We start from the raw sequence: 288,358 nt of genomic DNA on the forward strand, positions 1-288,358 counted from the left end.
GAGGGGAGAAGAAGAGACATAAATAGAGGGAGGATGCGGGAGGAGACAACAGGAGGGACGAAAGGAAGTGAAACAATGTGGTTCAACAATATAAAAGAAAAAGATCAACAATTACACATTACATCAAACAATCAGTAATACATTAGGAGAGGAGAGAAAGGAAAGAGAAAAGAAGTGGGGGGTAGGGGAGGTGAGAAAGTGAGGATAAGGGAAGAGACAATCGTAGAGACGAAAGGAAGTCTGTCTAAAGACCGACTGGGTAGGTGACGACCAAGGAGGGAATCCACGGCCCATCTCCCCTATAGCTAAACCAGGTAGCTCCATTGGGCATCAGACAAAATAGTTCTGTCTCAAGTGTCGAGGGAAGAGGTTCACAGAAAAACAGGGTGGGGACAAAGGGCAGGGGCAGGTGAGGGCAGAGCACAGAAGCTGGAAAAAGTAGGAGCGGAGAGGGGAGAGGGCTGGGGGAAGGGAGAGGGGAAAGATAAGGTCAGGAGAGACGCGGCAGCGTTTGCCCGAAGTCCGGCTGGGTAGGTGATAGTCAAAGGAAGGAGTCCAAAGTCAATCTTAGGGTGAGGGCAGAATGAGGTCCGAACGGAGGCCAATGATTTATGACCGGGGGAGGAAAGAGTATCGTGGAAGGTCTCACTGAGGTGGCCAATTTGAAATCCGGCAGGGGGGACAAGTCCTTGATTTAGAAGTTCAGTCTGCCCCCAAGATTGTCTATAGCCCAGATGAAAGTGGGAGGGCGGCCATCATGAGGTCAGGTCTAAATGTTGGGGCAGAGATTATGGAGCCAGGTCGACGTTCTTAGGATGAGTGAAGATGAGTAAAGCCCCATATAGGAAGAATACTCCGACTTCCACACCGTGTTGCAATTGATGGGGTGTCCGTGGTCTGGGGGGAGGCCCGCTTCATATGGATGGACCGGGTCACTCGCGTAACTTCGGGTGGTCATAAGTTACCGGGTGGCGGCCATCACTGGGTCTGGCTCATCAAGCAGTAGAGTGGTGACCTTTCCTGGGTGCTTACTGATTGGCTGTGAGATGTTGGTGAGTTGAAGACATTGAGAGTAAGGAGCAATCCGCATCTGGTTAAGAGAGGTTTCACGTGAGAAAGAATCACGGGGGTGGAGGGGCCGAGTAGGCCATCTTAGGGTCAGGCAGTCTCAACTTGCAAGACGGTGTTCCTCGTAGGTCCAATTGCCAGTCTCGTCAATCAAAGGACTCCTACGGTATGGGCAAAGTTGGAGGAAGTCGGGATTTGCTCTGCTGGGTGTTCTGATGGTTGGCGGGGCGAATAAGGAACTGTGGGGATAGTTGCGAGTGGAGCAGGAGCGGCCAATTTAGGGTCAGTCAGTCGTCACTCTATTGGGACGGCAGTGTAGGCAGAACCGGCGGAGAAATGCACTCCGAACCAGGCTCTCAGCAGCCCTTGCCCAGGTGTAGCCCATCGTCTGCCTCGCAACTCACCGCGGGTCCAGATAAGGGCTGTCAAGGGGTCATTTGGCGGGCACCATCACGAAAACCACCGCAGACAGGAGCGAGAGCCATCCTGGATGTATCGGGCACTGAACTCATTCTGAATACCGGCACGCCGTCACCCCGGTTCTTCTCCTGATCGGTCCCTGTGAGTCCTGATTCTTTTTTTTGAGTGGATGAAGGGGGTCGGGGGGATTTTCAGGTTGTTCGTGATCCCCAGCCGGGAGCTCGAATTCGGAGCTCCTACCCAGCGGCCGCGGCCCCACCCAACACCGTACTTGAACTTTGCCCAACACCATACTGTGAAGGAGCCAGCAAGGAGCTCCAGGCCGTTAATATACAGCTCCTGTTCCAGAGGTGACTAGACACCTCCTGTAGAAAACTCTCTACACCAGGTGCCCCATCCTGACCTGCTGTTGTCTGATAAAATAACGATATCCGGGGAGGACCCAGGCCTTCATGTGAGCAAGCCACCAGTAACCTCCTCCCTTGCTTCTTGCGAGAGGGCTATCTGTTGCAAGTATGTGAGGCCCTTGCGCAGATGAGCAGCTTTTAAGTGTTGAAGGGCGCAGTATTGAAGCGGGGCATGGAAAATCGCCTGGATGGAAGAGGCGAGGTGGCTCACCAGGTAGGGGAGTTGTCGCAGGGAAACATGAGTCCTTGCCTGGGATTTGCGCAGCTCGTGCCGTACTTTGTAGACCTTGCGCCGGGGAGACTCAGGGTGGCTCTGCTCGAGTCTATTACAAAACCCAGGAAGGTGACTGACTGCAAAGGTACCAACAGAGATTTCTTGTTGATTACAAGCCCCAGATCCTGCAGCAAATTGACCACTAATTGCAACTGAAGAGACAAGTGGCATGGGCACTGAGTCATCAGAAGGATGTCGTCCAAACAGATGATAAGGCGGATCTTGAGCACAAAGTTACTCCACAGGCGGTTTCAGGACCTTCGTGAAGCACCATGTGGCTGAAGACAGTCCAAAGGGCAAGGTGGCATACTTTTATATCTGGCCCTGCCAGCGAAACTGAAGAAATCTGCAGTGCAGAGGAAAGTTTAGGATGTCTAGATAAGCATCCTTTAAGTCCAGTCGAACCATTCAATCAAACGGCCAATGGAGGTCGCAGAGGAGTTGGATGCCCTCCATCTTGATGTGGTGGTATATGAGCCACTCGTTGAACTCGCAGCGGTTTATCACAGGGCAATGGCTGTCGTCAGATGTGCCCACCAAGAAGATATTGCTGACCAATCCCTATGGATGGGGCACAGAGGGACAAATTGCTTCCTTCTCCAGAAATTAGGAAATCTCTGCGTCTATAAAGGCTGGCTTCTGAGCCGAGAATTGATTGGGTCTTGGAGTGACGCCCTGAGTAGGGGAACCATTAAACTCTATTCGAAATCCTTGGATTGTCCTTAGGACCGAGGCATCAGAGGTAATAGAATGCTAAACTTGAACAAAACCCGCCAGTCGATCCCTGACTTTTAATAATGAAGAAGGGATTGCACTCACCAGAACTAGGGGTAGAGTAGCCTCCTCTGCCTTTGCCTCTAAAGCGCTGGCCACAGGTAGGGTAGAAGGTGGCATTGTCGTGTAGTTCCTATAAATCTATATAGGATCTGCACGTTTAGACAACATAAACTGTGGGATTTATTTTCAAGGCTGATTCCAGACACCCCCACCAGAAATGTTACTCAATGCCCCTACAGTTTCATCTATCGTTGCCTCAACAACTCGAACAAGATGCCTTATGTTTCTGCTATTGGCCATAGGACCCCAGAATGGGAGGAACCCTTTGAAAAAGTTGTCTACCTCTTGTCCTGCTGTTTCTTCTTGATCAATGATGCCTCTCCTGTACCTATTTCTGTGATGTCCTGAAGGGGCGGTATATGTCGGAGGGAGGAGAAAAGCCACGTAACATGTCCCTGAAAAATTGGCTGGTAACCATGTATAGGCCCTATCATGGCAAACGAAATACGTTCCCTGAGATGCCTCTAACGGTGGAGAAATCTGGGATGCATAAGTATATGTGCTCGCACAAGAGCTCGTTCCCAACTGGGCCTTAACATTCTGACCATTTCCTCGGGGACATAGGTGGCCTTGGTGGGGTACAGTCCATATGGGTGGGGATCTCTTTCGTCTGGCTCTATCTGTAAGGCCAGTAACATAATGGGTCACGTTCCAGCCAATGTATGCCCGTCGTTCGTCGGCGGGGAACTCATTGATTTTACTATAATGCCTAGACATAGCTATCATTCCCTTCGCCAGAGGGTCATGACTAACATCAACCCCACCTCCATATGGACCAACAGGATGCCGGGGTTGGTTCTCGTAAGCATTAGAGAACATAGATGTATAAGCCCAAGCAGACCCCTTTTAGGGAAAAAGGTAAGACTAGATATGGCATCCCTTTATCCGTAGTATGGGGCAAGAGCCCACAAACCCAACAATCAGTGGTATTGACCACCAATTGATGCTGATGCAGCAATTGAATGAATGAGTTATTGAAATACTCCATTCTCCTACTTTGCTCATGTTCTGGTAACGTATATAACTGGTGCGGGGAAGCAGTGGTGCGAAAAGGCATGGGTAAATGCTGGGAGGTAGGTGTAGGTGTCTGCTGCACAGTATGAATAATCCAACCCACACAAGCCAATATAATACATAAAAAGATCAAAATACACAATGTTATACCACATCTATTATATAATAGTTTGCCACATTTCTTCTTCATTTTATTATTTTTATCATTTTCCTTTAGCATAGCAGAATCCATCCTCTAAATGTTGCTCGTGGCAGTCTTCCTTCTTCACTTAGCTGTGATTATCAGCCGTCCTATGACACTGCAAGTCCCGCAGGCCTATTGCCACGACTCGGGTCACAAACTAAGGCTCTTACCATGACCCTGCAACCTAATTGGATGGTTAGTGTCACTGAAAAGCGCAACCAAAAGAAAAACTTCTCAATTGTCTCTAGCCACTCTAGGCCTCAAGTTGTATCTAGTTTTATTTGGCACAGTCTGATCCCGAAAAAGTGTCTCTGGATTGGTCGTGTTCAATCTGAGATGTGATGGTACAGCTTCCTGCAGAACATCATCATCCTCTTTCTCAGATTGAGTCCAATTTAGGTGTGCATCACTGAAAGGTACAAATCGGGGGACCCTTTCACCTTCAAAATCGCCAATACCTACACGGGCCCACTGGTCGTAAGGCAAGGGTAAGGGTACCTTATTACAATGCACACCGTGGATCCAATTTTTCTTGCCGACCACCTTCACAGCCCTGCGTGTTGTCAACAATACTTGACGGGGCTTTCTCCAGCGAGGCTCCAAGTTCTTCGTTCTCTGGAAATTCTTCACGCACACACAATCGCCGGGGTGTATGATATGACCAGGATCAGTAGAAGCCTGAGGTCAGGCGTCTTGTACCTGTTGGTGAAGAACACGCAATTTAGTGGTGAGGTCATGTAAATAATCAATCAACAATGGATGCTCTATCTCGGAATACTTCTTTGGCCTTGGGACTTCCCAGACATTTGCTGGGCGTCCAAACACAACCTCGTAGGGACTGAGTCCCATACGGGAATGGACAGTTGTTCGAGTAGACAAAAGGGCCAAGGGTAAAGCATCGGGCCAGGCAAGACCCGTGCTGTCATGTATCTCCGCGAGCTTGAGCTTAAGAGTACCAGTATAGCATTCCACCAAACCTGCTGACTGAGGGTGGTTTGCCGCATGAAATTTCTGTCTGATACAAAGACCTGCACACACTTTCTGCATTATCTGACCCACAAATTCACTTCCGTTATCACTCCAGAGAATTTGAGGCAAGCCAAACCTCGGGAAAAACTCCTTCAGAAGTATTTTAGCCGTAGATAGAGCAGTATTGTCCTTTAGGGGGTAGGCCTCAATCCATCTAGAAAAGGCACACACCACCACAAGGACATACTTTAGATTGTTACATCGCTCCATGTGAATGTAATCAATTTGCAACACCTCAAAATGGTACGTTGGAGGAGCAAAATGGCCTGCTTAGGTTGGTGTTCCCTTCCCTGGATTGTGCATCAGGAAAACAATACAATGCTTAACCACATTATCTGCGCATTTAGGGATTCCCGCATTCTGCCATACAGGGGCCAGAAGTTTACATATCCCTTTAGCGCTAATGTGGGCTGGACCATGCGCCATGGTAACTACTGGAAGCACATAGGAGTCTGGTAACAGCCAGCACTGATGTTCCGACAATTCTGTCCAACACCCTGTCGCGTCCAACATTCCTGTACTCTCTCTCCACTTACTCAGTTCTTTCTCTGTAGCCTCTACCTGGATCATTTTTACACATTATACTGTGTCCTCACACATCCCTCTTTGTCTGGCCCATCTAACAGGACCCGCAACATACATGCAGCTCGTAACGTCTCTGGCTGTCTCTTTCGCTGTCTGATCTGCAAAAGCATTTCCTCGGCCCACATCATCAGTGATTCTCTTATGCGCACTACACTTGACACTTGCTATCTGAGTGGGCAAGGTAAGTGATTCGAGAAGGTCATTTACCAACTGGCCATGCTGTATCTTAGTGCCGTAGGAGGTGAGAAACCCTTTTTCCCTCCACAAGTGGCCAAAACTGTGGGCCACTCAAAACGCATACTGGCTATCAGTGTACACATTCACTCCTTTCCCTTCAGCTAACACACAAGCTCTAGTCAGAGCTATCAATTTGGCTGCCTGGGCTGAATTGTGCCTAATGCGTGCTGTTTCCACAATTGTGTACAAAGTAGTAACTGCATAGGCCGAGGTCATCTCACTATTGGGGAGCTTAAAACAGGAACCATCCACCCATAAGATTCCATCCGGGTTCAAGAGTGGAGTATCTTTTAGATCGACTCTACCTTTTGTCTCCTCCTCTGTGCGGAGGAAACAATCATGCTGCTCCTGAGTACCTGTTTCTATTGGAATCGGTAACAGTGTGGCTGGGTTTAGGGTACTGCACCGTTTGATATGTACATGGCTGGCCAAGAGCGTCAGCTCGTACCCTGACAAGCGGGCGCTCGTAAGGTGCTGAGTCTTTGTTCTATTTAGAAGGGTATCTACTGCATGTGGCACCATGACAATAAGAGTATTATCCAATACCAATCCAGCGGATTGGCGAATGGAAACTGCTGCTGCTACTGTGGCTTTCAGACAGCTGGGTAACGCATTGGCCACTGAGTCTAGTGTGGCCGAAAAATAGGCACATGGGCGCTGCTTGTCCCCAAATTGTTGTGTTAAAACTGATAATGCGCAACCTTCTCTCTCGTGGACGTAGAGGAGCAGAACACAAGGAAGTACGCAACTCAGTGAAACTTTTCTGACATTCCGCAGTCCAAGGGAGAGGTTGGGGTGTATCTTTGAGAGTGAGTGCCAACAGAGGTTTCGCTAGCAGAGAAAAATTTGGAATCCACTGTCTACAATAAGAGGTAATGCCCAAAAAGGCACGCACCTCCCTTTGTGTATATGGTATAGACATTTGAGCAATTGCTTGAATACGTTCTGGGGTCAATCGCCGTCCCTCCTTCGACAAGAGATGACCTAAATAGGTAACCTCTTGGGGACAATATTGCAATTTAGAGGGTGAAACCATGTGATGAAGGTCAGACAAGTGATGTAACAGTGAAACAGTAGCCTGTTTACAAATGTCTTCAGAATCAGCAGCAACCAACAGGTCATCTATGTATTGAATGAGGGTGGCACCTGGGGGCAAGGAGAGAGTATCGAGCTGCGTTTTCAAGGCTTGACTGTAAATTGATGGACTCTCGCAATAGCCTTGAGGAGCACGCTTGAACCGGAAGCTTCGACCTCCTAAAGAGAAGCCGAAAATATCCCTACTTTCCTCAGCAATGGGAATGCTGAAGAAAGCGTTTTTAAGGTCAATAACAGAAAACCAAGCAGCCGAAGCAGGTATCATCGTCAATAAGGCAGTGATATCTGGGACAGCAGGGAATTGGGGTACAACAATCTTGTTGACTTCCCGGAGGTCAATCACAAAGCGATAAACGGGTGGCTGGGAAGGGTCAGTACGTTTAAGAACAGGTAAAACAGGACTATTGCATACGTTTCCCCTTGTCTCTTCAACCACGCCTTTCTGAACCAAATCATGAATAATAGCCAAGAGAGCTCTTTCACCATCACTGGAAATCTTGTACTGTGGAATGTGGGGTAACTTAACATTGGATTTGAGGGTGACGATGTAGGGCGGGATCTGCAGGAGACCACCATCATTGGGGCCTGTAGCCCAGAGGGTGGCAGGAAGGGAGCGCAATTCAGGTGGGAGTTGGTCTTTAGACAAATATGCCTGGGAAATCAATTTTTTACCTAAAGTGAGGTGTACACCAGAAGGGGAACAATGCAGCGTTGCGTACAGTCGTTTTAATAAATCCAATCCTAACAGATTTTCACCACAACCAGTTGTTAAAATAACTGGAGCCTTCAAATCATAAGGACCTATTGAGATGGGCAGAGGGCAAGAAACTGGGTTATGAACTGGGGCGCCAGAAAATCCTACGGAAATATTTGTTAAGCCAGACAAAGGTGCCCCAGGGAGTTTAGAGTGGATGATAGACCTCTTCGTTGCACCAGTGTCCAATAGAAATGGCTCTGAAACACCTAGTGCAACTACTTCAACATAAGGCCCGTTCTGGTCCACTGGAACTGATATGACTCCCTCACTTTGTCTATGGCTGTCCTAACTAGTATGAAAATCTTGACTCTCATCCTCGGTATAATAATCATCATTGTAATAATGGGCAGACTGGGCATTTTGCTGATCGAAATAGTTCGTGGAGGTTTGAGGGGGAAAAGAACGCTGGTCATGAGATGATTTACCTCGCCCCCTACCCCTGGGAGTTGACTGGTAGCCACCTCGGCCTCGCAACCCAGGCATATCACCAGCACGCTGCAGCAAAATCGGGCAATTATTCTTGAAGTGACCTTCCTCCTTACAATAAGCGCATTGATGTGGACCCAGTGGAGGCCGTGGAACAAAGGGCTCAGGTTTCTGCAACAACTTCTGGAATTGGGGTAGCGGCTGGAACTGGCGCTGAGCAGGGCGAGGGGGATAAGCCTGTTGCAAAAGAACTTTCATTTTTAAGTCCTTAGTTTTTTTATCAAGTTTGTCCTTTTCCTCTTTATCCCTATTCTCATAATACTGAGCAGTAGCCAATATCTGGGCAGAAGAAGAAACGGCCCACATACTTTCGGAATCCTTCAATTTATTGCAAAGTTCAGGGAGCAAATTAAACACAGATTTATCTACAAATAATCGTTGCCCTCCTTCCGTGCTCATATCTTGACCACTGTGGTCAAGAAACGTCTCCTCAAATCGAGTAAAAAAGTCGGAGACACTTTCATCTTTCTTTTGCTTACAAGCAGTTAACTGTCAGAGGAGGCATCATAGTTTTCATTAAGGCAATGATCCTAATGGGAAGATCTGCAATTAAAGCATCGGGTTTAGCACCACCCACTTGGAGTCCATCTGCGGCAAGTATAGCAGCCCAATCACCTCCCAATTCTTGGGCATGGTCCTCTTTCCGAATCTTAGCCCACAATGGTTGTGGGACCACATTTCCCATTAGCATGTCTATATCGGCCAAATTCATAATGCATGCATCAACAGTCTGAGACAACTCTTTGTAATAACCAGCAGGATTGTTACGGGAGTCTGGTAAGGATTGTTTCAGTGCCAGAACCTCAGATCTCTTCCAAGGAACATGTACCCATACACGTTGAAAGTGAGCGGGTATAGGGGGATTAGCGCCCTGGGCTGTAACCGCATCTCTCCACACTGGGGGAACTTCTCTCATAGGATAGTGTTTTAGTTTCCTTCGAACAGAAGAATCGTGTTCAGGCAGAGACCGACAAGTGAACATTGCTCTGAAGGTGACAAGCGTCCTTACAGCATCCTCAACCTCAGTGCCCACAATTGTCCCTTTGCCAAATTCAACCTGAACGTCTAGCAGACCCTGAGGGGCTGGTCCTAATCCTGTATCCTCCCACTCTTGAATAAGAATGACACACATGGCATTAAAAACATGTCTTTGCGTTGGCGGATCCCACTGCTGAAAACTGTCCATGATGTCTTGTACACCATACTGGGAGCCATTCGTAGTCCACTTGCGGGCAAGGAGGTCTAGCTTGTCTTGTTCTACGGGACCTGGAAGCTGACTACGGGTCTGCCTACGAGGAAGAACAGGAGTCATGTTGAACGACCCAAAGAAAGGGGACAAAAAACCAGAGACAGTATCAACCATCCGCTTACGAACTGAGGGGGAATCTGCATAAGGACAGGGGACAGAGTATTAGGCGGGGCAGAAGAGGGGGTAACGGGTATAAAGGGAGTCTGAGGCAAAAGAGGTGGCGGGATTGGCATTACCAAAAGGGGCTGTGGCGGAGGTGCAGGGACCGGTTGGGGGACAACAGTTGGCTGAGCGGGTAGCTGAGCAGGTGGCAATAGTAGAGGTGAATTGGCACCCGGTGCATAGGGCGGGGGTAATCTCAAAAGGCAGGAAATCTAAGGATCCTTTTCGGGGTCATCATCCTTGTCTGCAGGTGAAGTTGGCAGCGCCGGATAACACTTATCCACCGCCATACGATGTTGTCTATCCAAAACCTCACGCGCATGATCGGCCTCAGTGTCTTTGAACTGCTGGGTAGCCTGTATAATAGACATTCCCATTTCCTTCATATCTATTTTAGCTTTTTTAATTTCTTTCTGTTTGGCTTCCTTGCGCCAAAGGTGAAAAGAGTCAAACATAGCCAGCCGGGCTTTTCTCTTAAACAATATAGTTTCCAAATTATCTAATATATCAGGCTCGAAACTACCATTCTGTGGCCATTTCAAAACACCATCTTTTCTCGTGTAGCGGACCCACGCCTCATTAAAGGTGATGGGGCCGACACCATGTTTAGAATAGAGTTCATAGGTGGGAGTTCCAACCGGAGGAACTGGACAAGAGTTCTCCAGTCGGGAATCCCTATCACAACAAAAACAACACCATCTTTTGAACTTACTGAAACCAGGCATCGTTATTTCACTGGCCTCCTTACAAACATCAAGGGGTTAATCAATCAACACAGCACAAAATGTACTTACCCCTCGGCTTCGGCTTTTGCAAAAGCCGAATCAAAGAAAAATCAAAAACAACCAAAACAGTGGGAGCTACCCACTTTTACTTAACCAAATGTTCTCTCACGCCAACAGAGGTCCGTCTAACGTCTCGCAATGCCAGTCATTACCAAAGGGGGGGCCAAGGCAGGGTGGCAGTCAGGGCAGCAGTCATTAGCAGCCATTGGAAGGGAGAAGCCGCGCTGCAAAGACCTTCGGTCCACTTTCGACATGCAGGGGTCGATCGCGTGGTGCGCTTCCTCCGGAATTTCCTCGCGGGGCTCCTCACGACCCTCGTGCTTGACCACGACCTCTGAAGCCACCCCACATTGGGCACCAGTTGAAGAACCAGGCCTTTAAGAGCCTGGCGGCGCAGGACACGCCTGAGATCTCCGAGTTCACCTGCCTCGTTGTACAGAGACACGGAACACTCTGTTAGTGTAGGAAACTGAATTTATTAGCTGCAGCTATGCACAGTTATCCTAGAAGTACATCAATGGTAGGTTCTCAGGAGCCTGCCACTTCATTCCGTGTCTCACAGACTTTTATAACCACATACACCCACATAAGAACACTCCCAATGCGCAAAATATAAGCCAATAGAAAAACATTCTTTTGGTCAAAACAAGGCACCACGTAATCAAATCGTCCTTCCCTTGGGTCATGTTCTTGCCCAACCCCACAAGTCAATCAATAACAGCACCCTGAGTCAATCAATAATGGCAGGACGTGTTTGTGTACTACAAAGGACAACTTGCCACATAGGACGAGGCGGGGAAAGAACAATAAAGGCCAACAGATAGTTGAGATAAGGATTAGTCAGTCGGGGAAAGAATACTGAAGGCCAACCGATAGTTGAAACAAGGATTAGTTAGTCGGACTGGTTCCTGAAATCGACTTCACCACAAGGATAAGGGGGGGGGGGTATTTGACACATAGCAGGCAGTATAAAGGGCAAGAGTGTTCGGTTCGCCAGGCTGCCTGAGTGAGGGCAACACAAAATGGCGACGAAATACAAAATGGAGTCGCAACTGAATTTCCTTATTCTGTTGGCTTGGTATGAGAAAGCCCATCTAATCCTGTGGAACTTGTGTCACTGACACCAGACTGCAGCCATGTGTATGAAGGGACCAAAGCGAACACATGAGCAACAGGGCAAGGATGCAGACACACTGCTGGCAACTCGGGTAAGGACTCCAAAAAAGAGAGAGTTTTCCCTATTAAACCCAGAAAGGACCGGGTAAGGATCCTCATTGCATTTTGGTGGCTGCAGTTCATGATAAACTCAGTAACTCAAAAGTAAGGCGGTGTTGTGAACACTTAATGACACCCAGCTCCAGAATTAATCATGAACTGCACCTGGCAGATTGGAACGTTTGCTGAGTCAGGAGCAGAGTGCTTCCCCTCCTCACACACACACCTTCGTATACCTGCCTAACTCCATCCCAGGACTACTGCATCATATGACGACGAATAAACGTAAAAACATGAAACGGGGGAGTTTGCAGCATCCATATTCATCCAGAGGGCTCTTGCGCTATTGACAAACAACTGATGTTTTTTGTTACCCAACTCAACAATACTGATCAACCTTGGAAGGAAGAAACGTCACGTGAATCTGTTGCAATTTCAACCCATGACCATGGGGTCAACACGGCTCCGCACACATTTCATATTAGGGCACATTAAGTTTTGCCAGTCATGGGGAGATTACGTGACAGTACACAGTACACTGCACTGCTAGAGCAACCTGCCACAAACACATAAAAATTCCAGCCCCAACCACGATTGGCTCAGGGGTACGGCAGCAGGTCAAAAAATACCCTTATTAGAAGGAATCTCCAGCAAATCACAAGCCCTGCAGCCAGCGGCGCAACTAGAGCCAAATTTAGTGGAGGGCTAGGAAAACATTTCGGGGGGAGGAGAGCCGACTCTCCCAGCAATAGTTAGATTGGAGATACAGAGGCTCTAGAAGTGGTGACAAAACAACAAAGCCTCAATAACAAGTTAGAGGTCTTTTAAAGACCTGTGAAGTACTCGGGTACGGCTGTGCCCGGGAAGCTGACTCAGCCCAGGCAACCACACACGAGGGGGGCCTGTCTGCAGTTGAGGGACGTGGCAAGTCACCTCGCTGGAGCACGGCAGCACGCACAATTTACTAGTATTTAACCGCATCTACATATAAATACAGACAAAGGAAAAATAGTTTTCAGTCTGTATTTATGTGTAAATATCCGTTTAAACAGAAAACCGGGAGCCTTAATTATAAGCACCAACAGAGTAAATGGATAGTAGATTTCTACCATAGTGCTAAAACAATGAGTATTTGCAAGCATATAAATACATGACAGTAATAATGCGTACTCCTCGGCCATCCGGATCCGTCTGGATATGTCGAAATGGGGTATACAAGTGGGAGACACGTGTAATATTGTCTCCTTGTATGCAAACGATGCCTTGTTTTATTTGAGGGTCCAGAGAGAGCGCTTCCCATGTTACTCACTCAGCTGGACAGATTTGGAGACGCGTCAGGATTGCGGCTCAATAGACGTAAGTCTTTGATTTATCCGTTGTCAGGATTCGACTCGGTACCTGAGGACGATTTTCCAGAGCTCGGGCTCCGGTGGGAGACGGATTCCTTTCGGTACTTGGGGATTCAGGTGGCATCTAAGGAGGCGAGATCCCTGGCCTGTAATATTGATAAGGTGATTCAATCCCTGCAGAGATCCGTGTCCTTTTGGAACACCCTCCCGCTGTCTCTGATGGGCCGACTTGCTGTCGCGAAGATGGTGATGTTGCCCAGGACGCTGTATGTCCTACAAAATACGTTGTGTCCCCTCCCCCCTAGGGTCTTTCGCACACTGAACGCACTCCTTACATCACTGTTTTTGGCGAACCGACGTAGTCGGGTTGCCCTTCACATAATGGTGAGAACCTTCGAGGAGGGTGGCCTAGAGGCCCCATGCTTTGACCTGTACTATTATGCTGCGCAGTTGATGCCGGCCGCTAGATGGTTTGCAGACACGGATGTTTGGGAGACACAATTGCTGGCCGGTAAGGTGACGGTACAGGAGCTCCAAGTGGCACTGATGCGGGGAAGGGGGGCAAGCAAGACTCTGCCCTACATCGTGAGACATACAGCAAACGTTTGGCGAGCGAGCTCCGGGCGGCGCCCTTTCACAGGGACCTGTCGCTCTGGATCCTGGCACCCATGGTATCGTTGGAGGAGCAGATGTCCTTCCGGGCCTGGCGGGAGGGAGGCTGTGAGACCTTGGCAGATCTGTACCCAACTGAAACCTTCTTGACATATGAACAGGCGGAGGAGGCTTTCGCCCTGGGTAGAGGACAGTTCCTGCATTACCAGGGACTACGGGATGTAGTGAGGTCGCTATGGGTATAGTACTTAGAGATCCCCCCAATGACCTACACCCTGGACGTAATACTGTCATGTGGTAGAGGCCGTCGACTTGTCTCCCTGCTATATGCGGCCATGCGTAGGGACTCTACCCCGCCGGTCCCTCCGGTGTGGGCGGCTTGGGAGGAGGATTTGGGTGCCTCAGTGGAGCAAGAGCAACAGAAGCGTATTGGTGCCCTTACGAAGAAGGTCTCTTGTAATGCGCGCTTTAAGTTAATACATTTCAATTTCCTGCACCGCACCTATCTCACCTCGATCTTGCTACAGCGTTACTCCCGGGCAGGAAGGATGATTGTCCCAGATGTGGCGTAGGGGGAGCGGGGTTCCTACACTTGGCCTGGGGATGTCCAATGGTCCAGAGCTTTTGGGGGATGGTGCTGGAATATATTATTGCCGCAACGGGGATGCGCATTACGCTAACACCTTTGCACTGCTTGCTTGCGTTGGTACCTAGGCCAAAGAAACGGAAATTGTCTTATAAATTGATGCAATTGATGCTAGTGCTGGACAGGCGCAGAGTGGCTATCACTTGGATGGGTCAGAGGGCTCCGGAGATTTCTAAGCCACATTTCTAAGTGGCTGAGTCCCTAGCAGAAGAGACACATATGCAGCAGAGCTGTGGAAGGGACGAGAAGCTACAGGAGGACCTGCTGGCTTGGCGTGTACTGTGTTCCACGATAGGGGTCCTAGACCAAGCCTCCCATAGTGAGTCAGAGGGGACGAGTGGAGAATTATTCTCTCCAATGGGTTCAGACACTGAGGAAGATAATGGGGATGCCCCCGGAGTCATGGTAGAGGTGCAGTGCGATGTAGGGACTGGCCCAGCGCTCACAGAATGCTAACTGGTATCTGAAACTTTGAAGTGTGTCATGAGTAACTATGTATCTCAATGTGACCTCTGGTCAACCAGCCGTGCCTTAATGAGTCTGTCAATGTGCATATATGATGTTTTGATGCTGATGGGGGGGATCTTGTTGTTTGTTTATTGTCTTAAAGAAATGACAAAAATAAAGTTTATAAAAAAAAAAATAATGCGTACTCCTACGATGCAACCCTAACCAGATGTCCCGAAGTGTATCAAGCATGCATGTAGTTATAGAGCCAAGAATCCCCCTAGGATGAAGCCAACCCCATTACCTGGTGTGAGAGAAGGAAGGACCCGGTCTTGGTCTCGAGATGGACACCCCGCAAGGGCTGTCAGACCACTGCGTACTGGAGTGTCTGTGTGCAGGAACCTCAGCGTCTTGTGTCAGTGTGTCAGCATGGAAGTCTTTCTCCTCTGCCTGCCGCAGCAAAGATATGGTGTAGATATACCCGAAAGGTACCCTTAGGGGTTCTACCTTTCTGGGTCATGTCAGCCGAAGATGACGGAAGGGATGTCCCTTATACATAGTTATTATACACAAGATGGTACTCCTGAATGATTCATTTATGCAGCACCTTAACTAGGTAAAAGGTCAGTACCAAAAGCCGTATGTAGTACAATGGCCGGGAAATTGTAGGGGAAAGGTTGGGCGACTACCTCGGCCTATATTGGGGTACACTACAAAACATAACGCTCACTCCTCATCCGAACAGACGATATACTAAAAGCGAATGTTCTGCTAATTTATGGTAAAACATTGTTAAAAATGTTCAGAATAAAAATGTCTAATAAGCATATTTAAAGTGCCTAAAAACTCTATAGATCCATTATATATGTTAAAAGTCCAATAAGACCTTTCAAATACGTTCATATATATGGTTGGAGCAACTGAGAGCGTTTAAAAGCTATGGTGCTCAGTAATACCTGAGAAGGGTGGCCAACAGCATGGCCGGCTAGGACGTGCTACTGCGGAGCTCCTGAGAGGCTGCCTCGTGATCCGACGAAAACACTCAACCTGTACCCCCAAAAACGACTGAACTGAGGCTGAAGGGGTCCTGCTCTGGATAGAGGCGAGAAAACGGAGATCTTCGGCGTCTCGGACGGGGAAAACGCTCCGGGGCACCCTGCTCGTGCACCCGACTGCACCAAGATGGCGGCTGTCGGCGCCCGAGAGCCCCGAGCGCTGTGAGATACTGAGAGAGGCGAGGAAGATGGGCGAGATTCGGCTGGAAAACTCGCACGTCATGATATTCCCGGACTACAGCCAGGAGGTGCAAAAGCAGAGACGATCCTTTGACTCGGTGAAGGCTAAACTTAGAGACTTAAAATTTCGTACATGCTACTGTTCCCGGCGAAACTTAAGGTGATCTTCAATGGGCAGACACTCTTTTTCTCACACCCAGAAGATGCCTGGCAATGGCTGGAAGAGCGCCCGATCCTCAATAGCAGAGGGACCGCAATACGTGCTGCGCTGGACAGGTCACTGCTGAATGCGACTCATTGGGAACTTCCGAAGCCTCAGAGACTGAAATCCAGGCGATCTAAGAGGCAAACCCCAGCAACGCCATATAGAGGCCGTGATACCGGGAAGGCAAGACAAGGGCGTTCCGCCTCTCCAAGAGGTGCAGCCGCACCGGAGTCGAGATTTGCAGTGCTGCGCACCACGGCAAGATCGGAAGGAGATGAGGAAGAGACACTCGATAGCCACACATCAGGTGGAGAAGGAGAAGAGGAAGAGGGACAATCGGATCATCCGTTGGTAAGAGAGATCCGGGGGCTGGAACAGGACCTGTCAGGACAGCACAGTGCGCCCGAGTCCGAGACTCAAGACTCCAAATCCTAGCGGAGAAAGACCTAGATCGTGCAACGCACTATGCTCACAGAAACATGGAGAGGCAGATGAAGAATCAATGACGTGGTGGACTTGCAGGACTGGAATGGCGGCCCGCTACAGGGAAGCATGCAAGTTGACACACCCCCTTTATTGTGTTTTGTTTGACATGTTCATAGGGTTGTTTGGTGGTTACTAGGGAGGGTTTGGTGGGTGGGCGACAGGCCTACTCCTTCGGAAAGGTATGTCCCGTTCAAGGACACAACTGGAAGGGGAGGGAGGTGGGGTGGGGGAGGGGGATTTTCACGCTTGTTGGGGCAGGGGAATGGGAGGGAATTGGTGGGGGACGCTGAAGACTCAGGTAAAGGATCAATTAAGCAAGCGGTGCTTTCGCATCTCCTCCAACTGCAAGGGTTGGGTCAACATTAGTTACAGCACTCTCCAATGGCAGGTACCGTAGACACATCGCAATGGGCAGGTAGGAGGTTGAATTTCCTGACGTGGAATGTTAACGGGCTAGGATCAAAGATAAAGAGAGGTCTAGTGCACGCGTACATTAAAAAGATCGACCCTGACATTATTTTCCTGCAGGAAACCCACCTTAGGGGTACTCAGTGTGCCTTCATAGCTAGAGGCAGATATAGGGTATTGGTCCATGCGGGTTACACATCTGACTCCAGGGGAGTGGCAGTCATAGTTAGAAAATCCCAACCCTTCTCGGTCACACGTACATGGATTGACCCACAGGGCACATATGCCGGAGTGCAGGGCTACTGGAACAGACGCACATATACCCTGATCTCTGTCTACGCACCACCCAAACTACAGTCGCGCACACATACCTCGATTGCGAACATACTTTTAGACACAGCAGACACAATACAGGTGATAGGGGGAGACTTTAATGATGTGATGAATGTCAACCTGGATAGGTCAGGCAGTACAGTTGGGGACGAACACAGGACTGCATTATTTGAACAGATGTCCACGTTGGGACTGACGGACGTATGGCGGTGGCTCCACCCGACACAGCGCGCCTACTCCTATTACTCCGGGGCACATAAGACGTTCTCGCGCCTTGACTATGTTTTCATGTTTAGGCAGTATCTGAGCGCAGGGGACGGCGCAGACTACAGGGCCAGAGGCATATCTGACCACTCACCGCTGTGTGTGAGAGTGGGACGTGACAGAGTCAGGGACACGGGATCCTGGCGTCTCGCAGCATGGGATCTTCAAAATGCAAAAATACTGAGAGATGTGAGGGCAGACATAAAAGTATATTTTGCAGACAATGAAGGTTCGGTGGACTCGAAAATCACTTTATGGGAGGCCCTGAAACCGGTCCTACGCGATAGGATTAGACTCAGACTAGGTGAGGACAGGCGGAGGCTTCAGGCAGAGGTAGCAGCCCTGGAACAGGCTATTCTCAAATGGGAGGGCAAATACTTAACTCATAAGTCCGAAGACACTCTACGGCGGTTACTCGACGTCCAGGGGCAATATCGGGAGCTGGTAACCAACGAATCCAGGACCCAAGCACTAGCCACCCTACACAGATTATATGACGTGGCAGACAAGTCAGGGAAATTCTTCAAAATGCAAAAATACTGAGAGATGTGGCGAGGAGTTGGCCTAACGGCTAGGGCGCTCAACCTCGGACCTGGAGGAACTGGGTTCGAGTCTCGGTAACGACGCCAAAAACTCCTGTGATTCTGGGCAAATCACTTAATCTCCCCGCGCCTAAAATGAAAGTAACTGGAAAAATATGTAAAGCGCTCTGATACCTGATTCGGTTCGGGTCTAGTTCGCGCTATATAAAACTCTGCAAAAAAAAAAAAAAATTATTGGCATGGCTCAGCAAAAAGGAGAGAGCTGAGAGATGGATAGATAGCATTGACATGGCAGGAGGCACTACGGTCAGCACCGACGAGGAGATAGCGGAGGCCTTCGCTACCCACTATGAAACCTTTTACGCAACTCGAGACCTGGCGACGCACGAGGAGGCCCTTCAATACCTAGAAGGGACCACCTTGCCGGTCCTACCCCCGGAAGACATGGGGGCACTGGAAGCGGACATAACAACTGACGATATCGCGAGTGCTATAGCCAGGCTTCGACCAGGTAAAACCCCAGGCCCAAATGGCTTCCCTGCAGAACTCTTTAAACGCACGGCGGACTTACTGACCCGTCATCTTAGGGGTCTCCTCACCGATGACTTTGAGATGGGAGAACTCCCGCCGGATCTCACTATGGCCACGATAATACCAATATACAAGGAGGGCAAGCCTCAGAGTGACTGTGCCTCCTACCGGCCGATATCTTTACTCAACACGGAAGTGAAAGTGCTGGCGACCATCTTGGCTGCCCGCTTGAGGGCGGTCGTCGCGGGCCTGGTACATATGGACCAGTCGGGCTTTCTACCTGATAGGGCAACGAAGCTAAATCTCAGGAGAAGCCACAACTGGTTCCAAGAGGTGAAGGAGAGAGAAGTCCCACACTGGTTCCTCTCCCTGGACGCCGAAAAGGCGTTCGATGCGGTTCATTGGCCCTTTTTGTTTGCAGTGCTGCAGAAGTTTGGATTCGGACCAAAGTTCACAGCATGGATCCGACTTCTCTACACTGGCCCGAGGGCCAAGGTGAGGGTCAACGGGATACTTTCACGCGAGTTCCAAGTCCAAAGAGGTACTAGACAGGGCTGCCCCCTGTCCCCACTTCTCTTTACGCTCGTCATTGAGGTGCTAGCGGCCAGAATCCGGCATAATTCAAACATTCACGGCTTTACCGCTGGTGAGACAGCACTGCACCCTGAAAAGATCTCGCTCTACGCGGACGACGTCCTGCTCTACATTACGGAGCCTGAGACAACCGTGCCGGAGCTCTTCCGAGAACTGGAGCGCTATGGGGGGATGGCGGGTCACAATATAAATTGGCACAAATCAGTACTCTATGATCCGAGGGGACGCAATCAGTGGGGGAGACTACCAGGGGAACTGATGACAACAGCTGAAGGATTCCGATACCTCGGGGTTTATATTACGACGAATGCTACTCTTTCGTTCCAAAGAAATCTGGAGCGAATCATCACGAACGCAGTGGCGGATATGGACCGCTGGAGACAGCTCCCTTTAACTCTTCTGGGTAGGGCGGCCATGTACAAAATGGTTATTCTACCGAAATTCCTATACGCCCTACAAAATGAATACTATCCACTACCGGCGGCGGTCTTCACCAGGATTCACGCAGATTTAAGATCTTTCCTTTGGCTGGGCAAACAGGCGAGGGTGGCCCTGACCACACTACAGCGGCACCAATATAGTGGGGGAATCTCACTCCCCAATTTGGAGGCCTACTACTGGGCGGAACACCTGACTCCAATTAATGATTGGCTACATGCGTCGGCGGAACATCCGACATATGCACTAGAAAGAGCCAAGCTGGCGCCCAAAAACATACTGAGATATCTTTACGGGAATGTTCGGGGGCCCACCTTCTCCCTGCCACATCCATAACGATAAGGGCGTGGACGAAAGCTACACGCCGCATGGGCTGGGAAAAGAAACCCACGCGGCAGACACCGCTGTGGCATTGCCACTGGCTGCACGAGCTGCATAAACTACGCGGATTCCGGAGGTGGGATGACATTGGCATTTCCACCATAGGAGATGTAATAGCCAGGGGGGAGTTGAAGTCGTTCCGAGTTCTTCAAGCGGAGTATGGGCTACACAGTACGCAACATTTCAAATATGTCCAGCTGCACCATGCCTGGAAGGCCCAAAATATCACGCTTACTGATATTCCTGATTACGCACCACTAGAGGGGAGGCTTCTCCAAGAACACATGGTAGGGAAGGCGGTGTCCCTCACTTACAAAACACTGACGAATCATATGCTGGGTGACTTAACAAAACTTAGACACACGTGGGAGGCAGAGGTGGGGGAGATGGAGGACCTGGACTGGGAGATAGTCCTGATGCATCCGCGGGAAGTGGCTATCAAGTCTAGGCTACGACTGATTCAATTTAACTTTCTTCATAGAACATACTTCGACAGGGTACGTCTATGCAAAATGGGGAAAATAGAGGCGCCAGGATGCCTTAGATGCCTACAGGGTGAGGGAGATTTCTTTCATAAGGTATGGGCATGTGCTGTAACACAGAGGTACTGGGCACAGATCTTCCGGGAACTGGAGGAGATCCTCGAGGCTCACATCCCCATTGACCCCAAGTTAGCCCTGCTTGGAATGACGACCGAAGTAGACCTCCCCCGCCCACTACTCACGTTCTTGGTCCTAGCATTGGTTGTCGCCAAAAGAGATATCGCAAAACATTGGGGAGCGCCTGCACCCCCAGCCTTAGAGGAGTGGAGAAGAGGCTTAGACCTATATATGGCAGCGGAAAGGGTCACATATAAGGCCAGGGGCTGTCCCAAAAAAGTTCGGAAAGTTTGGTCTAAATGGAGACACTACTATGGATTGGATGGGGGGCTGTAGCGGGGGAGGGGTGGAAGAGGGGATGCGACACAGTTCTTAGACAGCGGGGGTATAGGTTGGACTACGTAGTCATACAGTTGACCGTATGAGGCATAGTGGACCACCTGGTGAGGCAGGCCTTGAACGAATGAGTGACCTTGATTGATAGTGGGGGGGGAAAGGGAGGGGTGAGGACGCAAACCTGATGCTTTTCCTCTCGTCTACCTATATATGGACGAATCCTAACTTGAGTTTGTTACCTTCAGTCACCAAGGGGAGAGGGAGGGGGAGGGGGGAGGTATGTTAAAATTAATTAAAAATGCAGAAACTTGGATGGCCTATGACTGATTCCAGCTGGTAATTATGGGTGAAAATACTACATCGAACATGCTCGCCGCCCAACCTCCGGGGTGTGGGCTAAATGGCCGTGTATCTTCCAGGCGAAATGTAACAACAGCTGAAGTATACTGGGGTTCCCCGGCAGACTGTATAATGGCTCCTTGTGTACCTGCAATAAAAAATTTAATAAAAAAAAAGTAATAGCTGAGAAGGAAAAGAAATGTGTTTAAAATTCCAATTTCAGTTGTTTTGGAAAAAAGGCAGAATTCTTCCCAGCATATGGAGAGTTTATATATCCTGTGTGGGAGATGCACCATTACTGCTGCTTGCCTTCGCAGACGACGGTCTCTGTAACACATCACCGATCAGGTCAATTGAGCAAAGGTGATCTTCTTCAGTTCCCACAGCCGATGCTGAGGAACCGTTGGAAACATTCAAAGCCTGTGTGCCTGTAGTAGAGCAGGTATCCAATCCAACAGAAACTGAAGCATCCCATGGTGGCTTTAAGAATGCCGACATCAACATGGAAATACACTGGGGACACTGGAAAATGTTGGCCATTAATGGGTCCAGTAATACATCCACGTCCGGTGGCGCAACCATTGGAAGTGTTAGACAGAGGTCAAACATGCATTCATGTCTGCAGAACAAGCAGCAGAGGACAGGCAAAACACAGTCAATCCATACTGGTCGGAATGATAGGAACCAAGACTCGCTTAGGTCCCGAAGTCGAGGTGCGCCCAGATGGAGTACCATGCTATCATGGTAACTTCGCTCCAAGAGCGTTTTTCCCAACTCCTTGGTGACTGGGACGTCCATTGCGTGGCAAAAAAAATAAAATCAGTATTCCCACTATCAGTAGTAGGATTAGCAGAAGTCCTCCAAAAATGCTTTGAAAAACAGAGTGTATGAAAGCTGGAATCACTCCAAAGACTGTCTGAAAGGTGCTTAACAGTCCAGAGTCCAGAACCTATGGTCTTAAATAGGTGTACTATACCATTCGTATCAGATATGTTAAATATACTGTAGTGTGGCCTAAGGCCTGCTTTGCATGCATATTATGTTACCATGGCTTATTAGAAGTTTAAACGCCATTTTACCTTTTGCCGCTTTTGCACACGACACTGCGTATAGCTGTTTTTGTAAGTTAGGCTTCGTGAATGTCTGCACATGAGAAATGACTTGTTTTCAACATCCCTAGACTTACATTGTGCCCCTAGTCTGCACAGTGAGTGCTGAAGCCGTCAAGGTTATCATAACATGGTAGCTGTTGTACGACATGATCGGCTAACATTTTTAGACCCAACAATTGGCAGCTGTGAGCTAACTGAGATTCTGGCGCCCTTATTATTGCACAGTTGGCATGATTTCACACACTTGGAAGATTTTCCGTTTCTAGGGATGCAGAGAGCTTTTGCTGATCCTGATGTGATACACAAGCCTAAGAGACCTTCTATAGCTTATAAACATAGCTCCTAGATAGGGAGGGTGTTATACCTAGGCACTAAACAACCTGTTTTCACCATCATTGTAATATGATTTCTCCCTTTGTGATTTATGGAATTGTAACAATGCTAACCATATTATTTGTAATCATATGACTGCTTATGTTGGCAAAGATACTGCACCTGAGAGCACGTTGATAAATAAATATTTTAACCTCACCTGTGTCTCTTATTTACTCCTGTTGTGGACTGATATGAGAGTATAACAAAAGTCGCATGTTCTAGGTTGTCCAATCATTGGTTACTTTGCTATAAAACGAAGAGCTAATGTAACACTGATGCTAGCTAGTTGGCGTTTGCTAGGTACTGAGGTGAGTTTCTGGTACACCACAATTCACTGATGTCCTGGGTCTCTGTGCACAGTTCTGTGTAGGAGCAGGATCCTTGCAACATGGCGCCCAATGTAGTGGTCTTATTGTGAGACTCTCGAGTAGTGCTTCTATCAGTCCATGACCCCCTCACTATTGTTTACGGTTGACAGTAGTGACGGATAAATCTACCTATAGTTACATAGGTCTTTTCAAGCTTGATATTTCAAAACAGTTTCTATTGAATTACTACCCAGTTGTGCTTTTTGCTGTTGCATTGTACTTATCTTTCACTGAGTCTCTATGGCTGCTGTTGATATCCCAGTGCACAGTCACATTGTCCTTATGATTGAAGGTGACATAGAACGTACGATAAAAGGTTTTTTTGGGGAAAATCTAACAACTACCTATGATATTTTGTTGGCGGAGTTCGACTGACCCCCACCCTTTGTCTTAGGTGCTCTGCAAGGGGACGAGGTAATCCTCCCTAGTTTCCGCACACAGTGCCGAAAGAGCAGGTGCTGCATTTTGCAGAAGATAGGGCTAAGGCGCTTGCTCCGGCTTTGTACCGTACTCACTGTAGATGGGACACATTTTCCCCTCGACATGAGATTCCTTTGCGGTCAATTCCACAGCCTCAACCCCAATACCCTATGCGGCGAGAAGGGTAAGCTTCCGTTGCGGAAATCCTTGAACAATTGGAATATCAAGGTGTAATTGAAATGTCTGTGTCTCCGAAGAATAACCCTCTTTTTACTGTGGCCAAGCCGGATGGCTCGTACCGTTTGGTTTTGGATTACCGTCATTTAAACTCCCATTGTCGTACGTGTGTGGTACAGAATACTCACAGTTCAGTTCTTGTGGATAGAAAGTCCAATTGGTTGCACACTGCTTGTCCTACCAGCGTGTTGCCCCAAAGCATTGTGGTCCATGAAGTAAGCATCAGCGGGTGCGCCTCTGCCGGGGTCTTGAGCAAAAATCACTGTCGCGTTGGCCACCCCTACATATATGCCTATTCCCTGCTGACGAGAGGTAACAACCTCGAAACACGTGTCCAGGGATGGCCAACGCGACAGTGATTTTTTGCTCAAGACCCTGGCAGAGGCGCACCTGCGGATGCTTAGTTCATGGACCACAATGCTTTGGGGCAACACGCTGATAGGACAAGCAGTGTGCGAACAATTGGACTTTCTTTTGTATTCAAGCTCCCTTGAGCTTGTGGGGCTGACGAGCCCGGGTTACGCACCTGCGTGCCATGAGTGGTAGCGGACCTGAGGATATTTTTTGGCAGCCTACGCAGCACCCCTACATATATGCCTATTCCCTGATGACGAGAGGTAACAACCTCGAAACACGTGTCCAGGGATGGCCAATGCGACAGTGATTTTTTGCTCAAGACCCTGGCAGAGGCGCACCCGCTGATGCTTACTTCATGGACCACAATGCTTTGGGGCAACACGCTGATAGGACAAGCAGTGTGCGACCAATTGGACTTTCTTTTGTATTCAAGCTCCCTTGAGCTGGTGGGGCTGACGAGCCCGGGTTACGCACCTGCGTGCCATGAGTGGTACCGGACCTGAGGATATTTTTTGGCAGCCTACGCAGCACCCCTACATATATGCCTATTCCCTGCTGACGAGAGGTAACAACCTCGAAACACGTGTCCAGGGATGGCCAATGCGACAGTGATCTTTTGCTTAAGACCCTGGCAGAGGCGCACCCGCTGATGCTTACTGCATGGACCACAATGCTTTGGGGCAACACGCTGATAGGACAAGCAGTGTGCGACCAATTGGACTTTCAGTTCTTGTGGATAGTCTGGTGCGTAAAAGGTTCAAAACCACACTTGACATATTCAATGGTTTTTTTGCCCACAATCTATCCCCTCTTAGTAGTCAATGGGCAGCTTTTACCAGTGGTGGCAAACAGGCCAATTTCGCCGTTTGGCTATGGGCTATAAGAACAGTCCAGGCGTCTTTGCCGCCCGCATAGTCTCGCTCTTGGAGGGGCTCGACGCAGATGCATGTTCGTATGTGGATGACATCTATCTCACAGACGACAAATTATGGCCACATCTGTGCCGTGTTGACCGCATAATTTGCCGTTTTGCGGATTTTGGTCTCACTTCTAATGAGGGTGACACATCGCTTACAAGTCACACTTGTAGCCTTTGGCTGAGTTGTGGTTTTCCACTGTGGAAAAAGTTTTGACAGCAGTGCAAATGGCGATTCTTAAGGAACGTGCACTGTCACAGGGAAAGCGCATTTTGGTATTTACTCCGTATCCTGCCTTGGAGGCAGTGACGAAAGCCAGTGTACCAAATTCCAAAGCTTTGTACCCACGGTGGATACAATAGGCCACGTCCTTGACGTCCCCGGATGTCACGTTCATTTTTGATTCCTCTCTGCAGACTCAGGAGTTCTTGCAGTACGAATTCGTTCATCCTGCTCCTCTGACACAGCGCCCACTTGAGGATTTCCGTTGTATCATTTACACTGACGGGAGCACACAAGCGGCTATGGGTTCAAAGCACGAATATTCTTCGGCCTGCGCAATAGTGGTTGGTACTATGGTGGATGGTGAATTCAAGTCCGATGCCGTGCATACACAGACATTAGGGGACTGTACCGCCCAGTTGGCAGAGCTTCGTGCTCTGATGCTTGCATTGGAGTACGCAGATCCCAGTGTGACTACACTTAGCGTAAGTGAATCTTACTACTGTGTTCAATTATACAATGACAATCTACCCTTTTGAACTCAAAATGATTATCGTGACTCCAAGGGTCACACAATAAAACATAAAATGATCTGGGTTCGAGTGGCTGAGCTTAAAGAACAGCTGCCACTGTCTTTGTAATTTATACTCTGGGTCACCAGCGTGTTGGAGTTCACGCTGTTGGCAATTGTCTTGCGGATGAAGCCGCTAAGACGGCAGTTGCAACATATGCAGTAGCAGCAGTTACACGTTCCAAAAGTAAGATTGATGATGACATCTTGGCAGCTATTGTCGCAACAGAGAAGGGAGGTAATTACCCTAGAGGTTTCCCTTCTAGATACTCTTATCATTTAAGTCCTGATAAAGTACCTTATGTGAGAATTAACGACGTTGGTGACAGGTTGATACCCAACGAGGACCGCAGGCAGACTTTGATTACAGCAGCCCACGCTGGGATGGCCTCATCGCATGCCGGCGTGTCAGCTACTGTATCTCTTCTCCAACAACGATATTGGTGGCGGTGTTTTACAAACAGACGTGTGATTATGTCCTTCAATGTGGCATTTGTCAGCAGATTAAACCTTCTACTGTTGCACGCCCAGCCCAAACTCAGTTGTACATATCTAATAAACCGCTTGCGTGTGTTTATTTAGATCACTGCGGTCCTTTCTCATCTGATACTGCGTATAAGTACATCTTAGTTGCAGTTGATTCGTGCACATGCTTTGTGGGAGTGTGGCCGCAACGCAGTGCTGATTCCAGAACTGTCGTAAGGGATTTGCGTGTCTTTGTGGGAATTTTTGCGTTTGATACCTTCCATTCGGACCAGGATCCAGCGGCTTGAGGGCAATAGTGTTGTGGAGCGAATGAACCGTGACTTAAAGCAATCCTTGACAGCTAAGGTATGGGCCGAGACTGGCTAAACCACCTCAATAGCGTACAGCATGCACTAAATAATCTCTCTAGAAGGACTCTGGGTGGGCATACCCCATACAAAATGCTCTTTGGCATCAAAATGTTTGTTCCGGACCTTGAGGTTCTAGACTTGGCGGCGGCTGCCGCATCCTTTGATGTAGATGAACATTCTAATGTTTTACAGGACCTACAAAATACCAGAGACAGTCTTGCAAAGGAACATTTGCCCTCCACATCTGATGCTGCGTTGCAGATTCCGGTATTCGGCTGGCTACCCCGAGTTGGAGAACTGGTCCGAGAGAAGATCGAGAACAAGAAGGAATTTGGTCCTTCCTATCGAGCTCCAGTTCCCATGCTTGGCGTGCAGGGTACAAGAACATTAATTTTACCTCCTCTTCCTGGGCGAAAGGGGAACAGGTACATCTCCATTGACAATGTCAAACTACACAGGGTGGCCGATACATCTTAGTATGACACCTGCGGTCTTGTGTCCAGCAATGGTGCAACACTCTGTTTTATCCCCGGATCCTGCCATCGGTCCTGATGTTGCCATTGAGAATTCCTTTAATGACCAGTTGGCTGTTGGGGGCTATGAGCTATGGAAAGATACCATAGATCTTAAATCTGTTTGGGGTTCTAAAAGTTGGCAAGTGCAAGGCACCAAGGCGTTGCATCATGCATGCCTCATCCCGAACCATATGTTGTTTTTGAATGCTTCCATTTCACAAACCACCTGCTTTGGATTGGCTACTTCTAAAAAACTTAAATGCTCATTCATTTCCTGACTTGGGTGAATATCCCCATTGGAATAATTACACCAGTACTTCCCTTACTGATTTACAAGCCCTGTTTAGAAATTCCTCTTTTCATGTTTCCAGCATTAATCCCGAAAGCTGGTTGCTGTGGCAAAAAAGTGCAGATTCCTGCCAGAACCGTTTTCTGAGTTGGACCCCTGGCTATACAGAGGTTAGAGTAGATCCCCGATTTCAGAGTCAACATTCGGTCACCACCTATTCTGTCGGCAAGTTGTGTCAGAGTTGGCTCAAACACTCTACCTTAGCGTCAGTTAAATCACATTTGTCTAAACTGACTGACGCCATGGATTTGAATGATTTTGTGAAAGGTCCTGCAGGAGGCAGATCGAAAAGATGGATATATGCTGCTTACAATGAGGTTTGGAAACTGTCCCAGATTGAAGCTGCTTCTAGGCTAAGAGTTATTGATCAGGCCAATTTAGAAAAAGTGCTTGCCGTTGTAGATAATAGCATTAACACCCTTTCTTCCCGTACTTACACGTTAGATAATATTGTTTCATCTGTTGTTGATATTGTACAAGAAGATGTTGCAGGTCTGTACCATGGACAAAATCAATTGCGTTCTATTATGCAGGTTGCATAAACTCTTCAAACGTTAAAAGCTGGGAAGGTGCCTTGGGATTACATGAACACGACTTCGCTATTTCTGCCTTTTAATTTGACTGTTAACCCCTTCCATGCTGCTGTCGGCCATTGGCCAACGGCAGCACTACCTGCCCAGTGCTGCCGTCGGCCAATGGCCGATGCGGCCCCGCCCGTTATGCGGAAGTGCCGCACTTCCGCAAAATCAAGGGTGCATGAAACGGGTTAAACAACAATTTATGTCAATGAAAGATGCCACGTTTTCTCTGTTGCATATTGAAAAATTGAAGCTGTTACCATTTTCAGTGGCTGAGTCGAATTCGGCAGTTTGGCTTATCCATGGGTTAATAACTCTACCTTTATCTCTGTTTAAATTTGAATCATGCATGAAACACTTTGCCGTAGACAGATTTGAAACTTTAGGTAGCGCTAATCTTCATGAAGTCTGGAATCTCCCGTTTACATATAGGTGCTTGAGGGAAGGTAAAGAAGTTTATTTAATAGGTGAAGATTGCACATCCACACCAGAACACTCATTAGTCTGTAGAAATCTGCAAATGCACGGTTTGTGTAATGTTACAGCACCTAATCTTGCGTGTGTTTTGAAGGGCACCCCCGCCCCAGCTATTACACCCACTTTCACGTTGTTAGCAAATGGTAGTTATTTGTTATTAAATAATGAAGATTGCTGTGGAATGCTTGCGGAATTCCATACATCGTTACTGTTTCCCAACATGTAGTTTGCTGTAGAAATGTCCGGTTTCCTCCTCCACACGGGAGGCTCGATGTTTCCATCTGGCCTTCTATTCCGACCATGAAAGCAGAGTTCAACAAGACGAGTCAAATAAGAGCTCTTTTATCCCAGAAGAAAGTCACCCTTACATCTGCGCGTGTAACATTCGTCCTTCACGTTGCAAACACCCGTACTGTGGTACATGCCTTATTAAATACAGATCTGCCCCTGCAGTTCGGTCCTTTAATTCACACAATTTTTAATGCCTAGTCGACCAGGGGCCAAGCATACTTTTTTAAAGTGGTAAGTCCTGGCCTTGTGATCTCATTCTAAGCTATATTTGGTGTGATACCAGCATTTTTCCATTTGATTTTTTCGAGTGTCTTTGGTGGTTTCCCGTTAATTCTCGCTTTGGGAGCGGGCGTACTGCTGTTAATTTACTTACTCCAAAATGGAAGCACATTCTGTGCCCCACGACGATCTGCCCCCGGTGCTCCAGCTTCGTAACCGGATGCTTGAATACTATGGATCGCTACCTCTGGCGACTCTGAGTGTGGCGTATGGTTTATCTTTCCGGTTCTCTTACTTTACTTGCGTGCAGCCTGTTTTCCATTGCCTGGATTGTGGATTTGAATGGGCCCTGGATTTGTGTCTCTGCAACATGGTGTCTCCTGACCCAGATTTTAATCTACTGATGAGTCCCTTAGCTGCTCATGAAATAGATTGTTCTGGTTTCGGGATTATGGCCTGTGCAGCGGCTCATGGGGTCCTGGGCAATTGTAACATATGGACTGCGGCCCATGACTTTCTAGCGCGCAGTTATCTAGAAGAAAGCCCGAGTTGTCCTCTGATGGTGCTAGAGGCTCCGGCTATTGAAGGACATGTATGTTCGTTTCCATTGCTGAATTGGATGGCTGAAATGTTCACGGATGATAACAACGACTTCCTGTTGGAGGAGGTTGCGACATACAGTGCCTCTACGCTGTTGGATTGAAGTGAGATTTTTTTCTGCTTATTAACACGTACTGAACTCGTGCAATTTCTGCATTTCTACTTTTTTTTTTAGGTCTTGTTCACACCATGGCCACTCATAAATGTTTTTACTAAATTGTTTACTTTTTAATTCGGATTTTTACATCCAATTATCACGTTTGGCAAAATTTCTGAACTTGGTTCTGTCTCATTCGAACTTGAACTCTGCGTTCTATGAATCTTGCCCCCTTTATTGTGCGTTCCCAGATCAAGGGAAGGTGTAGTGTGGCTTAAGGCCTGCTTTGCATGCATATTATGTTAGCATGGCTTATTAGAAGTATGAACGCCATTTTACCTTTTGCCTCTTTTGCACACAACACTGCATATAGCTGATTTTATATGTTAGGCTTTGTGAATGCCTGCACATGAGAAATGGCTTGTTTTCGATATCCCTAGACTTACATCGTGCCCCTAGTCTGCAGAGTGAGTGTTGAAGCCATCAAAGTTATCATAACATGGTAGCTGTTGTTCGACATGATCGGCTAACGTTTTAGACACAATTGGCAGCTGTGAGCCAACTGAGATTCTGGTGCCCTTATTATTGCACAGTTGCCATGATTTCACACACTCAGAAGATTTTCTGTTTTACAAAGATGCAGAGAGCTTTTGCTGATCCTGATGTGATTTACTCTTGCTGAGCTGAGAGGTAATGGGGACCCCCACACAAGCCTAGGAGACCTTCTATAGCTTATAAACATAGTTCCTAGATAGGGAGGGTATTATAACTAGGCACTATATGACCTGTTTTCACCATCATTGTAATATGATTTCTCCCTTTGTGTTTTATGGAATTGTAACAATGCTGACCATATTATTTTTAATCATATGTCTGCTTATATTGGCAAAGATACTGCACCTGAGAGCACGTCGTTAAAATAAATATTTTAACCTTACCCATGTCTCTTATTTACTCCTGTTGTGGACTGGTATGAGAGTATAACAAAAGAGTGTTCTCACTTCCCACCATTCCTGAGTTGGTCCTAAGTCGCATATTCTAGGTTGTCTAATCATTGGTTACTTTGCTATAGGACGAAGAGCTAATGTGACACTGATGCTAGCTGGTTGGGATTTTCTAGGTACTGAGGTGAGTTTCTGGTACACCACAATTCACTGATGTCCTGGGTCTCTGTGCACAGTTCTGTGTAGGAGCAGGATCCTAGCAACAATACGCTGTACCATTTCTCCGAAATGGAAAGGGCAGTTAGTTCGTACCAGTGCCTGTATCTCAGCTGAGGACCTTGCAACCTGAAGGTCAAAAGTCTCTCAGGCGGAGGTTAAGGGCATATCTTTCTGTAAATTCGGCTCAGAGTATCAAACCTTATAAAGGAAACGTTCAACAAAGGCCTGTGTGGGTCGGTGGAAACAATACTTGCACACAAGTAACCCTGGAACTTACGGCGACTAGATATGCGATGCCTGGAAGCATCACGCAACAACCTTGATCATTCAGCATTGAGTAACTCCCCTTTGAGAGCAGCCTGAACACTGAATTAATCACAGCAGCCGGTGACCCTTTCAAATGACAGGGTAAGTTTGCAACCGAACCGTTAAAGGCCCCGTGAAGCATAATATCCTGCCAAATGAGAGACCGATGAGAAACACTTTAGTGTCCCCGTTCCTGCATCTAAATCTATACAGTAATTCCCAAGATTCATGGATGAATTCCCTACTCCTTGCTTCATACCTGCCTACCTGGTAGTGTTCTAGGCAATATTGAAACTGGAAAGTTGTTACTAGCAATGTTATATGGCCAAGAATTAATCATTCTGTGGACGGTGACTATGCCATGGTGAAAGGTAATTGGTCTAATTTTTCAATGCGCAGCACTATATAATTCGCATCCCCTTGTGTTGTTGTCTGTTTTTCACTCAAATTATATGCAGAGAACAGAGACGTAGTGTTGGTATATCGCCAGGGCACATAACCAGAGCGCAATGATTGTAGTGTCCAGCTTAATGACACAATAGAACGTAACTGTGATTGTCCGTGTTGTAAGATGGACAGATCCTGTTCCATTATATCTATAGCAGAAGATACAATGTTTCCTAGTGAATAAATCCTGGATGCGAATGTCGTCATGCCATTGTCAACCACACCCAAAGCCTTTTCTAAATTAATTCTGGCAATTTCATGTAATCTCTCCGCAGCTTCCTGTTGAGAGATTTTCCAAATGTCATTATAAACAGCGTATGAGAAGCGTTTCTGACGTGACTTTTGGTGACCCCGCAAAAAAAAACTAAGATCCATGTCATCTGAGAGTAAGGACAAGTGTTGTATCACCTGTGACAGTGTTGGGGTTTTTAGCCTATCGAGGCACAAATTCCCAACACTGTATGATGTCACCACCCCCAGATGTTCTCATTGTACATAGCGTACGTCTGGCTTATGGATACTAAACCCTTTGGTGGTACCTCTGAATTTTGACTGACACCTATTTGTGTTGATATGCCAAACCATCAATCCCTTCCAATTGGGGTCTGTTGAATTGTATGAAACGCCATGCATGATGTCATCTAGTGTACCCCCACCATTTTCTGTATAGTTATGCCATCCCTCCAAGAATGAAAATGAGGGAATATGAGGTGTGTTCACAGTGTCATTCAGGAAAATAATCTGTTGTGGTATGATGCATGCTCGAAATAGTGCCTCAGTTCCCTGACCCTGCCATTCCTTAGTACCCCAGACTGATTTTATGTCTATTGTGTCTTTCCAGAAGTCGAAACCCTGTTCAGACAGCTGGGCAATAAAGGATGCAGAGTATATCTGTTTTGTGTTATTAAGCATACTTTTCATTGCAGATGTAGGTGCAAGCTTATAATAATATGAGAGTGGATTTGATGTCTTAAACCCAGAAAAATAAGCAAACTTTTTTGCAAACGTTTGTGAACTACCTTTAGGTGGGGTAGGGCAATGTTCCCACTAGTATGTGAAAACATTACGTGGTGTACTTGTTTCATGCAGAAAGTGATGACCATAATGTTGGTAACAGTACATGGCATCAAAATTAGATGAATCATCAAACCTTTCATTTTATGTAAATGCTGAAGACAGTTCTAAATCAGGCAACATACTATTAACAGTTTCAAAATCTCGAACGTCAGAATATGTACTCGAGGTGATTATATCATTTAAAGAAATTTTGAATACATGTGGTATTTTTAAAAGGTTAATGGGACCAAATGCATCATATGAAACTCTGTCCCAAACTATTCCGTCAGGAACTGGACCTGCTGTAATGTTCACATAGGACAGATCTCTCTGTTCACGATGAGATGACGTATGAGGTTTCAGTACCAAGTTCATATCTGTTACTATAGAGCGTTCTAGGAGATCGTGTCCATTCACGATCAAGGAAAAGACAGTCACTAAACCTATCCAGAAGAATAGGAACAGTATTCCAGTGATTACCCAGAGCTGTAGCCATGGTGAGACAAGGTATGTCTTTTTAAAAAAAAAGAAAAATCATGAAGTTGTTTTGTTGTGGGAAACTGGAGATGACAGTGACTCAGGTTCACTTAGACCCAGAGAAAACATAGCGAAATCGATGAAGTTCGATCTATCTTTGGTAGCTCAGCAGGTTTTGTTGAATTGGCTGATGTCTCCTGTACAGGCATATTGATGTAGATGTTGGCGGTAGGCTGAATTGATATCTGCGTTTTATGTGTGTTCTGATGTTCAATTTCAATAGGGACGAGTTCCATTTCATTGTTGGTGACACCACTACTACGTATACAAGACTCTTCAAATGTTATCAGTCTTTCTGTCTGAACTGCCTGTATGGTAGCAACAGAACGTCGGCTACCCAGGAGCCCACGCGTCCTGCTATTCAGTATCGGCCACATAGTGTGGCTTGATTAGATCAATGGAGACTGATCTCTTTTCCTTTTTGCCGGCAAGAGGCGGAAGAAGTACTGTTCTTGTTCCTTCGGCAGCCAGTACAGGTACAGGCATTCTGTACGATGGCCCAAATTCTTTCTTATCCACTATCTTTCTCGGACCAGATTCCCGACTTTTGGCATCCAGGCAGGTCTTGCATTACTGTTTTCACTTCCCCAGTGGTGATGCGTTTTACTTGGATGTTGCTCTGCAGTGCCTGGAATTAATTGAGTTCCTGTAAAACAGCCACATTTTTATTGATGTAAAATGGTTTTTCATCCACCACAGTGCTGCCACAATCGAGGTCAGGTACCCACATTCTTGTCCCAAATAGGACTTTGTAAGGGGTGATACCTCCTAGAGAACTTCTTGGCATGTTATTGTGCCCTCTGGACTCCATATAAGTGATTGACCCAACTACCACCCAAGCCTAATACTCTTGCTGTTAAAGATTGCATTAAGTCCCAGTTATTCCTCTCTACTACCAAATGTCCCTCTGGATGGTACAGAGATGAGTACCACAATGCAACAACCAAACTTCCCATGGCTTCCTTGTAAGCCCTAGAAGCCTAGAGCTAAATGTGGAGCCACGGTCAGAATGTAATGTGCCAACTGCGTATGTCCCTATGAAGATTTGCAAATCTTTTATAAAAGATCGAGCGTCAGCCAAGTGCTGAGGCCAAACCCACAGGAATCTAGAGCATGAATCCACTGCCGCCAAGATGTACTTGCAAACCCCATCAGATTGTAAGGGGCCGCAGTGGTCCATATAGACACAAGCAAGAGGTCTGTCTGATATTAGTAATGGTGCTTGTGCCAGACGTGCTATGGGGAACCCTTCATCTGCTGACAGATGTTGCACTTTAGGACAAATTCTTTTTTCTATTTTGTTAAACCTGGCCACCAATAGGGTTGTTTCAGTTGAGAAACTGTTGCAGTAATCCATGTGTGTGCAGAACCCAGACCCTTGTGTGCAGCTAGAATTAAACCTAATCTGCAATCCATGTTTGGTATTACTCTATCCTCGCACTCCTGGAATTTGAGCATAGGGAATACTTTTTGCATCTAATTTGTCAGAGCACTTGAGTGGAAAGCATTTTTGGAACGGCTGAGCTGCTTTTACGTGAAGCAATGACAGCTATTTTTATGTCTCTATCTATTAGATAGGGAGGGTATTATAACTAGGCACTATATGACCTGTTTTCACCATCATTGTAATATGATTTCTCCCTTTGTGTTTTATGGAATTGTAACAATGCTGACCATATTATTTTTAATCATATGTCTGCTTATATTGGCAAAGATACTGCACCTGAGAGCACGTCGTTAAAATAAATATTTTAACCTTACCCATGTCTCTTATTTACTCCTGTTGTGGACTGGTATGAGAGTATAACAAAAGAGTGTTCTCACTTCCCACCATTCCTGAGTTGGTCCTAAGTCGCATATTCTAGGTTGTCTAATCATTGGTTACTTTGCTATAGGACGAAGAGCTAATGTGACACTGATGCTAGCTGGTTGGGATTTTCTAGGTACTGAGGTGAGTTTCTGGTACACCACAATTCACTGATGTCCTGGGTCTCTGTGCACAGTTCTGTGTAGGAGCAGGATCCTAGCAACAATACGCTGTACCATTTCTCCGAAATGGAAAGGGCAGTTAGTTCGTACCAGTGCCTGTATCTCAGCGGAGGACCTTGCAACCTGAAGGTCAAAAGTCTCTCAGGCGGAGGTTAAGGGCATATCTTTCTGTAAATTCGGCTCAGAGTATCAAACCTTATAAAGGAAACGTTCAACAAAGGCCTGTGTGGGTCGGTGGAAACAATACTTGCACACAAGTAACCCTGGAACTTACGGCGACTAGATATGCGATGCCTGGAAGCATCACGCAACAACCTTGATCATTCAGCATTGAGTAACTCCCCTTTGAGAGCAGCCTGAACACTGAATTAATCACAGCAGCCGGTGACCCTTTCAAATGACAGGGTAAGTTTGCAACCGAACCGTTAAAGGCCCCGTGAAGCATAATATCCTGCCAAATGAGAGACCGATGAGAAACACTTTAGTGTCCCCGTTCCTGCATCTAAATCTATACAGTAATTCCCAAGATTCATGGATGAATTCCCTACTCCTTGCTTCATACCTGCCTACCTGGTAGTGTTCTAGGCAATATTGAAACTGGAAAGTTGTTACTAGCAATGTTATATGGCCAAGAATTAATCATTCTGTGGACGGTGACTATGCCATGGTGAAAGGTAATTGGTCTAATTTTTCAATGCGCAGCACTATATAATTCGCATCCCCTTGTGTTGTTGTCTGTTTTTCACTCAAATTATATGCAGAGAACAGAGACGTAGTGTTGGTATATCGCCAGGGCACATAACCAGAGCGCAATGATTGTAGTGTCCAGCTTAATGACACAATAGAACGTAACTGTGATTGTCCGTGTTGTAAGATGGACAGATCCTGTTCCATTATATCTATAGCAGAAGATACAATGTTTCCTAGTGAATAAATCCTGGATGCGAATGTCGTCATGCCATTGTCAACCACACCCAAAGCCTTTTCTAAATTAATTCTGGCAATTTCATGTAATCTCTCCGCAGCTTCCTGTTGAGAGATTTTCCAAATGTCATTATAAACAGCGTATGAGAAGCGTTTCTGACGTGACTTTTGGTGACCCAGCAAAAAAAAACTAAGATCCATGTCATCTGAGAGTAAGGACAAGTGTTGTATCACCTGTGACAGTGTTGGGGTTTTTAGCCTATCGAGGCACAAATTCCCAACACTGTATGATGTCACCACCCCCAGATGTTCTCATTGTACATAGCGTACGTCTGGCTTATGGATACTAAACCCTTTGGTGGTACCTCTGAATCTTGACTGACACCTATTTGTGTTGATATGCCAAACCATCAATCCCTTCCAATTGGGGTCTGTTGAATTGTATGAAACGCCATGCATGATGTCATCTAGTGTACCCCCACCATTTTCTGTATAGTTATGCCATCCCTCCAAGAATGAAAATGAGGGAATATGAGGTGTGTTCACAGTGTCATTCAGGAAAATAATCTGTTGTGGTATGATGCATGCTCGAAATAGTGCCTCAGTTCCCTGACCCTGCCATTCCTTAGTACCCCAGACTGATTTTATGTCTATTGTGTCTTTCCAGAAGTCGAAACCCTGTTCAGACAGCTGGGCAATAAAGGATGCAGAGTATATCTGTTTTGTGTTATTAAGCATACTTTTCATTGCAGATGTAGGTGCAAGCTTATAATAATATGAGAGTGGATTTGATGTCTTAAACCCAGAAAAATAAGCAAACTTTTTTGCAAACGTTTGTGAACTACCTTTAGGTGGGGTAGGGCAATGTTCCCACTAGTATGTGAAAACATTACGTGGTGTACTTGTTTCATGCAGAAAGTGATGACCATAATGTTGGTAACAGTACATGGCATCAAAATTAGATGAATCATCAAACCTTTCATTTTTTGTAAATGCTGAAGACAGTTCTAAATCAGGCAACATACTATTAACAGTTTCAAAATCTCGAACGTCAGAATATGTACTCGAGGTGATTATATCATTTAAAGAAATTTTGAATACATGTGGTATTTTTAAAAGGTTAATGGGACCAAATGCATCATATGAAACTCTGTCCCAAACTATTCCGTCAGGAACTGGACCTGCTGTAATGTTCACATAGGACAGATCTCTCTGTTCACGATGAGATGACGTATGAGGTTTCAGTACCAAGTTCATATCTGTTACTATAGAGCGTTCTAGGAGATCGTGTCCATTCACGATCAAGGAAAAGACAGTCACTAAACCTATCCAGAAGAATAGGAACAGTATTCCAGTGATTACCCAGAGCTGTAGCCATGGTGAGACAAGGTATGTCTTTTTAAAAAAAAAGAAAAATCATGAAGTTGTTTTGTTGTGGGAAACTGGAGATGACAGTGACTCAGGTTCACTTAGACCCAGAGAAAACATAGCGAAATCGATGAAGTTCGATCTATCTTTGGTAGCTCAGCAGGTTTTGTTGAATTGGCTGATGTCTCCTGTACAGGCATATTGATGTAGATGTTGGCGGTAGGCTGAATTGATATCTGCGTTTTATGTGTGTTCTGATGTTCAATTTCAATAGGGACGAGTTCCATTTCATTGTTGGTGACACCACTACTACGTATACAAGACTCTTCAAATGTTATCAGTCTTTCTGTCTGAACTGCCTGTATGGTAGCAACAGAACGTCGGCTACCCAGGAGCCCACGCGTCCTGCTATTCAGTATCGGCCACATAGTGTGGCTTGATTAGATCAATGGAGACTGATCTCTTTTCCTTTTTGCCGGCAAGAGGCGGAAGAAGTACTGTTCTTGTTCCTTCGGCAGCCAGTACAGGTACAGGCATTCTGTACGATGGCCCAAATTCTTTCTTATCCACTATCTTTCTCGGACCAGATTCCCGACTTTTGGCATCCAGGCAGGTCTTGCATTACTGTTTTCACTTCCCCAGTGGTGATGCATTTTACTTGGATGTTGCTCTGCAGTGCCTGGAATTAATTGAGTTCCTGTAAAACAGCCACATTTTTATTGATGTAAAATGGTTTTTCATCCACCACAGTGCTGCCACAATCGAGGTCAGGTACCCACATTCTTGTCCCAAATAGGACTTTGTAAGGGGTGTTACCTCCTAGAGAACTTCTTGGCATGTTATTGTGCCCTCTGGACTCCATATAAGTGATTGACCCAACTACCACCCAAGCCTAATACTCTTGCTGTTAAAGATTGCATTAAGTCCCAGTTATTCCTCTCTACTACCAAATGTCCCTCTGGATGGTACAGAGATGAGTACCACAATGCAACAACCAAACTTCCCATGGCTTCCTTGTAAGCCCTAGAAGCCTAGAGCTAAATGTGGAGCCACGGTCAGAATGTAATGTGCCAACTGAGTATGTCCCTATGAAGATTTGCAAATCTTTTATAAAAGATCGAGCGTCAGCCAAGTGCTGAGGCCAAACCCACAGGAATCTAGAGCATGAATCCACTGCCGCCAAGATGTACTTGCAAACCCCATCAGATTGTAAGGGGCCGCAGTGGTCCATATAGACACAAGCAAGAGGTCTGTCTGATATTAGTAATGGTGCTTGTGCCAGACGTGCTATGGGGAACCCTTCATCTGCTGACAGATGTTGCACTTTAGGACAAATTCTTTTTTCTATTTTGTTAAACCTGGCCACCAATAGGGTTGTTTCAGTTGAGAAACTGTTGCAGTAATCCATGTGTGTGCAGAACCCAGACCCTTGTGTGCAGCTAGAATTAAACCTAATCTGCAATCCATGTTTGGTATTACTCTATCCTCGCACTCCTGGAATTTGAGCATAGGGAATACTTTTTGCATCTAATTTGTCAGAGCACTTGAGTGGAAAGCATTTTTGGAACGGCTGAGCTGCTTTTACGTGAAGCAATGACAGCTATTTTTATGTCTCTATCTATTCGCGTGCTAGAACGAGTGATTGCAGCTACGGCAGCAGTTCATACTGTCGCCTTGGCGGCTTCATCAGCCAATGAATTCCCTTCAACGTGAACGCCATCACGTTGATGACTCAGTGTGTGTATCATGTGAGTTCTTGGCAAGTCCTTTTTCAGCTCAGCCACTTGCTCACAATTTGTGCTTTATTGTGCACAATTTTGAGTCTTTAAACCCATTCAGACCCCAGTAGCGAAAATATTGATTGTAAGACTGAACACAATAAAATAAATCACACACTATGAGTGTAGGGAATTCCCAATCTGTTTGTATTAGTGCCAGAAATAGGACTTTTAATTCTGCCAGCTGTGCCTGGCAGTGTCCCAGCGACTGCGTCTTCGTATTGCTAGGACGAAACTTGCCTTCCTGCATACATACTTTTACATTCGCACAAGCTGCATTGTATTGCGGTTTACTTCCTATGGCAGGTTGAGCAGAACCGTAAGTGTAAATACTGGGCCAGATTCACAAAGGTAGACTTTGACGAAAGTCTAACTTTGTGACTTTTGGTATTCACAAAGGGCACTTACGAGTAGTAAATTCCCTTTGTGAATACCGACAGTTGTAAAGTTAGACTTTTGTTTAACTTCACTTTGTGACGGGGGGCCAATGTATTCATACTGATCTAGAGGCATTATTTAATTCGGGAGAGGATATTCTTGTTCATATTGCAGAAATGCTTGTGTTTTTAGTATAGAATCTAATTTGTAGTCTACATCTGTTGCTGTGAGGGAATTAGCTCATTGTATACATTGTTGATGTAACGCTTTTGCGTTTGGAATGCTAGCTTTTATAACGAACCCTAAGGCTGGTACTGGAGTCACAACGATTATTTGTTTCCTCTGTGCCAGTGCTATTTCTCTCACTACAGCAGTCTGTACTGCTGACAGACTTTTTTCTGTGGAAGCAAAGCGCATTTCAGCTTTTGTGTACAAGTGTGATTTGTATGCTATGGGTACCGTTTCGCCTTCATTGAAGGTTAGGTAAGTGAAGGTTGACCAACGATTACACGGATCACCAGATTTGTAGTATTTACACGTGTGTAGATGTTTGGAAGCTATCATGTCAGTTTGCAAAGAACAAAGGATATATGTGTGTTCATGTGTCCAATGTCTAATGGAAAAATCAGGTTTTATTAAATTGTAGAAAGGTTTTACTTTTTTTGTGTAACCTAAAATGTATGTCCTGTCAACATTTAGGAATCCCAATATGGATTGTAAATTTTTCAGAGTTCTTGGAGGTTGGAGCAGTGCACACTTTTCTAAAAAGTTAGTTGCTAGGCTTTTTCCTTCCCTTCATAACTTGTATCCCAAAAATAGGATATTGAGGTGGGCTATTTTCGATTTTTTAAAGTTTAATTTGTAGCCCTCAGAGGCGAATCCCAAAATTATGTTGTTCATCCTGTTCAATATCATCATCCGTCAGATAAATATCATCTACATAGGATGATGCCTCCTCATTAAAATTTTGAAGTAACTCTGTTACCCTAGCTGAGAACAACCTTCGGCTATTCCTATACCCTTGGGGCAGTTAACAGAATTGATGCTCAGAGCGCTCTCAGGTGCTATATTTTGGCAGAAAAATCTATTTCAGATATCTAGTGTTGTTTTGTATTTTTTCCGCACACTGTTATCCATTAATGTGGCACTGTGGGCATTCTGTAGTGCAAATGTCTTTGTGCATGTGTTCAGATGTCTGTAGTCTACAACTAGACGGTATGAATGGTCAGGTTTCATTACGGGAAACAAAGGATTATTCATTGAAGAGGTGCAATTCTCTATTATACCTTGGTATTCGAGTTGATCGACGATCTCCCTGACTTGTTTTTTTCGCTTCTTATTTTATTGGGTATACTATTTCTGTGGAGTTGGAGTCGTTTTTACTGGAATTACATGTGTGGTGACTCAGTATCTCACCCTGCATAGTTTCGAAATAATGCTTGAGCAAGTGCTACCATCTACTCTTGCTCGTATTAATGTTTTAGTGATACTGGAACGAGGCCGGAGGCTGGTAAAATTATTGTTTCTCCATTTGGGCACACCATAACAACCTCAGGCAGCCAAAAGTATGTCATAGCCATAAGTCAGGTTCTCCCAAAGGAGACCTTTAATTTTTCTGGGTTTGTCCCCCTTCATTTGGAGTGTTATTTCATATAACGGGTATGGGACCCTTAACCTAGCATCAGGTGTCTCCACCGTGATATGTTCATTCAACACCGCTGTCACCAGAAATTCCATCAGGTTCTGGCGAGCTTTTGTTACTTCTGCTGCGCTGTCTAGCATCGTCAGAGCCATTCACCGTTCAGAAGTTGAGTCCTCAGTATCCTTGGCATTTCTTACTTTAGGGCCTGCTCCCTTCTTTTTAAATTCTGGTTTTGATTTAGGTTTCTCTTCTTTTTTGATATTATAGTCCGAAGTACGTTGCGTATCTCTGGACTTTGTTAGTTCTTCTTGTCTGTGTTCTGACAGTCTTTCCCTCTCGGAGTGTTTTGATGAACCCTGAAAGGAACAAGAGGAACGCGCATCAGTATCCTGATACCTGTCAGTTTTTTTTTATGTTATCACGATTCCTAAGGTTGTACCTCCTTTCGGAGGGCTCCTGTTCAGGAGACCCACCCCATTCATTGTGATTTATTCTATTCTTTTGTTTTTTACCGTCCCATGTCTTCTTGGAAGAATCAGGTGCTTGCTTGGTGTTATTCTTTTCAGGACCACCCATGAGTTGAGGTTTTGTTGCTCTAGCTCCCAAATTATCTCTACCTAATTCAGCATATGTATCTTCGATAAATTTTAGGTAATTCGCACTCCTGTTGTATAGGAGTGAAATCCCTCAAGCGTTGGCATATCGCCACTACCTCCCCATTTATGTTAACCAACATAATAGTTAATACCTGGGCCAAATTTCCTAACAATTTCATCCCTAAGTTCTGAGCAGGTTCTGCTCCATACTCATTCTGTATCTGTCTCAATACATCTGGTATTTCTGCTATTGAAGGGATACCATGAGTTCTGGTATAGATGGCAGCGAAAACTGTACCCTAAGAGGTACAATCCTCTTTCTAGGTAGCTATACCCATTGGCAAGCAGTTTGATAGCATTCTGTTTTTCTTTTGAGGGCTTATGTGTGGAAACACTGCCTCTAATGATGTGATTTTCAGAGCTATCCAGAATGGCATTTGCTTGTGTTTAGCGTGCATTTTACCCATAACTGCGTTTAAGGTTTGTGTATTTATTTTAGTTGCAGATGCCTGAATGTATCCTGCTGGTGTAGCCAGCTGAAGTGTGAGTGTTCTCATAACAAACGGTGCCAGATTTCTGTAAAGTTGTATTATTTCTTTGTGTAGTGGACATAAATCTGCTACCGGCATTGTGTCAATGTTTGGATGCGGTGTGTAAGCCACTAAGACTGGCCAAGTGGTTCTATCTCTTCTGAGCTGACATAGTCTCACTTTATCTGTTGTATGTGGGAAGGCACCTTTAAATCAGTTTATGTGCTCCTGGCAGGTGAGCGGAACTTCAATGTCCTCATAGGGACAATATTCTTCTGCCATTACATCTTCAGTGTAAGAAGGACATTTATTTATGCGTGCCTCAACTGGTGGGAATTCGAACCATGAATAGAATACCTCTGTCCTGTATGACTTGTGAGCCTCAATCACAAAGGTAACAGTCCCACCTCTTGCTGTGACTCTAAAATCTGCTAATTTTAAAGTAAGGCCAGTTCTGACATTTTCTGAAATGTTTATAGCATCTTCCTGTTCTCCTCCCCCTACTGCATTTGCACGTAGTGCTGCAGTGTTTTCTTCTTCAGTCATTGTTGAAAAAGTTTCAAGGAAACTGAGATAAGATTTAAGCACAATAGGGAACTATTTATCCTTCAAGAGTAAATAAACCTACAGCCAATACATAGGATATGCCTACTCAGCTGTGGCAGATTTTCCCTTCACACTCCAGACGTCTCTGGGTAGGTGTGAGTAGGGGTCTCTGAGAAAAGCACGACTGAACTCCTAAGATTTGCCCGTTAAATAAGAACCAAACCAACCCTTGCGGCGCCATGTCGTGTAGTTCCTATAAATCTATAAAGGATCTGCACGTTTAGACGACATAAACTGTGTGATTGGTGTCCAGACTGATTCCAGACACCCCCATCGTACATGTTCGCCTGTATACCAGCTAACTCACAGTGCCTCTGTACATTCCTCTTACAAAGGAGAGAATAGTTCGTAGAAACTATCGTACATGACAATCCTGTCCCATCAGGGATCATGAAAACAGTACAGTACTTTTCGCTCAAAGAATAACCCGTGGGGATGTTTTTCAATAAGAATTTATTGAGCCAGCGTCATTCTGGGTTAGCATTGCTTTGTGACTGGGCACCAAATTTGTAGACAGCTCAAATACCCTAAATATAATACATATGTATTTTTAAAAAATGCATGAATAATAACTTAACCAAGGATGCACTTGAGTTTGGCAAACCAGGACCAGGAAACAACAAAAAAACAAATGATGTTCTACAAATGCAAATTTTAGGACCTCCGATGAATGTTCTACGGCCGAAAGGTGAGCGTAACTTCCTGCCCCAGGTGTGGCGTGGAGAGCACGTTACTCTCACACTCCTGATAGTACCTGACTAAGGTGGGCTATATGAACGGGCCGCCGCAGAGGGCCCTGAATATGTTCGCTGAACGAGCACAGAATGAAAAGTCGCGCGCTGCAGAAAGACGCTTTCGGTTAGAAGCGTTCACAGGAAGCGACGCGTCTATGACGTAATGCACAGCTCGGGTGGCTCTCGGCGGAAGTCTTTCAACCAACGCCGTTGCAGATCACAAGGGCCTTCTAGCTGCATCAGACCTTGACGGTACCCGAGAGAGGCGGGCGGAGTCACCCGGGTAACGAGCCAGGGATCCTTGGATGGATGGACGGCGAGACGTGCAGCAGGTAAACTGTGTTTCCGAGGTGCGTTCCTCTCTCGTGGCCAGATTGCACTGCAGCAGTGACTTCGAGCCGCCCCCGCCCTCGCAACCATCAACCAAGCCTGGCACAGACAGAGCTTGAGTGAGCCGAGCAGCTGCGCCGGTAGAAGCGGGAGTGCGCGGCGGCCAGTCTCTGCCGTCCGTAACCGAAGCCTTCGTTTGGGTTTCCCTGGCGGTCGCTGATGTGTTCATGGCTGCAGCGAGGGAGGCGCCGGGGTCCCGCATGCACTCCCCGCTACGGGAACCGACCCATCCCACTTCCCAGTACAGAAACGAGGGACGCTAGTTGGTCGCAACGCCGAATCCGGTTGCCCACATCACATTTCCGATCGATTGTCGGTGTTTTAGGCGTCCATTGGGACTTCCAACAAGCACTTCGTTGCAAGACAAAGCGGTGAGTGGCGGAAGGGGCACCGCAGCCACTCTCCGGTTGCATCACTCACCGCCACCCTGCAATGCCCTTTGTCAAGAACCGTCGGCCGAGGTGCACTTTGGCATCCTGCGACGCACCCGGAGGCCGTGGCGCGGTGCACACTAGTTGGTTTGAAAGCATCCTAGCCTTACCGGTGCTGGATAAACCCAAAGGTTTAATGATAAAAATGGCTACACGATTCCAGAAGAACAAAGGGTGCATTAATATGGTGTTTCCTGGCTTCACAGGGAAGCAGGACTATGCCTATTCGATGCACGTTAAATGAAATGTAACCGCAGTATGCAGATGTTTATGTATAATTACCGATACGGTAATTTGGCGTGCACTAATAGGTTTTAAAAAGTACCAAACCGAATGATAATACATTTTCATCCCCTCGTCACAATGAAATCTAGAATCATCAGCCCTGGAATGATCCAAAGGATCCAAATGTTTGCAGCGGACATTTTACCATACCAGGATTGGAACTTATGACTTGCAGGCAGCATCAGGGCCTTCGAAAAAGTACTGAAGCTCACTGCACTGTATTTCTAGGATTCAAAAGTGCTCAGCGTGTTACACCAATACCTTTCAGCAGGCACATTAACAGTGTAAGGTTTTATGGCGTCTCAAAAGTGTCATCAGCATAATTACACTCAATATCTTCAGAAAGTAAATTATCTGGGGTACCGTGCGAGTGTTACAGCCAAGGTTGCTGGGTTTGCAGATGGCTTTGCCCACTACGTCTGCAGATACCGAGATTCACTCGTCCATGAACACCATTCATGGTAGCCCAGATCTGCATGAACAGACCTATAGACTAGTCTAGTATGTACACCAATAACCTGATGGACATCTTTTAAACCTACATCAAAATACCATCCCAGTATAAATCAACATCTGGGACCATAAGAACAACTCTATTTTATTTATTTATTTATAAAGTTTTATATAGCGCAAACTTGACCCAAAGAGGGTATCGGAGCGCTTTACATTTAGGATCGTTGCGTTACAAGTTACATCAGATACAAGGGCCTTTGGTGTCTGTACGTAAATCGAGTGTATATACAAATACACAAAGTTTTAAATCACCAGGGCACCCATGCCAGTATTTACTGTAGCGCCCATGGACAGACCAGATGTATACATCAACATTAAAGGAACTCACCCCATTATACAGTTCGCTATATGCTGCAGAATATCGGCATAAAACTAAACATTTCAAACTTAACTTGTCTAACACAAAATTGAGAACATGTAGCTCCACATTTAAGTGCCCATAGACGTGGCCAATATTTATAAAACATTTGGTGGCGCAAACCAAATGTATATGCCTATATACAGTCACTCAGCTCAATATATGGAGCAGCGTCTAGTGTGTAGGCTACTGTATAAAGCAACACCCACCAAACACAGCATGCAAAATGTATACATAACAACCTTACAATAAAACCAGCCAATCATGTTTATATTACTTACTGGTAATCACATTACTCCTACTCTCGCTTATCTTCATTACACAATGAGGCCCCCCGTGCCTCATAGACACACCCCCTACCAATATAAAAAGGCACTGTCCCCTCCACAATACATGTACGTACCAAGCCACCGTAGACACAGTTGGCTGGACCACCGGGAGGGAGGGCGGGCCGTAATCGAGATAAGCGAGAGTAGGAGATAAGCGAGAGTAGGACTAATGTGATTATTCTAACTAATGTAAACGTTACCTCCACGTCCCTCTTGCTTATCTCCATTACGCAATGAGGCATACCAAGCCAAGGAACAAGCATTTTCAATGCAATAGGTCTCGCATTAGTAAAAGTGTGAGCTATTCGATAATAATGCAAAGCCAATAACTGAAACATTTAGTAATGCGAGACCTATTGCATTGCAAATGCTTGTTCTTCTTTTCTCTTTCTTGGTTGCTCCTATGTAATCTACTCACGGGTTAAGATTTGGAAAGAGAACAGAAGGGTTGGGTTTAGTAAGCTTTTTGACTGTATTACTCTAATTACACAGGCTCTTTGCCATTCTGTACCCTCCTGCCGATGCCTCAGCCACCTACCTGAAAACACACCTCATTTGAATTTTACTATACCTGTTTCTATTATCAATATTAACAGTAACAATGACAACACCCACTAGTATAAGTAGATGATGCTGATAGATCACCACCATCATCATCAGAAAATGCTAAATTTCCCCCAAAGTTGCTTGGTGCGAGGAGAATCGTACACAAACGGACACCACCTGTGCTTGTTGCAGTTCAGCGCGTGTGTGATGCTGCTTACATGATACTTAATTAGTAATGATCATAAAACATGATTCTGTAACAGTTTCATTCAGGTTGCTTGGCAACTTGTCGCTTGGTAACGCGGGGAAAAGTTACCTTTTCAGTTCCTTTCTCGAAACAAGAATGTTCTGAGCGGTGCACAGAAGAAGTGCTGATTGGTGTCCGGGGGCCCCCCATTCTGTTATAAAACTTAAATGACTGGGCGCGCGTGCACACGGCGTGTGTGTGGCACGCACCTTGACACCGGCGTATGTGTGGCACGCGCCGTGACACTGGCATGCTGAACATAGACTTTCATCATTACGCCGCATGCAACCCCCACCAGGGTTTACTCTATCTTATAGTAAGATCTTAAAAGGCAAATTATCTGTGACACATGAATGTTCAATAAAAATGGTTTACATACGATATGCAATACACAAATTATTACATTATACAATAACCGTGTTAGTACCTGGCACGGAGACGAGATAAAAAAGATAAGAGAACAGACATCAGAGGCGGCAACGTGAGCACATTAACACACAGCAACCAAAATGTTTGTAAAGTTTCCGTTTTCGATATTTGACACAATAGCAGTTTTCACTGAGTCATGTAGGAAACACAACATAAATGTCACACCTTCAAAAATCTCGAAGGAGAACTCCAGCTAGAATGCTTGTATTTTGCTACTACAATGTAATGCCTGTCCACTTCATTACATATCACTTTAAGGACTTTTTTGGTAAATATTGGCATTATGTAATTCTGTGGCATCTGCATTTTCCACACATGCCACATAATCCACTATCTGCTGAACAATGTGCAACATTTTTTTTCTAGTTTAGGCAGATCAGAAGTTACTGAAAACACTAAGAAGACTTCTGACCTGAGACGGCTAAGGTACCAGGTTACGTGTTTTGACTCGCAAGTTAGAATGCTGTAATTCAAGACAGACGTTGACTACACTTTGGGGGTGGGAGGGCAATTACTTATTTTTTTTAACTAAAGCACTACCATGAACGCCTTCAAGACCACCAGGCAAGAACTGCGGTCCTCAGTAAAAATATAAAATACACAGCAGATCGTGCCAGACAACCAAAACGCTAAAAACAAAAACGCACATACAGTAGGAACTCCGGTGCCAGTTCAATGAGTCACTATCATTATTTCTTATACTGAGGTATTAAATAGTTATGAGCTACGCTCTGCAGCACTACCTTTAGACGCCAAGAACACAGCGGGTACAATAGCCCTGATTCTAGCATTCACATGCTTCCGTGGCCGTGGAATGCCTGGGTGCTTGAAGGGGAGGGAGGAAATTGAAAGTGCGTGATAGGCGCGCTGTGCCGCCGGTTTCTCTGCTGAAGGGAGACGGGAGTTGGGGTGCGCGGACAGGAGATGTGCACGCGTACGGAGTGCACACCTCCTGTCCGCTCTGCAGCACTACCTTTAGACGCCAAGAACACAGTGGGTACAATAGCCCTGATTCTAGCATTCACATGCTGCCGTGGCATGTCCGGGTGCTTGAAGGGGAGGGAGGGAAATTGAAAGTGCGTGATAGGCGCGCTGTGCCGCCGGTTTCTCTGCTGACGGGAGTTGGGGTGCGCGGACAGGAGATGTGCGCGCGTACGGAATGCACACCTCCTGTCTCCGCGTGCCGCCTCCTGTCTCCACGTGCCGCCTCCTGTCTCCACGTGCCGCCTCCTGTCCCCACGTGCCGCCTCCTGTCCCCCTTCGCTAAGGAAAGCGACGACTATAGAGTCTCGCTAGCGAAGCAGCTGCGCTGCATTCGCACGCGAGACCTAAAAACCAGGCCAACTGTCCAAACATCAGCCCAGAGCATCACAACCATACACCCAAAGGAAGGGCGAATAAAGTGGAAAGACAGGCCAGTCCCAACACAGCAGACTGAAAGAAGAACGCGGAAGTTGGACCACACCAACCTCACATCAGGAAGCCACACGCCGCCCAGTGCGGCAAAAGCAACATAACCAAGCAAACAAAGAAACTCACGCTGGAGTGAGCACACCGCACCCACCCTACCATGTCTACAGACACAAAAGAACGGGTATTGTGGAGGGCGCGGTACCTTTTATATATTGGTAGAGGGGTGTGTGTCTACGAGGCACAGGGGCCTCATTGCATAATGGAGATAAGTGAGAGGGACGTGGAGGTAATGAGTAGACACAGTGTTTTTCCATGTCATAGTAAATCCAGTATAATTTTCAGGCTGTTTCTTGGTGAACATAGAAATCTCATATAGCTCAGGTCAGAGGGCTCCAAGTAGTGTGTGTGGTTTCATAGCATTGCTTTTCAATTTCCTTTCTTTACACTCTGAATATTTTACTTTTCACAGGGAAAGGCTTTGCTGGTCTTGGCAGCAGCTATGCAGCATAATTTTTGCCATGCCCTACAACGGCTTCTTCTCCACTAGTGTTTGCAAATGAAAATGGAAGAAATGTCTCTCTCTGGCCTAGACAACAGCAAATTGGAAGTAAGTGAAGGGAAATGTTTTGAGTTCTTGGAGTTGCAATAGAAGTGCATTTGTGCTGCCTATTCTCGTGGGATACTCTCCTCTGCATTTTTTTTTACCCCAAGTCGCAAACTTCTTTAGTGAGCAGGACAACGAAATTCGCCCACAGTGGTAAGATTATTAGTAAATCCTTGGATAGAAAAAATTGTCTTAGGCCCAGATTCCAAGGTTGTCATTGTTTTTCGATCCTTGTGCATACCGAATTCCTAGTTGGGTGGTATTTAAAGTAGATGTTCATTACTGAGTTTGCTTTATACATCACCCTATATTAAATTACGACAGGGAAGACCTGCTTGAATTTAATGGAAAAACAAAACTGTACTTACTGTATGATACCAAAATCTATTGGTTATTCTATTACCTGGAAAAGGTGCTGTTCATTGCAACGGATATATTCCGGCCTACCCTCTTACCCCCTTTCCCCAGGTATTGGGTGCGATAAATAGCACAATCATTCCAAAAAACGGACTCTGGCCTCTCTACTCTTCCCAGAACTTCTCATGTTCAGTTTGTACTTTGAGTAGTCAAGGGATTGAGTGATAGCATTAGCACCTGCTGATTTGTGATGTTGTGCTCTGATACTTTGAATTCTATATCCTGCACTAGTTTTCTCACTTAATAAGGCAGACCTCGATAAAGAAACGATTTGTTTAGTTATTTTATTCTCCACCATCTCTGCCCTACTGATACTCCTCTTTATATAGACTGCTCTTCATGTGAGATTTGCCTAACTGTTATCTTGGGGGGGGAAAAAAGCATCAGAAGATATATGGTGCGTGTGAAGGAGACTAAAAATGTGCTCATAGTTGCACTGTTTCTGACCCTTTTCGGTTCTTGCCTAGATTGCCAATAGCCCTGTATGTAGATATTGTAATACATCTTTTATTTTATTTGACAGGCTATTGCTCATGAGATTTACACAGAGCTGATTGAGGACTCTTGCCTGGGACTCTGTTTCGAGGCTCATCGGGCGGCAAAGTGTGGCTATTTTTTTCTAGATGACACCGATCCAGGTAGCATGAAGGATTTTGGTGAGTGGCATTCTGCTGCTTTTTCATGGTTTATTGATATGTTTTGATTTTTCATGTGCATTGAGGAGATTACTAAAGTGCCAAAATGTGATCACCATCAGTAAGCCAAGATGCAATTTTTGTGTCCTTTGCCCGGGAATAGCAAAGTAGATATTGGAGTGTGTGTCCTCTGTGCGATGTGGGAAAAGCTGTAATGTGGTGAGTTAAACTTGTATATTTTGTTGTTCCCATGATTAACTTCTCAGCCATTTTGTTCCTTTATTAGCACATACATATATATTTTTTTATGCAGTGGTCTACCGTGTCAAAGGCAGCTGACAGATCTAGCAGTATCAAAGCTGCCGATCCTCCTTTAACTGCCAATCTGATTTCCTAGCGGTAAGCAAGGCCATTTCAGTACTATTTTGGCTTCTAAAACCATACTGGGTAGGATCTAGGACCTGATTTTTTTTCTTCTTCAATAAAGACACCTAGTTCCTGATACATATGTCTTTCAAGAATCTTAGCCTGTTAAGGTAGGCGGGAGAAGGGACAATAGTTTCCTACATCAGTTTTTTTCTAAATTGGGCTTTTGTAATAAAGGTAAGATAAATGTCTTTTTCCACAGCAAGGGGAAAGTCGTAGTTTCAATGGCGGTATATGAGAGGGAAGGCGAGTGTCTCAACTAACATATGGCAAATTCTCGGAGGACAAGGGTCCCACGGAGATCCTGACGTAGTTGCTACTATAATCTTTGTGGTTTGTTCATGAGACATTCGTGTAAAATTAAAAAAAACAAGGTGGAGTGCATTCTTGGCCCAAAAATGGACAAGCCTAAACGTGAATTTTTGGTATCAATTAGTGGAGCCTGAACAATTAGTGTGTTGACCAAATGAGCCGTGAAATTGTTGTAAATAGCAGAGACTTTATCACAGAAATATGAAGCCAGATTGTCACAGAACGCTTGTTCTGTTGTGCTTTGACTAGTCTCCTGCAGATGGCTAAGTTTCAGAACGGTCGCAAACCGCTCCTTAGAGTTGTTTTGTGCCCCTTTTATTCTTTCTGAATAATATCTGATTTTAGTGTTTTTAATCAGTTCTTTATAGTGCGTCAATCTTGACTTGTATATTTCTTTTACCGTGGGGTCATAATGTTTGCGCCAGCATCTTTCTTGACTAAGGCAGAGTCTTCTTAATGATCTTAGTTCTTCAGAGAACCAAGGTTCAGTAGGTGCAGTCCTCTAGATTTTCCCGCTCTCTGGGAGATGGTAATATGAGCTGCTGCTGAAGTCCAATTATGGAATTGTACGGAGGCTACTTCTGAATCTGTAGAAAGGCAGGGTTTGCTTTGATTCAATTGATCATTAAAAGCGTTTTTATCAAACCGTTGCAACAAGTAGCTTTTAAAGCTACTGTGCTTAGAGCCTGTTAAAGGCAGTAAATCAAGGGTTAGCATTACTGCTGAGTGGGCTGACCACGGTAGTTGCAAGTTACTATTGAATTTAAGCAGAGGACAATCTGAAACAAGCATTGGCATAGCCAATAGGTCTCGCCTTTGGGACCTTATAAGTATTTAATTTAGCGGCACAATATCCTTGGTGCAACATCAACTGTTGCATGTCTAAACACTTATAACGTCCCAAAGGTGAAACCTATTCGCTATGCCAATGCTTGTTTCCCATACAGTTATGTCTTCGTCATTTATCCTTGTTTTTCAAGAATAGTCCAACGCCTAGACTAATGCCATTGTCTCCTGAACGTCTGAAGGTCAAGAACTGACCTCTAAATTTAGGCACTCTTGCAGCATCAACCGATATGGAGAAAAACAAACCGTGTCCTGTTTGCAGCTGCTGATGTAGAGGGAAAGGCTTTGTGGCACAAGAAGCAATATTTCGCCTTTGTAGCCTAGGGCTGCCTCCTGTTTCAGACAAGCCCGCTCACTTCCCCCAGCTGCATCAGGGTTCTGCATTTTTTTACACCTTCCCTTGCTGTTTATAGCACGATGGCGACTACTTTTGAAATTTCATTGCCTGAAACAGCGAACGCACAATAGGTCACCTGTTATCGTTAGATTCTCTGCGAGCAGAGCAACAAATCACTATGTCTGACCGAAATAGAAGCCCTGTCCCCAACGAGCAAGCCACACAACGCCATCAATGTTTCGATTGCTTTTCTGCCGTCTATTTTTGTCGGTCTCTAGGTAGATGTACATTTAAAAAAACACAGCAGATGTATTAGCGCACCCTTAGATGGCCGGGGCACACACCAGCAGAAACAACTTTTTAGTCTTTACTAATCTGTCCAAGGTTTGCGGGATGAAACCGCTGTAAGGCCAATGACAGGTCACCTTTTGGAGGAAAAGAAAATCGAAAAATCTTCCTTCTACGGAATTCCAAGGTTTGCGGGATGAAACCGCTGTACGGCCAATGACAGGTCACCTTTTGGAGGAAAAGAAAATCGAAAAATCTTCCTTCTACGGAATTCCTTATCAGCTTTGTAAGCAGCAATCTTTTTTTACGAGCACAGGCAGACACATGAGATAAATTAACATTCGGTCAGAGAACAGAAAATACATTTTATTTTTAGCCTACACAGATTTTGGTGTTCTCTATGGTTGCTCACTACTAAGTGTACATTCTCAAGCGATCCCACAGGCTCCATTGTAGGAAAGTATGCGCTCCCAGGCCTTTCCCAGCTCAAGCCCCACACAGCCTCGTTGGCGTTTCATTTCAAACAACAATGAGCCCAGTCGAAGGGATGCAGGGAGGTTGTGTAGATGCATGGATCTATACAGTGTCTGCTGTTACTAAGCAAGTACCGTGTTGTCTTACTTATTATTTGATATTCATAGTCGCAGGTACTGGAGTTAAATACCAAAGAATGCCCGAGAGAGGGAGGGGAGGATGTCTAGGTAAACTGTTCACTTATTATTCATGCAAACTTCGCAGGAGCATCCTCACCCGAACTACTGATGACATGAACGCATCCACACAAGCAGCACTGCAGGCCACCAGACTGATAGCGCTCATCGAGACCAATGTTCAAAACCACCTTGCTGTCAGCAGCTGCAGCAGGGGCTTTGATTCCACCATGATGCCAGGCAATTGGAGGATACTGCGCTGAACAAACCACAAGAAATGTAGTAACGCGGTCAGGCAAAGCAACCTGGCCAATGTGGGTATTAGCTGTTCAATAGAAGTCAAGGCAAAACACTTTCCACAAAGTATAAGAGGAGACCAGGTGGTGTCTGCGCAAACGTTGCTAAACGGAACAAGCCATCAACCATCCAGTTATACCATTGATCGGCAGGCCAGAGTCTGGGTCATCAGCGCCGTTTGTTATGGCTATCCTTTCTTCTAATTTAGCTTTAATTCACATTAAATGTAAAGGTTTCCTGGCATCAAGCTTCTCTCTGCATGCCTGGGAAGAAGAGATAAAATCACCCTTAATGGAAGGCACACAATGATCCACTATAAGGCGCCTGATGTGCACAGGCCTCTTGCAGTCGCAAACTCTACGATTTCCAAACCACAGGCTTTGCAAAACGGCTTTTTTATAATGCACAAAAGCCCTTGTATGGGGCGGAAAGGGAATAACACAAGCATTAGCCGCGCGGCAGTGAAAGTGATACAGCCGCGAAAGTGATCACGATCAAACGTGGCGAGAAGCGATCTGTGGTGGGGAGTGGGAGAAGCGGGAGTTGTGTGACGGAGGAAAGACAGATGGCGGCTGCGCTCGTGCACTCTCGCGTGCATGCAAGCTTGAGGCCACCAAAAGCCTGTGGTGGCACTTTAAAAAACTGTTTACATAAAGTCTTGCAGCGCATGCGCTGGCTCAGCGAGACCTAAAAAGGGCATCCAAGAGATGGCCCGCAGTGTGAGTAGATCTTATTACCATCTGATCTAGACCTGCACCTGTCACTAAGTCCATCAAGACCTGTAAATCTTTGTCAGATGTAATGTCTAAATGAAAGTTGAAATGTCCTAGAATGGTGAAGTTTTGAGAATTTACTCTGTTTTCCAAGAGTTCGCCTATGGTTTGTAAAAAATTATTTCAGGAACCTGGCGGCCTCTACTCTAGCAGCCCTTTGAACGAGAAGACATGACTGCCTGCTATCTTGAAAGAGAGCACCATGGCATGCGTATCTGTAAATTAACGATAAGCCATCAAATTACTGGGCAAAACAACTCAACACCCCACTAAGTGAACAAGACCTGGTTCTTCTCTAGGCCTCCCCCTCACATAACAAAATCTCCCCAGTACAATCCCAAACAAATTCTGGCTACTCCACAAGACCTACTGGATCCTGGCTCAGCTACCAGCGCTAGGCCTCAGGGAAAACTACCTTTGCTGGGACTGTGGCAACGAAAAGGGGGACCTAGCACACCTCATCTTGTACTGCCCCAAAATTAAAACGTTTTGGAAAAATATCTTCGTGTTCATAAAAAAGGCGCTGGTGTGCACACTAAAACTAGAGTTCTCTACCCTTACCACCGCATTTATGACCACAGGACTAGCTTCACAGCATGACCGGGATCTGCTGGACCTCCTACTGACCTCTGCAGTGAAAATGGTCCTGTCCAACTGGAAAGATACAGCTAAGACGTCATACAAATTGGGCGACGTACCTCAGGGGCGCAGCTGGCACAGCACCGCAAAACTTACCCTGGCGATCAGCTACTAGGGATGTGTGGAAATTGCTGGACGAGTATCTGGGTCTCTATGAACCCCCGTGAGATAACTTGAGGGGGACGGCTGCCCACAATACAAAACGCTACAAACTCAGACTCGGCCCATTACTAAAGTACTCTTCCTGTAAACTATTTCCTTTCTTTTCTTTTCTATTCTTTCTTTCTCTTTCAGCTGCCATTAATCTCCTAGCAAGACATTACTAAGGGGTGCAGACAAATATATATACCATCTACCTGTAACCATGGCAACCCCAACCAAGCTTGGCTGGTACCCTGTAACGGTAAAGCAAATTTAGCTGTCTGTAAAATGTAATAAAATACTTTGAAATAAAAAAAAAGATGCTTTTAGATGATCCCTGTAAATTATCGCCAGCCCTCCACCCTTTCTGCCGACCAGGTTCGTCCTTGCTATTACAAACCCCGGTCGAATAGCTATCACCAGACCTGGGCCTGAGGATTCATCCGCCCAGGTTTCCGTGACTAAAAGGAGGTCTAGGTCATTGAAATTAACAAAAAGGCCAAATTCATACCTATGTTTAATAAGCGATTGAGCTTTTAGCAGTGCACAAAATCATCCTCGGAGTTTTTATAATCTTAGGGTTGCTCTGATCCCTCCTCGTCCCCTTTCTGGCTATCCCTAGAATCCTCGTCTGAACGACGCTTTATTTTTAGATCAGTTAGCTTCACTTTGCAATTCGGACATGTCTGATCCCCTGTGCTCTGAATGCCCCCCAGAAGTGACCCGGAGCATTTATCACTCAATTGGGATAGTTCCAGGAGCTCACCTCTGGTATATAAGTGCGTATTTTCCATTCCTAACACGAAACCGGCAGCACTTCTGGCGTGGGCCAAGTGCGGACGGGCACAGATGGGCTTGCCTTGGGGCGCACGTCCGTGCCCGGGGAGCTTAAGTACTCTTCCCCGTGATGTGTGTGCAATGGCTAGAGTGCTGACTACAATTCTGGCGGCCGAAAACGCTCCGCTCAGCTGGTACTTGTTATACCCAACTCTCTCCACACATCGGCACTAATGCGGGTCGTGGTGGACCGGAAAGCAGTACGAACTGGTTGTTAAAAGCGCAGCGCAACTGGACAGTTAAAATTACAGCAAATTCAATTCTGTGCAAAAAGCAGTGCAAACGTAGAGTAACAGTGCAAAATACGAAGATATGACAAAAGCAGTTAACACGAAGGGCTGTCTTCCGCTGCGTGTCCGCAGAGCTTAAGTACTCTTCCCGTGATGTGTGTGCAATGGCTAGAGCCCTGACCGCTTCAAATGGCGTCCGGAAACGCTCTGCTCAGCTGGTGCTTGTTATACCCAATTCTCTCAGAACTAATGCGGGCCTTGGGGGACCAGAGACTGTGAGCGCTGGTCATTACAAATCTTGTTTCCGTTGTTTGTATGAGGTATGGGGACATATGTGAAGATGGTGTTTGGCATATTCTCTGTTGTAGTTCTTGTTTCCCTGTACTTTATAGGGAAAGGGGATACATTTTTATATGCAGTTTATTTCTTCCTTAAGTCTCGTGCTTGAACATGGCTGGGCCGTGAACTGTGTTGGTCATGTTCTGTGTTGTGGAATCTTGGTACTATAGGATCACTGTGACAGCCTGTAGTCATTTAATCATCAGCAGGCAGGGGGATTTCTCCAGTAATGAGAGCAATCTACTGTTAAACTAGCTTGAAATCTTTTTGTTTTGTCAGCCATCGCTTTAGTTATCTATTTTATACTGTATTTTTTCGCTATATATAAACCTGTGTGGTTTTGACTTTTTGCTCCGTCAAAGCCAAGCCAATTCCTCCCAGGCAGGTAGGCGTATATACAGTAGTGGCAGACTCCAATTCGCATACTTAAATGGGTTGAAAAATATCCTCAGTCAGAGCCAATGATATCATGTTGATTGTATCACGAGAGACTAGTTTATTGTACTAGCAATCTCTTCCTGGGTAACCCTAATTCCACTGGTGACTGCAGTGAGAGAGGCATAACCCACTTTGTGGCTGATTTTATTTATTTTTATTTATTTCTTTCGATTTGTATAGCGCTATATAACCCAGGGGTCTCTAAGCGCTTGATTCTGTGTCCTGTTAGTGATCAGTTAAGTTGAGGCATTAGAATATAGTGGGCCTATTCAGACTGTATTGTGTCAAAGGTGCCTTGGGTTCATATGCCATTAACGTTTTCAGGTGTTATGGCTCTCACTGGGGCACCCACAGACAAGGGTGCCATCAGTGGAACTCTGAACAGTTTAGTGTTAGTCCTTCCTGTAGTTTCGAACGGCTAGAACAGTGGTTCAAATAGGTCCAGAATCAGGACGACCTCCAGTAAGCTGAACCGAATGCTGGTGGTGTGTAGACCAGCAGTAGTCCTGGTGCGGCTGAAGCGAAGTTAGTAGGATCTACTTATGCGTTTGCACTGGATGGATTTTGGCAATGTATTCTTAATCTGTGAAAGAGATGGAGTAGCTCGTTGACCCAGATGTATATGCCTCTCTTGTACTTTTGCAGTACAACATACCCTGTCTTTTTGTCCTCAGAGATTGTGGACCAGCCTGGTGTAGACATATTTGGCCAAGTGTACAACCAGTGGAAGAATAAAGAGTGTGTGTGCCCCAACTGCAACCGAAGCATCGCCGCTTCCCGTTTTGCCCCACACCTGGAAAAATGCCTTGGCATGGGCCGAAATAGTAGCAGAATAGCCAACCGAAGGTGAGAGAAGACCCCCCCGCGGCTGGGCCCTAGGTCAGTGACCCTTCAATACATGCACCATTCAGTAGGGTTGACTGTAGCTACCGTTGTGTGGGTGAAGTATTTGAGTCTGATAGTGAGTGGATCTGTTAATTGTCGGCCTAAATCCTAATGGGTAGGTCAGTAAAAGGGAAGAACTTCTTTCTATACTGGCTGAGGTTCAGAGCTAGTGTTTCTTTTAATTGGGAGTGCCAGGATGCATGGGGTGGAAGACCTGCATGACCACATTATAACGAGCTGTGCCTTTCTGGTAACAGGATAGCCAGCAGTAATAATATGAACAAGTCTGAAAGTGACCAGGAGGACAACGATGATGTTAACGATAATGACTGGTCCTACGGGTCCGAAAAGAAAGGTAAGCAAAAGAACACGTTTTGGTAGGACATTTATTAGGTGGGATCCCTTTAAAATAAATAGATGTGTGGGTCCAGATGGTTTGAGATCTGTATACTTGGATTGTTTATCTGAAATATGGCTTTGTAAATTTTTGTACCCTTAGGGAGAACGTTTATGTTGAAGATTGGTTGCCTTCCCCACCCCCCCTTTTAGCCACCATAACACCATTAACGGGCTTGAATTTGTGCCTGATCTAAAGTAATAATTGTTCAGCTTCAATCTTACTCTGTCAGAACTGTGTTGCCTAGGAAATTCCTGCTCTCTTCTGATGTCTACTGTATGCAACTCCCTTTTTTTTTCTTCTTTCTTTCATATTCCAACATTCATGCAGGTCTCAAGTAGCGATGACTCCTTGAGCCCTGCCTTGAGGGACCTCTTTCATCAAGGTCTGGTTGGGGGAAAGCCAATAGAAACTCCAAGCAGGCAAACCTGATTTGTGTTGCTCTGCGCTGAAATTGGGCAGCCCTTGCTCTTAGGCAGTTTACTCTTTTCAGTTATGCCATTCTGGTCACTGTCCTAACCCCTGTCCTGTTAAAAACCACAATTTTTTTATAGATATGATCGAAGCTACACCAGTACCATTATAATTTTTTTTCCACTTTTAGCCAGTGAGTGTGTTTTGTTTTTCTTCACTTCCAAAAAATCTCTTGTCTGTTCTTAGTAATGGCGGTAATAATTACTTCAGTGCCATTTAGGCTTGTCGGCCTATTGAAGTACCCCTTGGAGGATAGGCCTTTCCAAATGTTACAGATCCCCTGTCCTATCATTTCAGAATAAAGGGACATATTCCTTAAGTTTGAGGATTTTCACTCTGGCTTCTCTTTGAGCACAGTGTAGCATTCATTGTGCCTGGTCTCTAAATACCTTCCTGAAATTAACCCTGTGTACCTGTAGAGCATAGTTAAGAGTACACATTTTTCCTTCTGCATGCATCGCTTCCTGCACCAGGTGTTTACTGTTCACCCAATAGGGCATGTAGTTTGGATAGCTATCACTTGTCTAGTTGGATTGTATTCTGATAGATACTGAAATCCTGACTTATTTGAACATTCCCATAGTTTGCAGTGCAGACAAAACCTCTGCCCTTCACTTGAATGTTCGTCATTAGCATGTAAATATTATGTAGCCTTATGGTGTGATGTGTGAATGTATTTATTCGCTCTACTCTGCTGTATTAAACCTAGCCTATAGAGCTGTTTATTCTAAGTGATCGCTTTTCTGACTAGGACGCTTATAGCATGGCTTGATTATCCACTATCCAAAGTGTGTGTTTTTATGTGTGTCTCCCTGCAAATCACTGGTGTCAAACTTCCGAATTCAAGGACTGTTTGTCTGAAGCATACTATTTTATTTTAAATTAAGCATGTAAATTAAGTTAAGTCTAAGGGCTATATTGGCTGCCAGAAGTGATGGGCCTGGATAGGTTTGTAAGCTCAAGTTCCCAAGATCAATTCACAGCAATATTTGTTCATTTGAAATGTTTAGATATTATTCGAATTGAACATATTACTACTTAAATGTGTTTTGGATTACACTGTCCTTTGTGTCTCAATCTTTCACAGCAACGACAAAGAAGAGAAAACCAGAAAAGGTAAATGTAAATTGTTTTTCGAAGGCAAAAATGTGGGTAGGAACATCTGCAGTATCCCACCTATACCATTTCGAAATTGACCAATGTGTTTTTTTTCCCGAGGTGGCTGGTCATGCTTGGGTTGGGGCGGGTGGAGATTTTTTTTCCAACAGATTTTATTAGAACAGATAGAAACCGTGATCATTTATGTATGAAATGCTGCATTTCTTAGTGTCACCACCTACTTGCAGTGCCTCTCCTGGCTACCATGTTGTCCATGCTGTAGCCAATAAGTGTAAATGGAGGTATGGTCGCAACCATCCAAATGCCCAATAGTGAGTGCCATTTCGACCAACATATTGAACTTTGCTATTTTGTAGCTGTTTTCTCACCCATTTCCAGAAGGGCTGTAGTTTGGGGCATTCCCACAATGTAAGAATGTTACCGCCTGTTGGAAACCCCTTAACAGTTGTCATCTGTCGTTATGTCAAACCTCAGCAGTTGCTCTTGAGTATAGTGTAGCTCTTGACTATAATATATATGAAATGAAATGAAAAATTATATTTGTATAGCGCATAGACTACCCGGAGGCCTCGCAGCGCTTTAACTGAATTCCAAGACGGTAGGCTGGGGTAATTAACAAGCTCTTCCAAACAAGTGAGTTTTTAAAGACCTCCTGGATGCCATCCAGTTGTTGTTCTCTCTAAGGTCAAGTGGGAGGGAATTCCATATTCTCGCAGCATTGTGTGAGAATAAGCGACCGCCCCAGCGAGCTTTGTTTATTTTAGTCGTGGTGGCTAAATGCAACGAACTGGAGCGAAGAGCTCTGAGGGGGAGGTAGGGAGTAGCTAGGGGGGTACATGATGGCTGGGCCTGTTCTATGAATGGCTTTTTGAACAAGGCACATGGCTTTGAATTGTACCCTGGCAGCCACAGGAAGCCAATGTAGCTTCTTTAGGGCATGTTTGGCCGACTGCCAGCGTGGAATATTAAAGAGCAGTCGAGCCACACAGTTTTGGGTGACCTGGAGTTTGTTGACCGCTGCCAGTGGATGTATATACAGGACTTTGTCCAGTCTTCTTCTAGTGTTGCAATATCTTGTTCCCATTTCTTTGTGGAGTATTGTTTCTGCATAATATTTACCAGGATTCCATAGTCTTGGGAAATCTAGTGTTTGTGTAATGATGGAAGATTGTTTGTGTATGTACTATTTGGTCGATGGCATCTGTAGGTATGTAGATCTCTCGGAGTCTGGAAGATCATATTCCTCCTGAAGTTTATTGACATTGGGTCCCGCATGTCTCATAATATGGATATGCCATTTAAGTCCCATTTCTGTAATCGCTCAAAAGTCTGCATTTCTGAGACCATTGACAGCGCCTCTAAAGTAAGCAATACTTTCTGTCCAGTCTTGCGTTTAATGTGTTGCCAAATTTTGACCACCGTAATTGCATCTTGTGGCCATACACTAGGTGTGTTCTCTGAAGACAGTGTCCCATCATGTCCTCTTTGACCCACGCCCGTTAATCTGCCATCATAGATGAGTCATGTAGTATGATATACATACAGTTCTCAATAAATATTAATTATGAAGCCCAGTAGTTTTTACATAGGTTAGGGAGGGATATCCCCCATGGTATATGCCTCGTTGTAGTATTTCTAAATCTAACTTGTCGGTCCTCCAGCCCAAAGCAGTTTGCTTTGAGCCCCATAAATGTTCCGAAAGTATTTATCAGAGAGCAGATAAAGGAGTGTTTTCAAATATGTAAAAAAGAGGACCGGGAGATAATTTTGAAACGTGCATGATGTACCAACCACAGAAATATGTTATTCTGAAACTTACCTGGGAAATTCCTATCATGATTTTTATTACTTTAAGGGTAAACATAACGCAAAATCTCTATTTGGCATCCCCACCAGTTTCATTAAGGAATGGCAGATGATATTTCTCACTGCTAGGCCATTGAGGTACACAGATGGCCCTTTTTTTAAAATCCCTCAAATTTGTAAAGCCAGATCAGGAGTTGTGCTGCTTCTCTGCATGTAAGCCTAGGCTCTGGAATTCGTTTCCTGACCATCTGCAAGCCGACCCCTTCTGGATAAACTTCAAGAGTGGCTTTAAAACCTGTCTGTTTGAACAGGCATTCTAGTAATTCTAGCTCGTTGAATCCAGCTCAACTTACACTAGCTCTTAGATACCGTTTGTGGTAGCACTGTATACATTTCAAATGATGCAATTTCGGCACCAGAAGTTGTAAGGTTTTTTAGGGGGTACGGGGTTGTTGTTACTAGGCACTTCATACTTGTGATGGAAGGACGTGATATCCATGGTGATGAATAGTTAATGGCTTTTCTCCTATAGCACGTAGAGTACCAAGTAATAAACTGCTTTTACAAAGAGATCCAAAGAAATTATTATTTATCTGAATAAGCATTTTAGTACAAATAAATAGATTTTTCCAAATTGGCTTTGGAATCTTAAGCAAATGTTTGCCGGCCTTGGATGGTGAAATTGTGCAACTTTTAACAAGGGATTATTACGTTCTTTTTATATAGCACTTGTTATCACATTTCTTTTTGGAGTATTAATTTAGCCAAACGACCATGCATGAAACACATTCTTCTGTTATGAGATTTCCACTATCCATTATTTGTGGCTTTGCAAACTTACCTTGACTAGCGCAGTAGCTTCATGCAGCTAGTTTAACATGAATTTATGCTGTGTTTTCATGTGCTGCATGTATAAGGTGTTCTTGAGCCTGTCCATGCCTTTACTTATTCCTCAATGATATTTTGTTGGAGGTAGCCAGTATGTAAAGTGCTAAACCCACAAGTGACATAAGGCTGGCTCTACTGGAGAGAGAAATCAGACGAGAAATAAGTGGTCTGAAAAAAGATTTGAGTCTTCTTTCAAACCTTGTTCTGGATGTCATTGTCGTTAGGATTAAATCTTTACCCAGGATATTGAATCCCCGCCTGTGTCTGTAGCAGATTTAATATCCTTGTCTATTATGCTAGTGTAATCTTTGTTGAATTTTCATTCTATTCCTTCTAAAAGGCTGTTAGGTGTAGCAATATCATTCGTTGTTTGACAGCAGCGCTTTCTTTGGGGGTTGTGTCCATTTAGCTAGTTCGTCCTAACATGTTGGTGGTATTAAAGTGTGCCTTTTTTATCGGCATCTTCCCCAAAATTTGAGTAGGTCCTCTTGCTGTTTCGTGTTCTGATATTTCTTTATCTAACTAGTTTTTGCATGGACAGTGTAGTTGAGTGGCAGGTTACGATTTTATCGAACTAGCCTTTGCATGGACAGTGTAGTTGAGTGGTTACGATCACTCAGCAGACATGCTCTGGGTTTGTAAATTCAGCCTCTGGTAAAAGCGCTAGATATTTTTCAATCTCCAGGATGGGTGTCTTCAAACTGTTGAATGTGTTTTATTGTAGATCTTTTCAACACTTTTCATGCCTAGCTGCCATTCTGCACACCTGCCACTGGATCTATAGCATGATATTAAAGAATATCAGCATTTACATGCTCCTGACGGGAATGCAGTTGTCTGTGTGGAATAGAATTAAATGTGAGAAATGTCATATCCGTACCAGAGATTGCCCACAATTTTATAGCCTCTTTAAACTGTTACATCGATGATGGTAACTGGATCGTAGAAGCAGTTATGTTGAATGTTCAGCTATCAGTGCTTGTACGAGCACTGTGGACCAGAGGAGGCAATACTCCTTTTGTTAGGCTGGGTTAAATGCCATTGGGGCCACCTAGCCCTGATTTGATAGGTTACCTTTTAAGTACCAGATGCCCACTTGCATGGCTGCCCCCTTGTCTCCCTGCTAACACCCATGTCACTTTTGGCTGAAATGAGGCAGTTCTATTTACTCCGCAATGTTCCAGATGGGTGCCCCTCCCTAGATTCATAGAACCCTCTGTTGATGTATTGCTCTTCTAACAGTTTTCTCCTCCTGCTGCACGCTCTGGCATTCATAAATCACTTACTTGTACATGGGATGGAGTTGTTCTCCTTTCTGGTAGTCGGAATACTGCTCTCCACTGGAGTGAAAGCCCATCCTCCATCCTATTGAGCTTCTCCACAGAGGTCCTCTGTTTGCGTACTAAAGGTTATGCTACTTTCCAAAAACAAATGTTAATCTGTGATTAGAAGGCGTAGTGGTGCTGCTCACATAATTTCGTTTTTTAAGCAGGCAAGTTCAATTTTTCTTGACTGATGCTATTTTATGATTATCGGAGATGCAAATGTGCATTTTCTTAATAGATGTTGGCAAATATGTGTCCCTAATGTGCAGTTTCATCCCATTGTGTATGTGAAAACATGAATATTGGATCCACAGATTTGTAGGCAAATTGTAAATTTTCGCATACGGTATGCTGCTGTCACAAAATAAAAAGCTGTATAGGCTTTACTTCTAGAATGTTTTTAGGAATACCTTAGTAGGTCTTTATGGCTGATGCCTGTTGTGTCTAAAACTTATGTTAAATATTTTTAGAGTAGTCTGTGCAGTGAAAATGGATTTTCCAGAAATGCTTAGAATTGAAATGTCCTTAACATTGCAAATACGCTTTAGCAGCATGAATGGTAGTGGATCCACATGCTGTGCATCATTCGCCGGTTGCACACACTATTCCCGCTAGCTCAGGTCATATGAAAATGAGCTGTTCAGAGAAGAATAAGGCTTGTGGACATACACCTACCAAGGGTTCAAACACAAACGAAAAAGTGGCCAGGCTAAGCAGACCCATTTTGGCAACAGTGGTTCTCGTTGGTAACATTCAAAGAAACAACCTATGGGAGGCTAAAAAACCTCGAGTAATAAATGCCACTTTGCTTGAGGTTGTTTAGTCTTCCAATTGGTTATTCGTTAAATGATATCAATGAGAACCATTGTTGCCAAAATCTGACTTCATTCCCAGGTTTTAATGGATTGCTCTTGTAGCCTAATAAGGCATGGCAAACCAGCAAATAAAACAACAAATTGCGGAGAGAGGAGTTTTTTTAGGAGTGGGGCAAATTCTTGGTGGATCTTTTTGCAACAGAGGAAAACACAAAATGGCAAAACTTTGATGACTCCAGGATCGACATCGTTGATCACTGCAGAATCCTATGTCAATAGACTGGTCCGGAATATGTGCTTATTCTTTTTACCCAGTCCAGCTGATATTACGGGCGTTAGACAGATAAGCAGAATTTTGTGATTGTGCAGCTGCAGCTTTTTTCACACAGCTCTGGATTTAATGCATTTGTCATGTAACACTTCATCTGGTGTGTAATCTGCAGATTTTAACAGAAAATACCCTTTGTTTCTAGCTCAAACGGTTTAAAAGTTACTAATAATGCAGCAACATGTGTTGCTGCACAGTGGAGGTCATTTGCAAAGGTCGACTGGATTTGAGCGTCAAAATGCTACTAATGAGGTGCAACCTATGGCCAGACTGTTAACAAGTGTAACGAGCATTTGCAATGCAAAAGTCTCGCATTTACGAGAGTTTGAGCTAATGGCATTTATAAATGACAATGCCTTTTATTTATGTTTTGGTTTTTAAAACATAAATAAAAGGCATTGTCCTTTACAATGCCAATAGCTTACGTTCTCACAAATGCAAGACCTATTGCATTACAAATGCTAAAGAAAGGTGTGCAGCCGCCATTAAAGAGAGAGCGCGGTATGTGACGCCTTTACAAAAAAGCATTAGTTTGTCAAGTAGACAAATGTTTTTTTTTTTTTTGTAAAATGCTGTGCTTTGACTTTAATGTCGCCCAGGCCCCTGTCTTTAGACACGGCTCATCTAAAGAAAGGTGCGCGGCCTCCATTAAAGTGAAAGCGCAGTATGGGGCGCTTTTACAAATAAAATGCGCCATGCTGCCCAACAAATGCATGCAGCAGTGCTATCCTGTGCAGGGAGCATTTTTTTAAAGATAAAGTGCAGCGTCCATGATCTGGCGCTGTGCTGTCATGAAGGGAGGGTGGGTTAGGGAGAGCCTGTCGTGCCTACAACAGCAGCTAGAGACATTGGAGAAAATAGTGGTCACAGATAGATAAATTGGACTATGTAAAAAAAATCATTAACAGTTCCCTACAACAAGGACTCATCCCCGACTCCCTCAAGGTAGGACAAGTCACGCCTATACTCAAGAAACCTACAGCTGACCCGGCCGACCTTAACAATTACCGCCCTATCACCAATATCCCCACCTTGACCAAACTGCTGGAAAAATGCGTACAACTCCAACTGACAAAACACATTGATCAGTTTGACCTTCTCAACCCTCATCAATCAGGCTTCCGAGCAAGACACAGTACGGAAACGGCTATGACGCACATAATTGATGACGCCCTCCAAATCCTTGATCACAATGACTCCTGCCTCCTCATCCTACTTGATCTCTCATCAGCATTTGACACCGTCAAACATGAGAATCTACTTGAGCTGTTAAACACCAGAATGGGTCTATCTGGGACTGTTCTCAAATGGTTCACTTCCTTCTTACATAACCGTTCTCAGAAGTTCAAGATCAACATGTTGTCCTCGTCTGTACCTGTAACATTGGGCGTCCCACAAGGATCTTCCCTATCCCCCACTTTGTTCAACCTAGTCATGGAACCACTCACCACCTTGCTTCAAGCATCTAATGTACACTTTCACATGTACGCTGATGACACTCAACTCTACCTCAAACTAGAATCCCCGAAGACATCAAACTTCTGAACTCCACGCTCAGAAACACCCAATCATGGTTGGCTGATAAATCACCTCAAACTTAATGCGCAGAAAACCGAGTTCCTTCTGATCTCACCTCCTGCGAAAATATCCACCACCCAATCCTGGCTCAAGCACCTAACCGCACTCAATATCCAACCCACCATCGTGGACTCAGCGAAATCCTTAGGCATCACACTTGACGCCAATCTCAACATGCAGCAGCATATCAGCAAAGCAACTAAAGGAGCTAATTTCCAAATCAACACTTTGAGGAAACTTAAACCCTTCTTCCCAGCTAAGGACTTCCAAACCGCAGTACAAGCCCTAGTCATCCCACGCATAGACTACGGAATTGTGGCTCTCAGCGGACTCTCCCTATCTACAACCGCACCAATAAGAGCCTCCTTGAACGCTGCAGCGAGACTGATCACTGGATCAAGAAAACATTCGCATATTTCCCCTGACTTAAGATCCCTGAACTGGCTGCCTTTTGAAGACAGAATACAGTTGAAAATTGCCTGCATGACACACATGGCTGTACACCACAGGTCACCCAACTACCTCACCCAAAAGCTGACTGTATCAGGAGGCTCGAGAACCAATAGAAGCTCAAGAAATCTCCTCCTGAAACCTCGAAGATTCCGGAAGGAAAAAACATACAAACGCTCCTTCTCAGGAATGGCACCCAGGATTTGGAATGCACTCCCTCCCGAAACGAGGCTGATCTCCTCCACTGCATTTTTTAAGAAAGAAGTAAAAGCCATCCTAATGGCTAAATTCACCTGAACTCTATTTTTGGTCCGATCTAAGACTTTACACCGACTCTGTACTAGCTGTTTATTTGATTATCTACATGTATTATGCTTTTATCTGACTGCGATCTTATTTTGTTACTCACGTATTACCTTTTACCATTATTGTAACAAAAAGTCTGCTTAATCACCCTCTTGTTTCCCTTACCCCTTCTTTCTGTAAAGCGCTCTGATATCTGCAAAGATCTTGTTCGCGCTATATAAAACTTTGAAATAAAATAAATAAATAAACACAACTGGTGCTATGTAAAGCGCTTTGATACCTGATTCGCTTCGGGTCTAGTTCGCGCCATATAAAACTCTGCAAAAAAAAAAGTAAACATTTTAGTAGTCCTGGGAGGTTATAAATGCAGACAAGATGGTATTAAGGAGGGACTACTAAGCCTGTTCAAGAATTAAAAGCAAGGTTTAGAAAGGACCGTTACAGGAGCCAATTGAAAAGATGGGCGGAGCTTCAGGTCCATACCTGAATACAGCATGCCTAGCAGAGCAGCGCATGCGCTGCCCAGGCTCGACCTAAAAGGCAAAATAATGAAGTAATACCATCACAAAATGTGCTGCATTAGGCCACGCAATATGGCTTTTTACTCCGCATAATTTAGTCAGCCCTGCCACATAATTTGGCTTTGCCCTGCCACAATTACAGTGGCCCTGCAAAGAAGTAACCAGGACACTAATCCTTATACCTCAGTTGGCCAGACAGACCTGGTTCTCTGATCTAAGTAGAAATGGCATAGGCTAGACTACCAGCTCATCAAAACTTGTCAATGCACAGGGGCTAGGCATGTCACCCTGAATCAGCCAACCTGAGCGTTCTGGCATGGCTCCTGCAGATCGAGAGTCTGGTCACCTGGGACTTCCTGATAGGAGATGGAACGCCTACCACACGAAAATGCCAAACCGCAAAATAGAACTGGTTGATACACAGGTGTAATTGGATAGAATTTATGGAAGTTGGACACAGGACACTATTATTGTTAAGTACCTTGCTCGCCTGCTAGGTGAGGTCCTTTCATATGTCTCAGTAAAAGTAAACCTCATCCATAGGAGCCTGCACAAGGTGCATTGTAGAAACCAGTCTCTTTAACATGTTGGTAATCAAGAGATTAATAGAAGGAGCAAAAAGGGTACCCAAACCACTGTGGAACCGAAACATGGTGCTAATAGAGTTGAGGAAATCTCCATCTGAGCCTATACAAAAGGCAGGTCTCAATGGCTTAACACTCAAGACAACCGTCCTAGTTGCCATTAGTTCCTTGTATAGAGTTAGTAAACTGCAAGCACTCACAATACAAGAACCTTACTTGCGTATATAAGGACATAGTGGTAATGAGGACAAAATCACAGTTTTTGTCAATGGTTATTTCACATTTTTTTGTCAATCAAGCAGCTATCTGTTTTTCCCAACACTTAAGATCACAAGCCGAGTGAACCCTTCCTCCACTGAATGTCAGAAGGGCAGTCATGTATTACCTGCAGTAAACACATCAAATAAGTAAGGGAAGCCAATTTCTTCTCTCCTTTACACTGGCAAGCAAAGACTCACCAGTCATCTAAGCAATATCACAAGATTGATTGTCCAGACATGATACAAGATAGTAGGGGTAGCAATGGGACTTAATCCAAGCGCGCACTGGACAAGAAAGGGAACAGTACTGGCATTGGAAGCTAATGTTTCCATAAATGATATCTATATGGCAGCCTTAGGGCCTTACAAACATACCATCACAAAACATTAGTTTATGAATATCCAAGCTAACGGGGAGCCACAGGTAGGGTTAAGAATATTAAAGCACTTCTTTTCTAATAAACACTAATTTCAAAGCAGCCTCCCAAGGATGGAGTATACTGCTACAGAATCGATACACAACATGTTGCATCCAGAAAATATTCATGCTGCAAAACGAAATGGTTACTTACCTTTTAAGAGTAGTTTTGCAGCTTTAAGAATTTTCTGGATTTACATGCGGCTCGTCCACCTCTTCAGAAATTAGGCTTGAAGACAAAATGTGTATATAAAATGTAGAAGGAAATAAGAAGCCACAAGGGTAGGACTCGAGAGGCAAAAAGTCTGAAGATGGCGACCATGCAGAAGGGCTTCTATGGCATACGTCTGACGTTCATAAGGGTATGGACATGACACCAAATGGTCAAAGCCCCCCAGAGAGTTTAAAAAAAGGGGGCGTACAGGAGACAATTCAGGAACGAACCACTCAATTGTGGAATGATGCACAGCATGCAAATCAAAAAATGTTTTCAAGTTGCCAAACTTCTACAGGTAAGAAACCTTTTTCATACTCTTGAATATTGCCTGTAGATTTTACTTCAGGTATCAGCCAGATTTGATGGGTGCTCGGATGTACTAGTGAGGTTGCAGTGAGAAAACAGAAGCAATATTAATTTTACCCGTCCCTAGTGGTACACTCCTAGTTTGTCTGTCCATTTATGTCCAAGACAAACCTGTAAAATTAGATTTTTTTAAAAATAGATAGAAAATTGATAGAATTGCCTTTTGGAGTTTGGCACATGTTTTAGCTTGGAGAATAACTATGTCTAGCCCCCTTTTTCTTTCCTTGTATTTCAGAGGTACGTGGCTCCAAGCCCCCATTAATTGGGCATAGAAATTTGCTGTAAGCATTACGGACACTTTAAATTACGCATTTATTCTTGTTTTATGAGTTGTATTTCTCATTATTTGAGTCTAACTTTGTTTCTCAGTTGGTCAGATATTAAGAAAGCCTAGTAGTGCTGACCGGGAGTTGTTGAGCTCCAGATCTATTTTACTTTTCCTTGTATGTCTTCTATTTCACAGCTATTGCCACAGTTCTTACCTTATTTAAATTAAATATTTTATTTTTTTATAAGTGTGAACTAAATAACAGTATTTCATCAATTGTGTATTTGTTTGATAAATGCCAGTTTCCATATTTTTGTATGTTTTACTGTTCAAATCATCAAAATTGCTTAGCCCTGCTTCCCCAGATTCCAGTAATGAGCCAGAAGGGTTTCCCGGATTCCAGTAATAGGCAAGCAAGGGCCCACAGACGTCAAAACGGTTAAGAACCACTGCTCTAGAAACTCTGAGCAAAAATGGGAGTTCATGGAAAGAGCTTTGGCAAGTGGTTACTTCTGGGATATTCTGTGGTTAAAAAAATAAGACATGCAACCAAAATCGCTATGCACCTCAGAAATAACTAAAACACACCTAATGGTTTGGACAAACCAAACATGGGCTGACTATTGCTTTACTCTCCCATCCACTCTAACGCTGGATTTCCCTTTGTCTGGACAATGAGATTTGGTGGCTGGAAGAAGAGGGAATGTCTAATGTTAAGGGACACATTCAAGAAGGGACAAAAGATTTTTATTTTTATAGACTGGAAGAGATTATTTCAGATTTCTAAAACAGAATATGCAATAACCCAAATCAGGCAATGAGTTACGCAACCAAAAAACCCCAAAACCGCCATTAGACCATTACTTCCATTTGAAAAACTTCTCGCGTTTACCACAAAATGTCAATTCCTAATTGATGGGCTTCCACTTAACCAGTCAGCTTTTCAGGCACAATGGGAATTCAAAGTGGGGAAGAAATTTAGCTGGGAAGAGTATTGTGTGAAGCTGACTCTTTATATGATCTACCAAAAAGAGGCATATCGTGCATAGAGCCCAGGTATTCCCTTATAAATGGACAGGGGCTTGATCTAGCAATCCCAACGTGCTCTTCTAGTGGGTAGTGTGGTTGAGCAGCCTTAGGCTTATCAAAGAGGAGTGTTGGACATCTGCAAATACACACAACAGTCAATAAATGATGCACACAACTCTATCGGGGGATCCACACCAATTTATAAAAATAGCATGTATCTTTATATGTATTTAAGCATCAGAATCAATTCAATCCGGTAAGTACGTTTTTCAAGGGAAATACTTTTGCATTTAAAAAGTCGACACATTGCAATTCTCAGAAGCTTCAATGTTATTACATGGGAGGAAAAACAAGTACAGCATTCAGGTACAGTACAGCGACTTACAAGACCAATCTCCTAGACTTAAGGTGAGTGTAGGGTAAGGTCCTAGGTAGCACAGGTGGTCCTCTTCTCCTCCGGCTGGGGCGGCAGCGTGCAGAAGGCCTTTGGGGTGTCTGGTTTCTTCGTCCGGTAGCACTCACGGTTGAGAGGTCTTGCATGGAGAGGCTGCAGGCGACGTTGGAGAGTTCACTCGGGGTGAAAGCACAGTGGACTCTGCCTCTTAAGAGGCCGGGGCCCTCGCTGACACCATTGGCCCACTTTGAGTCTGACTGGGGGTCTCCGGTGCAGTGGTGCTTGGTGGCGTCTAGTTTTGGCTGTCTGCAGGATGCAGGGGAGCAGTTCTGATACTCCAAGGGAGTTCTTGCTTTCTGGGTAAACGACTGGCTGGTCTCCCAAGCTTTGGAGGCACAGCTGCTGCATGACAAGTTGTCTTGTGGTGCAGTTGTCGAAGTCAGCAGGCAGAGTTTGTGCCAAGTGAGTTTCTGGATCTTCTGTTCCTTCTCTTTGCAACTGTTCACATCCGTCGTCAGGTCAGCAGGATCTGATTTTCTGGTGCCAGGGGCTCCCCCATAATACTGAATTTAGGAGAGTGTATGGTAGTAGCCAATGTCTACCTAGCCCTGGGTCACTGCATCCCTTATTTGACCATTGCGTGTGAAGTGGGCATAACCCTGTACCACAGTTCCTAAGTTTACCATCACCAAGATGGCCAACTCTGAAAAATCATGTTCACTTCAGGTTAATCCACCTAGGGTTGGTACTAGCCTGGGGGTAAGCATGCCTACCTGACTAGCTAATTTCCCCACCTGTTCAGGTGCCAAAGAGCTCAGTTTCCTCTCCTGTGAGGGGAGCCAGACTCACATTTCAATGGGGTTGGCTTCTTTGAAATGCCTTGCAATGCTAATCAGGAGGCCATCTGTGGGGGTGGGGGGGTTGTGAACATCCCCTTTCCAAGCAAGCTTTGTTTCTGATCTCCTAAGAGCAAAGGTCTGTTGGGGGTCAGAAACCCGTCTGTGGTGGCAGGCTGGCAAAGAACTGTCAGTCAACACATCAGTGACTAGTAGGTTTTCAGGGGGCGCACTTCAAAGGTGCCCTCTGGGTGCATGTATTAATAAATCAAACACTGTGGTGCATGTATTAATAAATCCAACACTGTGCATTTAATAATACGAAATGTTTGATACCAAAGATCCCTAAATTCTGTTAAGCCATCATGTTACTTGGGAACCCGTTTTCACCAGTGCCCAGCACATTTTAAATGCCTTCCCTGTTCACTTGCACTGGCAGTAATGGAACTGACCAGCACTGGGGCATATCTACTCCTGCAGATAAGCCCCTTGTGATCTAAAGCACCCTACCTTAGGGCTGTAAGGCCTACTGTAGGGGTCAATTACAAATACTACATGCATTGTTAGGCAACATGGCACACAGGGATGTGTGTCATGTAGTGTTTTCACTTTTGTCTGCAACAAAATACGCTGCCTCCAGTGGCAGTCTTGCATGCGTTTTGGTGAGGGGTCTCTTAGAGTGGCACAACTTTTGCTGCAGCCCTTGGGGACCAGGGGTACCATTTACTAGTGACTTACAGCAAGTGCTAAAGGTATCGGCAATTGGGGGAAATAATGGTACAGTTTTGGGGAGGAGATCTGACTCTGGGGACCTGGTTAGAAGGGACCTAGTGCTCTTCCAGTCAAAATCACATCAAATAGCAGGTAAAAAGTGGGGGTGGCCATGTCAAAAAGGGAACCTTTCCTACAAATAGGAGCGCACGTAGAACAACCTACATAGAGGTTTTAGAAGTATCCAACACAGGGAGGCAGAATATATACCACTTATGGGGGTGGTATCTGACTCTTAACCGGATCAGGCGGAAAAGGAAGTATCCCATGACATCAGATGTTTGCTGGGGATGTGGTGATAAGAGGTATACTTTCTTGCACATTTTGTGGAATTGTGAGGAGATTATTTCCTTCTGGAAGTAGGCCCCTGATCACATCGATCTGATCATGGGAGGGTGTGTGCCCAGAAATCAAATCTATATTGCTACTAAACATTAAAAGGGGCAGTATAACTGGAAAATACCTTCCATTAAACTACTCTGGAATAATCTATTTGGAGCAGCCAAGCGTCTAATTACACTTCATTGGGTGAAAAAAGAAAGCTTGTCAGAGGGGCTATGGACCCTAATTTTTTTGCAAACAATTGCAGTGGAGAAACTAATACACAGCATTTTGATAAATTTGCATCCTGCGATTGGGTACTTGTCACAATTGCCCTGTGCACACTATATTCGATCCAATTATTGTGCCTAGGGAGTGGGAAATGTTAAAACAAACTGACCACTGTGAACAAGGCACTGGGACCCTACTGGAAATGGGAGTGGAGGGCTCTTCACAATGTTCTTGTTGATGCAAGGTGCTGGGGGCAAGGGATTTGGTGGGGATTGGTGAGGGTGCATATTAGAGTTTGTGTTTTACATTGTTTGTTAATCCTGAGAAGGTTATACTTCACTGCTCGTAAACACAAAGAGAAATAAACCAGCATTTGAGAGAGCTTTCCAGTGACACAATAGACAAAAGGAGAAGCTATAATTTGAATGCCAGCTCTTTGCTACCTGTGAGATGCTGAAAAGTATTATTTTATCAATTAGCACATTATTAGCTGAAAATGAATAAGGTATGTTATCCAAAACAAACCCATATGGTAAAATTACATCTCGCCCGCCTAAATCTGGTTGTCTTAAAGGAACAGAGTAGTGAAGTCTTTCCTGAGATACATGTGGGTGGTGGATAAATGGGTGCAGGGGTGTTGCACACCACCCTCTGCTAGAGATTTTAATTTCTGTCCAGTTCTTTCATGGAAGCATACTGTGTTAAAAGTTTTAATGATAAAAGTCGCACTATGGGGAGTTTAGAAAACAAAGTGTGTGTGTGTGTGCAATTCTAATAGGTTTGACACTTGCACTCAAGTGCTGCCAAAAGCAATAAACACATGACGTAAACGCATGCATCCATCATCGCTTATGCATGCGTAATGATGCTACAGTGCTCTAGGTTGCTGACACAAGCATGAGTTGTCCGGTCATTTTGTTTTAATTTAATGTTCCAAGATGACGGACCAGTAAATAAAAAAATATATATAAAATGTGAGCCACCGCCCAGCTGAGCTCCTAAAAAAAAATGACCAGGAGCAGAGGATTATTGGTGGAACAGGCAGAAGGTGGAAGAAGAAGTTAAACTTCGATGAGCTGCTGAAGCAACTTGGGGGGGGGGGGGGGGGTAGGGGAGAGGGACGGTTGAGTTTGCAAGATGGGGATGCAAAGAGGGAAGCAGTGTGTGGTGGAATAGCAAGAAGCCATACGCACTCCCACGGTGTGCTGAAGTGAAAAGGAAAAGTAATCCTTGACTTGGAACCGTGGAGGGATACACATCACCCAATAAAAATGATGGTAAAGAAATTATGCTTCGGGATGAATGAATGAATAAATGAATGAAATAAATCTTATAACGCGCTACTAAGCCCAAAGGCATCAAGGCGCCTGATGAGACGCAACACAATAAAAGGAAGGAAAAACATTGAATAAGATGTAGGCAAATGATATTGGCAAGAAAGCCAACCAGTGGTAAGTAGTGGGTTGACCCGAAGCCAACTTCAGCTATTAGTATTGTCCACAGTAGGTGTTTGACGGCAAACAGCTAAAAGCTGTCTGTAGGCGAGATCTAAAATAGCATTGCTTTTATGCAATAAAATATCAAATAGTCCCTAGCGCATTCTTTTTAGGATTAAACTTTTTTATTGACTAAGAATAAAGCAAATAATTCACACAGCAAGTCACCTACAGCCCCATCTGGGCCGGCCGCATAAATCCGATGTAGGGTATCAAACTGTCCCTGAAGCATTAACGTGGTGACCTCTGTGTAAAGAATGGGCTGGCCGCCTGAGGGGACAAACCTGGGAGCAAAAGACGCTAAGAATGTTCAATATACCCTGTGGGGAATAAGCATGTTCATGCTGATGATTTGCTGTATGCAGTGGAGGCATAGCATTTGCGCAGGAGGATGAAAATGAATTAACATAAAGTAACTTACAGAATTAAACAAGAGACCCCACCCTCTCGCCTTCCCTTCTTGACTGTCCGAGTGTGTGCAGATGCTAGGGAGACCATCATGCTTCAGGGGGACAACACTGTGGTGAATAGCTTCTCCCTAAGCGGGCGGCACTAATTTAAGGATACGCAGGTATGCGGGGCAGGTAAGTTCTCTGAATTCCTTAGACAGGATATTGATAAATGGGGACCATATTTTCACATCGGTTGAGGGATCTTCATTACCAGGCATTGGCAGGCATTCCATGCCTAATGGTGTCCAAAGTTGGTGGAGCCATTGTCTGTGTTCTGGAAGTTTATTCGAGCACCTGTTTGCCAAAACAACTGTGAGAGCTGCATCAATGGCCATGGCTATCTGTCGCTCCCTGATGAACCGGAGCAGGTAGGTGAGAGTGTAGGGCAGTCCCAGGAGTATGTAAACGGGGAATTGTGGGATCTCAGTCTGGAAAGCACAATCTATGTCATTTAACACTAGCTCCCAAAATCCCGTAAGCTTGGGGCAGTTCCACAGTAGGTGAATTAGTTACCCGGGGTTTCCACAGCCTCTCCAGCACTGGCCATCAAATAGTGCATTTCACTTTTGCATGCGTGGTGGTGTAGTGGTATAGTACCAGTAAGAGGTAATTTTATAGGCTGTTTTAGTGTGACCCGAGTTGAATGCTGTGTAGTGGAACCTTTAGAATATGTCCCCTCCACCCCCATTCTTAGTCGGAGATGTTGCGTCCAAGTTCCTCCTCCCACCGTCGTTGACCAGGCGTCTTGTGTGTGTAATGTTTTCATGAGGAAGCGATAGATTTCAGAAATAGTTTCGTATCGTCTGATTTAAGGTACAGCCATTTATCGAAAGGGGCCATGGGTCTGCTTCTGTTGGGGTGTACGTTTGGACCTAGCACCCAGTGGGTGAGTTAAGTGTGCTTAAACCTGTCTTGCTCCGATAATGAATATTGTGATTTGAGATAATCAAAGGGAATGAAGCCAGACAACCCACCCTTTTGCACCCACCTGCCAACCAACGCTTAGCAACATGTGAGGGTAATGCCAGAGGGAATTCCGGTTTGGCGAATAGAGGGGTCATTGTAGAAGGGAACGACGAGAGACCAGCGGAATGCCCCACCTTGTACCAGACCTTGAATGTAGTGCTCGTAACCGGAGACGAGTAGAGAACCCAGGATCTATGAGCTCGTAGGAGCCAGGCTTCCCTCCAAATTTGTGAACCCGCCCCGGTTTGGTCCATGAAGGCCCAGTGCTTTTCCGTCGTGGGATGATTCCATTCTACCAGAAATCACAGTTGGGTGCCCTGGTAATACTGTAATCCTCCCTCCAGTTTTGAGCGTTGTAGCAGTTGTGTCTGCAGTCTGGGTTTCGTCCCACCCCAGATGAAGCGATACGTTGGAGCTGTCGAAGCTCTCCGGGCGCAGGAGAGAGGGAGCGCCTGGAAAAGGAAGAGGGCTGTAGTGAGCACGTTCGTTTTTATTGCAGCAATCCTACCAAGCCAGGATAAAGGCAGACTCTGCCAACGGGCTAAATCTTTACGTATTGTGGCCCCGAGTTCAGAGAAATTTGTCCGAGCGGTTTTGGGAAGGTCACTGTCCAGCACAATGCCCAGATATGGGAGTGTAGCATTCACCCATTGAAACTCGTACCGTGTGCCGATATTTTGTTCTGTGTCCTGTTGGGTGGTGAGATTTAGAATTTGCGATTTTGAAAGGTTCATCTTGAAGCCTGAAACTGCCCCAAATGCCTCCAATTCGGAGATGGTCGCCACTAAAGAGGAGAGGGGCTGGGCGACAGAAAAAATAATATAGTCGGCGTAAAGGCTGATTAGATGCTGATCCGCCCCAAACTTAATGTCCACGGCCTTGGGGTTATCCTGCAGCCTCTGAGCAAAGGGGTCCATGTATAGGGCAAAAAGAAGTGGAGAAAGTGGGCAGCCCTGCCTGTTGTTCAGTGTCACTCTGAACCCCTCCGAACTTACCCAATTCACATGGGCCGCTGCACTGGGCGTGCTGTATATGCTGCTTATCCAGTTCAAAAACCGGCCTCCCAACCCAAAGTGCTTGAGGGTCGCAAACAGATAGGGCCAGTGCCCCCTGTCTAACGCTTTTTCCACTTCTATTGTCAGCAAGAGTGCTTCTTTCCGAGAGCGTTGGACTTTGTCATTTAGGTGACACACAAGCTTGGTATTGTTCCCACCTTGACGCAAGGGGATAAACCCTCCCTGATCTGGGTCAACCAAGCCAAGCATCAGGGGGTTGTGGCGATGTGCCAGAATGCCCGCAAACAGCTGTGTGTCGGCGTTGAGCAGAGATATCAGGCGATAGGAGCTGCACTGTTCAGGGTCTTTCCCAGGTTTCAGGATAATAGAGATGGAAGCTTGCAGCAGGGATTCGGTCAGTGAGCTGGCCTCGGCATAGGAATTGAAAAGGCGGGTTAGAGAGGGGGCTAGTTGTGGGCAAAATGTCTTGTAAAAGATAGCAATAAAGCCTCCGGGCCCGGCACTTTCAAGGGCTTCAGTCTTGCGATTGTGGCAATCACCTCCTCGATCCTGATGTGTTGGCCACGTGCGTATGAGTCCAGTGATGGCAGTGGGGTGATCGCAGCGGACTGAAGGTAGAGTAGTGGGTCAGGGGCAGCTAAGTGATCTCTCATGTATAAATTGGTGTAAAATGCCCGGAACTCTGCCACTAAATCTGGGGCGTTGTGTGCAATCAGGCCCGAGCGTGTATGGATAGCTTTAACTGTGTTGGCGTGCTGAATGCTGTGTAAGCAGTGAGCTAGCATCCAACCCCACCCTCCCCCTTGTTAAAACCAACATGGAATTTGTGTTTACGCTGAGCATGGCATATTCTGCTTTGTCGAGATCAAGGCATTTAAGTTGGAGCTGTGCCTGTTCCAATTTACGGCCGATGCGGGGAGCACCGGTACATTTGTGGATGGACTCAAGTTCTAACACTGTTTTCCCAAGCTCCTCTCTTTTATACTTTCTAATTTTTCATATCCTGGGTTGATTTCGCAATAAGGGCACCTCTGGCAACTAATTTAAGGGCTTGCCAGACTGATGAAAGAGGGACCCCGCCAGTGTTATTAACCTCTAGGTAGTCAGTAATCACCTGTCTGATTGAGGACACTACATCAGAAGAGTGCCGCAAGATTTCGCGCAAGCGCCATGGAGGTTGCTGGGAGATGCACGTGGAAAGAAAGAAAGTGAGTGTAATAGCAGCATGGTCAAAGAGTCTGTAGTGAGTTCCCACACTGCTGGGGAGGCAAAAAAATGGTCCAGGCATGCGTATGTCTTATGGGCTGCGGAGAAGTATGTGTAGTCCCGCTCTGCCCGGTGCTGCAGGCGCCAGACATCACGTAGCCCACAGTTGGTCAGCCATGCCAACCTCTCCGGAGTGAATGCCCCTATCTGTACTATCTGCTGTGCAGAGCGGTCCATCCCCCAAATCCATGACTAGATTGAAGTCTCCCCTACACAAAGTGTCCGGGCTGGGGACTGGAGCACCCCGCCACTGCCTCTGTTAAAACGACTTCTTGATGCTCGTTGGGAGCATAAAGCGAGGCTATAGTGAAATTGAGCGTCCCTAACTGCAGTAAGTGGCCCTTAATCCCAAAACAGGTACCTAGGATTGACCTTCCAAAGCGACTAGAGAAAATAACCGTTACCGCCCCCTCCCTGATGACCAAAACTGCCATGGGAACTTCCTGGAATGCATTCTGTGGATGTCCTGCGCTAAAAGGTGCGTTTCCTGGAGCAGGCAAATATCCCACTGCAAGTGCCCCAAGAAATAGAGTATCGGTGCTCTTTCAGTGGAGTTGTTAAGGCCTTTTACATTCATACTAAGTAGTTTGACCTCCATGAAACAGGTGACTGGGAGAGCTAAGCTGGAGAAGGAAAGCGAGCCAGGGGACTGGCTGAACGGTATCTGAGGGCTCAAGAGGAGGGGTGCAGCCACCAATAAGAGCACGCACATCGCCAGCCCCGAACGTCATCAGTCGGAAGGAGAGCCCCAAAACGTTACCCCAACCCCTCAACAAAAAACAGAGCATTATAACAATCTAGTAGACCAAAGAGTCTTTCGAAACTTAAAAGTCTGAGTCCGGTGAGGCCAAGCCTCCCACCCCCATCCATGAATCGACCACCCTTCTAGGATTAAGCAGTTCCTCAAGAGGGGGGATCAGTTTCTTGTTTCTCTCCCCCGGTGAAGGAATGCAACACCTCAGATCTTTCTTTCGCCATGGCTGCGGGGTCTTGTCAATAGGGCGTAGATCTCAAGCCTCGCATGGGGCCATGGCTATTATCGCTTCGGGTCCTCTCCTTCGAAGAGGGGCGCTGGGAAGGCGAGTCAGGGTGTGTGATATCGAGGAGCTTATAAGCCTCAGACAGAGAGCATAGCTGTTGGGTCTTACTGTTTAATTAAAAGATAAGGCGAAATGGATGGCCCTAGGAATAGGAGATTCTGCGACACCGGAGGTGGCCAGTGATCGGATGGAAATATTTTCTTTTTAGAAGTGTGGATGCTGCTAGGTCTTGGAAAAGTTGATGGGGTGGCTGCGCAATTGTAGCTTTTGGTCCGATCAGGCTGCTCTGAGGATCGCCTTCTTTTCTGTGAAGTTGTGGACACAGACCACGATGTCTGCTGGTGGGCGGGCCGACTCTGTGACATCTGTCGAGCTTGATGTTCTTAAAAGAGTTCACTCCCATGATGATCCAAACAGCTCCTGCACGTATCCTTCCAAGTCTGTTCCCTCATCGCCCATAGGAGCCCCCGATGTGAATATTGTTTCTCCTGGACCTGTTTTCTTGGTCCTCGGCATGGGCCTGCAGGTCCAACTGCTGGTCCTGCAGGCGGATGATTTCTTGTTGGAGGGAATCGATTTCTGCGTCTCTGGATAGGGAGCCTTCTTCCACCACAGCCACTCTCTCTCCCACCTCATTGATGTTCTGGCACGCCTCCCTGAGCTCCATAGCAAGATCTTTTTTTACCTTTTTGAAGGTCTTCACGAGTGAGGTGAAAAAAGCTTCAATTAATTCAGGAGTCACCGAGCCGTCTACTCCCCTCATCTCCACTCTTCTGCTTAGGATCCTCCTCAATGGGGGCTCTCTCTTGGTGGGCATCTGTCGGACCCTTAAGCAGCACGTATTTGACAGATCGGTCTTTCGTGCTTTTGGCAGTAGCCATGATTTCGTGCTACCGTCGCTAAGGAGAAAATGGATGGGGGGGCACCAGGGTGGGCGAGCAGCAACCGCCAGAGCACCGGGGGCCTCGGGAACCCTGTGCGATGAGACAGCCCGGCAGTATCAAGATAGCTATGGGCTCAATTCTCCATAAGATCTGGAGGAAAATAACCAGCAATAGGCCGGCAGGCATCAATGGTCCCCTTCCAGAGACCGTTAAACCAGGGGGAGGGCTCCAGAAATCAGCAGGGCCATAAGGCTGAAGGAGGCTGGGCCGAACCTGTTCATAAAAGCTCGCCTGTTGCTGTAAACGCTGTCGGTGCCAGTCCCATCTGCAGCCCACGTGGGCCCCTGGCTCACTGATGAACCTCCGGAAAACACCAGTCACAGCAAGAGCCTAAAACAGCGCCAATGGATTGCGGGTGAGCTCCTCCCAGGGCAATCGGGCAGGGGACTCCAGGCAGGAAGGACCCAGGAGCAGAGGGACCCCGGAGGTCACCAGGGTAGGGGGGCACCCAGCAGTGCACACTGCCTACTCCCACGGCAAAGAGTCAGGGCCCGGCTTTTCCGCACACTTTCCATGGCCACTAGCCTCAGCGTTCAAATCAGTGCACTCCCTCCAGGGAGCTTGGGGGGGTGCCAACGCCCTAGCCGACCCTTCGCGGGAGGCGGTCACAGGTGAGGGTAAGTATCAGGGAGGCAGCCCAGTCACCGCTGTCCAGTTCTGCGTCACATGGGCCCTCGTGACTCACCGGGCCTCATCCAACGAATACGTTGTCTGGAACTGCCCATGTGAGGGCTGCCGATGCCGGGACCTCCGGTTTGGGGGGATCAACACGGCCCTCTTCTCGCACTGTTTCCATCTGGGGTGCAATCCACGGTTGAGAGGCAGTTCTCAGACCTCAATGTTCCTCATCTCCGTCTATACCCATCAGAGAACTGCTGAAAGAGCTGCGCAGTTGCAGGGGCCCCGTTCGGAGCCCTCGCGGCAGGCCTCATTTCCTTCTTCTCTCGGATCGTGCCAATTTAAGTTTAATCTGCGCCTCTCATTTCACCAGCCTGTGCCACCCTCCCTCGGGTGCAGAGAAGCCTCCTTTGTGTGTGGCTGAGACAGGAGGGGAATCTATTTTCGGTGCTTTTAATGGATGGAGGTCAAGTCGGAGACTTCTGCTCACTCCGCCATCTTGGACACGCCCAAGCATTCTTTTTAAAGTGTAAGAAGGTACAAAACAGTCAGTAGAAAAAAAATGAGCCTAAACTGACATTGTCTCAGGCCAGTGGATGAAGGTTCCTAAGCCAAAAAAGGCAATGCATGATCACTGCATGTTCGTTGTGAATGGCAGAAACACGATTACGCACCAACGTAAAAGTACATTTTAATAAGAAAAGCGAAGTTGAGAACTGGTTCAGGAGATCTTAAGTTATGGTTGAAACAAAAAGTTGTTTCAAAAGCCAATAGGGTGGGAAATGTCTCTCGCAAACAATCCAAAAAGGGTTTGGTATCGAGTCATCTAGAGGGGTATGTCAGTCGAAGAGTGCTTACATAGCTCCTACAGCTGAACCAGATTCAGTAAGCTTGGGGCTGCTGAGCGGCTTACTTAGAGTTTTTTCATATGCTCCCATATGTAGGCTGCCATTCAAGCAGTTGTTTTCTGGTTTCTCTCCGACTGATGTCATTGAAGGAGCATAAGGGTGGTACCTCCACTGAGACCAACTCCTCAAAGTTCTGTTTGATGAAGTTTTCTTTGATCAGCAGGTTTGTCTAGACCACAAAAGGCCCCATAGCCACTCTGCTTGTGAAACTGAATGCCTGAAACCAATCGGCTGCTCATTTCCCCAGCACTTCTTTAATTCAATACTGGAGTATAGAATTATGCATCCGAGGCACAACCAGCCCTTCCACTATTCATCATATGGGTAGGTATAATGGAGTCTTCCTTCTCCCAGGGGCTTCAAGCTGGAGCTAAGGTGCAGATGACTGGATCAGGGTTCTTAAGTGTGCCCTTGTAAACCTTGCCTTGAAAAATCTGAAGACTGCTCTAATGATTCAACTCAACCTAACAGCAATCTACTTGATCCCTGAACTAGTCGCTCATCTTTTTTTTTTATTATACACTTGTACCACCATCATAAAAAATTGCAGGCCACTAAAACGTGACTTTATTACCAATTGAATTCCCTGAGAAATTAAACCTGTCAGAGGTGGTGGAAGTTAGCCAGAATTCCAAGAAGGTAACAGCAGTTGTAACTCTCATTTAGAAATAATACAACACTTTTGTCGGCATGTTTCGGTACATGGCATGGGATGCCTTTTTATGTAAAAAAACATACAGAATCATTTTCTTCTACTGCAAATCGGGCATTTCAAGGTAGGCTACAGAGAGGCGGGGGTTGGGGAACAAGCCCAGCTCAGTGAACTTCTCTACTTGTTTCTTTTAAAGTAGTGCTTCCTCTCTTCATTTCAAGCTAGGATTTTCTGGCACCTAGGGAGACTTTGGGCCATTTGGTGGTGTTATCTCTTAGAAGTAGAGGCGGGCAGTCAGCAAATTCATAGAGCGTGCCAAGCAAAGGGTTTGACTTGGCTCTCGGAACCAAAGTACGAGCTGTGTACTTGAAAAAATCGGCAGGGAAAGCAAATATCATTCCACTGGGTAACATTTACTAAGAAACCGTCAAGAATACCCCATGCTCGGACGACGTTGCCAAGAGCAAACCAAAATATGCCCTGTTATCAAAATGTGCACACAAACAGAATTGTTTTATGTGAAGCAACACGTCTGTTAAACCATGTACAAGTGAGTTTTGTTTTGTGTGTATTGCACACCCTGAACTGAATGAGGCATTGTGCTCCTGAATTTTTACTGTCAAGGAAAGCAAGACTAATAATTTGTCTGGGATCACACAGTTCTTTCAAGCAAGGAATCATGCATATAAACTTGGGTCTTCTTTCTCCATTTAGCAGCAAAGGATTGAATTTATTCATGCTCAAATTTAGCAAATTGCATAGATAAATGCATGTGTCCAACTTCAAATCAATCTGATAATATGAAAGGTAATTAAGTGAACGCAAGATTTGCTATTTTGTTAACATAACTGGCTCTGTTCTCTCGACAATCGGAACACTTTTAGGAGAGTGACTCCTTAATAATGGCAGTTATGCATAATAAGGAGACGCCGCTAGGTTAGCTCTTGGATTATAGTTTTTGAAGAAACACATGGAAACGATCAACTAAGCTTAAGGCTGACAGGTTTTGCCACTGCTTTTGAACTCCGTTTACTCAGGGTAATTTTTGTGCAATTCAGTTTCACAACGGTGCTCAAATACTGTGCTGTTTAGCAGTTCATGTTTCGCTTTAATAAATGTATTGGGGATTCGGTGTAGTATTTAAGGCCCTTGTCAGTTCCATGGAACATGGACTTGCTTGGTTCCCTACCTCTACTCTGTCGATCTTGCAAACATTAGCTTGTTTGTTGTTTGAGGAAGAGGAGTTGTCTGCTCTTACATCTGATTTGGTGCTCACTAATTCATGCCGATCAATTAGTTGAGGCAGTGATTTGTCTCTGTTGAACAGGCTGATCACAGGAGCCCAAGCAGGAGGAAGGTGGTGAAAGGGGTGGAGCGAGGTAACGTGGAATATTGCTGCAGACATAGGCTCTTGGAGGCTCCACACATTGGAGAACAAACCAGGGTCACCAAAGACACAAGCTCTAAGAGTCCTACTGAGCCTCCAGTAAGGTGAACTGCACCATGCAGGAGGACAGATGCACTATTCTGGTTCACTTTGCCTCCAATGACTAGTTCATGAACATGTGACTCGCCTCCTGAACTGACGTGCTTCTGCACGATTCCTCAGAGTGCAGTTTTGAGTGGCAGGCTGCACCCTTAATGAAGCCGTGTAAAGCACCCCATATTTTTTCTGAAGTACTGGCTGATTCTTTTTCTACCTGAGCGGGGCTGGAAGACTATAGGACAGCCAGAAAGGAGCGAAGACCTTTCTCACAAAAAGCATCAAGGGGCCAGAGCCATAACTCGGCGGAAGGCCTGGGAGTACAGTTGGCAAAATAGCCCTCCAGTCTGCTTGCTTCATGAACAAAGCAGCACAAAGGGGGCCCAAAACGAGAAGAGAAGCATGTCAAAAGGATTACCGGAAGTGGGGCAGGGGGCTTAGGATGCCAAGGACGAAGGGTGCCTAATAAGTCATGTCCATAGTTTGAACAGACCCAACCTACCCATGTATATAAATGGAGTGCCGGGCAGGCAGGAATCCTGTACGTAACAAAACATTTACCATCCACCCGCCCCAGGACAATGGGTATAAAGGGAATGATCAACGAGGTAATAAGTTGCTGGAGCGCAGCACAAAGGAGCAATACGACTCTTCAGATTAAATACTCCACAGATAAATTGACCTATGAGAGGGCATCAGCTAAAAAGCAGATATTTGGAATGTCAAACTGCAGGGTCAGGTGGAAAATAAAAGGATGGGTTACCTCCAAAAGCAGATATGGCACTCGCAGCGCGAGTCTGCCTGAAGGCCCGCTTACAGGAGCAAGTTGATTGTTAGTGAGTGAAGGCTAGAATCTGTAGGCGGGATAACCAGTTAGAGAATTGAACGCAAAGACACTCCCAGCATTTGGTTCAATTGGGAGGCAATGACTATTATTAAGAAATGTTGCCTTCCCATGGTAATTTATTGTATATTTTGTACTATGTTTAATTACCTGCAACCAAATTATTTGCTCTATTACTTCTGCGTCCATTCATCCCCTTCAACTTGTCTCTGCAATTATGTTGGTTGGTAAATGGGTTTCTGGGCTTAGAGTGGCCCACATGCTCTGGTTAGTGGCTGTGTGCGAAGCACTCGCCAAGAACCATGAAGGGAACTCATCATTGACTGCAAGTCAGAGAGCTGCTATGTTCACAATTGCATCACCAGTTATGAGTCCCCTTGAACATGTCAATGAATGAAGAATGTAGACAACTGATTCATCCTTTATTATCTGTGCATTACAATCTCTACAGTTGTGTGGTTTACACGGACACCGAAGCCCTGGACCGTATTAAGGGTGAAAGTCCCTTCTTCTACATTACTGTAGTAGCCTTTCACCCTAGAGGACAAGACAGCTCATAAAAGGCCTGAAGACTAACCATGGCCCAATCCTTTGAGTTCTTATTGTCGGTCTATCCACTTTCTCTTAATTTCAGTCCAAGTCTTTACCTTCGGGTAGCTCATTAGCTGCACATTTCTCTAGCTAAATTCAGTCTGGAAGATTTTCAATACATAATCAGGCACGTCTCTCTCTCTACTTTTTTATTATTAAAAGGGCCCAAACAATAGCAGCCATTTAGATCGCCTCCAAGTGAAAGAGTTGGTCAGAAGGTCTTTTTAAGTTGGCTAGAGAAAACCAACATTTTCTTTTTTTTAAATAGATGGTATGATTGCTGCTTAATTTAACAGTTACTGCTGAGCTTCTGCATGCCACAAATTCAGGTTCCAGCAAGGAAATGCTGTGATTTTGAGGTCGGCAAATTAAATACCACTAAAATTGGCAACTTGAAAGCCTGCTATTTCCACGGCAGAGATACAACTTTATTATTATCAAAAGTACGGAAAATCTAATTCTAGCAGTCCGATAATTGGAGTGTGGTTTCTTCAGCTGTCGGACTTATTTCATGTATTTCCTTATATGTGACAGGTCTATCACATATTGGATGTCTGTGCAGTTCTGTGATAAGGCATATGTTCTGGGGCTACAGGAATAAGAGTCTACCTCATCCTGGTCAAACTGGAACCCGTCTGAGAGAATGCTTCTTCTTCTGCTTGTGATAACCTTTTCATCGTAAAAATTTTTACTTAATGTTTTCGCTTTTCCTGCTTCAGCCTACCTCTCCTGTAACATTAGTAACACATCTTTCCTTTTCTAATCTCTCTTCTCTCTGCACTTGTCGCCTGTTTTTCTCTTCTGTTTGCTTTCAACTGTATGACCGTAGCAAGATTTGACCTCTTCTGCTTATTCACTTGCTCTATCGGTCTCAAATACTGCCTTTCATCATCTCATTAAACCCTCATTTTACGTCTCTTTGCTAGCTGCCTTTCTCTTTCCGTCTCGAGTTCTGCTTATGCATAGTCTTTAATTGTATTCATAGCTTGGTCCCTTCTGATCGCACTTCGATCTGCCTTGCTGGTTAGGCATGTGCCTCCTATTGATTCAAATCTTTTGGCCCTTCTTGTCCCCAAGTTGTGAAACATCCTACAACTCTGTGCACTTCTCATTCTCCTTTCACCTTTTTTGGGCTTCTCTGAAATCCCATCTTCTCACAGTTTCTACTTCCCTTTCCTGGCGTATTGAATTCACCATTTGTGTGCGACACTATCAAGTTCTGTTCTTTATATATATGTTTCAGTGTTTGCTTAATATTTCCATTGTACAACACTTATGCATAGGTGCTATGTAGATCAAATAGAGTAAGCAATATTAAAATGAATACAAGGGCTGTTTAAATTTAGCCTGGTTATCTGGACTCAGCAGAAAGAAGAGATCCAAACCAAAGAAAACTAGGGAAGCACTCACGGCAGATATATTTCCTGCATATACTTTTTTGTTACCACTCACTGTCTGAGTGATACATGCCAATGGACAAATGCTCCTAATGGGTGGGTGAAAACAAGATGAAAGGTACAGGTCATAAATTGGGGTCTTTAGGATTTGTAATAGACCGCATTAGTGTGCAGGTATTTAAATATGCTGGTGCTGCCATAAGTTGTAGTAAGAGCAGAAGAAAGTAAACTAAGTGGCACTGATGGTCTAGGGATTATTGAGAGATTTTTATGCTTTGGAGATCGAGGTCAACAGATGCCTATTTGCATCAAAGACATTAGTTGTGTGTTTGTTTTGTATTCCACTTTGAAGAACCAACGTTGTGTGGGATTAGGCTGAACCAAAGACCTTGCTAGGAGACCATGAGTTTTCCATGATGATTGTGCCCACTCTTTGGGTGCACGGAATCTGGCCAAATTGTAAACTAACTTTCTCCATCCTCTGCCAAGGCAAAACCTCACCATCCCTTCTCTCTCCTTAGAATCCAAATTCACCCCGAAGACCCAAATCTTTAAAACACAAGAATGGTAAGTGCTGGAACTTTTAACCAAGATATGGGTGTTTAAACAGCGGGGCCATGTGACTGACGGAGACCAATATGTTGCGAGGTTGCTGAGAAATTGGTGGGGTGTGACTGGATATTTGTTTAAGTTCATAGATTAAACACTGGCTCTGCCAAGGGATATTAGTTCAGAACTGATATCTTTTTTTCTTTCAGGGGATCTGGGTGGGAATTCGGATCCCTTTAAAGTAAGTGTTACTCTCACACGTTAACATGTCCGGCGCTTTCTTGCGTCACTGTGCAACACATCTCTGCCCCTTTTCTTGCTGAAATTATGCCACTTTGTTGCTTTCTAGTCTTGTGGCGCATTTCCTCTCAGCCCCCTTTCTAGCCTTGGGGTATTTGTCATTCAGTCTGTTAGGAACTTGGTTGTTGCTCTTCCTTTCCTCTGTCTGTGTTTTATTCGTCATTTTCTCATAGTGCTGATGAGTGATTTATTAGTTCATGCTGTGGCGGGGAGGGGAAGAGTGATGGACTGAGCTGCAGAAGACCTATGTTTGGTTTTAGGTCAATCAAAGGTAGAAGTAATGTTTGAAATTAAAATAATATTTACTTTTTGTTTACAGTATAACAATAGCTGTGGAATCAATTATGAAACTTTGGGTCCTGAGGAGTTGCGCACACTGCTCACCACGGTAAAGATTCAATCTTATTTTCATCCTTATCAGGAGAGGGCCCTGCTCACTGTAAACAGAGTTGAAATCCTCCTTGCTTAGTGGACAGCCCTGCCATCTGTCATATAATTCTCAACCCTAGTGTTGGGCCTTCCTAGAAATGTGAAAATTATAGTGAGCATAATCCTGCGGTGTATAGTCCGTAGATACAGTTAGCCTTGTGGAATTCAGTCTGCATTCATGGCAGTTCCTGTAGGAAACCGTGTAAAGGGACCCCTCATCCCCAAGCATGTATTTGCCTGCAGTGTTCCATTACATGATCCTCATACATAACAAATGTACCGTGGGACTCCTTTATAGTTTTACCTTTTTGAGCAATGACTGGTAATGGAGTCAATCAATATAAATTTGCATCATGATTGTAACAATTATTCATTTAATGCACACAAAGTAGCATGACCCTCCATTCTTCTTCACAGAAATAAAGGTTCGAGGCGTATGAGCTGTAGATCGTATAGTTATGCATAGATCGCCATCTGGTGTTGGGCTGGGATGTTTGCACTTTGTTTCTGTCTTGGAAGAAGTCTTTGTAGTCATGAAGTAGGTGACTCCTCCTTAGGACGATAGTGCGCATGGGCATCGACTCCATCTCAAGATCGTTTTTTTTCCGCCATCGGTTTCGGATGTGATTTGCTGCGCTCTGGGTCGGTATCTGTTTCGAACCCCCCTTCACACAATCCCTCTCCACTCAACAGTACTGTCTCCATTGCGTTTCCCTTTCGATGTGCATCTTTAAAAACAAACTCCAATCTTAGACGCGGGCGGTAGAGCCTATCCGCGCCAACCTCGCCTGCAGTCAATGGAAAGGACTCCTCTCAAAAAATGCACTGGGTGTGGGGCTAAGTTCCCACACACGGACTTGCACGAGGTTTGTAATCTCTGCCTCTCTCTGGAGCACGAAGACAGAAACTGCGAGGCCTGTGCATCATTCAGGTCGAAGAAAACCATTCGTGACAGTCTGGCTCAAGGTCACGAAATGTCTCGCGGAAGCAGCTCGATTCCGGACATCTTCGGAGCAGATCCCTCTGTCCAGCCGGAGCAACAAGGTGATGAAGAAGACGTCTCCGAGACCGACAACTCCGACGTCAAAGAGGAGACCATCTCCCCGGCTCAGCGGTCCAGGAGTACCGAAACCCCTCTCCCAAAACCCAAACCTAAGGCTCCAGTAGCACCCTTGCCCCTCTAGTTGACACCAGCAACATGGCTCAGACGCCCCACCTTCAGGCCCGGCTATGAAACCTAAAGATACACCTTCTGGCTCAGGCTTGAGCCGCCCCATTCCGGTGCCGAAAAGTCACCCTCTGCACCGAAGCACAAGACCTAAGATTTGCAACGCCTTTCTTCATCGGCACCGAAAACCGCCTCGACGCCAAAGCCCTTGGCGTCGAAACATACCAAGGACAAACATTCGGAGCCGAAAAAAGTCTCAGAGCCACAAACTCCTATAACAAAACCTAAGGAGTCCAAGACCCCACAGGAAACTTCAGACACTCGGTCCAAAGAACATTCGGACCCAAAATCATCGGCATGGAAAGAAGACATTTTATCCACACAGTCTGTACCTGAGTTTTCAGATCCAAAACCAAAAACTTTTTTTTTTTTGATCCACAGACTGGCAAAGACGTTGTAAATCCTCCAAAAAAGAGTAACCGCACACTTCAGAAGAATCTGAAATACCCTTGAAACTAAAGGAGATCAATACTAACACCTCTCCACCTCCTTCTCCCCCCCCAGCTTATCCAAAAATGTCTCCACCACACTCCCCACAACATACTTTTTCATCTCAAACATTAGATGATGAAGATGATCATGCTGATGGGGTGGGAATATAGATCCAGATGGGGATGATGATGATGATGCACAATCCATCCCCACACAACGTAGACCCTTGGGATGACTACAATACAGATCCCGACCAACATTATGACCCAGATCTTTATCCATCTAGGCCACGGGTACTCAAAGTATGGCCCGCGGGCCGCCAGCGGCCCGGCACGCCTTCCTTGGCGGCCCGCGGACCTTGCAGACACCAGACCCATGTTTTAAAAATCATTTTAAAAGAGTGTCTGCAACCGGAGCGAGACTCTGCTGCTCTGTGGGGGCCGGGCGGGTGACTCATTCATTCCAACGATAGTCCGCGTGGAGCTGCAGGGGTGCCAAGAGGTGAAATGACACAAAGCCCCATTAACATGCAAATGGACCTTTAAAGACCTGTTAAGTGCTCGAGTGCGCTGTGTGTGTGCGCCCTAGAAGCCATCTCCGCCCAGGCACACACAGGCAGGGTGAGATGACAGAGGGAGGTAGAGGGAGGGAGCTAGAGGGAGAGGAAGTGAGGGAAAAGGGGGAGAGACAGAGGAAGATGGAGGGAGGGAGGGAAAGCGAGGGAGACAGAGGGGAGGGAGAGAGAGAGGGAAAGGGAGGGAGAGGGAGACCGAGAAATTGAAACCGTGAAAGGGAGACAGACCGAAGGAGGGAGGCTGAGGGTGGGAGACGGAGTGAGGAAGGCGGGGGGAAGGAGAAGTGAGGGAAGGGGAGTAAGTGAGGGAAGGGGAGTAAGGGAGTGAGGGAAGGGGAGTGAGGGAGGCGGGGGGAGGGAAGCAGAAGTGGGAGTGAGGGAAGGGGAGTGAGGGAAGCAGAAGTGAGGGAAGGAGAGTAAGAGAGGGAGGGAGTGAGGGAAGGGGAGTGAGGGAAGGGGAGTAAGGGAGTGAGGGAAATGGAGGGAGGGAAGGGGGAGTAAGGGAGTGAGGGAAGGGAGTAAGGGAGTGAGGGAGGCAGAGAGGGAGGTGGGTGGGTGGGAGTGAGTGAGGGAAGGGGAGTGAGGGAAGGGAGTGGATGAGGAAAGGGGGGAGGATGAGGAAAGGGGGGAGGATGAGGAAAGGGGGGGAGGATGAGGAAGGGGGGGAGGATGAGGAAGGGGGGGGAGGATGAGGAAGGGGGGATGAGGAAAGGGGGGAGGATGAGGAAAGGGGGAGGATGAGGAAAGGGGGAGGATGAGGAAAGGGGAGTGAGGGAGGGAGAGGGAAGGGGAGTGAGGGAGGGAGAGGGATGGGGAGTGAGGGAGGGAGAGGGAAGGGGAGTGAGGGAGGGAGAGGGAAGGGGAGGGAGAGGGAAGGGGAGTGAGGGAGGGAGAGGGAAGGGGAGTGAGGGAGGGAGAGGGAAGGGGAGTGAGGGAGGGAGAGGGAAGAGGGAGGTGGAAGTGAGGGAAGGGGAGTGAGGGAAGGGGAGGAAGGGGAGTGAGGAGTGAGGGAAGGGGAGAGAGGGAGGCAGAGGGAGGTGGAAGGGAGGGAGGGAGTGAGGGAAGGAGTGAGGGAGGGGGAAGGCGGAGCATGGGAAGGCGAGTGAGGATGAGAAAAGGGGAGTGAGGATGAGAAAAGGGGAGTGAGGGAGAGGGAAGGGGAGTGAGGGAGAGGGAAGGGGAGTGAGGGAGAGGGAAGGGGAGTAAGAGTGAGGGAAGGGGAGTAAGGGAGTGAGGGAAGGGGAGTAAGGGAGTGAGGGAAGGGGAGTAAGGGAGTGCGGGAAGGGGAGTAAGGGAGTGCGGGAAGGGGAGTAAGGGAAGGAGTGAGGGAAGGGGAGTGAGGGAAGGAGTGAGGGAGGGGGAGCATGGGAAGGCGAGTGAGGATGAGAAAAGGGCAGTGAGGGAGAGGGAAGGGGAGTGAGTGAGGGAGAGGGAAGGGGAGTGAGGGAGAGGGAAGGGGAGTGAGGGAGAGGGAAGGGGAGTGAGGGAGAGGGAAAGGGAGTGAGGGAGAGGGAAGGGGAGTGAGGGAGGGAGAGGGAAGGGGAGTGAGGGAGGGAGAGAGAAGGGGAGGGAGGAAGGGAGAGGGAAGGGGAGGGAGAGGAGAGGGAAGGGGAGTGAGGGAGAGGGAAGGGGAGTGAGGGAGAGGGAAGGGGAGTGAGGGAGAGGGAAGGGGAGTGAGGGAGGGAGCGGGAAGGGGAGTGAGGGAGGGAGCGGGAAGGGGAGTGAGGGAGGGAGCGGGGAGGGAGGAAGGGAGAGGGAAGGGGAGTGAGGGAAGGGGAGTGAGGGAGGCAGAGGGAAGGGGAGTGAGGGAGGCAGAGGGAAGGGGAGTGAGTGAGGGAGGCAGAGGGAAGGGGAGTGAGTGAGGGAGAGGGAAGGGGAGTGAGGGAGAGGGAAGGGGAGTGAGGGAGAGGGAAGGGGAGTGAGGGACGGAGGGAAGGGGAATGGGGGAGAGGGAAGGGGAGTGGGGGAGAGGAAAGGGGAGTGGGGGAGAGGGGGAGAGGAAAGGGGAGTGAGGGAGAGGGAAGGGGAGTGAGGGAGAGGGAAGGGGAGTGAGGGAGAGGGAAGGGGAGTGAGGGAGAGGGAAGGGGAGTGAGGGAAGGGGAGTGAGGGAGAGGGAAGGGGAGTGGGAGTGAGGGACGGAGTGAGGGGAAGGGGAGTGAGTGGGAGGGAGAGAGGGGGAGGAAGGGAGGGACAGGGAGAGGGGAGGAGAGGGAAGGAGACAGAGGGAGTGACCCAGTCAGAGTGAGGGGGAGAGGGAGGGAAGGAGAGAGAGAGAGGGGGGGAGAGAGAGAGGGAGTGAGACAGTCAGAGTGAGGGAGACAGAGGGAGACCGGGAGAGGGATGGAGGGGGGGCGGGAGGGAGGGAGGGAGCCAGAGAGAGATAGAGGGAGGGAGCCAGAGAAAGATAGAGGGAGGGAGAGAGAGAGAAAGAGAGATGCGAGTATGCCAGGTCTGGTGGCTCAGTGGACGAATGCGTCCGCTGCAGGAACCTGTGTCCAACCTCATAGTCACCGTTTTTTTTGTTGCTCTAGCCCCTCCCCCACTGACTCCGCCCCCACCGGTGCGGCCCTCAGACACAAACCACACTGTAATTTTTGCCCCCGAGAGAAAGTTTGTGAGTACCCATGATCTAGGCCATCACCGCCAGATGACAATATTGGGTTTGTGCAACTAATCAATTGGGCTGCCCAATATCAAGGGGTACAATTACATTCTGATCCCTTAGAGGAAGATTTCTTGCTTGAAACCTTTGCATCCTTACAAAAATCCACTCACACCCTGCCAATGTTAAAAGGCATGCTTAAACATGCCCCAGAAGTTTTTAAGAACCCTGTCAGAACCAGGATTCTCAATACCAGGATAGACAAAAAGAATAAGGCAGCTCCCATTGACCCAGTTTACATTAAAGGTCAGGTCCCTTTGGATTCTCTTGTAGTGTCTAATGCGCGCAAGAGTGCAAACTCAGAGTGCAGACGACACCCCTCCTCCTGATAAGGAGTCCAAGTTAACAGATGCAGCTGGTAAACGTATTGCATCACAGGCCGCAAACCATTGGCAGATTGCCAATGCCCAAGCTTTATTGGTCAGGTACGACCGGGGTCATTATGACAAGCTTTAACAGCTCATGCAACACCTTCATAACCAGTACAAACTAAAAGCCAACGACCTTATACACGAGGGGAAATTGATCACAAACACCTCAATTAAATGTGCGCTCATCGCGGCTGATACCGCATCTTTATTTATTTATTTATTTGCAAAGTTTTATATAGCGCTGGCTAGACCCGGAGGTATCAGAGCGCTTTACATGAGGATCAGCAAGTTACAGGATACATAGTTAAAACCGTTTGAATCAAAGGGGCCAGACTCCTGTATAGCTGCATAGGACAACTCCATCGGCCAAGGTTGCTCGGTCTCCGTGGTAGGTACATGCAGATTTGGTATCCACCCAGGGGGCGTCGTCATTGTTCCATCGAAGGGGGAGAGAAGGAGACACATAACTGGGAGACGAGGAAAAACAATGTCAGATGACCGGCTGGGTAGGTGACGGCCAAGGGGCCAGACTCCTCTATAGCTGCATAGGACAGCTCCACCGGGCATCCGCCAAGGTTGCTCGGGATCCGTGGTAGGTACAAACAGTTTTGTAATTTACACCAGTTGAATCCTGATTGCTCCAACACGGGCCCGATAGCCATGGTTCACAACCCTCTTGGAACTATCAGTAATTCCTCATCAAAAGCTACTCCTCTCACCCAAGCTTCTCACTCAGAACCATGGAGAAATAAGACCTCCAGATCCCAGTCAACTCAATCTTGCGATCTGGCACCTGAAATCTACCGCCAGATTGCATGAACATCATTAAAGAGGCTAGATGTCCTACCACTAGGCCTTGCTATGCCGCGAAGTGGAAAAGATTTGTAATTTACTGTACAAATAACAGCAACCCACTAGATGCTTCTATTCAAAACATCATTTGCTACCTTTTGCATCTACAACAATGTAACCTAGCGTATACATCCATTGGACTACACCTCACTGCAATAGCAGCCTATCTCCAAAACAGACAACACCTGTCTTTGTTTAAGGTGCCAGCTATCAAAGCGTTTATGAAGGACTTAAAAGAATAATTCCACCCTCTCCAGTATGGAACTTAAATGTGGTCCTTACCAGACTCGTGGTTCCCCCCATTTGAACCTCTGCATAAATGTGAATTACAATTTCTCACCTGGAAAGTAGCTTTCCTGGTTGTGGTCACCTCTCTCTGAAGAGTCTGTGAATCATTTCTACAAATTCATAACAAAGTGGTTCTTGGGACAAAATTTCAACCTAAAGTCGTGTCTGCTTTCCACCTTAACCAGTCTGTAGAACTACCAGTATTTTTCCCTCTACCAGACTCAGTAGCAGAACGAGCTCTTCACATGCTAAACGTGAAAAGAGCGAGACTTTACTACATTGAAAGAACAAAATCCTGTAGAAAGACTTAACTTTTTGGGGGTTTCTCCCTACCTCAAAAGGGCAATCCTATCTCAAAAACAGGGATTCCGAGGTGGATTGTTAAATGCAACCAAATATGCTACGCTAAAACCAAACACACATTAACCATTCCCCCTAGAACTCATTCCTTACGTAAACTATGGGCATGTATGGCATTCTGAGGGAACATTCCCCTAGATGACATCTGCAAAGCAGCAACTTGGTCTACACCACAGACCTTCACAAAACACTATTGTGTAGATGTGCAGGCAAAACAACAAGCTAGTGTGGGCCAGGCAGTATTAAGAACACTTTTTCAAACCACTGAAACAGATACAGGTAGCCACCGCTAAAGAGGTAACTGCTGTATAGTCTATGCATAAGTATACGATCTGCTGTTCATATGCCTCGAACGGAAAATGCTACTTACTAGTAGGCATCTGTTCTTGGCATGTAAAGCTGTAGATTTGTATACGCCCACCCGCCTCCCCGGATACCTCTGTCTGTTCCAGTATTATCTCATTTATATACATTACATATGGACATCCTTTTCTATTTCTTACTAACTCCATCATAACCATCTGGAGTTGATGCCCATTTGCACTATCGTTCTAAGGAGGAATCACCTACCTCGTGACTACAAAGACTTCTTCCAAGACAAAAACGAAGTGCAAACATCTGAGCCCAACACCAGATGGCTATCTATGCATAAGTATACGAATATACAGCTCTACATGCCAAGAACAGATGCATACTGGTAAGTAGCATTTTCATTATCTTATCAAACAAAATAGTGCTATACCATAAGTGGTTGTAAAGCAGAGAGTGCAGTGCTCCGGAAAGTGCAATACTATATACAGATTTACATAAACACTTTTAACACCCAGGGTTGTGCACATTCTAAACAACAAAATCCTGCCACAAGTCTCATTGAGATTTTCAGTATGAATCAGTGTAATTACTGCTGAGGGTGTATTGTTGACGTTTCGATCCAATTATAAATTGACGGGCCCCATCAGGACTAAGGACATATGTTAATTCTAGAGCACTAGCAAGGTACGCAACTACTACTTCTCCAAATTTGCTTCCTTCACAGCTCCCTATGTTAAGGCAGTGGTTTGTCAGTACACCCAGTCACTGAATGAATTGGGTATGAGTCCTATTCTGCTTCAAGGCGCTGCATGTTAGTGCAGAACGAGAATGGCGCTCCGTGTCTAGACGTTCTTCAAAGCTCTTCCACAGTTGCTAATACTTTGTATCTGTGTGTAGAAGAATCAATCTGCCAGGGATGGTTGGAGTGTGGCTCATTTGTACCAATGTCTCAAGTAACCTGTTGAGTTTTAACTAAGCACTCTGACCTCCCATTGCAGATAGAATAAATCCTATTGGACTCAAATACAAAGTATTGGTAATCGCAGATAATGAATAAATATATGTTCGAGGCATATGAGCTGTAGATCATATGCTGTGCATAGATTGCCATTTAGTGTTTGGTCGCGATGTTGGCACTTTGTTTTTCTTCGAAGCAGTCTTTCCAGTCACGAGGTAAGTGACTCCTCCTTTCGGTGATAGTGCGCATGAGCATTGACTTCATTGTTAGATTGTTTTTTTCCGCCTTCTGGTTCGGGTGTGAATTGTTGCGCACTGGTTTGGCACGGTTCTTTGGGCCCCCTTTGACGCGCAATCCACTACCCTTGACGGTATTGTTTATCGATCGTGTTTCCCATTCTCCACGTATTGTTTACATTAAAAAACCTTCGGTCAGAACATTCGAGAGGCCGTTGGGCCTACCTTCGCCGAGGATCAGTAGCAGTCGATGGAATGGACTCCATTCAAGTTCTGTCCAGGTTGTTGCGCTCAGTTTCCACGATCTGACCTGCACGAAGCGTGCAACCTCTGCCTACCACCGGAACACAACGAGAATGACTGCAACGCATGTATGTCCTTTCGATCGAAGAAAACGCTCCGTGACCGTCGGGCTTGACGTCACAAAATGTACCAGCAAAGTAGCTCCGCGGTGGATCTCCTCTGAGAAGAATCCGAATACGAAGAATCGCAAGCGCAGGAAGCCAAGAAGGAGGAGAAACATATCTGTGTCTAAAGCCGACTCTGATGCCGAAGACCTCACACCGGGACAAAGGATCGTGAGTAAAGAGACTTTCTTCCCCTACCATCTCCTCCATAAAAAGGCTCCGGTCCCTCCCCTGTCTTCGGGCCAAAGATGGCACCGAGAAAAGGTTTCCAGCTCCCCGGCACTGAAACATAAACAGCCTTCCGGGTCTACTCGTCCCCACTACGGTGCTGACCCGAAACCTTCGGCGTCAAAATTCAAACACCTTTTAGTTTCCGTGCCACCGGTCTACAAACCTAAATCTTCGGAGCCAACTTTCGACACCAAATCCGGCGTCTAAAGAAAGTACTTTAAATAAAGAGCCTCTGACCAATCTTCCATCTTTGGATCCGAAAAAGGAGATTGTGATTAATCCAGAAACTGGAAAAATGAATGCCAAATTTCCTTAGAAAAAGAAAATGGACTTACAAGAAGGCTACCACATTCTTCTAAAAAGGAAAAATGTGGGTACTAATCCTTCTCCACCTCCTTCAAACATTGATACTAATTTACTCATTACATCTACACATTCTCCTCCACCAACATCACCTGACCCACAGGGGATGGGGTTACAGATGACTACACACCACAGGATACTGACCCTTTGGGATAATTATAATGCTGTCCCTCAGCCAGATAATGATCCAGACCTATATCCATCCAGACCCTCTTCTCCACGCGATATTTGATATATTGAGCTCGTTAACAGAGCTGCACAATATCATGGGGTAGAGTTTCTTAGAGAAACTTTAAAAAAAAAAAATTATTTGTCAACTTTTTTTATTGAGCATACAATATTCATACATTACATGCATATCCATACGGCAAGTGTCAGCAAAGTAACGCTCAGTAAATTCCAACATAACAAAGCCAAAGGTCACATTGAGCAGTATAAGGATATGAGCACCATACATAATACAGAATGGAATGAACTTCTTTCAAGTGCATCAACCCCCCCCACCCCCAGCATTCCAGAGTGTGATGATAATGTCCGAGCATAACAAGGAGTCCTGATAACAGTGTTCTAAGTTGCGTGGCTCATTCAGAGTCTATCAGTACAGGTCAATAAGTACTCCCGCAGAGGGGCCCAGACATCCTTGGGACGTGACGAGAGTGGCAGCTCTTCTGCATAAGTTTCCAGCTGATCCTTACAATACACCATCAGCCTGATTCATCATTCTCCCGTTTTGCGAGCCCCTAATAGCGATTCATAAGGAATCGCTATTAAGGACTTGCAAAACTGGATTCATGTAGGATTTGCTAAATAAATTGCGATTCCTACACATTCCTTATTTGCGATTAGCAAATTGCTAATTGCAAATAAGGAATAACTCCCCATTCATTCCTATGGGCCTAAAGGCACACGCTGACATACTGGCTCCTCATCTGCTAGAGATGTACGCTGAAGCGTATGAGTCAGGCCGTCTCCCCCCTTCGCTACGACAAGCAATGATCATTACACTTTTAAAGAAAGACAAATCGCCAGACCGCTGTGAATCCTACCGCCCACTGTCCCTCATAAACCTGGACACCAAGATTCTGGCGAAAATTCTCGCTACAAAGCTACAGCCTAAAGGCCCATAGGAATGAATGGGGAGTTATTCCTTATTTGCGATTAGCAATTAGCTAATCGGAAATAAGGAAGTGATTTCAAGGGTGCCAGGGTTGTCCAAAGGACACCCTGTAGCACCCCTGAAATGTAATCTACATTGGTGTTGCGCACACACATGTCCAAAGGACATGTGTGTGTGTAACATGCAACTTAGAAAAATGCATTTAAATGCTTTTTTCTAAGTTTTTGCTATTTACCACGAGGTTTGACCTCGCGGTAAATAGCGGCCCAAAATTCCGATTTCGCAATTTTGAAATGGTTGATGAATTGCATTTAAGGAATCTCAAATAGAGATTCCTTAATTGCAATTCCTCGCAAATGTGCGAATTCTTTATTAGCGAATTTTGCATTTGGGATGATGAATCCCAAATGCAAAAATTGCACTCGCAAAGGGCCAGATTCTCAGAATCTGGCCCATTGCGAGCGCAATTAAGCTTGATGAATCAGTTTCCATGTCCTTTAACCAGCTGTCCAATTTTGGGTGCATCCGACCATCCCACGTGAACAGAGTACGCCTTTTCGCCAGGAGCAGGGCCAACTGTATAAACTTCCCCACCATACCTTGACGCTGAGGACCGTGCCCTAGCAGACACAGCGTCGGGGTATTGTGTAACGCTACTCCCGTCATATTGGCAATAAGAGCTAGAACTTTCTCCCAGTATTCAAAAACCCGCTGGCATTGCCACGCCATATGTATGAAGTCAGCTGCCCCCATCCCACAGCGTTTACACTCATCAGTCGCCCTGAGGCCAATTCTCCATAGCCTGTGTGGTGTATGATACGTCTGGTGGAAAAATTTGAGGTGTATAATACGGAGGTTACTGTTGGGTGTTAGGCACCTCGTTATCGAGCATATTTTCATCCGTTCCTCCTCTGTTATGGGGGGATCTGCCTTAGTATTCCAGCGTGCCAAACTAGCTGCAGTGTCGTGTGGGGGTGTCTTTCTGTATGGCTCTGTACAATTTGGTAACTAGCTTCTTTCTCGTTGGGGTCGTGAGTAACAGTTGTAAAGCCGACAATGTCTGTGGTTCATCCGGGAAGCAGCGATAGTGTTCCTTGATCGCTCGGCGCAATCGATAGGTAAACTGAAACAGTAGTGTAGGGTTGTGTATGTAAGGTAAATCATCCCCTGTAAGGTATGTGCCCTCTGGGAACAAATCACTCATATGCTCAATACCCGCCTCATGTAGTGCCAAAATAGAACCCCGATCTTGTGCTACGGACAATGCGGCATGTCCCTCTAGGGGCAATGCCGGCGCATATAAGGGGAGTTTGTGCGTACGTCGGCCAATCGCCTGCCAGGCCGCCGCCGTAACATCAAGCGTATTAATCTCTGTCCTGGGTGTACGTCTATGTATGTGCGCAAGGAAGCCCCGCAGTGTGATAGGGTGGGCGCCCCCTGCTTCCACTGCCACATGTGGAATGTAGTCGTGTGGTCTATACTAATAGTAGGCATATTGGGCTTGACAGCAGAGATAGTATAGATAAAGGTCTGGTGCATTAAACCCACTTCTGTCGTACGGTAGCGACAGCGTATGCCAGCTTATTCTCGGTTGTTTAGCACCCCAGACAAGGCGCAACAATTGCGTTTGAAGAGTTTGAAAAAAGTGTTCAGTCAATGGAACCGGTACATTGCAAAACAAGTATAAAAACTTGGGTAAGACTACCATCTTTATAATGGAAATCCGGTCCGATAGTGAAAGTGGCAGACGGAGCCATCGGTCTATCTGTGCGGCCAGCACTGTATACGCCGAACCATAGTTATCGGCGATGACCGTAGCAGGATCCCCATGAATCCAAACCCCTAAATACTTCACAGGGTCCGCAGACCAAACCAGTGGGTACTCGACTGTGGGGGGTGCGGTTGCTGCTGTCAGAGGTATGATGACAGATTTGTCCTAGTTTATATTAAGGCCAGAGAACAGGCCGAATTTCACATATTCACATAGAACAGGGGCCAAGTATTGTTGCGGTTCGTGGACATATAGGACCATATCGTCCGTGTACATTGAGATCCCTACCGGTCGATTGTTAAAGTTGAGAGCAGCCGCTCTATGTACCTGCCGAATTTTGCACGCCAGAGGTTCTAGCACAATGGCGAAAAGGAGTGGGGATAGTGGACATCCCTGACGCGTGCCCCGTCCAACATCAAAGGGTTTAGATGTGTCCCCTCCCACTCGAACCATCGCGGATGGTCCTGTGTACAGTATCTGAATCCAGCGCAAAAGAATTGGGGGGAAACCCATGCGTCGCAGAATGTGCAACATGTATCGCCGTTCAATAGAATCAAATTCCTTGGCGGGGTCTGACAGGACCGCCAAGGCTTGTAGATCGGGATTCAGGACATGCAGCATGGCGAAAATGGTACGCAAGTTAAGGGATGTAGAGCAGTCAGGAATGAATCCAGCCTGGTCTGGGAGCGCTAATAATGGCATGAGAGGCTGTAGCTTTGTAGCGAGAATTTTCGGCAGAATCTTGGTGTCAAGGTTTATGAGGGACAGTGGGTGGTAGGATTCACAGCGGTCTGGCGATTTGTCTGTCTTTAAAAGTGTAATGATCATTGCTTGTCGTAGCGAAGGGGGGAGACGGCCTGACTCATACGCTTCAGCGTACATCTCTAGCAGATGAGGAGCCAGTATGTCAGCGTGTGCTTTGTAGAATTCAGCAGTTAGCCCGTCTGAGCCGGGGGCTTTTCTGTTCGGGAGCGACTTAATGGCATCTGTTACGTCCTCGACGTCTAGCGGGAGACTAAGATATTTCCGATGACCATCGGATAACCACGCACAGGCGATGTCGTCTAGATAGCTATCCATGGCCTGTTCGTCCATCCCACCCTTGGAGGTCTAGAGCGTGGCGTAGAAGTGACGAAATTGCTCCACTATTGCAGTTGAGGAACAATGAGTTTGTCCATCTGCATCTATTATGCGTTCAACTGGGAGGCTACCTTCTCTGTTTTGTAATCTGCCTGCCAGCGCCCTGCCCGGCCGTCCTCCCTCCCCATATCACCTAGCTACATGTCGTTTCGATAAGTACTTAACCTCTGTCTCCGCTAGGGTATTGTATTCCTCAATATGCGCATGTAAATTAGCAAGTATACCTGTTGAATGCGTAGAGTCATACTGAGCTTCTAACTCACGGAGTTGCCCCTCTAGGGTGGATAGTCTACCCCGTATGTCCCGTAATATTCCTGCCGATGTGCTAATGCATGTGCCCCTTATTGTGGCTTTAAAGGCCTCCCATAGTGTCTCCTGGCTCTCCACTGACCCCACATTCGTTTCAAAATATTGCATGATAGCAGTTTTAATGGCGTCAGCATATGTCGGGTCAAGCAGCGACTCTGCTCGAAAGCGCCAGGTGAAGGGCTTGTGGGGGTTTTGTGGGATTCTTAATGTGAGGAGCACGGGATTATGGTCTGACAGTGTTCTCGGGAGATTGCGGACATCCGTGACCCAGGCATTCGCTCCCTCGCTTAATAGCCAGTAATCCAATCTGGACCAACTATTGGTCGCCGGTGTAATGTGTGTGCCTGCCAGTACCCCAATATGACTAAGTCGCCAAGTGTCCACCATTCCAAACTCCAGCATGCCATCTTTGACACAGTTAGCGACCTTGATCATCCTGGCTCCCTGCGGGTTGGATTTATCTACTGTGGGGTCAAGATGTGTATTAAGATCCCCCCCCTCCCATATGATGTCTGTTTCTGGCCATGTACGTAGTTCTCTAAACATATTCAGGTAGGTGGCCGTGTCGTCTACAACCGGACCGTATAGGCTAATAATCGTCACAAGTGTGTTGCCCAGCTTTCCCAGTACCATCGCCCAACGCCCTTCGTGATCTGTGCTAGACTGTATGGCAGTAAATATCACCCCTCTCTTAACTAGAATGAGGACTCCCCTTGCATAGGAGTAAGAGGACGCTAGTCTGTAGGATGCCCATCGTCTGGCCACTTTGTCCTCTGTTCCTTTCGTTAGGTGAGTTTCTTGTAGTTGGGCAATTTTTACATTGTGCCTGTCTAGTTGTGCCTGTAGAAACAGAGGAGTTAGGTCCTAAATGGGACTGAGGGAGGAGCTGGACCATATAAACTATTGAACATCAAAAAAAGAGAATGCCCCTACCCTCGTATCTTAATAAAGAGGAATCTATCAAATGGAGACCAAGTGCAACTTCATGGAACCTGGTACGGTACTATACCAATTATTCTTGTTTTTTTGAATAATTTTTTAGGAGAAATTTTATCTTTTAGCGAAAAAGAGAACACAATTAAACCTTTATACAATATTTACAATTCTGACAACAAGACAATAAATCAAAGCAATATCACAATAACCCAAGACAATATATATACACAATATACACTTTCATCATTGTTTTGAAAATGAATTACTAAATTTGAAAAAACAAACAAAGCGATGTGAAATCAAGAGCAAGGACAAAATTACAGCGTCTTTCACTTAATCATTCAATGATATAACTTGCTCTTGTATAAATAAAAGTACCGTACCAGGTTCCATGAAGTTGCACTTGGTCTCCATTTGATAGATTCCTCTTTATTAAGATACGAGGGTTGGGGCATTCTCTTTTTTTGATGTCTAGTTGTGCCAGCACCTGCCTGATCTTCTGCGGTTTGAGCCCTCGGACATTCCATGTGACCTACTTATATGTGTCCCCTGTCATGTGTGGTGTGGAAGTATAACGCACCCCTTAAGAACTGCATAATCATGTAGGTGTCAAACTAGCTCTGTAGCACAGTGTAGTTTTCCCAAAACTTAGTACCTTTGCCATATAAAAAACAAAACCTGTCCTCCCACACACCTCTCACTTTAGCATACCCCAACAGCCAAAGTCATATCCCCCATGCAACTCCCATTGTAACCCCAACTTGAATAAGAACATTTCCCATCGGGGTCCACCCATCGGGGGTCATGGCGGCTGCATCCACTCCCAGATAGCAGAGGGAGAGGAGCCATCGATAAACTGTCATCTCTGACAGCCCTGCATATCATGGCCTCCCATCAATAACCTGTATAACAATGCAAAGTACAGTGTCAATCACCCCAGGTGACCCGCCCTCAAACCATTACCACCCCTCCGTGCCCGGCAGTCAGCAGTATAAGCCGTCCCCTATGACCTCCGACATTCACCCTCTTACATTCCGCCGGACATTCATCAATGTCCGAAGTAGGATGACACGCGCACGAACGGTGGCAGCGCGCTGGGCTGATACGTGACCTGACAGACTGTAATTGCTGTGCGCTTGACTTGAGAATTGCACGGAAGCGAATGATTTTAAAATTGCACTGAAGCGATTGATTTTTAAAAATTGCACGGAAGCACCTTCTTCCTCTTAAAAATTGTAAACTGTATTACTTACTACTGTGGCACTTGTTGCCCCGGCAACCTGAGTCCACCGCAAGCGCTAGGCTTGTTTGTGTGGTAGGGTGCAGGGCGGTACCTTCTTCCGAGTTCCCTCCCGGTGCAGGCACTGATAGGGCGAGTGAGTTGGAGGCGGAGCTGAATACTAGCCCGTCGTCTACATAACCCATAATCAAAGCTGCTCTCCCCCTGATGACACGCGCACGAACGGTGGCAGCGCGCTGGGTTGATACGCGACCTGACAGACTGTAATTGCTGTGCGTTTGACTTGAGAATTGCACGGAAGCGAATGATTTTAAAATTGCACTGAAGCAATTGATTTTAAAAAATTGCACGGAAGCACCTTCTTCCTCTTAAAAATTGTAAACTGTATTACTTACTACTGTGGCACTTGTCGCCCCGGCAACCTGAGTCCACCACAAGCGCTAGGCTTGTTTGTGTGGTAGGGTGCAGGGCGGTACCTTCTTCCGGGTTCCCTCCTGGTGCAGGCACTGATAGGGCGAGTGAGTTGGAGGCGGAGCTGAATACTAGCCCGTCCTCTACATAACCTAATGCCACCTAATACGCGCAGCGGATGCGCGCAGCTTCCGCGCCGTCCACACGCCAAAGATACGCCAAAGACCAGCCCGTCTGTGCCCGTCCGGGCCAGGACTGGGCAGAGGGCTATGCTACGCCGACCCAGAGCAAATTGGTAATGCCCCCTGACTTATTAAAATCACTTCGCCCCACCTTACATGTAAACTCTGCTACACTCGAAGTACCCCTATTTGGCAATGAGATTTGTACACATTGTAACTTTACACTTACTAATTTCCAACCCGACTCTGACCACAGAAATAAAAACACAAAGCGGAGACAGAAACCGAGTCCCAAGGCACAAGAGTTCCTGTTTTACAGCACAAACTGCCGCTCGTAACCCAAACATAAGCTAGATATCTTTACCCTGCTACTAGAAGGAAAAACCCAGTGCTCTCTTCCTAACCGAAACCTGGCTTCACGCCAGTGCGGGCCCCGATGTAGCCTCAGCTCTCCCCTCCAACTATGCGATTGTTAGGCAGGACAGAGCGAATACAACTGGTGGTGGTATCGCTATCATCTTTAACAAAGAGCTAAAATGCTGTTTCGATCCGGTTGATATTCCAGACTGTGAAGCTGGCCTGTTCAAACTAACTATAAACCCTAACTTCACGCTATCAGGTATACTGATGTATAGACCCCCCGGGAACTCCACCGTATGGGCTTCCACACTAGCGAATTACTTAACCCCTCTCATTCTAGCTTCTAAAAAAAATTCATTACTTGGAGACTTAAACCTACATTTAGACGACACAGCTAATTCTACATGTACCAATTTTCTGGAAGACCTGACAATGTTAAACATGAGATTAATAAACACCGGACCTACTCACAAGGCGGGGCATTTACTAGACCCGATTATTACCAATCTCACCGAACTAATATGGCAGGACACCATCCCCATCTGCTGGTCAGATCACTCCCTAATTAATTTTAGCCTGAGACTACCAGCAACCACTCTCATGCAGTCAGTCTTTCCTGCCACATCCATGAAAAATTGGAAAAACATTAACATTGTTCAACTTAATCAAGCCCTTAGCATAAACCCACCTAAACTGGGCCATAACATGGAAAGTATTGCTAATGCAACACAACAATGGCTTAGTAACGCCGCTGACTCTTGCCTGCCTTCCTCTCACACTAGAGGAAATAGTCACCGCCCCCCAGCCCCATGGTTCAATGACCAACTAAAAATGGAGAAAAACAAATGTAAGGTATTAGAGAGACCGTGGAGGAAGGATTACGCGCCTGACAAAAGAGTGGACTATCAAAGTGCAAGAAATAAATACCACGCAGCTTGTACTAAAGCCCGTGCCCTGTATGTAAACACCACTATTATGAAGGCAACTAACAGGTCAAAAATATTGTTCAACACTGTTAAGGAACTAGCAGGTGCACAAACCACAGCAACTGTCCGTCCATTAAATAAACAACAATGTCAGGATCTCGCTACATTCTTCTCCGAGAAAATTGAAAAATTAATCATTGACATCAACAGCAATAATATTCACACCACCTCACAAGATCATGAGGACTTGTCCCCACAGTAAAAAACACCTTGGATCACTGGCCTCCTATCACTATTGACACACTTAGATCCATCTTCAAGACAATTAAGTCTGGTTCCCCTTGCGACCCTATCCCTATTAAAGTACTGAAACAACTGGATGCCCCATCTTTGGAAATCATTGTAAACACGCTGAATTTCTCTTTTCAATTCTCTACAGTCCCCACACTCTGGAAACACGCTATGGTCAGTCCATTACTGAAGAAACCTACTGCAAACCCAGAGTTGCTATCTAACTATAGGCCCATATCTCTTCTCCCTTACTCTTTTCACTGATGAAAACGCCCTTCTCCACCCGTCACAGTCTGGCTTTCGAGCAGGGTTCTCCACAGAGACGGCTCTGCTAGGAGTTACCGAGAATATTCAGAAACTCCTTGACGATGGTCACACGGTCGCACTCATTCTTTTAGACTTGAGTGCGGCCTTTGACACCCTATCACATGCAGGCCTGCTAACCACACTAAAAACAATGGAATTTGTCGTGCGGCTTTGGAGTGGATTAGGTCCTTTCTGACCCACCGAACCTTCCAGATTACATCTTCCTCAGCGTATTCTGGAGTGTTCAGTGCCCCACACGGAGTGCCCCAGGGTTCTATACTAAGCCCGCTATTTTTTAATCTCTATCTTAGACCTTTGGCCGATCTAGCGGATCACTCAGGACTCACCCTCATGACCTATGCAGACGATTCACAGATCATTTTTTCTCTGTCAGAATCTAGTCCACTAGCCCCGTCACTTCTCAAACAGGGTCTTCATAACATCTTCAGCTGGATGACCAACAACCAGCTGAAACTGAACGGAGACAAAACTGAGCTCCTCCTGCTGGGTAAACAACGGGACCTATGGAATTCCGTCTATTGGCCTTCCCAGATGGGAAATCTCCCATCACCAGCCACTCAGGTACGCAACTTAGGGGTTATTTTGGACAGCTCCCTTTCTATGAAACAACAGGCCAATAAAGTTGCTGGCCTCTGCTTTACAATCATAAAGTGGCTTAAGAAAATTCTGTGGATGCTGCCCACCTCCACCCAAAAAACAGTGTTCAATGCCCTCATTACATCTAGGCTTGACTATGGAAACATCCTGTACCTTGGCTCAAACAAAGCTGTAGTACGGCGGCTGCAACTTATTTATTTATTTATTTATTCAAAGTTTTATATAGCGCGAACAAGATCCTTACAGATATCGGAGCGCTTCACAGATACAGGGGTAGGGGCAACAGGAATGGACAAGATAATGGGAGCAGCATAGTAATCACTAACATAGTAGGATAACAATAATGTACAGAAACATATCAAAATACAATCAGGTAAACAAGTAATATAAGACGTCACAAGTCATTGCTCCCACTACAGAACTTGTTCAGAACTCTGCCGCTAGGCTGCTATGTAGAATCCCTAAAACTACCAGCGTGTCAAAATGCCTTCATAACTTACACTAGCTCAGAGTAGAGAACCGGATTAGATTTAAGGCCCTCAATTACATGTTTAAAATAAAGGCAGGTACGGCACCTAAATACCTGCAAGCTTTAGCCCATTCTTACACTCCCAAACGCAGTTTACGGTCACAATCAGCAGGCAATTTTTGTGTGCCCAGGTATAAACTTGCAAGAATGGGAGGAAAATCCTTTGCCCAGCTAGGACCCAAGCTTTGGAACGCACTCCCTCCACTCATTCGCAAAGACGAAAACTATGCCAGGTTCAGGAAAAACATCAAAACCTGGCTGTTCGAACAATAACGTGAACGATCCTGTGAACCTCCCACCTTTTTAGGTCTCGTGACCTATCAATGCGCATGCGCATTGAGAGAAGCAAAACTATAGGGCTTTAAACAAAGTTTAACTAACTGTGGCGATTTGGTGCTGTGCCCGTCCGCTTTTAGGTCAATGCGCAAGCGCATTGACCTAAAATGCGCGTGCACATCACCAAATCGCCGTCTGTTCCCTCAGCCGCACTCCTCCCACACCTTTGAAGTGAAGCTTAGCTTCACTTCAAAGGCCCCTGCTGCTTCACACCCTCTCCCCGATACGCCCCCTCCCCTGCCCGCCGTGTCGCATTTCTCCTCCCCCCCCCCTTCTCTGCCTTCCATCCGTCGCTCGGCCCCCTCCCCTGCCTGCCGTGTCGCATTTCTTCTACTTTACTTAAACCTCTAAACACGTTTTTCTTCTACACCGCTGCCAAAGTAAGTAGTAGCACCATGTGATCGTGTCAGTTTAAATTGTATCTACAATGAAATTGTTAGCGCTTTTATCACATACTACTAAATACACAAACTAGAGTTGTGTCTCAGAAAACGGATTACTTTGTGCCTGGCTGCCTCACGCTGTTTACCCCGAAGAGGGGCTCGGATTGAGAAGAGTAATTGGATTTTTTCCCTTTTCCACATGTGGCAATTTTGTACCACTTTATTTTTTTTTTAGGTTTGGGTAGACTGTCACTTCTCAACAAGCGTATAGTTACAACACCCTCTTTTGCCGCTGCGTCTGCTCTCAACACTGGCTCCCCCCCCCCCCCCCCCCCCCCCCCCCCAATTAAAAAAAAAAACTTTATTATTCTTTTTTTTTTTTTTTAAAGGTAGCCTTTTTCAGCCATTGGCTTGAAACGTTGCTAATCGTGTTGTGGCTTAGCACGGTCAAGTATTTCACTCTCACTTGATGCTACTGGCTGTGGGTATCTGTACACCCCCAATGAAATGACTATATTGAACTTCACGATGGACTGCTTTACAACTATAGCAGCTCCCTGTGCGTCTTGCTCCCAAGCCTGTCACACCTTATCTTCCCTTCCTCCTCCTGAGTACTCCTCCTCCCCAGTACTCCTCCTCCCCAACCACTTGGGTCCTCCTACCCACTAACCCCTTCCCTTGTAAGTGTTCCCCTTAAAAAGCCCATCCTCTCTCAGTGGCTTCTAAGTAGTGCCACAAGTACCTGGTCTTTTCTTTTTTTATTGTTGCTAGCAATGAAATGTCCATATTCATCTGTCCTCTTTTTGATTGCATGTCGAATGAAGGTCAGGAGGCTGGGGTCTATATTAAAGTCCTTCTTTCTAGATCGGGACTAAAGGATCATAATGAAGACTCCCATGCTATCCAGCTTTCCTGCGCCAAAAACGAAAACAGAACTGGATTGAGGGCTTAAGAACTTTCAATATAAACATCCTTTAGTTTCTTTGTCCATCTCTTTTTATTTTTGGCAACTCTGGCGCCGCACTTAGGGTGCACCACTGTGCTCGCTTTTCCACTATTTGCTCCTCCTTGTCCTGCATTGTAACTTTAAGTATTAACTACATGGGCGCCGCGCTTAATATTTTAGCAGGCGCCCGGTTGTATATATATTTTTTTTTGGGGGGGGGGGGTTTATTTGATAATATATATGTATATTTTTTAACAGTACTAATGCCTCATGTAATCCGGTTGACCGGGAAACTAAGCAAACAATGGCGTCCGTACTCGGCTCGACCAACTCTGTTAACATCTCTACTTTGGTGCGGCGAGGAGAGAGAAGGGCGGAGGTGCGACAAGTGGTCTACCAGTCTGCTTTACTTATCATCCCTCGGTGCAGGGAGATTACCCTTCTGCTGTAGCGAAGTCTGCACCAATGGGAGCCTCACCTACTCCTGCGCTGTTCCTGCTTGGGGTTTGCCAACCTAGGCGTCCGCAGGCTACAGCTCCAATGCCCCGTTGGGCGCTTGGCCTGCCTTCTCAGCCTTCCATGGAGCGCGACGTCCAGGCCACCCCTGCAGCACGGTCCTCAATGGCCTTTAACTCACAGCAGGATGCTTGGTTTTTTTCGGGATGGCTTCGACCGTTGGTTGTGTAATGTACTCTTTGTTCGAAATTCCGGAAGAATTGAATCTGTCTTAGACACAAATACAGACACGAATTTAAATGTTATTGAAATAAGATCATCTTTTCTCCGTCACAAACCCTTATGGAACCCACAGGACCACCACACCCACTACCACATCCACCACAACCACCACCACCACCACCACCGCATCCACCATCACCACATCCACCACATCCACCACCACCGCATCCACCATCACATCCACCATCACCTCCACATCCACCATGACATCTACCATGACATCCACCGCCACATCCACCACCACATCCACCACCACCGCATCCACCACCACACCCACCACCACTACATCCACCACCACATCCACCACAACCACCACCCCATCCACCACCACCGCATCCACCATCACCACATCCACCGCATCCACCACCACCGCATCCACCGCATCTACCACCACATCCACCATCAACACCACATCCACCAGCACATCCACCACCACCACCACCACATCCACCATCACATCCACCATCACATCCACCTCCACATCCACCGCCACATCCACCGCCACATCCACCGCCACATCCACCACCACGTCCACCACCACGTCCACCACCACGTCCACCACCACCACATCCACCACCACCACATCCACCACCACATCCACCACCACATCCACCTCCACCATGACATCCACCGCCACATCCACCGCCACATCCACCACCACATCCACCGCCACATCCACCACCACATCCACCACCACATCCACATCCACCACATCCACCACATCCACATCCACCACCGCCACATCCACCACCACCCACCACCACTTAACCACCGCATCCACCACCACATCCACCACCACTTCACCACCGCATCCACCACCACCACAGCCACCACCACCACATTCACCGCATCCACCACCACATCCACCACCACCACCACATCCACATCCACCACCTCATCCACCACCTCATCCACCACCTCATCCACCACCTCATCCACCACCTCATCCACCACCTCATCCACCACCTCATCCACCACCACATCCACCACCACTGCCACATCCACCACTGCCACATCCACCACCACTGCCACATCCACCACCACTGCCACATCCACCACCACTGCCACATCCACCACCACTGCCACATCCACCACCACTGCCACATCCACCACCACTGCCACATCCACCACCACTGCCACATCCACCACCACTGCCACATCCACCACCACATCCACCACCACATCCACCACCACATCCACCACCACCACATCCACCACCGCATCCACCACCACCACATCCACCACCGCATCCACCACCACCACATCCACCACCATCACTTCCACCACCACATCCACCACCACATCCACCACCACTTTCTCCACAACCACCACATCCACCACCACCACATCCATCACCACCACATCCATCACCACCACATCCACCACCACCACATCCACCACCGCATCCACCACCACCACATCCACCACCACATCCACCACCTCATCCACCACCGCATCCACCACCACCACATCCACCACCATCACTTCCACCACCACATCCACCACCACATCCACCACCACTTTCTCCACAACCACCACATCCACCACCACCACATCCATCACCACCACATCCATCACCACCACCACCACATCCACCACCACATCCACCCCCACATCCATCACCACCACATCCACCATCACCACCACCACCACATCCACCACCACCATATCCCCCAGATCCACCACCACCACCACATCTATATGTATGTGGCTCTGTGTAAGTGCAAATGCAATGTTCTTGGATTTTCGTCACAATAAAATACACTGAACATAATCTTCACAAAAGTTATTTACAAACGTTTAAGCTATTGCCATTATAAATTACAATAACTTTTATTTAAGTATTAATTATTTACAAAATTAAAAGCCATTGTTATTTGTAATATCAATACATCTAAATCACGTAAATACAACACACATTGCATTACAAATGCTATAGGTGTCACATTTGCAAAAGTTAAAACTATTGACATTGTAACTGACAAAGCTATTAATTTTGCTACTTTCAAAACCAACACATAAACAAAAAAAGTGTCATTTACAATACCAATAGCTCAAACTTTCCTAATGCGAGACCTATTGCATTTCCAATGCTTTTTTCTTTTGTGCTGTCATGGCGCCGGGAAACCCTTTTTGGGTAGCTGTGCGCCTTATAAGTGCAAAAAATAATAATAATAGGAGAGGCGGAGGAGCACTGTCGTTGGCGGCGTAGGTTCTGTGCGTGCTCCATGGCGTGCTTTGGGTTCGTGAAGATTTTCCCATCCTCCATGGTGCCAACCCTCAAACGTGCAGGGTAGAGCATTGCGTATGGGATCTGCTCCTTCTGCAGCAATTTTTTGACGTTCTGTAATTCCTTGCGGGCCGCCTGGACGTTGGCTGTAAAGTCCGGGTAAAAGGATAAGGTATGCCCTTCAATCTAGTTATTCGTAGAACGGTGTCCCGGTCTCTAAAGTTGAGTAGACGAGCTACGATAGGTCTTGGAGGAGTTCCCGGTGGAGGACGCGCTGCGCGTTCAATTGCGAATATAGGGGAAAGTTCATCTTTACCGCAGATTTCCTGGAGCATCGCCTCAACATAATCCTCTAATCGTCCCACATTTGTGGACTCCGGTAATCCCAGAACGCGGACATTATTGCGACGGGAATGCGCTTCGATGTCCTCATTTTTGGCCTGTATGACTGCCAGCAATTTAGTAATGTCCGATGTCTTCTCTGCCACCTGCTGGAGTCCCTCCTCCTTGTCATTGATGTGTTGTTCTGCTTCTCCGATACGCACTGCCTGCTTGTCCAATTTTGCAGATAAGTGATCCATTCTGCCATTCAGTGCCTCAATCTTCCCATCAATGGCCTGGAGACTTGCCTGGATCGCGGCCAGGGATTTCTCTAGCGCTGTGGAGGGCGACGCCGTCTCATCTGGTTCGGAGTCTGAGGCCGCAGTTTGCTTCCTTTGCGCAGTTCAAAGGTAAGACGGGGCTGAGTCTTGTCCAGCTTCCCCATGGTGCAAGGCTGACAGCGCTGTTGCCTGGTGCTTTCCGCGCTGTGGTCCGTCGCAGCCACGCGTAGTGTCTTGGTGTGCCACGGGGCCAATGAGGATTCTGTAGCGGGACTCTGTGGGGCTATGTATGAAATGGCGCTGAACACCCGGGCAAGGCAGATATCCGTCCCAACCGTCGTGAGTCAGATCGTCACTGGCAATTCTGCGGACTGCAGAAATGGATGAGCCGCCAGTAGGTGGGGGCCTTCATGCCCTGGGTGAATGGGGCTCCTTCGTACGCAGCTCACGCGGGCATGCACTCACTGGTGGTCTTGTAGGGCTGAGCTGGGGGGGGCCAGCGGCTTCCCTCAGGCCAATTTTGGTGTAGGTCTGTCCTGTTGTCTCACCAGCATGTGTGGTAGGGGCCTGCACCTGTACCCAGAGGACGCCGCTGTAGTGGGCTAAGCACAGGCAGGCATAGGCAGGTTTTAGCACAGTTATCCCTAGGTGCGTGGCACGTGCTCCAGAGTAGAGAGGGGTGGGGGGGGCGTGTCAACCCTCAGCAAAGGTGGGCCGCGCGGCGTGGCCTGTGCATGATCCTAAAGCCGGGCGCTCGCGTGAGCACTCACCTCTGCTCCCTGCTTGTGGCCGTCGCGTCTCCCGCCTCATGTCCTCAGCGGGCTGTCCAGGCAGCGTCGGAGCAACAGACGGAGTCCCGCGATGTGCTCACCAGTCCACAGAGCGCTCGCGGCAGGCCCCCAGCGCCGGTGGTGCGTTCACAGCTGTTCTGTGGCGCGTCTGATCAGGCGCGAGCCGCCATTAGGCACAGTCTCACGGCAGCCGCGTGGTTGCACGAAAGCCGCACTCCCTGATGAAGCGGCCAGTGAAGGGTAGCGCCGGAGAGTTTCGAAGTCGGGCAATTCAAACCTCGAGGTGATGGAGCGATATAACAGGGCTGGGGCAGGATATTTGAAGGATTACATGCAATGGCTGGCAGAGCTGCACTACAGTGCGGCCATCTTGCCGAGCTCCAAGCCACGCCCCCCATAGAGAAACTTTACAAGAGGATTTTCTGTGTGACACGAAGTTCATCTCAAAGGGCTATACAGACAGTACTTCTGTTAAAAGGTATGCTTAAACATACTGACAACATCTTTAAGGACCCTGTAAGAGCTAGAATCATTACACGAGGGTAGAGAAAATGTACAAATCTGCACCTAATGACCCTGTATATATCAAAGGTCAGTTACCTTTAGACTCTCTGGTAGTTACTGACGCTTGTAAGAGCTAATTTGCAAACAGGGGAAGCCCCTCCTCCAGATAAGGATTCCAAATTAATTGACGCTTCTGGCAAAAGGGTAGCGCCACAAGCAGCTAATCATTGGCGCATTGCCAATGATCAAGCACTGTTGGCAAGGTATGACAGAGCACATTATGATGAGCTCGAAAAGCTCATTGAATTTCTTCCTGATGAACATAAATGTAGATCTAGTGCCCTGATTCAAGAGGTTAAATGAATAACCAATACCTCTATCAGATGTGCTCTAGACCAGGCAGACGCAGCAGCTTTGGCAGTAAACACCTAGTGTACTGCTCAGTAGACATGCTTGGTTAAGGATTTCAGGATTCAAGCCTGAGGTAGAAGCCTTTATTCTTAACCAACCCTTTGACAAAGAACACCTCTTAAGTCCAGCTGTCGATACATCACTGGAAAAAATGAAATGGATACCAACGTTTCTAAGTCCATGGGGGCCTTACAATCGCCTTCTAACAGAGGTTCCTTTCGTCGCTCATTCTATAGGGGCAGCTCCAAAAATATGTCTACAGACAATCCCTTCTCCTTTTACAAGGGCAACAATCAGTCGCCCTCTTCAAGAGGTTATTTTAAGGGTGGATATAGAGGAAAGACCGGCAAGGGAAGAGGCAGAGGTAACTCAACACGCACTCCCCTGCACACACCAAACCGTGACTTCCTTTCCATACTTCCGATCATTCCACTCCTGTCGGGGGACGTCTTTCCCAATTTCTACCCATTTGGAATACGATTACAGCAGACAAATGGGTTCTACAAATTATCCAATCTGGTTATTGCCTGGAGCATACAAGCACTCCACCGAACATTCCTCCAAGTTCACACCTCATGTCACATGATCATCTCACCCTTCTAAGAAAAGAGGTTCTCTCTTTGTTGTAGAAAGGTGCAATACAATAGAACCAGTTCCTTTTACCATACCAGGGAGCAGGGGTGTACTCCCTCTACTTTCTGATCCCCAAAAAGGACGGCTCTCTCAGGCCCATGTTAGACCTCAGAGAACTAAACCTATACATTCAATCGGACCATTTTCTTATGGTAACACTCCAACAAGTGCTGCCCTTTCTTCAGCAAGGCGACTTTCTCTCCACTATGGACTTAAAAGACGCTACCTTTCATATTCCAATACACTCTGAGCACCGCAAATACCTCAGGTTTGTGGTAGCAGGTCAGCACTATCAATTCAAAGTACTCCCATTCGGAGTAACAACCGCACCCAGAGTTTTCAATTTCAATTTCAAAAGTCTTTATTCGATTGTAGAACATACAATCATAAAAGTGCAGTTCATGAATACACATTTTAAAAACAATTCCAAACAATACATTTCATGTGGCAAATGAAGGACACAGAATACAGTACAAAAGAGAGATGGTACAGCGGGTGCTATGAGCATGAGCAATATAAGATTAAAAACATAAATTACTATATTAGTTAAAAAACACCTAAAATATTCACAGCATAATTATCCGTCCATACTTTTCCTGAAACAGATAGCTTTTTAAAAAAAGTTACAGACAAATAAGGTACAATCACAATTCAGTAGTTGTAGGTGATAAAGTGCGGGCTTAATTTGTAAAAAGTTCAGTTTTTTAAGACGAGGTTTAAGGTATAATTTCCGTGGGATAGAGTAATAAGGGCAGATAAGAAGGAAGTGTGCCAGATCTTGAGGAGACTTACTGTCGCAGCCACAAGCTGGCAACACTTCTCCCCGTTGTGCCCCACTTGGTACCGCTAGTAGAAGATGATATAAATCAAAACGGAACCTTGTTAACAAAAACCGGTCATAACTAGTCATAGGCCATGACAGATAAGGCTCTATTTGGGGGCAGGTTTTGAGTAGTAAATGTTTCCTGACGCTGCCCTTCTGTATCTCAGCCTCTTCTCTGTCGGTACATCTTGCCAATAATATGGCGTTTTTACTGAGACAACATCGGGTTTTGTGATTAAATTGGGGGCATGAAACAGATCAAAACGGCCTATTGCCGACAGACAGTCCCTTATATATTTCACCCACGGAATTTTAAACCTACCATCTAGCGAAAAGACATCTTTCAACAAGGCATGTGTAAGCGGAATGTCGGTGTTGAGCCAACAATTCAGCCAGCACAAAACCGGGTTGACTGCTATTCTGTCGCTTAGATATGGAACCCCCAACTCCTCGTGTACGGAGTAAGTCCCGGTACCCCTTGGCAACCTCAATATCTTTTTCAGGACGTTGTTTTCTGCGACCTCTAGGTCTTTTATCCTACAATAGCCCCAGAGCTCGCTACCATAACAGGCGACAGCAACACTTTTTGCCTGGTAAAGTTTGAGTAATGCGGCCGTGGGGCAATTGCCAATTTTTTTACCAAAACCAAGAATGGCCGCATTTACCCTTGTTACTTCGCCCTTCTTTTTGGATATTGCGGGGCCCCACGTTAATTTGTGATCTAAAAGGACCCCAAGGTATGAAAAAGAGTTAGTTAAAGGGATTTTCTCCCCGTTTATACTAAAGGAGTCAGTTTTCCGGGAACCCTTTCCTGTTTTCATGACGTAGGACTTAGAGTTATTTATACTGAGGCCGCGTGACTCCATAAACTTAAAGAAGGAATTTAATAATTTTTGGAGACCGATTGCTGTCCTAGATATGAGTACTGCATCGTCTGCATAAAGAAGCACAGGCACCCCCTTGCGTTCAACTCGGGGGTAGTCTGCTTCTGTATTTAAGAGAAATTCCTCCAGTTCGTTTATGTACATGTTAAAGAGGAATGGGGCCAAAATACAGCCCTGTCGAACTCCCCGATTTATTCTGAATTCGTCCGTTACTTTAAGGTCTTGAGTGTAACGGACGTTAGCCCTAGTGTCCAAGTGCAAATCGGCTAGGAAGTTGACAAGATTCCTCTCCACACCCATATTCAACAAAGAGGCCCATAATAAGCTTCTGTCCACACAATCAAAGGCGGACGACAAGTCCATAAATGCCATGTAGACAGAACCTTGTCTTGCCAGGGTATATTTACTTAAGATCAGATATAGGTTCAGACATTGCGTAATGGTCGAATGGCCAGGTCTGAACCCATATTGTATGGGGGACAAGATGCTATTGTCTTTTGCCCATGTAGATAGCCTATTAAGTATTACCCCCCTACCACTTTAACTACTGAATTTATTAAAGATATCGGCCTGTAACATAGTGGACTGCTGCGATCACCCTTTTTAAAAACGGGGACTATGATCCATAGGCCCCACGTTTTTGGGCACCCCGTTGTAGCAGCTGCATTTATTACTGCCGTAAGAACGGGAGCCCAAAAAGAGGTGCTAGATTTAAACAGGTCTGGTGGTAAACCATCCGGGCCCGGGGCCTTATTACTGGTTAGACCCTGAATCCCCCTTACAACCTCATTTACTGTAAAGCATAATGGGTTTACAGGTGATATTAAAAGGGCATTTTCTGCCCTATGCTCATTACTCTTAAAAATTGTGCTGAAATGAGACACCCACTCCCCTTCTGAGATGCTTGTACCTAAAACTGTGTCATTTGGATTATCAAACAATGGTTTGTTAATGATTTGCCAAAACTTGCTACTATTCCCCAACACTGTAGGATCAAGGAGGGATTCTATAGTGTTAGCCTTAATTTCCTTTTTTCTTATGGCTAATGCTTTCCTATAAGACACCCGAAGACTTTTTATCAGGTCTGGTTGTCTAGGTTTGGTTTTTAAAGCGTTCTTCAGATCTCTACTTGCCTTTGAGCAGTTGTGGTCAAACCATTTGACCTGCTTTCTACTTTGCCCCTTTATTGGTGCGGATAGCATATCACCAATTTTAGAAGCCATATCCGCGAACCCGGTCAAGATATTCAAGGGGGATGAATCAAGAGATGAGCATGCTATCAGCTCCTCCTCGCATGCACTGTTTATGTTAGAATATAAACTGTCTTGATTTATCATTGTCCATTTGATACGGCGTCTGCCGTTTATACAACTCAGCGTACCTCGATCAATACCGGACGGTCGTTTGGTGAACAAAAGCCCACCCATGCCAATAGATAGGGGGTTGTGATCACTGTATACACTGAGGAGAATGGTAAATTGCAGGACCCGTTGTACCAGATCTGAAGATAAAAGTATGTGGTCTATGAAGGATCCCTGGCCATGTCCTTTAAAAGTCGGAATATCAAAGATTTTAATATCGGGAACCATGGACATAGCTACTGTTAGGTTATTCCCGTTTACTAAGTCATTTAGGTTCTTACCACCCCTAGTATGAGAAAAGTGAAAGCCTTCAACACTATTACATCCCAAGGATCCCATTGGGGTGGTGCCTGGGTTACCGCAAGGGTGAACGTTGAAGTCACCTGCTATCAACAGGTTCCGGGATGTAGTGTGTGCATTTTTTCTCAATAGATCTTTTAACAATATAATATCACAGCCACCAGAACCACTAGCGTTATAGAAATTGACCAGGGTCAGGGTATTCTTGCCATTTTTTTAAATCAAACATCTGAATGTTTAAATTATCAGTATGGTATACGCTGATGTTACAGAGCAATCCCAAGTTTATAAAGGTGGCCAATCCCCCCTTAACTCTGCCCCTGGTCGAAGCAACCGCTGGAGTGGTGAAGCTTAAGTACCCTTCTATGTGGACATTTCTGTCCTCCAACCACGTCTCTTGAAGGCATACAATGGAATTTTTTTTAACAAATGATAGCCATACTAGGTCACATAACTTGTCGGCCAAGCCAGCTATATTCCATGAAATTAAATTCACACAATCGGCTAATGCTGGACATATAAGACTTTCACTGATAGATGGTACAGGAGTTGGGGTTAGTGTTTCAAAATGTGTAATCCCCGTGTCCACAGTGCTTACTGCAGCCGATACTAATGGCTCTCGAGTCGAAGCATAAACCTCATACAAGACAGAAGAGTTGGTATCTATGGGTGAGGGGGCCAAGGGTACAAATGATGTGCTAGGAAGATCGTCATGGCAGTTTGTCGTGCATATATCCTTAATAACATCACTTACAGGAATACCATTATTAAACACAATAGCAGTTAAAAGTGGTGGAGACACCACGTTGAACCCAGAAGGCATTGTAAATAATACAGCGGGTGAGCCACCATTCATATCAGCATATGTTGCAACAGTATGTGTTTCTGTTTCATCTCGGGGGACAATCTCACCATCCCAAACTCCCTCTACATACTTTAAACATCAATCGCATTCCTCAAGACCGCTAAAGGCCTCAAATCTATTATAAAGCTCTAGAGGAGTAAATGGCATCAAATGTGACATGCTACCCTTTGCATCTATGTTGTGGGTTAATGGTATCGTATTCCACCCCTGCATTGCAGGTGGCGGAGCTAGATAGGGCATATATGCTGGGTTCAGTGCGGACTCCAAAGTTAGTGACTGGGGGGTAAAATAGGTGCTGTTAATTGGGTTTTGTAGGGGAAGTACAACAGATCTGGGGTAAAAGTACGTCAAAGGACGTGGTACAATACAACTATTCTCATTGGCAAATGGCCAATTCAGTATATGTTGTACTGCTTTTATATCCCTAAAGTTTATGACCACGATGTCTCCCCCTATATCCTTTGCTCTGCCCCCCAGCCAGGGCATGCGCCGGACATGAACTATTTCGCCATTTACCTGATTGGGTTTGGGTCTGTACAGCGAAAGCCAGTGCGTTATTTTGTGTTTTAATTGGAAAAATCCCTCTCTTTTTCCTTTCATCAGCTCTGGGACCCCGGTAAGTACAACCACATACGGCAACGCTTCTGGTGGAAGTTCCATAGGTGGTATCCTGGTTTGTTCACCTCTCCCCTGGTTGGTCACATTCCCGGCGGATCTAGGGTGTCTATCCGGAAGGGAGCAAGGATCTCTAGTCAGGGCATTAACTCTAGTGGTAGCATTACTGTCTATGACTGCAACGGTTGATCTTCCCTGAGCTAATAATGAGTCTATTGGCAGAGATTTATTTGAGTTATTGCCGTCAGGTATTATCGTGACCGCATGTGGCCGGTGGGGGCAGCGGGAGTTGCTGCAGCCTCCTGGCTATTGACGTTTAGGGGTACTGAAGGTGTAGGGACGACGACATTTTTATTGGGAGGGTGCGTTGTTGTGATAACTTTTTGTTGTTGCACTTTTGTGGGCCCTTCTGACTGGACAAAGTTCCCTAGCTTGGTCAGGTCCTCCTCTATTTTACCCAACCTTGACTCCAACCCTTTAAATCTTTCAGCCATTGCAAGTGTATAAGTGCGTACAATCAACTCGATATTGTCCAAAAGAGACTTGAAGGAGGCTGGTTGCAAGTCTTTTTCCATTTGAGCGAGGACGATATCTGGTTCTGTGGTTGATTGAGATAAAGTTATTGGGAGCGGAGAAACGGCCACTATTGCTTGTTGAGCGACGGGACCTCCCAAAGACGTAATAACGTCAATCTTCGCTTTATTGCCAAACTCTGTGTGGCTTAGTTTGGACTTATTTGCTGATGTTGTTTTCAGTCTCCTTTTAGGTGGTGGGGGCCCAATTATTTTAAAAGACAGTGGCCGCAAACATTTTCCTCTCACAACTTTGCCGGATCTAATTGTAGGTGAAATCAAGTTCTTGGGGGTGTTATTAGGGACTTTCGCCACAGGTAATGAGTCTTGTTGACTTGGGATAGGTGACACTGCTGGAGCTAAACAGTCTTGAAGGAGCAAGGGCACGCTGGCTGTTAGCGTTGAGTTGTCTGCTGAGCTGATAGTCAGATCATCATCCCATGTAACGGACATTATGGGTTCCGAGAAGGTTCTGTTTTTTATGCGTTCTATTGAACGACGGCGATCTGCCCTCCTCTCTGCTAACAGCAACTCCTTGTTACCCTCAGGGGCTAGTTTCAAGAAATAATCGTCCAGAGTACGGTTTAACATGCCCGCATTTTTATCAGCTCCCACTAAGACAGGACTAGTAGCAGCAGTTGCCATCGTAAGTTAGATAGTAAAAACGGGAACTATTAGGAAGAGGAGCGCAACTTACGGGGATCAGGAACCAGGGTCTCAGGCCCAGCCCAGCCTCCTCAGGCCGATGAGGGCCGTAGAGGGCCCGCCCTTTGCCCGGGCTTCGCCCGGCGTCCCGCCTGCGTCCCGCAGAGCGTGCTCTCTCCCGATGTTGTAGGAAGGGCGGCGTGGGGCGGGGCACGCAGGGGGGCGCTGACCGGATGTAACGTGGTCAAGCAGGGACTCCTGGGATAGTGAGTCCCTTCCGCGCTACCCCTGCAGCCTCCGCAGATGTTGTATTCACAAACCAGCAGGCGAGGGCAAACAGCGTCGGTGGGTTCAAGGGTCACACAGAGTTTTCACAAAATGCTTGGCAGTAGTCACAGCCCATCTAAGAAGACGACATATTCATGTCTTCCCATCCTTAGACGACTGGCTCATGAAGGCCAGCTCACACAACAGCTGCTTACGCCAAACACCCAAAACTGTGCAATTGCTCCACGAGCTGGCATTCACAGTAAATCTGTCCAACCATCCACGTCTCCAGCATATCTAGGAGCTACTATAAAAGCACAAAAAGCTCCAGCATACCGAACTCCAGCCGGAGTTCGGAATATACAAACCCTGATGTCTTAGTTTCAGCCTCAACACTCCTTACCAACTTGAGTGTTCATGCAGTTACTGGGAATTATGGCGGCTTGCATTTTTATAGTCCCCTACGCAAAACTTCAAATGCGTCCCCTATAGGAATGCTTAGCACGTCAGTGGAACCAAGCTCACTGTCAGTTATCAGATCAAGTGTTGGTCAACGGCCGCATCCATCGCTCTCTGCAGTGGTGGAACACACAAAACCTTAAACGGGCAGCCCTTCAGTGACCCGGTTCCACACATAGTATTGATGGCAGGCGCATCACTGACAGGTTGGGGAGCGCATCTCCAAACCCACACAATTCAGGGCATTTTGGAGCTTGCAGCAGAAACCGCTTCATATAAATCATCTACAGCTGCGAGCGATTTTTCTGGCGCTGAAGTAATTTCAATTCCAGTTAGTATGCAGGACTGTCCTAGTTCGTACAGACAACATGACAGCCATGTACTACATACAAAAACGGGGAGGGACACGCACTCTCCCGCTGTCACAGCTAGCACAGACCATCTGGAAATGGGCCATACATCACCAAATATATCTCCTAGCAGAACACCATCCAGGAGTAGACAATCAGATGGCAGATTTGCTCAGTCGGCAGACACAGCAAATCCAGGAATAGGAAATACACCCTCCCGTTCTTCCAAATGTGGGGATTCCCACCCAGAGACCTGTTCGCCACACATCTAAACGCATAATAACCAACAACTTCACGTCCAGGTATCCCACACCCATTGTCCAAAGGCAATGCACTATGAATTAATTAGTCAGGGATATTTGCTTACGCTTTTCCGCCTCTCCCACTCATTCCATTAGTGGTTCGCAAACTCAAACAAGCATCCCTGACACTAATCCTAGTTGCTCTCACTTGGGGCCCGTCAACCTTGGTTCACAACCCTATTGGAACTCTCAGTATTTCCTCACCAAAACTATGTCTTACACCCAATCTCCTCACAAAGAGACATGGAGACATAAGACATCCAAACCCCAGTCAACTCAATCTGGCGATTTGGCTCCTGAAGTCTTGGAGTTTAGCTATCTTATTTTACCACTAGACTGCATGAATATTATCAAAGAGGCTAGACGTCCACCACTAAAGCCTGCTACTATGCAGCACAGTGGAAGCGATTTGTGATATACTGTAATAACAACCACATCAACCCGCTTGATGCTTCTGTACAAAACATTATATGTTATTTGTTACATCTTCAACGCTCCAATTTAGCGTACACGTCCGTATGCTTACATCTGGCTGCAATAGCTGCATACCTCCAGAATAGACAATATCTATCTCATTTTAGAGTGCCTGTCATCAAAGCCTTTATGGAGGGACTCGATTCATTCCCCCGAGACGTCCACCTGCTCCAGTGTGTAATCTTTAACATTGTTCTCACAAGATTTATTTGAGCAATTGCACAAATGTGAACTGCAATTTCTCACATGGAAAATCGCTTTTCTCGTTGCCATCACATCACTCAGAAGAGTGGGTGAGCTTCAGCCATTTACTATAGAAGAATCCCTTTTTACAAACGCATAAAAATAAAGTGGTTATTTAGACTAATCCTAAATCCATTCCTAAAGTCATTTCTACTTTTCGTATTAATCAATCTGTTCAGTTACCTGTGTTTTTCCCTCAACCAGATTCAGTGGCAGAACATGCCCTACACACATTGGATATAAAGAAAGCATTGCTTTATTACCGTAATACAAATCAACTTTTTATCGCTTTTGCTCTACTTCATAAAGGCAATCCCATATCAAAATCAGGTATTGCGAGGTGGATAGTCAAGTGCATTCAAATATGCTACACAAAAGCTAAACAAACCTTAACAGTTTCCCCTAGGCACACTCTACAAGCAAACTGGGGGCTTCTATGGCATTCTTAGGAAATATACCCATAGATTGTATTGTATTGTAATTGCATTTATATAGCTCTTACTACCCCTGACGAGGCGTCGAAGCGCTTTTTCGGCGAGTGGTACGCTACTCCGGGACCCATAGAGGATTAGTGTTGAATTAGTTTAGTGAAACATGCAAGTACATTTTAAGTGGTGGATCGGTTAGTCAGTTAATTGGATTTGGAATGATAGCAGAAGGATAGAGGAGGACAAAGGTTTGAATTTATATAGCGCTTGTTGACGCACGCTATTCAGGAAGCCTACAAAGGATTAGTGGTGAATTAGTATGGTGAAATATGAAGTAATTTCAGTGGTGGATATTAGTCAGTTACTTGGAGTGAGAAGGATAGTGGAGGGATAAAAGGGGAAGAAAGATGTGCATTCATATAGCACTTGTTACCCCTGATGGGTGTTGAAGCGCTTGTCTGGCGATTAGCACGCCACTCCGGAACCCATAAAGGATTACTGTTGAAAATTAGTATAGTAAAAAAAAAAATGAAGTAATTTGAGTAGTGGATATGTTATTCAGTTAATTGGGTAGTATATTAGTATAGGTTAATATGGAATTTGAGAAGTGAACATGTTAGTCTGTTGATTTGGATTGAAAAGGATAGTGGAGGGATAAGAGTGAAGGATTATTTTATAATTATTTTTTTGAAGGGGAGAACTTGGAGGGAAGAGTTTAGAAAGGTTTGTTTTAGGGGAACGATATAGTAAAAGAGGTGTCAGATGATGCAAGGAGGGGTAGAGTAGGAGAGAGTCTAGAAAGGGTTATTTTGCCAATCATAGTAGTGGTATGGGGGTTGGGATAAATGAGAGAGTGGATGTAGAGGATATATTGATAGATGTATAGGATGAGAGATAGGGTAGTGCATTGGAAGGAGTAGTAGAAGAAGTTTGAGATGATTCAGAAGGTTGGGCTAGAAGATCTATTGAGCGAAGTATAGGCTGAGAAATAAGGTAGTGCATTGGAAATGCTAAATTAGAAGAAAGTGATGGATATATAGATCCATAATTACATTGAAAGTATATAAAGGAGGTAAGTATATGTAGATTAAAGATATTGATAGAGGCACAGGATGAGAAATAGGGTAGTGCATTGGATATGCTTTTTCAGGAGAAAAGTAACAGACACACAGATCCAAGTACATGGAAGGTACATAGATGCACAATGGAAGCATGTACATGTAGATCAAAGATGATTTTTATTTATTTATTTTTTCTCTCAACAACATAATATTTACATGTTTATACAAAGTAATACACAAAGATAGGTACATATCTATAGTGAAAAAATGGTTGTATACAGAGGGATACTGTAAATTTCTGTTTGCGTATGAGCTTATGTGGGGAAGAGCTAAATCTTGAGTAGTAGAGGTAGAAGAGTGATCAGTATTGTGTGGGTTTGTAGCAGGTGTGTTTTTAGTGCCGGAGCTGTATTAGGATAGCAATTGTGTAGCTGTTCTGTATCGTGTTCCTCATCCAGCATGCTAAGAAGGCATTTTGATGGGTCTGCATGTGTATGTGTTGGAGATGGTGTTTGAGAGTGAGTTGGAGTGTTGTATTGCTTTTGTGGTGTAAGATTGTTGTGAAGTAGACATGGAGAAGCAGAGTTGTGAGGTGTGGCATGTTGCTTATATTTTTTGCGTGTGTTCAAGGCGGAAGGTGTGTGAGTCAGGGGAGGTGGTGCAGCATGTGGGTCATGTAGTAATGTTCTAAATTGTCCAATGGATGAGAGGCGGTTAGAAGAGTTGCTGTATCTGTGTTAGGTGTGGTGGAAGAGTGAAAGCTTGGCATTGGAGTTTGCTCCTTTGTGTGGTTTGAAAGGTGGGTATATGTTTGTATTTTGTGATGGTAAGTATTATGAGGTGTTGCGCTTTGAAGATCTTTTTGTGCTGGTGTGTGTGATATGTTTTGCTTTTGAGGAGTAGTGAAAAAGGGTGCTGATGTATGTTTCATGCCGTGGATTTGGCTGTTTAGTATTGTTTGTGAGAGGAGGCTGTGACGTAGAGGGGGTGGTGATGTGTTTGAGTAGAGTGTATGTTGTGTGTAGGAGGGAATGAAGTAGAGGTGAGTGTTTATCTTAAACTGGTTTGTTGCAAGAGTTACAAAGTGTGGTGGTGTGTGTGTTAGTGTTATTATGGTAATAGGGAGAGGAGGGTGTTTGTTGGACACCTGAAGGAAGGATGATTATATGTTTGTTAGTGATAAAAGGTGGTCTGTTAGGTGTAATTACAGCGGGTAGAGTGTGTCTGAATGGGATGTAGTTATGTATGGTGTTTGGCGTTGTGTTAGTGATGAGTGTATTGGTTAGTGGTATAGGATAGAGGTGTGTACTGTTGTTAGGTGATGGTGGATATGTGTGGTAGTTGGGATAGTAGGGTGTGTAGATGTGGTTTGGTTTGGTTTGTAGTGCATGCTGGTACATTAATCTGTGCATAGTGTTGTGCGTGGTGTACATTTGGTGTGAGTTTGTTGCTCTGTTTGTGGATGTGTGGGCTGGGTATTGCTAAATGAGAAAAGGGCAGCATTTCTGGCCCTTGTCCCGACCAGTCTCGAACAGGCTCAAACAGGCAACTGCCCTTGTCCTCTCTGCCCTTGACAGGCTCAAACAGGCAACTGCCCTTGTCCTCTCTGCTCTTGACAGGCTCAAACAGGCAACTGCCCTTGTCCTCTCTGCCCTTGACAGGCTCAAACAGGCAACTGCCCTTGTCCTCTCTGCCCTTGACAGGCTCAAACAGGCAACTGCCCTTGTCCTCTCCGCCCTTGACAGGCTCAAACAGGCAACTGCCCTTGTCCTCTCCGCCCTTGACAGGCTCAAACAGGCAACTGCCCTTCTCCTCTCTGCCCTTGACAGGCCCAAACAGGCAACTGCCCTTGTCCTCTCTGCCCTTGACGGGCTCAAACAGGCAACTGCCCTTGTCCTCTCTGCCCTTAGCCTCAACGCCCAGGCTGAGACACCCTAACCCTGGCATGTTTTTATAGCCCTAGTAATCAGGTGACCCCTTCAGCCAATGGACTCGACTGTTGCTGGATGAAAGACTTTCCACCGCTTTTGTATTATTGATAACCTGATTGTTTATTGGTATTATATTTGTACATGATTGCTATCCTATTATGCTACTCACTTACTACCGACTACTATATTGTACCCAATAGTTTGTTTAACCACCCTTTTGTTGCCCCTACCCCTTGTCTATGTAATTTTTAAGAAAGAGGTAAAAGCCATCCTTATGGCCAAGTTCACCTGAACTCTATTGATGCTGGTTCAAAGACTTTGCACCGGTTTTGTATTATTGGTTACCTGATTGTTTATTAGTATTATATCTGTACATGATTGCTATCCCATTATGCTACTCACCTACTACCGACTACTATATTGTACCCAATAGTTTGCTTAATCACCCTCCTGTTGTCCCTACCCCTTCTTTCTGTAAAGCGCTCTGATATCTGCAAGGATCTTGTTCGTGCTATATAAAACTTTGAATAATGTGAACCCTAACACTATCCAATCACAACACTAGCCCTAAGATCTAGAACCAATAGGAGACCAGGACCTTACAGCCAACCTTAGCCCTAGTCCAAGCACCCAATCAGTTCAAAAACCCTGATCGCTACGTCCAATAAAGGCTATAGCCCTACCAGTAGTCCCAAAAGAAGTCCATGCAACCAATGGCACATGTAGCCCTAGTCCCTACTTCCAATGGAAAGCCTAACCCTACTCCCAACCCTACAATGATTGAATCACAGACCCAGAAACCAATCAGAACCCTAAAACACCCAACCAATGAGGACATTAACCCTAATCCAATAGAAACACCAGATCCAACCACCAATCAGTGTAGACATGTACCAACCAATTGGAGACCATATAAGGTCCCAGCGACCTCAGACAAGGTTTGCAGGCCAGGGAGTTTGAAGCTTCTTCTCCTGTTCAGAATCTCCTAGGAAAGACAGGCTCAATCCACACTTTGGACTTCAGCAGATAAAGGCCTCACTAACTTGAAATCTAACAATACTGTTTGAATAAACCTTTACTCCCTCTGCTGGCCAAAAAACGAAGTGCACAGGCCCTAATAAATACTGTTTAAACAGCTCACAAAAGCACCCTCTGATGTAGAAAATCCCTGTTGCTTGGGGGGGCTGGAGGTAGGGGGGCTGGTCTCACTGGCTTGTGAACACAAAATGGTGGCTGGGAGTGCACTGTTTTAACATGCAGGTCTCAGCACAGAGCAAAGGAGAAATTTGGTGGGAAAACAGAATTGTCACCAAGGAGAGGGGGAGAGGGGTTGGCCTAACAGCTAAGGCACTCGACCTCGGACCTGGGGATCTGGGTTCGAGTCACGGTAACGACGCCAAAAACCTCCTGTGATTCTGGGCAAATCACTTAATCTCCCCGTGCCTAAAAAATGAAAGTGTTCCTCATGTAACGTAACTGGTGCTATGTAAAGCGCTCTGATACCTGATTCGGTTCGGGTCTAGTTCGCGCTATATAAAACTCTGGGGAAAAAAAAAATGAGAGGGACAAACTACAGAGGTTGGACTGCAAATCCCACAATTCAACACGCTAAATGTAGGCAATCATGAGCAGGAAGAGCCACAAGTTTAAAACACAACACAGGTGATCAAATATGCAATTACAGGCAGGCTAAAACTGCAATTTTTAACTGTAACAACCACAGGCAAAGACAGTAAAAACAGAAATTGAAAATCGTTTTTTAAACAACTTTTTGTCTTGGGAAGAGACGGCACTAGTCTGTCTCCTTACCACTTCCTGGACTCTGCTCACTGCAATCTGGGGCACAGGTAGGCTGCAACTCACAAGATGGAGGAGAATGATTTGGGGTGCACCCAGCAAGGCCTTAAGGGGCCTGGGCAGGTGTGAGAGGAGGGCTCAGACTTGCCTAGTAGCTGAATAGCCAATGGTCTGCTGTCCCGGGGGATGGGGGCTGGGCAGCTGCTTCTCCTGTTCAGAATCTCCTAGGAGACAGACTGGCTCAATCCACATGTTGGACTTCAGCAGGTAAGGGCCTCACTAACTTGAAATCTAACTACTGTTTGAATAAACCTTTTACTCCTTCAACATGGTCTACACCTCACACATTCACAAAACACTATTGTGTAGATGTGTTAGCAAGACAACAAGCTAGAGTGGGCCAAGCAGTTTCACGTACACTATTTCCGACCACTGCAACAGATACAGGTTAGCCACTGCATTGGCAGGTAACTGCTATATAGTCTATGCAAAGCATATGATCATATGCCTCAAACAGAAAATGCTACGTACCCAGTATGCATCTGTTCTTGGCATATAGATCTGTAGAGTCCTATGCGCCCACCCACCTCTACGGGTACCTATACCTGTTGCAGTAACTTCTTACTTGGATACATACATTAATGGACATCTTCTTTTACTACTCTTAGTAACTCTATTATCACCCTCTGCGGGCAAACAATCTAACAATGGAGTTAGTGCGCATTGGCATCATCACTGAAAGGAGGAGTAACCTACCTTGTGACTGGAAAGACTTCTTTGAAGAAAAATAAAGTGCAAACATCCGGACCCAACACTAGATGGCGATCTATGCAAAGCATGTGACTCCACAGCTCTATAAGGCAAGAACAGATGCATTCTGGGTAAGTAGCATTTTCCTTCTGTGAAGAAGAAAAGAGAGGCTCATACAACTTTGTGTGCATTTAACATAGTATGGTTATATTCATGATGCAATTTTGTGTGTGTATGTATATACACGTGTTCATATACATATTGAGATTTCCCTGGTCATGGTGGATTTAAGGGTTTGTCCTTATTAATATATAATGATCATCCACAAAAAGAGCTTCTCCTGTGAGGTACATTGTGCGAGTGTTGCTCTAATTTGTACTGTTCAGTCTGCCGTTGCAAATCTCCTTGCAGAGTGGTGTCTACAGACTTGTCTATGTTTGCAAGGGTTGTCCTGTTTTACTATAATGTTTAGTCTGGAGATGCTGCTTTCCCTTCATGGTGTATCCCTTACTATGTGGCTTTGTGTGGAGGTGTGGCATTCCTTCAATGGAGCAGTGTGTCATCTCTAGATCAGCTGTACCTGTGGAGGTAATCTGCAGGCCTTCCTGTTCTGCGGGGCTTAGTCTGCATTATCATAAATGACTTCCTCTTCAGGTTGTTTGCTGGTGCCACTCCGCTTGCAGGTTCAGTCTGTAGGTGCTGTCCTTCCTTAAGAGTTTACTCTGAAAGCATTGTTATGCCTGTGGGGTTTAGCTTTCAAGTATGTGTCTCCATGCAGACAAAGTCTACACAACATATCCACTCCGTGAGGTTTAATTTGCAGACACTGTTCCTGGTAGTGTTCAGTCCCTGGTGTAGTCGATGTATCTGCTTGCTGCCTCTAGCATTGGATCTATCCGAAGGCATATTGGGTGGGACCTCTCTAAGGGGTTGAATCTAACTAGGCTACTTTCCAGGTGTGGTGGTGCAGTCAGTGCGCACATCTCTTCCTTTGATGTTCGTTCTACAGATGTAGCATCAATTTTCAGACTAGGCTATTCAGTCTGGTTCAGTATGTGACCACATTCCTTCCTGTGTGGTTTAGTTTGCAGGAGCTGCTTGCTTTCTCCACTTTGCAACCACACTCATTACAGTCTGCAGTGAAAGTTTCCTGCTGCGTTTACTTTAAAGGCGTATGTCTCTCTAACTGTAGCCTGCAGACTCAACTCTCCGTGCAGGCCACCAGTGTCAGTTTTCCACCAAACGCCTTGGGGAATTTGCTCCTTCGGGCATGGCCCTGTGTTAGTGGCCTGGGTCATGTACTTCAAGCCTATCTCATTGTTACTTTCAGACATTATCATACACCGGTCTTCCACTAAAATATTACTTCTTTTTTCAGCAATGTGGAGTCATCTCTGAACATACCAAGAAGATGTGCACAAGGTAAGCCTGCTGCTCCTCTGTTATTTCTGACTAGTAGTTTTTGAAACAATTATTAGACATTTGAACTGGGCAGTGTTCACTGCTGTGGAGAGTTGAGCTAGCTTCACTGGGCAAGACTTTTCCTCCACACGTTTCCTCTCATTCACTTAGACTTACAGATGCCCTTATTATGACCCACCTTTTCAGAAGCAAAAAGAATAATGCTAGATGGCCAAAGCTGTTGAGCAAACGTTACTTCACCCTTAGCTGTGGCTTTGTTTCAGGATTCCTCCTACGGAAGCATCGTAGACCAGGCTTCATGTAATCTTATGAATTCTTGCTGGATACTGCACATAATCCACACACTTGGGTTGCAGTGTATCTTTCCTGCAGCTTTGCAATTTTCCTGCTGTAATTTAAGGCAACTCATTCCAGAATACCCCGTACTGCAAGGTTAGGCCTGCTTGGAACTGTGGGGTGCAGAGCCAGCTCCATTTTGTGAGGTGTATTTCTATCGTCCTTTCCCTCCACAGGTCCCTCCGCTGCCCCCAGCACACAGACGAGCAGCGGAGGTCTGTTCGAGTGTACCTGATGGGAAACTCTGAGTAAGTAGTTACTGCAATTCTGAGTCAAGGTTGTTTTTTTTTTTTTAACGTTCATCTTAAAATTGTTGTGGAATTGAGAAATTATTCACTAAAAATGTTTCCAATCAGTGAGAAGCTTGCTAAAGATATCTGCTCCCAGTAAGAACAATTTTCCCTCAAACCCATTTCATTAGACCTTCTGTTTGACACATTCTTGACACCACAAAATCTAAGTGAATACACCAAGCCAACATCTAATAATCTCACTAATAAACTTGTGCCTGAAAAGGCAATAGGTGTCTGTCAGGTGCATCAAAATATGGAATTTCTAATAAACTATGCCAGACCCATAAATATTCCCTTCTTCTGCAGCAGCTTACAAAACATTCCCTTTGTCACAGCTGGTGAACTGAGCCACAGTTCTTGGGTTGGTCGTAGGCTCACAGCACAAATAGGCAATTCACGATCATCCACGTCCTATGAATTGTTATTTTAACTTGGTCTTCCACAAAGGACTGATCAAGGCCTATTTTCAAGGTTGAAGAAACAGTTTTATGGTTTCAACTAATTATTGCTGTGATCTAGCTACATGGGGTTGTGATTTTTGTCCCCAACAGGGATTATACGAGGATTTTGTAGATTGTGCTTCTGCTGTTCTTAATGTTCCCTTTCTGACCCCTTTACCCCAGCTTGCTAACAGATGTGGAAGGTGGACCCGAGATTGAAAGCTTTGATGTATCTGAGAGCCAGGCCCTCATGAGCCGGCTGCAGTGGGACGGCTCTTCGGACATCTCTCCCTCGGACTCTGCCTCTTCTAAAGCAAGTAAGGAAAGTTCTGAAAGGTATCCATATCTAAGAGGTAGAGCATTCAAAGTGTAGAATTACTGTGTGAACTTATCAGGTGGTATGGAACTGACTAGATAATATTAAAAAAAGAAACCTGATTCACCTGTATTACTGCCTTTTCAACCTGTTGTAAAGTCATATGTAACTTGTCATTTAGTAGTTGGCCTCAACAGTTGCATAAACATGTTTCTGACCTATGGGCAGGCAAAAGCAACTTATACTAGAAACTTTCTGCTGCCGGAGGTATTTGAGAGTTACATTAGATAGACATTTTTAGTGCTCTTATGCCTAGATTAGAACAATAGACATGCAGCGAGGTATGTAAATATTCTGCAATCTCGAATCGCCTCCTAATCATTCCACAAGCTGTTCTAGCCACAGGATGGGAATCGTTGAGATTTGTGCTTCAGAAAATATATTTGCCAATAATCTGGGCCTTTGGACTTTGGCAACAATTGGAGACGACCAAAATAATGCATAATTATGCATTCAACAAGTGACTACTGTCAGATAAACCTTCAACTCATTATTACCAGTTTAATACCCAAATACAAAAATTAGCAACCAAAAGGTGACCAGTTTACCCTTTCAAGGATCTGCCACTGCGCAGCACCATGTGTGCCACTTTTTGTTAAGTCATTTTTGATTCAATTCAGCTAGAAATGTTTAGGTCTCGCTTGCAGACAGCTTTGTCTTAAGACCTATTGTGCACAGTACAAATATGTAAAGTGGGCTCTGTGTTAGCCTATTGTCTATCTTTGGTGGCTTTCATGTCATTCTCATGTGCTTGCTTCTTATTTAATGGCTTTCCTTCCTCTTCCTGTTTTTGTCCATTCCCTGGAGCATGGCTTCTTTAGCCTCCTTTTGATTGGATGAATTCTATCCTGCCACTCCTTACATTCAGTGCATTTGTTTTCTTGCCTTCTCCGCTCTGTGATGCTTCTGTGTCATTTTCAAGATTGTATTTTAATTACCACCTTCTCTTGCTCCTTCACCCCTCCCTGCTCAACACTGCCACTCAGCGGTGTTTACTTCATTCCTCCACTGCTCTTATTCTATACCATCCCACTTTTTAAAATTTAATTTGTTCAGCTTTTTAGGAGAGTCTGGCAGCTGCAATTTGCTACAGGGCAGCTTCTTTCTGAAAATGCGTTTTTAAACACTTTTTATTTGTTTATTTTTTTATTTACCACTCAGATGCGCTTGCTCCATCTTCCAGCACTAAACTCAGAAAATAAAATTGCTTCATGCATGAATTTCAAACCCTGCATAGAAAATGTTTAGGCTCAATACATTTTTTTATCATAATCACTGAGAATGCTTATGATCTGACTCGTTTAAACAAATATTAGTGTGTTTTCTCTTATGAGATACTGTCAACATAATCCTAAATCAGACCGTCCATTCAAATATCACTTCTCAGTAGCATACAATTAAATCTCTAACAATCCCAAAACATATGGTTTGTAGCATATGCAGTTACAGATTACATTCTTAGAACATTCCTGGCATCTACTGTTGGGCACAGGCTTTGGGATTTTTTTTCTTGAAAGTATAAGATTCTTTTTAGAGATAATTTGTGATCTTCCTTGATACCTTGTTTGTTCGGATGCAAGAAGCAATCTAGCTGTTTGGTCTTTCAGAACTTCAAAAACCAAAAGACAATTAAATATGGAAGGGGGACGTTCTCTCAGCCTGAAGAGCCAAACCGACACCTTCAATGCTGAAATAGACATTAAAGTCCGCTCCAGGACCAGTGTCTGTCTCGATGATACAGCTCTGATCATAAAGCTGCCATAACAGCTTGTTGTCAGCCAAAGGAAGATTTGCATCCCTTTTCAATTTGAGAAGATTTTGGCTCAACCTCCACAACACGAGGAAACTAACATTTGAGGAGGCTGTCTCAGACACATTCCCTAAACCAAAGAAATGTAGGCAGAAGGGCACCAGCTCTATCCCTCAACCACCAACAACCCCTAATTGTCCACCACCACAGTCACTACAGCTTTCACCTTCACTGCAGCACTCCACACATTCAGAACAGGAGATTATTTGACACACAGGATCCATACGATGAGCCTGTCCCAGCAGAGGATGAGATCCTTCACAGGATTACAGTGTAGACCCCAGGAGGGTACTAGCTTCAAGCCCGACCTGATGAAAACCTCACTGCCAGATAACACCTCAGCCTGATGCACAGTAAGGGGGCAGCAGATTACCACAAGGTGAAGCTGCATGTTATCGAGGAAGACAACTTGGTTTTAGAAACCATATTGAAGAAGTGTGCATCAGAGAATTTTAGAGACCTGGTCAAATTCAGAGTAGTCACATCCAGGATAGAAAGAAAGGTCACATGATGACCCAGTTTAGATCAGTGGTCATGCACATCTTAGCTACCTAGTGGGGCCCAGGTAACTGCTGATGCACTGCCTCAAAATAAGAAGACACACAAAATCAATGCAGCAGGACAGCTAATTGCAGTGGAAGCAGCTACGTAGTGGTGCACCGTCTACTCTGTAAGCCTAATCTCAGGGTATGGCTGGTGCCGTTGGGCGGGGTGGAGCAGTTGGTCAAACATCTGCCTGAGACATTAGTCAAATGTGGTAAAGAAATTGGTGCGGGAGGGAAAATCTTATCTAATGCAAACATCTGCTGTGCATTAAATGCAGCAGACACATAAGCTAGAAAGATGATACCGGTGTCATTCTGTGAATATTTGCCTACTCCGGGTGTTCGGATTTCATCCTCCAGTCCAGTAGCATATCATCAGTTACCCTTTTTCATGGTGAACAATTGTTGGAGAAAATAAAGGAGGACATGGCGAAACTCCTGGTTTTCGGAAGTGGGGGTGGGTACTTAGCTGCAGCAACGCCAGTGTTCTGACTTTCAGCAGCATCAGGCATTTCAGGCAGGAAAGCCTCACTAGAGGAGTATTTTTTCAGCGTAACAGCAGAGGAAAGGTTAGAGATGGCCAAGGAAGGCGGCCTAGAGGTGGAGTAAAGGCCACCTTCTCCAACACACCACACTCCTATCACAGGCCCCAGCAGTCCTTCCACCAGCATGCGGGCAAAGCCTACACCAAAGGTGTCCCCACTGCTAGAGGTAGAAGAGGTACCAGTGAAAGGGCCTCTAGCTCCAAGCACCCCTTCCCTGTTGGGGGAGCGGGTAGAGGGGGAGATGAGACTGCAAGAATTCCTCCTTCACAGTATGGAAGTCAGCTAGAATAAGTGAGTTAACGCAGTCGTCTGCCAGGCCTACTGCCAAAAATGCCCCAGCCCCCCAAACCACCCTTCCCCCAAAACAAACATCCCATCCTTCAAACATACCCTCTGTCAGGAATATCCTCACGTTCTCCAGGAAGCAGTGCAAGTGCTGCTTCTCAAGGGTGCTACCTCACTACCAGGACATGGACTTCTATTCTCTCTACTAGAAGGACTGCACTTTAAAGCCAATCCTGGATCTCAGGCCCCTCAACAAGTACATCCTGTAATGTTTCCACATGACAACTCTGCAGGACATCATCTTGCTGCTTCAGCAAGGCGACTACATAACTGCGTTAGACCTCAGGGATGCCTACTTTCATGCACTTGCCCCTCCTACTGGCACTGCCTTCGTTTTATGGCATGTGGCCAACACTGATAATTCAGATTACTGCCCTTTGGGGGTCATTCCTACCCCAAGTGTGTTCACCAGTGGTAGCTGTGCATCTAAGGAGTGGGTAGCACTCATGTTCCCTTACCGCTTCAGTCGGGTGCTCAAGGGTGCCAGCAGGCAGCAATCCCTAGCCCACACTCAAGCTGTAATCTCCCTGCTCCACAGCCTCTCATTCACCGTAGATGCTACCTAGTCCGACTTTCAACCTTTTCAGGTCCAGCATTTCTGGGGTCCCTCTGAGGGTGCTGGCATTCCAACAGCTGTTGCCTCTTTTCCAGCCCACCCATCGTCTCGTAGGCAGGACTGTAATGCACCTCCTAGGATGATGACCCGCTGCAGTGCCATTGTACCATGTGCCAGGCTCCACATGTGCCTGTTACAGGAGTGCCTTTCCAAGCAGTGTTCACAAGCGGAGTGTCACTGGAAGAATATAGTGTTGGCGTGGGACAGGGTTAAATTAACACAAGGAACTGGTTTTAAGTATACAGGAATTAATGGCGCTCAAGCTGTATTGACGTAATATTTAGTGCTTAATGAATAAATCAGTTAGTGGTGCTGGCAGGCGAGGGGAGACCCTTGAACCCCTCGAATTTCTTGTGAAACCAGGTCACACAAAGAAAACACAAATACCTGCGCACTCAGGACAGTATACACACAATGTGTTAAGTAAATGCAAGAGAATAAACAAAGGAATAGGTCCCACGAAGGTTTTGGAGTTAGTTTTCTCCTTTTAATAGGTCATCAAGGTTAGAGAAAATACACAGCCAGCCGACACGTGTTTCGTTGTAGACATACAAAAGTTTTTCTACAACTCTTCAGGGCTAAGTGGCTGTATCCCAGGTGGGTAAGGTCCAATTCCGGTGATAATTCCAACCCGGAAGGGTAACCAAGTTCAAAATCAGTATTGGGTATTGGAAAGTGGAGGAGAGACCCTTGGTAAGGCCAATAGTATTAAAGCTCTTCAATGGTGAGGGAACGCCAGAGTAATCAAATTATTTAGGCAGGCGAAGGTATCGTGCACTTGCCTTTCGTTTATGTCGTAAGGAATAGAAATGTGACTCCGGGAGTATCCAGTAAAGACACGGGTGCGTGAACCACCCCGGAACATGAACGCCAGAACAGCGAGGGCGATTCAGCCGCTTGATTCTTATTAGACACGCTTTAATACTATCGGCCTTACCAAGGGTCTCTCATCCACTTTCCAATACCTAATACTGATTTTGAACTTGGTTACCCTTCCGGGTTGGAATTATCACCGGAATTGGGCCTTACCCACCTGGGATACAGCCATTGAGCCCTGAAGAGTTGTAGAAAAACTTTTGTATGTCTACAACGAAACACGTGTTGGCTGGCTGTGTATTTTCTCTAACCTTGATGACCTATTAAAAGGAGAAAACTAACTCCATTACCTTCGTGGGACCTATTCCTTTGTTTATTCTCTTGCATTTACTTAACACATTGTGTGTATATACTGTCCTGAGTGCGCAGGGATTTGTGTTTTCATGTTGGGGGACAGGCCCATTACTCTCTTCAGTGGTGGAACAGCAACAATATATTGCAGAGTAGGCCCTTCCAAGACCCCGTTCAGCAGGTGACCATTATCACAGATTCATCCCTCCAGGGTGTAGTGGGGGCATATCGGAACCGACAGAGACCAACTGTGGAGTGCCCCCTCACAAGCATAGTCAGGAACCATGGGCTCAACATCTCCTACGCCGACGACACCCAGCTTATCCTATTCATGACCAATGAACCCAACATCACCAAACACAACTTCCAAGAAGGGATGAAAGCCGTCACCACTTGGATGAAGAACATCTGCCTGAAACTCAACTCAGAGAAAACAGAAGTCCTCATCCTTGGCTCCACCCCCTCCACATAGGACGACTCCTGGTGGCCCCACGCTGTCGGAAATCGCTCCACCCCGATGGACCACTCAAGAAAACGTCGGCATCATACTGGACTCCTCGCTCACAATGAACCGCCAGATCAACGCCGAATCCTCGACCTGCTTCAACACCCTCTGCATGCTCCATAAGACGTTCAGATGGATCCCATCCGATTCCAGAAAAACTGTCACGCATGCACTTGTCCTCAACAGACTGGATTATGGAAATGCTCTCTACACCAGAATCAACAAGAAACTCCTTCGCAAACTCCAGACTGTCCAGAACGCCAAAGCCAGAATGAACCTGGACATACCCTGTCTGTCACATCACCCAACACCTCCGCGATCTCCACCTTCTCCCAGTCGAAAGAATAACTTTCAGACTCTTCAACCATGCATACAAGGCCCTTCATAGTACCTCATCGGTTTACCTGAACAACCGCTTCTCCTTCCAAACACTCAAAAGACACCTCCCACCAGCCGACCTCTTGTCTGCCACTGTCCCTTGCATCTACAAGACCAGAACGGGAGGAAAGTCCTTCTCCTACCTCACAGCCAAAGCCTTACACAACCTCCCACACTGCCCCATTTCATGAAATACCTCAAGTTCTGGCTTTTTTGATGACCCCAGCCCTCAACTGAGCCACCTCTCTCCCCACCAGCGCCATGAGACCCTCATGGGTGAGTAGTTGTGCTTTACCAGCCCTGATTGATTGACTGACTGATCTTTATAAAGCTAGACAAAACAGAGGATGTGCCCCCCCCCCCTCAATGTCGGGAGAGGGGGAGCCCACATCACCTATCTCAAGCTCCTAGCCAAATACCTAGGTCTCTGAGCCTTCTTTCAGATCATTCAGCGCAAAGTAATCCTCATCAAAATGGACAGCAAAACCACCATGTCTCTAGAAGCAAGGCGTCACGCATTCTCTGACCTGCTCATGTCAACCCCCCCCCCCCTATCCCTTCTCAATGCATCCATCTTCCAGGGTATAGTTCCATCTCTGTTTAAATCTGCCACAGTCATTCCTATTTTAAAAAAAAAAAACGGGCTCTGACCCTACTCTCCTTGCTAACTTTAAGCCAATCTCCCTGCTCCCTTATCTTAGTAAGATCCTGGAGAGCCACATCACCTCATGCCTGTCGGCCTATATAGAGGACAATCATCTCTTAGCCTCTCATCAAGCTGGCTTTCGCCCGGTCCACTCGACCGAATCTGTGGTCATTTCTGTTCTTGATGAGCTAAAGAGCAAGGCGGATTCCAACTCCCCCCAGGCCTTGGTGCTCCTTGATTTGTCCTCCGCTGCTTTTGACACGGTCGACCATTCCATCCTTCTCGACCGTGTCAGGGCAGCGGGCATCCAGGGCACTGCCCTCTCTTGGCTCTCCTCATTTCTCCAAGGCAGGACACAGGCCGTTCGTCTCTCCGGCTTTTCTGATCCCCCCCCCCCCCCCCCCCCAGTCGGTGCCTTGCGGGGTCCTACAAGGTTCCTCCCTATCCCCTCTTCTTTTTAATCTTTATATCTAACCCCTCATCATTTCTTTGCTTAGCATGGAGGTCTCTGTGTACAACTACACAGATGACCTTCAGCTTGTCTTTGATCTTTCCCCTGCTCCTGATTCTCTTCTTAAATTCCAATCCGTACTTATTTTTATTTCTGATTGGATGAACCAAAACCACCTCAAGCTTAACCCGGACAAAACGGAGTTAGTCCTGACTGGTGGCGCCATCAGCCCCTGGACTCCTGCCTTTTGGCCTTCCATCTTCGGCCCCCCTCCGGTTCCTTCGGTAACAGTCAGAACCCTGGGCATCAAACTCAGCCAGGACCTCTCCATGCGTACCCAGGTTAGCTCTGTTGTATCATCCTGCTTTATGTCCCTTAGGATTATCCGCAAGATCTCCCGTTTTTTTTCCTTTGATGCCCTCAAAATAATTGTTTTGGCTATGATTCTCTCACGGTTGGACTATGGGAATTGCCTGTACACGGGCATTCCTGCCTATGAGCTCCGGCGCCTTCAGACCATCCAGAATCAGGCATCCCGCCTTGTCCATCGGCTTCCCAAGTCCCATCATACCACCACCCTCCTTAAGTCCCTCCATTGGCTTCACATCCTGCAGAGAACTCTCTTCAAGATGGGATGCCTAGTCTTTATGGCCCGCAACCGTACTCACCCCTGTCTTTATTAATTCCATGATCACCCACTACCACCCCAGTCGCAATCTTCGCTCCTCCAGCCAGGCACTCCTCAGTGCCCCCCGTTTCCGTAAGTCCAGAACGGGTGGTACCAGATTCTCTATTCTTGCCCCCCCGCTTCTGGAACAGTCTTCCACTCACCATCAGGTCCATCACTGTTTACTCACATTTCCGTAAAGCGCTCAAAACCCATCTGTATGCCCAAGCCTTCACAACCCTGTAATTCCCTGGTTGCCTCTTCCATCTGACACTGTCTATCTTCCAGCGCCAGGAAGCCGCTTGGTCACAGTGTGCTTTACAAATATTTTCAACTTCAACGGGTGGGAACTCTACCCACCAGTTTTACTTTCCTACTTCTATTGAAGCACTCCATAGATAGACCTGTGTGCCACCTAGGGTTCTGCAAAATGCCCAAGCTTTGCACACCACAGTCATTGGGCAGTCCTCTGTGGATAAACTAGTCAGGGAAATTTGCCTATGCTTTTCCTCTTCTCCCATTTCTTCCGTACATGTAAGGAAAATGCAGCAAATATCCATTACATTCATCCTGGTAGCTCCCACGTATGTTAGACAGCTTTTGTACTCTGCACTCTTGAAGATATCCATCAGCCCTCCGGAGAAGCTCCCCAACAGGCCGAATCTCTGTCAGAACAAAGGCTGAATGAGGACCCTAGCGATCAGGCACCTGAGGTCTAAGAGTTTGGTTATCTTAACCTCCCACTGGAGTGCATGACGAGTCTACATGAAGCCCACTAGCCTATTTCCCGACGTGTTATGCCACAAAGTGGAAAAGGTTAGTCCACTATTGCATCCTCAAGCAGCTGGTCCCTCTAAACCATGTCGTCAAGGACATAATTTGCACCTGAAAATCTTGCACCTCTATAGGGGTTCACCTGATCGCTGTTGCCACTGCCTACATGTAAAATAGGGAGTGTAGGTAAGTGCCCTTTTTGCATGGTTACCCCTTAACTTTTTGCCAAATACCGGATTCACTTTGGTAGGGGTCCAGGGCACACTCAATCAAGTTCCCAGGGCCTTTGCTCTTTCCCTAACCTGTACTATTGTTTCCACAATTGGCACAACTCTGCCCTACCTGTAAGTCCCCTGTAAGGGGCACCCCTGGTACCAAGGGCATGGTAGCCAGGGAAAGTCCTTGAGGGCTGCAGCATGTATTATGCCACCCTCAGGGACCTCTCACCAGAAACATACACCACTACCACTGCAGCCTGCGTGTGGAGTAGCTAAAAGTGAAGACTCAACATGGCACACATCCCTCTGTGCCATGCCTGCCCAGCACTGCATGAGGCCCAGGTAAGTTACCCTTAAGGCAGGGTGCACTATACCTCATATGAGGCCCCTAAAATGTCTACAGCAATTTTTATGTATTATAAGTGCCCAGTAAAACCATACTGAGTATATGGTCTTGAAACTGGTCATTACGAGTTTCCCAGCACCAAATTGGCTTTATTGAATCCTGGGATGTTTGTTATCAAACATCTCAGAATAATAAACCTGCACTGATTCCAATGTCAGATTTATTATCCCAGGCATTCGGGGTCCCTTCTAGAGGGGGCACCTGAACCAAACCAACCACTTGTGGATTACTGACTGGTGCACACCAGCCTGCCACCAAGAGACAGGCTTCTGGACCCCTGGGGTACGAGCCATTGCTTCCATGACCCAGAAACAAGGCCTTTCCTAGGCGGAGGTATTCACACCTCCCCCAGGTTGGGAAGAGCCATCTGTGGCAGGGGAGCTTCAAAGGCCTTGCCGCCTGTGCAATGTGACCCTCGGCCTCTCCTGCTATCTGGACCAACCCCACCCCTCAGGTGGGAGAGGCACGGTGAAACCCACTCTTCAGTGCGCCATCTTGCAGAAGAAACCCACTCTTCAGAGGCCGCCATATTGCAGTTGGCAGATATCCTCCAATCAGGGTCAGGAATTGAGCCCAGTCCTCCACGTGGGGCGAGCACACTAAGGGTGTTGTCACCCTAAGGTCAGTTGCCCATTGGCACTACCTTGCTACCCCAGTAACTTCCCATAAAACCGTATTTAAGGGCACCCTTGAACCCATGTGAGAAAGTGCCATCTTCCTTGCATTGGTACGCCCCCACTTTTTTCTGACTGCTGATGTGCTTGACGGAGTGTGCCCTGGGCTCCTGCCAACCAGGTACCTTCCCTAAAACTGTGTTGAAGCTGAAACCCAATTGGCATCTCTGGCCACCTGTCAGCCCCTAGTAAATGGTATCCAGGGCATGGTGACCAGAGGAGACCCCTAAGGGCTGCAGCACTTATTGTGCCACCCTTAGGGGCCATGTACCCTGGCATCCGCGCGCTGCCTTTGCAGGCTGAGTGAGTAAGTACAGAACTAAAAAAGGGTCGACATGGCACACATCCCTGTGTGCCATGCCCACACCACCACTTCCCTGGCATACATCAGTCACCCCTCTAGCTGGGTGCCCTATGCCAGTGGTGAGGGCACAGGTGAATGAGCCCTGTGCCCCTACAGTACCCAGGGCCATTCCTGGGCACTGTAAGTGCAGTGATGCCATTAAGAGTTTATGGTGCTAGGAGGTCGACATTACGAACTCCACAGCACCATAATGGCTACAATGAAGACTGACAAGTTTGGTATCAAACTTCTCAGCACATTAAATCCACACTGATGCCAGTGTGGGATTTAATGAGAAATGCACCACAGAGGGCATCTTAGAGATGCCCCCTGAAACCTTACCACAATCCACGTCTGGGCTGAGTGGCTGCAGAGGCTGCCACACCGCCGCCCGAGTGCCCCTGGCAGTGCAACCTATGCCCTATCCTACTTTCCCATTTGCCCTGAGCAAGTGACCAGGAGCCCAGCTCCCACAGCCGCGTGGCCTGCTAGCCAGCAGCCACCAACCGGAGGCCCCCTTTCCCTCATTGGTTAACATTGGGCCTAACTACCTCTGCACCTGGCCGCCCCTGTGCCTCTGGGGGTGAACCAACTGTACTTACCTGACCCTGGGGGACCTCTGAGTCTATGCCCAGAACCCTAACTTCATCAGCCAAATACTCACCTGGAAACCGATAACTCACTCACCTGCCATTGGATAACATTGACTGGTTTGACTCGAAAAATCTTCTAAGTGTGAAGTTTTGGAAACTAAAAATATTCATATATAATCACCCGAATTCCAAAGTAATCACCTGTGATAGGGGAGAAGCCAGTACTATACCTTGTAGCCCAGTACTGAACAGCAAAAGTAATCCTTACCGGGTTTACTAGTAACTTGTATGTTCGAGGCATGTGGGCTGCTAAATTCATATCTGTAGCATAGATCGCCGCCTAGTGTTGGGTCCGGATGATTGCACATTGTTGTCCTGGAAGAGTCTTCGAAGTATCACGAGATAGGTGGCTCCTCCCCTGGACTACAGTGCGCATGGGCATCGACTCCATCCCCAGATTGTTTTTTTCCGCCATTGGGTTCGGATGTGATTTCGACGTCTCCTGTTCGGAATCGTAAAAGTACTTTATCAAGGCCAAAAGGCCTTCTTGGCACCGTCTGTATTGTTCGCGTTCGGTCCCGTCTATCTTCCAGCTCGTAGAGTCGGATATCCGGGGGGTCGTGAGACTCTTCGGTGATCGGGGCCTAGTCGACGCAGCAAGACTTCGACGGCATGGAGCGGAGTCCATTCAAGAAATGTCCCGTGTGTGGATCCAAGTACCCACACATCGACGTCCATCCTGTGTGCAACAAGTGCCTGTCGCCGGACCACGGCGAGGCCAACTGTATGGCCTGTTCCAGATTTCGATCGAAAAAGACGATCAAGCTTCGGCGCGTGGCGCGCCTTGAGGCCCAGAGATCGGCTCCAGCACCGGTGGACATCTTTGACGACCTCGCGGAAGACGAGCAAGTGCGTCACCTGCAGATTTCCCCTACCACGGTGGGGGTCGAGTCCAAAGACGGAGCTGACGACCACAGTCCCGACATTGAAGAAATCGTCGAAGGTAGGGGACGACGACGAAGCATATGGTGCCATGGAAGATAGCTCGGAGGAAGAGCTATGCCCCTTTCGTACTCTTACAAAGGCTCAGGTCACGGGATCGCCACGCGGCCTTACCCACGACCTTACACCTCGATCCACGGCCCCGCCTTCCGGCTCGGCTACGGACACCTCCGCGGAGCCGCCATTACTGAAAACGAAACCGAAACCCTCGGTACCGGTGAAAACAAAGATGGCCGACACGCCATCGAAACCGAAGACGTCCGCTCCGGTGCCGACGCCGACGTCTTCGGGGGCCCCCAAACAGGCGCAAGCTGCCGACCAGGCTAAGGTGCCGAAAGTGGTTAAGGAGCCAAGCTCGAAGAAGCCCATCGGGTCGGAGTCTACCACGGGAGACAAGCCGACGCCCCAGAAGACTGCCGAGCCTGCCTCGGGAAAGTCTGTTGCGCCGAAGACCAAGGGGCCCGTTGACGCGAAGTCGGTGAAGGCCGCAGAGCCGAGGTCTGGGGCCGTGACCCCTAAAGGAAAACCGATCGATCCGAAGCCATCGGTGTGAGAAGTTGGCCTGATATATAATGTTCACTATTCTAGTGAGCACTTTGTATCAGTCCAAACAACCCTTATTGATGATTAGTTGTAAGTCAACCTTATAGACCAGCTATCCTAGTAGCATGGATACGAGCAGTCTAAGGCTAAGACTCTAGAGGGCGTGTTAAGCCAGCTGTTTTACCATCACATTACCCCTTGAACACCAAGTGAAAGGACACCACACAAGTTGTTATGAAAATAAATGTATATTTATTTCTAACAAGTCTACCCTGAACTCTTTGAGTCAGGGAGCTAAGCACAATACAAAACTCTTAAGAAAATACTTTAAGTCGCACAATTTACACAAATGCCCGAGGGGCACGAAAAACCATATATTACAAAAGTGGAATGCGAATTACTAGCAGGTAAGTAACTATTCTCATAGACTTTAGAAACGCTAGTCCTACAATGCTAAACACTTAGATTAGTTGCAGGAGGCCTGTGGACGTCGTGTGCAGAGTGGGAACTCTCACGCGTAAGGCGGGAAAAAGTCTATGGAAGCTAGTAAAGACAAAGTTACTGTTGTCGGGCGAACCCGACTAGGTGGGTCGAAAACGGGAGTGGATCCGAACACTTAGGGTGTTGGACTATGCTGGAGCACCGGAGTACTCAGGTTACCTAGCCCAGGGGCTGCGGCTGCATAGGGTTGAAGTTGCGTCGGAAACCCACGTTGAAGATCCAGGAGCCTGAAGAAAGAGTTGCTGGCAGGCGGCCAGTGAAGAAAGTTCGTGGTGATCCAAGCCTGGATCAGGGAAGAAGAAAACCTGAAAGCAGAGGGGACCAAGTTCTGAATCACTAGCCAGTGATTAAGTGGGCACCAGGATGGCACCGGGCGAAGTCACCGCAGTCAGGTGAGTGGGCGCTGCTGGGTTCTGCAGTCTCTCGGACCAGGAGGCGTTGTCGGCGACCAGGATGGAGGTGCGAGCTGTCCCACGAAGGTACTTGCTGTCGACGTCGCTGGACCCAGGATTGGGCAACAAGTCTTGGCAAATGCAAGGCCCACGCGGTGGACCTAAAATGGCGTCTTGAGTGGACCAGGAGGGTCCAGGGTGCTTCTCTGAAGCAGGGAAGCAAGGGCCAGTCTGGAGCAACCAGACCAGCAGTGTTAGTTGTCGTGGAGCGTCGTGAAGGGGCCACTAGCCAACGGGCAAGCGACCTGGACAACGCGGTTAGCAGCAAAGAGCAGAAGGGCCCCACGCAGATCTCGTGGATGCAGGGGGGCTGAACTTCGGTGCTGGAGCTGCTCAGGGTCGGGGCTTCTCTTACCCCAAAGCACTCGGTCGAGGGTCACTCGGATTTCGTGCTGGACAAGCGTCGTGCAGTTCAGAAGATGGCCGGTCCCTCGAGGTCTCGTCGCACCCACGGATCACAGCTGGGCTGATGATGTGGGTTGAGGTCAGAGGTGCCAGGGAAGCCGGTTCTCGTCGTGATGAAGCAGTCTTGATCCGTAGGAGAGACTGGCAACAAACCGCGATGCTTGGTTGGTGCCTGCTGCTGCAGGGTGACTACTCCTTAGTCACAAGGGAGAAATCTTGGGAAGAGTCTTGAGTTCTTCTTGAAGGTCGGTTCAGGATTCAAAGATTGATCTGATTTGGAAGGGGCCAGTTCCTACCTTTATCCTGCAAAAAGGGGCTGGCACGCGACTAAGTCCTGCCCTATGGGTGGGACTAGGAGGGGGGTGGTTACACCCCTCTCCTTTGGCGGGCTTTCCCCAGGCCAGGGGCTGGAGTGCCCCTGGAACTGGTTTCAGCCGGCCTATGCACAGTGAGCACCGGGGTGCCACTTGCAGTCACCTTCCTCTAAAGCCCTGCCTTCCTAGGATACACAAAATCCTGTCTGGGACGGTGCTGGCACCGCCCCTGACAGGAAACCCTTTGTCCTTGCCTCCTGCTCTGGGAGGACTTCCAGCAGCAGGAGGGCAGACTTGTGTCTCGGTGGCAGCATCCATTTTGTGGAGCTAAGGCTATGTCTGACTTTAACCGGGGTTACAGGTTACATACATGTCGTGTCCCTCTAGAAGGGTGGAATGCTAACCCCGTCGCCAGAATTGGCGAGGGGTTAGTATTCCAATTCGTATGACACCTTACTCGACATGTTTTGATAAAGCGATACCAGAGTTGGCATATAACCGCGAGGATTATAATGCACTTAAGAGTATGCGATATCATGGAAACGGCTAAGGGATGGATCCCGAAAGCCGCAGACAGGCCCAGCTCATGCCAGAGCACCATCTCACACGATTCCAAGCACTCTGCCTTCAGGATTGTTAAGGCCTGCCATAGGAGTGACTGATAGGAGATCTGTGTGTCCATTTAGGTTTAGATATAGGGATACTATATCTAAAGCAAAGGGTGAGTACACCACCTTGCCCCAGCTGTCAAGCAGCCAGTTGTGTCTGTTTGGTTAGTCAGTCCAGGGGTGGCATAATACATGCTGCAGCCCCTGGGAGACTTCTGGGTGCACCTCAGCCCTGGGTACAGGGACTTGGAAAGGGCCCAGTGCCAATTCAGTACCTGGGTACAATTTGGAATAGAGAGAACAGCTAGGCTGCGGGTCTGATTAGTAGGCCCACAGCCAGGGAAAGACGTAAACCAGTGAAGCAAGAAGCAAAAATCTGGGTGATCATAGGATTGCAGACCCTACTCTCCTACATGACCCCCCCCAAAACTTTGGGACAATAAACTAACCTTGACCAGGTGAGTCTTCTTGCTCTAAGTGGAAATACCTGGAGAGCCCATCAGCATTGCCATGATCAGTACCAGGTCTGTGCTCCACTGTAAAATCCATCCCCTGTAGGGAAATGGACCACCTAAGTAGTTTGGGGTTTTCACCCTTCATCTGACTTAGCCATAAGAGAGGGGCTTATGGTCGGTCTGAACTGTGAAGTGAGTTCCAAACAAGTAGGACCTCAACTTCTTCAGGGCCCATACCACAGCAAAGGCCTCCCTCTCAATAGCTGACCAATTTTTCTCTCTGGGGGTCAGCCTTCTGCTAATGAAAGCAATTGGCTGGTCGTTGCCATCAAAATTCAGCTGAGATAGAACAGCTCCCACACCCAACTCAGAAGCATCTGTTTGGACAATGAATGGTTTGGAGAAGTCTGGACTCTTTAGGATAGGTGCTGTGCACATGGCCTGCTTTAGGTCATTGAATGCTTTCTGACAGCTTTCTGTCCACTGAACTTTCTTTGGCATCTTCTTGCTTGTCAGGTCATTAAGGGGGGTCACTATGGACCCATAATTTCTGACAAACTTCCTATAGTACCCAGTCAGGCCCAAGAAAGCTCGAACCTGAGTCTGGGTGATTGGAGGAGCCCAGTCCTTGATGGCCTGAATCTTACTCTCCAGTGGCTGAACCTGGCCTCCACCTACAAGGTGGCCCAGGTATACAACCTGTGTCTGCCCTATCTGGCACTTAGTGGCCTTGATAGTGAGGCCTGCCTTTTGCAGGGCCTCCAACACTTTCCTCAGGTGGACCAGGTGATCCTCCCAGGTGGAGCTAAAGACAGCAATATCGTCCAGATATGCTGCACAGAAGTCATCCATCCCAGTGAGAACTTGATTCACCAGCCTTTGGAAGGTGGCAGGTGCATTCTTCAACCCAAAGGGCATTACCACAAACTGATAATGACCACCAGGGGTAGAAAATGCTGTCATGGGCCTGGCTTCCTCAGCTAACCTGATTTGCCAGTACCCAGCTGTCAGGTCAAATGTGCTTAAGTAGTTGGCAGAAGCCAATCTATCTATAAGTTCATCTGCCCTTGGTATTGGGTGGGCATCAGTCTTAGTGACTGCATTGAGGCCTCTGTAGTCTACGCAAAACCTCATCTCTCTCTTACCACCCTGGGTGTGAGGCTTTGGCACTAGAACTACTGGGCTAGCCCAAGGGCTATCTGAGGGCTCAATGACTCCCAACTCCAACATTTTCTGCACTTCTGTTTTGATGCAGTCTCTGACATGATCAGGCTGTCTGTAGATTTTACTCTTGACAGGCAGACTGTCCCCAGTGTCAACCTCATGGGTACACCAATCAATTTGGCTGGGTGTCAGAGAGAACATATGTCTGAAGGATTGCAGAACTTGCCTGCAATCCTGTTGCTGATGTTCAGAGAGGCTGCCACAAAAGACAACACCATCTACTGATCCATCATCAGGATTCTGAGTGAGCAGGTCTGGGAGAGGGTCACTCTCTTCCTCCTGTCCCTCATCTGTGGCCATGAGCAAGCTCATGTCCTTCCTGTCGACATATGCCTTGAGCTGTTCACATGGAGCACCCTGAGGGGGCTCCTGGGGGTTCCAAGGTCCACCAGGTAGGTGACCTCCCCCTTTTGCTCAATGATGGTGTGGGGCCCAGACCATTTGTCTTTGAGGGCTGCTGGGGCCACTGGCTCCAGTACCCACACCTTCTGTCCAGGCTGGTATACAGTCAGGACAGCCTTTTGGTCATGCCAAGCTTTTTGGAGTTCTTGGCTGGCCTCTAGGTTTTTAGATGCCTTCTCCATGTATTCAGCCATCCTGGAGCGGAGACCAAGTACATAGTCCACTATGTTGGTTGCAGGCTTTTTGAGAGGTCTCTCCCATCCTTCCTTCACCAAACACAGGGGTCCCCTTACAGGATGCCCATACAGAAGTTCAAAAGGGCTGTAGCCAACCCCCTTCTGTGGGACCTCTCTGTAAGCAAACAAGAGGCAGGGGATCAGGACATCCCATCTTCTCCTAAGAGTTTCAGGTAGTCCATGAATCATCCCTTTGAGGGTCCTGTTGAATCTCTCAACAAGCCCATTGCATTGTGGGTGATAGGGTGTGGTGAACTTGTAGTTCACACCACACTCCTTCCACATTGCAGTCCGATATCCTGACATGAAGTTTGCACCTCTGTCAGAAACAACCTCCTTAGGGAAGCCCACTCAACTAGGGCCCTTGCCACTACAGGTGCTGTAGTGGTCCTAAGTGGAATAGCTTCAGGATACCTGGTGGCATGGTCCACCACCACCAGTATAAACTTGTGCCCTGATGCTGTCTGGGGTTCCATTGGACCAACAATGTCAATCCCCACTCTTTCAAAGGGAATCCCCACCACAGGTAGTGGTATGAGGGGGGCCTTTGTTGTGCCACCTGACTTACCACTGGCTTGGCAAGTGACACAGGAGCGACAAAACTCCTTGGTATTCTCATTCATGTGGGGCCAGTGAAAGTGTGAGACAAGCCTGTCCCAAGTCTTTGTCTGACCTAAATGACCTGCAAGGGGAATCTCATGGGCCAAGGTGAGAAGGAAACCTCTCAGAGACAAGGGGATGACCAGCCTCCTGGTTGCACCAGGCTTGGGGTCTCTTGACTCAGAGTACAGGAGTCCATCTTCCCAGTATACCCTGTGGGCACCTGTGGCATTCCCTGCAGCCTCAGCGGCAGCCTGCTGTCTGAGGGGTTCAAGGGAAGGGCAGTCTAACTGTGCCTTCCCCAGGTCTTCTCTGGAGGGTCCCCCTGAGCCCAGAAACTCAACTTGATCAAGTTCAAGCTCTTTAGGCTCCGTTTCCCTCAGCTCTCTCAGATCAGCCTCCTCAGAGACTTGATCCTCAACCTGGGGCAAGGGGGAAGGCAAAGCCTTACCCTTACTGCTCTTCTTCTTGGAAGGTGTCTGGTCCTTTCTTCCAGGATCCAGCACCTGTTCAGTGGGGCATTTTCTGGCCTGTGACCTAGTCACAGCAAGCACATGTGCTGGCAAGCCTAACATTTCCATGTGAGTCCTCTGCTCCACTTCTGACCATAGGGATGACTCCAAATCATTGCCCAACAAACAATCCACTGGGAGGTCTGAACTAACCACAACTTTCTTTTGGCCACTTACCCCTCCCCAGGAGAAAGCAACAATCGCCATACTATGACTGGTAGTGACGTTGCTGGCATTGGTCACCAGGAAATCTGTACCTGGCATGATCTGTCCAGGGTCCACAAAGTTAGGTGTCACCATGGTGACACTGGCACAAGTGTCCCTATAGGCCTGAGCCATTTTGCCATTAATCAAAGGTGTCTGCCTGTATTTGTCCAAAGTATTGGGACTTACATCAAGGGACATATCCATATCCCCTGTACAGACAAGGACAGCCTGAGTGAGTGTGCCAACTAAGTTGTCAGACTCCTCAGTTCCCAAGGTTAACCCAACTAATCCCTTGGGAGGTGCACTACCACTACTGACTGTACTAGGGGGTGCAGTTGCCTTAGGGGCTGTAGTGGTAGAGGTTTGCCCTCCTCTTTTGGTGCACTCACTAAACCAGTGAGACTTACTTTTACAGTACTGGCACCACCTTTTTGACTGGCCTTCTTGAGTCTTCTTTTTCTGCTGTGAAGCCTGACCCCCACCCTCTTTGGTTTGTTGGGGACCTGTTGAAGACTTCTGGTCATTTTGTTCATTCTTAGTGTTACCCTTCTGGTCTGCTTTCTTCTGACCACCCTGGTTCTGGTTCTGGTTCTGCTTGATCCTTGTTCTGACCCATTTGTCTGCCTTCTTTCCCAATTCTTGGGGAGAGGTCAGGTCTGAATCAACAAGGTGCTGGTGCAACAACTGGTTCTGACAATTATTTAAAATTTGTTCTCTCATCATCAGATTATACAATCCTGTGTAATCGGTAACCTTGCTACCCAGCAACTAGCCCTCCAAAGCCTTAGTGGCACTATCCACAAAGTCAGACCAGTCCTGAGACTGAGTTTTCTGGGTGTCTCTGAACAGCAACCTGTACTGCTCAGTGGTTAAACCAAACCCATCAACCAGTGTACTTTTCAGGACCTGGTAATCATTAGCATCCTCCACTCTTGTAGTGAGGAGCTTGTCTCTACCTTTACCATCAAAGGAGAGCCACAGTATAGCTGCCCACTGACTCTGGGGAATGCCCTGCACAGTGCAGGCCCTCTCCAGAGCAGCCATCCATTTCTGGATGTCATCCCCTTGCTTAAAGGGGGGCACTATTTTTGTCAGGTGTTTAGTATCTAAACCCTTCTCTCTATCTCTTGGGAGATTGCTGCCACCAGTGGGAGCTAACCCACTCATCTTCTGCTCTCTAGCAAAGGCAAGCTTTTCTTTGGCCAGGGCAAGTTCTTCCCTTTCAATCCCCAGAGTAGCCTGTCTCATCCTAGCTTCATGCTCCCTTCTCTGAGGGGAAGTCAATCTCCTCTGGGGAGAGTTCCTTCTCCTCTGAGAAGAGGCATTAGAGTGCAGAGATCTATTGGAGTCCCTAGAAAGAGATCTATCTCTCCTAACTCCAAGGTTAGGCCTACTTAGGGTCAGTACTGGGGGTCCCCCAGATCCTAGCCCAAGCAAGTCTATGTTGGCCCTAGTTAGCCTTCTGACTACCTCAAGACCTTTGTCTGCCTCATCCCCAGAGGGTTCCTCAGGCTCCTCCTCCTCAGCTGAATTTACAGTGTTGTGGAGGTCTGGATCACCAAGGTGCCCTTCTAAGGCTGGCATATTCCCATCTCCCTGAGATGCTTTCCTAGCATCATAGGTCTCTAAGAGAACCAACAGAAAGGGAGTGTTTCAGTTTCCTGGAGGTACACAAGTGTCTCAACTCCTGGAAATTGAGAGCTGCATATCTTGAGCTGACCTGTGGAGGGTCAATCACCACAAGAGGGGTCCCTGAGGACTCTCCCTGGGTAGACATGCTTTTCTAGTGAGGTGTAAGTGGTGCACTTACCTACACTATATGTTTACCTACTGATCCCTTGCTAGAGTTGTAGTTTAGGGTGTGCTAGGCCCTAGGAGCTACAACAGCTGGTTCAGTAGAACTCAGAGTATTCTAAGCTAAGTTATATGTACCTTTAGTACTTATGTGATCTTTCACAAGATATTCTTAGGATATGTGTGGTAAAACAAACAGCAAGCTCAAATCCCAACCGCTGCTCACCAATGTGAGAAGTTGGCCTGATATATAATGTTCACTATTCTAGTGAGCACTTTGTATCAGTCCAAACAACCCTTATTGATGATTGGTTGTAAGTCAACCTTATAGACCAGCTATCCTAGTAGCATGGATACGAGCAGTCTAAGGCTAAGACTCTAGAGGGCGTGTTAAGCCAGCTGTTTTACCATCACATTACCCCTTGAACACCAAGTGAAAGGACACCACACAAGTTGTTATGAAAATAAATGTATATTTATTTCTAACAAGTCTACCCTGAACTCTTTATGAGTCAGGGAGCTAAGCACAATACAAAACTCTTAAGAAAATACTTTAAGTCGCACAATTTACACAAATGCCCGAGGGGCACGAAAAACCATATATTACAAAAGTGGAATGCGAATTACTAGCAGGTAAGTAACTATTCTCATAGACTTTAGAAACGCTAGTCCTACAATGCTAAACACTTAGATTAGTTGCAGGAGGCCTGTGGACGTCTTGTGCAGAGTGGGAACTCTCACGCGTAAGGCGGGAAAAAGTCTATGGAAGCTAGTAAAGACAAAGTTACTGTTCTCGGGCGAACCCGACTAGGTGGGTCGAAACGGGAGTGGATCCGAACACTTAGGGTGTTGGACTATGCTGGAGCACCGGAGTACTCAGGTTACCTAGCCCAGGGGCTGCGGCTGCATAGGGTTGAAGTTGCGTCGGAAACCCACGTTGAAGATTCAGGAGCCTGAAGAAAGAGTTGCTGGCAGGCGGCCAGTGAAGAAAGTTCGTGGTGATCCAAGCCTGGATCAGGGAAGAAGAAAACCTGAAAGCAGAGGGGACCAAGTTCTGAATCACTAGCCAGTGATTAAGTGGGCACCAGGATGGCACCGGGCGAAGTCACCGCAGTCAGGTGAGTGGGCGCTGCTGGGCTCTGCAGTCTCTCGGACCAGGAGGCGTTGTCGGCGACCAGGATGGAGGTGCGAGCTGTCCCACGAAGGTACTTGCTGTCGACGTCGCTGAACCCAGGATTGGGCAACAAGTCTTGGCAAATGCAAGGCCCACGCGGTGGACCTAAAATGGCGTCTTGAGTGGACCAGGAGGGTCCAGGGTGCTTCTCTGAAGCAGGGAAGCAAGGGCCAGTCTGGAGCAACCAGACCAGCAGTGTTAGTTGTCGTGGAGCGTCGTGAAGGGGCCACTAGCCAACGGGCAAGCGACCTGGACAACGCGGTTAGCAGCAAAGAGCAGAAGGGCCCCACGCAGATCTCGTGGATGCAGGGTGGCTGAACTTCGGTGCTGGAGCTGCTCAGGGTCGGGGCTTCTCTTACCCCAAAGCACTCGGTCGAGGGTCACTCGGATTTCGTGCTGGACAAGCGTCGTGCAGTTCAGAAGATGGCCGGTCCCACGAGGTCTCGTCGCACCCTCGGATCACAGCTGGGCTGATGATGTGGGTTGAGGTCAGAGGTGCCAGGGAAGCCGGTTCTCGTCGTGATGAAGCAGTCTTGATCCGTAGGAGAGACTGGCAACAAACCGCGATGCTTGGTTGGTGCCTGCTGCTGCAGGGTGACTACTCCTTAGTCACAAGGGAGAAATCTTGGGAAGAGTCTTGAGTTCTTCTTGAAGAAGGTCGGTTCAGGATTCAAAGATTGATCTGATTTGGAAGGGGGCCAGTTCCTACCTTTATCCTGCAAAAAGGGGCTGGCACGCGACTAAGTCCTGCCCTATGGGTGGGACTAGGAGGGGGGTGGTTACACCCCTCTCCTTTGGCGGGCTTTCCCCAGGCCAGGGGCTAGAGTGCCCCTGGAACTGGTTTCAGCCGGCCTATGCACAGTGAGCACCGGGGTGCCACTTGCAGTCACCTTCCTCTAAAGCCCTGCCTACCTAGGATACACAAAATCCTGTCTGGGACGGTGCTGGCACCGCCCCTGACAGGAAACCCTTTGTCCTTGCCTCCTGCTCTGGGAGGACTCCCAGCAGCAGGAGGGCAGACTTGTGTCTCGGTGGCAGCATCCATTTTGTGGAGCTAAGGCTATGTCTGACTCTAACCGGGGTTACAGGTTACATACATGTCGTGTCCCTCTAGAAGGGTGGAATGCTAACCCCGTCGCCAGAATTGGCGAGGGGTTAGTATTCCAATTCGTATGACGCCTTACTCGACATGTTTTGATAAAGCGATACCAGAGTTGGCATATAACCGCGAGGATTATAATGCACTTAAGAGTATATGGTATGCGATGTCATGGAAACGGCTAAGGGATGGATCCCGAAAGCCGCAGACAGGCCCAGGTCATACCAGAGCACCATCTCACACGATTCCAAGCACTCTGCCTTCAGGATTGTTAAGGCCTGCCATAGAAGTGACTGATAGGAGATCTGTGTGTCCATTTAGGTTTAGATATAGGGATACTATATCTAAAGCAAAGGGTGAGTACACCACCTTGCCCCCAGCTGTCAAGCAGCCAGTTGTGTCTGTTTGGTTAGTCAGTCCAGGGGTGGCATAATACATGCTGCAGCCCCTGGGAGACTTCTGGGTGCACCTCAGCCCTGGGTACAGGGACTTGGAAAGGGCCCAGTGCCAATTCAGTACCTGGGTACAATTTGGAATAGAGAGAACAGCTAGGCTGCGGGTCTGATTAGCAGGCCCACAGCCAGGGAAAGTCGTAAACCAGTGAAGCAAAAAGCAAAAATCTGGGTGATCATAGGATTGCAGACCCTACTCTCCTACATGATCGGCATCGACGTCTACGGTAGTGGACAGTGATCGAAGCGCACCAGTCACGAGTGCTCCTCGAACGGACAAACACAAGTCAGCCACGCTCGGGTCTTCCCCAGGGGGGCGGACCACGGACATCAGTCGGATCGACGAAACCGTCCGCTTCCTTTACGAAGCAGGTCTCGGACTCCCTCAAGCGCCTTAAGGACAAGGCTTCGGCATCGGAACCGAAGACTCCTTCCGCACCGAAGCTAACAGACGCACCGAAGACCACATCGGCCCCGCTCGTCTACACGTTGCCACCTAAGGTGGCGCCGAAGGCCTTTGCACCGCGGTCGGTGCCCAAGGACACCGTGTCGACGTCCACTCCACCGGCTGGGACCGTGGGTCCTCGACAACCTTTGGCTGAAGAACGGTCGGAGCATTTCATCGATGCCGTCACCGGCAAACTCACACTATACAAGAGGAAGATTACTTCACAACCTTTGCAGTCCTTTACCATTCCTCTGAAACGTAAAAAGCCTGCAGCAGGCGCCCCAGTTATGGTGGGGCAGATTCTTCCTCAGCCTAGGCGGAGTGCAACACCTTCACCCACATACTCAGATGGGGATGGAGGGGACCAAGATGAGGAGTACAACTTCCCTGCTCATACAGAGCCTGATGACCTGCAGGACTCGTGGATGGATACTGGTGATCAAGGGGACCAGCAGACGGTCCAGGATCCACAGGTCTATACTGTAAAGCCGTCCCCCACTGAGGACTCTGCGGCATTTAATGCCTTAATCGAAAGGGCAGCTATAAACCATAAGGTGGAGATGCATGCTGACCCCGTGGAAGTGGACTTCCTTTTTGACACTTTCTCTACTGCTGAAAAAACTGTCAAGACTCTCCCAATGTTGAAAGGGGTCCTTAAGCATGCGGCAGACATTTTCAAAGAACCCACGAGATCCCGGGTGGTAAACCCACGCATTGAGAAGAAATACAGACCGGCACCTGGCGACCCCACTTACATACGGGGCCAGTTGCCTTTGTACTCTTTGGTGGTCTCTAATGCCCGCAAGAGGGCAAACTCCCAAACAACGGGTGAAGCTCCTCCCCCGGACAAAGAGTCAAAAGTGCTGGAGGCATCTGGGAAGCGGGTAGCAGCTCAGGCGGCCAACATATGGAGCATCTCAAACACGCAAGCTCTGTTGGCCAGATACGATAGGGCGCACTACGACACCCTAGAGCAGCTGTTACAACACCTCCCAGACCAGTTTAAAGAGGGAGCTGAAATGCTTATTCAAGAGGGGAAGCTCATCTCCAACGCTGCTATAAAGTGTGCGCTAGATGTTGCGGACACAGCAGCGAGAGCAATCAACACTAGTGTGATGCTGAGACGTCAGGCATGGCTCCGCATCTCGGGATTCAAGCCAGAGATACAAACTACTATCCTCAACCAACCCGTTAATCCAGACAGGTTGTTTGGCCCAGAGGTGGATACCACCCTAGAGAAGATCAAAAAAGATACAGAGACTGCCAAGTCCATGGGAGCTCTCCAGTCACAACAATTTAGAGGGAACACTTTTCGTCGCTCAGGCAATCGAGGTGTTAACAGAGGGCACATGTCGCAGCAGACGCCATTCAATAAAAGAGGTGCGCAATCCTCCTACAGCAAGCAGGGCAGAGGTGGATACAGAGGAAACAGTGCCAAGGGTAGAGGCAGAGGCAACAACAGTTCCCGTTCCTCTGCCGCCAACAAACAGTGACTCCCTGTCACTGCCCCCCGACCATCCTACACCTGTCGGGGGGAGACTCCAACAGTTCCTGCCCGTCTGGAAGTCCATCACCACAGACAGGTGGGTCAGGAAACGTATCCAGTTCGGCTATTGTTTAGAACTGACATCCACCCCACCACCCATGCCCCCAAAACACCGTCCTATGTCAGCAGAGCACTTGCACTTATTGCAGCAGGAGGTTCTAGTGATGCTGCAAAAAGGCGCAATAGAGCTCGTGCCGGTGGAGGAGGAACGCACAGGGGTTTATTCCCTGTACTTCTTAATCCCAAAAAAGGACGGCTCGCTCAGACCGATTCTAGACCTACGCCCCTTAAACCAGTACATTCTTTCAGAACACTTCCACATGTTGACACTGCAGCAGGTTCTTCCCTTGTTACAACGGGGAGACTTCCTCGCAACCTTGGACCTCAAAGATGCTTGCTTTCACATACCACTCCACCCCTCCCACAGAAAATACCTCGGGTTCACCATCCAAAACAGGCATTACCAGTTCAAGGTACTCCCCTTCGGAGTGACCACTGCTCCCAGAGTGTTCACAAAATGTCTGGCGACAGTGGCGGCACACCTTCGGAGACAGAGTATACATGTCTACCCTTATCTGGACGACTGGCTCGTACAGGCAAAGTCAGCCCAGCAGTGCGCCGCAGACATGTCCCACACCATTCACCTCCTTCACAGTCTAGGACTTACACTGAACTACCCGAAGTCACACCTTCGGCCAGCCCATGTGCGGCAGTATTTAGGCGCGACGATCAATACTCTGGCTGCCACAGCTCAGCCGAACCCAGCGAGGATCGACAACATCCAGACGCTGATCCAAAAGTTCAGACCACAACACTCACTCCCAGCGAGAGTGTTCATGCAGTTGATAGGCATGATGGCCTCCTGCATCTTCATAGTCCCGCACGCAAGACTCCATATGCGTCCGCTCCAAGAATGCTTAGCGCATCAGTGGACTCAGGCTCAAGGACAACTAAACGACCTAGTGTTGGTGACGGGTCGGGCATACAGCTCTCTGCATTGGTGGAATCCACACAACCTTTGCAAGGGCCGACCGTTCCAGGAGCCTGTGCCACAGATTACACTAACAACGGACGCGTCTCTCCAGGGATGGGGGGCTCATGTGCTCCACTATACGGTGCAGGGACTGTGGAAAGCGCATCAAAGGAAGATGCACATCAACTACTTGGAGCTGATGGCAATCTTCATGGCACTCAAGTCCTTCAAAGTACATCTGTGCAACAAAGTCGTGTTGATCCGGACGGACATGACAGCCATGTACTACATTCAAAAGCAGGGAGGTACGCACTCTCCACAGTTGTCTCATCTGGCTCAGAGCATGTGGAAGTGGGCCATTCAGAGGAACATCTTCCTCATGGCGGAACACCTCCCGGGCACGGACAATCAGATGGCGGATCTGCTCAGCAGGTACAGCCACCAGATGCACGAGTGGGAGTTACATCCATCAGTACTCCGCCCGTACTTCCAGCAGTGGGGTCATCCAGAGATAGACCTGTTTGCCACGGAGGAAAACGCAAAATGCCAAAGCTTTGCCGCCAGGTTCCCTCACCCACTATCGCAGGGCAATGCGATATGGATGAACTGGTCAGGCAGATTTGCGTACGCTTTTCCCCCAGCGCCTCTCATTCCGCTGGTGGCAAGAAAGCTCAAGCAACACTCGCTGACGCTCATCCTATTTGCTCCTACGTGGGCGCGACAACCGTGGTACACCACGTTCCTCGAACTCTCCGTGGTACCGCACCAAAGACTGCACCTCACACCCCGGCTCTTGACGCAGGACCGTGGCGACATTCAGCACCCGGATCTGCAGCAGCTCAATCTGGCGATCTGACTCCTGAGGTCTTAGAGTTTGGCTACCTTGATTTGCCCCCTGAATGCATGGACATCATCCGGGAGGCAAGTAAGCCCACTACCAGAGCTTGCTATGTAGCAAAATGGAAGCGGTTTGTCATCTACTGTGCCGAGCACGCTATCAACCCGCTCGATGCCTCCATTCCTAATATCATCTGCTATCTGTTGCATCTTTACAAATGCAATCTAGCATACGCTTCCATTAGGATACACTTATCCACCATAGCGGCTTATCTCCAAAACAGGCAGCATCTCTCTGTCTTCAGGGTGCCTGCCATTAAAGCATTCCTGGAAGGGCTGAAGCGGGTCATCCCTCCCAGGACCCCGTCAGCTCCTGTGTGGAACCTCAATGTGGTGCTCACCAGATTGATGGGTCCCCCATTTGAACCTCTGCATTCATGTGAGCTTCAGTTCCTCACATGGAAAGTGGCTTTTCTCATTGCCATAACGTCTCTGAGACGTGTTAGTGAGCTACAGGCGCTCACCATCCAAGAGCCATTTATACAAATTCATTCAAACAGGGTGGTGCTGCGCACTAACCCCAAATTTCTCCCTAAGGTGGTGTCGCAGTTTCATGTCAATCAAACTATCGAACTGCCCGCATTCTTTCCCAACCCAGAAATGGTAGCAGAAAGGATGCTCCATACGCTTGATGTCAAAAGAGCGCTTATGTACTACATTGACAGAACACAACCTTTTAGAAAGACACAGCAACTCTTTGTTGCCTTCGCAGCCCAGCACAAAGGCAACCCCATTTCCAAAGCAGGAATAGCCAGGTGGATCGTTAAGTGTATTCAGATTTGCTATCAGAAGGCTAAGCACACTTTAACGGTCCCCCCCAGGGCACACTCCACACGCAAGTTGGGGGCCTCCATGGCATTCCTGGGTAACATTCCTTTGGAAGACATTTGTAGGGCAGCCACATGGTCTACACCACATACGTTTACCAAACATTACTGTGTGGATGTGCATTCCAAACAGCAGGCAGCTGTAGGACAGGCTGTTCTTAAAACACTTTTTCAGACTTCTGCAGCTGGCACGGGCGGCCGCCGTTAATGGAGGGACTGCTATGTATTCTATGCTACAGATATGAATTTAGCAGCCCACATGCCTCGAACTGAATATGCTACTTACCAGTATGCATCTGTTCTTGGCATGTAGGGCTGCTAACATTCATATCGCCCGCCCTCCTCCCCGGCGCCCGTAGCGGCTGCAGACTTTTCTTACATTTTATCTCTAGCATGGCCATCACTTTCACTGTTAAACTCCATGTTTGCCACAATGGCTAAAAACAATCTGGGGATGGAGTCGATGCCCATGCGCACTGTAGTCCAGGGGAGGAGCCACCTATCTCGTGATACTTCGAAGACTCTTCCAGGACAACAATGTGCAATCATCCGGACCCAACACTAGGCGGCGATCTATGCTACAGATATGAATGTTAGCAGCCCTACATGCCAAGAACAGATGCATACTGGTAAGTAGCATATTAATTTCTCCATAGGAATCCATTGTCTGCTTTTCTAAAAACTAGAAATATTCTTTAAAAATCATACGAAATACTGAAACGTAATTACTGTTTTCAGTTGAGACCCCTGTGCTGGCCCCAGGAGACCAGTACTGGATTACAAAAGTAACGAGATCGTACTGTACCTGCAACCTGAATTTTCTCCCATTGGATAACATTGCCATATTCCTGTTGAAAAGTTTGAACTTTTAAAATAGCTTTTTATTCCTGAAAAATCACTACAATACCTAAAACGTTTTTGCTAAACTGTTTTCAGCTTAGACCCCAGGACTGAACCTAGGAGCCAGTCCTAGAATTACCAAAGTAATTTACAAAGTAATCAACTGTGTTTATATAAGGAAATCCATTCAACTCGATGCTAAATTGTGTGTAGAATTGTGTCGCCTACTGCAACCCCTGTACCTATTGTCTTTACAAAGTTTATTGCCTTTCTGCACAATACTCATCTGAGACCTCTCATATTGAGAACAGTATATATATTTTTTTGATACCTGTTGGTTCTAGAAATAAAACAACTATATCTTTTGATATAAAAACAATTGGCCTGAAGTTCAGTCTTTGAGTGTGTGAAACCATTTGCTGACTGTGTACATCAAATGCTTTTCACTGTCCTCGGGTACTGCCTTACTGCTCGACCAAGCTACCACTTTAGAGAGTAAGGTCATACCTGGCTTTAACCTCTGTTATACCTCTGGGGTTTGTGGACTCTATACACACTTTACCTTATTCTGGTCCAGTATATATAGAGCCACTTTCTCACAACCCAGCTCAGCGAAATGTTTGAGCTACAAAGATTGGAACCCGAAGACATCACAGCAGTGAAAACTTCAACCCAACCTGACTCTGCATCAGCCCTACCGGCCTGCCTGCAGCTCCAATCTCCCCTGAGAAGTAAACGACTGCTCCAAAAAGGCTCAGCAACAGCCAGACTTGGTGAGGACTGAACCTCTCCTTCAATAAGATTTGAGACTCCTGAAGGTAGCGGCCCTGTCCACAAAAGAAGATAAACCAAGAAACCCCGCTGCTGGACTTACCTCTGCACAACCTATGTCCAGAGGGCACACCGGTTCTGAAGTGGTTCCCCCGCGGTCCTGACCTTCAAACCATCGATGGGTGTCGCCTCCAAGGTCCAGTGTCGATGCCTGCAGCCTCTTCACGACGACCCTTCCTTCAACCGCGACTTCCCCAGTAAGGAGAAATTCGACGTGCAAAGACACCCCTGCATCCTCCAGCCCTGCGTCCTGGTGACCAGAACCAACGGTTCTCCGACATCGCCTGGCATCTCTTCTCAATCCCCTGGCTGTTGGTTCCATCGAAGAGACCTCCTGGTCTGAGCCTGCAGCCTGAAACCGAAACCGATATCTCCTTAAGGTAATATTGGCCACCCACGCTCTGTGAGCACCCTGCACCCAGCTGTCCCTGTGCCGCTGGTGGTGTGGCTTTGGTGCTTTGGGCCCCCCTTTGTACTTACCTTAACTCCTGAAGATTGCCCTCCGATGCCCATTTACCTTCCTGTGAGCAGCCTCTAACTGATGTGCCCCATGTCCCTATTGACTAGCATTGGCACCCCTTCACCCAGCCACTCTAGTGCCGGCGGTGGTGCACCTTGAGAACAGAATTAGACCTTGGGGAACCTTTGTCCTACCCCCAAAAAGACCACACCAAAAATCGTTGTACTTACCTTCAATTGCTAAATTCGTTTTCCCCATAGGATTGTATGGTGTGGTTTTTCTCAGATTTTTTTTGGGGAGTTGACTCTGCCTTGTATTGCAACAAAGTAACTTAGTGTCTACCACGGAGTTGAACCGCATACTGATTTACTGCAGTGCCTAAACTGTGTTATTAGTTTGCTTTGCACTAAGTTAACAAAGTAACTAGAAAGTAATCTGAAGTAATTACAAGTATTCTAAAGAGTATACAACACATTTTCGCTACTGCAAAGTAACTTGTATGCTTCTACGAAATCAGTACACGCCGTATTTTGAAAAACATTATTGTTTTGAAAGTATCCCTTGTATGCTACTAAATAAATCTTGGTTCTAGTAATAAAAATAACAAAATGTTATGCAAACAATTGGTCTGGATTCAGTCTTTGTGTGTGACATTTCTTGCATGAGTGTATACAACAAATGCTTAACACTACCATCTGACAAAGCCTTACTGCTCAACCACACTACCACAAAAGAGTATGGTATTCTCTACCTTAGCCTCTGCTATACCTCTGGGGTTCAACTGTACTCTGTGCTCACTATACCTTACTTTGGTATAGTTAATTCAGAGCCAGCTTCCTACACAAAACATTCTTCTTTATTTAGTAGTCCTGTAATCCAGTCATTTGTGGATGGTCAAGCATGATGACTCCAGTGATGCTCCTTGTGGGACACCCCCGCGCCGCATGGCCACCAGCTGCTGCGTGTGCCCACTTCCTTGCCCTCTGCCTCGCTGCCGGCTAACGGCTGACTCCGCTGTTGGTTGGTTGTTTTGGCCTTGTTTTGACCTTCATTTGTGCCTGTTTTTCTTGTTCTTTTTTGTACCCGTGTTAGCGTCTTAAACCCCATTTGTATTGTTATTATTATTTTGTTGCCGTGTCAGCGTTTCTCCTTCCTGTTTGCCCGCCTACCTCGCCGCCCTCCGTCTTCCCTCCCCGCTTCCCGCCACCACCGCAGACCCCGCCCCTTTTTTCCTTCTGTTCCCTCCCCGCTCCCGCCTCCCAGCTGCTCCGCCCACCCGCGCACTTGGCCTTATATGGCGACCGTGCGACGCAGGTGAGTGTGACCCACTTGTGGGACACCCCCGCGCCGCACGGCCACCAGCTGCTGCGTGTGCCCACTTCCTTGCCCTCTGCCTCGCTGCCGGCTAACGGCTGACTCCGCTGTTGGTTGGTTGTTTTGGCCTTGTTTTGACCTTCATTTGTGCCTGTTTTTCTTGTTCTTTTTTGTACCCGTGTTAGCGTCTTAAACCCCATTTGTATTGTTATTATTATTTTGTTGCCGTGTCAGCGTTTCTCCTTCCTGTTTGCCCGCCTACCTCGCCACCCTCCGTCTTCCCTCCCCGCTTCCCGCCACCACCGCAGACCCCGCCCCTTTTTTCCTTCTGTTCCCTCCCCGCCTCCCAGCTGCTCCGCCCACCCGCGCACTTGGCCCTATATGGCGACCGTGCGACGCAGGTGAGTGTGACCCACTTGTGGGACACCCCCGCGCCGCACGGCCACCAGCTGCTGCGTGTGCCCACTTCCTTGCCCTCTGCCTCGCTGCCGGCTAACGGCTGACTCCGCTGTTGGTTGGTTGTTTTGGCCTTGTTTTGACCTTCATTTGTGCCTGTTTTTCTTGTTCTTTTTTGTACCCGTGTTAGCGTCTTGAACCCCATTTGTATTGTTATTATTATCTTGTTGCCGTGTCAGCGTTTCTCCTTCCTGTTTGCCCGCCTACCTCGCCGCCCTCCGTCTTCCCTCCCCGCTTCCCGCCACCACCGCAGACCCCGCCCCTTTTTTCCTTCTGTTCCCTCCCCGCTCCCAGCTGCTCCGCCCACCCGCGCACTTTGCCTTATACGGTGACCGTGCGAACGCGCAGCGGGCGCGCCAAAGGCGCGCCAAAGGTAAGCCCGTCTGCGACCGGATCGCGACCAGCGCCAGGACCCCTGGCCCACGAGGACCTCGACCGACCCGCCTGACGTACTCCGCCGCCACCCTCATCGCACTCAACACCGGCCGACCCCCAGAATGCCACCAAGCCACCCCACGACGCACCCACGGACCTTTCAGCTGCCACGCCTGCAAGTTCACCTGCATCCGGACCTGCCTCGCACCAGCACCCGCCAAGTCGAACACCAGCAGCACCCACCTCAAGTGCATCCTGCTCAACACCCGCTCCGTCCACAGACACGCCATCGAACTCTGGAGCCTCCTAGACGCCACAGCCCCTGACGTTGCCTTCCTCACGGAGACCTGGATGAACGCCTCTTCAGCCCCCGACCTCGCCATCGCCATCCCAGAGGGCTACAAGATCGCCCGGAGGGACCGCAACGCCAACCAGATGGGAGGAGGCATCGCCATCATCCACAGGAACACCATCCGTCTCACGACCAGCACCGACAACACCCTGACCAGCGCCGAACACCTGCATTTCCAGATCCACACCAACCCGAACACCACCCTTAGAGGCACCCTGATCTACCGACCTCCGGGACCACGCACACAATTCAGCGAGGACATCGCCGGCTTCGTCAGCCCGCATGCCCTCCCCTCCGCTGACTACATCCTCCTGGGGGACCTCAACTTCCATCTGGAGAACAACAACGACCGCAACACCAGCACCCTGCTCGACAACCTCGCCAATCTTGGACTCAAGCAGCTGGTGTCCACCCCCACCCACCTCGCCGGACACACACTCGACGCCGTCTTCTCATCCAGCAAAGACGTCGCCTTCAGCCACGCCACAGAACTCCACTGGACGGACCACAGCTGCGTCCACTTCACCTTCAAGAGAACGACGACCCACCACCACCAGCAACAGGCCGCCCGCAGAAGCTGGAACAAGATCACAGCAGACCAGCTCGCTACCTCCCTGAGCCAGCACCCTCCTGCCAGCTCAGCGAACCCAAGCCAGGCCGCCGACAACCTCACGAAGTGGATCAGCATCTGCGCGGACGAGCTCGCCCCGCTGAGGACCCCGCCCAGCAGACCCGGCAGCAAGAAAGCCCCGTGGTTCTCCGACGAACTCAAGAGCTCCAAGAAGAACTTCCGAGCCCTCGAGAAAGTCTGGAGAAGGGAACCTACACCGGACAACAGGACCACCCTCAAACTGGCCACTCGGAAGCACCACCAGCTGATCCGCGCCGCCAAGAAAACTGCATTCAAGGACCGGCTGGACAACAACGCGCACAACAGCAAGGAACTCTTCAACATCGTGAAAGAGCTATCCAACCCCAGCGCAGGAAACAACGACATCACCCCATCGCAAGACCTCTGCGACTCCCTCGCTTCTTACTTCCACAACAAGTTCGCGGACATACACAACAGCTTCAACAAACAACCAACGCACACCATGACCGAACAACCACCCCCCACCACCACCCTCAACGCCTGGACCCCGATCCGCACCGAAGACACCATCCGCACGATGAACTCTATCCACTCCGGATCACCGACCGACCCCTGCCCTCACCACGTCTTCAACAAGGCCGACGCTGTCATCGCACCCCACCTGCGAGACATCATCAACACATCCTTCGACACCGCCACCTTCCCTGAGAGCTGGAAGCACGCCGAACTCAGCGCTCTACTCAAGAAACCAACAGCGGACCCCACCGAACTCAAGAACTACCGCCCCATCTCGCTCCTCCCGTTTCCAGCCAAAGTCATCGAGAAGACCGTCAACAAGCAGATGGCCGCCTTCCTCGAGACGAATGGATCCCTCGACCCCTCACAGTCCGGCTTCCGAGCCAATCACAGCACCGAGACCGCCCTCATCGCCGCCACCGATGACATCCGAGCCCTGATGGACAACGGAGAAACAGCGGCCCTCATCCTCCTAGACCTCTCCGCGGCATTCGACACTGTCTGCCACCGCACCCTAGTACAGCGCCTCAGCAACGTCGGAATCCAGGACAAGGCGCTGGAATGGATCATCTCCTTCCTCGACGGACGAACACAGAGAGTCCGCCTACCACCGTACAAGTCAGAGGCCTCCGAAGTCATCTGCGGCGTCCCTCAAGGATCCTCTCTGAGCCCCACCCTCTTCAACGTCTACATGAGCCCCCTCGCGGCCATCGCACGCCAACACAACCTCAGCATAATCTCCTACGCCGACGACACCCAGCTGATCCTCTCCCTGACCAACGACCCCGCCACCGCCAGAGCCAACCTACACGAAGGGATGAAAGAGGTAGCCGATTGGATGACGACCAGCCGCCTGAAACTGAACTCGGACAAGACGGAGGTCCTCATCCTGGGCTCTTCACCCTCCGCCTGGGACGACTCCTGGTGGCCTCCCGCCCTGGGCACCGCACCCAAACCGACAGACCATGCACGCAACCTGGGCTTCATCCTAGACTCCTCCCTCTCCATGACCAGGCAAGTCAACAACGTCTCCTCGGCGTGCTTCAAAATCCTACGCATGCTACGGAAGATCTTCTGGTGGATCCCCACCGAGACCAGGAAGACCGTCACCCAGGCCCTCGTCACTAGCCGACTGGACTACGGCAACGCCCTCTACGCCGGTACCACCGCCAAGCTCCAGAAGAGACTCCAGCGGATCCAGAACGCCTCAGCCAGACTCATCCTCGACATCCCACGACACAGCCACATCTCCAGACATCTGAGAGACCTTCACTGGCTCCCCGTCAACAAAAGAATCACCTTCCGCCTCCTCACCCACGCACACAAAGCCCTACACGACCAAGGCCCGAGCTACCTCAACAGCCGGATCAACTTCTACGCTCCCAAACGCCACCTCCGTCCAGCCAACCACGCCCTCGCCGCCGTCCCCCGCATCCGAAGAGCAACTACGGGAGGAAGGTCCTTCTCCTACCTGGCCGCCAAGACCTGGAACTCCCTCCCGACCGACCTGCGCCTGACCCAAGACCACCTCTCCTTCAGGAAGAAGCTGAAGACCTGGCTGTTCGAGCAGTAGCGGCACCCCCCCTCCCCTAAGCGCCTTGAGACCCTACGGGTATGTAGCGCGCTCTATAAGTGTCATTGATTGATTGATTGATTGATGGAACCTTAATGTTGTTCTCACTAGGCTCATGGATCTCTTTTTGATTCTTTCCACTCTTGCCCTTTACAGTTTCCCTCATAGGTGTCCTCCTTTCTAGCCAAAGCATGCATCAGTGAGCTGCAAGTACTCCCCCTGCAAGACCCCTTTATTCAAGTGCCTAGGGCAGGGTAGTTCTCAGGGCAAGTTCCTCCCCAAGGTGGTATTCCCTTCCACCTCAACCAGACGATAAACTCCCAGTCTTTTTCCCCACATCAAAACTCTGCAGACGGGACAGCCCTTCATACTCCAGATGTTAAACGGGCTCATTTACTATATCTCAACGATGAAGTCTGACCAAATCTTTGTAGCCATAGCTAAACTGGATAAGGGCTGTCCTAGCTCAATGGCTGGCATAGCTACATGTATAGTCCAGTGGATACACTGCCATGACAGGAGCAACAAATGTTTTTTTTGGGCAATATCCGCAAAGCTGCCACCTAGTCAACTCTAAACATCTTTGCCTAACAATATTGTGTGGATATCCTAGTCTGTTAATAGGCTACTAACCGAGATTATCGCTTTACATCCCATGCAGAGCAGATGTTTCTACAGCCACATATTCTTTGAATGGAAAATGCTTCATACCCTGTAAGCATCTGTTCGTTGTATGTAGTGCTGTAGATTCACAATACGCCCATCCTCCTTCCTGAAGCCCGTGTCTGCTGCAGATCTCTCCTCCTATCTACTACTTACACTTAAAATACGCATGGTCTCATGGCGCATTCACTTGCCACTACAAATATACGCTCACCCACTCTGCAAAAAAACCAAAACACAATCTTACATGAAGTCTGTGGCCATGCACCTCCTCCGCTACAGGAGGAGTCGCAGTATATCAAAGATAAAACAATTTGCAGTGTCCAAACTGAACACTAGATAGCCAGAGTACACCGAGCATGTGAATCTGCAGTGCTGCATGTTACAAACAGATATTTGCAGGGTAATATAATTTTTTTTTCACATATCTGCCTCTTCCACTCGCAAGCCACCACATTAAGTGGAGAATGCTGCATTCCAGTCTGTGCAAAGCTTGTGATCTACAGCTTCACATGCTACAAATGGCAAGAGGTTACTTACCTTATAACTATTTGTTTGTAGCTTGTAGTGCTGTCGATTTACATGGGTTTCCCAAACTCCTTAGATGGAGCTGATGCACCAGATGCCTCATATTTCACATTATACATTCTGACACACTACAACATTAGAAATATCCTTTCCTGTTTCACAGCTCCCCATTTACTTTCACTGACCCTTTGGGAGTAAAACTTAGGTGTAGTCCTTGTCCTGGTCCATTGTGAATTTCGGGGAGGGATCCCGAGTTTGTTTCAAAACTGAACTTGTAATGAAAGTAAAGAAACTTGCGTCCCCAGCACTAGTTGGCAGGAGTATGCAAAGCATGTAAATGTGCAGCACTACAAGCAAATAGTTACAAGGCAAGTATGTTTTTTGAGCTAATTGTACCTAGACTGTAAACCTGAAAACTGTTTTCTGCCGTGTACATCTCAAATCAAGGTATGCATGGCATACAGGTATTTTCCCCTGTGCCGAGTTCCTTACAGCATGTATATACAGGCATGTTCCCTTGTGCTGAGTGCCAACAGCATGTGTATCTGGTTTCCTGAATTTCATTTTAGTCTTGGCTTGATATTAGCCAGTCCCGGACTGAGGTATTGGACCTGTCCTGTCACTAAGTGTGCCTTCATTGTTGGCAGTGGACTACTGTATCTTTCAAGATTATAGCTCAGGTAGTGGTGGTGGCAGCATACTGTGGTTAAAAGAAATCAATAGATCAGACCTTTTTATCCGTCACTGGGGCAGAGGCCTTATGGCCCACCTGTGTAAAATTCTGCTTCTATGTGCATGTCCAGACATCCGATGTATGTCTATCAAGCGTGTTTAGTGAGTGAAGCACAAGCAGTGCGTGATTGAGCCAGAGTGTTTGAAACCAGTGGGGTCTATTTTGAATACCCATGGTCTTGCTAAGTATACAATAGAAGTTAAGAACTATGCTCTGCAACAGTGGAAGAGTGTTGCCTGCATTCCTGTAGCTGGACGGAGGAAACCCAGACACTGATGTGAGGACAGGTTTACCAGTTCAAATTCTGTGAGGCATGTTGATAAGAAAGGAACTGCAAAATAGTCCTCCTGAGCACTGCTATTTTATAGATGCTACGGGTAAGGGTAGGGTGAGGGTGGAACTACAGACTATGTTGCGAAAGGTGACAAAGTTCCTAGGTGAGGCCTGCCCTATATTCTCTCCATCAATACTCCTTCAGTTGGGCTGAGGACAGCCAGGTGCAGAAGCCTCATATGTGCCTCTCTGCGTCCTCGAGGTGAGAGTCCCATGCTAACTGATGTGAGAATCGTCACTCTACACAAAGGCTGTGTCTGGAGAGCAGCCTAAAGAGGATAGTTGGAGGAGAAGCGCTTTAAACTGGTTCTGCAGTTTGAAACTGAGAGTCCAAATGCCCTGAAATGCCTTCATTCTAGTGTCTGATAGAAAAATCTACCCGCACATCCCTTACTTTAGAATCCTGCACCAGACACGAGACTGGATCTGGAAGTTTTTCCCACAGCACGTTCACGCGTTGGAAGAGGACACTGCCTGAGTCCGTATTGAAGTCATCACTCAATGTGACGTTGGCAGAGTCTATATAACCCCCTCACCAATGTGCTGGCGTCTGTTTCTTTTCCTTCGTTTCCTCACTGCAGATCCGGAGCGGTTAGGCGGTCTTTATTCAGCCCATCTTCACATTTTGTGAGAGAGACGGTGTGCTTTTTGCGATGCCTTGAGGGTTTAAACCCGCTGGATCTTGTGACTGTTGTCTGTCACAGATCTCCATACCATCTGTTCATGGTGCCTTGGAGACCAACAGGACTCGGAGGAGTGTTGTTCCTGGCAGTGTCTTCAGCCGGAGCCATTGAGAGAGCGTCCAATTAAATTTCTGGCGGCGCGACTATCTGAGACCGGTCGAAAAGCTGTTTGGGTGAGGGCCCGTCTCAGTCGGCTCCTTAGTACCAACAGTCGAAATGTAAGTTTGTTTCTGAAGCTGTCTCCAAACCTTTGGTTGTGGAGCGTTCTCCGGCGTGTACCCCGAACCTCCCTAAATATCCTGGAGCTGGGGCTACTCAAGCCCAAAGGAGGGAATATTACATTTTCCTGCATAAAGTCTGGCACACTCTTGAGTCTTAAGGAGGTGCCCTGACTGGATTCTCACAGGCAGGTTCCCCCAAGGTTCCAATTGTGCCATCTGAATCAGTTATCAGACGGCGCCTGTGCACAGCCCTTTGACATCTGTGTCGGGTTAACGTTGCACCTATTATTGCCGGACAGCATCTGCTGCGGCGCCGATGGAGCCGTCCGCTTTAGGCAACTTTCCCTCAGTCCCTAAACAGCCTATTTCTGCTCTTCCTACGGCAATGTAGAGTTTGGCAGGCGAAGGGGAAAATATTGGGTGTCAAAATCCTTTGGGCAATACTGTCCAGCCTCCCTTTGAGGAATATTGGCTGATTGAACTGGGTGAGGCTAGTGGACTTGAGTCCTCCCCAGTTTCAGATTATTTCTTCACCTGGTTTGGCAACAGAGGTGAGTTTCTCTTATGCTACGGTATTGAGGAGGTTAGCTGTTGTTTTAGAGTGTCAGCTTTTCTCCGTTGAATTATCCACAGACCTTCTGGTGGATGTTCTTCACCAGGATGACACGGGTGAAGCCCTTACTCCCTTAAATGAGTATTTACACATCATATTGTTAGGGGCTTGAGCAAAGCAGGTAAAGGGGAATGGCTGTAGACCAAGCTGTATCCCATAGGCATCGGCCCGTCCCTGGGGATCCTGCTTGTCTCTTTAAACATTCCTCCACAAATGGTCTGGTTGTGCAAGTAGCTACAGCTTTTGCGGACACAAATGTCCAACCTGTGGTTCCACCAACCACTGAGACCAGATGGCTGGAAAGTTGTGGGAGGAATATTTTCTCTTCCGTTCATGCATCATTGCAGTCTTTGAAGACTTCGTGTTCTTAGCAGGTATTCCCATGTGTTATGGGACTCAGTGGGGAGTTTGCTGCCTTCTCTGCCAGAGGAAACCAAAAGCGAACTGCTACAGTTAGTGATGGCTGAGAGGCAGCGAAATTCACCAAAAGATGTACTATGTGTAGGAAGCTGCCTCTGTATATGATAGTGCCACTATGTGGTAATACCTTGTACAGGGGTTCCCCAAAAGTGTACAGGGCTCAATGCAAAACCCAAAGTACTCTCTTAGTGGTAGTGTGGGAGAGCAGCTTTAGGCCTAACACAGAGGAGTGTATGACATTTATTGCTCATACCTGATCAATAAAGTACACAACTCAAGAAGGAGATCCAGGCCAATTTTTTAAAATTATACTTTTTTTGTACTTTATTTTAAGACCCAGGTCTTCGTAATAACGAACGTTTTTAATTAAAAATACTTTTCACTTTTAAAAATCGACACTTAAAACTTTTTTCCTACTATCTAATGTTATCCCTCGGAGAAAACAATATTGCAGTTAAACAAGGGAGTATCTAACTTTCAAATTAAGTCCTTGGAGCCAAGGAGTTGGGTAGGTACAAAACCTGCATTACCAGCGGCACTGGGCAGCCGGTGCAGATGTCAAAATTGGAGTTCGACCCAAAGCTTTCCAATGGATGCAGGGGGTGCCTGGAGCCACACTGCTTGCAAGTAAGTAAGTAAATCAGTTGTAGGGGCCAAGCTTTAGGGATTAGCACAAGCACATGGGAGGGGAGGGGCCACAGAGTAGCACCAAGCATACACCCCCATCGGTACAGGGGCGGCAGGGTGCAAATTCGACATTGGGCGCCCAATGCTTTCCAATGAGGATTTTCCTGATGGCAAAGTGGCTGCAGGCTTGGCACCAGAGGTTGCAGGAGGAAGACTACCAACAGCAGAGGTAAGTTGGGATGTAGGGGGTTGTAGGCACACAGTCTGTTCAGCTCGCCAAGGCCCAGGGGCTCTGGGTGCAGCGGTGCCATTGGACGTCTGAATCTTCTTACCCGAGCCGGTCGGTGGGAGCCTCTGGATACACACTGCAGGCACCATCGTAAAGGGCAGGAGAGGTCAGCCAATGTTGGACACGAGGTCAGGATCACCGGGGAGACTTTGCTGCACAGGTGAGCCACTCTGACTCGGGCCGTGGGCATCTGGTGCAGTGTCGGCTGGGATCACGAATCAGCCTGGATCCGGAGTCTTTTGAGTCTGTTTCTTCTGCACAGGTCCGCTGTCCTAGGGAGATTGGTGTCTTTATTGAAAGCAACAGTCCTCCCAGGGGTTTTGGAGGTCGTTGTTCCAAGACAGGTCATAGATTTCTTCAAAGCTAGAGACACGCCGATAGGCCTGCGGGCAAGGCAGTTTTCGTCTTCTGTCTTTGTAGGTTGTCTCAGATCTGGGGCCAAGGTCTGGGGGGTCTACCTAAATACTAAATTTAGGAGGCGTTTTAGGGGGTAGAAAGTCAACTGGGGTGACTACACCCTCGAATATACCACCCTCATGTGGAAGGGGGCATAGACCAGCCCTGATTGGAGGGGGCCGCCATATTTAAGAAAAAGTGTGCCTCACCTTGTTTCCCCTTCCTCACCTTAGGGGTGGAGTTGGCAGAGGTGGGCACACCTCCTATCTTTTTTAATTTTCCCACCCAAAGTTGTTTCTGGTCCCAGAGACTAGGGGCTCTCCACCCAAGGAGGGGTCCAGAAACCTGTCTGGTGATGGCTGGCTGCCTACAATCGGTCAGAGACCACACCAGGGTTGATAGGGATTCAGGGGGCACTTCTGAGGTGCATCAGTGTGGATTTATTGACAGGAGTAGTTTTTTACCAAACACTCCTATATTCAGTAAAGCCATCATGGTGCTGTGGAACTCAAGTTGTCGAGTTCTCAGCCCATGTACTCTCTATGGCTACACTGGCACTTACAATATTGGGAAATTATGCCCAATATTGTAGGAGCATATCTGCTCATGAAAATAAGCCCTCACCTGTAGTAGAATGCACCCTGCCTTAGTGCTGTGAGGCTTGCTAGAGGGGTGACTTGCCTATGCTACCAGGTAGTGTTAGCTGGTATGGCACTCAGACAGGGTGTCATGTCGACTTTGTTGCTTTCGCCCTCACAGTTGCATGCAGGCTACAAGGGCAGTAGCATGGTCCCAGTGAGGGAGTCCCAGGAGACCCTCTTCAGCCTTTAGGCCTTAGGTACCTAGGGTACCACTTACTAGGGACTCACAGGGGGGAAGAAGTACCAATTTGGGGACATGTTTTTAGGGAAAGAACAGGGGTAATGGGAACCTGGACAGCAGAGACCCAGTACTCTACAGGCAAAGTTGCATCTAAAGCCAGGCAAAAAGTGGGGGGTGGGAGGGTACTACAACAGAATGTTCGAGGCATATGGGCTGCAGATGGTACATTTATGAATAGATCGCCATCTGGTGTTGGGCTCGGATGATTGCACTTGTTTTTCTCTTGGAGAAGTCTTTTGTTGTCACGAGACCGATGACTCCTCCTTTGGGTGCTAGTGCGCATGGGCATCGGCTCCATCCTTAGATTGTTTTTTTCCGCCATCGGGTTCGGATGAGGATCGAAGCGCTCCGGATGGACTTCGACAAAAAAGTTATATTTCGGCGCGTATTCCCTTTCCAATTCGACGGTATTGTTATCAAGCGTGAGTACATTTCCATTTCGACGCGCTTCGACGTCAACAACAAGATTTCCAACTTCTACGTCGACGAGACCGGGAGGCCTATCTCGACGTAGTCCAGCCCGGAGTCCATGGAAAGGACTCCATTCAAAAAATGTCCAACGTGTGGTGCTAAGTTCCCACACAAGGACCTACACGAGGTGTGCAACACGAATCCAGGGACTGTGAAGCCTGTGCGGCATTCTCCTCCAAGTCGATGATTAGAAACCGTCGAGCCCGAAGACACGAGGCGTCGAGAATGCAGTCAGAGGCAATCCCGGAGCTGTTCGAGGCCCAGCACCCCGAAGAGGAAGAAGATGAGGACGAGTCGGAAACGGACGAGTCTGACGTCGAAGAAATCGACGTTCATCAAACCGTGAGTGACGACGTCCCTTTACCAAAAAACCGACCCCGCTCGGTGTCGACCCCGCCTTCGAGCCCGGTCAGACAAGCGAAAAAAGTTTCCGACGCGCCGCCTTTGGGCTCGGCAACGAAACCGAAACACTCGGCCTCCCACCATGTTGGATCTGAGAAGCGGCCCACCTCGACATCGACACCGAAGCTCCATACAAAGGAAAGCTCTAAGTCGAAACATTCCATGTCGAAACCGAAACATGCTTCGACGTCGAAGACTTCCTCGACACCGAAAATATCGGATTCGAACAAACTCTCGGTGCCGAAAACACAAATTGAAGCAAAAGCACCTTTCGGAACCAAAAACTTCGGTACCGACACAGGAGCATCAGACAGATCCAAAACAAAAGACTTTGTTTATTGATCCACAAACTGGCAAGGTGGTGACAAAACTACCTAAAAAGAGGAAGAATGAACAGTTGGACGACAAAACTCCTCCTCCTAAAAAGAGAACAATGGGAACAAATACAACTCCTCCCCTTTCTCCACAGCCTAGAGACACACCCTCTTCTCCTTCCTCACACTCTGCCAGCTATTCCTTCTACACCACGCCCATCTACACCTCAAACAGATGTAGAAAGTGACATAGGAGAGGGGGGAACATCCTAGGGATGATGAAGACACTGTCCCAGAAGACGCAGACCCATGGGAAGATTATAATGTAGTGTCAGATAATGATAACGACCCTGAACTGTATCCCTCAAAACCTTCACCACCTGATAATACAGGTTTTGCACAGTTAATTAATAGGGCAGCGAAATACCACAAGGTAGACTTACATGCGGAAACTCAAATAGAGGATTTCCTTTTAGAAACACTACCTGCTGCACAAAGAACATCAGGAACACTACCAATGCTTAAGGGTCTCCTCAATCACACATCAGAAATATTCAAAGACCCTGTGAGGGCTAGGGTATTAAACCCAAGAATTGATAAGAAATATAAGGCAGCCCCAAAGGACCCAATATTTATCAAGGGACAAATACCTCTAGACACGCTAGTGGTCACAAACGCTCGTAAGAGAGCAAACTCATTAACTACAGGAGAAGCTCCTCCTCCTGACAAGGAGTCTAAGTTAATAGATGCCTCTGGCAAAAGAGTAGCATCCCAAGCGGCAAACAGCTGGTGCATAGCTAATACGCAAGCGCTACTTGCACGTTATGACAGAGCTCATTATGAGGAGTTAGAAAAACTCATTACACATCTCCCTAAAGAACATAAAAAAAAGGCAGATCAGCTCATACAAGAAGGGAAGATAATAACTAATACTTCCATAAAGTGCGCCTTAGACGCAGCAGACACTGCAGCAAGATCCATAAACACCAGCATCATGCTAAGAAGACATGCATGGCTCAGAGTCTCAGGGTTCAAACAAGAGGTACAAACATCCTTAGTGAACCAGCCTTTTGATGGGAAAACACTTTTCGGCTCAGGCACAAATGAGGCGTTAGAAAAGATGAAGAAAGATACAGAAACGGCTAAGTCAATGGGAGCACTGCAACAGCCAACTCAAAGGGGTTCCTTTCGTAGGTCCACCTATAGAGGCGGATCAAAGAATACAGCCACAAGCCAGCAATCAACCTCTTTTACACCAACATCACCCAAAGGTAATTCTAGAGGCAGTTACAGAGGTAACAACAACAAGGGTAGAGGCCGCAGAAATAACAACAACCGCAACTCTCCTACCCCAAAACAGTGACTTCATACAGCTCCCCCCAGACCATATAACACCGGTCGGGGGACGCCTATCACAGTTCCTACCTGTCTGGGAAAACATCACATCAGACAGGTGGGTGAGACAAATTATCCAACATGGTTATTGCCTGGAACTCACAGCTACCCCACCAAACATCCCCCCCCAAACAGCGTCCAATGAGTCAAGATCATCTAACATTGTTAAAACAGGAAGTACTATCACTACTACAAAAGCATGCCATAGAGAAGGTTCCACAACATCAACAGGGAACAGGAGTATACTCTCTACACTTCCTAATTCCCAAAAAAGACGGGCCTCTAAGGCCAATACTAGACCTCAGACCTCTCAATGCATACATAAATTCGGAACATTTCCACATGGTCACGCTCCAGCAAGTACTTCCTTTACTGAAGAAAGGGGACTTTCTTTCTACACTGGATCTAAAAGACGCTTACTTTCATATCCCAATTCACAAAGCCCACAGTAAATACCTCAGGTTTGTTGTAGGACAACATTATCAATTCAAAGTCCTTCCATTTGGGGTCACAACAGCACCAAGGGTGTTCACAAAATGCCTAGCAGTGGTTGCAGCTCACCTAAGAAGACAACAAAGACATGTCTTCCCTTACTTGGACGACTGGCTAATAAAGGCCAAGTCACAAAAAGAATGTCTTCAAAACACACAAAAGACAATTCAGTTGCTGCACCAGCTAGGGTTTACGGTGAACTACACAAAATCCCACCTGCAACCAAACAAGGTTCAACAATATCTAGGGGCTACTATAAACACAGAAAAAGCCAAAGTATACCCCAATCCAGTCAGGATTCAAACAATGACCTCATTGATTCAAAGATTTCAACCACAACACTCACTAACAGCGCGATTGTTCATGCAGCTATTAGGGATGATGTCCTCCTGCATACTGCTAATACCATATGCCAGACTACAAATGCATCTGCTGCAAGAATGCTTAGCAACACAGTGGAATCAGGCTCAAGGTCAGATTACAGATCTGGTGTTGGTAGACGACCGCACACATCGCTCTCTGAAGTGGTGGAACACAACAAACATTTCCAAGGGGCGGTCGTTCCTAGAACCAATTCCACAAGTGATACTAACAGCGGATGCATCGCTCACCGGATGGGGAGTGCATATGGAGAAATATACAGTACAGGGAAGATGGAGTGTACAGGAAAAAAGACTGCACATCAATCATCTAGAGCTACTAGCAGTGTTTCTAGCATTAAAAGCCTTTCAAATGCACATTCTCAACAAAGCAATCCTGATCAGAACAGACAACATGACAGCAATGTATTATATTCAAAAACAGGGGGGACGCACTCTCTCCAACTATCCAGACTAGTGCAGGAAATTTGGAGATGGGCCATTCCTCAAAACATCTATCTATTAGCCGAACACCTACCAGGAGTTCAAAATCAGATAGCAGACATCTTAGGCAGACAGTCAGAACAAATACACGAATGGGAACTGCACGACCAAATACTGCAGCCATTCTTCCAAAGATGGGGACAACCAGAGATAGATCTCTTTGCCACTCATCAGAACGCAAAATGCCAAAGCTTCGCATCCAGGTACCCACACCACATGTCGCAGGGCAATGCGTTATGGATAAATTGGTCCAAAAAATTTGCATACGCTTTTCCCCCTCTCCCACTAATTCCATTAGTGGTTTGAAAACTGCAACAACATTCAATGACCATGATACTAGTAGCACCCACGTGGGCACGACAGCCGTGGTTCACCACGCTCCTGCAACTCTCACAGGTGCCACATCAAAAATTAAGAATTTTACCCATGCACCTTACACAGAACCATGGAGAAATAATGCACCCAGATCCCAAACAACTGAACCTAGAGATCTGGCTCCTGAGATCTTAGAATTTGGATACTTAGATTTACCTCCAAACTGTATGGAGATCATTAAGCAAGCAAGACGTCCCACCACCAGAGCATGCTATGCAGCAAAGTGGAAAAGGTTTGCTGTATACTGTACCAGTAACAACATCAACCCTCTGGACGCATCAACAAAAAATATTATTTGCTACTTACTACACTTACAGCAATGTAACATTGCGTTCGAGGCATGTGGGCTGCTGAATTCATATCTGTGAAAAAGAGAGAATGCCAGCCCACCTTGTTTTGTTTGCTCCAGAATTTAAGCAACAAATCAATATTATTTAGATTTGTTAGGTATATTTATTTTTACCTGTTATTTAAATTCAATTTTTTGAAAAAATCATTGGTTTATGTCAGAAAGACAACACTACATATATATCACATATATACAACAACTTGTACAAAACATTCACCAAAAAACATTAATACATAAATATATACATTCACTATACACAACATAGCTTATACATTTTCTTGTCTGTTCCAAGGACAAATATCAGCTCTTTGCCTTACTAACCATCAGTGATTATAGTGATATAATATAGTGTTGGGTCCGGATTTATTTATTTATTTTATTTATTTAGAAGGTTTTATAGAGCGCGAACAAGATCCTTGCGGATATCAGAGCGCTTTACAATGAACAGAGTTGAATATGCATAAAGAATAGCAAGACACAATATTGCGAAATACACACATCAAATAAATACTGAAATTTTGAAATATTTTCTTCAGGTTACAAACAAATATTAATCGAAATTGTAAAGGGACGGTTGGAGGTTTTCAAAATGTTTTAATTTCTAAAAACAAAACGTGATATGCTAGTCTTTAGCATATCACATTATCTTTTTTTTAAACTCTAAATGCATGTTTCTATATTTTTGGTCAACTGCTGGTTCGAATTGATACTTGTGCTGTTTCATCAAATCAGGACACCAACTTAAAGTTTAACTTTCAACTTCAAATTCAGAGCATTTTAAATCTTTTCATTTTGTTTTTTCTAAATGCTTCATTAAATTTGCTAAAAAAATAATACTTTTCTAAACAGTCGTGGACCCCCCAAGAGTTCTTGTACCCCAGGTTAAGAACTGCTGATCTACTATATCACTACATGAATCTAGACCCGTTCGTCCACGAATGCAGACTGAAGCATTTACTGCACAGAAGAGGATAAAAGCAGGGCGATTTGTCATCTCCCTAAGTGCTGCATGTATCACACACACCCTCCTGTGTCATGCGGAGCTCAAGATTAAAAGGGATAATTACAAAGAAGCATCTTTCGCGAAAGGTTTCCTTTACTGTAATTAGGTCAGTGATTTTTCCTCGATTTTCATAATTGGTAATTTATGGTCGTTATGGTGGCTCCTCCCCTGGACTACAGTGCGCATGGGCATCGACTCCATCCCCAGATTGTTTTTTTCCGCCATTGGGTTCGGATGCATATTTCATCACGTTCGGAATCAATAGAAACTTTCTTTATGGCCCGAAGGCCTTTCCTATCGTCGGTATTGTCTTGCGATCGGTGCCCAGTTCTGTTCCAGCTCAGTTCCCGAGTCGGACATCCGGAGGAGCCGCGTGGCTCTTCAGTGCTCGAGGCCCGGTCGACGCTACAGGCCTTCTTCAACGAACCATCATGGAACGGAGCCCGTTCAAAAGGTGCCCCGTGTGCAACTCGAAGTATCCTCACATCGACGTCCACCCGGTGTGCAACAAGTGCCTGTCGCCGGATCACGATGAAGCCAATTGTATGGCTTGTTCTCGTTTCCGCTCCAAGAAGACAATTCGACTTCGGCGCGTAGCGCGCCAGGAGGCCCAGCAGACGGCACCTGACCCGGTGAACATTTTCGATACAGAGAGAGAAGAGGCAGACGAGCAGGAAGATCAAGAGCCGCTTTCCAATCCAGCGGCGGAGATCGACTCCAACTACGACGCAGACGTAGAAATGCTTGATGCTGAAGAAATCGTCGACGAGGTAGGAGACGACGATGAGGCCTATGGGGCCACGGAAGATAGCTCAAGCAAGGAGCTGTGCCCCGTTAAAACAATATGTACGGCTCAGGTCGAGGGATCGCCACATGGCCTTACCCAAGATCTTGCACTGAGTTCCACAGTCTCGCCTCCGGGCCCGGCTACGGACACTTCTAAAGAGCCACAACTGATGAAATCGAAACCGAAAGAGAGAGCTTCGGTGTCTACACAACCGAAATTGCTAGAGGCGCCGTCGAAACAGAAAGTGCGTGTCGCCTTGGTCGGCTCCAAGTCTTCAGATCTGTCGGTGCAAACAAAGCCAAAAAAGGTAATCGACCCGGTGAAGTCGCTCAAGGGTGTCGAGCCGAAGACTGGGACACCAAAAGCACTTGTCAAGGTCGTCGACCCGAAGACTTCGGTGCCGAGGGCCGTCGACACAGACAAAGGACTCGGAGCTACAAAAGTTGTCGATCCTGCGCGTCGGCCGGACTAGGCCAAGAGTACTACAACCCTCGGGTCCGCACCTAGTGGTGGCTCGAAGGCACCTGTCGAGTCGACGCAGCCGTCCGCCTCCTTCACGAAGCAGGTGTCGGAATCGCTAAAACGCATTAAGGACAATGCTTCCGCTGCCGATCCGAAGGATGCTTCCACGCCGAAGCCTGCCACCAAACCGCACAAGTCGACAGCGCCCATTCAGTTTACGCTGCCGCCGAAAGTGGTGCTGAAGGCATTCGCGCCGAAGACAGTCGTCGAGGCGTCCATGAAGGTGTCCACGGGGCCGAAGCCTACACCTGCGGTTGTGGGCACAAAGCATCGACAACCCCTGCTGGAGGAGCAGTCGGAACAATTCATCGACGCCGACACCGGTAAACTTTCTATCTACAAACGAAAGAACACCCCAGCACATCCTTGTGGAGTCCTACACAATTCCTTTAAAGAAAAAGAAGGATTCCACGGATACACCCGTTCTGGTGGAACTAATAGCTCCACATGGACAGGCAACTGCTCCAATCTCGCCCACTTACTCAGAGGTGGAGGCTGGGGACGGTGACTATGATGAGTACAACTACCCTGCAGACACTGACCTTGAGGATCAACATGACACATGGGCAGATGTTGCTGACCCAGGGGATCCACAAACTGCCCCAAACACTCAAGTGTATAGTGTGAAAACATCGCCTACTGAGGACTCAGCGGCATTTAATGCGCTTATTGAAAGGGCAGCCAAAAATCATGACGTCCAGCTCCATGCTGACCCTATTGAGGTGGATTTTCTGTTTGACACCTTTTCCACCTCTGAAAAGTCCGTAAAGACTCTGCCAATGCTAAAGGGTGTCTTAAAACATACTGCAGACATTTTTAAAGAACCCACAAGGGCCAGGGTTATAAACCCCAGAATTGAAAAAAAGTACAAACCGGCGCCTCGGGACCCTACCTACATCAAGGGCCAGTTGCCGTTGGACTCTTTAGTTGTTTCCAATGCCCGCAAGAGGGCAAACTCACAAACTACTGGTGATGCTCCTCCCCCTGATAAGGAATCTAAAGTGCTAGAAGCATCAGGGAAAAGGGTGGCGGCTCAAGCGGCCAATATCTGGCGCATTTCAAACACTCAGGCACTCTTGGCCAGATATGACAGGGCACATTACGATACACTTGAGACCCTGTTACAACACTTGCCAGATGAATATAAAGAGGCAGCAGAGATGCTCATACAAGAAGGGAAACTCATCTCAAATGCGTCTATTAAGTGTGCACTGGACGCATCAGACACCGCGGCCAGGGCCATTAACACCAGTGTAATGTTGCGGCTACAGGCCTGGCTCAGAATCTCCGGGTTCAAGCCGGAGATACAAACCACCATCCTAAATCAACCTGTAAACCCTGATCACTTATTTGGACCCGAGGTGGACACCACCCTAGAAAAAATCAAAAAGGACACCGAGACTGCAAAGTCTATGGGGGCTCTCCAGTCCCAGCAGTTCAGGGGTGGTTCTTTTCGTCGCTCAAGCAATAGAGGTGTTTCCAGAAGCCAGCTGTCCCAGCAAACACAGTACAATAAGAGTGGCGCACAAACCTCGTACAACAAACAAAGTAGAGGTGGCTATCGCGGAAACAGCGCTAAAGGCAGAAGTCGTGGAAACAGCTCCCGATCCTCCGCCGCCAACAAACAGTGACGCCTTGTCACTGCCCCCCGACCATACAACACCGGTCGGGGGTGACTCCAACAGTTCCTGCCAGTCTGGAAATCCATCACCACAGACAGGTGGGTCAGAAAGCTTATCCAGTACGGTTATTGTCAGGAGTTAACATCCACTCCACCCAACATACCCCCAAAACACCGTCCTATGTCCACAGAGCATTTGCACTTATTGCAGCAAGAGGTACTCATCATGCTGCAAAAAGGGGCAATCGAGCTCGTACCAGTGGAACAAAGAGGCACAGGAGTGTACTCCATGTACTTCTTAATCCCAAAGAAGGACGGGTCCCTCAGACCCATACTGGACCTCAGACCCCTAAACCAATACATCCTATCGGAACACTTTCATATGCTCACACTGCAGCAGGTTCTTCCGTTGCTCAATCAGGGGGATTTCCTCGCAACATTAGATCTAAAGGATGCATATTTTCACATTCCGCTACATCCGTCACACAGAAAATACCTCCGGTTCACCATTCAGAATCAGCATTACCAATTCAAAGTCCTCCCTTTCGGAGTAACTACAGCGCCCAGGGTGTTCACGAAGTGCCTGGCGACAGTGGCTGCGCACCTCAGGAGACACAACGTTCACATCTACCCTTATTTGGACGACTGGCTTGTCCAAGCAAAGTCGGCCCAGCAGTGCGCTGCCAGCATGTCCCACACCATTCACCTTCTTCACGATCTGGGATTCTCACTGAATTACCCAAAGTCACACCTTCAGCCCGCCCATGTACGGCAGTATCTGGGCGCGACAATAAACACTCTGGCGGCCACAGCACAGCCAAATTCAGTGAGGATCAACAGCATTCAATTGCTGATACAGAAATTCAGACCGCAACACTCGCTTCCAGCACGTGTGTTCATGCAGTTGATAGGCATGATGGCCTCCTGCATCTTCATAGTCCCGCACGCGAGACTACATATGCGTCCGCTTCAGGAGTGCTTGGCACGTCAGTGGATTCAGGCTCACGGACAGTTAAAAGACCTAGTGTTGGTGACCGGTCGTGCATACAACTCTCTGCATTGGTGGAATCCACACAACCTTTGCAAGGGACGACCGTTCCAAGAGCCTGTGCCACAGATCATCCTAACGACAGACGCATCTCTCCAGGGTTGGGGAGCCATGTACTCCACTACACAGTGCAGGGACTATGGACAACGCAGCAAAAGAAGATGCACATCAACCACCTAGAGCTGATGGCAATCTTCATGGCAATGAAGGCATTCAAAGTACATCTGTGCAACAAGGTCGTGTTGATCCGGACGAACATGACGGACGGCCATGTACTACATTCAGAAGCAGGGAGGTACACACTCTCCACAGTTGTCTCATCTGGCTCAGAGCATGTGGAAGTGGGCCATTCAAAGGAACATCTTCCTCATGGCGGAACACCTCCCGGGCAGGGACAATCAGATGGCGGATCTGCTCAGCAGGTACAGCCACCAAATGACCGAGTGGGAGCTACATCCATCAGTACTCCGCCCGTACTTCCAGCAGTGGGGTCATCCAGAGATAGACCTGTTCGCCACAAGGGAAAATGCCAAAGCTTTGCCGCCAGGTTCCCGCACCCACAGTCGCAAGGCAATGCGATATGGATGAACTGGTCAGGCAAATTTGCGTACGCTTTTCCCCCAGCACCTCTAATACCGCTGGTGGCACAAAAGCTAAAGCAACACTCGATGACGCTCATCCTGGTTGCTCCAACGTGGGTACGCCAACCATGGTACACCACGTTTCTAGAACTTTCCGTGGTACCGCATCAAAGGCTGCACCTCACACCCAGACTTTTGATGCAGAGCCATGGCGACATTCAGCACCCAGATCCGCAACAGCCCAACCTGGCGATCTGGCTCCTGAGGTCTTAGAGTTTGGCTACCTCAACTTGCCTCCAGACTGCATGGATATCATACGGGAGGCAAGAAAGCCCACCACCAGAGCATGCTATGCGGCAAAGTGGAAGCGGTTTGTCATTTATTGCGTAGACCATAACATAGACCCGCTTGACGCGTCTACGCACAACATCATTTGTTATCTGTTACATCTTTACAAATGCAATCTAGCATATGCTTCCATTCGAATACATTTATCCGCCATAGCGGCTTATCTCCAAAACAGGCAGCATCTCTCCCTTTTTAGAGTGCCTGCCATTAAAGCCTTTCTGGAGGGACTCAAACGAGTCATTCCTCCCAGGACCCCACCAGCTCCTGAATGGAATCTTAATGTGGTCCTCACCCGACTAATGGGTCCACCTTTTGAGCCTCTACATTCCTGCGAGATTCAGTTCTTAACATGGAAAGTGGCTTTCCTAATAGCGATTACGTCACTGCGACGTGTTAGTGAACTCCAGGCACTAACTATCCAGGAGGCATTCATACAAATTCACTCCAACCGGGTGGTGCTGCGCACTAACCCTAAATTTCTTCCAAAGGTGGTTTCACAGTTCCATATCAATCAGACTATTGAACTGCCTGTGTTCTTCCAAAATCCAAAGACTGTGGCAGAAAGAATGCTGCACACTCTTGATGTCAAAAGAGCTTTAATGTATTACATTGATAGAATCAAAGATTTTAGGAAGACGAAACAACTCTTTGTTGCCTTTTCCACGCAACACAAAGGCAACCCCATTTCCAAAGCAGGTATAGCCAGGTGGATCGTTAAGTGTATTCAAATTTGCTATCAAAAAGCAAAGCGCACTTTAACAATCCCCCCAAGGGCGCACTCCACCCGCAAGTTGGGGGCCTCCATGGATTTCCTTGGAAATATCCCTTTAGAAGACATTTGTAGAGCAGCCACATGGTCTACACCACACACATTTACAAAACACTACTGTGTAGATGTGCACTCCAAACAGCAGGCAGCTGTAGGGCAGGCTGTTCTAAAAACACTTTTTGAAACTGCTGCAGCTGGCACAGGCGGCCGCCGCTAATGGAAGGACTGCTATATATTCTATGCTATAGATATGAATTCAGCAGCCCACATGCCTCGAACCGAATATGCTACTTACCAGTATGCATCTGTTCTTGGCATGTAGGGCTGCTGACATTCATATCGCCCGCCCTCCTCCCCGGCGCCTGTAGCGGCTGCAGCACTTACACTTACTCTTAGCATGGTCATCACTCACGGTGTTACACTCCATCTTTGCCACAATGGCTAAAAACAATCTGGGGATGGAGTTGATGCCCATGCGCACTGTAGTCCAGGGGAGGAGCCACCTATCTCGTGATACTTCGAAGACTCTTCCAGGACAACAATGTGCAATCATCCGGACCCAACACTAGGCGGCGATCTATGCTATAGATATGAATGTCAGCAGCCCTACATGCCAAGAACAGATGCATACTGGAAAGTAGCATATTCGTTACACCTCCATTAGAGTACATCTTGCAGCTATAGCAGCGTACCTGCAAAACAGGCAACATCTATCCCTGTTTAGAGTGCCAGCAATTAAAGCCTTCATGGAAGACCTCAAAAGAGTCATTCCACCAAGATTACCACCTTCCCCGGTCTGGAATCTCAACATAGTACTCACCAGACTAATGGGACCACCTTTCGAACGTATGCATAGGTGTGAAATACAATGCCTTACATGGAAGGTGGCCTTCCTTATAGCCATTACCTCCCTCAGGAGAGTGAGTGAATTACAGGCATTGACAATACAAGAACCATTCCTACAGTTACACCAGAATAAAGTGTTTCTTAGAACAAACCCAAAGTTCTTGCCTAAAGTAATTTCAGCATTTCACATCAATCAACCAGTGGAACTACCAGTCTTTTTCCCAAAACCACAGACGGTAGCAGAAAGGGCCCTACATACATTAGATGTCAAAAGGGCAATATTGTACTACATAGAAAGAACACAAAATTTCAGGAAAACCAAACAACTATTTGTAGCGTTTTCCCCAACACATAAAGGCAATCCTATCTCTAAAGCAGGCATTGCCAGGTGGATTGTAAAATGTATACAGATATGTTACATAAAAGCAAAGAGAACATTAACTGTTCCTCCTAGAGCTCATTCTACACGTAAACTAGGGGCATCTATGGCATTCTTAGGAAACATTCCCCTAGATGACATATGCAAAGCAGCAACTTGGTCTACACCACATACCTTCACAAAACACTACTGTGTTGATGTGCAGGCAACACAACAAGCCAGAGTGGGCCAAGCTGCACTAAAATGTATTTCAAACTGTTGCAACAGACACTGGTGACCACCGCTAGGGAGGTAACTGCTGTATAATCTATTCATAAATGTACCATCTGCAGCCCATATGCCTCGAACGTAATATGCTACTTACCAGTATGCATCTGTTCTTGGCATAGAGGGCTGCAGAGTGGTACATGCCCTCCCTGCCTCCCCGGAAACATGTGTCTGTTCCAACATTATCTTATTTAGATACACTTACATGGGCATCTCTTTCTGTATTCTATTATACTACTCCATCTAACCCTACTATGGCAAAACAATCTAAGGATGGAGCCGATGCCCATGCGCACTAGCACCCAAAGGAGGAGTCATCGGTCTCGTGACAACAAAAGACTTCTCCAAGAGAAAAACAAGTGCAATCATCCGAGCCCAACACCAGATGGCAATCTATTCATAAATGTACCACTCTGCAGCCCTCTATACCAAGAACAGATGCATACTGGTAGGTAGCATATTCCTTTCTGACAGTATGGACACGAATTCCGTGGGTAGAGCTGTGGCTCAGAAAGTTGCATTGCACAGACATGCATGGCTGCATCAGTCTGGGTTTTCAGAACCTGCACAGAATACCTTAGAAGATATGCCGTTTGAAGGTGTATGTTTATTAGGTGTACACGCTGATTTGGCTTTAAGGAGATTTGGAGCTGCACGGTATGATGAAGACACCTTGGCAGGTCTTTGCAGGATCTGTTTGGATCTTTTTTCTGATTTTGTGTGGAAAGAAGTAATTATAAATTATTGTTGAAAGCCTGGGCGACCACCTAAGCCAAATTTGTCATGGCACGCCCCTGTAGATGTGCCCAGGTTGGGCTCTCTTTTGCAGCGCTTAGAAACCGGTCGGTAATAATGCGCTCTAGAAATCCCAATTAACAATAACAATAAATGAATTAGTTGCAATATATATTCTTCTAGTTGCAACCTGTGTTTTTTTCTACTTAAGTGCAGGAGTTTATGGTTGTTTAGCTAACCTTGTGGTTCTTTACACATGGTTACTTGACCCTTATTGCCAGTTAGTTACAATTATAGTACTGCATTTATTCTGCAGAATTCTTTCAGTAAAGTTGTACTCTTTAGAGTATATTTTACAATACGTGATATTCTGGATTACTATTTACTGCTTGGCGCATTAGTCGTGACTTTCTCCTTCATCTATGTTGATTACAGTTTTTATGCTGTTTCTTTATGTTTGGTATTTGGATTACCTGATACACAGTGTAGGAAGGTAGATCCCTGACTATGGTTGCCCCCAACTTTTTGCCTGGTGTTTTGCTGGTTTTCTGACTTAGTTGACCTGGGGCCCTGCTGTTCAGGACCCCAGGCCTACTGCTCTCTCTGTAAAATGGATTCCATGTACCTTAGGTACATATCTAATTGGATACTGAGTCACCTTATCAGTCCCTGTACAGAGTACCTTAGGTGCCCAGGGCATAGGTGTACCCAGGGCCTACCAGGGGCTGCAGCATGTATTATGCCACCCCTGGCTGGCCATCCAACTCTGACACAACTGGCTGCACGACAGCTGGGGCAAGGTGGTGTAATCACCCTTTGCTGTAGATATAGTATTCCTATATCTAAACCTAAATGGACACACAGATCTCCTATCAGTCACTCCTATGGCAGGCCTTAACAATCCTGAAGGCAGAGTGCTTGGAATCGTGTGAGATAGTGCTCTGGCATGAGCTGAGCCTGTCTGCGGCTTTCGGGATCCATCCCTTAGCCGTTTCCATGATATCGCATACCATATACTCTTAAGTGCATTATAATCCTCGCGGTTATATGCCAACTCTGGTATCGCTTTATCAAAACATGTCGAGTAAGGTGTCATACGAATTGGAATACTAACCCCTCGCCAATTCTGGCGACGGGGTTAGCATTCCACCCTTCTAGAGGGACACGACATGTATGTAACCTGTAACCCCGGTTAAAGTTAGACAGAGCCTTAGCTCCACAAGATGGATGCTGCCACCGAGACACAAGTCTGCCCTCCTGCTGCTGGGAGTCCTCCCAGCCCAGGAGGCAAGGACAAAGGGTTTCCTGCCAGGGGCGGTGCCAGCACCGTCCCAGACAGGATTTTGTGTATCCTAGGTAGGCAGGGCTTTAGAGGAAGGTGACTGCAAGTGGCACCCCGGTGCTCACTGTGCATAGGCCGGCTGGAACCAGTTCCAGGGGCACTCCAGCCCCTGATCTGGGGAAAGCCCGCCAAAGGAGAGGGGTGTAACCACCCCCCTCCTAGTCCCACCCATAGGGCAGGACTTAGTCGCGTGCCAGCCCCTTTTTGCAGGATAAAGGTAGGAACTGGCCCCCTTCCAAATTAGATCAATCTTTGAATCCTGAACCGACCTTCTACACGAAGAACTCAAGACTCTTCCCAAGATTTCTCCCTTGTGACTAAGGAGTAGTCACCCTGCAGCAGCAGGCACCAACCAAGCATCGCGGTTTGTTGCCAGTCTCCTCCGGATCAAGACTGCTCCAGCACGACGAGAACCGGCTTCCCTGGCACCTCTGACCTCAACCTACATCATCAGCCCAGCTGTGATCCGTGGGTGCGACGAGACCTCGAGGGACCGGCCATCTTCAGAACTGCACGACGCTTGTCCGGCACGACCACCGAGTGACCCTCAACTGAGTGCTTTGGGGTAAGAGAAGCCCCGACCCTGAGCAGCTCCAGCACCGAAGTTCAGCTCCCCTGCATCCACGAGATCTGCGTGGGGCCCTTCTGCTTTTTGCTGCTCACCGCGTTGTCCAGGTCACTTGCCCGTTGGCTAGTGACCCTCTGACGACGAACTCTAACGACAAACACCGCTGGTCTGGTTGCTCCAGACTGGCCCTTGCTTCCCTCCTTCAGAGAAGTACCCTGGACCCTCCTGGTCCACTCAAGACGCCATTTTAGGTCCACCGCGTGGGCCTTGCATTTGCCAAGACTTGTTGCCCAACCCTGGGTCCAGCGACGTCTACAGCAAGTACCTTCGTGGGACAGCTCGCACCTCCATCCTGGTCGCCGACAACGCCTCCTGGTCCGAGAGACTGCAGAGCCCAGCAGCGCCCACTCACCTGGCTGAGGTGACTTCGTCCGGTGCCATCCTGGTGCCCACCTAAATCACTGGCTAGTGATTCAGAACTTGGTCCCCTCTGCTTACAGGTTTCTTCTTCCCTGATCCAGGCTTGGATCACCACGAACTCCTTCACTGGCCGCCTGCCAGCAACTTCTTTCTTCAGGCTCCTGGATCTTCAACGAGGGTTTCCGACGCAACTTGAACCCTATGCAGCCGCAGCCCCTGGGCTAGGTAAACTGAGTACTCCGGTGCTCCAGCATAGTCCAACACCCTAAGTGTTCGGATCCACCCTTGTTTTCGACCCACCTAGTCGGGTTCGCCCGAGAACAGTAACTTTGTGAAGTGCTAGTATCCATAGACTTGTTCCCGCATTACGCGTGAGAGTTCCCACTCTGCACACGGCGTCCCTAGGCCTCCTGCTTCTAATCTAAGGGTTCAGCATTGTAGGCCTAGTGTTTCTACAGTCTAGAAAAGTATTACTTACCTGCTAGTAACTTCGCATTCCACTTCTTGTGTATATGGTTTTTCGTGCCCCTCGGGCATTTGTGTAAATTGTGCGACTTTCAGTAATTCTTTAAGAGTTTTGTTGTGTGCTTAGCTCCCTGTCTCATAAAGAGCCAGGGTAGTCTTGTTATAAATAAATATACTTTATTTTTGATAACAACTTGTGTGGTGTCCTTTCACTTGGTGTTCAAGGGGTAATGTGATGGTAAAACAGCTGGCTTAACACGCCCTCTAGAGTCTTAGCCTTAGACTGCTCGTATCCATGCTACTAGGATAGCTGGTCTATAAGGTTGACTTACAACCAATCATCAATAAGGCTCTCGCTACTACAAAAAAGTGTCACATAAACAGTACAGTGACTGATAAGTATTCAAGGAGACAGAAGCAGATTCTTTGGTGTGTTCTTGGTTGCATCAAGAAGGTGGTTTATTCTCTCCAGACTCAAGGAATGTCATACAAAGCCGACACGTGTTTCGTCATGTACAGTTGAGTCAACACGACTCTTCAGGGCTTAGAGCTCAGTACGTTCGTGGTAATTAGCATAAGGTCTGGACTAGTATTCATGTGTTGGACATTAAATGTCGGAGAGAGACACTGATTAGTTCAAATGTGACTAAATAGAAACGGTATGTTCTTTTGAGATAGTCACGTGGAAAGTACTTATGGCTGGGCAATCTGCGTTCAGAGAGACGGCGACCGGGAACCATAGGAGGAGGGATACCAGAACACGGCGCACCGCCATTCAAGAAACGCACCCGTTTCTAGCGAGCACTTTGCCAGACGGATCCCCTCCCGGCTACTTCCTGACACACACCAATAGTCAGAGTTTAAAAATACGAAGATCTCTGGCAATCAACAAGGCAGATTGCCCAGCCATAAGTACTTTCCACGTGACTATCTCAAAAGAACATACCGTTTCTATTTAGTCACATTTGAACGAATCAGTGTCTCTCTCCGACATTTAATGTCCAACACATGAATACTAGTCCAGACCTTATGCTAATTACCACGAACGTACTGAGCTCTAAGCCCTGAAGAGTCGTGTTGACTCAACTGTACACGACGAAACACGTGTCGGCTTTGTATGACATTCCTTGAGTCTGGAGAGAATAAACCACCTTCTTGATGCAACCAAGAACACACCAAAGAATCTGCTTCTGTCTCCTTGAATACTTATCAGTCACTGTACTGTTTATGTGACACTTTTTTGTAGTAGCGAGAGCATTACTGTGTGTATTTGTTTAGTCCCTTGACTTTTTAGACGGTTAAGGGTGTTTTTCCGCCTGCTCTTTACGCACTACACACCAACTTGTCAATTTACACTCTGTAACGTATAACTGAGGTAGTGCGCCTGAGAGATCTGAATTTCTAAAAACCCCACTCTAGTTTTTCTCAATCATCAATAAGGGTTGTTTGGACTGATACATAGTGATCACTAGAATAGTGAGCACTGCATATCAGGCCAACTTCTCACACACAGCTCTTGCATTTTTCTTTACTCTGTAGAAGAGCTCACGGATTGATACCTTCATGGTACATTCCGTACTCTATATTCTGAGTTGGGCTTCTTGACTTGTGCACTATTGCACCCTCATATGTTTGGCAGAGTTCTGTTCTCTGTATGGGGTTATTTCTCTGATGTACAATGTCATACGTTTGTGAAGTTTGGTACCTGTTGTTGGGTAATTTTGATATTTGTACCGCCATGTGAGTCTCCGTATGTATGATCATTTTTGGCCACAAGAATATCATCTTGTGAACCTTACAACACTTTGTGTTTTGCTCTTTGCGTCCGTCTTATAGCCATTGCTATTTGATCGGTTTTTCCACCCCTTTCTGTAGGCATGGTTAGTTTGTACATGTTCCTTGGACACGATTGTTTCCTTTCTTGGCAATGTGCCATGGTATTTTTGGTCTCTCCGTAGCTTCTGTTCCTTTTTATTATGAAGGATCCTTCATATTCTTGACCTTTTTGGTGGTGTTATAATACTTTGAGTTATTACTACAGATGTCTTCTTTCTCATTTTCTCTCTAATGATGCACCTTTTCTTCCCTCTGAAAGTATTCATGCGCATGACCATAAGGGGACTATGGGTTTGTATCATAGCTTATACTTTTGTAGATGGCTTTCATTCTTGTCTTACTGGATCGTTGCTCTTCTAGGGGGTTAAACTTTTCATCATTTACCTAATTCTTTTTTGTAGTTCGGTTCACACTTTGCGAAGTGTGGTCTGTAGATGATATATTCATATTGAAATGTATTTATAGATCGGTCAGATTCTTTTATTGTGGAAGATCTGTAGATGGATGGGTCTCTATTCATAATGAAATCTCACATACTAACCTTGGGTTTTGCTAAGCTTCAAAGTTTCCTTTTAATCTTATTCCACTTTATATTCTATTGCTTGCTGATGCTGTGTCAGGCGACTGGCAATACTCTAATACGTTATATGGCTGTTGCTTTCATATGTGGTATTATACTCCGTATGGTTTCCATACTGTTATGTGAGACTTGTCTGATTATTCAGTTTTTCTTATATCTATGTGTTATACTCTCTTTTGTTGGTACACTGGTGGTTCTTTGTTTTACTCCTATGTCTGTATGTTTTGGAGATATCCTAGCAGTATTTGTATTGTCCCTATTCCAATTTCCTAGGGATATCATTGGTTCTATGCCACTACTTGCTGTTTTCGGATCTGGTGGCTTAGTGGATTAGGCGTCCACTGTAGGGGCCTGTCTTTAACCTTTTTATATACGGGTTCATATTTTGGCGGGTCCATTCAGCCAGGGTTACAATCCACATCTGTTATTCAACGTCAATATACCCCTTGTGGTGAACGTGCGCTTTTACAGATACACAATTTATATTCTGTTGTCTTTGACTCTTTATAGAGTGTTTGTTATGCTTTACCACGGGTGATAGATCCCTATCTACCTCCCCTGTAGGCCCATGGCATGACCTGCTGATCTGTGTTTCACAAGTATCGATAATGCAGTTTGATTTGGGATATGCGCACCCATAGTTTTTATATTATAGAGTAATTTGGCAAGTTGTCCTACTGTCATGGAAAGCGTTTTTCCCATGCTTTCTATGTCTTTATGACCTACCGCAGTTAATATGCAACATGGATAATTTTATTCCCATGCTATTTAATGTCTTGTAAAAAAAACAGTTGATGGACAGAATGTAGAACAATGTCATACATTCACCCCAGTACAAGGATCTGGGCCTAAATCCATCGTTTTTTTGCACTCCACACCACCTTGGGTTAGACACTGGCTATATGCAAATCAGCTCTGACCCTGTGCCTCATGGGAACAGTCCAGTCCGAACTACCAAGCCATGTCTTTCCCAGACCAGAATCAAGCATCCAAGGACCGGTTTCTGGCTATCAGCCTTCATCAGCCTGGATAGCTTGACTCCAGTGGTGTGGAGAGCCTGGGACTCACGTCTGAGCATACCCAGCCCACTCGGGGTGAAAATTGCAAAAAACACAGTTGATGGACAGAATGTAGAACAATGTCATACATTCACCCCAGTACAAGGATCTGGGCCTAAATCCATCGTTTTTTTGCACTCCACACCACCCTGGGTTAGACACTGGCTATATGCAAATCAGCTCTGACCCTGTGCCTCATGGGAACAGTCCAGTCCGAACTACCAAGCCATGTCTTTCCCAGACCAGAATCAAGCATCCAAGGACCGGTTTCTGGCTATCAGCCTTCATCAGCCTGGATAGCTTGACTCCAGTGGTGTGGAGAGCCTGGGACTCACGTCTGAGCATACCCAGCCCACTCGGGGTGAAAATTGCAAAAAACACAGTTGATGGACAGAATGTAGAACAATGTCATACATTCACCCCAGTACAAGGATCTGGGCCTAAATCCATCGTTTTTTTGCACTCCACACCACCTTGGGTTAGACACTGGCTATATGCAAATCAGCTCTGACCCTGTGCCTCATGGGAACAGTCCAGTCCGAACTACCAAGCCATGTCTTTCCCAGACCAGAATCAAGCATCCAAGGACCGGTTTCTGGCTATCAGCCTTCATCAGCCTGGATAGCTTGACTCCAGTGGTGTGGAGAGCCTGGGACTCACGTCTGAGCATACCCAGCCCACTCGGGGTGAAAATTGCAAAAAACACAGTTGATGGACAGAATGTAGAACAATGTCATACATTCACCCCAGTACAAGGATCTGGGCCTAAATCCATCGTTTTTTTGCACTCCACACCACCCTGGGTTAGACACTGGCTATATGCAAATCAGCTCTGACCCTGTGCCTCATGGGAACAGTCCAGTCCGAACTACCAAGCCATGTCTTTCCCAGACCAGAATCAAGCATCCAAGGACCGGTTTCTGGCTATCAGCCTTCATCAGCCTGGATAGCTTGACTCCAGTGGTGTGGAGAGCCTGGGACTCACGTCTGAGCATACCCAGCCCACTCGGGGTGAAAATTGCAAAAAACACAGTTGATGGACAGAATGTAGAACAATGTCATACATTCACCCCAGTACAAGGATCTGGGCCTAAATCCATCGTTTTTTTGCACTCCACACCACCCTGGGTTAGACACTGGCTATATGCAAATCAGCTCTGACCCTGTGCCTCATGGGAACAGTCCAGTCCGAACTACCAAGCCATGTCTTTCCCAGACCAGAATCAAGCATCCAAGGACCGGTTTCTGGCTATCAGCCTTCATCAGCCTGGATAGCTTGACTCCAGTGGTGTGGAGAGCCTGGGACTCACGTCTGAGCATACCCAGCCCACTCGGGGTGAAAATTGCAAAAAACACAGTTGATGGACAGAATGTAGAACAATGTCATACATTCACCCCAGTACAAGGATCTGGGCCTAAATCCATCGTTTTTTTGCACTCCACACCACCCTGGGTTAGACACTGGCTATATGCAAATCAGCTCTGACCCTGTGCCTCATGGGAACAGTCCAGTCCGAACTACCAAGCCATGTCTTTCCCAGACCAGAATCAAGCATCCAAGGACCGGTTTCTGGCTATCAGACTTCATCAGCCTGGATAGCTTGACTCCAGTGGTGTGGAGAGCCTGGGACTCACGTCTGAGCATACCCAGCCCACTCGGGGTGAAAATTGCAAAAAACACAGTTGATGGACAGAATGTAGAACAATGTCATACATTCACCCCAGTACAAGGATCTGGGCCTAAATCCATCGTTTTTTTGCACTCCACACCACCCTGGGTTAGACACTGGCTATATGCAAATCAGCTCTGACCCTGTGCCTCATGGGGACAGTCCAGTCCGAACTACCAAGCCATGTCTTTCCCAGACCAGAATCAAGCATCCAAGGACCGGTTTCTGGCTATCAGCCTTCATCAGCCTGGATAGCTTGACTCCAGTGGTGTGGAGAGCCTGGGACTCACGTCTGAGCATACCCAGCCCACTCAGTAACTTTATCTGTGGTCCTTCCACAGGTTTTTTTTTTCTTCATTGTAAAGCATATTATCGCTCAACTACATTTTTAGGAAGGTCCCGTCTTTGTCTCTAGTTCTAGACCGGTTTTGTTCTAAGAGGCTTTTAGTGGTCTCAGATCACAGGCCCTCCTTTGGGAATGATAGCCTTTAGTATTTGATTCTAAAGTAAGGAATCTGCGGCTAGATGTCTCGATTAGATGGACAAGTTGCTTACCTTCAGTAACACCTTATCTGATAGAGACCTGATCTAGCCACAGATTCCGTAAGCCCTACACATCCTCCCCGCTCTGTGAACTGAGTCCTCTTTGGTCTCATTTATTTAGTTTTGAGACTTCACACACTGAATTAAGACCTCTGTCAATGTTGAGACTGAGTCGTCTTTGGTCTCTATGATATCATTGAAGATTTACACATTGAATTAGAAAAACAGGTCTTATTTGACACAAAGGTGTTTGTTTTAGCACACAGTTTCAGTAGGCAGTTTCTAAATGTTTTGACTGGGGATGCCCTCTTCCAACTTGCTGTGGAAAAAACTTCAGAATCCGGTCTTATGCCTGGGGGAGGATTATAAAGTAAGGAATCTGTGGCAAGGTACTTTCTCTTCCAGTTCAGGCATTACTGAAGGTAACTAACTTGTTCTTTAAGTCCTTCATGACTGCAGAGTACTCTAGGACTGCTATGCAACCTGGGTTGGTGTGTGCCTCACAGCCAGTCTCCCGAAGGTGAAGGGATATCACCTGATATCTGAACTTCCTTCTGGGGAAGCTATGGACTGCCCTGAAGTGCCTATAAGTGTGCCTGCTGAGAAAGTGAAAGAGTGTGCCAGGCCCTGCAGGACGATAGATTGTTCAGGAAGAGTGATGTTCATGGTGGCTGTGGGGATTCCAGGAAGAGCGACTGCTCGTGAGCGCACCAAGGAGGACCCTTGTGATTTTGGCCCCCATTCCCAACCCCTGTTTTCTCATCTTGGTTCCTGGCTGGAGCCGTTGTATTGTGCTTCTTGCCTGCCAAATCTGGCCTAGAACTGTTATTTCCAAAGGCTCGGAAGAGGCCTGCAACTGTGTTATTACGAAAGGCAGGTACAAGGGTTGTGATTGCACGATTGCCATTGGCCCAGACAAGAGGGGCAACGGTCTTACTGCTCTAGGCCTGGTTGAGAGCTGCAGCAGCTTTAGTGAAATAAGCCGAGCCAAGTACGTACTTTTGGACCCAAATAGTACTGCAAATTCCAAGACTTTGCTGCCTGACCCTCTGCCTGTACCTGCTTTGGCCCAGGCGTGGTGGCAGCACTACTCCAAATGAAGACCAACGGTGCCAGATGGCACCTGCTCAGTCGCAGTAACTTCTCTAATCTAGACTAGACGGGTGCTCTCCTGATGTGGTCTGCAACACATCAGACGTCTTGCCCGTTGAACCACGATTGATGCCGGGTGCGGAGGAGGGCTGTCCCCAGTACAAGGCAGTGAACGAGGACTCGTACGGTCAGCCATGAGGATAAAGGGTAAGACCAAGTGCAAACTGAGCACATTTGACTGTGGGCACATAAAAACTACACCCGAGAGTCATCCTATTGCTTTTTTCACAATGAAGAGGGAACGCAGAGTTATGGGGAGCCATCCAGGAGTGAACAGTTGAGTGAGGGGGTAGGATGTAGTACTTTCAGGGGAACACTGACTTCTGTGATCATTGATAGTACAACTGTATGATGTGAGTGCTGTCTTTCTTGTATAGACTTGCATTAGGCTAGATTTTATCATTGGGCATGTAAGTTGATTGTTGAGTTCTGAGCTGGAACACCCCTACACTCCCTCCCTGAGAAGCCTATGACTGCTTACTCTTGCTACCGCTAGAATAAAGTGTAGAACGGATTGTATTTGGCCTAGTCTGCAGTTCCATGGTTAAATGGGCCCTGGGACTTCAGTTAGAAATTCCTTGAGCCTCACAGTTAATGTCCCCCCCCCCCCACCCTTGAATGGGATCTGACATGCTGCAAAGAGAAATCCCCAACAAACAACATCCTTCTGATTTATACACCAATTACTTTATAGCTCCACTCTCCGTCTCAGACTACGTTTATTATTCTGCCTTGACAACCAAGTTTGCTGGGATGGTTATTTAGCCATTTCAGTCTTGCAGGATTGTTTAATGTAAGCCATTACACAGACCCTCCACCTGGTGAGTTACTGCTTTTGTATCTATTCTAATGGTGAGTAATCTGTAGTTCAAAGTATCCATCAGGAGTTACTTTCCTTTGGCAACGCTCTTTCTGATGGATACTTTATCTAATCCCAGATTCCTTACCACCCTCCCTCCTTCCTGTTCTGTGAAATGGTCTTTTCTTTTCATCTGAAAAGGTTCCAAATTGGAGATCTGGATACAGGTACTTCTGTTCATTGCTGGGCTTTGCGTTCTAGGGCACCAACAGTGTTAAGAAAGAACTTGACTCAAGACTTGCTGGGGTGCCACTTATACCTGGCATCATTGTCACTTCCAGGGAGTAAGTAACTAAGTTAACATGTAGCCATACATTGCCACCTACCGGCACACAAGTAATGCTGTTTTAAAACGTCTGGTTGCAGTGTGCCTCGATGATATTCTAATAGTGAAGAATCTGCAGTTAGATAGAGCATCCATCAGAAAGAGTGTTACCAAAGTTAAGTAACTTGTTTTGTCTCCTTAAGTGATTCATCTGATTCAGTCCTCTCAGCTGGCTGCTCTTATTTTTCGCAAGTTTTCCTGTCAATGCGGATTTGAGTATTTCAAAAGCAGTATTAAAAATGAAGAACCGTCCCCTGAAATAAACTATTGTGCTTCCTAAGATTGAGGAAGCTGGCAGGAGCTCTGCAATCGAGCTTCTTTTCATCCATCATTGGCTCCAGCAATGAAACATGATTCTTAAGCTGTCACTCCTCCTTTTGTTGTTTCCAGCTGACTAAAAAAGCTTGTTTAGCTTGAGTGTAGTTTAACAGCTTCACAAATGCAATGTCCACAGAACTGTAGAGTCTCTCTTACTCAACTTTCCTAGAAGGTGAATATGTAGCACTTTGATCAACCATTTCTAACTGCTGTTTTGTTCCAGGTACAAACAACTCCGAGACTCGGAAAAGCAAGAAGAAGAAGCCTAACCACATGAGCCTGGTGAGCGGTGGTGGGGGAAGCAGTGGAGGAGGAGGAGCAGGAGGAGGAGGTGGTGGTGGTGGTGGCGGCAGCAGCTCCTCTACCTTGTCAATGAGTTCCAGCAAGAAAAAGAAACCCAAACCGCTGACTCCTAGCATCTATGATGACATGAACTGAGATTCGTGAGAGGACTTTCGGCTCTCTGAGACTGCCACCGGTGTACTTTTGCTTTCTTCTGAACATTTCACACTAGAGACTAGATGGCAGAGTGCTCTCCAGTGAACGATGGTGCATGCATTTCCCTGGCATTGATAACCAGGGGGATGAGGACACTGCGTGGAGGTAGACATTGCTGAGAGATTCTTTGTGAGGGAAGCGGTGGGTGGCTGAGGGCTTCACCATGGGGGAGAGGAGACGCCTCTTTTCCACTTTCCTATGTATTCCATGCTGCTGATCATGGGCTGCTTAATCATGTATGCTGCCATGGTATGGTGTTTGTCGCTTTGCCACATTGTGCAGGATTTTTTGGATCACAAATTACCACAATCATTGAAAGGTTTCAATCTGGGTTTGCTTTAATTTAGACCTGGCCGACTCCTAGTGTAATTGTGTTTAACTTCACAGCCTGCCGCGTGGGTCTCACCAGATTGGCCTCGCTTTCAGTGTGTTCTAATTTCCAACCCTCTCTTGTAAAGAGATGTCTTGGACCCTGTACTCTCCTGGCTCATACTATAGATGTGCAAAGGCATAGGGAAATATCCCAAAGTAGTAATTCACAATTTCTTTGAAGCTGTAAATTCGTATGTCCAAGGAAGTTGAAGCTTGTCTGGGGGAAAGTTGGTTGGGGATGAAATCTATTTTACTTAAGCGCAGTAATCCCGGTATTAGCAGGGGGCAATTTTTGCCTACTGGGTGCACGGATCAGGGCATAATTGCTGCCATTCAATGCATACATTTTTCAGATATTCCACAATAGTTACTATAATTGAGAGGGCACGCCTTAGTGAGGTAACCTCTGAATACTCCCTTCAGTGTGCACTAGTTGAATGAACGGTGCTTCTAAAGAATGTTTTCATCTTTTCAGTCAAATGTGCGCCAGGCTGACTGCTTTTCTGTAACAAGATACTAAGCCTGTGTTTTTCACTTTTCCTGCACTTTCCCATAAAGCTGGTAAGCAAAGCTTTGCCACGATTTGACGTCCAAGAACTTGCCTTTACCGAACCTTTTGTTCCGCAGTATTTTTCTGTGCTAGCAGCCGGTCCTCAATTACCTCAGACAAAGCAGCTTGGCCCTGGCCTACAGTATTAGCTGCTGCTTTTGCAAGAGACCCTCAAACCTGCCCTGTTCTTTTCCCAATAGTTCAGTACACGACACTACTCACAGTTCATTAGAACTCTAGGCACTCTGCGCAGCACTTGACATTGCTCTGCTGTGGTACCTTGGTGCTGTTCTTTCTTCAATGCTGCACTCGGCTCCCTGACTGAACCTGCCACTGTTTACGAATTGAAATCGCGGCCACTTCTGCATTGGGTGCTACTAGGCAAAATACCAGAAACAATAGCATTGTCAATAATCATGAGACCTCAACAAATCAATCAGTCTGGTGGGAGATGACTTCTTGTAAAAGTCGACTGAAATGTGGTCTAGCTGTCATTATTTTTGTGTTCTGCCTAGGCTTGGTGCTTCACTCTCACCTTGCAGGTGTGTAGGAATTTCTAATGGCCAGTCTTTTTGGAGATGCACATGGAGCTAACCGGGCTATTGTATTGCACCAGGTTGGAAGTTAAGCTGGCCCTGCGATCAGATTTCCACTTTTCTGTTTTCAAAAGATGGAATATGCATTCACTTCCATTAGTATCACTTCTAATATCCCGACTGCAACGACTTGTCCCCTTCGTGAAAGCACAGGTTCAGAACAAACAGCAGGCATAGGCTATTTTCAATTCATTGGCTCAGAGTGTTGTTTGTACCTCTACCCAATATTATCAGATATTGTAGCTGTTACTGCAATGTATACAAACACTATTTCCCCCCTTAAGCAAGTCCTTTTTGCAAGCAACGTACCCACCGGGCGTGGGCTATATCTGAGACTTGAGTGTGTCTGCTGTGTTGCAACAACTTTTAACTATAGTATAGGTATGCTACAGCAGGGCTTCTAGTCTTCCAGCACAGACCCTACTATGGTTGCACAGCAGGGGCTCAACTTTAAAGTTCGTTGTGGTGGAAGACCCCCCCCAAACCACTGGGTGGGGCAGCTGTGCTGCATTCCCCTGCTGCGATTAAACACTTTTAGAGGCAGTTTCCTCAGAATATTGGACATGTGTTGCTCTTGAGGTGTCCTAGCACAGGAGTGCAAGGAGGTGGGAACTTGTTATGCCATACTGTTGTTGTCATATTTTTCTTCTGTTGGTGCTGATGTACAGGGCTTCACCCTGAGAATTGCCTTTTTATTTCGCACTATGTCTGAGGCCATGCATGCAGTAATCATGTTCTTGCTGCAGGGAGAGAAGCATGTGGTCTAAAAACTGTTTTATTTTTTCATTTTGTAATTGATATTGTACAGGTAGTGAATTTTGAAATCAGTGTCCTGAAAGTGAATGGTGGCTGCCCATGTAAATAAAAGGACATCTCTCCCTTCAAGATTATGCACTTTGTCTTTTTAGAAGCTCATGCATGTGCACCCTCCATTCCATCTAACCCATCTCTGGAAATGGCTCCTGGGGAGGAGAAAACACACAAATAGAAAATATTTCTGCGAGGCATGTGTGGCTACAGATACATATCCTTAATGTAATCCTGCCATCTAGTGTTGGGCATGGATGTGTGCAAGTTGTTTTTCTTCAAAGAAAGTCTACAGAGTCACGACGTAGTGTGACTCCTACTCTTGCAAGTAATGCGCATGCTCCTCTACTCCATTGTTAGATTGTTTTCTTCCACTGTCTGGTTCGGATGTGTGCTGTTCTGCTCCGGTTCGACACCATTGTGCTGCACTTTTCTCAGTTCATGACTGCTTTTTGTCGATATTGTTTTCGATCCCGGTCCACTCTCTCTCTCTTCTGTTTGGTTCGACAACTTCAATTTAATTGGGGAGACTCATCGACCGCGGCTCCAGGTGGGCCTCAGGGGCTTTACTTAGGCACTCTCTCCACACCATATCCACTTTGTGATGGATTGGACGCCCTTTCATTTCTGCTCTCTGTCACGCCTAGTATCCTCACATCAATCTCCACCAGGTCTGTAATCTGTGCCTCTCCCCCCGTACATGACAAGGCCAGCTGCGAGGCTTGCCGCTCCTTCAGGTCGGAGAAGACTTTGTGACCATCGGGCCTGATGTTTCAATGTCTTGAAGGAGCGTGGATGATACACCAGACCGTTTCGCACCTGAAGACATCCAAGAACATCACAACGGGTATTGGCTGAGGACGAAGGGACCTTCTACCCTGATGACAGCTCATGCTCTGAAATTGAGGTGCAAGATCTACCTCCTGCTCAACCAGCCATAAGTATTGTGACCCCACCAACTTGACATCAACTCCATCAGACCACCACAAAAGGTCGCCCTTCTGTTCAAGACCGAACTAAATACATTGTTTGGCCACCACTGCCTTCGGGCCACTGGTCTTCACAGACTGTAATCTTTGGACAAGCCTAATAAGGCGCGTAAGAAACCATCAAAGCCACCTACTTCGGAGCTGACCATTTCTCACCAGAGTCTACTCAAGCTTCGGAGACGAAAATGTAAGCATCGAAACCTGCCCCATGGGAGCCGGGAGCTTTGTACTTAAAAATATCAGCGTTTGAGCCCAGAACTTCGGCGCTCAGATAATCTGTCCATGGATCAGGGTCAGTGTAACTCATGTGTCAAAGACTGCAGGAAGAAATAGACATTCCGCAAAAGCATATTATGATCCATCCAGACAGAGAACAGATAATTACTCGACCTTCACACACCGGTGCTCAACCTTCGAAAAAGCAGCTATCTTTTGAAGAGGCTTTGGACAATCCAACATCGCCCAAACAGAGAAAGAAGACCAACAAGGCCACAAGTCCTCTATACATTAGCCTACCACCTATACCGGTTCGACACCACTCACCACCTGCTTCACCAGCTGCCCCTGCATCACATTCCCGGAAAGGGTCAACTCATTCATATATGGGGGAAGAGACGATGGGGACACTTTTGATATCCCACCAGATGACCCATGGGATACTTATGACACTGACCTACCAGCTGATCTGTACCCTGCAAAACCATCCCCCCGGATGACAATAATGCATATCACAACTTGATTGATAGGGCTGCCACCTTCCATAAGTTGCAACTACACAGTGAGTCCCTAGAAGACGACTTTCCACTACACATCGTTCCGCACAATACCTCCCAATGCAACGCTAATGGGTATGCACTGTCACACCCATGACATATTCAATGACCCTATAATCTCTAGGGTGATAACACCAAGCGTAGACAAAAATCTAAACCATCCCTTAATGACATGCTATACATACAAGTCAACTTCCACCAGACTCGTTAGTAGTAGGAACTGTGAGAAAGTGCCATCTTTCTTGCATAGGTATGCCCCAACTATTTGCTGATTTGCTGATGTGCTTTGATTGAGTGTGCCCTGGGCTCCTGCCAACCAGGTACCCAGGGCCAGTTTTCCTTCCCTAACACTGTGTTGAAACTGAAACCCAATTGGCATATCTGGCCACCTGTAAGCCCCTAGTAAATGGTACCCTAGGTACCCAAGGCATGGTGACCAGAGAAGACCCCTAAGGGCTGCAGCACTTATTGTGCCACCCTTCGGGACCCTGTACCCTGACCCCCACACACTGCTTTTGCAGGCTGAATGTCTAGGTACAGAGCTAAACAAAGAGTTGACATGGCACACATCCCTGTGTGCCATGCCCACAACCCCACTGCCCTGGCGTACATCAGTCACCCCTCTAGCTGGGTGCCCTATGCCAGTGGTGTGGGCACAGGTGCATGAGCCCTGTGCCCCTACAGTACCCAGGGCCATTCCTGGACACTGTAAGTGCAGTGATACCATTAAGAGTATATGGTGCTGGGAGGTTGTCATTACGAACTCCACAGCACCATAACGGCTACACTGAAGACTGACAAGTTTGATATCAAACTTCTCAGCACATTAAACCCACACTGATGCCAGTGTGGGATTTAATGTAAAATACACTACAGAGGTCATCTTAGAGATGCCCCCTGAAACCTAACCTACAATCCACGTCTGGTCTGAGAGGCTGCCTAGGCTGCCACATAGCAGACATGTTGCTGGACCCCTGGGTGGAGAGCCCCCTGCTCTCCTGGGCCTGCAACAATGCAGATCCTGGGCGAGGTGCTAGGTCTCCTCCCCCAGGATGGGCAGGGGTAAGCTTCAAAGGCATGCCGCCTTTGTGAGCTTCACCAGGCCACTTGCTGTACTCAGCAACTGGCCCCCGCTAGTTCTGACCCCCACTCTGGTGGGAAGACTGGCGGGAAACCCTACATCAGGAAAGGGGGTGTGCCAGCCTGTGCCAACTCCACCCCTCAGGTGGAGGAGGCGAGGTGAAGTACAATTCCGGGCTACCGCCATCTTGAGGATGGGGAGCCCTAGCCACTCACAGCTAGGCTCCTGACCCCTCCCACAGGAGAGAAGCAGGTTAGGGGGTGTACTCACCCCAGGACAGGGACCTATTGGTCCCTGCCCTCACCCTACCTGTAACACACCTAAATTCTGTATTTAGGGGCACCCTAAACTTCCCTTCCTCAGATCCCGAGACGAGAGCAAGAAAGAAGATAAAAAAGAAGACCCGCCGTGCAGCTGCTAACAAAAGGACGACACCAACTGACTTGGCCCCAGGCCTTTCGACTCTTTAACCTGCTCCTGCTAAATCCCGGCGACTCCTGCGAGCAGCAACCTTGAAGACCCCGGAGGACCTGCCTGCCTTGACCCTCTGAAATACTGGGACTCCCACGAACAGTGGTTCTGCTCAAACAGCAATACCCCTGGTGCCAGCCAGGAACCACGAATCCAGCACACTCTGCACCTGCCAAACCCGGCCTGTGCCTGAGTGACCCAAGACTACGAGGACGTCCCCCCGGCGACTGGGACCCAAACTCCAGTGCCCAAAGACCCTCCTCGACGAACCAGACGATGCCTGTAGCCTCACAACCAGGGACCCCTCCAACTGCGGCCAGCTGAGGGTAAGATTTCCCGACGTCAAAAGACACCCCTGCACCCGGCGCCCCACGGCCACCTGTGCCCAACTCCTGGGTGCCTACCTATCCTCCAAGACCCCAACTTACCTCTCGAAGTGCTGGTCGCTCCAGAAGAATCCCCGTCCCCGAGCCTGCAGCCTTTTTCCACTTCCCAAGAACTCCATTGATTAACATTGAGCGCCCAACGGCTCAAAAGCACCCTGCACCCAGCCGCCCGAGTGCCCCTGGCAGTGCTGCCTTTGCCCTAGTCTACTTCCCCATTTGCCCTGAGCAAGTGACCAGGAGTCCAGCACCCACAGGCACGTGGCCTGCCAGCCAGCAGCCACCAACCGAAGGCCCCCTGCCTCTCATTGGCTAACATTGGGCCTAACTACCTCTGCACCCGGCTGGCCCTGTGCTGCTGAGGGTGTACCAAGTGTACTTACCTGACCCTGGGAGACCCATGAGTCTATGCCCAGAACCTTAACTCTGACAGTCGAGTACTTACCTGAAAGCCGATAACTCAATGTTCAGGGCATATGAGCTGCAGATCTTACACTCTGCATTAGATCGCCACCTGGTGTTGGGCTTGGATGATTGCATGTTTTTGTTGTCGTCTTGGAAGAAGTCTTTGTAGTCACGAGATAGGTGACTCCTCCTTTGGACGATAGTGCGCATGGGCATCGGCTCCATCCCTAGATTGTTTTTTTCCGCCACTGGGTTCGGATTAAACTTTTCTGCTCCGGTTCGAAATCTACTTTTTAAGTACTTCGACACGTAAAAACTTATTCAAACTTCACCAAACTACTTTCGATATCGACAAACATCGTCTCGACTTCATCAGCTCGATTCCGGTCGTCGACGCGGGCTGTTGGGTCTATCCACGCCGTGGGGCCCTCATGGAAAGGACGCCATTCAAAAGATGCCCCTTTGGGGCAAAGTTCCTACACAGTGACCATCACGAGGTGTGTAACCTGTGCTTATCGCCAGAACACGACGAATCCAGCTGCACAGCCTGTGCGTTCTTTCGATCCAAGAAAACCATTCGAGATCGGAGGGCACGTCGACACGACATGCAGAGATCGGCCCTGGACCCGGTGGATATCTTCGAAGAAGTTCCGCTCATTCCGGAAGAAGATTCAGACGATCTCCAAATCGTATCAGAGGCAGACTACTCAGATGACTCCATACCATCGGGTCAGCGCGTAAGTACTACTGCCCCGGCCCCATTCCCACCACCCAAATCGAAGGCAAAGGTCAACACTCTGCCTCCGGGGCCCAGCCGCGACCGAAAACACACTTCAAAAGCCCCGCCATCGAGCCCGGCTCTGAAGAAAATACTCAAGCCTTCCGGTAGCTCTTTACTGAGCAAGCCGCTCGTGCCGATCCCACCAGCTCCCTTGGCACCGAAACCGAAAGAAGTCTCAGCTCCGAAACCGTCGACTTCTAAAGACAAAGCTATGAAGCCAGCGTCTGACGCCTCAAAGCCGACGAGACCAGCTTCCACTCTGAAGCCAATATCTTCAGTACCGAAACCTACAAGGCCTGATTCTGATGCACTCAAGCACTCTAAACAGACTACGACTCCGAAAACAACACCTTCGGTGCCAAAAATTACGCCAAAGGACACAGTTACAACTCCTAAGGCTAAAGACCAGCAGCAACCAACCCCGGAACCGAAAAAATCGGCACTGGCAAAGGTTCCGCAAGGAGAAGAACTTTTCCAACCTGATCCTCTACAAAAGAAGATCTACATTGACCCAAAGACAGGTCATGTATCCACTACACCACACAGGTAGAGGAAATCAGACACAGCACCTACACCTGCAGTGCCTGTCAAGAAGAAGGACTCTGCCACATCTCCTGTGCACCCTTCTTCTCCTATACTTCCTTCTCCTTCATCTCCTGTTCCTCCTAACAATTCACCTCACAATTCTCCTGAACACTCTCCTCCTCATTCTTCTCCACATACACCTCAAAATGATGATGAGTATAGCATAGGGGGAGGTGTAGACCCAGATGAGCCTTTTCCCTACCCTGTTGATGATCCAGATTGGGAATACCCAAACCCACAAGATGTGCCAGATATTCCTGACCCACAGTCATATCCATCAAAACCTTCTCCCCCAGAAGACAATATTGGTTTTGGGCACTTACTGTATAGGGCTGCCATTTATCATGGGGTCACCATGCATTCAGATGAGTCAGAGGAAGATTTTTTATTAGATACGTTTGAACAATCACAAAGGTCTGTTCAAATTCTTCCTATGATCAAAGGGGTCATCAAACATGCTCCAGAGGTATTTAAAGATCCTGTACGTGCTAGGATCCTAAACCCTAGAATTGAGAAAAAGTACAGGCCTGCGCCTGGTGATCCAGCCTACATTAAAGGACAGCTCCCCTTAGATTCCCTAGTTGTCTATAATACTAGAAAAAGAGCAAACTCGCAGACATCAGGTGAAGCACCACCCCCTGACAAAGAATCTAAGGTGATAGATGCTTCAGGCAAAAGAATAGCTGCACAAGCTACTAATACAAGGCGTAAAGCGAACACGCAAGCCCTCCTTGCAAGATATGACAGGGCTCATTATGATCAGTTAGAAAAATTATTACAACATCTACCTGACCAATATAAGGTTCAGGCAAACGACCTTATACAAGAAGGCACGTTAATTTCAAATGCCTCAATCAAGTGTGCACTTGATGTAGCAGACACTGCATCTAGAGCTGTAAACACTAGTGTCCTACTTAGATGTCATGCGTGGCTACGCATTTCAGGATTTAAACAGGAAGTGCAAACTACCATCTTAAATCAGCCATTCAACCAACATCAATTGTTTAGACCAGAGGTAGACACAGCACTTGAGAAAATGAAAAAAGATACAGATACAGCCAAATCTATGGGAGCTTTGCAATCCACACATGCTAGAGGCTCCTTTCGTCGCTCCTTCTATAGAGGAGGCTCCAAACAAACTGGAGCAGACAATACAGCTTCCTTCAAATCCAATACACAGGCATCCTCCAGTAAAGGATATTTTAGAGGAGGCTATAGAGGCAACTACAATAAAGGAAGAGGTCGAGGTAACAACAATAATGGGACCTCTTCCACCACAAACCAGTGACTTCCCTCTGCTCCTCCAACAGCATTCCACTCCTGTGGGGGGCAGACTAACACAGTTCCTACCTGTCTGGAATTCCATCACAACAAACAGGTGGGTAAGACAAATTATCCAGTATGGCTACTGCCCTTAACTTACAGCTACCCTTCCACACATACCACCCAGGCAGCATCCAATGTCTGCAGAACATCTTACGCTGCTCAAACAAGAAGTCCTATCACTTCTTCAAAAGGATGCAATAGAAATAGTTCCTTTACAACATCAAGGAACAGGGGTTTACTCGTATTTTCTAATACCCAAAAAGGACGGGACACTAAGACCAATTCTCGACTTCAGACCCCTCAATCACTATATACACTCGGATCATTTTCATATGATCACTTTACAATAAGTGCTGCCATTGCTGCAACAAGGCGACTTCCTTACAACACTAGATCTAAAAGACGCCTACTTCCACATTCCTATACATCCTTCTCGCAGGAAGTATCTAAGCTTTGTACTGGAAGGACAGCATTATCAATTCAAAGTCCTTCCATTCGGGGTAACAATTGCACCAAGAGTGTTCACAAAGTGCCTAACAGTAGTAGCAGCACATCTCAGAAGACAACAGATACAGGTCTTCCCTTATCTAGACGATTGGCTCATAAAAGCCAAGTCATTCAATCAGTGTATCCAACACACACATCAGACAATTCAAACATTGCACAACTTAGGGTTCACAATCAACTACACCAAGTCGCACCTACAGCCCTCTCATGTACATGAATATTTAGGGGCTTCAATAAACACGTCTACAGCTCTAGCGTATCCCAGTCCAGCAAGGATACAGATTATTCAAGCCTTAGTCACAAAGTTCCAGCTAGGGTGTTCATGAGACTAATAGGCATGATGGCATCTTGCATCTTCATTGTACCATATGCAAGACTGAAAATGTGTCAGTTACAGGAATGTCTAGCACAACAGTGGAATCGGGCTCAAGGGCAACTAACAGACCTGGTGTTGGTACACAGCTGCACACATCGCTCTCTGCAGTGGCGGAACAACAAAAACTTGACAAAAGGGCGGCCGTTCCTCGAACCTGTTCCACAAATAGTACTTAGAGCAGACGCATCTCTCACAGGATGGGAAGCCCATCTCCTACATCATACAACTCAAGGGCAATGGACCAATCAACAAAAAACGTTCCATATCAATCACCTAGAGCTGCTTGCAATATTCTTAGCACTCAAAACATTCCAAGTACAAAACAAAGCTGTCTTAATTCAGACAGACAACATGACAGCTAAGTACGATATACAAAAACAGGGGGGGGACACCTACAGCTGTCCCAGCTTGCACAGAACATCTGGAGATGGGCCATGCCACAAAACATATATCTGTTAGCAGAACACCTTCCAGGAGTTCACAATCAGATAGCAGATCTGTTAAGTCGACAGACAGAACAAATTCACGAATGGGAACTACATCTGCAAGTTCTTCTACCATTCTTCCACAAGTGGGGTCATTCAGACATAGATCTGTTCGCCACACACGAAAACGCAAAATGCCCAACCTTCGCCGCCAGGTTTCCACACCCGCTGTCCAAGGGCAATGCGATATGGATGAACTGGTCCGGTAGATTTGCGTACGCTTTTCCGCCACTACCACTAATAATGTGCAAGCTACAACAACAGTCGCTCAAACTGATTTTAGTAGCTCCCACATGGGCACGCCAACCGTGGTATACAACTCTGCTAGAACTATCCCTAGTTCCACACCAAAAGCTACGTCTGACACCATCCCTGCTAACCCAGAACCATGGAGACATCAGACATCCAGACCCAAGTCAACTGAATCTGGCGATCTGGCTCCTGAAGTCTTAGAGTTAGGTTACCTTAACCTGCCACCAGACTGTATGAATATCATTAAAGAAGCCAGAAGACCTACTACTAGAGCTTGCTATGCTGCTAAATGGAAAAGATTTGCCACTTGCTGCAACAATAACCAAATTGATCCCCTAGATGCTTCCATCCAAAATATCATTTGTTACCTTCTACATTTACAAAGATGTAACTTGGCATATTCATCTATACGACTACATCTCGCAGCAATAGCAGCATATTTACAAAATAGACAACATCTGTCTCTATTCAGAGTGCCTGCTATTAAAGCGTTTATGGAAGGATTAAAAAGAATCATCCCTCCCAGGTTACCACCCTCTCCAGTGTGGAACCTAAACAGTGTTCTTACAAGGCTCATGGGACCACCTTTTGAACCTCTGCACAAATGTGAACTGCAATTCCTCACATGGAAAACAGCTTTTCTCGTAGCTATTATCTCTCTTAGGAGAGTAAGTGACATTCAAGCTTTCACTATACAAGAACCATTTTTACAATTACACCGCAATAAAGTGGTTCTCAGAACAAATCCCAAATTCCTTCCAAAAGTCATTACTCCGTTTCATTTAAAACCAATCTGTAGAGTTACCAGTGTTTTTCCAAAACCCAGATTCTGTAGCAGAAAGAGCTCTACACACACTAGATGTTAAAAGAGCTCTCCTCTATTATATAGATAGGACCAAATCCTTTCGCAAAAGAATGCAATTGTTTGTAGCTTTCTCTCCACCACATAAAGGCAACCCCATCACTAAAGCTGGAATTGCAAGGTGGATTGTAAAATGTATACAAATATGCTATCAAAAAGCAAAACGTAAATTAACAGTTCCTCCTAGGGCGCAAACTAGGAGCCTCCATGGCTATCTTGGGGAACATTCCCCTAGAAGACATCTGCAAGGCAGCAACATGGTCTACAACACACACCTTCACTAAACACTATTGTGTTGAAGTGCAAGCTAAGCAGCAAGCTTTAGTAGGCCAAGCTGTCCTCAAAAGTCTTTCAAACTACTGCAACAGATACAGGTGACCACTGCTAGGGGAGACACTGATGTACATTTGATGCACAGTGTAAGATCTGCAGCTCATATGCCTCGAACGGAAAATGCTACTTACCAGTATGCATCTGTTCTTGGCATGTAGAGCTGCAGATTCTTACACGCCCTCCCGACTCCCCGGGGCCTGTATCTGTTCCAGTTCTATCTTAATTAGATATACACGCATGGACATCCTTTCTTCTTTCTACAAAACTCCATCATTTCCCATCATGGCGAAAAACAATCTCGGAGCCGATGCCCATGCGCACTATCGTCCAAAGGAGGAGTCACCTATCTCGTGACTACAAAGACTTCATCCAAAACGACAACAACATGCAATCATCCGAGCCCAACACCAGGTGGCGATCTAATGCACAGTGTAAGAATCTGCAGCTCTACATGCCAAGAACAGATGCATACTGGTAAGTAGCATTTTCCTTTCTTCCATAGGCTAACATTGACTTGTTTTCACTTCTAAGTGTGGCGTTTTGGAACTTTAAAATATTCACCTAAAATCATCAGAAAAAGTTTGTCAACTTTTAGAATACCATAATATTCCTTTAAAATCACTACTATAACGAAAACGCTTTTACTTAACTGTTTACAGCTTATGTCCCGGGACTGAATCTAGGCTCCAGTCCGGTGGTTGGAAAAGTAATCCAAAAGTAATCAATTGAATTTACCTAGAAAAACCCTTTGAGCTCAATGTTAAATTGTGTTTGAAATTGTGTTGCCTACTGCAACAAACTGTAACTTTTGTATTCAAAGAGACTATTGCCTATTTGAAAATTATTTAACTGAAGTAATCTATGCTGAGAAAGTATATTTTGATACCTTGTTGGTTCTAAAAATAAATACCTATATCTTTTGATACAAAACAATTGGCCTAGAGTTCAGTTCTTGAGTGTATGAAACCTTTTGCTGACTGAGTGTGTACAACAAATGCTTTGCACTGACCTCTGGTACTGCCTTACTGCTCGACCAAGCTACCACTTTGGAGAGTAAGGCTATATCTAGTTGTAGCCTCTGCCATACCTCTGGGGACTCTGGACTCTGTGCACACTGAACCTTATTTTGGTCCAGTATATACAGAGCCACTTCCTTACATTGGTAGATCAGCGGTGGGATACAAACTTGCATTTGTTGGACAACTTGGTTACCATCTGATCACACGACCGAACTCATAAATTGCCTTTAGAATTCTGAAAGTGGTTTTTCCAAAATACTGAAAAGTCTGGTCAGGGCCTTGCTTAAGTCCCCTTAGAATTTTAGAAAAGGGGGGGCGTAGCCACCGAGGCGACCAAGATGGCCACCTCTGCTTGAAGCTCCGCCGGCCGGGAAAACTAATCCTTTGTTCACTCGATGTAGGAGCTATTTTACCATCGCAGGCACCATCCTGCAGTTCCCGGAAGCTGAGAGGAACATTCTGATGCCTGATACAGACTGCGGCGTTGCCTGGGGCCGGTGCGATACGGGCTGGTGCGGAAGCCTGGCGCGGCCCTGTGGCCTTCCACGGCGGAGGAGAAGACATCTGCGGGGGCGGTGAGTTTGGCCCTGGCGGGTGCCCGGCGCTGCTCTGCGCTCCCCCCACGCTCATTTCTGCGGACTCTCCCCCACCGCCCCTCCTGCTGCGCCACTTGACCGGGTCCCGTAGATTGCGGAGCGCTCCTGGGACCTCCGGCCTTGTGGGCATGTCCGCGCCGGGGCCTTGCGTGTTGGTGGCAGCGGGAGGCAAGGTGGGCTTGTGGGGAGGCCCCAGCACCCCGACTCGGATCTGGGACGGTGCTGGGCCTCGTCGGGTGTGCCACTCCGACCCCCCCCTTGATGTATGGCGGCCTGGGAGACCAACGGCCTGCCCTGGGGGAACCGCGCTCCTGGGACTACATTTCCACTCCCCTTTCCACCGCCTGGCACTTTGGGCTTGAGGCTGCCGGCTGACCAGGGGTCTGTGTTCTCCCCTGGTGGTTGTTATCCACTGGTGGCCTTGACTTCCCAGAGGGGGTTGCTGATACCAATGCCGCAGTCGCCTGGTTGCCTGCCTACTCCCTGTGATCTGGGTTAGCTGCCATCTCCACTCCTCCTTGCCTTTGGCTGATTGTTGTTGCCGCGCGGCTATGTCGACCTGAGGCCTTCTCTGGGCTCTGCCCTCATCCCTTGTGGAGCCTGTGTAACCTCACCTCCATCCTTGCTTGGTCTTCGGTCTACCCTCCATTTACTGGCCAGTGTCGCCTCATCCTCCGCATTGCACCATCAGGCCTGCAGTATTCCTGGTGCTTGGCTCTCTGGCTGGGAGGCACCCACGTGTTCGGCCCTCGCCACTCTGTCCTCTGGTCTCGCCTCAGCCGAAGATTCCATTGGCCACTAGGTCCCTTCCTCCTCTCGCAATATGGGGAAAAAGACCTCAAACAACGAATGCTACAGTTTGATAAGGCTGCTGGTCCAGCTTCAGACGTCCCTCGTGCTTTGACTTGTGGGGCCACTGGCCCAAATGACACTGCTGTCCCTGCCTCCCTGCGACAGCCATGCTGGCCAAGATGAGAACTGGTTTCAAGGCGTTGGATGGTTGATTTGATGACCTGGACAAGAAATTGTCCGACATTGGAAATAAAGTCCAGGCACACGATCGAAGGCTGGAGGTTGTGGAGTCAAGAGTCTCGGACATCGAAGGCAGTGCGTCAACCTCCTTGAAGCGGCTGGACAGGATGGAGAAGATCCTCAAGGATGTAGCAACCAAGAATGAAGATTTAGAGGCCCGCAGCCGCCGCAACAATATCCGAATCATCGGAATTCTGGAGACGACCGCCACTGGTTGTTTGGACACCTTTGTGGAGCAACTGCTGGCGGAGCTGTTCGGTAGAGAAACATTCACACAAGGCTTCGTAGTTGAGCATGCTCATAGATCGCTGGGTCCCCGTCCTCGACCAGGCCTACCCCCTAGACCCATCATTGCCAGGCTCATTAACTTCAGGGACAGAGATGCCGCCCTCCGATCGGCCCGTGACAGGGGCAAAGTACAGTGGCAAGGGAACAAACTGGCTTTTTTCCCTGACTTTACCATCATGGTTCAGGAGGCGAGGCGTAAATATCAGGGAGTCAAGGCAGCCTTGAAGAATTTGGGGCTCAAATACGGCATGCTGTACCCTGCGATGTTGAGGGTAGATGTAGATGGTAGAACTCGCATATTTTATACACCAACGGAGGCACAGGAATTTTGCCAGACCTACAGGAAGAATCGCTCTGGGATGACTGATGTACCACACCCCGTTTCCCAGTCTCTGGGGGGGCTCCCAGGACAGAGTAGAAAATGATTTTCGCATTGATCATAGTGTCCTGCTATGTTTAGTTTATACACACATTTTTCTCTTCAATGTGACGATATTGTAATGTTTGTTGCCCAGCCGGTGTGGCGTTGCCACGCCCTATTGTGAATACCAAGGTATCTTTGTATAATGTGTTCTCTTTGAGATGTACGCTTTTGTATCCTACTGTTATGTTGCTGATTTCATTGCACCATCATTTGGTTAGTACACAGGGGGTTTGCCTCTTTGGGGTTAGCAAGAAGTTGGGTGGGGGAGGGGTTATTTGCTCAGTTTCAATGGTTTTTGCAGTATTGCTGATCAAGTTGCTAGTGTGCGGTGTGGGAATGCCATGCACTGCGGTGCGCTTGAGGTGACGGTGTTCCAATGTTCAAGCTAGAGCAACATCCCGGTCCTTCCGGGCATTCCTTGATGATATGGAATGTTAGAGGTTTAAATAATACCAGAAAACGTAGGCAAGTTCTAAACTATATTGTCAGACATCACATCGACATTGTGTTCATGCAGGAGACACATCTGTCTAATTCCGAACCCACTCCTGTTGCGACGAGTTGGGGTTCCCATAGATTCTTTTCCAATTACAGTCGATATGCCAGGGGTGTTGCAATTTTCATACACAAACATGTCCCTTTCTCAATACACAACACTTGGGTTGATGCTGAGGGCAGAATCCTTATTGTCACCGGTTCACTGATGGGGCACAGGGTTTCGCTGGTCGGGATTTATGGTCCTAATGTAGACTCCCCAACTTTCTTCCATGAGCTTCAGGTTCGGCTCCTGACGCTTGACCCCGGGCTATTAATACTTGGGGGCGATTTCAATTTGTTATTGGATCCATCCAGGGACAGCAGTTCCACTTCCCCTGACACGAAGCCTCGTGCCCGCCAAGCCCTCAAAGACATTTGCACTCACTTTTCTTTGATAAATGTCGAACGTAAACTCCACCCACAGCTTCCGGACTTCACGCACTATTCGGGGGTTCATAACACATGGACCAGGATAGATTATTGGCTTACCTCCCCGGGAATTGCTGGCTGGCTGGGCAGTGTACTTACTCTTCCCGGTACACTCTCGGATCATTCTCCGGTTGTGCTCCAATTGAAATTCCCTAGGCTGGGGGGCTAGGAACTACAATGGCGCTTTCCTGGACGCGCGCTCTTGGATCAGGTTTTTAATGAGGAGGTGAGACAAGCGATTGAGGATTATTTTGACATTAATACTGGGTCAGTTGACACCTGGGCTGTTCTTTGGGAGGGGTTCAAGGCATATATTAGAGGAGTTTGTATTGCGAAACATGCCAGAGTCCTACGAGATCTCCGCTCTACTCTGGATCGCATCGAAACTGATATAGCTACCCTAGACCGAGAATTATTGGTTGCGGCCTCCACTACAGTAGAGGCGAAGCGTCTGGCCCTGCTGCTTGACTTCCGTGAAGCGGCGGAGCGAGAGCTATTATTCCTTAATAAGCGACATGTTGCTCGGCGGTATGGCGAAGACGAGAGACCGGGTAAATTATTGGCGCACACCCTGCGCCCTCCGCGAGACTTTGCTTATATCACGGAAATTACTGGTCCAAACGACACTGTTACGCTCTACCCCAGACATATGTGATTATTTCCTTTCGTATTATAAATCGCTGTACACTTCCAGAATCACTGGGGATTTGCGGGATCAGGGAGATTATTTGGCTGAAATCGCACTGGTCTATTTAGAACGCTATATGCAGGACTTTCTGTCCATTCCGATTTCCCAAGATAGCATCCTAGAAGCCATCGATGCGTTACGAGGCTCCTCGGCGCCTGGCCTTGACGGCTTTTCTGCCGATTTTTATAAAGCATATAATGACATCTTGGTCGCGCGGTTGGTGGAAGTTTATGCGGAGGCGCTGGAAGTGGGCGCCCTTCCTCCGACTATTTAGAGAAGAGGTCATCATTCTCCTGCCCAAGCCAGGCAGAGACCGTAGCTTGTGTAGCTCCTATTGGCCGCTATCATTACTGAATCTCGACTATAAAATATTGGCTACGGTAATAGCAATTCATTTGTCATTATTAATGGAGTTCATTAGTTCTCCTGCCCAGTCTGGCTTTGTGCCACATAAGTCTACTTCACTTAACTTGCGGACCCTGTTTACTGTATTACACAGGATAGACCCCGCCACTCCTGCTGCCGCCGTCCTCCTGGATGCTGAAAAGGCATTTTCACTTGAGTGGCCCTTTTTCCTGTCGGTCATGCGACGCATGGGTATGCCAGAATGCTTTGTTTCTACGGTGGCGCTTCTATACACCAAACCTACTGCTAGATTACGCCTGATCGGCACCTTATCCGACCCTTTCCCTCTATCTCGCGGTAAGAGACAGGGTTGCCCCTTGTCCCCACTGCTTTTCATTCTAGCCATGGATCCTCTATTGCGCCATTTTCAGGAACGACATTTGCACCGTGGCCTTCAATTCCGTACTGGCCCCCTCTTAGTCTCGCTCTATGCGGATGACACTATCTTATATGTCAGAATGCCCCATCTCAATCTGGAACCTTTGATACTGGAAATTATCCGATTCGGCAGGTTTTCTGGGCTCAGTATCAACTAGCATAAGTCAGTTATTTTCCCACTAACATCCAGCATGACTGCCTGGACTTGTGAGTTCCCACTTGACTGGTGCAATGACACGGTTAAATACCTGGGGATTTATGTCCACCTTGATACCACCACTATGATCATGCTTAATTATGGCACAGCAATTGACTCCCTTGAATTGCAGACCGCAAAATGGTTACGACTGCCATTGTCAATGGCTGGGAGAGTGGCCATCATCAAGATGGTGGTCCTCCCCGTTTTTGTATCTTTTTAACAATATTCCCATCCCCTTTACAAAAACCTTTTTTTCACAACTCTGTACACTGTTACTGCGCCTTGTTTGGGATGACAAGACACCTTGGGTTCGCTGGCAGACCTTGACCCTGCCGTATGAGAGGGGGGCTTTGGGGTCCCATATTTTTATTTGTATTACCTGATGGTGCAATTTTGTTACGCTCATGTCTGGTTTCACCCTGATGCCCGCGTCCCATATTTAAAACCAAAGGCGGACCTGGTACTCCCATGCCACCTCTCCACTATCCTACCTACGGGATTTCCCGGGACCCCCAAGACATCCAGACTGTTTCCACCACATGTTGGGCGTAGGACAGATTGATGGGATTTGAGCTGCTCTATTCTCCGGAGTTGCCCCTGCCTAATCCTTCACGGTTTCCAATTAGGGGTGAAGTCTTGGTTCAGCGTACACTGGAGAAATTTAACATTCATACCATTGGTGACCTATTTCCTGAGGGTCATGCCTTCTCTGTATCGGAGGAGGCCCGTTTTACAGAACGCTCCTTTATTGACACCTTTGTCATGACACGTATGCACTCCATGCTTCGGGCCAAATTCCCTTCAGTCCTCTCGGCTCCTGAACCCAACCCCGCCACTGACACTGCTGCTACAGAACACTAATGGCACACACTTGGTTTCTAAACTTTATAAGCAATGTGGGATGACCAGACCTGTATCTGACGCCAGGGTGCGTGCAGCTTGGGAGGTGGACTTAGGCAGACCCATCACTGATGACCAATGGGAACAGTGCTGTAAGGTTTCCAAGGAGGTTTCATTGAACAGCAGGCACAAACTGCTTCATTTTAAATTCCTCCGGAGAATGTATCACACTCCCGCACGTTCACATAGAATAGACCACAACAGACCCCACCATTTCCGGAAATGCTTGGCTCCATTTGCCGATTTTGCTCACCTTCCAGACCTGCCCCAAGATACACCAGTACTGGTCCCTCGTCCACTCCACACTTGGGGACATACTGTCCATGCAATTGGTACCCACACCTGAGATCGTACTGCTGGGTTACGTGGTCAACTTCCCTCGAAAGGTCAGGAAATTGGCGGCTCTGGGCTTTTTGTTGGCCTAACGAGAGATTGCTCTATTGTGGGGTAGCAAGAAGACCCCTTCCCTGCAGCCATGGCTCCGGAGTTTGGCATTTTGCAATGTAAACTACGAAGGGGAAACAGCCTTAATAATGACGTTTTAAAAACGACTGACCTGAACAACTAATCCTAAACCACGACATCCTTAACCACGACTTACTTGAACAACGACTTTTTAAAACAACGAAAAAAAAGGCTGATTATCTAATATGCCTTTATACTCTGTAAAGAATACAGCATGCCTTGGCACATTTGAAGTGCTTGAGCTGAAAGGGAACAGCTTAATAACGTTTGTATCCTAAGACTTACTTCACTGGTGGAAATGTAGGGGGCATTTTACTTTTGCATTGCCTTTGTTTAACGCTGTACTTTGACACGTGGTTCAATGATTGATGTCACAGCTAGGGGGATTCAGCTGAGAGTTCGTACGCTGATAAGCACAGCATTTTCGATGTTGTCATTGCAATGCGGTAGATGCTACTGATGAATTGAAAATAAGATAACCTAACTTTCAGATCTGAAAAGCTAGGCTGGCACTGCACATCGTGAAGCACACGCACAATATTTTCAAGGCAGCTTGAAGTATTTGTGTTAGTCACTTGTTAAGAGCTTACGCAGATAAGCACAGCCTTAACACTCTCTACTTGATTGTGCTCGCTGACGGGCACAGCTTGAGCGTGCGTATTTTAAATAACAAAGTGGTGTAAACGGATATGAAAAAATTTAAAAATGTTCGTGCTTCAGGAACTCGTCGTTAAAAATTTAGTGGTTAAGCAATGCTCGTGGTTTAGCCTTCGTGCTTAAGGAAGTCGTTGTTAAGGCAGTAGTGGTTAAATCATATATCCCTGCGAAGAGTACTCCACTCTGATCCCTAGCTCGTCGCGACCAGTGGATAGCTGGGGGCCCGTACAGAGATTACATAGCCAAACATCAATCTGTCCAGGAATCGCAGACGATTAGCGGTATTGTTCCCGAGGGGATTGGTTAGACATCAGTTTTGGGGAGGAGTGTTACATGAATGTTCTATTTTGTCACTGCTGCCGCTGTCGATGTGCTGTTATTCATAATGTTTTTGCTGCCATTGAAGTTAAGTCTCTTTGTATTGAGGACTATTTTATTGCTTTCATTGGATGACTGCCTCCGACTCCTGGCCGTGATGCACCGTCAAATCGCACCGATATCTTTGGACATTTTCCATTTTTATTTGCTATACATGTGTTTTTATATATTACCGATGCTGTATTCTGCACTGTAATGATTATCCTATTCCTTTATGCAAAAATCAAGTTAAAAAGAATTTTAGAAAAATAAAAAGTCACTATAGTCAAGGGTAGAGGGTTAGAACTGTCAGGTTAGAATGCCTCAACAGAACCCAGCTATTAGTGAAGATAACACCATGGACCTGGTTGAGGAGCTCGACCTTACACCTTACTTACACTTGTCTTTCAAGGAATTGAGGTCCTTATGCAAAATTTTAAATATACCAATGGGCCTGCATCCATCCAAACTAGGGCTCCAGGAGATCCTGGCTGAGTATGCTAAAGGCCACCCCTCTGAACATGGTGATGACCAGTCAGAAGGGGGAGAGGTGTCAAAGGAGGAGGATAATTCTCCTCCCCCTCCCACCCCCAGTCATCCGTAGGGAGGAGAGGGCCCCCATACCCTTTACTCCAAGAATCAATCTCTGGGATCCTAGGCCTTACACAGATGGACTAGGCCCCAGAGAAAACATTGGGAATAACCCCAGTGAAGAGGACCGCTTTTAAGCAAAGCTAGCCAAAAGAATAGACCTATAGTCCAGACTCCTGGCTCTTGAAAAAGAAAGGAAAGAGAGGGGTTTAGCACTCATCAATGGTGGCAGCAATACTAACAATAAGGATAGGGAGGAAACTTCTGATCCTAAAATTCCCGATGGGATTGTCCCTAAATTTGAGGAAGGTGATGACCTCACCAAGTGGTTCACAGCCTTTGAGGGGGCTTGTGAAATAAGAAGAGTAAAGAAACCTCTCTGGGGGGCACTCCTGTGTGAACTGTTCTCTGGTAACCGCAGAGACAGGCTTTCGACCCTTTCTGGGCCAGATGCAGGGTCCTATGACCTCATGAAGAACATTCTGATTGAGGAATTTGGACTCAACACCGAGGAGTACAGAATTAGATTCAGGGGGGCTCACAAAACCCAGACCCAGTCCTTGATTGACTTCGTGGACTACTCAGTAAAGACACTGGATGGTTGGTTAGCTGGACATAATGTGCATGATTTTACTGGACTTTACAATTTGTTTATGAAGGAACATATATTAAGTAACTGCACAAATGAAAAGTTGCAACAGCATTTGGTAGACCTAGGTCTAATTTCTCCCCAAGAATTGGGAAAGAAGGCAGACCACTGGGTCAAGTCTAGGGTGACAAGGACAACCACTGGGGATGACCAGAAGAAAGTGGTCACAAAACTCCCCGGGTGAAAGGTGGTGAGAATCCCCAAGATAAAAAGTCTGAGTCTTCCAAAGGTCCCCAAAAACCTGGACAGGTGGGTGGGTCCCAAACTACTCCCTATGTGCCTCAGCCCTATAGGGGGAAAACTTTGATCCTGCCAAGGCCTATTGTAACAACTGTAAGAAGTTGGGGCATTTAACAGTAGACAAAAATTGCCCCCACAACAAAGCCCCTAAAGCACCCAGTACAGCTACTTCTGGGGCAGCAAGTATACAAATGGGATCAGAGGAGTACCCAGAGCAAATCTGGGAACACACTGAAGCTAGTCTAGTTTCCCTGGGGGAAGTAGAATTTGCCACAGTAGCTGTGTGGCCACCCAACCTAAAGAAGTATTTGCAATACCCCTGGGTAAATGGGACTAGAATAGAAGCTCTGAGGGATACAGGTGCCAGTGTCACTATGGTGAGAAATACACTGGTTTCCCCAGAGCAATATTTGATTGGGAAAAAAAACCCAGTCATCAATGATGACAGTGTTACCACAATTCATCCAATGGCTATGGTGACATTAGGCTGAGTGGGGGGGCAACTGGCCTGACACAGGTAGTGGTCTCTCACAAGTTACCAGCTGACTGCCTGCTTGGAAATGACCTAGAAACCTCAGCCTGGGCTGAGGTTGAGAGAGTAACCCATGCAGCCATGCTGGGTATCCCCAAATTGGTGTGTGTGCAAACAAGGGCACACAGCAAAAAGAAGGGTGATCAAGTAGGTTTGGAGCATGAAAGTATGGCCCAGCTAACCAAGAGAAAAATCAAGAAGACTGGGGGACCAGCTTCTACACAGCCACACTCTCAGGACCCCTCTCCTCAGGGGAAGGACTTGGAAACCCTAGAGGGAACTGAGCCCGTGGAGCTTGAGCCTTACCGGGTTGAACTCTTGGGCCCAGGGGAACCCACTAGGGAACAGCTGTGCCAGGGTCAGCAAGACTGCCGCACTCTTGAAAGCCTGAGGCAGCAAGCTGTTTCAGAAGCACGGGGAGATGTCAGTGGTACCCACAGAGTTTACTGGGAGGAGGGATTACTATATGCTGAGGCAAGAAACCCCACTCCTGGAGCCACCAGGAGAGTGGTAGTGCCACAGAAGTACAGGGAGTTACTCCTAACTTTGGCTCATGACATCCCCCCTAGCTGGACATCTGGGGCAAACCAAAATTGGGAAATGCTAGTTAGTCCCTTCTACTGGCCCAGGATGCTCCAAAATGTGAAGGAGTTTGTGAGCTCCTGTGTTACCTGTCAGGCCAGTGGCAAAAGGCCCCCCTGACACCCCTGCCAGTGGTGTGGGTCTCCTTTGAAAGGGTGGGTGTGGACATTGTGGGTCCACTTGAACCCCCCACAGCCTCAGGGAACAAATTCATTCTATTAGTAATGGATCATGCTACTAGGTACCCTGAAGCAATTCCGCTTAGGACTACTACATCTCCTGCAGTAGCCAAGGCCCTCCTGGGTGTCTTCACTAAGGTAGGGTTTCCTGAAGAGGTGGTTTCAGACAGAGGTTCCAACTTCATGTCTACTTACCAGAAGCACATTGTGGAAGGAGTGTGGTGTGCAGTACAAGTTTACTACCCCATACCACCCACAAACCAATGGCCTTGTGAAGAGATTCAACAAGACCTTGAAAGGTATGATCATGGGACTCCCTGAAAAACTCAAAAGGAGATGGGATGTCCTGTTGCCATGCCTGCATTTCGCTTATAGGGAAGTGCCACAGAAGGGAGTAGGGTTTTCCCACTTCTGAACTTCTGTTTGGGCATCCTGTAAGGGGACCACTTTGTCTTGTGAAAGAGGGTAGGGAGAGGCCTCTCCAAGAACCCAAGCAAGACATTGTGGACTACGTGCTTGGCCTAAGGTCCAGAATGGCTGAGTATATGGAAAAGGCATCCAAGAATCTTGAGGCCAGCCAGGAGCTTCAGAAGCACCGGTATGACCAAAGAGCTGCACTGGTTGAATTTCAACCTGAGCAACAGGTGTGGGCTTTGGAGCCAGTGGCACCAAGGGCTCTCCAAGACAGTTGGAGTGGCTCTTACCCTATCCTGGAGAAAAAGAGTGAGGTCATCTACTTAGTTGACCTGGGCACAAGCAGGACACCCAGAAGGGTTATCCATGTGAACCGCCTTAAGCTCTACAATGACTGGGCTGACCTCACCATGCTGATGGTGACTCATGAGGAACAGGAAGCAGAGAGTGAACCTCTCCCTGATCTCCTCTCTTACAGCCCAAAAGATGGGTCAGTGGATGGAGTAGTCTTTTCAGACACCCTCTCAGCCCAACAGCAGACTGACTGCAAGCAAGTCGTGCAACAGTATGCTAGTCTCTTTTCCCTGACCCCTGGTCTGACCAACTGATGTACCAATGATGTGGACACTGGTGACAGTAACCCTGTCAAAAACAAGAACTATCAACAATTAGACCAAGTCAAGGGAAGCATCAAAGCTGAAGTCAGCAAGATGCTGGAGTTAGGGGGTTATTGAACCCTCTGAGAGCCCCTGGGCTAACCCAGTGATTCTAGTCCCCAAGCCTCATCCACAGGGTGGAAAGAGAGATGAGGTTCTGTATGGACTATAGAGGGCTCAACTCTGTCACCAAGACAGATGCTCACCCCATTGCAGCCAAATTCCTCCGTACCTTTGACTTAACTGCAGGGTACCGGCAGATTGGCATGGCCCAGGAGCAAAAGAGAAAACAGCATTCTCCACACCTGATGGGCACTATAAGTTTACTGTAATGCCTTTTGGGTTAAAGAATGCCCCTGCCACCTTCCAGAGGTTGGTGAACCAAGTCCTGACTGGGCTGGAGTCCTTTAGTGCAGCTTATCTTGATGATATTGCTGTCTTTAGCTCCACCTGGCAGGATCACCTGATCCAACTTGGGAAGGTTTTACAAGCCCTGCAATCTGCAGGTCTAACTATCAAGGCATCCAAATGCCTGATAGGGCAGGGAACTGTGGTGTACTTGGGACACCTTGTTGGTGGAGGTCAGGTACAACCCTTACAGCCCAAGATCCAGAGTATCATGGACTGGGCAGCTCCAACAACCCAGACCTAGGTCCGGGCATTCTTTGGCTTGACTGGGTGCTACAGGAGGTTTGTGAAGATATATGGGTCCATTGTGACTCCCCTCACAGAACTCACCTCCAAAAAAATGCCCAAGAAAGTAAACTGGACTGTTAGTTGCCAAAATGCTTTTGACACCCTAAGAGAAGCAATGTGCTCAGCATCAATTCTAAAAGCACCAGATTACTCCCAGCAGTTCATAGTGCAGACTGATGCCTCTGTGCTAGGGATAGGAGCGGTCCTATCCCAGATCAATGAAGAAGGCAAAGACCAACCTGTTGGTTTTATAAGCAGAAGGCTACTCCCCAGAGAGCAGAGTTGGAGTGCCATTGAGAGGGAGGCCTTTGCTGTGGTTTGGTCCCTGAAGAAGTTGAGGCCCTACTTGTTTGGAACTCACTTCCTGGTTCAAACCTACCACAGACCTCTCAGGTGGCTAATGCAGATGAAAGGGGGAAATACAAAACTACTAAGATGGTCAGTCTCCCTACAGGGAATAGACTTTGAAGTGGAACACCGACCAGAGACTGCCCATGCCAATGCAGATGGACTTTCCAGGTTCTTCCACTTAGACAATGAAGACTCCCTAGGGCAATGTTAGTCTCATCACCTTTCTTTGGGGGTGGGGGGGGGGGGGGGGTTGTGTGAGAAAGTGCCATCTTTCTTGCATAGGTATGCCCCACTTTTTGCTGAATTGCTGATGTGCTTTGACTGAGTGTGCCCTGGGCTCCTGCTAACCAGGTACCCAGGGCCTGTGTGCCTTCCCTAACACTGTGTTGAAACTGAAACCCAATTGGCATCTCTAGCCACCTGTCAGCCCCTAGTAAATGGTACCCAGGGTATGGTGACCAGAGAAGAGAAGACCCCTAAGAACCCTAAGAGCTGCAGTACTTATTGTGCCACCCTTAGGTACCCTGTACCCTTACCCCCACACACTGCCTTTGCAGGCTGAGTGTCTAGGTACAGAACTAAAACACATCCCTGTGTGCCATGCCCACAACCCCACTGCCCTGGCATACATCAGTAACCCCTCTAGCTGGGTGCCCCTATGCCAGTGGTGTGGGCACAGGTGCATGAGCCCTGTGCCCATACAGTACCCAGGGCCATTCCTGGACACTAAGTGCAGTAGTGCCATTAAGAGTATATGGTGCTGGGAGGTTGTCATTACGAACTCCACAGCACCATAATGGCTACACTGAAGACTGACGTTTGATATCAAACTTCTCAGCACATTAAACCCACACTGATGCCAGTGTGGGATTTAATGTAAAATGCACTACAGAGGGCATCTTAGAGATGACTCCTGAAACCTAACCTACAATCCACGTCTGATCTGAGAGGTTGCCTAGGCTGCCACACAGCAGACATGTTGCTCGACCCCTGGGTGGAGAGCCCCCCGCTCTCCAGGGCCTGCAACAATGCACATCCTGGGCGAGGTGCTAGGTCTCCTCCCCCAGGATGGGCAGGGGGAAGCTTCAAAGGCATGCCGCCTTTGTGAGCTTCTCCAGGCCACTTGCTGTACTCAGCAACTGGCCCCCACCAGTTCTGACCCCCACTCTGGTGGGAAGACTGACGGGAAACCCTACGTCAGGAAAGGGGGTGTGCCAGCCTGTGCCAACTCCACCCCTCAGGCGGAGGAGGCGAGGTGAAGCACAACTCCGGGCTACCGCCATCTTGAGGATGGGGAGCAGCTAGGCTCCTGCCCCCCTCCCACAGGAGAGGAGCAGGTTAGGGGGTGTACCCACCCCAGGACAGGGACCTATTGGTCCCTGCCCTCACCCTGCCTGTAACGCCCCTAAATGTAGTTTTTAGGGGCACCCTGAACCTTCCTTCCTCAGATCCCGATACAAGAAAGAAGATCAAGAAGACCCGCTGTGCAGCTGCTAACAAAAGGACGACACCAGCTGACTTGGCCCTAGCCCGCCAGGCCTGTCGACCCTTGAACCTGCTCCTGCTAAATCCCGGCGACTCCTGCGAGCAGCAACCTTGAAGACCCCGGAGGACCTGCCTGCCTTGACCCTCTGAAATACTGGGACTCCCACGAGCAGTGGTTCTGCTCAAACAGCAATACCCCTGGTGCCAGCCAGGAACTGCAAATCCAGCACACTCTGCACCAGCCAAGCCGGCCTGTGCCTGAGTGACCCAAGACCACGAGGATGTTTCCCCGGCGACTGGGACCCGAAGTCCAGTGCCCAAAGACCCTCCTCGACGAACCAGACGACGCCTGCAGCCTCACAACCAGGGACCCCTCCAACCGCGACCAGCTGAGGGTAAGATTTCCAGACGTCAAAAGACACTATTGCACCCGGTGCCCCACGGCCCCCTGTGCCCAACTCCTGGGTGCCTACTTATCCTCAAAGACCCCAACTTACCTCTCAAAGTGCTGGTCGCTCCTGAAGAATCTCTGTCCCCGAGCCTGAAGCCTTTTTCCACTTCCCAAGATCTCCCTTGATTAACATTGAGCGCCCGACGGCCCAAAAGCACCCTGCACCCAGCCGCCCGAGTGCCCCTGGCAGTGCACCCTTTGCCCTATTCTACTTCCCCATTTGCCCATAGCAAGTGACCAGGAGCCCAGCTCCCACAGCCGCATGGCCTGCCAGCCAGTAGCCACCAACCAAAGGCCCCCTGCCTCTCATTGGATAACATCGGGCCTAACTACCTCTGCACCCGGCTGCCCCTGTGCCGCTGAGGGTGTACCAACTGTACCTAACTGACCCTGGGAGACCCCTGAGTCTATGCCCAGTACCTTAACTCTGCCAGTCGAGTACTTACCTAAAAGCCGATAACTCACTTTTCTTCCATAGGCTAACATTGACTGGTTTTCACCTAGAAATTCTTTTAAGTGTGGAGTTTTGGAACTTTAAAACATTCACCTAAAATCAGCCGAACAACGAATTCCGATTTACTCACCTGTTATCAGGAGAGACCTCAGTGCTGCATCTTTTAGCCCAGCACCAACCTTGCAAAGTAAACTTTACCGTACTTACCAGTAACCTGAATTTTCTTCCGTAGGAATCCAATGACTGTTCTTCTGTGAAATTTCTTCTAAGTGTCTATTTTTACAAACTACAAATATTCTTTAAAAATCGTACCAACTATCAAAACGTAATTGCTTACCTGTCTTAGATAGACGTCCCAGTGCTGAACCTGAGTCCAGTACTGGATTACAAAAGTAACATGAACATTGCTTACCTGCAAGTTGAATTTCCTTCCAAAGGATAACATTGGTGATTTCATCTGAAAAAGTTTCTAAGTGTCAACTTTTAGAATACCAAAATATTCCTTAAAAATCACTACTATAACCAAAACGCTTTTACTTAACTGTTTACAGCTTATGTCCCGGGACTGAATCTAGGCTCCAGTCCTGTGGTTAGAAAAGTAATCCAAAAAGTAATCAATTACATTTACCTTGAAAAACCCGTTGAGCTCAATGTTAAATTGTGTTTGAAATTGTGTTACCTATTGCAACAAACTGTAACTATTGTATTCAAAGAGACTATTGCCTATTTGAAAAGTATTTAACTGAAGTAATCTATGCTGAGAAAGTATATTTTGATACCTTGTTGGTTCTAAAAATAAATACCTATATCTTTTGATACAAAACAATTGGCCTAGAGTTCAGTTCTAGAGTGTATGAAACCTTTTGCTGACTGAGTGTGTACAACAAATGCTTTGCATTGTCCTCTGGTATTGCCTTAGTGCTCGACCAAGCTACCACTTTGGAGAGTAAGGCTCTATCTAGTTTTAGCCTCTGCCATACCTCTGGGTACTGTGGACTCTGTACCTTATTTTGGTCCTGTATATACAGAGCCACTTTCTTACAGGAACTGCAAGCAAAAGAGCCAATTCTTAAACACCTGGAGAAGCCCCTCTGCCAGACAAGGAGAGCAAGAAAATAGATGCTGCTAGAAAGAGGGTATTCGCACAATCCACCAATCACTGCATATTGCACATTCCATTGACCTTCTCTCTAGGTATGATAATAGCCCATTGGGACGATATGGAGGAACTCCTCCAATACTTCCCAGAAGAACACAAAAAACAAGCCTATGAAATAGCATCTGAGGGAAAATTAATTTCCAACGCAACTATACATTGTGCCCTTGACGCTGCGAATACTGCAGCTAGGGTAATAAACTCCAGTCGTTTAACATGCTTGGCTATGGGTCTCATGGTTCAAACCCGAGGTGCAGCAAAATCCACTTGTCATCTCATTCGAAGGGGAACATTTGTTTGGCCCATAAGTAGATGCATTGTTGGAAAAAAAATCAAAAAGACAATGAAGCAGCCAAAGCTATGGGAGCGCTGCAAATACCCTCCCATTGTGGCACCGTTCACCGCTCGTTCTACCGTGGAGGATCCAAAACTGCCTCTCCTGATACCTCCACCTCATACCGGCAACCACAAACCCAAAAAACCTCACCTAGAGGATTCTACTAAGGCTCATATAGGTGTAACAACTTCAAAGGGAGAGACAACCTGGCGGGAACATCCCCTCCAACCAGTGGATTTTGGATATTATCCAACATGATTATTGTCTGGAGCTCACTTCCACACCTCCCAAAATTTCCAATGCAAACACAGACTTTCCCCACAACATTCAAAGTTGCTCAGAGAAGAAGTGTAAGCACTCCTCAAAAAAGAAGCTATAGAACCCTTCCACTCCATCAACAGGGCACAGGAGTCTATTCCCTATACTTCCTTATTCCCAAAAAGGATGGATCCCCGAGACAAATATTGGATCTCATACCCCTAAACTAGTACATTCTCTCAGAGCACTTTCACGTGGTTACTCTTCAAGATGCCATCCTGTTATTACAACAAGGCGACTTTATGGCTGCGCTCGACCTCAAAGACGCCTACTTTCATATTCCTATTCACCTGGCACATTGCTGGTATATGAAGTTTGTAATAAATGGTCAGCATTACCAATTCAAAGTGCTCCCCTTTGGGGTCACCCAGGGTCTTTACCAAATGTCTTGCGGCAGTAGCTGCTCACATGCTCAGACAAAGCATGCATGTCTTTTCATACCTGGATGACTGACTTGTCAAAAACGCAACTCGTCAAAATTGTTACCAACTCACTCTCCATAAACCTACTTAACTGCCTAGGCTTTAAAATCAGTACCTTAAAATCCCACCCCCAGCCCCTTCAGATCCAACCTTACCTAGGAGCACTTCTCAACTAGGAATAGCTTACCTGAATGCTGCCAGGATACAATCATTCCAGGCACTCCCCATGTTCATCTAGGTAACAATGAGGACAGTCCTACATTTCCTCTGCATGTTGGCTTCATGTATAACCATAGTACCTCATGCCAGACTAAACATGCGTCCATTGCAGGAGTGTGTAGCACATCAATGGACTCAAGCGGAGGGTCAATGGGATTTTGGTCAGCTAGCCATTCTGCAATGGTGTAACACCAACAACATGTTGAAAGGGCTGCCCAGTCTGCAGAGAACCATAACAACGGACTCCTCCCTCACGGGAAAGGGAGCACATTCACAAGATCTAACTGTCTAGGGCCACTTGGACCTAATCCGCGATCTATCCACATAAATCAACTAGAGTTACGAGCTGTTCACCTAGCACTGAAAGCCTTCCGTCCTCACCTGATTGGCTCCTGACGCATTAAGATTGACAGCATGGCAGTCCTGTATTATCTCCAAAAGCAAGGATGCACTAAGTGCCCTCAGTGTTCTCATTTAGCCCAAGCCATTTGGAGGTGGGATCTCCGATACAACATTCACCTGTTAGAGTACCAATTGGGACTGGACAATAACTTTGCAGATCTCCTCAGCTGGAGGCGCTAATAAGTCCATGAGTTAGAACTCCAGACGCAATTCCTCCTCTAATACTTCCAGCGTTAGCCCCTACCACCAATAGACCTCTTTGCCACAGCAGAAAATGCCAGATGTCCAAACTTCACCTCCAGGTTTCTACACCCTCAGTCCAAGGGCAACACATAATGAATCAGTTAGTCAGGGATATTTGCTTTTCCATCTCTCCCACTGCTTCCGTTTGTAGTTGGCAAACTTCGGCAGACCTCTCTTATCCTGGTGGCTCCCACATGGGCACAACATGGTTCACCACACTCCTTGCTCTGCCGAACAAGAAAGGACCTTCTCACCCACAACCATGGAGAAATCAGACACCTGTAAACCAGATCCCTCATTCTTGCGAACAGGCTACTGAAGTTCTAGAATTTGGTTACTTCAATCTCCCACAACAAAGGATAGACATTCTCAAAGAGACAAGCATGCCTACTACTTGGGCATGTGACACAGCTAAATGGAAAAGATGTATTCACTGTTGTCATTCCACATACATTGATCCCTTAACAGCCAGGGTAAAAGCCATTGTCTGCTACTAATTTCATTTGCACACCTCTGGTTTAGCTTTTATATCTAGATGGCTACATTTAGCTGTTGTAGCTGAATACCTACAGAATGGGTAACACATTTCCATATACAGAATTCCAGTCATCCAAGCCTTCCTGGGAGGTCTAAGAGTAATTCCTCCTAGGGTGCCCCCAGCTCCCACAAGGAATCCCAATGTAACATTCCGATGGTCGCCATCACTTCACTTAGACGGGTCAATGAGCTTCAGGCACTAACTTTAGAAGAACTCTTCTTCCAAATACATGGGGACAGGGTTGTACTTAGCAGCAACCCCAAACTTCGTTCAGAGATGGTCAACTCCACCTTAATCTATTGAACTTCCTGTCTTTTTCCCCCCAACCTGACTCCATTACAGAAAGACCTTTGCAAACGTTAAATGTAAAACGAGCTTTCATGTGTTACATTGCACTGACTAAATCATTTAGGAAGACTCAACTATTTGTTGCTTTCTCCTCAGAAATGACTGGCAATTTCTAAAGTAGGCATCGCACTGTGGATTGTTGAATGCATCCAAACATGCTATGCTAAAGCTAAAAGAACTTTACCCATTCTGCCTAGAGCTCACTCCACTCCTAGAAAAGGAGCTTCAGTTACCTTCCTAGAAAATATACCCATAGTTGACATATGTAAAGCAGCTGCATGGTCTATGCCACATATGTTTACAAAAAATTACTGTACAGACGTACTGGCTCGTAAACAAGCCAGTGTGGGCCAAACAGTTCTACATACACTATTTCAAACCACTGCAACTCCCACAGGCTTGTCACCACTTATGGAAAAGGACTGCTTTACAGTCTATGCGAGCTAGAACGAGTATTCCGAATAAGAGGGACCCTCTCATTCCATGCTGGAATTGGTCACAGCGGCTTCCGAAGTTCGCCGTGTAATCATCACGAGCGTTGTGAATGTATTGATTTTCGCCGTAACGATTGGGAGCCACGCAGCGTAATATTGGATAGAGGACTGTGCCCTTGTTATTGGTAGCGCTAATCCATGGATTGGTGCATGCAGTTGTGCGACTTAAGTACAACGAGGTCGACTGCATTTACGTGCAGGTAGATGTATTATTTTTGCCCAAAGTCCTGAAGAGGCCTGAAGTGATGATAGGCCGAAACGCGTTGACTGTCATTACAATCTGACACCCTATAACGTGGAACCAGTCTTTGAAATATTTGATGAGAGCCCTAAAAAAAGAAGCATACGTTACTTTCAGCTTCCTAGGCTCTACTATTATGTGGGGTGATCGAGATGAAGGAATTAAGGTTCTATAATAAAATACCATGAATTTCCTTCTTAAAGTATTGGGCTTATTTTGAACCATTAGAAAAGGGTACTGGACACAGTTCCGTTGCTTTGTTTGTTTGTCTACACATTGTAAATATTGTGTATAGATATAGGGCAAATGTATATAAATGTGTATAAAAAAGAAAGAATTTGAATAATTGAAAAAAAGTTTCTATGATAAAAAAGAATTGGTTTACTAAAAAAGTTATATAAACCAACTTTTCTTGTTTGTGTTAATTTGTAGTAATTTGTTTAGATAGCTATGAGATGAATAGAAATGAAGTGAAATTGGAGATTTATTCTAGAAGTAATTAAAAAACAGAAGATAGATAATTTGTAGTATCGGTCTTCAAATAAGCAGTCTTTAATAATAATACCATAGGCATCATTGTATATAGTTTGTTTCAATTTCCCAGATGCCTGTTTGGTTTGTAAATGTATAGGCATTTATATAGCGCACTACTTACCCGTAGGGTCCCAAGGCGCTTCGACCGCTGCGAAACCCTTCCTGGCTTCCCTGAGAGATGGTCCCTTAATGGGTATCTCCAGGGTGAGACCAGGCATCCCCGGCGGTCTGGTGGGGCCGTTAGTGAAGATGAGGCAAGCTAATGCCCAGAGTTGCCGAGTGTGAACGCTGATCAGAGTGGGCACCGAGGCGAGAGAATTATCGAGTCCGCTGACCCTGGTCCAGAAACCTGCCGCGCCGGGAATCGAACCCTGGTCCCGGGCCGTCCTCTGCTCTCGGGTCTGCCGCCTCTAACCAGTGAGCTACACTACTTCACTACTTTAATGGGTTTACCCTACGATATATGTTAGTCTATACTGAGCATGTGGATCTACTGCCACACATTCCTTGAACGGAAAATGTTACTTACCGAATAAGCATCTGTTTGTGGCATGCAGTGCTGTAGATGCACATGCACCCACCCTCCTCGGACGCTGGTACTTGTTACAGTTACTTTCACTATTACTCTCAAACTCCTTACGCATGGAAATCTCTAAATACTACATTTTGCTTCGCGTATCATCTTCCCCCGCCATGCGGGAAAACAATCTAACAATATAGTGGACGACCATGCATAATACCAGCAAAAAGAGGAGTCTCACTACCTCGTTACTCAAAAGATCTTCGAAGAAAAAGAACTTGCACACATCTGATCCCAACACTAAATGGTAGGATTATACTAAGCATGTGAATCTACTGCTCCACATGCCACAAACAGAAGCTTACTGGCTAAGTACATTTTTTCCTACTGTTATATTCTTTTGAGGTAGAGGAAGAAAGTGTTGAGCTAGAACATTCAGTTCATAGACATGTCTGTTATAGGGCACATGCTGTGCACACTCTTCCCCATCTGAGACCGGGTCCATAATTTTACAAGCTGCTTTTCTTTACGTGTTTCCTGCATATAGCCTGATGGACTTTTCCCCTTGTCATATTCAAGCCCAAAATGGGCCACAACACAGAATCAACCTTAGATTAATTATGTATCAGGTCTAGATGTGAGGGATAAGGAGCCCATGAAGGAAATGGAAACTTTTGAAAACTTCAGTTGATGGCACACTCAATCGGAACCAAAACACAGAGAAGAGTCTCTGCCAACAAATGATTGTTTTACATGATACACTAGTGTATCAGGTCACCTTCAAAATAGGGAAAGTGATGCACATTGTGATTATGGAAAATCCCCCATTTAAATTATAATCCTGGTACATCAGAAAGATAAAAAATGATCAGTACATCAGGAGGCACCCTCCAAAGTGCCAAGGCAAGCATATGACTCTACTTTAAAACAACTACATGAGCCCCCTCGCAGCCATCGTACGCAAACACAACCTCAGCATAATCTCCTACGCCGACGACACCCAGCTGATCCTCTCCCTGACCAACGACCCCGCCTCCGCCAGAGCCAACCTGCACGAAGGGATGAAAGAGGTAGCCGAGTGGATGACGACCAGCCGCCTGAAACTGAACTCTGACAAGACGGAGGTCCTCATCCTGGGCTCTTCACCCTCCCCCTGGGACGACTCCTGGTGGCCTCCCGCCCTGGGCACCGCACCCAAACCGACAGACCACGCACGCAACCTGGGCTTCATCCTGGACTCCTCCCTCTCCATGACCAGACAAGTCAACGCCGTCTCCTCGTCGTGCTTCAACATCCTACGCATGCTACGGAAGATCTTCTGGTGGATCCCCACCGAGACCAGGAAGACCGTCACCCAGGCCCTCGTCACCAGCCGACTGGACTACGGCAACGCCCTCTACGCCGGGACCACCGCCAAGCTCTAGAAGAGACTCCAGCGGATCCAGAACGCCTCAGCCAGACTCATCCTCGACATCCCACGAACCAGCCACATCACCGGACATCTGAGAGACCTCCACTGGCTCCCCGTCAACAAAAGAATCACCTTCCGCCTCCTCACCCACGCACACAAAGCCCTACACGACCAGGGTCCGAGCTACCTCAACAGCCGAATCAACTTCTACGCGCCCAACCGCCACCTCCGATCAGCCAACCACGCCCTCGCTGCCGTCCCCCGCATCCGAAGAGCGACTACGGGAGGAAGGTCCTTCTCCTACCTGGCCGCCAAGACCTGGAACTCCCTCCCGACCGACCTGCGCCTGACCCAAGACCACCTCGCCTTCAGGAAGAAGCTGAAGACCTGGCTGTTCGAGCAGTAGCGGCACCCCCCCCCCCCCCCAGCGCCTTGAGACCCTACGGGTAGGTAGCGCGCTATATAAGTGTCACTGATTGATTGATTGAACTAAATCTGTGGCTAAGTATTGGTGCCATTGGCCTTGAGGCAATCCCAAATTTTGAGATCAGTGGGCTCCAAAGAGTTATCATAGTTCAACACTGTAGATCTGCTGTGACCAGACACAACCAAGGCTGGTAAGAATTAGGCATGAGTTGGTGTCAGAAACATCTGGACGTGGAATTCTAATGTTCAACCTCAAATGGAGAACTGGCCTCAGAAGAATTATATGATATAAAGAGAATCTCTCACTACAAGTGTAGATGAGAAGGTGAATAAAGGCAAGGTACCACACACACTACCTATTTTAAAAAAATGCCCTGCGACTTCCGGCCAGGTTACAACACCAACTACATCGAATATAATAGCAGGAGCTTCTAAATGTCTCATCCTTAATAGAATCGATAAGGCCTCGTTGTATAAAGAAAATGCATTCAGAAAGCACCTCTTCTACTGTACAACACAAGAATATAATCAGTAAGAAGAGCAGTCTCCCAACTTCAAGGCAGCTCTTCGGTATCCTTTGTGTAGTAAATAATGCATGTAGAGCTAAATTCCAGTCATGTGCGTGTGCCACCTGATAGACCGCAAACACCTTAAGACAACACAGTCTGAAGAGTGGTCATGGGTAGTAGCTGACCCCTTAGCAAGAGACAAGCTTTGCTTAGTGGTTAAGCACCTTCCAGAAGCACATTATAAGATGGAGGAAATTGGGCAGAAGGGCATTCTCTAACGCAGACAGATGCCTCCCTGGATGCTGCACATGCACTTGTAGACCAATACCTGTGCCACTATGCTTTGCTACAGATTTCAGGCTTTTGGCTCGAAGTACAGCTGCGTCTTTAAAGCTTATGATTTGCCCTTCGTTTGAAAGGTGGTCCGTGAGAAAATAAATGGCATGGAGCAGCCAAACTAGTAGGGGCAGTTAAAGTTGCCAATTTTGTTGGCCACATGGTAGGCGTTCACCTTTGCGCTAACAAAGTCCCTTTTCAGGCTCACCAGATTGACATGAACCAGATCTAGCTATCAAGTCGGCAGGGTTTAGAATACCAGGCTCGCAAGTTTTGCAGAAACACCCACTCGCATGCCAGATCTCCTCGAGGAAGATTTACCTCTGCAACCAGCAACAGCCCAGCTTCTTTCCCTGACCACAAGATACTTGTCTGGAGAAAGCAGAGGTATTCCTACCTGTTATGACCAGCAATACTTCAGACAAAAAGGTACTGCATAGGATTACCACAAATTATTGTTAGTTTGATTAACAACCTAGTCATCTTTCACCATGTTATATTGATGACAGAAAAGAGCATCCGTCATACATGTTGGAAGAACTACCCTTTACTACTCCAAGATGTGCTTTGAAAGAAAAGGGACAAGGCGTGTACTCTGTATAGCATTTAATTCCTAAAAAATTGAGATATGACCTCCATCTAGACCACTGCACTCCAATCAGTCATTGCAGATGTTACTTTTCGAAATGACTCTTAAGGAAGTTGTCCCATTGCAGCCCTTAAACATAAAAAGCCCCAGCAAAATTCTGGGGTATTTACAAAAAGCTTACTGCTGAACAGAAATGTCTGTTCCACACTCAACAAACCTTCCTGAAATGGAAACGAGGAGGTAAATCAATAGGAGCACAAGGCAAATGCTGTCGTATGCTCTAAACCCCATGCTAAGGGTAAAGCTCAACTATCTGTGCTTATGGGAATGCTTAAAAAGAGTTATTCAAGCTAACCATTGACTACACCACAGACCTGATGGTAGCGAGTAAGGAATATCCACATGGGGAGAGGGGGGGGTATGCCCCATGGATTATTTGACCCCTGATCCCCAGTCCTAGACTCACTTTCAAAATCACCAGAATTTTGAAGTAATAGCAAGGTAGCTACACACCATCAAACAATTCCAAATAAATACAGATGCATGCTTCCGTATCCTGATGCATTTAATTAATCTATAGTACCTACAATGTTTGGCAAAAGGATAACCTTATCAATTCACACTGCTCATAGATGACTCTAGGGGCGCGATTCACAGAACTAACTTAACCCCTTCGACGCTCATGACGAGCTGGGCTCGTCATGAGGTAGCCTCCTCGCACGCTCATGACGAGCCCAGCTCGTCATGAATAATGGGTTTTTGAAAATCCCAGCGCAGGAAGGGAAAATGTGCCGCAAGGATGCGGTTAAGACAAAATCCTAAACTTACTACCATTTTCGTATTCACAGAAGGCACTTATTCATTTTGGTATTCACAGAAGACACTTACTCATTTTGGAAGTTAGGAGTCCTAACTTTAGGACTCCTAAATGCCTTCTGTGAATACCGAAAGTCTTAAAATTAGGATTTTTCTCAGTTTAGTAGTGGTAAAGTTAGGACTCCTAACTTTAGGACTCCTAAATGCCTACTGTAAATACCGAAAGTCTTAAAATTAGGATTTTTCTCAATTTTGTAGTAGTAAAGTTAGGACTCCTAAATGCCTTCTGTGAATACCGAAAGTCTTAAAATTAGGATTTTTCTCAGTTTAGTAGTAGTAAAGTTTAGAAAAATCCTAATTTTGAGACTTTCGGTATTCACAGAAGGAATTTAGGAGTCCGAAAGTTAGGAGTCCTAACTTTACTACTACTAAATTGAGAAAAATCCTAATTTTAAGACTTTCTGTATTCACAGAAGGCATTTAGGAGTCCTAAAGTTAGGAGTCTTAACTTTACTACTACTAAATTGAGAAAAATCCTAACTTTGAGACTTTCGGTATTCACAGAAGGCATTTAGGAGTCCTAAAGTTAGGACTCCTAACTTCTGTGAATACCGAAATGAGTAAGTGCCTTCTGTGAATACCGAAATGAGTAAGTGCCTTCTGTGAATACCAAAATGGTAGTAAGTTTAGGATTTTGTCTTAAGTTAGTTCTGTGAATCAGGCCCTAGGTGTTTGCACAGAATATTAGTCAGTGGTGATGGGACACTGACAGTTCATTTTGATCTATCCATATCTACTTTAAGGGAACAGTGGTTCTGCCACCATTTAATTTAAGCAAAAAAACCTTCAATCAATTCTATCTCTCTTTTAAGGTGAGACCAATCAATTCATGAAAATGAATTTTTACTTATATCCAAACCAAAAACAATCATAAATACCAACGCAGGGCCGGCTTTAGCACTGGTGGCACCCAGCGCGACAATGTTAGTTGGCGCCCCCAATGACAACCTCCACCACAGATTCTCTCCCAAGCACCCTTTAACAGTGACCAAGTCTCCATAAGCACTTTCTCTTAGATACATTGAATTGGTTATATAGCGCCACTCATACCAGTGAACGATTTCAGAGCCCTTTGCACCACACACACACATTACACAGAGACAATCAATCATATGTGTGTAATTCAGTGTATAGGAAATGTTACATAAATCAAAGGACTACAAGTGTAGGAGTCACATGTCATCCATACTGGTAGGAAGTATAGTTTACGAGTGCTTGGTGTGGAGAAGCACAAACTCGGAGTCGAAAAAGAAACCGCATAGTTGGGAGTTTTCTTTAATAATGAGAATCGATTTCTACCCAAATGAACCCTTTTCGCAACATTAATCTATGCTCAAATGCATACTTTGCAGTGTGTTTGCAGTTCTAGGATGAACGTTAATAGCTCACTGTTCTATATTAGTATTTTAAGTTATAAATGGCAAGTAACAAAAGGATGTCTCTTTTAAAAGCAGTAACCTGCTGACCTATTTACATGATATGCATTCTGTAATCTACATGGTACACGTTATTTGCTGCAAGCATATTAACCTTCTGCAGTACCTTCACATAAGTCAAAACCTCAACTATACAAAACTGTGATCTCTCTTCAGGAAGAACATTAATCACAGCAGTTATCTTGACATTTTTGTGATGCCTGGTAATTGCTGGAGGAAAGGAAAGCGGCAGCAGGTGCTTTGAAAACATACTAAACTTGCAAACACAGCGCCCCCAGGAAGCCAGCACCCTGTAAATTGGCACCGGTCGCACCGCCCTAGAGCCGGCCCTGTCCCTACGTCTTCTCAAACCAGGTGTATGGATGGACACAGGGCTATTAACATAGGACTCAACTCCATGTTCTGACGCATTGCTGGAGTTGCGTCAGTATATGACCAACTCCAGCAATGCATTACTTTATCGCAAAAAGATGCTTCAGAATTTCTGACGCATCTGTGAATCCTTGCACCAAGGAGAACTGTATTGAAAATATAGCACATCCATAGTATTGTTTAGGGTATTTGAGGCAGGTGCAAGAAATCGGACACGCCGATGCGTCAGTTCTTGTAAATACACACCTCAGTTCTTTATTTACTGATCATTTAATGGCATTAGCTGCTAATACTAGTAAACGACAGGAGCCGTACTGCCCAAATCCAAAGTTCAGATACTTGAGCAGTTTCCAGAGGTCAACAGCTCTCATGACTGAAGTAATGGTTGTTCTTGCCTGTTTAAATGTTCTGGCAGAGCAAGGGCTCACTGGAGATCTCGAGCTGATGTTGCTAGATCTCTTCTCTAAATATCTAATGCTAAATGGGGTAAAAATATTTAGACTTACAAAGATGAATCTAGCACGGATAAGATTTTTGTAAAAAATAAATAAAGTGATTGGATAGTTTGTCACATAGAGATTCAGAGAAGGGGGCAATGAGTGGAATGTAGTCCAATGAACTGCACTTGATTACATCTTGCGTTACGAGTTATAAGCATTTCTAAAATATAATGTGCTTAAATTTGTCTTGGCCGTACTCGTAGTGGTGACAGCCAAAAACAGAGGAGAACTAGAACGGAAGCTAAATTGTACAGAAGCTAGATTAATCGAGAGATACCACACCACGACCAAGGGACTTAATGACCGCGATGAATTATGGGCTTTGATTTAAGGCCTTTTGACAGTGACTGGAGCCGTGGATGAGTGCCCCTGATGATTCCCCTTTCGTCGGGGGTACTCTCTTAGGGTCCAGCCCGTGAGGAATAGCTGTAGACTGAAGTAGGGTATGTATATGTAACTTATAATTCTCGTATGTTATATAGACATTGTTCCTACCATGTAGATTGTTAATTCAGATTTTGCGCTTTTCTTGTGAGAGCACGTTTTTACTTGCACCATGTATGATTTCCTTTTTATGTATCGTGGTCCCAATGCATATGTGGAGATTGTGAACCCAGTTGTGTTGATGCAAAACCCCGTGTTTTAATGTATGCACATTTTCAGGTGATGGTATTTAATTCTACTTTTCTTTCTTCTTTTTATCGTTGGTTTAGCCTATCCCGGAGCGTCCGTGTGTGTAACCATGGCGTTTAAATAAAACACTAATAGCTATGACGCTTTCCCTCTTCCCTCCCTCCTCCGCCCTTTCCAACGTGACGGTCTCTAGTCTTGTTTTTGTGTCAGTGAAATGAGACACAAATAGTTATGACGCCTTCCCGCGTCTCCCTTTCCCCCGCTCTTTCCAACGCGACGGTCTCCAGTCCTGTTTCTGTGCCGGTGACTCCTGCACTTAGATTGGACCGTTCACTTACACGCCCTTTTAATGACACAGCGCGTCAGTTCCGTGAGTTTGTTTTTTGACTCTCGGACGGCGGATCGGCAAGACGAACGCCGAGTGCTTTCCTAACCTGCTGGTGACCTATGAAGCGTTAGTCTCAAAGGTAGGCATATCTGGTAGTCGCCCCATGCGTGGGGGATTAGTCGATAGTCCAGAGTGGTGGATGTGTGGACACTTGGGGAGTAACATGGACTTCGTCTTGTCTGTTTTCTTCCATCCCCGACTACAGGTGTTCCCTGTTGAATTGACAGATGTTGTGAGACACGTCTGGGTGTTTGGTTTAACTCCTCACTTGCGAATTCTTCTGCGCTGCATATCCAGAAGTGTAATCTTTGAAGGTAGGCTAGACCTACACTTGTGACGCGATCTTATTAATTTGTGTTGAAGTAGGAGATTTTTTTTAATGGATTTTTTCACACACGTGCTGAGTGTTGTAATTTACGTGTGTGATAGACTCCATTCTTCCTCTCTCTCCATATATTTTCCAGGAGAGTCTCGAACTGTTTGGCCTGTAGGAGGAGGTTGTTTGTAGCCCTCAGGGTGCTGTCCGCTCACCTCTGGGGGGGGGGGCACCCCCACATCGTTTCCCAGGTATTCAGATTGTGTGGTGACTGCGTGTGTTTAGTCTGATCAGGTCTATACACTCCGGATCGCATGCTCCCACAGATACCTGATTGAAGACACAGGGTGGCTATAATAATGTGTTTTTGGTGACTGGGTCTTCATAATTTGTGTATCCTTTCATCATCTTTTGGATAATTTGGGTTTGTCGTTTTTTGGTTTCTCTATATAAGTGATAGAATGATTTTTTTGGGCTCTTGGAGTAATTTTTAAATTTTTTAGTTCCACGGTACTTGAACTCGGGTGCTCATTGCATCGGCACAAATGGGTGAGATTTTTCGTGCGGCTTAGTGTGTTTTGAGGAATTGCTGTAAATGTATTATGTGTACATATTTTTCCAGTACCCTTGTCCTGATGAAGCCACAAGATACTACTGGCGGAAACGCGACCGCGACTGCGTCGACAGATAATTGATTGTGTTTGTTTTATTTTCTTGTTTTTCTTTTTTGTTTAGGGTACATAATTGTATATTCTGTATATATTGTAATTACTATGTTTGATTACTGTATATAGTTTAGTCATCTCCCCTTCTGTGATTCATTTCCTTGTCCTTCTTAAAAATCATATCATTTACTGCAGACAAAAATATTGGAGAAAACAGGTTAATAAATTGTTTCCTGTTTTGAAATAGCATTTGCTTTAATTTTTCCCTCTGTACCGTTCTTTCTACTTTTTCATCCTCGTGATGCTCCTTGCCCAGGTTTGGGAGGGTTATTTGGGCAGAACCCCTTTTTATGACGTAGTTAAATTTGTCTTGCAGCCAGGATGTGGTTGCCCCTTGTTACAAGTTATACAGTCGATATCTACACTTCATGTTGTGCAGGTGCAAGGTGTAATTATGCATATATCAATTTGGAAAAGCTTAAAACACACTAAACATGACGAAGTTCACTCTAGTGGAAGGAAATGCTTTGGCTGTAGTTTGGATGGTCTATGATATGATGAATAAAGAACAGTTTTAAGAATACTCGAAGTGGATGGGCTATTCGATAAAGACTTACATAACAACTGCAAAGCCATTTGCCAAAATCTAGACCATGCAATTACTGGTTATATAGAGATGAAAAGTGCTTTCCTCAATTATTTAAAAAAACATTTCTCCTTGTTAGCACCTGTTTCTAGAAGGCATTATGTGTTGGCGCAAAGCCCTGTCTGGCTAGCTCAGTAGGTGTAGCTTTGGATCAAAAACTATGGGTGCTTCTGCTAGGACCAAGGTCACATGACATACGCACTCAGTTACTGCATATGTAATCATTAGGATGTAAATAGGCAGGCTGCCTCAGATTCCATTAACTACCCTTTTAGGGTGTAAATAGGCAGGATGTATCAGACTCCTTATCCCCATTTAGCTGTCCTATCGGGCACTTACATTTTACTGCAGTATTTCCCTGTGTATACACCCCTTACGTACACAGCAAGTACACATACGTATTCGTTAGGACACCTTGTGTTATCAATACGTAATCCAGCAATGTGATTATTGACACAACTGTAATCTTTACCACACTGTATATAATTGCACTGTATTTGCCAATTGTGAATATGCAATATCTCAAATGTGTGTATATATATATATATATATATATATATATATATATATATATATATATATACATATATATATATATATATATATACACATAAATCTCATATGTAAGCCCATAATGTATTTGTTGACGTATTTTCAGTAGCCACCACTGTATATAGATGCACTATCATTTCAACTCTGATGGGCTCTAATTAATTCTTGGTATTACTTGACTAATGTTGTATGGTCAGGGACTGTATATGTATGCCTTTTCCCTACACTGTATATATATATATATATATATATATATATATATATATATATATATATATATATATATATGAACAATGATCCCTTCAAACGAAAAGAAAGCAGCGACCCAGGAGGAGATGGAGGAAACACTGGTTTAATGACACCAATTGCAAATGCATTTCGGCAGGGATTCTGCCTTCTTCAGCGCCCAAAGCGTCCAACCAGCTAGATGACAAGCTGCAGGTTAGTCCCTCTTTTAACCGCCTGCTATTGTAGGTCAGCTCCACCCCTAGGGTTAGTTCCCACACCTGTGTGAGTCCCGCGCGTAGTGCAAGACTACAGGTCCCAGAATGCACCAATGGGTCCTGGAACCTAGGTGCAGGAGGAAACCTTGAATGATGAAATGTCAAAGCGGGGGGGCAGGGAACAGCGTGAGCCTCTGGAGTTTGCTGTGATGGTAATGCCGCTTTGGTGTGTCAGTCGTCCAGTACCTCCTCCGGTCCCCCAATACCATCTCAGCCACAAACGTCAAGAAGTCAGTGAAGCAGGGGATGAACCGCCATGTGTTCTACCCAGCATGAAATGTTCCATTTCAAAACTGCTCGCTTTTCTCCTTTGCTTCCGTGGCGGGCTTCCAGCCTTTCCAACAAACGCTGGCCAAATACACCGGACTGCAACAGTCCGAAGATTCCAGTGACGCTGGTCGCCCAAAGCGAGACGGGGGTCCTCTGCAAAGGCGCCTCTGGATAGCGCTGTGATATATGAACAATGATCCCTTCAAACGAAAAGAAAGCAGCGACCCAGGAGGAGATGGAGGAAACACTGGTTTAATGACACCAATTGCGAATGCATTTCGGCAGGGATTCTGCCTTCTTCAGCGCCCAAAGCGTCCAACCAGCTAGATGACAAGCTGCAGGTTAGTCCCTCTTTTAACCGCCTGCTATTGTAGGTCAGCTCCACCCCTAGGGTTAGTTCCCACACCTGTGTGAGTCCCGCGCGTAGTGCAAGACTACAGGTCCCAGAATGCACCAATGGGTCCTGGAACCTAGGTGCAGGAGGAAACCTTGAATGATGAAATGTCAAAGCGGGGGGGCAGGGAACAGCGTGAGCCTCTGGAGTTTGCTGTGATGGTAATGCCGCTTTGGTGTGTCAGTCGTCCAGTACCTCCTCCGGTCCCCCAATACCATCTCAGCCACAAACGTCAAGAAGTCAGTGAAGCAGGGGATGAACCGCCATGTGTTCTACCCAGCATGAAATGTTCCATTTCAAAACTGCTCGCTTTTCTCCTTTGCTTCCGTGGCGGGCTTCCAGCCTTTCCAACAAACGCTGGCCAAATACACCGGACTGCAACAGTCCGAAGATTCCAGTGACGCTGGTCGCCCAAAGCGAGACGGGGGTCCTCTGCAAAGGCGCCTCTGGATAGCGCTGTGATATATGAACAATATATGCGATTATTGACGGTAGTTTAACCAGCACTGTACATATATGCACTTTATTTCTAACTCCGATCGGCTCCAAACTATTACCGTTAATATTTGATTTATGCAGCATGGTCAGGGTTCCTCCGTATCTCTACCGGGCCCTCCAGACATAGGTAGCCAGTAGACACTCACCGGGTGAGGTTGCTCTGGGCTCCCGAGATTTCATTACAAGAATGGAGGCTACATTATGCATTATTCCTTTAATGCAGTCCAAGCAGCCGCTTACATCACAATATTAAAAGGTTCCAGAATAGAACAATAGCAACACATGAAAGGAATGAGCCATCAACAATCTGCCTCTTTTAAATGCGGCTCCAAGCAGATAAGTTCATTTTCTTTCATTACCATTATTAATTTTTATCTCTATTTTGAAGTTCCCTAGTGTGTGGCTTAACCCCACCCCCTTCCTACTGCCTATATACCGATCTCCAATTTACGGAGATCTCCCTACACCCCCTTTCCTAGTCCAATCCTTGCGTGACTGACCAGATTAACCTGCCGTTTCTTTCAGCTTATGTACTATATCCAATTAAATCAGCTTATGTACTATATCTAATGTTTTAATTTATTTAAAGATTTTTAGATGTTTAATCAAACCTTAATATTTAGTTTTTTGTGTAAACTATTATTCTTCATTTTCATCCTTGTTCTACTTGCTCATGCCATAATGAATTTACCTAATGTCTTTGTTTAACTCCTGTTTTTCACCTCTTTTCACCAATGCAGGCGGCGCACTCCAACGCGGCTCTGCATCGCTACCTTTTATTATTTCGGATTTCATCCGCAAGTTATTGTTTTAGAAACTTATGCAAAAAAAGGGAGGGTTTAGCAGGAAATCCTCATTTAAATGGCCTTTTCAACATTCTATAACAAAATTAATTATAATAACAGAGGAATTATTCTCTTGACATTCCTTCATCTATAAACCATGTCACTATTATTAAGGGAAATCCTCCCTAATTATCTTTAATTAAAGGGCTTTACCCCTTTTTACAAGTATATATATATATACTTGTCTGACTCTGACTCAGACCAGTCTTCTGCCCCTACTCCTAATATAGACAACGAAGCCCTGCAAAAAATCCTTCATAAGGAATTGAGGTCCTGCATGTTTGAGACCTTAAGTCAGATCATGTCCTCTAAAAGGTCACTCCCCGATGAGGACAAAATCTCAGAAATTCCAAACCTCTACTCTGACCAGATCCCTGAATTAAGGGGTAAAAGACTTAAGAAAAGTAAAAACATTGATAAGAGCAATATAGGAGGTCCAAGCTCCTCATCAATTCAGGGAGGACTTAGCACCTCTACTTCTAATGGAGGTCCTCGCACCTCAAACTCCCGAGGTGTCCCTAGCGGCACAACTTATCTGGGTGTCCCTAGCGGCACAACTTATCTGGGTGTCCTTAGCGGCACAACTTATCTGGGTGTCCTTAGAGGCACAACGTATCTGGGTGTCCTTAGCGGCACAACTTATCTGGGTGTCCTTAGCAGAACAAAACATCTGGATGTCCCTAGCAGCACAAAGTATCATAATGCTCTTTACAATATGGGAGATAACGAATCTAATGATATAGAATCCTCAGACACACCTGATGAGTATGTCCTTGATCTTGATGAAGATGATCAAGAATTTTACAATCCATAAGAGGAACTCCCATCCTCCTCTAAGGACATTATCCTTGTCCCCTTAGGGGAAGAAATGTTTTCCCCATTAAATCTGAAACACCCAAGAAGTTCTGAGTGGTTTCCTTAGGACCACATCGCAAAATTCAAAAGGAAATTAGATCTTGTATCTTAGATACATTTAAGGAGGGTATGTCCTCTAAAAGACCCCTCCCCTTTCAAGACAAGCTCCCTGAAGGGCCAACTTGGCTCAACCCCCCAGTTATTAACCAGGGTAAAAAAGCAAAACAAATGTATTATTCTGAGCCTTATACTAAGAGTACCATTGTACGTCCTAGCACCACAAATGAGTTGGTAGGTCGTAGCACCTCATTCATGAAGGGAGGTCCGCGCACCTCAAATTTGAAAGGTGGCCCTAGTGGCACAATTTACTCCAGTGTCCTAAGCAGCACAAATTACGATAATGTCCCCCGCGACACGTCTTACATGGGTGTCCCTAGCGGCACAAAAGACCGGTGTGCTCATATCACAGACTCTGATTCAGAAAATGAGGATGTCTTACCTGACTCTTTGGATGAATTTGTCCTTGATTTGGACAGTGATGAGGACCTTGATTTTAACAAAGAGCTTAATGATGACGCGCCATCCTCATCTAAAGATGTCTTCTCGACGTACTGGGACCATTAGCCAGAATCTTAGTTTCCACAGAAGACAGCCACATCAATGGCCCCCCTCTCAACACCAATCTCATCAGGGGATGAAGCAAGAGAGCATTAATTCTACTGGGTAATGCCAACGCAAGCATTAATGCAGAAAGACAAAGTCGTTTTGACTAAAATAAATCCGAAACTAACTGACATGGCGAATAAAGAACCCTCGCAAAACCCAAAAGGTTTACTCTTTAAGTCGTTTGATAGATTGGGCTCACATACCTTTACAAACTTCTTTCCCAAGAGACATGCCTCTCTCTCCAGAGCAACAAAAAAAATAGAGAAGGAGATCTCCTCTTTGCTTCAGAAAGGAGACATAATAGAGGTCCCATTAGAAACTTTAAGATTTATAAGCACACTCTTTCTTGTAAAAAAGAAAGACAAGGTTGGAGACCTGTCATAAACTTAAGAGAACTAAACAAATATTTGGTTTACAGACACTTCAAGATGGAGGGCATCCATCTCTTGAGGGATTTACCTCTAGAGGGAGACTGGCTAGTCAAACTAGACCTAAAGGATGCTTACTTCACCATTCCTATGGCCGAATCCCACCAACCCTTTTTTCAATTTGTCTAGGAAAAATCACCTTTACCAATTTCAGGCTCTCCCCTTCGGACTCTCCTCTGCCCCTTGGTGCTTCACCAAGGTCATGAGAGCTGTTGCCTCTTTTTTAAGAATAAGGGGCATTTTTTTAATCATTTACTTAGACAACATTCCTATAATGTCTCAAAAGCCTTCACAACTAGCCAAAGACCTGAAGACTGTGATGGATCTCCTAGAAAGTTTAGGATTCATCATAAACAAAGATAAATCAATTCTGTCCCCTTCCAGATCTCTGATCTGAAATATCTCCTTTTACTACCTTCAAAAAAGATTACCCAAATCAGGAAGGAAATAAGACACGTCCTAAAACAGCAGGACTTCTCTCAGAGAGCTAGCCAGGATTCTGGGTCTCCTCTCCTCCTCCATCCAAGCCATCTTTCCTGGTCCCCTCAACTATCGGGCCCACCAAAGAGGTAAAGGCGAGAGCCCTAAGAACTGGCCTCTGGTACGGAACTAGCCTGGTGGCTTGAGAACCTAGACGCTTGGAACGGAAAAGCAATCTTTGATTCAAAACCAGAGTTTGTTTTACAATCAGATGAGAGCCTTCATTGCTGGGGAGCTTGCCTTCTCAATCCGATCACTGGTGGTATCTGGTCACAGGAGGAATCATCTCACCACATAAAATATTTATAACTAACAGCTGGGCTTTACGCCCTCATGAGCGCACCAAATCTGCCGACCTCTCGAATCTAGCAAAGAAACTTTGGATGTTCTGTCTGGAACATAAGATCGCTCTTCTGTCTGGAACATAAGATCGCTCTCAAAGCAGAATACTCTGCAGACTGGAACTCAAGATTCCTGTTAGATCACAGCAATTGGAAACTGAATGTTTCCATGTTCAGTACCCTAAACAAGATCTGGAGCCCTCTAGAGATAGACTTATTTGCGAGCAGACTAACCTTTTAACTGGAGAACAACTTCAGCTGGATGCACGACCCGGGTGCTCTAGCATTCAACGCCTCACAACAATCTTGGAAAGGAGCCAAGGTGTACGCATTCCCTCCCTTTGCCATGATTCAGAGAGTTCTTCAGATAGTGAAACAGGATCAGTGCTTCCTTGTCCTAATAACTCCCTTTTAGCCATCCCAAGCATGGTTCCCCCCCACTCTAGAACTAGCTTGCAACCCCCCTTCTTAATTCCTACCGTAGAGAATCTTCTTGCAGACGTAGACAGTGGAGTTCACCCCCTAATTCAGAACAGGAGGTTAACCCTTCTTGACTGGAGAGTATCAGGAGATCCAATGAAATCTCAGGACTTTCGGCGATGGCTGAAACTCTCCTCAGAGAGTCTTGGGCCCCAGGCACTCACTACAGATATAACAACATATGGAGATTCTGGGTACGTTGTAAGTATGGGCTGAAAATCCATTCCTCTCGCGGATTGTGCAAATTTTTGGCAATTTCGCGGTCCGCGAATCACGTGAAATCGTCAACAAATTTGCAATTCGCAAGCTGGCGGATTTTTTTGCTTGGTCGCGCTTCAAAAATACAATCTCGCACGTGCGGCGTTGACTTACCATCATTCTGATTTCGCCGAGTTGTTTTTCCCCCCGGTTTGTGTGCGCTGCGCCATTTTGGATCTGGCTGCGTGATCGCAAGATATTTTTCGACCGTGAGTACGTCATAGGGGCCGCCATCATGCACTGTGAGGGTTTGAGAACGCAACTACTTCATAAGGGCCCGAGATCACGCATCGCGGGAGTAAACAATTGTGAACACGTAGATGCGACGCGCAGCTGACTTCCGGCGGGAGATTTGAACAGCTCGCTTTCCCGAACTTGCAAAAATTGCAATTCTGCAAAAGAAATCTACCGCAGGCAGCATAAACCTTCTGAAAATGATGATTTGGATCAGAATAACTCCTCAGATTGACATTTGGCTGCACTTTTTTGTGCAAGGAGTCTATTTTTGGGGGTGGAGGGTGGGAGGAAGGAAGTGCCCCAGAGTCTCCAACTTCCTGTTTCTGTCCAGCAGGCTCCTCTCAGTGCTTTGTCCATGTCCTTGTCACTTTTCATTTGGATATGGAGATGGAAGGATTACTTTTTGTGGCTGCTGCTGGATATTTGTATTTGAGGACTTTTTGTTTGGATCACTTTTGGATTACTTTTGGATTTGAGATTTTACAAGTAAGATTGTGTTGTTTGTTTTGGGGCATTGCAGTTGCTGCAACTACAATTTTTAAACTTTTTCACAACTTAAAAAAAAATATATTGTGGGTAGGCACAGTATCCAGTAGGCCCAGGGTTAGTCATGGGTACATGATACAACTGTTTCTGTGAGTTTTGTTGAACTTAAATATCATTTATGTCATGGAATTGAATAGCTCACTGTTATATGTAGGCCCAGGGGTAGTCAGTGGTGCATGGACCAAGTCTTTCTGTGGGGTGTCTTGAATTTAAACATCATTTAGGGCATGGATGGCATTGGATTGTGGTGATTTGTGTTTTTTTCGATTTTTGGGGTGTTGTTGGGGCCTGGCCATGTGGTGGGGGGCATTTTGAGGCCTGGTCCAGGCAGGGCCTGGCCATGTGGGTGGGGGTCAAGGGGCCATTTTGAAGCCAGGCAGTGTGCTTTTTGCCATAGGCCTGCACCCAGTCTGCCTTGCTTTCATCCATTATGCCCAGGGGTACTCAGTGGTGCATGGACCAAGGCTTTCTTTGGGGTGTCTTGAATTTAAACATAATTTCGGGCATGGATGGCATTGGATTGTGGTGATTTTTGTGTGTTTTTCGCTTTTTTGGGGTGTTGTTGGGGCCTGTGGGTGGGAGCTATTTTGAGGCCTGGCCATGTGGGTGGGGGTCAAGGGGCCATTTTGAAGCCAGGCAGTGTGCTTTATGCCATAGGCCTGCACCCAGTCTGCCTTGCTTTCATCCATTATGCCCAGGGGTAGTCAGTGGTGCATGGACCAAGTCTTTCTGTGGGGTGTCTTGAATTTAAACATCATTTAGGGCATGGATGGCATTGGATTGTGGTGATTTCTGTGTGTTTTTCGATTTTTTGGGGTGTTGTTTGGGCCTGGCCATGTGGGTGGGGCCATTTTGAGGCCTGGTCCAGGCAGGGCCTGGCCATGTGGGTGGGGGTTAAGGGGCCATTTTGTAGCCAGGCAGTGTGCTTTGTGCCATATGCCTGCACCCAGTCTGCCTTGCTTTCATCCATTATGCCCAGGGGTACTCAGTGGTGCATGGACCAAGTCTTTCTGTGGGGTGTCTTGAATTTAAACATCATTTAGGGCATGGATGGCATTGGATTGTGGTGATTTTTGTGTTTTTTTTATTTTTTGGGGTGTTGTTGGGGCTTGGCCATGTGGGTGGGGGCCATTTTGAGGTCTGGTCCAGGCAGGGCCTGGCCATGTGGGTGGGGCTCAAGGGGCCATTTTGAAGCCAGGCAGTGTGCTTTGTGCCATAGGCCTGCACCCAGTCTGCCTTGCTTTCATCCATTATGCCCAGGGGTACTCAGTGGTGCATGGACCTAGGCTTTCTGTGGGCTCTCTTGAATTTAAACATCATTTAGGGCATGGATGGCATTGGATTGGGGTGATTTGTGTGTGTTTTTTGATTTTTGGGGGTTTTGTTGGGGCTTGGCCATGTGGGTGGGGGCCATTTTGAGGCCTGGTCCAGGGCCTGGCCATGTGGGTGGGGGTCTAGGGGCCATTTTAAAGCCAGACTGTGCTTTGTGCCATAGGCGTGCACCCATTATGGGACACCCCCGCGCCGCACGGCCACCAGCTGCTGCGTGTGCCCCCTCGCTGTGCCTAGCTGCCTCGCTGCCGACTGACCCTGCTGTCGTTCGTTTTGTTTTCTTTTTCCAATCATTTGTGCCTGTTTTTATTTTCTAGTCTTTTTCCTGTGTTAAGCGTGTTTTTCCAATCATTTGTGCTTGTCTGCATTTCTTAGTCTTTTTCCCGTGTTAAGCGTGTTTTTCCAATCATTTGTGCTTGTCTGCATTTCATAATCTTTTTCCCGTGTTAAGCGTGCTTTGTTTACCATCTGTAATCTCTGCCCGCTCTGTTTCCCGCCTTCCTCGCCGCCCCCGCTTCCCGCCACTACCGCCGACCCGCCCCTTTTTTCCTTCTGTTCCCTCCCCGCTCCCGCCTCCCAGCTGCTCCGCCCACCCGCGCACTTGGCCTTATATGGCGACCGTGCGACACAGGTGAGTGTGACCCACTTGTGGGACACCCCCGCGCCGCACGGCCACCAGCTGCTGCGTGTGCCCCCTCGCTGTGCCTAACTGCCTCGCTGCCGACTGACCCTGCTGTCGTTCGTTTTGTTTTCTTTTTCCAATCATTTGTGCCTGTTTTTATTTTCTAGTCTTTTTCCCCGTGTTAAGCGTGTTTTTCCAATCATTTGTGCTTCTCTGCATTTCATAATCTTTTTCCCGTGTTAAGCGTGCTTTGTTTACCATCTGTAATCTCTGCCCGCTCTGTTTCCCGCCTTCCTCGCCGCTTCCCGCCACTACCGCCGACCCCGCCCCTTTTTTCCTTCTGTTCCCTCCCCGCTCCCGCCTCCCAGCTGCTCCGCCCACCCGCGCACTTCGCCTTATATGGCGACCGTGCGAACGCGCAGCGTAGACGCGCAGCGGGCGCGCCGATTGCGCGCCGAAGGCGCGCCAAAGGTAAGCCCGTCTGCGCCCGTCCGCGCCCGTCCGCGACCGGATCGCGCCCAGCGCCAGGACCCCTGGCCCCCACCGACGGAAGCCGACCCGACGAACCTACAACGCCGCCGACCTCATCGCTCTCAACACCGGCCGCATCCCAGGATGTCATCAAGCCGCCCCGAAGCACACCCACGGACCCTTCAGCTGCCACGCCTGCAAGTTCACCTGCATCCGGACTCACCCTGCACCAGCACTCACCAAGCCGAACACCAGCAGCAGCCACCTGAAGTGTATCCTGCTCAACACCCGCTCCGTCCACAGACACGCCGTAGAACTCTGGAACCTCCTCGACACCACTGCCCCTGACGTTGCCTTCCTCACCGAAACCTGGATGAACGCCTCCTCAGCCCCAGACATCGCCATCGCCATCCCGGAGGGCTACAAGATCATCCGGAGGGACCGCACCGCCAACCAGACGGGAGGAGGCATCGCCATCATCCACAGAGACACCATCCGCATCGCGACCAACACCGACGACACCCTAACCACCGCTGAACACCTGCACTTCCAGATCCACACCAACCCGAAGACCACCCTCAGAGGCACCCTGATCTACCGACCCCCGGGCCCACGCACACGATTCAGCGAGGACATCGCCGACTTCGTCAGCCCGCATGCCCTCCCCTCCGCCGACTACATCCTCCTGGGGGACCTCAACTTCCACCTGGAGAACAACAACGACCGCAACACCATCAGCCTGATCGACAACCTCGCCAACCTCGGACTCAAGCAACTGGTGACCACCCCCACCCACCTCGCCGGACACACACTCGACGCCGTCTTCTCATCCAGCAACGACGTCACCTTCAGCCACGCAACAGGACTCCACTGGACGGACCACAGCTGCGTCCACTTCACCTTCAAAAGGTCGACGATCCACCACCACCAGCAACAGGTTGCCCGAAGAAGCTGGAACAAGATCACAGCCGACCAGCTCACCGCTTCCCTGAGCCAGCACCCTCCCGCCAGCTCAGCGAACCCCAGCCAGGCCGCCGACAACCTCACGAAGTGGATCAACAACTGCGCAGACGACCTCGCCCCACTGAGAACCCCACCCAGCAGACCCTGCAGCAGAAAAACACCATGGTTCACCGACGAACTCAAGAGCTCCAAGAAGAACTGTCGAGCCCTCGAGAAAGCCTGGAGAAGGGAGCCAACCACGGACAACATGACCACCCTCAAGCTCGCCACCCGTAAACACCACCAACTGATCCGCGCCACCAAGAAAAATACATACAAGGACCGGCTGGACAACAACGCACACAACTGCAAGGAACTCTTCAACATCGTGAAAGAGCTCTCCAACCCCAACGCCGGAAACAATGACATCACCCCGTCGCAAGACCTCTGCAACTCCCTCGCGTCCTACTTCCACAACAAGATCGCGGACATACACAACAGCTTCAGCAACCAACCAACGCAAGCCACAACCGCAACAACGCCACCCACCACCACCCTCCGCACCTGGACTCCGATCAGCACCGAAGACACCATCCGCACAATGAACTCCATCCATTCCGGATCTCCGACTGACCCCTGCCCTCACCACGTCTTCAACAAGGCCGACGCTGTCATCGCACCCCACCTGCGGGACATCATCAACACTTCCTTCGACACCGCCACCTTCCCTGAGAGCTGGAAGCACGCCGAACTCAGCGCTCTTCTCAAGAAACCCACAGCAGACCCCACCGACCTCAAGAACTACCGTCCCATCTCGCTCCTCCCGTTCCCGGCCAAAGTCATCGAGAAGACCGTCAACAAACAGCTGGCCGCCTTCCTCGAGACGAATGGATCCCTCGACCCCTCACAGTCTGGCTTCCGAGCAAACCACAGCACCGAGACCGCCCTCATCGCTGCCACCGATGACATACGAACTCTGATGGACAACGGAGAAACAGCGGCCCTCATCCTCCTGGACCTCTCCGCGGCCTTCGACACTGTCTGCCACCGCACCCTAGTACAGCGCCTTGGCAACATCGGAATCCAGGACAAGGCACTGGAATGGATCACCTCCTTCCTCGACGGAAGAACACAGAGAGTCCGACTACCACCGTACAAATCAGAGGCCACCGAAGTCATCTGCGGCGTCCCTCAAGGATCCTCACTGAGCCCCACCCTCTTCAACGTCTACATGAGCCCCCTCGCGGCCATCGCACGCCAACACAACCTCAACATAATCTCCTACGCCGACCACACCCAGCTGATCCTCTCCCTGACCAACGACCCCGCCACCGCCAGAGCCAACCTGCACGAAGGGATGAGAGAGGTAGCCGAATGGATGACGACCAGCCGCCTGAAACTGAACTCGGACAAGACGGAGGTCCTCATCCTGGGCTCCTCGCCCTCCGCCTGGGACGACTCCTGGTGGCACCCCGCCCTGGGCACCGCACCCAAACCGACGGACCACGCACGTAACCTGGGCTTCATCCTGGACTCCTCCCTCTCCATGACCAGACAAGTAAACGCCGTCTCCTCGTCTTGCTTCAACATCCTGCGCATGCTACGCAAGATCTTCCGGTGGATCCCCACCGAGACGAGGAAGACGGTCACCCAGGCCCTCGTCACCAGCCGACTGGACTACGGCAACGCCCTTTACGCCGGAACCACCGCCAAGCTCCAGAAGAGACTCCAGCGGATCCAGAACGCCTCGGCCAGACTCATCCTCGACATCCCCCGACGCAGCCACATCTCCGGACACCTGAGAGATCTGCATTGGCTCCCGGTCAACAAGAGAATCACCTTCCGTCTCCTCACCCACGCACACAAAGCCCTACACGACCAAGGCCCGAGCTACCTCAACAACCGGATCAACTTCTACACTCCCAAGCGCCTCCTCAGATCAACCAGCCACGCCCTCGCCGCCGTCCCCCGCATCCGAAGAGCGACAACAGGAGGAAGGTCCTTCTCCTACCTGGCCGCCAAGACCTGGAACTCACTCCCGACCGACCTACGCCTGACCCAAGACCACCTCTCCTTCAGGAAGAAGCTCAAGACCTGGCTGTTCGAGCAGTAACGGCACCCCCCCCTCCAACCCAGCGCCTTGAGACCCTACGGGTGAGTAGTGCGCTCTACAAATGACCTGATTGATTGATTGATTGATTCTGCCTTGCTTTAATCCATTATGCCCAGGGGTACTCAGTGGTGCATGGACCAAGTCTTTCTGTGGGGTGTCTTGAATTTAAACATCACTTAGGGCATGGATTCGCATTGGATTGTGGTGATTTTTGTGTGTTTTTCGATTCTATGGGGTGTTGTTGGGGCTTGGCCATGTGGGTGGGGGTCAAGGGGCCATTTTGAAGCCAGGCAGTTTGCTTTGTGCCATAGGCCTGCACCCAGTCTGCCTTGGTTTCATCCATTATGCCCAAGGGTACTCACTGGTACATGAAACAACTCTCTCTGTGTGGTCTCTCTCCTATTAATGTAAACATCCATTTTTGATTTGAAATATTTGCTATATTTATTTTTGGTCTTTCCGTTTTTGGGTGTGTTGTAATAATAATAAATGCCTAGTTGCAAATATTAATTGAAGCACGACATATGCAACATTTATTTAACTGATGTTCCTCTGGCTTCCTTTGCTTTTAGGTGCACAAAGAGAACCATGAATCATCCTCATCGTTCATCATCAGTGCCAGGAAGAGGTCCTGTTGCGGTGTGTGCAGCACAACGTCACGTGACGTCACGTGGGGCCACAGACAACTCTGCAACTCGTGTAACTGCAGCCTGCTGTTCTGACATCTGAAGAAGATGGGCCCAAAGAAAGGTGGCCGTAGCTCCTCTACCAAGAAAGTTGCCAGTGCCAGTAAGAAGGAGCAGAAGAAGCAAGTGGCGCCACTTACCAAGGAGACTGGTGTGCCCACATACACTTACTTTTTTGGGGGGACCAAGCTGGGAGCAGCACCTCAGCTTCATTGGTCTCAGTGCCACCACGCCAAGTTAGGCCCAAGGCCATGAATGCCGCAGAGGCAGCCACTTTAATTGCTCAATCACCATCGACCAGTGATGTTGGCGTTGACTCATCGCAAGAAAGTAGTATCCAATCAACGCAGGGTGTAACTCATCTGACGAGTGTTCAACCACAGCCACAACGACAACCACAGGTGCAACAAGGAGAGGCGCAAGGAGAGGCGCAAGGAGAGGCGCAAGGAGAGGCGCAAGGAGAGGCACAAGTAGAGGCGCATGGAGAGGCGCATGGAGAGGCACAACTGCCCACAATGCTTGTTCCTCCAGAAGTAGGGGCACATCAGGAAATCGAGATTCAAGTGGAGGTATCATCCGAGCAAGCCACTCCTCCTGATGATCCATATCATCCATTGTCTTCCAGATCCCCAGCAAGAAAAAGGTCAAGGAGTCCTAGTCCAAGTTCTTCTTCAAGCCCCTTTCCTTATGATGATCTAGATCTTGATTGGAACCCACCAATGCAGTCTGAGAAGGAGGCACGCCATGAGCTGACAAAGGTAGCTAAGCCTAAAAGGAAGGTTCCTGCAAGGCTTTCACTTATGGGTGATGATGACGAACTAGAAGTAGAAGTGGTGTATTCTGCTGCTGATGAACAGTCTGACGATGACGACCCAGTCATCACAGTCGTCACTCCAGCCCCAGCGGGCATGCAGCAGACAGACATTTTTACCCTATCCCGAATTGGTGCTGAGCGGGATGTGGGCGGCGTAGCACTGATACCACCACCAACACAGGTAATTACTACACCAACACGACCTACAGCTGCCATATTTTCTATTCAGAAGGGCCGGCAGGGACCTCCATCCAGCTCGACCTCCGTTACCTTAAGTAGTGGTGCTGTAACTGTAAGTGCACAACAGAGTCAAATTCGGCCACGCCCATCTTCCACTTCATCTGGCATTGAAAGTAGCACCACCACCACCAGAAATCTCAACTCCCCAGTCTGGGACTTCTTTAGTATTAGCAAAAAGGCGGAAAACCTAGTTATTTGTTCGATTTGTAAAACTGTAGTTAGTCGGGGTAAGCTTGGTACCAACCATGGTACTGGAGGCCAGAGAGGTCCTCTCCAAAAACACCACACTATCCAGTGGGAGGCGCACCCAAGTAAGATCCGGGAAGCCAAAAGAACAACAAATCCAAATGTATCCATTGATATTGCATCTGATTTTCTGGAACACACAGTACCCCTGGCAGCAGCACTGCAGTGGTAGCGCCACACCCTCTACCCCAGCAACATCTATGAGGCACACTAAGTGTCTGGGAGAGACACCAATGCGAAAAAGTACATCAATGAGCCTAACTGGGTTGAAGAAGTCTGGATCATCATCATCACGTATGAAAACGGTCCAGATCTCCATTAAAAGCATGTTTTGGTCGGAGGCGAAATTTGAACGCAACCACCCAACGGCACGTCTTTATAATGCAATGCTGGCTAGAATGTTAGCGCTGGACCTTCTCCCTTTTTCCTTCGTGGAATGGGTGGGTTTTCTAGAATTTGTGGCAACAGTCTGCCCTAAATGGAAGGTTCCTAGCCGGTCCTATTTTGCCAGAGTTGTGGTTCCAGCCCTACATCAAGATGTGCTGGAAGTGATTGGGGCAGCTTTGCAGAAGAGTGCTGTTCACACTATTCACCTGACAACAGACATGTGGACCAGTTGCCAAGCCCTTGATTACATGTGCATCACTGCACACTGGGTCTCTTTTGCAGGGGTTAGAGACAAGATATATGCAGGTGTTGACAGTGACACAATTTTTCAAGCTAGTTGGAAACATGCAACAGTAGCCATGTTTGCCATGGAGAAATCTCATACTGCAGTAAACATTTTGGAGGAGTTTAACAGTAAGGTCTTTAAATGGCTGCATCCAAGAAAGCGCATGATTGGTTATGTTTCCACGGATAATGGCAGTAATATAGTTAGGGCCATGAATGATGGTGGCTATTTCAGAGTGCCGTGTTTGGCGCACAGTATTAACATTGTTGTTCAAGATTTCTTGACAAAATAAAACAAAGTCAGCAAGTTACTGACCACATGCCGAAGAATCTGCACACATTTCAGCCATTTTTTGAAGGCCCGGAAGCAGCTGCGGATCATTCAACGTGACTGTAGAGTGCCAGTCAGAGGACTCATCCAGGAGGTGGCAACACGTTGGAACTCAACCTTCTACATGGTTGAGCGTCTGTTTGAGCAGTGCTTGGTAATCGATGAGTATGTCTTTGCACTGGGTTCTTCTATGAAAGACATGAGGCTAGAGGTGGAGGAATGAGACCTAGTTAAAAGCCTGACAGACATGCTTCGTCCTTTTGAGGTCTTCAAGCATGAAGTCAGCAGGGAGGACTGTACTTTGGGCAAAGCTATCCCATTGTTGCGCATGCTAGAGCACTAACTGAAAGCGGTGTCTTCAACGTTCAAAGATGATACTGACAAGCAAGACGCATATCAATTGGCGGAGAGCTTATTAACCCGCCTAGTTGACAATGAAAGGCTTAAAAAAATACATTCAGAACAACATTACATTTGTGCCACTATTCTGGATCCACGGTACAAAAAGGCACTGGCCAGCAATGCATTCATTCCTTTTACTGAAGCAGGTGTTTCAAAGTACAAACATTGGCTAGCTCTGTCAGCCACTCGGTTCGAAAAAGAGCGGCAGGCAATTGAAGGAACGTACTACTGAATCAGCAGGCCATCCGGCGTCAAGGTCCACTTCTGTGGCCGAAGGCAGTCACTTTCCCCCCACAGCCGTTACCGACACCAGCAACCGTATCATCATCCTCACCTGCACCAGGCCCAGCCATAATATTGTCGGAAGTGGATTGGATAACTCATCAAGGGTTTGCTCGTTCCAGTGTTGATGCAAAGGCCTCAGATGGTACGCAAAGTTCAGCACCCCTGGATGACCTTGAGTGGATGGTGCAGGCCTATCTGGATGACCCAACAGAGGTCTTCATTGAGCACAACCCATTGCTGTATATGTATGGGGTCAATGGCCACTGATCACCAAGCTGGCTCTAAATTATTTGTCTTGCCCACTCGCAAGTGTGTCTTCTGAACGTGTTTTCAGTGCTGCTAGTGCCATTGTAACTTCAAAAAGGACCCGCCTCTCGCCCAAAAATGTGGAGAGGTTAACAATGATCAAGATGAATCAGCACTTCATACCACCAGATTACAAAATACGTAAATCCACGCAGGAAGAAGAGGACACCGACTTAGGTGATGTAAGTTCTTCTCTGTTAGCTGACCTATTCCCGTCTCAATTCACAGAGTTTGAAGACGAGCTCTACTTCCCTAGGCCTGAAACTGAATTCCTTTTTCGTCCTTATTCACTTTTATTCCTGTGTGTCTTCCCTTGTTTTGCAACTTTTACCACAACAAAACTCTAATCACAACAAATCCATCAGCAGCACTGTCTTCGTCTTATTTCCTTATTGAAGGTGCCGCTGTCTGCATTCATGAAGTTCACAACTCAGTCCGAATCTTGTTTAAGAACAAGATGCGGACAAAAAGTGGAACAAGTAATGAATAATGAGATGGCATGCAGTGGACAGCACTGGCTGTCTGGCTCTGATGAAAGCAATTGCTGTTTGTTTGTTGTGCATGAAATGAATCATATGTCTTCTGTTATTATTTAATCTTTATACACTAAATGTAACTCAAGTCTACTCTGTTTTTTTTACCTTGTTCAATTCAAATTGTACTTCTACTGCAGGGGCCACTACGTTGCATTTTTTAATATGCAAAATGTCCTTAGACTCACTGTGTGTGTAGACTGCGACTGCATGAACAACATTGAGTTTGCCAATATACCATGATGATGATGAGTCTTGATCATCAAAGTTACATATTATCTTTTTTCTTTACAGTCACTCACTGGGATGGATGGATCATCATCGTCGGTTTACGGAAGCACTATGGCCATTTCATGAGTAGCAAACAGGTAAACCAGTCAACAACAACTACAGCAGAACTACATGTCTGTCTATTCGTGGTATGGAGTGGTAGAGCCAGTGTTGTGTTGTTATGCCAGAGTCCAGACAGCAGTTCGTGTAAAATTGCGGCTAAGTGGCTTGCTGCATACAATTAGATATGCTTTGTCTGTCTTTGTCAAAGAGGTATGCTACATCACGTTGCTTCACTCAGTGGTGCCTGCCTTGACCGTCTGCATGGCCCTCGCCTGCTGTGTGCTAATTACTATCCTTGAAAAGGAGACTCAGAGTACGCACTTTAGAAATGTTGCTTGTATGTAATACTGTCCCCTCTGAAACTGAAAGTGTTATTTTTGCACTACACACCGGACCTTATATTTTTTTCTCCGTGGTGTTTTAATATCACCTCCTGTTTTTCCATCAACAATTACAGACTGGCTTTTACCCTGTGCGATGGGAAAAACAATTAACTCAGGCTTACCATTAGCGATACGCAATTCCGCATCCGCCAGGCAGGCAGTGGACAGTGTGTCTGGTCACCAAGATTGATCGACGGAGCGTCAGATGGAATGGAGGAGTACAGCGAGTAAGAGGAATGGCTGGATGCATGCAACTTCCCAAATTGAACAGGACAACTACAACATACAGTTACAGTATCCTCTTCACTTTGCCTTATATTTTAAATAATGTTATTGTTGTGAACTTCTATGAGTGTGACTGTGCGTTTGTTTGCGCTCTGCTTCAAATTCATCCCTCCAGCTATTTGATAAGTTTCTTTGCTATTTTTAAAACTAAATTATTGTACTGATAAGTGTTTATTCTCTATGAGGGCAGATAGGCAAGTGAAATTGCGTAATTACTGCAGCCCTGTACTGGCAAATTGTTTCTACATATTTAGTCATTTGTAGTAAGTACTACTTTTCAGTAACCTAACCATCCATTGAGCAAACAACTTCATGCATGCAGTTGTACACTTCCTTCATGTCCCTTAAAAGATTTATGGATATCTTCGTATCCAAAGACTTGTTTTTCTTCATTTGTTGTTTGCCATGCTGTGTTTTTTTTCCTCTCTCCGCAAAACTTTCCCAAAAACCCCCATTCCCATCCAATTTTCAAACCCTAACCCTCTTCCCCCGGGCTGTGTGGTTTTCATTGAGGTGTGACTAAATGACAACAATAATTCCACACACTTGCTGGGGAGGATAAGGTCAAAGCAACAGAAAATCAATTTCAAGGCTGGTGAAGGAATCCGAGGATATATTCTTATTCTTATTCTTCTGCTTGACACACACCTATGAGTATTTGCAAATCAAATCAGAATTTCATGTGCGCCATCAAGTGGATTGATCATCAACAATATCCTCCGCCTACACGTGACGAATCGAATGCTTACGCTGCTGTGTCCTTCACCTTCAGTACTATTTCTTGTAGTAGCCATACTCCACGTAACTAGTACTTATATTTTGAATACTTTAGCATTGCTTAGACTACAATTTATGGCACTGTTCTTGTGTACTGTACTATCTATTGTACTGTTCTAATGCTACGCTCAGGCCACTCAATGTTTCATTTCCTTTTTAGGGCTCGGGCCTAGGCCTCCAGGAAGTGGGGGGCGGAGCTTCCGAGCTCTTATGCATTTAGAAGAAAAAAAAGGTCTGAAAGGGGTCCGGCTGGCACATTCTTTAGATTCTTTAGTGCGCGTCGGCGTTTTTTCTGGCATCTGCCTAGTGATTCGTCTTGGCTGTGCTGTCTATTTAGTAGCCTTGACGTGATAGGGTATATTTACTGTTCGTCCGTCATTTATTGCAGTTGTATGGCATATTGTGTGCGCGAACGAGCACGGCAGAGTGATTAATCTTAATTAGGATCTGTCAGAGTGCCCGTGTAATGCAATCCAGATGGTGCGAGCGCGTTCACTTTTCGTTCTATGAAGGACACGGAGACAAGGATTATGCATGCCTCCTTTTATTTAATCTGTCCCCCCAGTAAAAATCACACCAAATAACATCAGTAGAACAATAAAGCGCTACACGTCTCGTGACTAAAAACTACATGACAGCAAACATTTATTCCAATATGAAAAGTGTATGCCTATTTTTATATATGCCTTCTTTCCAACATTTTGTTAGCACTGAAACAGCCGGTTAATGAAAACTTTAAAACATATTTCTTGCTTGTTATTACAACATTGCGTTAAAGGAATCCGTAATGCAATTCTGAGCTCCCCCGAAGTGATCTTTCAAATCGTGTTCACTGCATCCTAGTAAATCATTTGTCAGCTGGGATGATAATGGAGCCTGACAGTGCAGCATTTTTAGATGCTGCTACCTCTGAGGGTTGAGGCCAGGGTAGGTGGTGGTTGACAACATAACGCTTGCGCTGCAGCTCGGAATAACACCTATCCAAGAAAAACATAAATAGCCATTTGATGTTTTAAGAGTCTGCATATGCCTGGACTTGATACTAAATAGGACTTTAAACAACATCGTATGTATTCATTTGTAACATGACATTTTTGCCTATGTTTAAATATTAGTCCGGAATCGTTAACACTGCTCTAGAACACATTTAAAAGTGCTTTCTGTTTATATTTGTTGTTTGAAGTATGTAAACTTTAGGGCTAATAGTACCGGTTTTAGGTTATTTTCATTATTAGGGCTCGGGCCTAGGCCTCCACCGCATATCTACAGGCTAGCGATGACAGTGCATATCTACAGGCTAGTGAAGCCAATGCATATCTACAGGCTAGCGATGACAGTGCATATCTACAGGCTTGTGAAGCCAATGCATATCTAGAGGCTAGCGATGACAGTGCATATCTACAGGCTAGCGATGACAGAGCATATCTACAGGCTAGCGATGACAGTGCATATCTACAGGCTAGTGAAGCCATCTACAGGCTAGCGATGACAGTGCATATCTACAGGCTAGCGATGACAGTGCATATCTACAGGCTAGCGATGACAGAGCATATCTACAGGCTAGCGATGACAGTGCATATCTACAGGCTAGTGAAGCCAATGCATATCTACAGGCTAGCGATGACAGTGCATATCTACAGGCTAGCGATGACCGAGCATATCTACAGGCTAGCGATGACCGAGCATATCTACAGGCTTTTGAAGCCAATGCATATCTACAGGCTAGCGATGACAGTGCATATCTACAGGCTAGCGATGACAGTGCATATCTACAGGCTAGCGATGACAGAGCATATCTACAGGCTAGTGATGACAGTGCATATCTACAGGCTAGCGATGACAGTGCATATCTACAGGCTTGTGAAGCCAATGCATATCTACAGGCTAGCGATGACAGTGCATATCTACAGGCTAGCGATGACAGAGCATATCTACAGGATAGCAATGACAGCGCATATCTACAGGCTAGCGATGACAGTGCATATCTACAGGCTAGCGATGACGGTGCATATCTACAGGCTAGCGATGATAATGCATATCTACAGGCTAGCGATGACAGCGCATATCTACAGGATAGCAATGACAGCGCATATCTACAGGCTAGCGATGACAGTGCATATCTACAGGCTAGCGATGATGGTGCATATCTACAGGCTAGTGAAGCCAATGCATATCTACAGGCTAGCGATGACAGTGCATATCTACAGGCTAGTGAAGCCAATGCATATCTACAGGCTAGCGATGACAGTGCATATCTACAGGCTAGTGAAGCCATCTACAGGCTAGCGATGACAGTGCATATCTACAGGCTAGCGATGACAGTGCATATCTACAGGCTAGCGATGACAGTGCATATCTACAGGCTAGTGAAGCCAATGCATATCTACAGGCTAGCCATGACAGAGCATATCTACAGGCTAGCGATGACAGTGCATATCTACAGGCTAGCGATGACAGTGCATATCTACAGGCTAGCGATGACAGCGCATATCTACAGGATAGCAATGACAGTGCATATCTACAGGCTAGCGATGACAGTGCATATCTACAGGCTAGTGAAGCCAATGCATATCTACAGGCTAGCGATGACAGTGCATATCTACAGGCTAGCGATGACAGAGCATATCTACAGGCTAGCGATGACAGTCCATATCTACAGGCTAGCAATGACAGTGCATATCTACAGGCTAGTGAAGCCAATGCATATCTACAGGCTAGCGATGACAGTGCATATCTACAGGGTAGCAATGACAGCGCATATCTACAGGCTAGCGATGACAGTGCATATCAACAGGCTAGCGATGATAATGCATATCTACAGGCTAGCGATGACAGTGCATATCTACAGGATAGCAATGACAGTGCATATCTACAGGCTAGCGATGACAGTGCATATCTACAGGCTAGCGATGACGGTGCATATCTACAGGCTAGTGAAGCCAATGCATATCTACAGGCTAGCGATGACAGTGCATATCTACAGGCTAGTGAAGCCAATGCATATCTACAGGCTAGCGATGACAGTGCATATCTACAGGCTAGCGATGACAGAGCATATCTACAGGCTAGCGATGACAGTGCATATCTACAGGCTAGCGATGACAGTGCATATCTACAGGCTAGTGAAGCCAATGCATATCTACAGGCTAGCGATGACAGTGCATATCTACAGGCTAGCGATGACAGAGCATATCTACAGGCTAGCGATGACAGTGCATATCTACAGGCTAGTGATGACAGTGCATATCTACAGGCTAGCGATGACAGTGCATATCTACAGGCTAGCGATGACAGTGCATATCTACAGGCTAGCGATTACAATGCATATCTACAGGCTAGCGATGACAGAGCATATCTACAGGCTAGCGATGACAGTGCATATCTACAGGCTTGTGAAGCCAATGCATATCTACAGGCTAGCGATGACAGTGCATATCTACAGGCTAGCGATGATAGAGCATATCTACAGGCTAGCGATGACAGTGCATATCTACAGGCTAGTGAAGCCGATGCATATCTACAGGCTAGCCATGACAGAGCATATCTACAGGCTAGCGATGACAGTGCATATCTACAGGCTAGCGATGATAATGCATATCTACAGGCTAGTGATGACAGCGCATATCTACAGGATAGCAATGACAGTGCATATCTACAGGATAGCGATGACAGCGATGACAGTGCATATCTACAGGCTAGTGAAGCCAATGCATATCTACAGGCTAGCGATGACAATGCATATCTACAGGCTAGCAATGACAGTGCATATCTACAGGCTAGTGAAGCCAATGCATATCTACAGGCTAGCGATGAATGAGCATATCTACAGGCTAGTGATGACCGAGCATATCTACAGGCTAGCGATGACAGTGCATATCTACAGGCTAGCGAAGCCAATGCATATCTACAGGCTAGCGATGACAGTGCATATCTACAGGCTAGCCATGACAGAGCATATCTACAGGCTAGCGATGACAGTGCATATCTACAGGCTAGCGATGATAATGCATATCTACAGGCTAGCGATGACAGCGCATATCTACAGGATAGCAATGACAGTGCATATCTACAGGCTAGCGATGACAGCGATGACAGTGCATATCTACAGGCTAGTGAAGCCAATGCATATCTACAGGCTAGCGATGACAATGCATATCTACAGGCTAGCGATGACAGTGCATATCTACAGGCTAGTGAAGCCAATGCATATCTACAGGCTAGCGATGACCGAGCATATCTACAGGCTAGTGATGACAGTGCATATCTACAGGCTAGCGATGACCGAGCATATCTACAGGCTAGCGATGACAGTGCATATCTACAGGCTAGCGATGACAGTGCATATCTACAGGCTAGCGATGACAATGCATATCTACAGGCTAGCGATGACAAGAGCATATCTACAGGCTAGCGATGACAGTGCATATCTACAGGCTTTTGAAGCCAATGCATATCTACAGGCTAGCGATGACAGTGCATATCTACAGGCTAGCGATGACAGAGCATATCTACAGGCTAGCGATGACAGTGCATAACTACAGGCTAGTGAAGCCAATGCATATCTACAGGCTAGCGATGACAGTGCATATCTACAGGCTAGCAATGACGGTGCATATCTACAGGCTAGTGAAGCCAATGCATATCTACAGCCTAGCGATGACAGTGCATATCTACAGGCTAGCGATGACAGTGCATATCATCAGGCTAGCGATGACAGTACACATCTACAGGCTAGTGATGACAATGCATATTTATGGGCCAGCGATGACAATGCATATCTACAGGCTAGCGATGACAGTGCATATAGGCTAGCAATGACAGTGCATAATTACAGGCCAGTGATGACACTTCATATCTACAGGCTACCGATGACAGTGCATATCTACAGGCTACCGATGACAGTGCATATCTACAGGCTAGCGATGACAGTGCATATTTACAGGCTAGCGATGACAGTGCATATCATCAGGCTAGCGATGAGAGTACACATCTACAGGCTAGTGATGACAATGCATATTTATGGGCCAGCGATGACAATGCATATCTACAGGCTAGCGATGACAGTGCATATAGGCTAGCAATGACAGTGCATAATTACAGGCCAGTGATGACACTTCATATCTACAGGCTACCGATGACAGTGCATATCTACAGGCTAGCGATGACAGAGCATATCTACAGGCTAGCGATGACAGAGCATATCTACAGGCTAGCGATGATAATTCCCATCTACAGGCTAGCGACGACAGCGCATATCTACAGGATAGCAATGACAGCGCATATCTACAAGCTAGCGATGACAGTGCATATCTACAGGCTAGCGATGACGGTGCATATCTACAGGCTAGTGAAGCCAATGCATATTTACAGGCTAGCGATGACAGTGCATATCTACAGGCTAGCGATGACAGTGCATACACTCACAAGGAGACCACAGGCAGCTGAGGTGCAATCTTCTCCCACTCACAAGAACGACATCACAGGCAGCAGCAGTGCAAGCTTCTTACACTCACAAGGAGACCACAGGCAGCAGAGGTGCAAGCTTCTCACACTCACAAGAAGGACATCACAGGCAGTAACGGTGCAATATTCTCACACTCACAAGGAGATCACTGGCAGTACACACCACATGAACACACTCCATAACACATAGCAACAATACATTGGCATTTACAATGCCATTAGCTCAAACTCAAATAAAACCGAGCCCGATTGCATTTCTAATGCTTGTTTTCATATGCTGCTACTGCCAGTGTGTACCACTACTACTACCACCACAACGATGACATTTCATCCGTCCAGGATTCCATAGCCAACCTTAAACGCCATTTGCCATGCAGCCAGCCCTGTGCCTAGCCCTATTCTCAAACACGAATCACAGGTAAGGTAAGCATTTTGGGGGAGGAAGAATAATGGAGTAGGAGGAGAGGAGAGACTGACGGTAGTACTAATAAAGTAGTAGGACAATTGAATTCACTAACTCTGTCAGTGGCACTTTTGTACAAATTTGGGCGATTAGACAATTTAAATCAACCAGCCAGTGAAGTTTCAGGAAAACAAACGTACAGTTGAGTTAACCCCCCCCTGCCTCCCCCACAAAACAGTAAAAACGCATATGCTATGTTTAAGTTGAAGATAATTAATTATTTACACCCTAACAAAAATAAACTATCCCACAAGACCCGACCCACCCCCTCCCTAACCCCAACCAATGTCCATGAAATGTCCCGAAAAAAAGTTCTAAAACCCCAACACCCAATTCCCACCCCCCAAAAGTCTTTAAAAAAGGGGCAAGGGACAGTCTCTCTACTTCCGCCGGCGGTGTCCTTTGGCCAGGTGGTCACGGTGCTCTCTCCGGAGGTCCTTGAGCAGGCTTTCAGCCTCGCTACCTCCTGCTCAAGGTTGGACACTCTGAGGGTCAAGCGGTGCACACGACCCTTGCACTTGCAGGTACTGTAGGGGTCAGCTGTTGTTTTTGCTGCTCGGCGGTGGCGGGTGGCTGCCAGACCGCGGCTCCGTACCGCTGGAGGATTGTGCTGACCGTATGACCCAGGGGCAGCGGAGGAGGATGCAGCTGTTGTCGATGTCGACTGCGATTCCTCCTCCTCCTGGGCCACCAGCCGCCGTTATTCGTCAACAATTGCCTCCAGCTTCTGTTGCCGGGCCCGTCTAGCCAATTCCTTCCTTGTTAGTTTGGAAGGAGTATCTATATGAAGAAAGAAAAACATACTGTAACCAATGCTCTTTAAGATTAACACAAAATAAGCAGCACTAGCAACTTGCAAGCACAGTACATAACATTTGTGGCACGTATCTATCTAACCTCCCACTTCATCTCCCTCTGCTCTAACATTAGTTGGAGTTTCAGGAATTCTACTAGCACTATATGGACTCACTACATTAGACTCAGACAGTACACCAGTCTTCTTCTTCTCTCTTGTTTAGCGAAATTGGTACGTAAACTTGTGGAAGCCGGCATAATGCTGGCGCAGTCAACTTGTACCCGAAAAAAACAGACGCAAGCCATGATGACACAGACTTGCGTTACTGTTACCAGTCCAGTACATGCAGGTGGTGAAGCTCTTACTTTTCTATTACGGGTGGCCATACTCTGTTACAAGGGCTACTGCTTAATTAATTTAACTTTCACCCTGCCCTGCCCCTGACTACTACTAAAGGAAAATGAAGAAGATAAATAATATGATCATCTATCCCTTCACAGAATATTTGCTTACATATGGGATGACATTTAAGTGCTTTGTTTTTGATTGAGTGAACACCGATAGGCCACACATGAATGACAGGGTTGTAAAAAAATTATTAACAGAGGTAGTGAGTGAGTGGTCACCGTAATCGCCGGATATATGCTGCGCTTGCAAACTACTGTTACTAGTCGTGGTAGTATTCTGAAAAATTACAACTTCTACTTTCCTCGGCTTTGCTACTCTAGCACGGACGTGCGGTGTTACATCATATGCTCTTCAAAGTATCACTCTTCATCCAGTGACCGTCTACTCTGTCTATATACACCTATGAGGAAGATAAATGTAAATGTAAATGTATTTCGATTTATATAGCGCACGAATCACCCAGGGGTCTCAAGGCGCTTGCTTAGGGAACCCGTCCTGGTATTCCCCTGTGAGATACCCCGGCAGGGTATCCACAAGGTGAAAGCCAGGCATCCCGCCGCGAGGGGCCGTAGTGGAGATTAAGCAAGCTATTGCCCAGAGTCGCAGAGTGTGACCCCGTGAGTCGAGTAGGCACCGGAGCGAGAATTGTCGAGTCCGTGGAATTTTGAGCCCGAGACCCGCTGAGGCGGGGAATCGAACCCTGGTCCATGGCCGATCTCAGCTTCCGGGTCTGCCGCCTCTAACCACTGAGCCACGCTTCTCCACCATCCAGGCAGGCAGGCATTCATCCATTCAAAGTAAATATCAATCATTCTTCTTAATGTCTGTCTCTCAACTGGACAAACCTTACTTTTTCTCACCGAAAAACAACCTTTTTATTTTATTTTGTAAAACGCCAGCCATCCATCCATGCATGACTTGCATTTGAATTTGAACCAAAGGATATATTGCGCGCACATACATTTTTAGTTTCACCCACCCATGCAGTCCTCTTTTCTTTCTCCTTCCACCCATCCTTGCTTCAGCCTTCAACCGGCCACGCATCAGATTCCCAGCCACCTCGGGCAGCATTCAAAACAAGTATCATTCTTTGCCAGTCATTAATTTTCACTCGCTCGTCCTTCCTTACACTCTTCTTTCCCTTTTCGTTCATCCCATCCATCAAGTTCATTTCTGATCTGACTTGGCTTCTCGATAAAACTTTCACAGCTGAGTTGAAGTCAAATTTAGAGGAGGCCATTGGTTACTCGTCAACTTCCACCGTTATTGCTAATGAGAAGTCATGGGTGACTGTCTTCTACCTGGCTGACAAAAACCTAGTTCTAAATGTGTAAGTCTTCTTAACAGTAAAGTTTACTTGTACTGTACAACATATACACCCCTGCAGAGAGCCCACTCTGCAATCTCAATAAGTAAGGAATATAATAGCTTACCACTGCCCGCCACTACCGTGGCATCCCCCACAGCACTTCCTGCTAAGCTGTGGCACCGCATCTGACCCTGGAGTGCCCACCTCCGCTCTGGCCCCGGCACTGGTGGTTGGCTGTGCCGATGGTGTTACGCCTAGAAAAAACATGTAATATTCTTAGATGCCAAATACACCACTCCCTATTTTGTCTAGGAATGAAAAAAAGTTACTAGTACTACATAAACAAATTTAATAATTTGTGACTCTCTAGTCTAAACTAAAAATGTCCCTTTCTTCAGGGAAGGGTGTTTTTTATTTATGCTTAGCCATAACATGTGATGCTACACTTTTTGACACAACTGATGAATGCTTGCTTTTTAACACGCACCATTTTTCTCTTAACAGACAGAAGCTTCCCTTCTACGAACAAGAGCAAGATCATCATCATATGTTAGGCAGAGTCGTCAACGATTCATCCCCACCAAGACTTTAAGTTCCAACCAGGTGAGGGCTCTCCCACAATTAATGTGTGAAATCAGCCACTTTTCAGTCGTTCACCGTTTGTTATATGACATTGATTTTAATAAATGGTTTTATATAATGCACAATTTACATTTTTACAGAGTAAACACAGAGCTAGTTGTTTTACTCTTAATAAAGCTTTAAAACTTACATAGACTTTGTGGTTTTTGGTCATGAGTGAGTAAGAGAAAGGGTTTGCAATTTGCAAGCATGAGTCCGTGACTCTGAGAGGTCGGGACTCTGACTCCATAGTCTTATGTTCTGGTTGTATTATCATTGGGGATCATCGCTGCATTCGGGAGCTAAATAATGACTCTCTGACACACTAGCTAGTCTGTAAGGAGATTGGGGGTTTAACTTCTGTTATGACTGAGGTATGTGGAAAGTCTAACTGCGCCTATTATAATTTATAACCAATGCCCTATTTCTTGTCCATAGTTCTGTATGTGCAGAATAGTCCCTGCAACAGTAGTAGTATGTCCTCCTATCCAATCAAAAAGTAGACTAGTATCTTGTTCTTGGTGGCCATTGACATTTTATTGTTGGGAATTGGCAAAGCATAAACATTTAGAAGACTTCAATAGACATTATGGATAACCCAGACGACAGCACTCAGTGCCTTGAGCTATTGCTGAATAGGAGTTTTGTTTAACAGTACACCTTTTGCCAACTGTGCAAGCTTACCTAGCTACACAGACAGACTAATAATAATCTAGTAGTAGCAAAGAGAGTCATGGTAGAGGCAGGATAAGAATTTAGAAACAGTCTACAAGAAGATCAAAGCCGATTTAGGAAAAAATTGAATTATGAGGAACGTTTGGAATAAATAGGTGCTGTAAAAGATAGGGAAGTATAATTAATAATATTAACAGGAAAACTTACTGGGGTAGCAGAGGAGCCCTCGGCGGACCTATCCTGACCTTCCTGTTGTTCCTGCTCTGCCTGCGCTGCTACCTCCTCCTCTGTCCTTTTGCCCCTGGGGGGAGCTGATGTACAACATGAAAGAAAGACACAAACATGGATGATTGTTTTCAACCAAATCAAACATTTCAAATAAATAATAACAAAATATTTCGGGGAAATAGACAACAATTGCACTAAATTTATTGACCTAGTTGATGTGGTCTACTAGGATAATAGTATTTCCGGATTCGCCGACCGTCTACTTGGAAAGTTATGTAACTCATTAAACCAACTACAAAAAAGGTTCCACGAGGACTGGCAGGCAGCATTCCGGAGCACGCGAAGTGACAGACACAGTCCGTCATGATTGCAGACCACTAAAAAGTTTCCTATTAAATAACCAGTCATAATATACTCCAACTATCAATCCACCACCACTATCTCTTCTTAGTGGCAGGAGTTGAAGGAAGGAAGGAAGGACTGGACTGGAGTCTCTAGTGTCTAGCATTACGCAGTTCTGTAAAGTACACTCATACATAATCAACCAGGCCAAATGAGCACAAAATTGAAAACAAGTAAGCATAGTAGCACCGCCATTGAGCAGGCGAGCACCTGCAATCACAGAAGCTTTTGAAACATAAGTTACCTGCAATGTAATCAGCAGCATTCTTGCTCTTCGGAAAAAACAAATATTTGCAATATCATAATAAAACAGAGCAGAAGAAAACAAAGTAGTGATTAAATAGCTACTACTACTCACCAACCCCAGGGATCTCCACGCCAAGCAGGTCGTGATCCGGACCACCGGTGCGTCGCCTGCTTGTAGGTGCACCAGACCCCAGACTCCCGATACATGGCCCGGCACACCTTCCCCCCATAGCTGGCGACGCTCCCGGAGCCCGTACCCGGTACCGGGCCTGCCGCCTGCCACGACCGTCTTGGGGAGGTGGCGCTGGACAAAGAAAACCAGTGTGGCCACCTCCACCACGCTAAAGATCTCCCAGGCAGTTACTTCCTCCCCCCTTAAGCGCCCACAAGGGAGTCGGCTACGGGGTGCGGCACCCTTCCCCTTAGACTTGCCGGCTCCCTTTGCCATGGTCCTGGGTGACAGAAGGAAAGAATAGGGAAAAAAAAGTAAATAAAAGAAAAGAGAGCTAAACAAAAAAAGTAGTTATTAAAGTAACAAAAAGTTGAAAAAAACACAAAATATAGATGTAGAAAAATAGAGGGATAGATAATGAGTAAACAAAGGATTGCAAAGATTAAAGCAGGATAGAAAAAGCATGCCCAGAACCATAGCAATGAATGAAAAACAAGATGGCCACGCCCATTGCGACCGCGTGGGTAAGTTCGCGCAATATTTTCCCCACAAGCACGCAAAAACAAAAAGCGAGCATGCAACTAGCACCCGGAAACGGAAATACGCAACGCAACACTGAAAACAAAATGGCCGCGCCCATGTACGACCGCATGGGTAACTTCGCGGTAGCTGCTCTGGAAAAAAAAACCTTTGAACACGCAAAAATAAAAAATCCGCAAATTCGCACAGATCTGCGAATTTTGCGGACCGCAAGTACGTATTTGCACAAATTTGCGTACCGCGAATTCGCAAATTTCGCCCATACTTAGTACGTTGGTGCCTGGAAAGGAACCTGGATTCCTTGGAAGCACCTATTGTTGACATAGTTAACTTCCTTGTTAAACAATTTGATAAAGGCCTCAGCTATAGAACTATCAATTGCTATAGATAGGCTATTTCTGCTGGTCATGACCTTGTCAATAGTAAAACGGTAGGTAAAGATTTAATTGTTTGTAGAGTGATGAAAAGCATTCGTTTAAGAAGACCTCCTAAATCTAAATATGAAAGTCTTTGGGATGTCAAACTAATGCTTGATCTTTTCAATAACTGGCCTGTTAATGCTCTCCTCAATAAAAAAAAATAAAAAAAACTTTTCCATTAAGCTGGCTACTCTATTATGCCTAATCTCACGCAGAAGGGTCTCTGATGTCAAAGCCCTGGAGATTACGAATAGATCTTTTAACATGTTCGGAGTCAAATTTGAGATTTATAGAAGAACAAAGCCTATGTCTGATTCAATCTTTTACCAACGTTTTGATTTATGTCCAAAACTTTGCGTTCTGGACTGCATGTGAGAGCATGATCGCAGAATGTTTGCTCTTCGTCCTCAGGATGTTAACCAATTACTTATATCCTTTGTAAAACCCCGGAAAGGCATAACATCGACCTCCATTGCTAGATGGGTTAAGACTGTTATGAGTTTAGCAGGTATTGACTTTAAAAAAATTCAAGCTCACTCCCTTAGAGGGGTGCTATGGCCAGTAAATCTCTCTGGTCTGGAGGTAAGTTGGAAGACATTCTCAAAGCTGCTGACTGGTCAAATGCTAGCACCTTTGAACATCATTATTGCAAGCCTATTGAACATATGTCTGATGTTGTTTTCACAAAGCTACCAACATGCATAATGTAGCCTCCATTCTTGTAATGAAATTGCGATTCTCATATTAACATGACTAGAGAATCTGGATTTCATTAAAGACACGAGGCTGACATTATCCCTCCCATCCCACCCCTTGGTGGTCTTACAATGATTTTGTTAACAGTACTTGTTGCATTTCTTGTTCCTTTTAGCTTAATAAGCTTGACACTATTTTTTACATTCAAGAGATATTTACTTCTTTCTCTTTTCAGGTAACGCTCCTTAACTGTTTGTCATCTGGCCTTTGGTTTTACCTTCGTTCTTCTTTCTCCTTCATCCTCCTCATCAGAAGATCGTTTTGATGTTTCAAGTTTCATGAACTTATTTTCCTCCATATTTAAAAGAGGCAGATTGTTGATGGCTCATGCCTTTCATATGTTGCTATTGTTCTATTCTGGAATCTTTTAATATTGTGATGTAAGCAGCTGCTTGGACTACATTACAGGAATAATGCATAATGTCAGCCTCCTTGTCTTTAATGAAATCCAGATTCTCTAGTCATGTTAATATGAGAATCGCAATTCCTGTTTGACGCTCGAGTGCCGTTGTTGTGTTGTAGCATTCTTGTTGGAATGTTGGTAGGTTCTTAGAATAAGAACGTGTATGTGGGGTTCCAGGGTGGGACAGTTGATGGGAGACAGTGCACTTGTGGAGATCGTTCCTGCTATGTTAAGCGGCATTGCCAAATAAAGTACTTGAAGAAGGAATCCTGACTGAGACCCATCTTTACAATGTTGGCGGACGAGGATTGGGCAACTCTGCGTGGACCCACTGAGTTAAAGGGAAAAAAAAAAGTGAAATGGCAGGAAAATACAGATGAACGAAGAAAATATGAATTGATGATGAAATTGACTTAAACTGAGGTGAGCGGAATGACGGAGTGAGAAGTTAATGACTTTAAAATAAAAAAAAAGAAAGAAGAAGAAAGTGTCGTATTACCGTTGAATCAGCGCGTGTCAGCTGAGGAGCGCGTGCGGCGATTGAAGCTGTGAGAGGCGCGTGTTCACTATAAAAAATGAAGAAATGACACCAGAAATAAAAAAAGGAATATTGCTGCATTCCTTAGGACCAGAAGGAATTAGACAGTATGAACGGATGCAAAAAAAAGAAAGAGGTGCTGAAGAAACAGATGTATATGAAAATGCGTTGGACGACTTAGAGAGGTACCATTCACCGACAGTATGTGTAGCAATTGATAGATACAAGTTTTTCAGAAGAAAACAAGAAAAAGATGAAAAGATTGATGATTACTTAGGAGTTTTGAAAAGAATGGCAGAGAAATGCAGATTTGGACAGATTGAAGAGGAGCTAATAAGAGATCAAATTATTATGCTTACAAATAATAAGAGGGTGCAAGAAAGATTATGGACCATGGGAGATGGAACACTCAACAAAGTGTTAGCCGTTGTAAGAAAAGCTGAAGTATCAGTCAGGTGTGCAAAAGCAGCCTTGGATGAAAAGAAGGAAAAAGAAAAAGAAGAGGTGTGCATTGTAAGGAAAACGATAAGAGCAAGCAGTGTTGGTGCAGAGAAGAGAGATAAATTTAATGAGAGGAAGTCAGAGAAGAAGTACTCTCAAGGAGCAAAGAATGAATACAGAAGAGAAGGCACTACCAATTTGGCGTGTTACAGATGTGGAAGTTATACACATTTGGCGAACAGTCAAGCATGTAGAGCAAAAGATCAGAAATGTACAGTGTGTGGATTAATTGGTCACTATGCAAGAGTTTGTTATAGAAGGGAAAAGTCTGCAAGGATAAAATATGTAACAGGAAGAGGACGAAAAAAAGAAGGAGAATGAAGAAGATGATTCAGATGATGATGACATTTTTATAATAAGGGATTTTATTTTGGATGTAAAGAGTAATGGTAGGAACAAACCAAAATGTTGCCAAATAAAGTACTTGAAGAAGGAATCCTGACTGAGACCCATCTTTACAGCCGTGCACGCTGCCCCGGCTGAGACAGGGTTTATAACAGGGTGCCGCCTGCCAGTTCGTTCTTGCACTTGAACTCGGCAGGACGACATCCTCAAGGCGTGCGGCGCCTGGCCTTTCCCTCTAAGGGAAAGACTTAGTCTTTGTTCTTCTATAAATTCCTACTTGGGCATCGCTAGGGGTTATTGATATCCGTTCCCTGTGTTTATATTTAGGTTATTACACACCTGATTTATTCGGATGTTCAACTAACATGGAATCATTTAATTGTGGTTTTAAATACTGATGAGGACATCACAAGATGGTCCTCTCAAGTGTAATTCACCTCAATCCAGGGGGTGAGTGTTCTATCATGCAGACTACGTACCTTACGCAACATTGTAACCTTGAATGCACATTAATTTAGGTTCGGTTTTCCACAGAAAATAACGACCTGGGATTAAGCATTCATCCATCATTGCAAACCTGGGATGCCTGTGCAGCACCAGCATTAGGTCAGTATATTAACATTAATCTCTATACCTCCCTTGATTTGGGTTTTTAGCGCCAGTTAACACATAGTTGATCTTTCACTTCCAGGTTGCTCCTTTTCATCCTGAAGAAGACTCGCAGCGGAGTTTTAAGTCACCCTCAATGCACTAGTTGAGTCGAAACGTCAACGCTCCCAACCCACCCAGGGCCTATACCGCATTCCTCCCTATCTTCTGCTGCTGCATTTATGAATTTACAAAGAAACTGTAAAATATGTTGTAAATAATTCTTTAGGACAGGCCACTCTGCACTGGTCTCTTTACCAGTTTGTTGTCATAATACTGAGAAATGTGAGTACTCTAAAAATTAGTGATTTCCACCTCTCCCTATTCATCACGAGCACACCCCTCCCTCATTCCCTTCTTGAGCAACCTTATGCATCATCCTAAATGTCAAATAATTTTGATTTAACTCAAGTATATAAAATAAATATGCTGAACTTAAATAACTCTTGCCGCTTCTTTTGTTTAACATATATTGTATGTTTTGAATCATTCTAATTTTGCTATCAGGGTATGTAGTTGAATTCCCAATTGTATTGATTACTAGTGTTTGACTAATATAGCGACACACGCAGGATATATCACAATTTATTTCCCTCTAAAGCAGTCACGGATCAATTTTTCATTCTCGCATTGTACCCAGGTCTGGTGGTGATTATTAGGTTACCCCATTATATTGTAATTATCAGCACAGGTTACAGTCATGCAATGCCCTCTTGACAGAAAGTGGTGCAATACAACCCAAAGTGTTATTTGTAATGAGAAATGTGCACCTTATCGGCAAAAAATACTTTCTGTGCTGGAAAGTAAATACTATTGCAAGTATCTGCCCCACTTTGAGTGACTTTGCCCCGAACAAGTCTGTAGTAACTCCGACCTCTTGGTTTCAAAAGCATAGCCTTCTATCAATGATCTGAAAGGATTTCGAGATTGGTGGGCTTCATGAAGACCTTGCAAAGACTTGACATGAGACCAGTGGATGAATAAATGTGTTACTTTCAGCCTCCAGTAAAAATGTGGGCTCATATTGTTGCTGCTAGAAACGATCGGCCCTTTGGGTTTATTTTGATAATTTTAAATGCCTTACCTTTCCAGATTGTAAACAAAGCCTCAGGGCCTGACCGAATAAACGTTGAGTGGTAAAGAAAGAATATCACATTTGTGGAGGAAGTGGTAAATAATCCTCTACATGATTCTCGTCCGGCGTAGTATCCTCTGAAACAATTACCCCAACAGGGATAGGAGGGCATCAGACTCGATCAGAGGAGTCTCCACTGACAGGGAATCCTCCTTTGAGGATTTACCACTTTCTTTACAAAACGGGATGATTTTCCTTAATCAAACAACTCTAAATAAGGCCTGTACTCCATTTTAAAGCAATAATACCAATTACATACAGAGGTTTATTGTTGATGGTGGATTACTACATTATACTGAATCAGAAACCAGCTAGGCCTTGACCAAATTGTTTTAGAGAGCCAAAGATAAGCCCTTACGACTGAGGGGAAGTCTTATCTTCTTTGTTTTATATAGTGCAAACTAGACCCGAAGGTTTCAGAGCACTTTACATGAGCACCAGTTGTGTTACACAAGGACACATTCATTTTTGGTAGACACAGGGAGATAAAGTGATTTGCCAAGAACCACAGGATGTTGAGTGTCCCTGCCGAGACTTAAGCCCGGTTCCATCCCCAGCTCCGAGGTCCACCGCTCTAGCCGTTCGGGTGTTTTTCTAATGTCTTAATTGGATGAGCGCTGGAACTGGAGTTGGATCTTGTGTTGACAGGCTCTGATAAGACTGCAAGCAACCTGAGAAAATGAGGGCTCACAAGATGCTGAGACCCTCTCACAAGTTTCTCGAAAACTCTTCTCTTTGAATGCAACTTATATTTGTGCTCTTTGCAGTTACATTTTGGAGGTAATATTGAATCCTTTTAACTTCTTATGGGACAGGTACGAGGTTTCTCAAATATTTCAGAAATAAAGTGAACATCTGTAGGTGATGCAGTAATTTCTGCTTCTATCAGATATCTTTCACTGAATTACTCTAGCCTACATATGAACTTTTATCAGATCTTTGTCCTTGTGGATTACATTACAGTTGGTAAAGTAGAACAGCTACATTGTTCCCATTGCACAACATATCTTAGCAAACAATAGCCATCATTTTCCCTGAAGGTCCAAGTTTATTAGGTCCTTATCTATGGTAACTATTTATAAACTTGTTGAATTGTCAACTGCTGCAGTTCTTCGACCGGAAACCTGGTACAAATTTGTCTGGTTCCGGTGCCTTAAGGAGGATCTGGTCAGAAAGCTAATTTGCCCTCAATAACCAAGCAAGGTAAATAGGCCTGCTCATATTATTAATTGGCAATACATATTTACAGTCCAAATATCATTCTCAACAGTACGGCCCTTTCACATCAATTGCTTCCAAAAATGTGTGGGCAACTACTGCCATTCTAGCAGACACCACCTGAAGAAGACCCTCGCTTTTGGGTGTAGCTAGAAAATGCCCTCATCCCTGAGCAGTCCCCATGTAGTAGAACAAAAGCTGCACCTAATGTGAGGAGCAAATACTTCAAGACACTTGCGGCCTTATTTATGAGAAGTGACGGATCGCTGCGTGAAAACAGCGATGCGTTTTCTCAGTGCGCTCTCCTTGAGACATGATGGATGCGTCATATTTACTGTATGATGTATCATGATGCAAGGAATGACAGATATGTCAGTATTACTGACATATCTGCCATGGGAAAAACTGACGCTTGCTGGAGTTGTATCTGGAGCGTGACGCAACTAGCAATGCAGGGGGAGTACTATGATTATAGCACTGCGTCAGCCTTACGGCTGCTTTGAGGCAGGTGTAAGGATTTGACGCAATGGTGTCCTAGAAGTTGTGCACTGAAATCTTATAGTTTTCAATGCGCCACTTCTACGAGGCTTTTGTGGGGGAACACCTACCCTGCATGCATTATACCTGGCTCAGGGTTTTACAAAGTGACGCATCTGCCTGGATGAATCATTTTGTAAATATGGTGCAACATGGCGCATTTTTTACGCCGCTATTGAGTCACAAAAAGTGACGTACCGGAGGCGCAAAAGTAACGCGAGGGGTCATAAATAAGCCCCATGGCCTAGAGGAATTAGGCAACGATGTAGACTCTCCAGCATCACACATGGTACATCCAAGATGGTGCCATTCACTGCTCAGGAAAGCCCTGGCACAGTTTGGAGGAGCAGCAGGGTAGGAGCAGCATCAGAGCTGCACCTGACCTGTTGGGTCAGGTGCAGCTCTGATGCTCAGAGCAGGATCTCGCAGACGGCATGATAACATGGATATTCCAAATCCACAAAGGGACAGCAAATCCCTCCCACTCAGCTTTGTGCCCCTACTCTAAGGTCAGAAAAATACACATGGGAGTAAAAGAGAAGATCACAACCATTTGCTGTGCATCCATGGGAAAATTAGGAGTCCCCCCCTATCTGGGTTTGTCTGGGACCAGGGGGAAAAGGAAATAAAGTCACGTGGTGTCCCACACTACAAGTCCCAATGCTAAACTTAAGGACTACTGCATGGAAATTGTTGTGAATCTCACAGCGAAACACTAACAGAAGTGTCTGAAAATACTCAGGTACGAAAAAGGCAAGAGGTAAGAGGTTCTAATTTAACTGGTACATCAAAGTAATAAAATCCCACAAATTATTATACCGTTATTACACAATTCTAACAGAAGATGGATTAACGAGGCTGTTCTCAAGAGTTTTTTTTGTGAAAAGCGTATACAAAATTTTTATTATTAATATTCCATACAGTTTGATTTATCAATACGTTAAAAACATAGATGAATACACATCACAATACTTTTGATAATTAATATAAAATGTAAAACATAATACATAATACAAGAATCAGAAAAATGTCGACGCGGCGGCAACTTGAACACTAAAAGGAAAAAACAGGAACAATTCTACTTGTCCCGGTTCAACAGTGTCAGATGTGGCTTAAATAGCAGAGAGGATTGGTAACAGATAGTACAATGAGATGTAAGTCCAGCTTCGTAGTATCCTACAAGATCTTGTTACGATTGCACACAGTGGAGGGAGATGACCGTACCAGGTATCCCGGTACCAGTTTATACCACCTAGTATCATTTAAATCAAGTTTAATGCCGCGTATCCCTAGCACACAGATCTATATCCCATGATACTGACGTCTCACCCTCTGATTCAATATGTAAAATCTTTAATTTGCCCTAGTGATGCGAAGCATAGAAAGGTCCGTACGTTAGAAATCATAAAAACCGCAATAATAGGGACTAGACCCTCATCTACAAAATAAGATAATGGGGGGATAATCAATAAACAAAATATAAAAATATTCATTCTAAGAACGTATACAAGGAGTGCGTTACTAAAGAAAACATTGTGTTAACGTCGCGATATCAATATCACCCTGGTTGGTTACTGGCTAACCAATGGGAACGTAGCACTCTGTCCTGCAGTTCTAACCATAATACTGCTGTTCGAAACGGTACTCGAATCGTTTTTGTACTTCCCAAAACCTTTCTCTATTTTCATACGGAGTGGTCACAATCTAAACATGCGTGAAAAGAAACAATACGCTGAATAAACTCAATCGAGTACGAGTATAACGACGATACAACTTAGTAAGGCATCGCGTTCCCGTTCTATAACAACAAAGCTTGGGTTGGCTGGCGATCAACCAATGAGAAGACAGTAGTTTAAGTTGTAGCGTAATTATAGGATATATCGACAATATGACACTTAAATAATTGTCTATTTCTGCAAACCTTCTTATCTGCACACGGAAAATTAAAATTATCGCATAATCAGAAAACACGCGTAATCAAAGTGTATCAAGCAGCCTAATAAATACAAACTGTGCGTTAGCGTTACCGCGACAACAGGCTTTGGATTAGCTAGAACCCATCCAACCGCGGCAAGCCATAGGCAGACTAACCACCATGAACTATGCGTTAATGTTACCAGAGCAACAGGTTTCGGATTGGCTATAAACCAACCAATCGCGGAGCTTGGAAAGTAGCCCTATTAGAACTCCGCTATTATAAAAGATGCGGTGTCGTCTGTAATGTTACTTGTATTGCTTACGACAAGAAGACGAAACAGGCGACTTTGTCCAAGTGAGGAGCAGGGAGGCCGGTGTACACTCTAAAGGTTAGTTAAACGAAGTTCCAAGAATGTCCGAATACCGTTAATAGAACAAGCAGGCAAAACGGCATTCCCACTACTAATGAACAGTTGGATAAAGTGTATACCCACATGCATCATTAAAGAGGTGGAGCGATCAGGGTAATAGATCCTCCCCTTTTTTTCAATAAATGTTTCTTTTTGCTTAACATAACACAAGTGTATATCTATATGCATTATTGAGAGGTGGAGCGATCAGAGCAATAGATCCTTTTTTTCAAAAAAATGTCTCTCTCTTCTTAACATAACGTACTAAGAGGAGATTAATTGTACATATGATTACGAATGTGTACAACTAGAAGAGGTCCATAAAACCGTCTTTAACCGGTCTTTAAGCATGGATGTATAGGCATAAGAGTCAACTTAAAAAATAAAATCGAGTTCTCTAAAGTATATGGACATTATACATGAAAGGATAAAGGGATATAGTGGACTGTCCATACATTGGCCGCTACTAAGCCATTACAAAGAGCAGAACGGCTACCCACAAAAAGGGGTATTAGCTGAAAATAAGATATACTCAGAAAGGGTAAAACAACACCGAATATAGACAGCCAAAATGAGAACACTTTAACTCTAAACCAATTCAAAATAAGGGAGTAGTCCAGCACATTAATTCCATTGATAACGATAGTAATATCAAAAAAAAGACAGTGAACAAGGACTAATCAAGTAAGAAAATCCCCAGTTTGACCGCATAACACAGGGAGTTAACACCATACCAATTTTCTTACAGTGTGAGTCTGAACCTACATAAAGACGGGAGGTCAACCCCCGAGTCCTCATGTGCCATTGAATGCAGCAGAAGAAGGTCTGTGGTTCAGTGATCTGCTTACCTTATGAATGGTGAGTCCTGCACCTTACCAATAGACGCACATTAAACAAAGATAGAGAGACCACCTAATAACACTAATCATCATCTTACCTACAGAAATACCATTAAGAAGTATTCTCTTTTAAATCGGTGGCTCCCCTGGACAGTGTGTACCGTCGCACTTATTATTGCTTAAGGTAATATAATAATTTTTTCCACCTGGGGGGCAGGAAAGGCCATAAATAAACGGGGCAGCTAATATATTGTTTTTCCTTCTTACCTTACAGTCAGTTGCCATTATCCTCATAAGCACTGATAGCCAACAGACCCATAAAAGTAAAGGGATCCTGAGGCAGCACGAACTTCTATCTATCATTGGGTCCATAACAAACTACTTTTTAATTTTGAGGTACGTGACACCTTGGGGTAACTATAATTACAAAACAGCATAGGGGTCAGTCTACATAGATATAGACTGAAAAGACTAAAGAAAAAGGGAGAGGTAACAGACTGTAAATGTTTAACTATATCAATTGTGTGTACTCATTTGTATGAGGGAAAACTGTGATATGTGTACACAAAGACAACACTGTGATAATCAATGTTTGGTAATTCTGTGTTCTTTTAACCTAGAATCTGTCCTGAAGAAGGTGTTTTATATGAAAAAAAGCCGAAACGCCGCGTCAACATTTTTCTGATTCTTGTTTTATGTATTATGTTTTACATTTTATACATTTTGTATTAATTGTCAAAAGTATTGAGATGTGTATTCATCTATGTTTTTAACGTATTGATAAATCAAACTGTATGGAATATTAATAATAAAAATTTTGTATACGCTTTTCACAAAAACCTCTTGAGAACAGCCTCGTTAATCCATCTTCTGTTAGAATTGTGTAATAACGGTATAATAATTTGTGGGATTTTATTACTTTGATGTACCAGTTAAATTAGAACCTCTTACCTCTTGCCTTTTTCGTACCTGAGTATTTTCGGACACTTCTGTTAGTGTTTCGCTGTGAGATTCACAACAATTTCCATGCAGTAGTCCTTAAGTTTAGCATTGGGACTTGTAGTGTGGGACAACACGTGATTTTACATCCATGGGAAAACCTTTGCTGGATCTGCACAAGACAATGGAACTTCCTACCTTCGAAGATCAGGTCAAACCCTTCAACATCCACCTTCAAAAAAGAGGTCAAAATAATGTTATTAAACAGATTCTTAGATTAAGGCTTCGCACTAAGTTTTCCCCAACAGCACGGCACCCGCACTGACAGACTTAGCTGTACCAGTCAGCATGTGCTATCATGCATAGATAAGATGTGCTATGGTATTGAACATGTAGTTTAATGTATTGTAATTGCATTTGTAGAGCGCTTTCTACCCTGCTTTTTCAGCGAGTAGCAAGCCACTCTGGAACCCATTAAGATTAGTGGTGAACTTTTATAGTGAAATATTAAATTAATTCCAGCTGTGGATATGTTAATCTGTTATTTGGATTAAGAACAATAGTGGAGGGAAAGAAGAGGGAAAAGGTTTGCATTTATTTAGCGCTTGCTACCACTCATGAGGTTTGAAGCGCTTTTCGGTGAGTAGCATGTTGCCTGGGGAAATTTGACATTAATTTGAGTGGTGGACATGTTAGTCTGTTATTTAGACTGAGAAGGATAGAAGAGGGAAGGGTCTAGAAAGTTGGTGGATTTTTGGCGTCTAACCACACCTTTACCACTTTAACAAAATATGCTGACAATAAACGCTGCATTAAAATCTGGGCTTGGCCCCTAACAGTGTCATACCCCTGGGGACACCCCTCTTTGCATCTCACTATCAGAACCACCCCCACATCAGTAATCTAGTGGGCATTTTGGAAACTTTGAAACCAGGGGGAATGGTTTTTAATCCTGGTCTCTGAATGGGACTATGTTGTGTAATCTTTGACATTTAATTCAGCTTAGAGTTTGTAGAAGTGTGTGATAATAAAACTGATTTGGAATCCAACACATGCTCATTGAATATTATGGGACCCATTAGTATGTCGGGCAGATCGCCACAGCCCGCATGGCGGTGGCGATTCGCCCAACATATTTCCCCGCCGGAATGCAAATTCCCCCCGCCACATTATTATAGCGGACGGGACCCCGGCGTACGGAAAGACCGTCTGCCAGTTTTCCGCCCGGTCGATGGGTCGACTGGGCGGAAAAGCTGTTAATATAGTGGCGCTGTCTGGTAGACACCGCCATCCATATTAACATACATGTGGGGACATGCGTTGCCGCCAAGGAAAGGCATGCAGACTTCAACATTGGGGGCCCTTAGCGGGCCCCCAGGGATTCCGGGGGTGGGGCGTGCACATGGGGGTACCTATGGTAGCCCCCTGCATGTCAGTGTACAACGTGGCAGGCACCGCGCGGTGCCAGTCACGTTGTGCATTGAAATGCATAGATTGCATTTTTGGCATTGCGGCGGGTGGTGCTGCAATGTTAAAAATGCGGGATGCGCCCGCATTTTTTATTGTTTGTCCAAGTTTATGATTGTCTTTAATGTTTTGATCTCCAGGGAGGTGTGTTCCACAGCTCTGCAGCCATTTCGACAATGCACAACCCCCCCTGTTGAGACAGAAAAGTTCCATGAATGGGAATGGAGTGCCTCAGATGCAGTGATACCTAGATTCTTGGTACCGATTTTTCATCATGTCGAACAAGAATCATGTGTGTGCGGATTGCAGTTTTGTTTTCGTAAAAAGCGTTAAAGCTAGCAGTAGTAAAGGGCTACTTCCCTTGCTCAGAGTTAAATAACATGAGTGTGGTGGTGGCAGAACACTGTTTTTGTGACAAGTGATCAGTAGAAAGAACAGGCCTTTTTAGGTCTCGGCTGCTTGGGCTGGGCACATGCGCAGTCTCACTGGCGAGATTTAATTATTTAGAGGGCTTGCAGTATCGGGCTTTAAGCCCCGCCCCAAGCTCCGCCCCTCTTTCCATTGGCCAGCCATTGGGAAAGAGCTTTTGATGACGTGAACTTTTCTCTCCTTCAGACGGCCCACTTGGACGGGCTCGTCTGATTTCAGTTTGTTGTGAAAGCTTTCTTATCTTTATGGGGCCATGTGTTTTAAACACATGGCCCTATAGAGACAAGAAACCTTTTGCGACGCACAAAAGTGAAAGAGAACCGTGCTTGTTTTTCTTGGTGCTCTCTTACATTTAGTTTTAGGATTGCAAGCAACAGTGAACGCAAGTGCTTGTTTTTTGCTACGTTATGAATTTTTCATGGTATAACTCTTGACATGAATACATGTACTAAGTAATGCTTCCAGTTGTGACCGCCATTGAAAATATCTCAGTGAGGCATTCCAACTTTTTGTGTCAAGTATCACAAGGCACTCTGGTTTCCAAATATGTACAAATATCGAATATAGTACTAAAGCTGTGCAAACGTGATGGTATTTACTTCACTTCTACCAGCCTCAGACTCGTTTCTATTCGATTGCTGCAAAGTATATCCCTGCGAGGACACTGAATGTTCACAACAAACATGCACATGCATTTCTTGGCAATGTTCTGCGACTGGGTGCAAAGACGTGGACATGACTAAATTTGTTTAATTAATTATGTGGGCACATAAAACCGTGATGGTGAAAATTTGTAAATGTTAAACCTGTTTTACATTTTGAGAATGGGTGATTTTAAAGGGTAGTTATGCAAGTAAAAAAGATTTTCAGAGTGAGTGATGATTTTATATACATCTACTGTTTGCCAAAGTGTTCAGAATGATAGCCCATCAATTGAGCAAAAAAAGATGTTTATCGTGCGCTCTGATACAGGGAATGCGGGTGTATTTTCTTACGTTGTTTTAATTGTCCACTTTTTTACTGCCATTTTACTAACCAAGACGAACAAGTCGCAGTAAAATGTGTATGTCGAACATAATGAATTACATTCCGTGTATTTTCTTACATTGTTTTAATTATCCACGTTTTGACTGCCATTTTACTATCCGAGATGGACAAGTCGCAGTAAAATGTGTATGTCGAACATAATGAATTATATTCCTTGCATGGGGAGAGGTCCCTATTGTGAGCTGGGGGTTAAAGCAGGAAGAACATTGCTTGAAAACGGCTCTGTGCCATTGGGTGATTTAATTCTTATATTTATAGGCGTCAGTCGCTAAGATTTCCGCCTTGTTGCGATGCCCCTCCAAGTATTGTGTGACCCAAATTCACGCAGTCCACAGGGTGTGATGCATGCACTGTCCTGCGAGTCTCCCCCTAATCTCCCCTTATTCTTAAAAGATCCACCTGACGGCTCTGCGTGAACAGCGGGATCATGGACAGTTTACCTCCCTGCACAGCATGAGCTGAAGATGTAGACAGTTACCTTAGTGTGCTGCATGAGTATCGCGCAAGAACCACACTCCACGCTGTTACTTGAAGCGTAAAAGGCCATTTTATTAGGACAAGGTTGCACTCCTTTAGACTTTATTACATAGTACATAAATGCAATAAATGTACTTTCCCCACCCCATGCCGACTCATTCTCCATTCGTCCTTCTCAAAACCATCTCACCTGTTTGACTCTTCCCCATTCACTCGGTGACCTCCTTCCTTTCCCCATTCTCACCTTCACTTGCCCTCCGATAATCCTCTGTTGTATTTCCTTCATTGACTCCCGCGTCCCGCTATCAGTCACCCGTGTACCGTTCTCCCCCTCGAGGGGTGGATCACCCGTATGTGACTCACCACCCCGCCAAAGTACCGCCACGCCTCTGCCCTGCAACCTGCCCTAAACTGGCATGCTCCGGTCCAAAAACCACCCCCAAGCCCATCACTTAAGACCTGTAGGGTGGGTGGGTGGACAAAATTCTTCCTAGGTCCGCCCGGTGGTGCTTGGCGTTCGGAAGAGGCAGAATCTCCTCTCCCAACACCTTTTAAGCCCTCCCAAATCCCCACCCCTTACCCTTCTAATCCCACCCCCACACCTTGTCCTTCCGGTCCATGCGCGAAATCCCCAGGGGAAGACTGGATTGCGACCTTACTTCCCTTGGGGCCCGCATCGCGCAAGAACCACACTCCACGCTGTTACTTGAAGCGTAAAAGGCCATTTTATTAGGACACGGTTGCACTCCTTTAACTTTATTACATAGTACATAAATGCACTTTCCCCACCCCATGCCGACTCATTCTCCATTCCTCCTTCTCAAAACCATCTCACCTGTTTGACTCTTCCCCATTCACTCGGTGACCTCCTTCCTCTCCCCATTCTCACCTTCACTTGCCCTCCGATCGTCCTCTGTTGTATTTCCTTCATTGACTCCCGCGCCCCGCTATCAGTCACCCGTGTACCGTTCTCCCCCTCGAGGGGTGGATCGCCCGTATGTGACTCACCACCCCTCCAAAGTACCGCCAACCAGGGAACCCCCGTAGGGCGGTTCACTGCCCCACCCCCCAGGCACCTTTCGCCTCCTGTGTGCCGACCCCCGCGCCACCCGGTGGACGACCAATCCACCACCCAAATGCATGTTCCATATAACTCACTATTGACGGTACAACCGTCCATCGCGAAAGGTGCCAACTTTCCCAGCATCACGGGAACCCCAAGTTCCTGTGCAGCGAATGCATCCGCAACCTTGTGGCGTCCAGTGGCCGACCAGCCACCACTTCCCCATGCATTTTGCGCAAACAGATAACGTATCCAAGGCAATCCCATGTCTGGGAAAAAATGCCCCCTTCTCAGTGAAAGACCACGCCACTTTGCATGTATCCTGTATAACCAAACCTTCGTCGGGCCAAGCCACGTCAGTGACAGCAGGCCCCCCCGTCTGGTGAACGACCATCCACCACCTGTGTCTGTACTCAAATTTACCAGGTACATTGCGCCATGCCAGACCATGGCCGGGACAGTGCCCCCCCAATGCGTTGAACAACCGGCCCCCGCGTGACCACATCACATATTGCAAGCCACTCCTTGTCTGCGAAAGGTGCCCCCCCGCCCCCATGGTGAACGACCAATCCACCACCACTGCCAGCATCCAGAGCACCAATAAGAGCCATTATTGGGCCAAACTTTTCCCGCAACAAGTGCCTCCGTGGCTGGTGAACGACCATCCACCCTTTACTGGTGTCCAGCATAGACATAGGGTTCCCGGGCCAACCGTGTTAGTGCCAAGTACCCCCTTTCGCGGTGAACGACCATCCACCAGTCTTGCCCGCCTCCACTGTGAACATAGAGAAGTCAATGTGACCGAAACTGTTTGTGACAAATGCCCCCTTCGCGGTGAACGACCATCCACCCTTTGCTTGATATCCAGCGTAAGAGCAGATTTTCACGGGACCAACTCTGCTTGCGACAAGCACCCCCACCTTGGTGAACGACCATCCACCCTCTTGGTTGCATCCTGTGTAGACAGACAGGATTCTTGGGTCAAAATCCATCCCGTGCCAAGTGCCCCCTTTGCGGTGGACGACCATCCACCTTTTGCACGCAACCAGTGTAACAGTAGATTCCGGGCCCAAACTTTGCTTTTTTGACGAGGGCCTCTTCATTGGTGAACGACTACACACCCTTTTGCTTGCCTTCAATGTAGATAGAGAGGATGCTGGGCCCAAACCCTAGTAGTGCCAAGCGTCCCCCTCATGATGGACGACCATCCACCCTCTTGCTCGCCACCATTGTAGACAGATAAGATTTGATGGGACCGAAAATTTTGTTTGTGGCACTTGCCCCCCTCTCTGTGCA

The 288,358-nt window shown here is 46.7% G+C and overlaps 1 protein-coding gene across 3 annotated transcripts; it reads left to right on the top strand.

The window, feature by feature from the left end:
• The first annotated feature begins 44,309 nt into the window (after nt 1-44,309).
• Nucleotides 44,310-201,465, top strand: ATXN7L3 (ataxin 7 like 3). Of its 3 annotated transcripts, XM_078645194.1 has the most exons (13): nt 44,330-44,476; nt 49,555-49,692; nt 50,630-50,762; nt 57,969-58,140; nt 58,437-58,534; nt 60,138-60,166; nt 88,076-88,121; nt 88,313-88,344; nt 88,723-88,791; nt 131,322-131,365; nt 131,878-131,949; nt 132,618-132,751; nt 198,788-201,465. In XM_078645194.1, exons 2-13 carry the CDS (start codon nt 49,642-49,644, stop codon nt 199,000-199,002), a joined length of 1,095 nt encoding a protein of 364 aa, XP_078501320.1. In that variant the 5' UTR covers nt 44,330-44,476; nt 49,555-49,641; the 3' UTR covers nt 199,003-201,465. The 3 variants fall into 3 exon arrangements, with proteins under 3 accessions (XP_078501321.1, XP_078501320.1, XP_078501322.1); XM_078645195.1 differs by lacking the exon at nt 131,878-131,949 and having other exon boundaries at nt 44,310-44,476; XM_078645196.1 differs by lacking the exons at nt 88,076-88,121; nt 88,313-88,344; nt 88,723-88,791 and having other exon boundaries at nt 44,333-44,476.
• Nucleotides 201,466-288,358: the final 86,893 nt, after the last annotated feature.

Source organism: Lissotriton helveticus, chromosome 5_1 (genome assembly GCF_964261635.1).
Source record: "Lissotriton helveticus chromosome 5_1, aLisHel1.1, whole genome shotgun sequence".
Taxonomy (NCBI): Eukaryota; Metazoa; Chordata; class Amphibia; order Caudata; family Salamandridae; genus Lissotriton; species Lissotriton helveticus.

Bases quoted from the DNA above. Each gene is read 5' to 3' on its own strand.
- ATXN7L3 (XM_078645194.1), top strand. From the start codon at position 49,642: ATGAAAATGGAAGAAATGTCTCTCTCTGGCCTAGACAACAGCAAATTG. The intron at 49,693-50,629 runs GTAAGTGAAGGG...TTTATTTGACAG, and splicing joins TAGACAACAGCAAATTGGAA to GCTATTGCTCATGAGATTTA. The intron at 131,366-131,877 runs GTAAGCCTGCTG...TTCCCTCCACAG, and splicing joins ACCAAGAAGATGTGCACAAG to GTCCCTCCGCTGCCCCCAGC.